The following is a 222,075-nucleotide window of genomic DNA, read 5'->3' as shown; positions in this document are numbered from 1 at the left end:
TGTGGTTTTGATTTGTATTTCCCTGATGCTGAGTGATGTGGAGTATTTTTTCATGTGTCTGTTGGCCATCTGGATGTCTTCTTTGCAGAAATGTCTGTTCATGTCCTCTGCCCATTTCTTGATTAGATTATTTTTTCTTTGGGTGTTGAGTTTGAAAAGTTCTTTATAGATTTTGGATACTAGTCCTTAATTTGATATGTCATTTGTGAATCTCTTCTCCCAGCCAGTCCATTGTCTTTTGGTTTTGTTGACTGTTTTCTTTGCTGTGCAAAAGCTTTTGATCTTGGTGAAGTCCCAATAGTTCATTTCTGTCCTTGCTTCCCTTGTCTTTGGCAATTTTGCTAGGAAAAAGTTGCTGTGGCTGAGGTTGAAGAGGTTGCTGCCTGTGTTCTCTAGGATTTTGATGGATTCCTGTCTCACATTGAGGTCTTTCATCAATTTTGAATCTACTTTTGTGTGTGGTGTGAGGAAACTGTCCAGTTTCATTCTTCTGCATGTGGCTTTCCAATTTTCCCAACATCATTTATTGAAAAGACTGTCTTTTTTTCCATTGTTTTGTTGAAATTTAGTTGACCATAGAGTTGAGGGTCCATTTCTGGGCTCTCTATTCTGTTCCATTGATCTATGGTCTGTTTTTGTGCCAGTACCAGACTGTCTTGATGATTACAGCTTTGTAATAGAGCTTGAAGTCTGGAATTTGTGATGCTGCCAACTTTGATTTTCTTTGTCAACATTCCTCTGGCTATTCAGGATCATTTCTGATTCCATATAAATTTTAGATTATTTTTTCCATTTCTTTGAAAAAATTTGATTTTTTTAAAAAGTTGATGGTATTTTGATAGGGATCACATTAAATGTGTAGATTGTTCTAGGTAGCATAGACATTTTCACAATATTTGTTCTTCTAATCCATGAGCATGAAATGTTTTTCCATTTCATTGTGTGTTCCTCAATTTCTTTCATGGATACTTTATAGTTTTCTGAGTACAAATTTTTTGCCTGTTTGGTTAGGTTTATTCCTAGGTATCTTATGGTTTGGGGTACAATTGTAAATGAAATCAACTCCTTAATTCCTCTTTCTTCTGTCTTGCTGTTGTTGTAGAGAAATGCAACTGATTTCTGTGCATTGATTTTATATCTTGCCACTTTGCTGAATTCCTGTATGAGTTCAAGCAGTTTTGAAGTGGAGTCTTTTGGCTTTTCCACATAAAGTATCTTATCATCTGCAAAGAGTGAAAGTTTGATTTCTTCTTTACTGATTTGGATGCGTTTTCTTTCTTTCTGTTGTCTGATTGCTGAGGCTAGGACTTCTAGTACTATGTTGAATAGCAGCGGTGATAGTGAACATCTGGGCCGTGTTCCTGAACTTAGGGGGAAAGTTCTCAGTTTTTCCCCAACGAGAATGGTATTTGCCGTGGGTTTTTCATAGATGGCTTTGATAATATTGAGGTATGTACCCTCTACGCCTACACTGTGAAGAGTTTTGATCAAGAAAGGATGCTGTACTTTGTCAAATGCTTTTTCAGCATTTATTGAGTGTATCATGTGGTTCTTGTTCTTTCTTTTATTAATGTATTGTATCACACTGATTCATTTGCAGATGTTAAACCAACTTTGCAGCCCAGGAATAAATCCCACTTGGTCGTGGTGAATAATCCTTTTAATGTACTGTTGGATCCTATTGGCTAGTATTTTGGTGAGAGTTTTTGCATCTGTGTTCATCAAGGATATTGGTCTGTAATTCTCCTTTTGATGGGGTCTTTGTCTGGTTTTGGGATCAAGGTAATGCTGGCCTCATAAAATGAATATGGAAGTTTTCCTTCCATTTCTATTTTTGGAACAATTTCAGGAGAATAGGTATTAATTCTTCTCTAAATGTTTTGTAGAATTCCCCTGGGAAGCCATCTGGCCCTGGGCTCATGTTTTTTGGGAGATTTTTGATGACTGCTTCAATCTCCTTACTGGTTATGGGTCTGTTGAGGTTTTCTATTTCTTCCTGCCTCAGTTTTGGTAGTTTATATGTCTCTAGGCATGCATCCATTTCTTCCAGATTGTCAAATTTGCTGTTGTATAGTTGCTCTTAATATGTTCCTATAATTGTTTGTATTTCTTTGGTGTTGGTTGTGACCGCTCTGCTTTCATTCATGATTTTATTAATTTGGGTCCTTTCTCTTTTCTTTTTGATATGTCTGGCCGGGGGGTTACCAATCTTTTTAATTCTTTCAGAGAACTAGCTCCTAGTTTCATTGATTTGTTCTACTATTATTTTGGTTTCTATTTCATTGAAATCTGCTCTGATCCTTATGATTTCTCTTCTTCTGCTGTTTAGGCTTTCTTTGCTGTTCTTTTCCCAGCTCCTTTAAGTGTGGGATTAGGTTGTGTGTTTGAGACCTTTCTTGTTTCTTGAGAAAGGCTTGTATTGCTTGTATACTTTCTTCTCAGGCCTGCCTTTGCTGTGTCCCAAAGATTTTGACTGTTGTGTTTTCTTTTTCATTTGTTTCCATGAACTGTTTAAATTCTTCTTTAATTTCCTGGTTAACCCATTTGTTCTTTAGTAGGATGCTCTTTAGCCTCCATGTATTTGAGTTCTTTCCAACTTTCCTTTTGTGATTGAGTTCTAGTTTCAAAGCATTGTGGTCTGAAAATATGCAGGGAATGACCTCAGTTTTGGTATCAGTTGAGACCTGAATTGTGACCCAGGATGTGATCTATTCTGGAGAATGTTCCATGTGCACTAGAGAAGAATGTGTGTTCTGTTGTTTGGGGATGGAATGTTCTGAGTATATCTGTGATGTCCATCTGGTCCAGTGTGTCATTTAATGCCTTTATTTCCTTGTTGATCTTTTGCTTAGATGATCTGTCCATTTTGGTGAAGGAGATGTTAAATTCCCCTACTTTTATTGTAGTATTGTCAATGTGTTTCTTTGATTTTGTTATTAATTAGTTTATATAATTGGCTGCTCCCATGTTAGGGGCATAGATATTTAAAATTGTTAGATCTTCTTGTTGGACAGACCCTTTAAGTATGATATAGTGTCCTTCCTTGTCTCTTATTATAGTCTTTGCTTAAAAATCTAATTTATCTGATATAAGGATTGCCACCCCAGCTTTCTTTTGATGTCCACTAGGACAGTAAATTGTTTTCCACCCCCCCTCATTTAAATCTGGAGGTGTCTTTGGGTCTATAATGAGTTTCTGGTAGACAGCATATCTATGGGTCTTATTTTTTTTTTTAATCCATTCTGATACCCTGTGTCTTTTGATTGGGGCATTTAGCCCATTTACATTCTGGGTAACTATTGAAAGATATGAATTTAGTGCCATTGTATTGCCTGTAAGGTGACTGTTACTGTGTATTGTCTCTGTTCCTTTCTGGTCTACTACTTTAAGTTTCTCTCTTTGCTTAGAGGATCCCTTTTAATGTTTCCTAAAAATTCTTTTAGTTTTTGTTTGTCCTGGAAGCTTTCTATCTCTCCTTCTATTTTCAATGACAGCCCAGGTGGATACAGTATTCTTGGCTGCATATTTTCCTCATTTAGTGCTCTGAATATACCATGCCACTCCTTTCTAGCCTGCCAGGTCTCTGTGGATAGGTCTGCTGCCAATCTAGGATTTCTACTGTTGTATGTTACAGACCTTTTGTCCCGAGCTGCTTTCAGGATTTTCTCTTTGTCACTGAGAATTGTAAGTTTTACTGTTAGATGATGGGGTATGAACATATTTTTATTAATTTTGAGGCAGATTCTCTGTGCCTCCTGGATTTTGATGCTTGCTCCCTTCCCCAAATTAAGGAAATTTTCTGATATAATTTGCTCCAATATACCTTCTGCCCCCCTCTCTATTTCTTCTTATTCTGAGATCCCAATTATTCTAATATTGTTTTATATTAAGGTATCACTTACATCTTGAATTCTCCCCTTGTGGTCCAGTAGTCGTTTGTTTCTCTTTTGCTCAGCTTCTTTATTCTCCATCAGTTGGTCTTCTAGATCACTAATTCTCTCTTCTGCCTCATTTATCCTAGCAGTAACAGCTCCATTTTTTATTGCACCTCATTAATAGTTTTTTTTTATTTCAACTTGATTAGATTTTAGTTCTTTTATTTCCCCAGAAAGGGATTTTATTTCTCCAGAAAGAGATTCTGTAGTATCTTCCATGCTTTTTTTGAACTCAGCTAGCACCTTGATAATCATCATTCTGATAATCACCATTCTGAACTCTAGTTCTGACATCTTACTAATGTCCATATTGATTAGGTCCCTAGCCATAATTACTGCCTCTTGTTCTCTTTTTTTTTAGTTTAAATTCCTTTTAATTTTAAAATTGTTTGTTTTACAAACAGTTGCAACGATGGTACAGAGTTCCCCTGTACCCTTCATGCAGCTTTCCTCAAATAACTAGTACATTGTCAAAGTAGGAAATTAACATTGGTGCCATATTATAAACTTGAGTATAGCATATGACTCTTTTTTATTATCATCGTACATTACCTTCTACTACAGTATTGATGCATAACTAGCTTTACAGAAATATTTTTAAATGAACATTGTTTGGATGAGAATAGGAAAAAATCATATTTTAACCAAAATTTCCTCATCTATGAGAGTGTAAGACTGTTTTACAAAATGCCTTGACTTCCAAATTTCTTGAGTTATAAAACATTGCCACTGTCCTCCATGAAAGAAATATACATTTAAATTATTTTTTGCCAAAGTTGTAATAATCCTGCTTGATTTTCCCTACTCAATTCTTCCTAATCATTGCCAGTGAGCTGATGCTGAAGTATTGGGTTCTAGAAACTTGTCCTGTAGAGGGGGGAATCAGCATTCACTAACATTCTATTTTATAAAGCATCTTGTTCTTTTTTTTCAGGTGAGTTTTTCTTTGTCATTTTATCCAGATAAGAATAGATGAATGAGAGAATAAAATACTAAAAGGGTAGCAACGACCCCCCCAAAATATATAGTAACCAAATTGGAAGAGACCTGAAGCCAGGGGGAGAAGAAAGGAGGAAAAGAAAAAAAATATATATATATATATTTATACACAAACATACATACATATTAGACTGGTGAATAGAACAGAGACACACAATTGATTTGGGGTGTATTTTGGTCTGTTAGAAGAAGCTGCCTCCCAACATTTTAAAGAAAGAAAAACTTTATACACACACACACACACACACACACACACACAGAATAAGGGTAAACATGATGAAGGGATGGAATATGATTATAAAGATGAAAATTTTAAAAGATTCTAAAAAAGGAGTTGATAAGAAGTTGGTTGAAAAAAGAAAAAAAGGAAGAAAGAGTGTGATCAGACTGGAGACTAGACAAAGCCATGTGCTAAATTTAGGGTGTATTTTGATCTGTTAAGAGAAACTGTATCCCAAAATTTTTAAGAAAAACCTATATTTATACAAAAAATAAGGTTAAATAGAATGAGGGATAGAATATGACTATAACAATAAAAATTTTAAAAAGATTTTTTAAAAAGGTATTAATAAGATAAAATAGTTTAAAAAGGTTAATATAGGAAATAGGAAAATTTTTAAAAAGTAGATTAAGAAAAAAAAATTTTAACTTTGAAAGACTAAAGAATCATGGGGAAAAAACCATGAATTCTATATGCTGCATTCCCCTAGCTCTGGAGTTCTGCAGTTCTCATTTATTGGTGAACTTGGTCTTGGCTGGATGTTCTTGGTGATCTTCTGGGGGAGGGACCTGTTGCCATGATTCTCAAATGTCTTTGCTTGAGGCAGAATTGCACGTAATTACAGTTTCAACCTATCCCACAAAGGTAACATTAACCTGTCAGCTAGGAAGTTTTCAATCTGGTCCAATGAGTCTGCCACTTGGGTCTTCTCCATCCCTCAAAGAGGTGAGGTGTAACCTTGATTTTTCCACTAGAAAAAAGCATTGCCAAGAACAGTCCTTTTTTTTTTTTTTTTTTTTTTTTTTTTGCTTACTAGCTACCTGGCCACCGCCTTATCCTATAAAACCTTTTATAGAAGCCGTCTGTGTTGAACATCTCCTTGGAACACCTGTCTACCTGCTCCATGCGGCCCTGCCTGATTCATAAAGCATTTCGTAAAGCCACTTAGATCTCCAAATTTTGTTATTTTCCAGGAGGAAGAATTTCCTCTGTCCTTTAAGGTCCTTCAGGTTGGACTAAGAATCTAATTGATCCAAGGCAGATTTACAGGAGAAAATCAAATTTAGTTTCACACATACACAAAATCCATAAATTCTAAAGACAGCAAATCCATAAATTCTAAAGACAGGCAGGCAACAGAGGGCTCACAGGACATCCAAAGGTAAGGTGAAAAATCAGAACTGGGGATATAAAGAGGAGGGAGACTGTTAGCGGGCAGGTGAGAAGAGATGTTTGGAAAGCAAAGGTTGCTGTGTTGTGCAGGTAAATTTCTAAGGAGGAATCTGTTAATGCCCTCTTCCTCCTAAGGGAGGCAGACCAGGGAGAGGTAAAGAATTTTTCCTGAATAAGCTGGGTTTTGGTTGCTTTTAACTCAAAAACAATTTTTACACTAGAGTGGTCCATCTTGGGGCAGCTTGCTCTTGGCCCCTACACAATTAAAAAGTTTACTCCAAGGGCACCTGGGTGGCTCAGTGGGTTAAGCCTCTGCCTTTGGCTCGGGTCATGATCCCAGGGTCCTGGGATCGAGCCCCATATCGGGCTCTCTGCTCCGCGGAGAGCCTGCTTCCTTCTCTCTCTCTCTGCCTGCCTCTCTGCCTACTTGTGATCTCTGTCTGTCAAATAAATAAATAAAATCTTTAAAAAAAAAAGTTTACTCCAAAACTTGATATTTAATCTACTTGTATTAACAATTATGTACAGGTTACCTATAAAAACTTTACTAAGCATTAGACAAAGTCTATTTTATCCCAAGTTATTATAGTTTTTTGATTGATGGTAGCTCTTATAAATGATAACAACTTATTTGGCTGATAAACTCAGGTAGAATAAAAGTCTTTATATTTACTGTTGATAACTCTAAAGATGCATTTATGTTAGCTAAACCATCAACCTTAAAGTAATATTTATACCAAATAATTTTCTAGATTGTGTGAACTTGAAAAGCCCTTGGGTTAATTTCTACCTTTTGCCTAACACCTACTGTCACTTGCCTTCAAACCAGCTAGATGGAGGTCTTCACAAATTGCTGTTGGCAGTGCCATCTGAAGGTGGAAGCATTGACAATATCTATAGATGTCCATGAACATACAGAAAGTTGCAGAGAGTAGAGCTTCTATTGCAAAATTACTGTCATGAAATTGGTACAATACTCAGTAGTTTTGCTGGCTCAGTCGGTAAAGCATGTGGTTCTTGATCTTGGGTTGTTGGTTTGAGCCCATTGTTGGGTACAGAGATTACTTAAAAAATAAAATCTTAAAAAAATCCAACTTTTAAGTTTGGATCTATGTTCTGGTGGATGGAATAAGCTAAGGTTATTCATATAGAAGGCAAAAAATTTTTGGTTTTAGTATTTCCGAGGAAGACACTTGATATTTGTATTTGTTGAAGCAAATCAAGTTTGTTTGTTTTTTTTTCAAATCAAGTTTTAAAAATGGCCTTGGCTTCCTTGTTTGCTTGGTAAGACTAATCTTCCTGGAATCTGCATTGTGAAGGAGTTCCTGGAGAAGATGAGTAGAACACTGAATGTTATATTTTGAAGGCACAGGAAAAAAATGAAAGCACTTTCTTGAAGGACTTTCTTATCTCTTTGGGCCAGGACTTTTACAATACTTATATGCCTTTTGAGATAAATAAGGGAGGCAGCTTGGGGAATGGTAAAAATTATTGGTGTTCTTTGAATTGTTTTTGGAACCAGACCTCTGTCCTGTAAAGACTAGATTTGTAAAACAAGTATACCTGTTTTTAGTTTCTCAAAGAACAGACTTCTTGCTTTAATAATATTGAAGGACTGATGCGCCCATCCACCTGTGAGGAAGTCTTCCTCTGAGTAAATTTTGCTTAACAGAAAATGTATAAAAATTTAAAAAAAGAAAAAAGGGAAAACTAAAAAATTCTATCAGCATCTAAATATCAGCTTTTAATCTGGCCAAATTTTTTATTCTATAGTTACTAAAATTTTAAAAACTATATTATCAGATCTTAGCCAAGAAAGACAGTAACACTTGGGAATATTAAACAACATCATGGACCTAAAAGACTTCTTTAAAGGTGTAAACAGTACTACCTTTACAAGATCTACAGCCACTTCCAAAGATAGCTCAAGCGAGAGCGGAGGCAGCTGGAAAGCCAAGCCAGGTTCTTAGGATGCAAAACCAGAGGGACAAGAGGAAATAGTAATTCCAGGAGGAAAGGACCCATAGCCAGAGGGTCTGGACTTGGAAAGGAAGAGATAATGTTAATATTTATTTCCCTCTCTCACCTGGACTTAGGAGGATTGATTTAAAAATGAAAGAAACACAGAAACAAACTCTGGGGACCCTACCCAGGTTGAAGAACTATTTTACCGCAGCCCTCAGTTCAGTCTTTGCCCAAGGATGACAGGCATCTCGGGAGGATCACCTGTCACCTCAGGTGGTTTCCTGTGGAAAGAAAAGTGTCTCCTCAGGGGGAAAGGCCCCTGAGGTGGGCAAGTAGCAGAGAGAGCACTCAGGGGAAGGAGGATGGGGGAGGCATATGAGACAAGTCAATCTTATAGGCTTTGGTCTCAAGCATCCCTCATGTTTCTAACTGTCCAGTAGCCTTTAGTCATGAACCTTTCCATGTGACTACTTTGGAATCTTGAAGGCTTTTGGAGGCTTCTACATATGAACTAAAGTAGGCATCCCATTCCATGGATTTAGATTGGGAACCCTGACTGTGGTTCTTAAATGTACAATCCTGTCTAACTGGAAGTTTCCTCCTAATGGACACTATAATTCTAGGTTCTTTTTCAATTCTTCTTTTCCATCTTCCTAGCTATCTCTGCATTCTGGAATTACAATTGTTAGACTTAAATAAGCAAGTGTACAGTAGGTATTGCCCGTGACTCTATACCCACACCGCTAAGCCTTTGGGTTTCTAGGAGCCCAACTAATATTCAAAAGGGAGGTGCCACAGGGTTGGGGACCGTGTGCTGTTTCATAGGGTACCTAGTGGCAGGAAAGTTTTCTTGATGCTGGTGGGTGACCTAGTTTCCATGTAACCTGTTCCATGGCCAACTTACCTTATTATGGGAGACTTCTGGAGGGGGAGGGCCATCTAACAGCTTTTCAATGCTGGAATCGTGCCAACCAATTCTTGTGGCTTTCTGGCCTCCAAGATCTCGCTAGCAAGAACCCTTATGTACACAAAATAAGACAAACCAACACATGCCTTCATATGTCAGCAGAACTGCGTCTCGCCACTAAGAAGGCCCCATGAGCAGCAGCTCCATGTCCTTGGGAAGCTTGCTGAGGTTTTCCAAACCGGGAATTGTGCCTGAAAGGCTTGGGTTGGCTCAGGGCAGACCCTTCTGTCAGCTCAGGGGGCTCCGGGCAGACATGCCAGCGCCACTGGTCTCCTGGCCTAACCTTCCGCAGCTCAAGCTGATGTGCTCTGTAAGGAGACCCAGTTGGATTGGAAGCTCCAGGGTAAAAAATAGAGACAAACAGAGCAGAGCTCTGACCCACAGGAGCTTATTAGAAAGGAGGTCCAGAAAAGGAGCTGTGACCCACTGTCTAGACCTGTGGAATCATGTTCCTAAGGAGATCGAAAATGATTTTCAGAGGGCAAATTCATGGTTTCCTGATGAACACTTTTTGGCTTAAAATAGCATCTTTCTTAAACGTTTTAAATTAAATCTCAAGAAAAACACATTCGATACTGAGGAACATAATAATCCACAACACAGAGAATGGGGAGGAAGAGGCAGTTTCAACATTCCGTCTTTCCTCGTTTTATGAAACCGTATTTTTCTGGAAGTAAAACATTTCTGTTGGCTTTGACAAAGACTAGAGAGGGAAGAAGAATCTGTGCCTAATGGAGACAGAAGAGGAGAGTGACGGAACACTGTGCCTTCCCCGGACACCTCTCCTTGTGTCCCCTTTCTTTCCATGGATCTGGGCAAGTGTTTGGGGACTGCCAGTCCACTCCAGATTCTCCCCAAACCCAGAGGCTTCCCATCCTGGAACAGTGCTAATAAATCTGTCTGTGGGCTCTGTTTCCTCCCCTTGCCCCCACCTTTGTCTGGAATAATCAGGGACCACGGGACCAGATTATGGTGTTCATTACGGTGTAAAAAATCCACAACTGTAGGACTGAAGGACATGCAGGCTGAGGCTGAAAACCTACTTGGGGCTCCCTGTGACTTCTATTCATGAGTCACCCGCCAGCGCATGAATTTGGGGCACTTAGTTGATCTGGGCCCCCAGAGAAGGCATAGACCGCCCCTCAGCACTGAGCCTGGTCCTCCAGCTTCCCCTCCTCTGGGTCAGCTGACTCACGCACCACTGTCCAGATGCCTTGTCACTGGCCACTAGGCCCAGAGTCGGTTGTGCACACAGGCAGACGGAGTCTATCACAGTGTAGGCCCGCGGGGGTGGGGCTGGCCCTGGGAAAACCAGGGCCTTCCGTGCAAAGCCTGAGACCCTCACCCAGCCTGGGAGACCCCCAGACCTGCACCTGTGACTGGGTCAACGTAGCTACAGTTGCCACAGGTGAGGCCAGGGCCGGTCCTGAGGTGCGGGCCATTCCCCAAACCAGAACTACGTTTTGGGTCAGAGGTTCAGGGCTCGCTGGAGGTGTTGTACTCGGACCTGGCCCCATCGTACACCCCCATGTGCTAGGCTACAGGATGGTGGTGCCACGTGCCCCTGTTCACACGGCCTGGAAGCCACAGGCGGGTCACAAGGCAGGGAGTGGGGCTGCAAGTCCCCAGCCCATCCCACACCCGCAGCCTTCCCAACAGCCCGGTGGAAACAGTTAGGAGGATAAATTCTGCTCCTATTCCACTATGGTGGCGCTAACGTCTCAGAAGAGAGAAGGACGGGGTTTTTGAGAGTTCAGTTTAATCGGAAACTCATGTGTTTTCCTTTCTTAAGTTTTGAAACATGCATCCTTCTCTCTTCCTGGCTCCCCTTTGCCTGGGAATAGCTTCAGCTGCTCCACAACTTGATCAGAGCTTAGATACGCGCTGGTCCCAGTGGAAGGCGGCACACGGGAGACTGTATGACGAGGTTGGTAACATCTGAGCTGTCCACTGAGACCCCAGGGAATGTTCTATGCTGGTGGGAGTTCACAGCGGGGAGTAGCTTCTGGAGGCCGCTGGTACCCAGGCAGGAAGCAGGGCACTGTGACTGCGCACGATGGGGACAGATGTCCTGCTGTGTAGTTGCTGGAGCGCAACTCCCAGAGCATCAGCCCAGCCCCAGTCAAGGTCTCTGCTCCCCTCTGTGAGCACATCCACTTCAAGTAGGTTATTTGGTTTTAAATAGAAATAGAGGATAGTTCATTTGTTTTTCTGCAGAATGAAGAAGGATGGAGGAGAGCAGTGTGGGAGATGAATCTGAAAATGATTGAACAGCACAACCAGGAGTACGGCCAATGGAAACACAGCTTCAAGACGGCAATGAATGCCTTTGGTGACCTGGTGAGTGTGGCTTGGGTTGCTGAATGTTTCATGCGTCCCCTCCTCAGTGCTTTGCCAAAATAATCTCAATTTTCAACATCCCACTTTCTTTTCCTTGAAGACCAATGAAGAATTCAGGCCCATAATGATTGGCCTTCAGATACAGAAATGTGAGGAGGCGAAGGTGTGCCAAGCCCCTCTCTCTGCTGAGACCCCCTCATCTGTGGACTGGAGAGTGAAAGGCTCCACAAACCCCGTGGAGGATCAGGTGAGCCAGTACTCAGCAGCTGCTGCTCGAGAGTAAAGGCAAAAGAAATCCGTGTCCTTGCTGAGTTCGGCTGAGAAACAATGGACAGCTCATGATGTTTCAAAAGAGTTTCAGATGTGGGAGTTGCTGTTGCTCTTGGTTCTGTAGCCAAGAGAGCTAATAGCTCTTGCTATTGGTTCTGTAGCCTGAGAGCTTTTTAATTTGGTTCCAGGGTCCTGGGCTTCTTGTTGGGCTTTTAGTGCAACTGGAGACCTCGAAGGACCAATGTTCCAGAAAACTGGCTATCTAGTGTCACTGAGTAAGCAGAACCTGCTCTCGGGCTGAAGGCAGTGATGGCTGCAGTGGTGGTCTTTTATCAGTTATCCCTTCCAGTATGTTCGGAACGACGGAGGCCTGGACTCACAGGAATCCTACCCATATTGTTTAGGGGTAAATGGAGCCCCTTATCTTGTTATAAACTTGAACACGTGCAGAGAAAAGAGAAACTGTATTTCATATTCACAATTTAGATTGTAGCCTTTGTACCTGCAAACTGTCTTGATCTCATGTTCACCAGGAGGTGGATCAGTAATCAAGTAATCAAGTCTCTATTTTGAAAGCTCCAATCCTGCAAATACAGTCCAGAAAAATCTGCTGCTAGTGTAACTGGGTTCTGGGTAGTCCCTAAGATGGCATACAAACTTTTGAAGGCAGTGGCCGCTGTGGGACCTGTCTCTGCGGCTTCAACGCAAGCCTGGATTCCTTCCGGTTCTGGAACCAACATAAGCATTTGTCTATGGAGACATTTAGGAAAAAAATGGAAGTCACCATCATGCACAAGATTGAGTCATGTTGAATTTCATGTAGAAGTTTGTGGGGTGTTGGTTTACACAATTGTTCATTGTGTACATGTAATATTTGTGCTGAATGTTTCCATTTGTAATGACTGGAAACACATCCTCGTGTTAATCACTTCATAAATATATTTAAAAGGCTACATAATTTGACCAATATACTTAATTTACTATAACCTTTTGAAGTTACTAGAATTTTGAAATTTTTCATAGGATTTTACTTGAAACCGTAAAGAGCAGCTTGGTTCAAGTAATTTTGTGATCTGTGGTGTTTCCTTAGGCTGACACCCTCAAGGCAGGTTCCCATAAGTGGTCTTTTCTGGTTCATGATCTGTTATTTAGAAAAGAGATGGGGCCACGTCGTGTATTTGTGGGTGTTAGATGAGGGCCCAAGTCTCTTCCCTAGCCCAAAAAGATTTAGCATTTTTTTTTTTAAGATTTTATTTATTTGTGAGTGAGAGAGAGAGAGCATGAGAGGGAGAGGTCAGAGGGAGAAGCAGACTCCCTGAGGAGCCGGGAGCCTGACGCGGGATTTGATCCCAGGACTCTGGGATCATGACCTGAGCTGAAGGCAGTCGCTCAACCAACTGAGCCACCCAGGGACCCAAAAGATCTAGCTTTTAATCATATCTGGACTTAGGTCATTTCACTGAAAATTGAAATATCTCCCTTATCGTAGTTGATAGGCTGGGTTACTATCACAAGTTACACAGAAAACCTCACTCTAGCACTGAATTTTACTCTCCAGGCATTTATTATGATCTGAAGTACAGCAGTGAACGCCTGAATCAGGGCGTTCTGGTGGCTGGTTATGTCTTTGAAGGACAGAATCAGAGAACAAAAAATATTGCATTTTCGAGAACAGGTATAAAAAGCCAAAAATACTTACCTTTGAAAAAGAAAAGGGAATCCTTTTTGGAATCAGTGCTTGGACACAAGTCCCCCAACCCTTGAGCACACTTGTGAAATCCCAGAAGTGTTAATCCCACGAGGCGGGAACACAGACATATTCATGAGATGACCACAGGAATGTACTGTTTCAAACTGGCCAGGGTCCTGTGATGGTTTTGGTACCGTTGCATTTCTAAATTGGATTTTTTATTAATTCTGTAACACATCTGGCCCCAAGAGTTCCTTTTTTCTGTTTCCATTTGCAGTCTGTGAAAGGTCTGGGGGCAGAATTCTGAGCTGGGTTAGAACTCGAGCAGGAACAGGAAGGGCCTCTCCAGATTCTTCCCGAATCTGTCCTGGCCTCTGGTGCCCTGCTCAGTGTTGGGTGTGATTGTTCATGAAGGGAAATGTGTAGTGGGTTTTCTCTCCCTCCTGCGGGCCGTTCCCCGCACGTCTGTACAGATCAATCTCTCCAAGTGCCCGCGTCGGGACTCCAGGATTCCGCCTGTGTTTGGGTCAGGCAAGGACAATGGAAGTGGTTCCCTTCTTTGAGTGAGAACAAACGTGAAAACCCTCTGGGCTCTTCCCATTTCCCTGTACCATTCTCACTTTTTTTTTTTTTTTTAAACCATTCCCAATTTTAGTAACAACAACCCTGAAGTAAGTTGGGTGTGTCCATACGGGGGTTCAGGTTCACGGACTTTCTGGACTTCAGTGTGGTTTGTCCGTTCTGTGGGTACCGCGGGGTGAAAATAAAACAGAGATAAAGGATCCTTTTTGAATGAAAGACCAACAATCGAATGCAACAAGCAATAGTTTATTTATATTAAAAAAAAGGGAAAAGAAAAAAAGGGAACAGAAGTGAGAAACCAACATCTTTTTACTACATTGTATAGATTAAGTAAAAATACCTGTATTCATATATATGTATATACATACTGCATATTTATATATATATACACATATACACACATGGAATGGAACATTAAAATTACGTGCTTCCCAGGACAGAAGAATTAGGACACGTTCCCTCATATCAACTTAAAACTCTATCACAATTTAAAATCACTGCAAGGAAACTGACTTCCGTCATCTTGTTGGACTTCAAGTACACAAGGTTACGGAACCAGAAGCTAGATGTAAAAATCGTCCGCTGTGCACCGATGACAACGGACTGCCACACGCCATGGGGCAGGGGTCTTCCGAGTTCTCCCACAGGCCTTCCTCACCTGCAGCTGTGTCACCTTCTACCTGAGATGCGTGGGAATGAGGCAGGGGGACCGTGGGCAGGTGCTGCGTGGACCCGCACGTCGACGTTTAAACAAGAGCAACAAAGACAAGTCTTTCCGTGAAAACAACGCCGGTCATGAAATGACTCCAGAAGAGGGTTCCTTCCTCCCCTTTCCTTGCCAAGTGAAACACAAAAACTACTGGGGGACAAACCAGCTCAGGGCGCAGCACCTCCAGCGGTGATCAGCAGACAGCAAGGGACAGAGAGGGGGCGTCTCCTGGCGACAGCTCCTGGCTGACCCGGCTGCTCTCAGACACACCCTCTTCTGCAAAGGCACTCACATGTTGTCTGTTTATGAGGGATACAGTGGGAGTCCGTGCATGGGAGTCCTTCCTACAAATACCAAAGAGATAAGCTGAGGATGTGGTCTAACAGGGACAAGAGGAGAAGTAATACACATTTTGGATAAATGTGTGTGGTTTTTTTTTTTTTTCTTTAAAGGACAATCCGTAGTTTAAAAAATTTCATTGAAAGTGAGGAATTCCAGTAAAATTATCAGCAAGGAGCAAGGTGCTGGAGGTGAGATGGATCCAGAACACAGAGAGGAGGGATGCTAGTTTCTCAAACGGCCAGAGGACAAGGGGATGCACGGTCTGCTCTGAAACGAGAAAGACCATCCACACACAGTGGAGTGTGTGAGCGGGAGGGACACAGTGGCAGAGAGACTGGTAAAACAGGAGGGAGAGTGGCATCCTTCCATATGTGGGCACAGGGTGATGCACCCTGAATTTCTGGATGGGAAAGAGGGGCCGCGTCCCCCTGTTTTGCAGTCCAAAGAGACCCCGCCCAAGCCCAAGGCTGCCCTCACCGGGACACGACGGAGCTAATGGAGTTGTAAGATGTGCCGCTGTTGCAGCTCGAGTCATAGGCCTCCTGGCCATTGCCCTCGAGGTTGATCTTGAACACAGAAGACGCCTTCAGTAGAAAGTCCGCTGCGTCCCGACGCCCCAGCTCCCGCAGTTTGGACATGAGGATGCCCACCGTGCTCTCGGGGTAGGAGGTCCATTCCCGGAGCAGGGCGTGGACCGGGCTGGGGAGGAACTCCTTGGGAGCCCCGTTGTTGGTGTTGTACTTCGCCACAAGATCGGGGAGACCCAAGTTCATGGCGAGAAGGCACCAGTCCTTCCCCATGGGATCGGGTGGGTCCAGGAGACGACAGAGCTTCCTCCGGGTCAGGAGGTTCAGATCCGAGGCATGGATGTCCATCCCGAGGCTGGCCTGTGAGTACACGTCATGACAGCCAAAGCACATGATGCTGCTGAAGCTCTCCTTGTAGCCCCCCATGGTGTTCGTCAGCGAGGTCTCCTTCAGGGTCTGCGCCCGGAAGAAGTCCCGCGGCTGGTAGATCATGACGGGCTCGTGGTGCTCCCGCAGCTGCTGGGGGCTCAGGTAATGCTTCACCGTCAGCAGCCCCGGGAGCGTGGTGGCCATGACGTTCTCCATGGTGCTGCACACGGAGTCCAGCAGGAGGCAGCACTTGATCTTTTCCGTCTCCAGCCCGCGCACCTGCACCTCGATGCCCTGGCCGTGGTTGACCAGAAGTACCAGCAGCTCGGCCCCGCGGTTGGCGATCTTGCAGCCGTTCACCCACAGGCGGATGTCTGCGTCTCCCTCCGCGCTCTGCTGGTGGATCCACCGGCACAGGTTCACCTGGACCTTGTGAAAGATGCCGCACGGGAAGGGGGTGAGGTACTCCACGGGGACGATGCGCACGCCGCCGTAGACCCGCCCCTCGTCCTCCTCGTCTGTCCAGGACCGGTGGAGGTTGTCCGTCTTGATCAGGGCGGGGATGTCCACCATGGTCCCGCTGCTCAGGTCGCGGGCGCAGATGTCCATGGCGTCCAGGATCTGCAGCAGCTCCTCCACGTCACTGTCGGGCACCAGGCGCTGGACGTCCTCCACGGTGTAGCGGCCCCGGTAGTGGTGCAGGGCCCGTGGGGTCTCCACGGACAGCAGCTTCCCCAGCACGTTGGTGCAGAGCCAGCGGGGGTCCAGGAGTAACACGTCCTGCACTGTTTCGCTCTGCATGATGTTGATCTGCCGGAAGGGACAACAGGAGGTCACACGTGGGGACCAAGATGGCCAGAGGCACCAGTTCAGAGCGCTAGGGGACCCAAACAATAATAAACTCTAAGCACATGTTGCAAAAACTGACCCAGGGCATTCATGGGGACAGATATCGGAAATCCAACAGCGACCCAAAACACCAGCTTGAGAAGGTTCTGAGAAGGAATGAAAAGATTACCTTGGATAGTTTAAAAACAAACAAACAAACAAACAAACAAACAAAACGGTCAATGCAATGAGCGAAAGGCAAAAAGAGAGAGAGATGGCAGACAAGTGCTGTGAGAAAATTTTGACTGGATTCTACATTCCCAAATGAACACACATATGAATGAAAACAGCTATGACAGAAATGACTGGGATGAGTGGCAAACACTCAAATGGGGACTATATATTCAATAGTAGCATTATATCCATGCTATGTTTCTGGAACACGATTAATTATATTGTGGTAATCCGGGTGACTCCATCCTTAGTCCTCTGTCTTGTTCACGGTCACTCGCTGATACCCTACATGGCCCAGGGGCTCTTGGAGATTAATATACGAACCTGAGAAACACCCACCAAGTCCAGGAGGGTAGGAAGCTTGCTTTGGCCCTTGGTAAAGGCACAGGTGGTGCCATGAGATCTAATTCGAAGAAGTCAGTGAGTGGCACACGGACCCTGTCTACAAAATCTGTAGACAACTGTCCAGACTTTGTGGAGACCAACAGCACAAGTGGGTCATTGCCCACCCCATCTCCCCTGCTCGTAAGTCACCTTGAATAAAACTATAAGGAGTTGCCTGCTTCGTTTTTTGGGTCTCATTTTGGGAGCTACTTTACGGTCCCTCCTCCACCCTGTACCAGTAGGAGGATACCCCACAGCGGAGGGGCTACAAGCTCAATTATTTAGGGGTGAAATGTCTTATTTGCAAAACAAATAAGCAAATAAATAGAAGAGAGAGAGAGACAGCGCCAATGGAGTAAACACTTGGTTAACTTAAGTGTGAAGCAGATGATGACTGAGCTCTTCTTGCACTTACTTCTCTGAAGGCTTAAAATTTTTCAAGAAAAAGATTCCAGTTGTTATATTATTTCATCATGTAAAATTTTAACACACACAGAAAAAAAGGTCTGGAAAGCGATGCCTGCAGGCAGTGGTGCTAGAGAGGAGGAGGGAAGAACGAGGCTGCACAGGACTTGGAGCGTCACCTGTCACCTGTGTTTCTTTAAAAAGCAGAAGTCTGCGAGACAGAAAACGGACAACACCCAGAGGCAGCTGCGCTCTGTGCTGCACCTCCCTCATCTCCTCCCTCTGAACCCAGAGCAGGTTCCCTTCTCACATGGAGGCGGAGGCTCCTGACTGTTGGTACCAGGACCACCTTCTAGTCTACACTGCAGTTACAGCTTTGAGAGCCCCTCTGCCCACGAGTGTGTTCCAAATGGTCCCTAGAATGACAATTCCAGGAGGGTAGAGCAGATCTATTGCTTGTTAAGGCATTTGGAGGGACCTCAGGGTCAGGGAAGACAGACACTGGCCACATGGGAGCAGACTAAGGGGACAGATGACTTCGTGCAGTGAGGGGTCCCAGAGCGGAAAGACGCATCAGGACAACCGGTGACATGTGCCTAAAAGCTTCCTTACCAGTGGGCAGTAACAGCCTGGGGGAGGGGCTGGTGGCCAAGCAGAGCCCGGGCACCTGACAGATTCCCCTTCCTTACTCCTACTATCGGAGCTTCACTTACTCACTTAAAGTCTCAAGGGCAAGGAGAATAAAGAATACAGTGGATTATACCCTTGCTCTAGAAACTGCTGGTCAGATATCAGAAGACAAGAGAAGACTGAGTCAATGGAATGAGTTTATTATTATGGTTACTCTTATCTTATAATGTAAGCTGGGATCCCGGTCCTTGGATTCAATCACTTTAAAGCACAGCGGTAGGGGCCTGTAGATTACCAGCAGTTTCAGCAGAGTTCGGAGGCTCCCACTCTCACTGTCTGATGCTCTAGTTTTCAGGGTCACCAGATTCAGTTTTAATGTCAGGCCTATCTGACTCACACACACGGGCCTTGAGTCAGGGGGACACTGAGACTGGACCGGAAGCTCCTGGTGTCTAGAATTCTCAGAACTGCTTCTGGGTCTTCCCGTTCAGAACTGCTCTTCGTGGCCCGGACTAGCCTCAACTGTCCCCTGATGTCACAGGATGGAGGAACGAAAAGGCTAGGTCCCCTCTCTGGGGACAGGCAGAGGAGGCGATGAGAACAGCAGTCCCAAGCCCCAGTGCTGAATGCCACGCACGCAGGAGCAAAGATCTCCATTTCTGGGTCATTTCTGGGGGACACTGCTTGCTGGGTCGAAGTGTCTCCGGACGTCCTCTCGTCACTGCCTTTTCTCAATAATCTGTAAGCCCCAAAGTCAGTTTGGACTTTCAGCCCATAGGGCAGAAAATCACAGCTAAGCACTGGGTGCCCCAGGACGAGAGGAGAGAGGCCCAGTTGCCCCATGCGGCAGGAACTGTGCCCCCTAACTCGCACAAGCGGGAAAATGAGCAAACCCGCACACAGCCACGGGACAGGCCTCTGGGGGGACGGGGAAGCAGAGAACCGCAGGTCCGAAAATCATCCGGGCCCCACGTCTGGATAGATTGTGGGTGGCTGGTCAGTTTCCACTCAGCTCTGCGGGCTCAAAGCCCCTTCCGAGGCGGCAGAAACACTCCCGCGGAGCCCCTCCCCCGCCCAGCCCGGGCCCCGCCCCCTACCCCTACCTCGCCTGCGCTGTGAAGCTGCTGGGCGATGCGCCGGAGGTCTCCCTCCCTGGCCAGCGGGTTCAGCTGATCCTGCACGTCATACACAAACTGCTGCAGCGACATGAGCTGGTTGGGCCCGTTGAGCTTCCTCCAGGAAGGCAGCGTGTTGATGATCTTCTCACACAGGTGCGTCATCGGCGGGCACACCTAGAACGCGCAGGACCGGACAGGTCAACCTGCGGCCCGGGGCGCTCCCTCGGAGAAGCCCGGGGAGAGGGGATGGCGCTCTTTTCGGCACTGGCACCGTTGCAAGAAATATTCGGGATGAGTTAAGGCTTTTTTGTTGGGCAAACGGGGCCAGTTCTTTCTTTACAGCGCCGCCTCTCCGTGAAACCCGGTTACAAGCGACAAGTAGTAAGACGGACGCTTTCTTTTCTACGGCGAATGGTTAAATAGGGGGGAGGCTTCATAACAAGGCATTTGGAACAGGGACTCAATCTCAGTGCTCCTTGGCCCCCAAAGCTGTGTTCCATCCTGCCCTGGAGCAACTCTTTCAGCCACAAGATGGTCACTTGATGAGCAAAGGGACAGGAAAAGAGATGAACCGTCCTTAGCAATATCCCAGTGGGTTTTTACCAGTAAATTAGGTATTCGTGGGAATGTTGTGGATAAATACAGTTTAAATGAGACTAATTCTTGGTAACGGGCTTGAAATAGATTTCTTTCTTAAATTATTTCCAAAAATTTTGAGTATAGTTGACACGCAACCTTAGGAGAGTTTGAGGGCGCGACGCAGGGAGTGGACCAGTCCACAGGCTATGCCAGGCTCACCACACAAGTGTGGTGACTTCTGTCACCGCTCACTGTTACTATACTATGGATGATATTCCCTATGCTGTGTCTTTTATTTGTTTTGTTTTTTTTTTTAAAGATTTTTATTTATTTGACAGACAAGGATCACAAGTAGGCAGAGAAGCAGGTAGAGAGAGAGGGGGAAGCAGGCTCCCTGCTGAGCAGAGAGCCCGATGCGGGGCTCAATCCCAGGACCCTGGAACCATGACCTGAGCCGAAGGCAGAGGCTTTAACCCACTGAGCCACCCAGGCGCCCCTATGCTGTGTCTTTTATTCCTGCGACTTACTCCCTCCACAGCTGGAAGGTTATAACTCCCACCCCCCTTCACCTATTTTGCCCATCTCCCCACTCCCCTTGAAATTGATTTTTAATCTTTTAATTCCATTAAATAAATCATCTGTGTGACAGACTCAGATAATCCGCACACCATCCTAATTAAAAAAGCCAGCCATATACTGCCCTGCATCATTAATCATGTAGTCCCTTCTCAAATCCTACTTTTAGGTCAGCTAAATTCCACTCCTTCTTCGTAAAGCAAAGTTCCCAGGCAAAAAGGCGGTTTGTGTGATGGGTTCCACCTGCTCGGCCTCAGGAGTTGAGGGTGGGGGTTGTGAAGCAGACAATCTCACCACCTCCCAGTTCAAACTCAGCCCAGAGCAGAGCCCCTACTGCCAACTGGTGGGGAGGGGCTGGGATCCTTCACAGACCACTGTTCCTGATTGATGCCCACTGGTTTCTGTGACCGGGTTCTTCTGAGACCCCCCCCTTCCCCAGACTACTCCCCACTCACTGTGCCTTACTGGGGATCCCATTGGAAGGCAAGGACTGGCCTTCAGGTGGGCCCAGAGTTTTCCTAAAGATTCCTACAGCACATGGGGAACTGGAGCCTGGTGTGAAGGGGCATGTCCCAGCAGGGAAGCAGTAAGCTCTAAGTGGAGCCACACACACACACACACACCCCCCCCCGCCCCACCCCGCCCCACCCCAAGGGAAGGAGAGACACAGGCTCCTTGTTCCCACCCAGGAGGCTGGGGCAGCAGCAACTTTTCAGGGAGCATTCTGCCCTTGGGATGTTTACCCTTTCGTGTCAGCTCCGGAGAACTTTCCAAGTATTATAGAGCAGCAACCTTTTATGGGTCAGAGGCACTGAGAATATTTTTTTCCAGTCTATTTCACCTTTTAACTTTGTTCATGGAATTTTTTTGACAGAAAAGAAATTTTAGCTTCCATATTGTCAAATAGATATACTTTCTTTGAAAACTCGTAGGGTTCCCTGTATGACCTAAAAGGTTTTCCAAAGCAGTACCAAGTTATTTTAAAAACATAGTCAAGATATTGTGGTTTTTTTTTTCTTCTTCTTCTTTTTGACATTTAATAGGTCCACCTAGAATTTATTTTTGGGACTCTCAGTGAGCAGAATTCAATCTCATTTCATTCTAGAATAATAGCCAGTTGTGTCAGATCACGGATGAAATCACATTTTCCCCAAAACTGAAACATCTTTGTCTTCTACTAAATTTCTGTAGATGTTGTGATTTACTTCTACACTCATTTACTCCGCTTATTGATTTTTTAAATTTTGGATTAGCTACACAGTTTTTATAATATGTTATTTATTCTTCCACTGAAATTTTAAGATAAAAAACCCAATCCAATTATCTCATTTCTGAAAGATGTATGCTGGAACTGTATTAACTCTAAGAAGTGCCCCTGGCTTTTTTTTTTCAAATTTACTTATTTATGGAGGTGCCTATGTGACTCAGTTGGTTAAGCAGTTGCCGTGGCTCAGGTCACGGGTCCTGGACCAAAGTCCTGCATCAGGCTCCCTGCTCCTCGGGGAGCCTGCTTCTGCCCCTCCCCCTTGCTCATGCAAGCATGCGCACCCCTCCTCCCTCTCTCTGTCAGTCTTGAATAAATAAGCTCTTTTAAAAATAAATTTATTTATTTTAGAGAGAGAGGAAGAGAGCACATACAGAAGGGCGGGGTTGGGGGGACAGAGGGAGAGAATCCTCCAGCAGACTCCAGGCTGAGCGTGGAACCTGGTGTGCGGCTAGATCTCACGGCCCATGAGATTGAGACCTGAGCCAAAACCAAGTTTGGACGCTTAACTGACTGAGCCCTGCAGATGCTTCTCTGCATTTTCTAAATATCGCACAGTAAGTCACTTCTGGGTGGTTTCTGTGATTTGTAAAAGGCCGTGTTACTAAAACTGTCAGAATCTCATACACCCAAAGGTGACCCCATGTCCATAACCCCTCAGCTCCAGGCCCCCTCCTTGTTCTCACCCTTCGTTCCTCCCAGAGCAACGGGACACAAACACGGCCCTGTGACTGCCCCGTCCTGGGGTCCCTGAGGACTGAACCAAACCACGAGGACAGCACGAACAGATCGGCTCTGGGGTGACCTCATGGTCTGGGCAAAGGTGGGCCTGCAGCCTCCCGGCTCACTCACCGACACAATCTGGCTCCGGATGTCTTGCAGGTGACTTCGAAGGACCTTCATGTCCTTAGAGCCTGAAGCGCCAGCATCCAGAACAAACAGCTTGTTTGAAATGTGAAGATCGTTTCCAAACCTGAGGGAAGAGCAGCAGCCTCCTCAGGGTGCTGCAGTGCCCCCGAGAGCCAGGCTTCTGCTGGCCAGAAACCAGAACATTCTTGTGACCTTGCAAAGGCCAACCCTCCCTCGCCGTCTGCTGGCGTCTGCCATGGAACGCAGGCGGGAGGGGTGGGGACCCGCATGCTCTGAGACCCAAGGATGGTGGCCGCTGAGGGACAAGGGGCAGTTCCAGTCCCACAAAGCGGCAGGCACACAGTATGGGAAGATTTCAGGTCACCTGACGCAGGACAGATGAGGCCTGTGCCCGCCCCTTGCACGCTAAGAGGATGGAGGCCATCACAGGGTGACGGCGTAAGAGCAGACGATGGGCCTGACAGTCACACCTTCGATGGAAAATATTAGTACGAGCCCTTTTTTTTCCTATCAGGAGGACCACAAGAAGTGTCTGCAGACGATCAATCGAGAATTCACATTACTGTCAAAGCTGCAGCTTCCAGATTTTTTTGACAGATGCTATGTAAAAATGCGTATTTCTACACTGTGACCCGTGCACATCCACACTGATTGATGAAACAGAAGTTCTACAAAAACACATGCCAGGAATCTCACGCTGGTATTTCCCCCTCCAGCCCCTCCTACTTTCCAGATCAGGTCAGGACCCCCAAATGACTGTCACGAGCCCCTCATGAGCGGCAACTTTGCCTTGAGCGATACTGCTCAGTGGTAAGAAGACCATCGTCAGAGGAACTGAGAGCAAAAGCAACAACCACCACTGGGGGTCTTCATCAACATGGTGACCACAGTTGGTGACACTGCATTACACGACAGACGTTTACTAAGGGTTGAGCTTAAACATTTTTGGGGGAGAAACATTCTCACCAAAAAAACAAAAAAAGAAGTAAGGAGAAGGGAAGGAGGTATAATGATGGATGTGCTAACTAGCTAGACAGGCACCGATGCCAAATCTGATAATGTCATCTGTTGGGTGGAAGTGCCTCCAGAAAGCGGTAACTCAGTGCATGAAACCCCTAATAGAAGATCCCCTGGGGCACTGGCCCCAGGGGGTGAGGAAAGCAATGCATGCTTTGTTGTTTTTTATCCCATGCTCTTTACTTCTGTTGCATCTGTTATGTTTTCAATGTTTTGATACAAATAAAAACCATGCCACAGAAGCCAACCAAGCAAAGGAGACCTCCGGTCTCCATGAGCTCTGCGGGATGGCCCGTCACAGCGACGCCCTCACCTGTTCCTGATCTCCTTGAGCAAGGACGTGTCCTTGTCATACCCGAACTCGCCTCCAGCCGGCCGAGGCACGTTCATGATGTCGGCGTGGGTGGCCACCAGGACCACGTGCAGTGGGTTCTTCAGCTTGCCACCGAAGGCTGGGGGCAGAAAGCAGGTGTTTCGCAGGTGGGTCCTCCTTCCCGGCTGCCTCGAGTTCCCTGGGGGCGGGAGGCCGTGCTGGCCTCTGGGAGGTGCGGCCTGCCCGCCCGCCGTGTCGGCTCAGCCCGAGAAGGCCCGGGCCTGGCCAGCATTGGGATGAGCCTGTTTCCTGGGCTCAGACCACAGAACACGAGGGAGCTTCTCAGCTCTCCCTCTGGGGGGCCCTGCTTGCGTGGTGTGGGGAAATCAAACTCCAAGCAGGTGCACCATTTACCAGACAAAGAAAGCCCTCCGAACGCAGCGACACCCAGAGATGGCTGACCGGGCCTCCTGCGTTGCACACAGCCTGCCAGCCTCTCCTTAGAGGAGGGTTTAGGAAGAAAACAGCCAAAAGAACGGGAAAGCAAGAGGAAGAGTGGGGGTCCCCTGAGGAGGTTAAGTCCAATTATTTGATTATTCTATGAATTTCAAAGAACAAAATGGATAGCCCAGTGCCCACCCTGGAAGGCTGCTCCTTTTTGTTTTGTACACGAAGGAACAAAAGTGTATTGGAGGCTGTCTTCTGATCTAGGAATAGAGTTAAGATAATACGTTCACACTCAATAGGGTCCCTTCCGTTCTTGATGGAACCACACAACGAAGGAGGGCCCGTTCTGCTGCTTCATCATGTAGGTAGAGGCACAGAGACCATCAAAGGACGAATTCCACTTCCACCCAACAAAAGTGACCACAGCTCTAGCGTGTAGGGAGAGAGTGACACGTGGTTCTCAAGGAATTGCTCGGACCTGGTCTCTGAGGCAGGAAAATGTGATCCTGTAATAACTCCCTGTAAACAAAGGGAGCGGCCGGGCCTCAGGAACCGTCCAGAGCGGGAATCTAGTCATGGGAAGGAGAGACCGGGTATGGGGGAGCCTCACAGTTAGCCCCGAGCTGTGGATCCTCCCGGCGGGAAGGGCGCCCCCACACCGGACCTACTGGCTTACCGATGGGCTCTTCAACTGGCACGAGAGACTTCAGGAAATTCAGCCAGAAAATCACTTGGTTCAACTGGATCTCGTAGGGTTCTTCCAGACTGAAAACAATGACGTGGATGGACGTGGGATCGTTGGCGGCAAAGTAGTCGTAACAGCAGAAGTACACAGGATTTCCAGAGAATTCCCACACGCTGAAATCACCAACGCCTACAGAGAGAAGAGAGATGACTTATCTGTACCACCACCAGCAAATGCCAACCACAGGTTTTGTTTTTGTGTTTTTTTTTTTTAACAGTTTAGGGCCTGCTGAGGGAAAGAGTGGTGTCCATACCACCCAGCTGTTTATCTATACACTCCCGCCTTCCCCACAGGATGACTCCTCACGAGGAAGGAGTCAGAGCCAACTGGTGGCTTTGGGCTCCCCATCAACAAACTCACACAGTCAGAGAACGTATGTGATAAGATTCCCTACCTTCAAATAAGTATAAATTCTTTTTGGAACACGACAGGGTATATGTGATGTTGAATGTAAAAGTCACTGAGATATGTAATTTAATTTTGGTTAAATTACCAAATATAACCAAATCATTTATTTATTTAATTATTAATACATATATCAATGTTTATTATTAATAATATTAATAATAATTTATTATATATTATATAATATGATAATATATAATAATTATATAATTATATATAATTATATTGTAATATAATTACATAATAAAATAATATACTATAGTAATATAATATAATATCAATAATAAAATTATTAAATAAATTTAAATTTGGTTATATTCACCTTCCTCAGGTGAGGAAGTGACCTGCTCAGGTAGGTCACCTGCACAGGTGAAAGATGCAATGGTTGATTAGCACGGTCTGCGTCTGACGGAGGGAGCTGTGAGGAGGTGGGGTCCATACACTCAGCCAGCGTGGGGGGCAGTGGAAGGGTCAAGAAGGGTAGAAGGCTGTGTGGCCTAATGTTTGGGGGGCGCTGGCTCTCTCATATCTGAGTGGTGGGTACAGAGGGTTCTCTTAGGAGTGTCTGTGGGTGAAGCTCTGATTGTAGATCCTAAGGTACCTGGAACCTCTCAGGGACCTTCCAGACACAGGGGCATCCCTAGCCCTACACGGCCACATCCCAGCAGGGCAGTGACCATCCACGCACTGGCCTCTGGGGTAAGCAGGCAGGACCATTTATGTTGTAGGATTTCAAGCTCCCTTTCCCCAATTCTTCCCCTCGGTGCTAATTTTGGGCCAGAAATTCTGCAATCAACCATTATTCAGGAAGATCCAAGGGCACTTTTGGAGCCTCAACTTGGAGCACAGGCAGCCCTGGGGACGGGACTCTCTAGTCTGTCTGCTGAGGCAGTAGTGTGGAGGGTTCCGGAGCACAGGCACAGGTCCTCTAGCACAGGGAGCACTGGGAGCCAGATCTGGAGAGGGGCAGGGGCTGCGAGGAGCCGGGTGAGGGAGGGGTGCTGGGGACAGGCTGCCCCTCTCCCAATGCTATGACACCAGCTCAGCTCCGGGACCACAGACAACACTCCGCTTTTAAAAAAGAAAATGCCCGTGGGCTTTAATTCTACATCACTGGACCCAGTGGTTCTCCTAGTGGGCTGCCCAGACCGACAGCAGCAGCCTCACCTGGGAACCTCGCCCTCCCACCTCCTGGATCAGCAGCTCTGGGGGGCAGGGTGGCAGTCTGAGTCTTCACAAGCCCCGCAGGAGACCCGTCTGCACCCCGGAGATGAACAGCTCGAGGTGACACACATTGACGTCTACCGTTCACGGGGTTCAGGGTAATCACGGAGCCGACGGGAAGATGCCCCCGACCGGCATTGTCCGAGCACCTTCCCTGTGCCGGACACTGGAGCGGGCGCTGGAATCAGCGCATACGGTCCTCACAGGTGGGTCTCAAAGAAACTGCTTTATCCCTGCTCTAGACTTCATCACCATGAGTCAGGGGCTGGCATTCAAGTGACAAAGTGGGCCAATGGGGGGCCCAGGAGCTCCAGGGACTGGATGGGGGGTGACACAGTGACTGCTGGAGAAAATAACCTTCCAAGGGAACATGTGAAGTGTCACCCCCTGGAAATGTTTGAGGGCAAAGAACACATGGGAAATTTTGCCCTTGGAGAGAATCGCCCGTGCCTGGGCTGCCTAGCACCAGCCACGAGTGCAGATGTGGTCAAGGATAACTCTTCTCACACCTGCATTTGTCAAACTGCCAGCGGGATAGTATTTTACAAGTTTTCTCATCCAAGTGGATGTTGGGCTCTGCCAAGAAAATGTATTGATTTATTCAACATTTATTGAGCACATACTGTGTGCTTGGGGCTCTGCTAGGTGCCCAGGAGGACAGGGGGTTTAGTTTCACTCTTTATGGGTATGAACCAGCTGTGCTTCACTGGGCTACTCCCGCCGTCACTCTGTGTGGCTCTTCCTCTGTCCTTGTGGGGCTGTGACAGACGCGGGGGACCGCTCCCTCAGGGGGAGGACTTACAGTCCAGGGAGAAGGGAGACAGAAGGTGCTCCCCAGTGAGGTGCGTGGGCCACTGTACCGTTCAGATAAGCATTCTGGATGTCAATGGCCTTAGTGGACTGGTCGTCAGCTGCGCAGTGTGGGTGCTGGGGTGGGGCCACCAACACCTCCAGGGTCCCTCGCGTGAGTCCCGGCTCGAACATCATGCTACGGCTCCTCACGCTCACGTGTTCGCAGCCCGGGTACAGGTTGCTGATGCTCACGGACACTGCAAGTGGACGGGAGGTGGTGAGAACGGGGCTGCCTGAATGTCTGCTCCCCACTGCCTGGCCCGTGCCTTGTCTCTTCCCAGGACACTCTCATTCCCACACCCTGCTGCTGTGTGGGTCAGGGGTGCTGCCCTGATTCTTCCTGTCCGCTGCACCTCCCACAGCCCTGGCCTGTGCTGCTCAGTGCCAGAGGCGGACCCTGGGGACTGACTCAGCCCCCCCCCACCCCCACGCAGCAGCTTCACCCCGGGGCTTCCAGCTTTCTCAGGAACAGAGTATCTTCCTCTGGTCTTTCCGCCCCAGGGGAGGGAATGGCTTCCTTCTGTCCCAGGCCTTGAATGCTTCACCATCTCTGAGATGCTCCCCTGACTGTGCCCATGACACTGTCCTTCCATTAACGTCCCCACCAGGACCCTGACTGAGGCCGATGAAGCCGTCCCACTCTGGGCCGTGAGATTGTGTCAGGCTGACCGCAAAGGGATTCCACCCACTAGCAGGCCAGCTTGTCCCAGGCAGAGCGGACGGGATTTGGCAGGCACTCCTGAACCTCACTGAGTTCTCGTTAGGACAGAGTTTGTGTCCGGTATCATAAAAATGATCATTTCACAGCGAGACAGAGGCATCAGAGGGAAACCATTCATCGTTGCTAACTGCTGACCCCTAGTGGTGGGAAGCGGCAGGCCCGGTGGAGCAGCCCCCTGGGCACCCTGAGCAGAGACAGGGCGCCCCCTGTGTTCCTCTCTGGGGACCGCAGGCCGCCCCCCACCCCACCCCGCAGCACTGGACACTGGTTCCCTCCTCTGCTCTGGGTATGTCCTTCCTGCTGCAGCCCCGCAAAGCCACAGCCACGACCCTCCGCTGGCCACAGAGCGAGTCTGGGTGTGGCCGCTAGACAAGCCCTGTGGGGAAGACCCCCATGGCCCCGAGCAGGTGCACACGGAGCAGCTGGGATCCACATGTGCCCCCGATCCTGCGTCCTGCCTGATGGCTCGGCCCTTCTCCCCCTGCGTCTTAGGAGCCGACAGAGCCAAGGGCCAGGCATCTAAGGCAAACCCGCGGCCTGCTGTCTGAGTGATATTCAGGTACTTATATGGATATTGATATCCGGGATGTGAGTCGGTGCACCCAGAGCTTCCAACTTTCCACAAAGAGCCCAATATCCAACTTTTTTGGTGACTGAGGTGTGAATGTCGGCAGCTAATCCTATTTTCCTCCCCTACACCCTCTTCTGCACACAACACACAGCGCCCAGGCCCCGGGTTTCAGCCTCTGCCTGAGGCAGACACATTATGTCTCTGAGCCCCCAGTTCCTTCTCTCCGAAGTGGGTTATGACACAACCTCAAAACGTCGTGAGAATCCAGTGAGACGACACGTGTGCGGAACCCCGACCCAGGTCAGCACAGACCATGTCAACCTCACACACCACTTTCCACGCTTCCCAGCTTCCAGGTTTTACTGTGGTTCCAGCCACTTTGCCCGCTGGACATCCTTTTGGTGTCCTCTGGGCCTTCTCTCCTTGTCTTTCCGGCATTAGTCACTTTCTCCAGTCTTATGAATCTCTGAGGGGATTTCCTTTTACACAAGTGACCACGGAGAGCAGAGCTCTGCCTCCTGAGAGAACAAGGCTGTCTGCTCCTGGAAGAAGGGAATACAGTTCGGCTCCTTCTGGTAGCAAAGCCAGCGTCCTCCGGGATGCTGGGAGACCAGGAAGATTCTGGAATGGACTCACATGGGACACAAGAGAGGGCGGTATTTACCTGCTAACAGTCCTGTCGGGGAAGCCGAGCCCCACCAACCTGCTATTGTGATAGAAATTTGCGGGTTCAGCCTGGAGACGCAGCTCTGAACCAAGGGTGGTCAAGAGAACAGGAGAAGCAGCCTCCCTAGGGGACCCGCTGTATCTCTGTGCTGACCGCAGGTGGAGCGGCTTCTCTGGTCCAGAGTGGACATGGTCCTGCCAGAATCTTCCGTCACCGAGTCCCACGACCCAGTCTCTCTCGGCCCTGGCTGAAGGACGCCGCCACAGTCATGACCCTGGCTGATAACATGGCCTTCCTGAGCCACAGTTTATCAAGAATCTACTTCCAGATTCTTCCAAATGTGGAAGATGAATGGAGACATTACTTCTGAGGGATGAGGGTTGAGAAGGACATAAAATCTGTCTGTGGCTGGTTCAGTTTAGCTCAGGGGCTCCTGGGGCATAATCTTCATACCCAATGAGGATGTACAGAAATTCCAGCTCAGAGCTCTAAGTAGATCTCTTCCTCTCTCTCCCTTTGCCCCTCTCTCTCACACATACACTCGGCACCACTGGCCCGGTCCACACACAGGCTGAGCCTATCATTAAGTGTGGAAGACCGCTGGCTTCAGAGAAGGTGAAACCATCCTGCGTCTCTAAACTGAGCCAAAATTACGGATGACCATGGCCAATGTGTGCCTGGAATCGCCCTTACTACAGACGGACTTGTAGCATCCCCACTAAGAACAGCAGTCCGGCCCATCACGAATTCCCAGCTGGGTGACACTGGGCAGCCCCCTGGACCCCTCTAGGCTCCAGCAAAATGCTGGGTAGACGTCCTGGAGGCTGCCGTGTGGACTCAGTGAGGTGACACGCGAGCCACATTCGTCCAGTTCCGGGCGTACTGTGTTCAGAAGATAGTCCCGCTACGTGTAAGCTGCCCTGCACTCACGCTAACTGTGAATCTACTGTGGTTTTCGGAGCTTCACCTGGTTTCAAGTCCACTGCTGTTCAGAGAAAAGAAGCTGAAGGGGGCACGTAACTGTCAGTCAACGGTCCCTCAGCCCCGCAGAAGCTCCCCAGACACCCTCACCCATGGAGAGAGGAATCACATGGAAACAAAACTTTACCGTCAGTGTTTTCAGCAGGGGGATCTGAGAGGACACCTTGTGAGGTCATGCAGAGAAGATGAATCCTTGCACAAAATGGCGACACAGGAACCTCTCTGGAGGGTTATATTCTTATCTTTGCAAAATGTAATTGCCTCACTTGGGATTTGGGAGAAACACAATCTGTGCTTAAGTGTTCTCTGCGGTGCTTCTCCCTGGGGCTGGCGGGGGCGGGGAAGGACAGGCACGCGGCCCTTCTGGACATGGAACCACCCCTAACAGCATCTAGGCAGGTGGGGGGACAACAGCAAAGCCCGCCTCCCAGTCAGTCTGCATGTGAGTGGACGGACCAACCATGACATCATTCGGGAGCCTTTCAAGACCACCAACCAGCGCTGAGATGCACAAGGATGAGTGCGAATTCTGTGGCTGTGTTCTCGAGTTACTGTGCGCACCCAGCGTTCCAAGAAGAAAGCCGAAGGGGGACAACCCATCCTGGACCAATGTACCATCCTGTGTACGATCTGGAACCGGAATCTGTCCACGTGAGTTTTATTTCCGAGGGCTGAGTCCCCTGGTCTGTGATGGTTAGCCATGTGGCAGGTATGTTTTATTCTGTCCCAAACTCATGTAAAATGCACACAACATACTGTTCACCATATTAACCCGTTCTGATTACACTGGTCTGGTTTAGAGTAGAACATGACACCATTCTGTGATTGGCACATTTGCAGTTTGGACCTCTGTGTCTGTGACCATGATTTTAAGGAGGCCCTGGCCTTGCTATTCCTGGGCGATCTGGGAGCGCAGGCCAAGAAGCAAATGGACACAGGAACCAAAGCTGGGCTAGACACCTAGAGCCAACAGGGCAGTGAGATCTGGTCACCACAGGCCAAGGAACCAACACAAAGCCACCACTCACTCTAGACCTTGACACGGGACAGCACAAAAGCTAGCACCTCGAGCAGATACAGAAGCCGGGGTGGAGACGCCTACCTGAGGGCTTGGATGCCAGCGGGGAGGGCGGGAACCTGGTGGAGCTGGCGGAGGACAGTCTGGGCCGGCGTCTCCGGAAGAAGCTTCTCAGCAGCCCACACTTGAGCGATTCCACCAGCGTGGTTTTCCCGGAGCCCGAGTGGCCAAAAAGCTTCAGTTTGATCCTGGACTGGAGGTTCTGCGTGGGTCGCAGCTGCTGGATGAAGAGTCCCCGGTGAGCGTCCTAAACACAGGTGCAGGGGGGCCAGTTAGTCACAGAACAAGAGAAAGCTCTGAGCAAATTGCCAGCGCGGATGCTCCCAGTTTGGAACCCCCTCGCCGCGTCCTTCCCGATCCGAGATTTCTTTGTGAGGAGAAGTTTTGTTTTTGCTTCTTTTTTTTTTTTTTTAAAGATTTTACTTATTTATTTGACAGAGAGAGATCACAAGTAGACAAAGAGGCAGGCGGAGAGGGAGAGAGGGAAGCAGGCTCCTTGCCAAGCAAAGAGCCCGATGCGGGACTCGATCCCAGGACCCTGAGATCATGACCTGAGCCGAAGGCAGCGGCTTAACCCACTGAGCCACCCAGGCGCCCCTGTTTTTGCTTCTTAAAAGTTTTATTTATTTATTTGACAGAGAGAACACAAGTAGCCAGAGCAGCAGGCAGAGGGAGAGGGAGAAGGCTCTCTGCTGAGCAGGGAGCCAGATGTGGGGCTCGATCCCAGGACCCTGGAATCATGACCTGAGCTGAAGGCAGATGCTTAAGCCACTGAACTACCCAGGCGCCCCTATGAGGAGAAGTTTTAAGAGTTACTGTCTTAGGAACTTTCACACGTGCCATGCAGTGTTAGTAACTGTGGTCCCGTCATGTACAGTACATCCCGGCACTCATTTTCTTTTCTTTTTTTTTTTAAAGATTTTATTTATTTATTTGTGAGAGAGAGAGAGAGAGAGAGAGAGAGAGAGCAAGCACAGGCAGACAGAATGGCAGGCAGAGGCAGAGGGAGAAGCAGGCTCCCTGATGAGCAAGGAGCCTGATGTGGGACTCGATCCCAGGACGCTGGGATCATGACCTGAGCCGAAGGCAGCTGCTTAACCAACTGAGCCACCCAGGCGTCCCCCGGCACTCATTTTCTAACTGGAAGTTCGTATCTGGTCCACGATTCTTACCCATGGTGCAGAGGTTTCGTGGTGTCCCATTGTAGCCACAAAAAAATTCATGTAAAGTGCAAGTAACATAAAATTCCCTGTTTCAGCCATTTTAAAGAGGACTGAAGCTCCAAGGTGTTACTACATGTACGATGTGTGCAACCAGCCCTGCTCTCTGGTTCTGGAACATTCCATGACGTAAGGAAGCTGAGCCCATCAGCAGTCACTCTTCCCTCCCCACCCAGTCCCTGACAACCACCCATCTGCTCTCTGTCACCAGCATGTGCCCAGGTCCGTGGCATTTTGGTGCACAAGGAATTGGTTGGAGCAACTCCTGTGAGGTCGCTGATTGCAAGGAGAAGCAGGGTTGGCCTGTCCGACTGGCCAGGGGCGCCTGCTGCTCTCTGCGTGGAGGGGTCCTGTTCCCCCGGCACCGTGACTATACCAGATGCTGAGAAGGAGGGCATCATGAGGTACAAAGACAAACAGAGTGGCAGGGCGAGGGCCTGTTAACCTTCCCCCTGTCCTCTTTTTCGTCCCTGCAGGGAGAAGCAGGAGAACTCACAGACTCACTCACTCCCTCACTTGTCAGCAGACATTTATGGAGGCCCCCGTGGGCTCCACACAGTGCAGGAACAGGAAGGTCCAGACCTGGCCCAGATCCGTGTCCTGGGGACACACAGGTATGTGAACACTGACACCAAACACGGCAAGAGTGCTTCTGCGGGGACGGTGTGGGCAGGGGCTCTGGGCACCCAGACAGCCCACCTCGAGGCTGCAGAGTGAGGCGTCGCTCCCATGCCCTTGACTCCATCCGGCCTCACAGGCAGCCTCGTTATCCACTCCCAGCTCGATCCTGGCTCCAGAACAGAGGCCCACTGGAGCTGTGGGGTACAGCCTCAGGGGGATTCCTTCCCCGACCCAGGATGGTCCCACTCTAACCAACTGACATCCATGCATCCAGGGGACCCCTCCTGCTGGGATCTCTTCCAGAACATTCCTCCCCTGGAGGCTTTGGCCCAGGTGGGGTTCTCCATTGTGACTCCACCAGACTGTAGGGTGATGTGGGACACTCTCCCCCTCTCGACTGGGAGCCAACTTGAGGGCAGAAACAGTGTCCCCAGCACCTGGCAGGGAGGTACTCAATAAAGAGGTGTTCGAGAAATGACAGGACTCGGGGACCCTGCAGGAGCCTCTCAGAGGGAACTGCCTGCTCTTGGTCTCCTGGGACCTCAGGCCTGGCAGACACTGCACCCACTTCCAAACCCGGGGAGGGGGGTTTCCTGCTGCTGTCCTCCCGCTGAGCCACTGTGACTTTCTCCACCGGCCACCCAGCAAGCTCGCCTGCCAGACACAGCCCTGCTGAGGGCTCCCTGTCCTCCCCGAGTCTCTGTGTGGGACTGGGACATTCCTTCTCCACGCCACAACACTGCCCCCTAGCGGGCATGGTGGAAATGGGCGGCCACTTTTTCAGTTGCTGATGTTGGGGGAGCTCCTGGATGCGGGTGCTTTGAGTTCAAATAGGTTATTGGAAGTCCTGCACGGTAACCATTCCCCGGGTCCACCTGACCTCTGAGTGTCTGCTGAGCATTTTTATAATTAAAAAACCTTGTTTATGATTACGTGACTTTAGGAGTTAACTGCAGGTTTTGGAGAGCATGTTGTTTTTTTTTAATTAACATATAATATATTATTAGCCCCAGAGATACAAGTCTGTTAATCGAAAGGCTTACACACTTCACAGCACTCACCACAGCACATACCCTCCCCGATATCCATAACCCAACCACCCTCTTGGAGAGCATGGTTTAATAGTTACTGAGATTTCCGAGAATGCAGCTGTTTAATAAATTGGTGAAAATATTTAATCTTTCATGAACTCCTACCCTGACTTCTGCAGGGTCAGGTCAGCAGGTGGCCACAGCGTCCGCGTGCCGTCCCAGGCTCCAGGATGCATGGGCGTCTGCAGGCATGGCCTCAGTGACTGTGGAGGGATCTCCGTATCTGCCAGTTTCACGATGTGCCCTCATGCCCTGGGCCCCAGCATTTACACATGGAAATATACTATTTCACTATAGATATTTCCTTTGATGTCTTTGTTCTGTTATAGGGAGGGCATCGCATTTGCTAAAGCAACCTGTGCAGGGACTTGTCTCCTGTGAACTTCATTCAGGAGAGGAAAGGGGGCATCGCCAAGTGTGTGTTGCCGATGCTGGGTGGGCTGGGGTTGCAAACCTTGCCTTGCGCAGTGCTCTATAGAGCATGAGGCTGTCCTTATTCTTGTTTCCCCTGTAGCCTCAAATCTCAATGGGTTCAGACACAAAGCACTGCAGGGGAGGGTGGGGGCTGAGGGGATCTTGCCAGCAATTACTCCGACTTCTGACCCAAGTCAGCATAGAGGCTGGAGATGGTGTGTTCTGACGCAGGTACTTTGGTGTGCTGCTGACCCGGCTGGAAGAAATGGGCACTCGCTGATTTTAACCCGATCCCGGATACTGTTGCAGATAAGTCCTTGACCCCCCAAAGCAAATCTGCCTCCCCTCACTCTAGGTTAACCCTCAAGTTCAGCCCTTCCTCTCCTTTCCCTTTACATCAGGCCCGGCTCCCACCTTCCCTGCACGGGAAGCGTGTGAACTACAGTTACCCTGTCCTGTGAGCATCACTGTTCACCATGAGCATCTCACTGAGTAAGTCACAACACGCACCACATACTTTGTGACAACACATGGATTCTTTGTGGGAATCAGTGTCTCCTCCTGGGACAGGGGAAAGGCAGAAAACTTGCTTTGGGCTGTAATCCAGCCACTGGGTCATGGGTGCACTGTGCAATTTTAATTGGCTTGTGTCCCTTTTCTGTCTCGTGCCCTGTTGATTTTGGCACCTGACTTTGGTCACCATGTCTGTCCTGTGTATAGGATTGAGGGTATGTTTGTCCCCTCTACCTGAGCCCCTCTGGCCCTTGCCTTCAGAGGAGACTAGAGGTATGGTAACCATGGGACACTGATGCTGTCCCAGTGTGCTTCTGGAAGCTTCTCTGGCCCATGGCTGGCTTGTTCCTGGCAGCTGAGGGGCTTCATGTCTACACCTTGCTCAGTGCTGCCTTCAACTAAGTACAGTTCACCCTTTGAATTCCATGCAGGGTAGTGGGGGCCAGAAGCCACGGACAATGTGCTTGCCTGATCCCTGGGCCAGCCCCAGAACAGAGACAGGTGGGGATGAAGATTCTTTTTGTCCTAACTCTAGCCCAGGTGTTCTGTGTCAATGCTCTGAACTTCGGCCTTGTCCTTGGCCAAGTTACTTCAGTTTTAGCAAGAACTCTGCTCCTTCCTATGTGATGAGATTCCTCGCCCCTCTCTGATATCTGATCCCCCCGGACTGCCTTCAGCAAGAATCTTATTGAGTAGCTGTATTGTGACCTTTAACACTCCTATTTTCCTGCTGCCTCAACGTCCCCACAAACAGGCTGTGAGCAGTGGCCCAGGCATAGCAGGGCGATAAAGTGAGCCATGCCTCAAGGTCACTCCCAAATTTAACCCAGTGACCCTCAAATATTCCCGATGACACTCCTTTTACATCCCACCCTGATCCCCCACAAAGGCCCCCATAAAGGGAAGCAGGGGTCCTCCCTGCTTCCCCTGCATAGATGAGCCCCCACCCTGCTGGCCTTGCCTGGCACGGACTCATCCATCCACCCTTCACCTTGTCTTTGAGAGACAAGTCTGGGAATGTTTCTCTCTGTCCAGATGGACAGATCTGCCACAAGGCAACCTGGTCCTGCAGGATGATATGCCCTCTTGCTCATGGAGAGCCTTGGAGAATCTGAACACAACAGATTTTGATTTAGAAGTACAAAATGTCCTGAAATCTCTCCCCTACTACTGGTGGGCAGTGCATTTTCTCTCATCACCACTAGGTGGCGGCACAGGGACAGGTGGTGATCAGTGTCCAGGGAAAGGTGGCTGCCAGCAACCTGACAGTGTGTGTTCTGCAAGGCTGTCTGGGGCTTTGATGCAGAGAGGGCCTGAGGAAGACAGGGAGTGGCTCCTGACTCGCTCTGCAGGCGGTAGAACACCGATCTCTTTGGAGGGAGCACACAAGTCCATCCGGGGTCTCTGTTTACCAAGCGCTCCAAGACCACCTGTGCCCCTGCTGGCCACAAAGCCCCACCTGGTCAGACCCTCCCAGCAGTAACACCTGGGGAGTGAGGAGCTAGGACCCTGGTGTTTCCTAAATTCTGGCTCCTGCCTGGAAATAGTCTGCTCTGTCTATCCAGCGCCCCACCCCCCACTCCCTCAGCCCCTCCTGGCCAGCCCCAGGCCGGCAGATGTGGCTGGCTGCAGAGGTGAGGCCTAGGGGGTGGTCCATGGCTGTGGGTCTCTTCCGGGCGGGGATGCCAGGCTTGGGAAAAGGACATGAAAGCAGCAGAGAACCTGAGGAATCAAAAGTCTAAACCAGTCCCACCACCTTCCAGGCGGTCAGACAGTGTATCTGTGTAACCCGGAGGCAGGATATGCACTCTTTCCCCATTTATTTCCTTTAACCTTATACTTTAAATATTTACCCAGAGATGAGGGCCACCACTTACATTCCTGCCCACTGCTCACAAAGTAACTAAGCCTGGATAACCCATCCAATTGCTGTCATATTTCACCTGGCCGCCAAGGTAGAAGACCTTCTACCTGGTCTCTCTGTCTGGGCATTCAAAGGGAAAGTCCCCAAACCAGAGTCAGGTCTTGCTCCCACCTGCCGAGCACACCTGGACCAAACCCAGATTCCTGACCTAGGTTTGTAAAGCCACCTAACTCTGATCCGGAACCATACTCCCCAGACCACCTTACTCAAGCCCCAGTGCAGACCCCTCCCCCATCCTTTTGGTCTGGGTCCTGGGACACACCCAGATCTACTGCCCCAGGCCCTTTGCACTCACTATGATTCCTTCTTCTATCCCTTAGCCCCTCCTCTGGTTGCCTTCCCTCTTCAATATTTCCTGTGTTGGTTTAAATGTCACCAGCAGAGAGGTGCCCCCTGACCAGTGGATGGAAAGTAACATACCTCCCTTCTCTTATTTCACCCTGTTTGGATCCCTGCACATACAGCAGGGGCCACAATCCTTTATGAAGGGCCGGGTGGTCTCTCCTGTGACTCCATGTATCAGAAACCAGCAGTAGACAGTAGTAAATCAAGGGGTGTGGCTGTGTTCCAAAAAAGCTTTATTTACAAAAACAGGTGGTGGGCCGACTATGGCTCCCAGGTCATTGTCTGCCAACCCCTGACTTACCCCATCTGGCATTTTTCTTATTTGTTTATAGCCTGACCTTAGTCTTCCCTCTTGTTCACTGTGGTCTTAGCATATCCAGACACTGTGAATCCCTTTTAAATGAATGTTATTTGGTCACAGCATCGCTCTTTGACACCCTGGTGAATCCTGGCTTCTAGTTAACTTTCTTCCTGCACCTTTGCCCCTGGCAATTTAGCTGCACTTTCTCATCAGCAAAAATGACTGACAGGGAAGGCCATATGCAATCTGGCAAAGCAAGATAAGAGCAGGGGAACCTGCTGTGGCTTCCCTGGCGGGGCAGGATGGGGTCAGACCCAGCAGGGGAGGAGCACCTACTCTTAATTATGCAAATTTGCTTACTTGTACTGAATTTTAAATTCTGGGCAAACTCTCCAATTCCTCCTATTTTCCAAAGTATTCTCAGGCACCTTTCTTCATGGTCTCATCTTAGATGTAAGAAAAGCAACTATTTTAATATCAGCTTATAGAAATCTAATTGGAAGAAAAATCAAACCCCCAGTGTGAGGGCACTGGCATTTGGAAAGAGACCAGTGATCCGTAAGACAGGACCAGATGCTCCTGCAGAGCACCACTTCCCAGGCACTTAGTGAGAAACCGGGTCAGCACAGATCCTGCCCAGCTGAGACCTGCCGTGGGTTCTTCCTGCTTCACAAGCTCTGGTCTCAGCCACCCTCACCACCTACTCTGCCCAGAGGCGGTGGCTGCAAGGTCTCCTCTCCCCAAGGTCAGCCCTTTGTGCTAAGGATGCAAAGGAGCTTCTCCCTCTACTCTGGCCGGCACTCTCCTGCCCCCTGCAGGTCAATAAGATGACTGTGATTGTATTGGAACAGCAGGTCCCATGGGTTCCCTAGAGGACCTTCTTTAGATGTATGTTCCCAGGCTCAACCGATTAAAGGTGTAAACAAGGGGGCCTTTCTGCTGCTAATCTGGCCCGTGTGCACACCTATAGAATGACAGTCATTGAGCCCCCCGACCCCCGCACTCCGTTGCTGTGCAGATACAGACTTCTCCCCAGGAATGTGTCTGGATCCACATGAGGGGGTCTGATAGAGGGTGGCTTCCCCCCACCCCCAGAGGTGTCAGGAAATATGTAAACACAGTTTTTGATTTCACAATGAGTGGGGGGGGGGTGCTATGACATGACTGCCTGGGGGGGTCCACAAGCCCTGCAAAGATAGGAAGTCCCAACCCTCCCCAAAATGCCCACCCCACCTGGGAGAGAAACAGGGGGAACATCAAGGAGGAAATGACATGGGAAGGAAATGGGGACAAGAGGCTCCTAAGTAGAAACTGTCCTCTTCCTTTACCTTCTCTGTCCTCAGTGGTTGTGATCCTTCTCCTCCACCACAGCATGTGAGTTAAAACAGCAAACACGTCCATTGTTTTGGCTTTGTAGGGATCGCCTAATCGTGGAAGGACCTACAACAAGTCCTTGCTGACAATCTCCAGGGTAGCTCCTGGGACAACTCAGTCATTTTCAAGAACCTGGTTCCAGTACCAGTATCCCCAGGCCCCAAGCAGCTACTTATTTGGAGATTTGTTCATTTATTTTAAAAAAGATTTTATTTATTTATTTGAGAGAGAGCAAGCATGAGAGGAGAGAGGTCAGCGGGAGAAGCAGACTCCCCGCGGAGCAGGCAGTCTGATGTGGGATTCGATCCTGGGACTCCAGGATCAGGACCTGAGCAGTCGCTTAACCAACTGAGCCACCCAGGCGCCCTATTTATTTATTTTAAAAAAAATTGTGGTTAGAAATACATGGCAGCCAACTTCTCCCTCTCTGGCTCATCAGGAAGCCGGGGTCTAGAGACGTTTGAGGGAATGACTGAGGCAAACAGACTTGTGGGTCTCACTGAACACAGAGTCAAGGAGACGCTCCTGAATGGAGCAGGACCCGGTAAACCCAGGAAGGAGACTGGGGCTCACCACACAACAAAGGGAAGGACCCTCCTTCCCCATGGCTGAGGAGGGATCAGCACGGAAGTCCTGAGCCCAGTGAAGGGCACAGGAAGCAGACATTTCTATTTCAGGACTGAATCTGGGCGCTTAGCTAATTCGCATCTGCTTAGCCTCAGTGAGCAGGGCTTTCTTGCAGAACAGCTCCATCTTGGGGATGCCGGGAAGGACAGCACCTGCTGTGCACTGAGGACTAAATGAAGGCTGTTGCTAATGACGGCTCTCAAGGGTGCCCTGCCACAGCTGCCTGGGGCCTTGTGCACATGCCACATCTGCTCCTGGGCACTGGACCACAGGGAAATCTTTGTTTCTCCAGGACTCAGGGAGTGGTTTGCAGGGTTCCAGAAACAGCAAACACATGGTGCTTACTGTGTACAGACACTGTTCTAAAGACATCGTTTACATCACCACCATACTGTAAGGGAGGATTATAATTATGCCAATTGAGAAAAGGGAAACTGAGGCACGGAGCTGCGAGACCGTAGCAGTGCTGGGATTTGAGCCGGAGCCGCTTGACTCCTGGGTCTGTGCACTTGGTCATCACTTTATACGCTGCCTCCAGAAGCAAAGGTGAGAGAGGAATTTTTCTGTGGGTTCAGGGCACTAACAGGAATGATGTCCTTTGCTCACAGGGATTGAAGTGACGTTTCTTTGCCTTGACCTCTCCTGTGAGAACAATCCCAGCATTGTGGTAAAATACTAGACATTGGAATATTCTCTCTCCCATCTGTCTTTTAAAAATCTAGGCACCAAAACACAAGGGTGCCCCTCAGTGAGAGAGAATAAAGGAAATCTGAAACAGGGACAGGGCAAGAGCCCATGTACCTTGATTTAAAGATTCCAGACTGGAAAACAGCTAGTCACCTTCCCTGGCCGCTGGGGATCAGCAGTAGCAGCACACAAGCTTCTCAGTGTTTATATTTCCAATTACAAAAGCCATGTAAGCATAGGGCAGGGAACCTGGGATCAGATTAAGGGAGAAAGCACCTTTCACCCCATCAATCCGATACCAGCTCGGCTGTCACGTCAGGACCTATCCTTCCTGTCATCTGTCTGGGATCTACTGTTTCAGACCCATCACTGCAATGACAAATAAATAAATTAAATAAAATAAATATAAGGCTCTAACCTCAAAAGCAGGGCACCTTGCTGTGAAATCCACCCAAAGTCAAACACCTGAGCCAATGTGGCCTGTTGCAGGGTTGCACACTGCTCCATTCTGCCATGAGCTGGTGGACATACAGCTGGCGGACATTCAATTCAAGTTAAGGGAATTTAAAGATTAGGAGACCTTATGTGAGAGTTCCTTGTTGATATGCTGACAGTGACTCTCAGGCTCCAACCCTCTTGTTCTGCTTGTAAACAAAAACACTTCTCCCTTGTTGTTCTTGTCCAAAATTCTCCTCCACAGTGAGACAGTGCGTGGTGTTGTGGAGTGGGAGAGCATGAAGTCCACAGCGAATGCACACATTCCCTGCAAGAACGTCTGAGTAAGGCGAGGGACATTTTTTCAGACTGTTCTCATCCTGGAATTGCCAGAAGGGAGGGCACACGAAATCCCTGCAGTGGCCTGGGACATCTGTCTCCCCAGCGCCTCTGCGGCCAGTTGGCAGACTCCGAATCACAAAGGTGTGATGATGCGTGATCTCCCAGCTCAACTGCAGGCGCTGGGAAAGCTAACTGCTCCCGCCCGTGTCCCCTGCCCCACCACAGCCAGACCCAGACCACTAGGAAAATTCAGATACTTAGCACCTGCGGAGGTTAAGAGGATCGTCCGCTCCCAGGGCACTTTCCAATTTATATGGCGGGACCTCTGTGCGACCTCGAGCTCGTATTGGACAATACCTTTCCACTGGGCATTGAAATCGACTGGATTGGTTTGGTTGTTTTGTTTGTTTTTGTTTCTTAGAAGTTTGTTTTTGAAAAATTATTACATGATTACAGTTAGCCCTTGAACAATGCAGGCACCATGGGTGCTGACCCCCCGTGTGGTTGAAAATCCAAATATATCTTTGACTCCCCCCAAACCTGACTACTACCAATCTACTGTTGGCCAGACGCCTTCCCAATAACATAAACAGGAGATTAACACGGATTTTGTATGTCAGTATGGACTACAGACTGTATTCTTACAATAAGGTAAGTTAGAGAAAAGGGAACATTAGTAAGAAAATCGGAAGGAAGACACAATAGATTTATAGCACTGTACTGTCCTTACTGAAAGACATCTGCATAGAGGCAGACCTGCAGAGTTCAAATCTGTTGTTTAAGGCTCACCAGCATCATACGGAACGTGGAAAAAACGCAGTCATATTTAATGCAGGAAGTCACACTTGCAAAATCCCAGAATACCGCTGTTAATAGTTCCTTTTTATGCACTTTTTAAAAACACAGAAGGGATTATAACATGCATATATGGAATCTATCTTCTGCTTTGAAGCCCTAGAAAGTCCTAAACTCTTCTTGAGTTTAGGACTTCAAAAATACTCGAGTGGTCACAAACAGTTCTATCCTACATCTGTACAGCAATTTGCTAGACATTATTGTTGGTCATCTGATGTTTCTGATTTTTATTACTGTATTATAAATAACACGGCAATGAACATCTGTGTGCATAAAACACTATTTGCTGCATTTTTTCCATTTCTTTAGGACAGAGTCCTAGACATGGAGTTCCTACCTTAAAGGGTGTGACTATTTCGAAGACTCCTGATACACATTCCTATGATGTGGGCTAGAAAGACACCCCTGCATTCACTTATTTGTGTCCTGTTTCCTTTTTTTTTTTTTTTTTTTTTTTTGAAGATTTTATTTATTTATTTGATAGAGGGAGAGAGGTCACAAGTAGGCAGAGAGGCAGGCAGAGAGAGAGAAGGGGAAACAGGCTCCCTGCTGAGCAGAGAGCCCGATGTGGGCCTCGATCCCAGGACTCTGAGATCATGACCTGAGCCGAAAGCAGAGGCTTAACCCACTGAGCCACCCAGGCGCCCTGTGTCCTGTTTCCTTAAACCTTAGAGCAACAGTGTTTCCTAAACCCGAGCATATCATGTGACATCTTGGAGCGCAAAACATTAAGAAAGAAAAGAAACTGTCAGCTTTCTCATTTCCTGTCTACTTTATGGGAACAGTTATTACAGAAGGGGTGGGAGGAGGGAAACCAGGCACAGAAACTGTAAGGAAGCCAAATGATTTCCAAGTCCCAACACAGAAGAAGAAACCGATAGGTAGCTGATGCATTTATGCTAACTGTATGCAAACCACACGACAGGGAGAGATGCCTTTCCTACAGCCTGTGTGTCCAAAGCCTCATTTTGTTCAACTCATTGTACAAAAGGAAAAAGACAGAACTTTTCACATAAAAACAATATCAGACCAAAAAACAGAATTTCTCACCTTTCGGAGTCTTGCAAGCAGACCTGCTACGTGTTCGTGCTGCTCTGATTTAGCGAGCTCTTCTGCTGTCTTCCCGTCCTGTTGGAGAAAAACCATTAGTGTCTTTCTTTCATGGGAGAGCTGTTTGTTCCATCCACAGGTTCTGCTGTCAGAGGCCGAAACAAGGGTTAACAGGCCTTAGAAACAAAAAAGGTGGACACTATGTCCTCGATTCTTTCCCTTTCTGTACAGTCCTTATTTCCTTTCCTTATTGGTTCTGCAGGGAGGGAAGGTGAGAATTAAAGAAAAAACATGTGCACAGGTGTCTGGAAGTCCATCCGTGAGATGTCTCAGACCCACCGGCTTTCCTCACACTTGGCACCTCCCGGGGGTGGGGGTGGGGGGATGACCCCAGACGCTGAACCTCCCTCCAAGAAAGCGGACGATGAAGACTTTCATAGATGCCAAAGTCCAGCTGGTGCTAGCTAGTGTCTAAAATCCCTTCCACGGACAAACCTGAGCACTCACGGAGGATGTAGTTACTGGAAATTTCTGTGCATTTCAAAGAAAAGCCTTAGTTTTACAGACGATTTTGATGTAAAGATTTTCAGTGAACACAAGAGGAGGAAATCAGAGATCACGGCACCTTTTAAGTAGAGAATTTTCACAAGGCTGCCGTTTCACAGCGAGCAAATTCACTTCCACTTCCGCGCCGCCAGGAAGCAGGAGCCGGGCTGACACGGAGGCCCCGACCACCGCGCGCCCGGTCCAGGCGGCCTGCTGTGCCCGCACGCGCGCTCGGGGGCCCTCGCGGGTGGGGACCTCCGGCTGCTCGTCCGTGGGCCACCGAGGGGGAAACAGAGGCTGAGGGGCTGTTCTGCTACAGTTTTAAAGTCGTTACTAATTCGGACTAGAAAAGGCGAGAGGCCATTTCCGTGCAAATAAAAGCAATCTCTTTTCAACGAGACCGAGAAGCATTTCGATTCCTCTCCCACTCGGGGCTGCTCAGCACCGGTTACAGCTGCATTCCCGAGGAAGCTCGGGCTGTCGGAGTCTCACCGACAGCACATCTTGCAGTTTCTCCTGCGCGGGGCTTCATGAGACCAGTGTTTCTCAGCCTCCGCACTGCTGACATTTTGGACCAGATCATTCTCTGCCGTGCGGGGCGGTCCCGGGCACTCACTGCAAGGTGTTGAGTGCCTCTGTCTCTGGTCTCTGCAAGGACCGTCCTCCCCGATTCCTGACAACTCCAAGAGTCTTCAAACATGGCCCAGGGCTGCCTGGGGGGGCGCGAAATCACCCCAGCTGAGAACCGCCGCCTTAGGCTGAAGCTGGAGGCTCACGTTAGTGCTCCGGGGAACAGTCTTTACAGTGCACGGCCCACCTCTGCTCTCCCATAGGGCCCTCAGGTGTCTCCAGGGGGCAGGGCAGAGCTTCTAGTTTGCCTTGGGGTGAATCAGGGATCTTGTCAGTCAACACACCCCAACCAGGGATTCGTGCCAAACAGCCTAGATCCTTGCTGACATGATGAGAAAAGGCCTCAGGATAGCGGTTCCCAAACCTCCCCACACACTGGAACCCTGGGGGTGTTTAAGAACTCCGGTGGGTAGGGGCGCCTGGGTGGCTCAGTGGGTTAATCCTCTGCCTTCGGCTCAGGTCATGATCCCAGGGTCCTGGGATCGAGCCCCGCGTTGGGCTCTCTGCTCAGCGGGGAGCCTGCTTCCTCCCCTCTCTCTCTGCCTGTCTCTCTGCCTACTTGTGATCTCTGTCTGTCAAAAAAATAAGTAAAATCTTTAAAAAAAAAAAAAAAAAAAAAAAGAACTCCGGTGGGCTGCACGTGCCCACCCCCTTCTGGACGCTCTGCTTCTGTCAATCTGGGTGCGACCCAGACCCTGCGGCTGTAAGCGCTCCCCATGATTCCAACGCGCAGCCAAGTGAGCCTTGACTAAAGTTGTCTGACTTCTGGCCACCACAATTCTCTTGGAGACCCAGGATGGGCACGTTACACAGGCAGAAGACCTTCAGTGACAAAGGTCCCTGTCCATCATGGAGCCTTTCAAGTGACAGGAAAACCACCACTAACCAAATGTCCTACAATTATGGAGCACTTCACAGCTTGCAAAACACTTTGCCCTAAGAGACAGTGTTCAAGCTCCCAAAAGAAAGGCCTGCCAGTGTGGTGGGAAGTTTGACCTTTGGCGTCAGAAGGACGAGGTTTACCTCCTGAATCTGCCCCCCACCAGCTGTGGGATCAGTCACTGGGCCTTCTGGAACCTGGCCTTCTTCACTGTAAGGCGGAAGCGGGGACCCTCATCACACAGGCATTTCAGCAGATCAGAGATAAACAAATGGAAAGAACCAAAAGAGTACCAGTCGTGGAAAAAGGAAGCGGCAGTAATTACTAATAAAAAGGCTGAGAATTTCCCCAAACACCCTGCCTTTCTAGGAGAGAATGGGGTAGGAGCTGGTTGTTTGCATTCTGGCCTTGCCCGACTCTGTGCTCCTGAGCCAGGTGCTAACTAACTCCCACAAGCAATTCTAACACTCACTGTCCTGGTTACAAACAGTGGTCTGGGAAGGCCTCACTGAGAAGGTGACAACCTGAGGGAGAAGAGAAAGCAAGGCATTTGGATACCTGTGAAGAAAGGCAAATGCAAAGGCCCTGAGGCAGCAGGATGATTGTCATGTCTGAAGAGTTTCAGAGAAGCTCATAGGGTTCTTGTGGTATGGGGGGGGGACTGTCAAAGGCTGGAGATGGAGCAGGAGATGGGGGTCAGGGAGGCAATGCGAGGGGTTGGTCTTTAAGCAGTCTCCATCATAAGGACTTCTAACTTGATGGAGGGTCTGAGCAGAGGAGGGATATGATCTGACTTATATTGCAATAGAGTCACACAAGCTACTGCCTGAGGAACAGTCTGGGCAAGTGAGCGTAGAAGCAAGGAAACCGGTTAGGAGACTGGGACAAATTGCACATGATCATGGCCAAGGGGTCATACCTCATGGAGGATCAGCAATCAATTCCAACAGAGCAAGAAGGGGAGCTAGAGGGGGCTGAAAAGAGGAGGCTATCTGGGGCTCCAACTGATTACTGAAAGATGAAAAGGAGCTAGTGTTCCAGAACCTTCCTGCCACCAGTGTCATCTGTGACTCTGTGCCTATGTGCTATTAGGCACTAAAAGTCTCTCACATGGACAGAAGGAGCACATCATGTCTTACAGCTGGGGTGTGTGTCTGTTCCTGGACCCTAGGAGCTGACAAGGGCTGCAGGCGTCTGCACAGGTCAGACACTGACAGAGAAGGGCAGGGCTGGAGGGTGAGAACAACCTAGAGGTGGGGCCCTGCAAAGCTGGTGCCCACCAGAGGGCGTGCGGGGGCGCTCTGGGGATGTGGGGCTGGAGCCAAGGGCGTGGGCCTGAGGCCAGCGGCAGCTACAGCCCAGGGTGGTCAGAGGGCAGGGGCGGAATGTGGGAAGCCACTGGGGCTGGAGGAGGCGCGCAAAGGCAGGAGGAGAGGCAGGAGCAAGTGCGGTTTTCCTACCCAAAGCGAGTGGGAGGGGCCGGAAGTGCAAGTCCTGGCTGCCACTGCGGTGCGAAGGAGAATGAAGACAGGGGCATGGCTACCCTAAAAGTCAGAGCGGGGTCACACTGTGCGGAAGGGGACGCAGTGACCACGTCAGGCCCCGGGGGCTTTTGGGGTGACTTTGAAAGTTCAGTAAGCTTTACTTTTGTTCATATGCTTCGTAAAAAAAAAAAAAAATCTGTTTTATCTTACTATAAAGAAGTTCTGAAGGCAAGAGCTACTAGGAGGTGACTGGAGACTTGGCAGCACAGTGTCCAGGAGGGGTTGTGGGGGGGAGGGGGGAAGAGAGGGAGAGGGAGTTCAGGAAAAAGAGGGCAGGACCTTCAGAGGCTTTTCCAAGTAACTGGGGCTGAGACCAGAATGGGACAAGCGACCGCTAGGGGGCGCCGCAGGGTCGCGAGCTGGGGTTAAGGACGCAGAAGTCCGCCTGCTCACGCCGCGGGGACAGAAGCACAGGAAAGGGGCGGGCACTGTTTCTGCCAATCAGGAGGCGGCCCCTCCCCAACCGTGGCTACTCGGTGTTGAAACAGGGCCCAGGTAAAATGCCTGGGAGCATAAAGCACGATTTCCAGGACAGTACAAACCGAAGAACAGGAAATTTCGCAATACTTTTAAAATACTGATTGCTGGTCGAAATGGTAACATTTTGCATGTTTTGTGTTAAAGAAAATCTGTTCCTGATATTAACTTCTTCGTTTCTTTTCCTTTTTTGGATGCGGCTTCTAGAACATCTAGCATGGCACATGCTGCTCGTATGAGGATGGCTCTGTTGCAGCAAGGCGTGGGTGATCATACCGCCCCTCTGCTGGGCACCTGGAAGGCTGCCCCTGCTCTAAGAGTGAGACCTCAGGGTCCACGCACCTGCCCGGGAGGCGGGCCCATCCGGCCCTGCTCTCTCCCCCTTGTCCGGCCAGGCCTCTCCATGCTGTACTCCAGCCCACTGTCCTTCCAGCTCCTAGGAGGGCTTGTGGCCTCTCAGCTTAGGGCTTCCCACAGGGCGCTCCCTATACTCTTCCTGAGGAGGTCTCCCCACTCCTGGAAACTCCCCTCACTGGTCTAATCCCCTCACTGTACCTTCACTGCTGTGGCTCTTTTGTCTGCTCCCTCCCCGCTGTTAGACTACTGGAAGTTTCCTGAGGGAGGGGAACTCACCTGCCCCTGTGTTCCTGGGTCTAAGCTGTGCCTGGTGCATGGTACGTGCCCAGTTTTGGGGAATAAAGAAACAAGGGAGGCACGTCTGAAGAGGATGAATGAGGAGACGGACCTGAGGGCGGGCTGGAATGGGAGGCCCCTGATGGGAAGTAAGGAATCAGCAGCTGGGGACAAGGGCAAAAGGAGAGGACCCAGGGCTCACAGAGGTCATGTGCTGGCACCAACCACCCAGCAGAGGCCAAGGGCCACACGTTTTACTGTCCCTAACCCGCCTGTGGGCTTGGCAGAATCAGCATCTGGTATCTTCAGAGCCATCCTTGACAGTTTATTTTTTTGTGAGGCAACATTTGTGACATATATATATATACACTTTTCCCAAGACATGGCTGGGCAGGGTTTGATAATGGCACATCTGGCCTAGAAGCCCATGCATGGCCTTGTGGGGTTTTGTGACAGGCGGGGAAGTGCCCTAAGAAAGGGACAATCCCGTCCCACTGGCATTCCCCAGGCCTGCAGAAAAGCCCAGCTCAGGGCTCAACACTTCAGAGAACGGGGCCAGTACTTCTGGGGACAGAAGGACATCAAAGGGCTATCAATGCATTCAGGGAGGCAATGTCCTCCACCAGGGGCCACCAAACATTTTCTGTAAAGGGCAAGAGAGTAGATACTTTGCGCTCTGGAAGCCACAGGGTCCCCGTCGCACCTGCTCACCTCTGCCCTTCCTTACAGCATGAAAGTGGCCATAAATACGTAATAATGAGCGTGGCTGCGTCCCAATAAAACTTTATTTACAGAAACAGGCAGCAGGCTGGATTTGGCCTGTGGCCCCTAGTTTGCCAACCCCTGCGTGCCCCTCCAAGAAATGAGGCCTCCCTTCTGGTCTCAGGGCCCTGATTTCCCCAAAACTGGCTGCCATATTTTGAAAGTCCAGTGGCTTTCCTTAGACAAACACTTTCTGTCAGCAAAGCACTAGAGAGATTCAGGAATCTCCCACGTAATGGAGTGGGAGACTCAACCCACCATTAGGCCAGAAGCAAGTCAAATGACAGTATTCCACGGAAGCAGTAAAATGACAACCTTATCTCATTAGTCCCCGGATTTTTCCTCTTTGGTATTTCATGAAATGTAACTCAAGCGGGGCAGTACCTGGCATGGAAGGTGGAGTGGGGAGGCCGGGGGAACAGAAGCATCGCCTGTAAAATCATCAGGGCCCGCCTCAGAGCCAAGGCAGCTTCTTGAACAGGAGAGCACAGTTCTCCCAAGCAGTTCCCCTCCCTGACCCCACCCCAGGCGCCTCCGAAACCCCATAAGGGAGGGGAGCATTGAGAAAAGGAAAACACATACCTAACCACACACCCCAAGGTGTTGTTGTGGAACACAGGCCACAGCAGGCCTTCGTGGCAGCGCGGGCCACGAAATGCGCGGGGAAGGTGGCCAAGCCAGCCCTCCCCCTGGCTCTGTGTGGGCAACTGTCTCCAACCTGTCGCGCGGGAGCAAGCTTCTAGCAGCTTGTCCACTGAGAGGCAGTTGCCAAGCGATATCTTGCCCCTCATGCCCTTGAGGCCTGAGACGTTTTCTACGGCTTTCTATGGCATTCTCCAGCCCCAGAGGGTGACTCACCGAGGTCAGCGCCTCCACGTTGGCGCCCGCCAGACAGAGGTAGCGCACCACGTCCAGAATCCCGTTGTTGGCTGCAAGGTGCAGAGGCGTTCGGCCGTACTGGAAAACACAAGAAAGTCCAAAGAGAGTCCTTCTCACGATGGTTGCTGAGGATGGCCCTGGATGTGAGTCCATCCCATAGGTCAGCACTGTGGGAGGGATCTGGGATCCCCCTGAAGACACAGGAGGTGTGGGATCCCTTCTCCAGAAACTCGCCCTCTCCTGAGGGACACAAGCCTGGCAGGACGGGGGAGAGTGTTCTCCAGTGAGAAGAGTAACTTGGAACTAAAACTGGAAAGGATGAAAGAGTAGGAGGCTCATCATAACTAAATCAAGTCTCCTGCTGTGCGGGCAGAAAGGCAGGGCTCTTACAAAGGGTCCCAAAGTTCCAGAAAGATCTGTACCACAGTTCAAATACGGACGCTGCAAGGGACAAAGGGATGTTACGAGAGCTACTGAGGTGGCTCTACTGAGGTGACCAAGTGCAAGGCCATGCCTACCATGCTCCCTCATGTTTATGTCTGTGGTTCCCAAACTGTGTGCCCAGGCACCTCAGGGCACTGCAGTGAGCTCACAGGATACTGAGGAATATTTTGCATTTTCAATGGAAGCAGCAGGTTCAGACACAAAGTGAACTACTAGCTTCAAGAGGCAGTTCAGGCTCTCAGCACCAGACTGCCCTGCCTTCCTTTCTGTGGTGTTAGCACAAGGGCATGGGGAGGTTACTGTGACAAGAGGCGAGTATCTTGAGGACATCAGGGTAGAGCAGGAAGTAAGGGTGGCAGTGTCCAACCTGGGTTCACGTCTGAGGGTTGTGAGGTGCCCAAAAAGCACACACGTCCCATTGGTATGCCATTGGGGTTACGGAAGCCTGAAATCAAAATATTAGTTTCCTTTCCATTTGTGTGGGGTCACTTTTCCCCCACAGCTACTGAGTCTTTAGGACATAAATTCTTACTAGGTTGTTTGGACCAAACCATTTAATAAACAGAGCGGTTAGGTATTTCTTTTGCCCTGGGGGAACCAGGAAAAAAGTTCTGAGACACCAGGACCCGGGAGGCTGAGGAATTTCAGGTACTGGTCTCAGGCTGTTTATTTGCAGTTGTAAGCTTTTGTTCTGAAGTTAACACCTGCTGATTTAGAATATGCGAAGGACCCTGAGGGATGGGGTGGAAAACAAAAGAGCTCCTTTCCTTCGGTCCCCTCCCCCAACTTCCCTCCACGGAGCAGGTCCTGCTGGTCCCTTTGTTGCCTTTCCTGCCAAGCTTTTAGCTCTCAATCCATAAAAGGAAACAAATAATTTGAAAAGCCAGGACATGATCACACCCCACTCTACACGTTCACCTGACAAAATATGGGCGACACTTCGCCATGCCCGTCACTAGATGTATTACGTTCTTTCAGACACCCGAATAATACGCCGCATGTGGATACGTGTGGATATTCACGCAGACAGCCCCCTGAGGACCGACACTTAAGGTGGCTCTGTTCCTTGCCCTTATAAAACATGCTACAACGTGCATACATGTCTGTATTTTGTTTGCTGTCATCTAGAGGCTTTAGAAAGCAAATATGAAGCCTTCAAATACACCAGCAATGCAGTGAGAAGGAAGAGAGAGGCTGTAAAGACGGGATGAGGTGTCTGGATTTATGTGGAAGGAGGAGCAGTAGGAGGCATCCCTTGATGCAAGGGAAGAAGGACAACAAAGAAAAAGGACTAGGAAGTTGACACTTTTGAAGGCTCCAGCCTTTCAGAGAACCAAACCCAAACTCCTCAGGATTGGAGTCCAGGTCTAGCACCATCTGGACCCAAGATCCCCTTCCACCTGTGTTTTCTCTCTGTGCCCCACTGCCTGCCCCCCCAAAACCTACACCCCCAGGTCAGCTGCAGGCCCATCCAGAGAATTGTCCCCAAACATACACGAACACTTCCCTCAGTCTGAAACACACTCTCCCCTCTTCTCCATCCAGCAAAGCCCTAAGTGCCTCTGAAAAGCCCTCTCAGTTTCTCTAATGTGCCCAGCGCTGCCTCGCCATGCACCTGTCTTGTGAAAGCAGAGACTGCAGGAGACAGGGCTGGAGGGAAAAGCAGCCTGAGGGCAAGAACCATTCCTGCTGTTATCTGCAAGCCCCAGACCTCACCTGGCACAATGCGCTCGAGAAAGGTATTAGGACATGCTGGCCGGGCATTCTCACTCATGCACTTGGATATGTGTGTGCGTGTGTGCATGTGTGTGTGCCCATCTGCGTGTGCTTTGTATATGCATCTGTTTGCATGTGTGTGTGTCTCTGTGTGTTTGTGTGGGTGCACGTGTCTGTGCTGGTCTGTGATTGTGTGCACCTATGTGTGCATCTCTGTGTGCGGGCACGTGCATGTGTGTATGAGCACTACATGCTTTCCGTCTTCACTGATAAGAAGAGCCATCCCAGAGGAAGAAGGCTTAAGGTCCGTAGGCTCAGTGCCACCCAGCTCTCTCTGCCCTGTGCTCCCCAGCACAGCCCACTTCCACAGCCACTCTCCTGTTTTTCCCACGGGATGAATGAAGACCGAGAAAGATTTGTTTCACTCTGATGAGCGTCAAAGGTAGTGACAAATTCCTGTCCCATACTGCGGACTGGGGTAGGACCCGAATGGCCACTGTTATCTCCGGGGGAACTGAATCCAGGTAAGGAAAAGGCCAGACATGTCACGAGAAAGGAGTGACTGTCTGCCTGTGTGACATGGGCTGTCACGTGCTAAGGTCCGTTTGGACGTCACTTACAAGGGTGAGGCCAAGTAAAGGTAGAGGTGCTTTCCGAGCAAGTAATGCCTTCCTCTTACTAATTCAAGATCCTCTAGAGCTCCATCATTTTCCTAAAACAAAAAGCTAGAAAAGGGAGAAAAAACCGAAGATGTTCTCAGTTCTCTGAAGAAGGCATGAGACGCACGGCGTGACAGTGTGCTGGGCCCCTGAGCACCAACGGTGGCCCAGGGAGCCTGTCTGCGGGTCCCAGCTCACAGAGCTGCTCATCAGACAGAGGCTGGGGCTCTGAGCAGGTTCCCCATGACCCTCTGACCTGGGCTACGGACTCCAGGAGGCTGACGCCGTGGAGCTTCAGCTGGGCTGAGGTCCGTGACCAAGTCAACTGCTGAACCGCCTCTCTGAGCCAGTTTGTTGCCCTATATGGTAGAAACACATCTATGGGGATACGTCTGGACGGCCAGCCACAGCATCAACAACGGAGAGCCTTTCCCAGTCAATAGGCCAGTGGTTTTTAAACATGAAAGTCTAGGATTATCTTGCCAAGTATTTTATTTTATTTTTTTAAAGATATACTTATTTATTCAGAGAGAGAGAGTGTGTGTGTGTGCGTGTGAGCAAGGGAAGAGGGAGAAAGAGAATCAAGCAGAATCCACATGGAGCACCGAGCCCGCTGCAGGGCTTGATCCCACGACCCCGAGATCATGACTGGAGCCGATGTCCAGAGTCAGCCGCTTCACTGACTGAGCCACCCAGGTGCCCCTCTTGCTGGGTATTTTAAGAGCATATTTAGCAGGTGCAGTGTTTGCACTCAGGCGTGGGAACACCCATTCCCTTCTTTAACTTGGTGCAAGGAACCCAGAGTCACTCACTCGGCCCGTCCACCTTCCCAAGACATAGCTCATCTTAGATGCTGTGCACACAGTGGGCCTCCGTGCACGCTGTGGCCAAATCCAAACATATCCAAGTAAGCGCCACATTGTTCCTTGAAGCCACTTTTTATTTGTTTAAAGACTCCTGGAAGGAAAGTCAAGGTCTTGATACTGCTTTGTATCTGGCTTTCCTGTTAAGCCACTTTCCTGACTGGCTTGGCAGGATTGGAATGGGATAAACAAAGAAAGCAACCAGCATAGCAGCTAATGGCTAAGACCTATGATCTTGCGTTTCCAAATTTCCAGAACGTGCAGATTGCCAATTTTAATTTTCATTAGAATTAATCATATAATAGGCGAGAGGAATAATTTTTGGTAGGAGTGTAATTTTCCCGCCGTTTCAGATATTAATTCTCTTACCTCAAACAAATCATAATAAAATTCTGCTGGGATCATCTCTGCCATTTAGAAACAAACCCTTCCCACATTCAAATATTTAATTCTACTTGGACTTTCTTTTTAACACTATCACAAAAGAAGAGTGTTTGCCTTTCATACAGTCACATGGCTAAAACAGCAGGAAGAGCCAACTCTTCTGTCTTATTTGGTAATGAAAATCTAGATACTGTTCAGGGAAAAGGGAAGGTGGTAGCTAACTTCTAGAAGCCAACATCTGGGGTTTATGGAGCACGTAATTATTTATTTCCATTTCTTTATTTGACAAATGGTAGCATTCCCTCGGTCTTACCAAATTTATTTAGCGCAAACAAGGGTTGTGAGTGCTTGACCATAAAACTCTCAATGCATGAAGCTAAGAACAGAAATCTGGGTCTTGGATTCTCAGTGAAGCGTCTTCCTGAAGACTTAGTGCTCCAGAAAGAGACTCTCATTTGACGGATGTTCTGGGATTCCTCTACAAGAGCTCACACACACACACTCCTCCTTTTCTCTCTCTTCCTCTCTCGATGTTCATAAGTGACCACCTGGCTAGGTAGGAAGTACTTATTCATGTAATAATTTTCTGTTACTTCACGAAGTTATTCAAAAGCTAAATGTAAAATATGACATTAAGGGGCGCCTGGGTAGCTCAGTGGGTTAAACCTCTGCCTTCGGCTCAGGTCATGGTCTCAGGGTCCTGGGAATGAGCCCTACAACGGGCTCTCTGCTCGGCGGGGAGCCTGCTTCCTCCTCTCTCTCTGCCTGTCTCTCTGCCTGCTTGTGATCTATCTGTCAAATAAATAAAATCTTAAAAAAAAAAATAAAATACAACATTAAGTTGAGAGCCCTGTAAGACCGAACAGGTGCCCATGAGTAACACAGACTTTGAAGAGACACAAAGAGCAGCCTGGCCACACCCAGAGGCAGCTGGCCGGGTACACGTGCCAGTCTCTGCATCCCCGCCACCATTACCTTGTTGGAGATATCCAGATTGCAGCCGGCTTCACAGAGGGCCACCACAATAGGCATGTTGCCGTCTTTGCAGGCCACATGGAGCGGGGTGTTGCCGTGCCTGTCTTGGAAGTCGACAGAACACCCCTGGCCGATGAGAGTCTGGATCACCTCCATCTGGCACCGTCTCACGGCAAGATGAAGAGCGATGTGGCCGTCCTGCAAAAAGCACCAGGGGCCATGAGCACTTTCCCTTAGGCTCGCAGGGCTGGCCAACTCGCCTCTCCAGCTGCCACTGGGCCAAGATGAATTGGGGATGGCATCGCTAGCGCAGAGCCTGATGGGAGGATTACATAACAGACTTTCCTCCCAGAGAGTGGGGGACAGGCTTCGTGCGCCCCACTAAGTAACCACAAACTGACGATTCCAGGTACGGCCAGCACAATCAGAGAGAAAGAGCCAACACTTCTTCTTGTCCCTCCCTGACTTTACAGAACTTAAGTAATGGTCCGTACTCCAATGGCCTGTTTTATCACGAACCTGAAAACCACTTTTAAGAAACATTCGCTCAGTGTCTTTACTAACTTCCTAAGTAGAATGCCCATTCTTTTCTCTGAACCTGGGAGAAACTGAGATGTGTTCAAGGGCTACCTTATCCATTAGGGGCGAATATAACATGTTGACCCCAGGCATCCCCAAAAAGACCAGCCCGAGAAGTCCCTCCACTTGTTACGGATTCCCTGGCGAACAGTCAGGTTGAGTTTCCTGAGCCAAGGACAGAATTTGGGGCCATGTCTGTGTGGGGACTCCGGGCTGTGACAACCACAAAAGGTCTTCAGCCATTACGAAATGTCTCCTGGGGGCAAGCTTGCTCCCAGTTGAGAACCACCTCTCCGTACTAAGAAAATACTCCAAAAACGGCAATTACTAACTTAACGACACTATCCCAAATCTGATATATAGAGTAACATCACAGCCTCACGTTAAGTACAAACTCACAATAAGAACAGATTATGCTGAATTTGTATCCTGAATAAAGGAACACCTGGTGTAGAATGGCAATTATCAGACAAACAAGGGTGGTTTTCGTCTTTTTACAAAACAGTCAACGATGAAAGTAAATAAACCACCTATTTCTTTGTTTAATCTATGAAGTAATAGTGACTTGCCAATTTTAGTCCGAACTGAAGATTGTCTTAGGCTCAGAGATCATCGCTGTACCTGCTCCAAAGTGGAAAAGGCTAAACGTAAGATAGACACCTGAGTCATGTGACATCAAGTGTTAAATGTCACAAAGGAATATTAATTATTAAACAGAATCTAGAAAAGGGCACAGAATTTCTGAAACAGAGAGGACAAAGGATCACTGTAATTTGCTACATTTGAGTTTGTTAGGTAAATTGATGCAGGAGGCTTGTGGTCCTACCAGCCCCCCAGATCGCATGCCAGGGAGCATGATACATTTACCCACAAAGCACCTTGTCGGAGGCATTGAGGTCGGCTCCGTGTTCAGACAGACACTCCACGATGTCGTGGTAGCCCCGGGCAGAGGCTGTCAGAAGGGGGGTCTCTCCTTCTCGGTTCTTAATGTTCACGTTGCAGCCGGCTTCGCAAAGGGCTCTGGCCACGGAGTAATAGCCGTGCCAGGCAGCACAGTGCAGGGGGGTTTCTTCTTCCTGGCCAAAGAGACACACGCATGAAAGAGACGGACACAGCAACACGCAAGTACGTGTGTGCGGAGTTCCAGCCGAGTCACGGCGGTCCAGTGATGGCCACACAGAGAAAAGAGCTCGTGGCCAGTGGAGCAAGATATTCACTGGAAATAATGGATGCAGGCCTGATGTCTCTGCATGTCTCTCCTGCATGTCAGGCCTGATGTCTCTCCTTCATTAGTTTTCCTGCGTCCACACCTGTGTGTTGCACGAATTCAGTTTTCCCTGCCAGTTACTGACTGACTTTCAAGTGCCCCCAGAACGGTTGGTTCGGCTGTTCTGAACCAGGGAGCATGGGTGTGGGTAGGTTTATAGCATCTTTCTTGGGAAAGTGTCTTCGTTCACGTTCAGACTCCTCACGGGGGGAGAGCACTTCCTCAGCAAGCATTCCTGCAACAATCTTAACCCCTCAAGATTTCTGTCCCGTATGTCACATAAAGATGAGTCGCACAATTTACTGTTGCTCTGGCAAAGAAGTGCTGAGGTTATCGGGCTTTAAGAAGTGACAGGAAGGTCTGTAGGCCTGAAAGGCCTGTATATTCACCATCAACGTCGTTAGACGCTCATGTCTGTCTGCGAGAGGTTATTACAGTGTGGTGCTGACGGCATGACTCTGGAACCATGACTGTGGAACCAGACCGCTCTGCTACTTAGCAGCTGTGTGAGCTTGGGCAAGTCACTGAACCTCTCTGTGCCTCAGTCTTCCATAAAATGAGGATAATAATAATAGCAACCCACATGCAGGATTGTCCAGAGGAGTAAATGAAAGAATGAATGAACGTTCGTGTTTCTATTCAAGTCCCTGCCCTCTGAAATCCAAGCAGAAAACCCCAAGGACCCGACTCTATCCATCAGCTCGGGGCACATCCATGCAGTGAGCAGGCAAATGGACATCGACTACCATGACCCACCTTGTCCTGGAAATTGGGATTAGAGCCAAAGCTGCACAGTAACTGGACCACATCAGCGTGGCCATAGCGAGCTGCCACGTGCAGGGCTGTCTCTCCAGACTGTAAGAGAAACAGACAAATTCAGCAGACTGTGGAAACTGAATGCATAGGACTGGAGGCCAGATCCCATGCATGCCTGGCTCCACGTCTTCCCCTTTGGGGCACCCGCCACCCTCAGGCCTGAAGCCCCCTTGGTGATGGGTCCCAGGACCCTGGGGTAGGATGTGTCCCACACAGCTAGTGCTAAACCCAGACACATAGCTCATCCTGCTTGTCACAAAACCTCCTCAGTAAGAACGCTTCCCTGTCTGTGATGGCGGTTCTCAATCCTCTCCAAATATTGATGCTCACAGCCATGGGATTTTTTTTTTTTTTTTCAAACACAAAACTCCTGTTTTAATATTACATTATTTAAAGTTTTGTTTATGAGCAAGTTTCTGATTTCACTATCTATGTTTAGGATGTTATTTCTTACATCCTCAGAGATTCTAAAACATATCACTTTTAGCCCACAGTCGCATTCTGTGAATTTGTAATACATGCAATTTCCTCAGGATGTTTTACTTATATTTGCCCAAAACTTGGAGTATAAACAGATTTAAAACAAAACAAGATACTTGTTGTTACCTGACCAAAACTGCCGTAATGTGTGTGTGTGTGTCTTTGATGTGACTATCATCCCTTAGATATAGAGCAGTGTGCAGTCCATACAACTGTATGTGGCAGTCCTGAATGAACATGACAAATCAGTCTGCGAGTATTAGGAGCAGAGCAGGGTTGCACAGTTCAATGCATAATGGATGAGAAGGTAAGAATCCTAGATATGTGTTCCAGCCCTGCCAATTAACTCACATGACTGTTGTGTGAACCAAATGAAACAACAGATATACAAAAGTAAGTTTACCTTGCTAAATCAATAATTTTTATGATATCTTTGCCCCCCCAAAGCCTTATTTTACATGTAGTCTCATGAATCCTTCTAGTGCCTGCGCTTGTAAGACCTACACTGGCAGCTACTTCAGAGAGGACGAGAAGGATAAAGGTAGGTACACACGGCAATTGAATAAAAGAATGAGGACTTGGTTGTCTCTCTAGCAGAACCTTGAGTTTCCATGTTATGGGAAGATAAGTCACTGCTTGCATATTATGCCAACGACTTGGTAGATTTCAACTAACTGCAGATTTTAATATTAGACCAAGCCAGCAGCAGAAAGAAACTTCTTAATTAAATTCTCTGCAGGAAGATTTTGATTACGAGCCCTATCGCTTTGGGTCCTGATGCATATGGCAGGTCAACACTCATAAGCAACCTCTTATCACTTCCCACGGTCCCTAAGAAAATAAGTGGCCTTACCTTGTCTTTAACATCCAAAGGGCACTTGTTCTCATTGAGAAATTTCAGGGTATCAACGTGGCCATGCCGAGAGGCCCAGTAGATGGCATTGGATCCACCCTGTATAAAAACAAATGTGGAGTGACATTTCCAGATCCCAAGGCACGCATCACTCAGACTCGCTCTAGTTCCCTTCCCGAGTGACGGCAACTTCAAGGGAGCAACTTCCAAGAGGAATACACTCCCATTTTATTTTTTAGTTTTGCCAAAAAGACCAGAGTTACGTAAGATGTTGAGATTTCTGGGAAGCTCTCTCTCCTATCTTTGCAACTTTCTTGGTAAATCTAGAATTATTTTAAAATGCCATTTTTCTTCTCTTACAACCTTCATTTCAATCTCTGGTTAGAACTTTGTATGTGCACAAGGATCAGATCCAGTCCATTTATAGTTTTGTTGAAAATCTATGGAAGCTGATGGCAGAGCCATTGTAGTGACTACTCCCTGTTCAACACTTGTTATCTATCCTTCCAGTGTGACCCCAAGGCGTATGTAGTGTCCTTACTTTGTTGTCCTAACAAACGTGCAGGCAAATGTATTTCTGATGAGATTAATTAGATCATGAAAATTTTCCCAAATGTGACATTCACTAACCCTATTGAGTAAATGTGATAAGCCAGGAGTGAATCTGAGTAGTGTACAAGGGAAGACAAGAGGAAGGGAAAGGTCTGCCTTTTTCTTTATAACACAGGTTAGACTGGACCAGGCTGTTAGGCAGTTCACCTTCCTTTACAGAAAATGGAGAAATGAAGTCACAGGCCCATGTTATTCTCTGTTCCCTCTAAGATAGGGAGACAGTAGGAAATACTTTTTTAAAAGCTAATTCAGTGGCAATAAAACAGAATTCTGACCTTATCCTGGACATCGATTCTTGAGCCTCTTTTAATTAGCAACTGTAGTATTTGAATATTCCCACAGCCAGCAGCGATCAGTAACGGAGGTGTCCCGTGCTGGAAGAGGCAAGGAAGAACATTTCTTTCCAGTTTGGTAGGAAGGGAAAAGCAGCTCTCCCTGGGGCCCCACACCACACAGCTTCCCATGTCGGAACGACACACAACCACTGCGGCACCACAGGGAAGGGGGATAAGAGGAGCACACACAGCCTTTCTCTGCTGGGTTCCCAACCCAAGGTGACATGTGCCTTTGCAGGAGGAGCACATTTACAATGTCATGGTTAGAGGTACATGAGGGGCATGAAGAAAGGCCCTCAGTGCCCTTGACCTCATTTCTAATGCAATCCACTATCAACCCAGGAGTGACTTCCCCATAGGATGGCGCCTGTAACAGCCCCAGGGAATGGAGAAGTAGAAGGGATCCTCTCCTTTGGACTTGGAGGTGTACAGTTGTGGTGACTCCCCCACCCGCTCCCCCAGCAGAACAGCCTCAGACCTTGTTGGGTTGGTTAACGTCATAGTTGGACAATGAGCCCAGGAGGTGCTGCAGGCCGGGGACGTTGTCATCATTGATGGCGTGGATGATGGCTTTCATCACAAAGGAGTCTTCCTCATCCTTGAGAGGGACCATGAAGAGGGAACAAGAGTTAGCTTGCTGGCCACAATCCTCTTATCAGCGTAAGAGAAATCAGTGCTCATTTGTCAAGAGAAGCATTCAGCGCAAAGTAAGCCACTTTCTCCCCAAATCCACCTGGTCATGAAGGGAAGGAGGTTCCTTTTTGCTCCTGCCATGTTGGAAACTAACACCACCTTCTGTTTACCCATATATATATATATATATATATACATACACATATGTGTGTGTGTGTGTGTGTGTGTATACACACACACACACACACATACACAGACACATACATATTTACATATAACTAGAGGGGGAGAAGTATGAAAATAAAGGCCCAAGAAATGGAAAGCAGATGCATTTCTTGTTACAAGAGAAAATAACTAGATAATGTTGAACAACAACTTAGTTAAATCTTTGCCACTATGTCAAAGTTTTCTTATAATAATAAGATATTTACCAAATATGGCACATTAAAACTAAGGAATAAGCCAGAAAAATCCCAAACAAAATCTCTGGACGTACAGGGATATGGCTTCTACTATTTCAAATCTGGAAAAGCAGCATATCGACAGATGTTGAATCTCTGTTTTGGGGGCAGAATGGAGAAAGCATTTCTCTCTGGGCTCAGCTTTCTCTTCTCTACCGATCTGAATCCAAACAAACTTCACGAGGGTTTTAATAATATTTGTACCAAGCCCATGTCAAGAATGTCACTGGTTTCGCTTTTCCAACACAATTCAATTTGATGACTAAGAGACATTTGCATGAAAGTGACAGTCAAGAGAAATGGGGTGAATGGGAAGAAGAGGCAGATGGTCACCAGAGGTTCCCATGATTAGCAGGACATCAGGACAATGAGGGAACTGGAGCTGTGGTAGGGGTCATCCCACCTGGAGCCCCCACACAGCCCGAAGCCCTCTCATACCCTAAACTTCACATCGCACTGCTTAGATTTTCCCCTGAGCGATTATTAAAGATGATTTTAATTTGTAACACGTAATTGTTCTCATCTTACTTAGATTAATAGTTTTTGTCTTGTCTGTGGTTCTGCTGTTACCCTCAAATAATCCCCAAACCCAGACTTTCTCCTCTCTTCCTCCTTCTCCGACCTTGCTTCTCTCCTACTCCTATTTTCTTCTTAACCTGTCCTATCTCTTTTTACCCTACAAAGCTACACCTGGAGTCTCAGTGAAGCAACTAGCATCAGAGGGAAGAGAAGAGCTGGTGTCTGCAAGTGTGTCATTCTGCCCATGGAGCCCCTGGACCCACTCAGGAAACATTCACTACGTAGTAGTCACGGGAACAGGCTGGTTCCCACAGAATCACCCTTTCCGGTTCCCACAGAACCACCCTTTCTGGTTCCCTTTACCTCCAGGGCTCCCAAAGCCCTACTGTCTGTCAGGGGAGAGTCTCAGTGAATTCAGACGTGTCCAGCCATATCTGAAGAGTTCCTCTGTGATTAGGTTTCAGTGAGGATTAAGGGGAAAAAAACTATGGAGTTGTTCTCAAGGGCGTTACACACACAATACAGGATCAACAGGGGAAGTAGGTTTAGCCTTCTGGTCTACTACGAACTCGCCCGGTGAGCCCCACAGTATTTGCCCTGAGTTTTCGGTGTGTGTGTGTGTGTGTGTGTGTGTGTGTGTGTGTGTGTTGGCAGAAGGAGTGTCTGGCCCTTTTGTATTACTATGACCCAGTATTTTCCAAGGTCAGTGGCAACAGAGGACTCTCATTTTATTCATGAAAAGTAGAATAAATGCTTTCCTCTTCTGTTGACCAGTCACTCATCAAACTGTGAGTGTGGGAGAAGTGGAGTGGGGGGTGGTGGTGTTAGAGGCAGTAGGCAGGAGTGGGTATGGTGCCAATCCAAACAAAGAGAAAAGAGAACAAAAGAGGCAACAGAGTACATCAAATCAACCACCCAATTCCCTCCCTTGAGTGGAAGAAGAAGAGACCTGACACTTCCGTGACTTCCGGTTTTCTGGGTTGTTGAACAAATCAAACAACCTAAACATCTGAAACACACAGTGCTAAGAATGAACCTCACCAAGGCAAACAGGTTTGCTTACCAGAGTATCATCGCTTCTGGCAACACTCATGTTACTCCTGGACAAGAACGACCTGGATAATCTTTGGCACAGTGATATCAAGCGAACGGATTGCTTAAAAAAAAAAAAAAAAAGGGAAAAAGAAACATAAAATTCAGGAGAAGAGGAAGAAAGAGCGTATATAAGGATATTCAAATTAGTGCAAATGGCAAAGTCTTTGAGCTGGTATTCACTGCTGATGGCATGTTCTTTGCGGGGGGAATCTTATAAGGGTCCTATAAGGAAGTTGGATCCTATTTGCTTAAGGAAATTTCTAAAGGTCTTATAAATCAAGACAACAGGATAGAGGTTTCCCTTCCACGTTTCATTATTAACTACACAATTGCCCAGTCTGCATCCCTTCTCTTAATAGGTCCTTATCTACTTTTTGAGCAGTGGAATCTTACCCTAACAAACCCTTTGCACATCCCCACTCAGAGAAGCGTGGTATGCAAGGGTCTTGTCCTGTGTCCTTGTGCCCAGGCAAGCTGGTAATGAGACTATCAAAATTCATGCAGTTGTTGGAAACAAACAGTGCGGAACTCCTTAGCCTATAGGGAAATCACCCCTGCATTTAATCTCAAAGGCAAAAGCAATAGTAAATAACGTGTGTGTGTGTGTAAAGAAAAAAAGAGAGAAACTTACGGTGGTTCTCTCTATATTTTAAGACTATTCTCAGGGCTTCCTTCAGACTAAGTGTTAAGTCTCAAGTAAGCTAGTGCTGTGGCCCTCCTCATCCCTATCATGGCACCCAGAACTTGATGGGTGTGAAAATGAGGTCCATTTCTAGCCCAGTGCTCAGAGACATGGGGCAGGTACCTGCTTCCTTTGGGCTTCACACAACCCTGGGCATAGGAAGACATCCTGTCACCTTGTTAACCTTGAATTTTCATTTGTGCAAGGTTGACTGGAATGCCTTTTAGAGCCATGCCCCACACAGCCCCCACAGAGGCCATCCACACTGAAAAAGCACAAGAGGTCACAGGCAAATGTTCATGGCCTTGCCCCACTCCCACCCCCACCCATCACAGATCAAGGTTGGACTTAGAGAACCATTCACACAAGTTCTTCTATAAATGCAATTCCATGCTGCTTACCACAAAGAACAGATTTATTTAAAATGTGGCTTGTTGCATTTAGGAAAAGACTGCACTATAATTTTGTTGTGCTGATTTAAACATTTGCCTTGGGAATGGTTTTTATTTAAAAAAAAAAGCAAAAATTACATATGAAAATTAGAGTGAAAGAGGACTAAAATATTTTCACCTATCTTTTGAAAATAGCATAACGGTGCAGAAGACTAGAGAAATTTAAACAAACAGACCAAAAAAGGATGCACTTTTGTATGGCCAGTATCAGAACAGATGAGACTGGCCAGAGGCAGTGCCACAGAGGAAAGAAATCAGTTAATTGTTCCCTGTCAAACACTCTTACTTTCCACTTTTTCCGGGCTGCGAACTTCTTGAACTTCTCCATGTTGACTGCCGACGCCTTTCTACTAAGTGCTTGCTGGGTATCTTTAGGCTAAAATCAAAGTCCAAGAAAGCAAATTTAGAGCCTTCAAATGATGGAAATGTGTGCCATGACAACTTTTGGAAACCTCTAATTATTTGGTATGTGTACACACTCACCTTACGAATATAAGACAACAAATTCAGATAATATGCAAGAGCCAGGAACCTAGTCTCTGGAGGTCAACTCTCATGGCTAAGGGTTTGATAAAATCCATAAAAAGTGGATCTTGGGAAGAGTGGAAGAACTGCGCTTGGACCAGGCTTGAATTCGAACTTCCCGCACTGAGTTTGGGAATGGCAAGATTCATGGTGAGGTCTTGTGATGTGGTACGTGAACTTAGTATCATCAGGTAGTTCAGACAAGGAGGGGACTCAAAGGTTAGCAAATCAGCCCTGTCTGACAGCATTAGAATTCCCTGTACTGAATTTTTTTTTAGGAGAGCATTGGCTCTACTGATGAGAGAAGGAGACACCATTGCCCCCTCAGGGAGCCCAGGCAACCGCTAGGAGCTCACACAGCAGAACTCTCTGGAAGCCCCAAACCTACTTCAGCAATGCAAGTTGTTACACTGCAGTCCCCTTAGCAGTTCCATGATTTTACTGTGTAACTGCCATAGCTGGAGCAAACTCTTTAACCCAAATGCCAGTGCGTGTCTCAGGGAACGCAGAGGTATACAGTAGGCTGGGGGGAGGGGGGCAGCAGGCTCTGGCACAGACAGTTGTGCAGGGTGTGGAGTGTGTTATGGAATGCGGGCTCAGTACTGTAGCCTTTAAATTTTACAGCAGACATTGGAAATCCAGATCTGGTATGATATTTATGCTGGAAATCAATTCCAAAAATTTTAAAATAGTCTCTGGGCCACCATCCCACAGGTCAAACCAAAAATGGCTGTTGAGCAAACTTGACCTTCGATTCCCCATTTAGAATCCTGCACCGTGACAGCTCACTCTCACCTCCACGACCATTAGGACATTCTCATCTGTCAGCCGCCTTTAAATACGGCACCAATATCAAAAACAATCCTCCACGCAATCTGGGGCGAGACCCCACGGTAACTCGCAGTACCCCAGGGCAGAGGCATTCCGGGATACCCTATAATACCAAACCAATCACGGCGGGCAACTTACCTTGATCCAGGGATGCTGCAAACTATCTTGAATTGTCATTCTCTTCCTTTGTAGGGGGAGGGGAAAGAAAAAAAATGCTGTGACCATAGAAGCAAACACTAAGGTTGTTTCCATGCCGGCTGGGCCTCCTAGGTAGGTGCTCTGGAAAATGCAGGTCAGGGACTGCTCCATGGAAGAAAGCCAGAAAGAATGTTGGTCTTTCTGGGACTATTTTACTCGATCTGCAGGGACCGACCAAGCAGGTCCAAAGGGCCCTGCCTGCATTTTCCGAAGCGTTCCACGTGGCATGCTTTCCTTGGCCACGCGGAACCAACCAGGCTCGCGTAAACGTGGCCGCATGCGCAGTCCAGGCTGTGAGCTGGAGCCACAGCCGGGAACCCTTCAGGAATGGCGGACACTCACTTTGGATCCTTGACGAGGAGTCTTCTTATGAAATCTTTGGCTAGGGCACTGGTATTACTGAAGTATTCTTCCTCAAATTCGTAGTTGACGGCCGACACGTTTGCTAACGTTTCTTGCTTAGTGTCTCCAAGAAAGGGGGAGGCCCCACTTAGGCTGTTAATAAAGTGGGGGTGCAGAACACGCATGATTACCTCTTGGGTTGTCACGTCATTCCTATAACAACTGATAAGGGGAGTGAGGCTTCCCATGATAATCTGGTGCTGGGGCAGTTCCTTCAGAATCCAATGACACTGTAGGGGACATTCAGTTGCCATGCACAAAACCTCCAGCTTAAGGCCTAGGAGGCACTTCAAAAGTTAATTTGGAACAGCATCTAGTAGTTGAAAAAAACACCCCATTTTCTTTTTTTCCTGTTTTCTCAGCAGTGATGGACAGCCGTGCTTGCTTTCAGCGATGATGCTGCAGTTTCTGATGACTCATTGTGAATTAGAAGAAAATGTTTAATTAGTATAAACTAAACGTGTTCTGGGGGTGTAAAATGAGTATGTTTACCTAGAAAGCATGCATGAACTGAAGAGATCAACATGACACATAGATGGTTAATGAGACAGATGGTCTCAGAGAAAGAGGAAAAGAGTACGAGACGTGGATTTTGATACTTACAGAATATAGGTTATGACCCCAATACTCCTAGACACAAACAGAAACAGAAACCAGTGTCAGAAGAACAGTAAAGTAAATCAGAAAGATGACAGAGTCAAGGGCATGCTCCTTACCACATATCTGCCTCTAGACCAAGAGGTTCGTAGTTGACTATCTCAGGAGCTAAGAGGAAATAAAACACGTTCAGTTTTGAATGAAAGTGAATCAACAGATTCCACCATCAGATATAAACCAGAAAGATGTACCAGGGAAACAGATGATGTTACAGCAGGGGACATTTTGCCAGTTTCATCCATTATATTTATGAGAAATAAAGGAGCGCAGGAGTAAAAAAAAACTTACCAACAAACTCTGGTGTCCCAAATATGTTCTTGAATTCATTTCCAAAGTCAATTTTATGGGCCAACCCAAAATCAATGATCTTGATCCGAGGTTTAGGGACATTTCTATCCAAAAGCATTATGTTTTCAGGCTTTAAAAAAAGAGAGAAGCGCTATATAATATATTACGCTGAAGACAAAGTGGCAGAATTGTTCTTCCCCTTCCCTGAAAAAAACCCACCCAAACCTAGGGATGACTGGGCAGTTGCAAGAGAATACCAGGAAAACAAATTATCTTGGTTTAGGTTCTCCCGGGAGTGGACCTGTGCCAGGGATTCAGGTGCGAGTGGCTTTTGTGGGAGGAGGCTCCAGGGAAGAGTTACACAGTGGAGGTTGGGGAGACAGGAAGCAGAAGGAAGGAAACCCACACAAGGTGTCTTGTCAAGATGGGGGTGATGGAGGGCATTCCCCTTGGGGAACTTAAGGAGGAGCAGCACTGAATTTTCCAGCTGAAGCAAGAGGGAGTCGGGGCATTTATCCATCATCCCTCCCACCCCAACCGCCTGCACTGCTAAGAGCGGCTTCTGTGGGCATCGACTCTGGTGCGTGCAGCTCCCAGGCCAGAAACCAGATGTCAGGCAGACAGCCACAAGTGTGTGCAGCAGCAGCGTTCAGGGTGTGTTAGTGAGTGCTGGAGGGATCCGGATGGGGTCTTGACAGCTCTGCTACAGTAAGTGTGGAGAAAGTCCTCCCTCTTCTGAAGTCTCATCCTAGCTCCAATGATCTGAATCATTCACTTGCCAATCGATCACATGCTGCTTTGTGATCACTTCTCAGTGCCTTGAATCTTATATCATCATGGCCTGTTGCTCCTGTATATGCCTTCCCTTCCTATAGAGACCATAACCTCCCTGATAGTTACAAGTATGACATGCCTTTTTATCTCCCACAGTGCTTTGTTTTCAGGCTGCCAAAGACCCCAATTAGCCAATCTCAGAGTTTCTCTTGATCGATTGCTGGTGACAGAGTCAGGCCTTTGCATCAAGAGGCAGAGGAGAGATCAAGACATCTTCCTCCTTACATGCCCTGCAGCTACAGGGGTTGGAAACTGGGCAGCCAGAGGCCACTCTAGGCTAAAAACACCCCATAACCAAGAATGTCCCCCTTGCTTAGAGACCAGGCTGGTAAAACCCTTTGATTCTTCCCCAGGGATTCTTGAACGTAATCATTTATCTTCAGTCTCTATCCCATAAAAGGTTAGGAATCCTTGAGTAGGTATGCACTATACACCGGCTGATTTATCTTCCTAATTCCATCTGCTACACCCATATAGGATTTCAAAAAAAAGTATGTCTTTCAGATGCCTCAATTTTTCTTAACAAACAACCAACCAATGCTATGATTTGCATACCCTTCTCTCTGACCTACACTCAGCAAAACATACCTTAAGATCAAAATGGGCAATCTGTAGGGAGTGCAGGTAGTAAACACCGTTAAGAATCTGTTTGAGAAACTCGGTTGCTTCCTCTTCAGTCAGAGATTCCTTTTCAGCCAAGAAGTCAAACAGTTCGCCACCTGCGACTCTGAAAACCAGGAAGCAGAGGTTACTGGGGGCACTTTAGTTTCTCTTGTGTAGACCACTGGTGTGCTCGAATTTCAGGCAAGAGAATGGCATAAGAACAAGTTGAAACAGCTAAGCGAGGCATCAGAGTTCTCCATGTGTCTCCCCACTGGATGGGAATTCCGTCTTCAGGTACGTTCGTGCTGGAATGGTCCTGGGGACCACCCTCCTCTTGTGCTATGCTCACAGCTGAGAGCAAGGAGCAGAGATGTGACGGGGAGAAATGTATCTTAAAGCATCTCACTTACATATATGTACAGGTGAGGTCTTAACTCACTGATTTAAAAACAAGACAAAACATGGGGCGCCTGGGTGGCTCAGTGGGTTAAAGCCTCTGCCTTCAGCTTGGGTCGTGATCCCAGGGTCCTGGGATGGAGCCCCACATCGGGCTCTCTGCTCAGCAGGAAGCCTGCCTCCTCCTCTCTCTCTCTGCCTGCCTCTCTGCCTACTTGTCTGTCAAATAAATAAATAAAATCTTTAAAAAAAATAAAAAAAATAAAAACAATACGCCAACTTTTTGCAGAATTTATAGAACATATCTTCCTTGTGCAATCAGAGAGTGCCTGGAAAGTTAGTAATCTGTGCGCTAATCAATTCTTTTAAGCCCCAAATCACAATATACGGCCTACGGAGATTTTCTTATTGTTGTTTTGTACCTGTTTATATATAAATCCTTGTATATTTACTAATAAAGCGCATTTAGTAATGCATTTTACAAATACTTTTACGAGTAAGAGTAAACCTACGCAAATCTGAAATGTATGACGTTGTTTAGGGATTTATGAATCCCTCTCCCTGGGCAGACTGTAAACCCCTGATGGACAGAGGTCAGCCCATGGCTGTCCCCTGGTCTTCACACAGGCATGAAGCTTCTCATGAAACTCACGAAGCCAGGCACACAGCAAGAGCTCAAAACTTTGTTAGCCAGTGGCTAAGTGAACAAACTCCCCATAGAAATCCACAGCAGTAATTAGTGGCAAATAACAGGGAACTTTTAATAAGAGTTTTTATAAGTTCATCTTTTCTCAAGTTTACCCATACATACACAACATAATAATTAACTGCAATTATGCACATAAACGCTGTGTTCATTATCTTTCTTTTGGCAAGACAGCTCTGTGAACATACCTACTACTTCCCCATCCAAAAAAGACAAGCGGTGCTTACGAGATTAAACTCCAATGACCAGAAAGCTGCCGTCTTCAAGAAAGGGGTCAGATCCTGCCCCTTCACTCTCTAAGTTGTTTTTCTTAGCCTGGCCCCAGGTCCACTAGCATCAGGATTGCTTGAGGTATTTTAAAAATACAGACTCTCGACGTCCGTTCCGGCCTCCTGCCTGAGAGTTTCCCAAGAGTGGGGACTGGGAAACGCAGAATAGCTAACCAGCGCCCCAGGTGATTCTTAGCACACTCAAAAGTGAGGACCGTTTGTGAAAGTTTTCATTGCATTCTCCTGATGCACGGTCTCCCTCCGATATTTAACATCTAGATGTTTATCCGGAAGGTGAGGTGACTGTTGAGACCCGAGCAGAGAGCTCCGACAGATCTGCCATGTGACCCAGAGCCTGAGCGAGCCAGGAAGGCCAGGAAACACCCCCCCCCACAAGCCCGGGCCACAGAGGCGTGCAGGTGACCCCCACACTCTCGCAGGGGGGGGGGCTCCCTTCCTGCACCCTCCCAGCCTTGCTGCCCTATCCTCTCCACGGAGCCCTTGGCCATGAACTCTGCACTGGGTGCCCACCACTCCTCAGTTTTCTGTCTTCTTATTCCTCTTAAAACCAACAAATCAGGGAGAAGGAGTCCTTCAACTCAAGAGGGTGGGGTAAAGGAGAGAAAAATGGGAAATGATGAATCAAGTAATTTTGGGAACCATGCTCTATCATCTTCGGGTGCTTCCTTACTCTCTGGCCTGCATGGCCTGGCTTAGGTGGCCCACACCACCGTGGGCTGTGTGGTGGGGTAAGGCCCAGAGTCGGTGCACCCAGGACACAGCTTCACTCTGCAGCTGGAAGCTTATGCCTTCAGGCTGGGCCTCATTTCCTCATCAAACAGGTAGCCTAGCACTTAGGCCTTAGGATATGACCTTAGTCCATAGACTTAGGATTTGACCAATGACAGATAATAAATATACCTGAAGAGACTGGCAAGTCCGGCAGGAGGCTGAGGTCAGTAGGCAGAATGGGTGCCATTCGAAGGAGGGACACTACTGTCCCTGTAGAACGCCATGCCACCTGCCCCATTACCCAACCTCGCTGAGCCTGGGATTCCTCTTCCATCAAATAAGGGACCATCACACACCACAGAGCTGTTCTGAGGTACCATGGTGTGGAGAGCCCCTTGGGGCTCAGTAAACACTGTTTCTGTTCTCATCTGGTTTCAACCTGAAAGCCACCCACAGACGCAGCAGTGTGCTGGCCCATAACTCCCAACGGGCTGTCTGGGGCTGGGGGCAGGGGCAAGGCCCAGTCCATTCCATTCCCAGGGTGTCCTATCCCTCTCATGAACATTTTAAGCCACCCATGGGATGGCACTGACCATGGGGTTGGGAAGTACCAAGAACTCTATAACCTGGGTGAGCCAGCTACCTAGGCCACTGAAGCATTAGTTATCTTCCAAGGACAGTGCTACAGCACGTCCTGCCACATGTGCTTCTGAGATGGGGTTTTGCCTCTGGAGCTCCGCCATCTTGGATCTCAGCAGATCCCGCGGCCACGTAAGACACAGCGGAGTGATTCTGTGCCAGCTTTGGTGTAGTCCTGTGTCTACCACGTGCTGAAGCCCTCATGAAGAGGTGTCATGATCCCCAAACCACCCTATGGTATGAAGAAATCCTAGAAGATGGGACACCCCTGGAAGAGAGAAAAGAGGCCAAGGAGCATTGAGCCAAGGAAGAAATCTTGGGAGTGGGTACTCTCATCCAGCTGATGCCATGGAAGTCAGACTCCATCTGAGTCCTTCCAGAATTCCTGACTCACAAAACTGTTTGCAAAATAAAATGGTCAATTTAATTTGCTAGGGTGGACACCGTGAGCACCACCCATGCTCCCCGTAGAGGAAGGACCTGCGACTGATGACTGGAGGCATTTCAGGGCTTGCCTCTGCCGCAAGCTGCCGCCCAAGGTCATGCTGCTGAGTGTAGGAACATACAGCTGGGTTGAACAAACTTCTATAAAGGGCTGGATATAAATATTTCAGGCTTTGGGGGCCATAGAGTTCTGCCACAACTACTCAACTCTGCCCCAGTGATGTGCAAGCAGCCTTAGACAATATATAAATGAAGGGTTGTGGCTGTGTTCCAATAAAACTTTATTTAAAAACAAGTGACCGGGGTGCGTGGGTGGCTCAGTGGGTTAAGCCTCTGCCTTCAGCTCAGGTCATGATCCCAGTGTCTTGGGATCGAGCCCCGCATCGGGCTCTCTGCTCAGCAGGGAGCCTGCTTCCTCCTCTCTCTCTGCCTGCCTCTCTGCCTACTTGTGATCTCTCTGTCAAATAAATAAAATCTTTAAAAAAACCCAAAAAACAAAAAACAAGTGACCACCTGGATTTGGCTGAGGGGCTGTAGTATATCTACCCTGATATAAAGACCAGCTCATCTCAGTCCAACCTGGGCCAACTCTAAGGGCCCTTCAGAACTTTCTGTTGGGCCAGCTGGGGCTGTCACTGGGCTGCAAGGTAGCACGGCCTATTCTGCCCACTACTGCACCTTCCCCTCTGTTCCATATTCTGGTTCTAAGGGCAGTTCTTAATAAACATCCTGCACACTCTTCTCCATCTCAAAGTCTGCTTCCGTGGGAACCTGTCCTGCCTCCAGCAGATCTGGGGATAGTTGGTTACACAGCAATAGATGACCACAACGCTATCTTGAACTGGGTCTATTCACTTGGTTCAGCCAATGGAAACTAGATTTGCCCTTCTCTGGGCCTGGTCACCTCCAGCCTTAGTCAGTCTTCCTGTCTTGAGCAACTCAACTTCCACAGTGCTTTCTGACCACACTAGTGAGAGCCAGGAACAACCCTGGAGCTCCCAGAGGGAAGGGGAGTGAGGGACCAGCCTGCAAAATGGTGGTGCTTGACCAAGCCTGAGAGGAGGGAGGCACGGATCACCTCTCACTCTTCTCCAGGCACTATTCACACCCATGGTGTTCACAATACGGTCCATGCTGTGGCTTATCCAGGGAACCATTTGGCTGGGCTTCAGCAGTGTTGGGAGGACCCCCATTTCACCGGGCCTGGACCCATCCCTGGTTTCTTGCTGCCTTGAAGGTCATTACGCATATATACATTCTCGTTCATGCCACTACGGGAAGGCAGGTGTTCTAGCCATCAATTTCAAATATAGCTACAAATATTTAGTCATTAATCAAGGTAATCAACACTAAATGACTTCAGCGAAGGTTTGGGGGCATGATAATTTATTAAATTATCATTGGATAATTTACCCCATTTGCTCCCCAAATCTCAGAAGTTTGAAAGTGACTGGAGGATTTTTTTTCCCATATACATGCTTAGAACCAGGATGAAAATGCTTATGATGTTGTTGGTGAACAGCAGGATAATGTTAATAAGATCAGCTCAGCCCAAACCTTGGTATTTCCATTCTTTGGTCCAAATTTTACATTTCGCTTAGGAAAAGGAAGATTGATGGGGAAAGAGAGACGTGCAATCTGTGTAGCAAATTGAGAAAGCAAGACTAACCTCCTCTATTAGGTCTTTAACTCAGAGTGTTTAAAATTATAGCATTATCATGGAAATTGTGTGACACGCATGCTAATAAGCATTGCTGTGTTCACAAAGAAAGCTGGAAAACCGGAAGGTTCCCTCTCCCCCCCAATTGCCTTCCTCTACAACCAATGCCTCCCTAAAAGGTAGCTGTCACGGAATGTAGTTAGGACTCATTAGAATGCTAAAAACAAAGGGGGCCTTCAGAGTGACATAGAGAAATTACTACAGAATTCCAGTTTCTAAATTATAACACTATTCAGGGTTTGACTTTTGCTAGGAATTGTCCAGATACAGCAGGACGTGTTCTGGACCAGATCTGGTCATAAGCTAAGCGCAGGGGACTCGTGGCTACAAGCTAACTACACCTCATGAGGTATTTTGAGGCAAATGCTATGATACATCAGTGTGGGGCTGTATTTCCTCATTTGGTGAATGGGGGGGGCACTGGAACAATTCAGGGCACACCCTCACGGTCCTGCCCTGCTATGACACCAGCCCTAGAAGATAGCATGGCAAGAGGACTAGAGGGGCCTCAGCACACAGGCCCCCAATCCTGGCTCTGGCTGTGGAGGCAAGTATGGAGCTCCCCACACTTCTCTGGGCCTAACTCTACCATCTGTAAAAGAAAAGTGTTGAATTATTGGGCCAAGAAACCCTCTAACCTTCCTGTGCATCACAACTCGGGGAATATGGCAAAAATACAATTTCCTAGAACCTACTTCCTTCTTCAGGCCTGGCCTCTGTAATATCCCAGACTATCCTCCCCTCACTCTCTCCCTTCTCTCCTTGGCCACCTGAACACCAGTGACCCAGCAGAGGACCCCGAGGGGAACCAGGGGCAGCAGAGATATTAAGAAGAAAGAATAGGGACCCTTGAATCACTGTCTGGAGGACAGCCATCCAACAGCAACATCCACACTGTACTCTGAGTGAGAGATTAGATCCTATTATGTTAAGCCACGGATATTTTGCAGTTGTGTTCCATCTACTCTAAATACAAAGCTATTTAATCAGAAGTAGGACTAAGGTGTATTTTTAAAATTAAAGCTAAAGGAAAGCAACCAAGACAAAGCACAGAATATGCTAACTCTTCTAGTCATTTGGTGCTGGGCAACACATCTTCCCAGAACTCAGTGCCTTTAAGCAGGATAATCATTGTCTTAACTCCTGTGGCTTTTATGGGTCAGGAATTCAGGAAGGCGTGGCTGGGTAGCTCTGGCTTAAGGTCTGTCACGCGGGTGGGACTCAGACAGGAACTGCAGCTAACACCCCGGGGACGCTGGACCGCCGCGGGGGACTGTCTGGGCACCTCTCGCCATGTAAACTCAGGGCTCCATGCGGCCTCTCCATCCGGAATCGTCTGGGCTTCCTCACAGCATGGCGGATTCAAGACAAGGAGCCCGTTGACGTGGGAATTCCAGGCTCCAGGACCGGTGTTCCAGCAAGCATGGTGGAAGCTGCCTCAGCACTCACGTAGCACTAAAAGCAAGTCAGAAGCTCTTCTGGATTCAGGAGGAGGGGGTTTAGAACTCAGCTCTGAACGAGGGAACTTCAAGGCTCTAGGCAACATGTAGGACATGAGAGGATGTTGCAATCATCTTTGGAAAATACCTATTCGTCCGTCATTACCCATGATGGAGGAACTGAAATTCTTGCTCTTACTTCATCTAAATATGTATTTTATTATGGGGGTGCGGTATAGTAGTTGCATCAATTTGCTAGGACCGCACCAACAAACGGGGTGGCCCAACTAACTGAAATTTCTTGTCTCAAGTTCTGTTGGCTCCGAGTCAGAAATCAAGGTGTCAGCAGCACTGTGTTCCCTCCAAACCCTCTAGAGGGATCTTCCCGGCTTCTCCTAGCTCTTAGCAGTGTGCCACAACCTCTGGCATGCTTGGCTGGAGATGCACCACTCACTCTAGGCCTCGGCCCTCACAGGGCCTTCTCTCTGTGCATGTCTGTGTCTGTGCCTCAGTTTCCCCTCTTATAAGGACACCAGCCAGACCAGATGAACGCCCACCCTAGTGGCTTCATTGTCCCTTGATGACATCCACGAAGGCTCTATTTTCAAAGAAGGTCACATTCTGGGGGGCTGGGGGTTGGGACTTCAACACATCTCTCTTTTTTTTTTTTAGGGGATGAGTACAGTCCAACCCCTAAGAGGCAGCAGCCCATAGGCTGCTAGCAAAACGTTACAGGATGCCTAGCACAAGTGAGCCTCCGCGAGGGTAATTAGAATCCGCTGATGTTTTTCATTAGCCTCGCTTTCAGGTTCTCCTAGGAAGGAAGGGTTCCTTCTCACACTGTTACATAAACTTTTAAATCCGAGTCTGAAAAACGTCGGGAGAGAAATGCTATGTCGTTCTGTCCTGAAGTCATTTCTCCAGCACTTGGAGATGCGGTGGACCTCTCCTGGAAGACGTGATGTGAAGGTCAGGGGCAAGTGCCCAGACATTTCCTGGTTCTGCCTTGGAACAAAAATTAAACCTCCGAGCTCTACGGTCTTCACCTCCGGGAGAATGTTCTTTCTTGTTAATTTAGGGGAAGCCCTGAAGGGTTTTCACTCTCTCATCTCTCACCTTCCAAATGAAATCCCCTGAGTTAACTGAGGACTTCGTGGAATGCAGAACTGAAGCTGGGAATCCGAAGGGAAAGGGCAACACGATACCCTCCTCCTCGATTTTGTGAACTAGGTGTGAATTTAAGGCCTGCTGTGGACGGGGCCTGAGAACGCCATTCTCTGCTTAGATACTGTGTTGCCCCCAAAGTACCTTATAAATAGCATCCAAGGAGCCCCTAATCTTCACATCTCCTCGGAATTAGCCCTGCCTCCTTTGAATCCAAAACATAAGCTGTATCTGAAAATACATTTTCTGTTTTCGCGTCAGATTCGAGTTCAAGGAACAACTGAAAAGGCATTCTGGGCCTTCTCACAGAACAGCGCGCCTGGCACTCAAAATTCATGGGGGAAGTGATCTTTCACTTTACCCAGAGAGGTGGTGCCGAACGCAGGGAGGAGCCTCCTGAGGGTTTCTAGAACAAAATCCCTATGGGAAGAACCTCACTCAAAGGGTAAAAAAGGTGTTGGGGGCAGGCGTTCTGGGTTTCAGTCTGGGCTCTGTGACTTCAGATGGGTTAAGTTACTCTCAGAGGCAGTTTCTCTGTCTATAAAATGGGGGTAATAATACCTACTGTTCATTATTACTACTGGGGATGAAAGAGAAAAATATGACTTAGGATATGAGCGTCTGACACTAACATTTATATTAATATTCCACGCAGTTGTCCCTGACCTTCACCCCACTTAGTCACAGGCGTCTGGGTGAGGAAAACCCGTGAGCCACTCTCTGTGTCTCTCGTCCAGATGCCAGCTTATGGGGTGGGATTCTGACGTGGCAGGAGGCTACTAACTGTGGTTAAAAAGCAGGGTTTCCCCGAAATGAGAGACATTCCTGAGGCCACAAACCTGGGGAAGAAGTGGGCCCTTATGCCTGGGTGGCTCAGTGGGTTAAAGCCTCTGCCTTTGGCTCGGGTCATGATCCCAGGGTTCTGTGATCGGGCCCCGCATCAGGACTCTCTGCTCAGCAGGGAGCCTGCTTCCCCCTCTCTCTCTGCTTGCCTCTCTGCCTACCTGTGATCTCTGTCTGTCAAATAAATAAATAAAATCTTTTAAAGAAAAAAAAAAAGGAAGTGGGCCCTTAGACACTGAAGTTGGAAGGTGGGTCTGGACACAGAGGAATCTAGAAGTGCCTGAGGGCAGCCAGGGGGACGATGGGAGAAGGTGCATGTTAAGGCGGGAGGCGGGCACAGGAGGAAGTGCTGACCATCCCACCCCAACACCGTCCGCTTACTGTGACGATCTCTCCTGTCAAATAAAGACTTCTTTAACATGGTCCTGTCTCGATAGTGCAACAAGAGATTTTGGAGAAAGTGGTTTCTCGCTTATTTAGTTAAGAGCGTGAGAGAGGTGATGAGAGACAGTCCTCAAGGGAAGTTAGTCTCATGGGCCAAAGCGACCCCCACATCCAGATGCTCCCCCACCCTGCCATGCAGCTCCCTAGAGGCCCAACCTAGCAGGTCTGTGCTTACCCAGGGAGCTGCACATTCTCTTACAGACACCTCTCCATTTGGGCAGAAGAGAACTTTAACTTGGTATTTCTCTCTTTTTTCTTTAAGATTTATTTGTGAGGGGAAGAGAGAAAGAACGGGAGAGTGTGGAGGGGAGAGGCAGAGGGAGAGAGAGAGTCTCAGGTAGACTCTATGCTGAACGCAGAGCCCGACGCAGGCCTTGGTCTCACCCTGAGACCTGGTCAGACCCTGAGATCACCAGCTGAGACAAGGCCAAGAGTAGCACACTCCATCAACTGAGCCACCCAGGCGCCCTTTAACTTGGTCTCTTAAAAATATTATGGAAGAAATACATAAATATATTCTCCTTAAGAAAAATTAGAACAGCCACATATAAAACTCAAGTCTCTTCTGACTATCCCCCTCCTCCCCAGGACAGGCCCCCTTTCTCTCCACCTCCCCCAAAACGTACACTACTATGATATGCTGAGTACTCTTTAGAACCTTCTCTGTATGTTCTGTGAACTACACAGCACTACACGTTAAGTAAGAACATAAATGATATCAGACTAGATGCATGTCATTCCGCAATCTGCTACTTCACTTTGGGGATGCTCATGGGTACTGAGTTCTTGCGTTCTCCTTTTTCGCTGCTGCCCGACAGCCATGGGGATGTCCAGACCCATGTTCACTTAGCCAGTCCCCGACTGCTGGGCTTTTGGTTGTTTCTAATTCTTCACAATCACAAACTACAAGGCAATGCCTTTTCTGGTGTACCTGCCTCCTAAAGATATGAGATTTAAGAGTTTTGCTAGACCCTCAGGTTTGGAATTTTTAGGTCATAGGGATATGCCTTTTTTTTTTTTTTAAGATTTTATTTATTTATTTATTTGAGAGAGAGTGCCGAATTAGAGATAGAGAGTGTGTGCACATGTACAAGAGCGGGCAGTGGGGCGGGGGTGGGGGTTGCACAGAGGGAGAGAGTAAAGCAGATTCCCCACTGAGCAGGGAGCTGGATGTGGGGCTCGATCCCAGGACCCCAGGATCATGACCTGAGCTGAAGGCAGACCCTTAACCGACTGAGCCAACCGGGCGCCCCAGGATATGCTTGTTTTCAGTCTCAGTTAATGCTCCTCCAGCTGTCGCTGGTGAACGTTCTGCGGCTTCACAACCTTGTATGGATGCCATTATTACTTTGGGCCAATCCAACGGCATCAGTGACTCATTGTCGTACCCTACATGTCCCTGCTGCAGGGAGACAGCTGCTCTTTCAGATGAAAAGACTGCTCATTTTTCACGTTCAGCAGCCTTTTTGTATCTGAGTGGGTGTCAACGATCCACACTCTCTCCCCATTTTCCTACTGGCTTGTCAATTGTTCCATCGGCCTCTTGACTCCAAACCTCAACCTCTTCCAGACCCTCAACGTTCTCTCCCTATCTGTCATTTGTCTTCTAACTTTGCTTGAAGTGATGCTTTCAACAAGTTCTAAATTGGGATGTGCTCAAACTTATCGCTCTTTGTCTAAATCAAGATTTTCGAAACCAAATGTGCGGACAATGAAATAGCAGGTGGAGGGATCAGCGGCTGGAGACCCGGGGCGAGTGCTCATCTTTGAGCCATCGCAGACTCTAACAGGGGCTGCCTGTGAGCCCAGAGAGGCAGGTGGCATTTCAAAGGTTTTTCCAGCACCGTCGTTCCTCTGGAAACCTATGCATGTCCCTAGCCTAGGAGCCACCTGAGGGGCAGCATGACACGTCATCCATCCCTGAGGCTGTCGCAGGGGTAAACTGGGGCTCCATGAGTAGCTTATGTGCCTCTCTTCCCCACTCTGCCTGCAGTGACACCACGTTGGAACTGGAAATTGGCCATGGTGGGATCTGTACCATAGAAATGGACAAACATTACAAATTAGAGCGTCCCTGGCCTGGAGAGCCGGAGGTGAGACTTTTTCCCAGCACACCACGGATCTACAGCATCCTAGGCTCTGCCACCCGCCTGCATAAGTATCTTCAGCTGTGAGCTGCTGTTCCCCACGGACGACTCGAGTCAGAAAAGTACTTCTTCCATCGGCCTGAAATCTAGCTCTGGCAACACGGGTCCTGATCCTGCCTTCTAGAACAGGGGTCAACGAACTTTTCCGCCAGAGGCTTTGCGGACTATTTGGTCTCTGTTGCAAATTTTCGACTCTGCTATATAGTCTTCTTGCTGTTTTCTTCAGCCCCTTAAAGTTGTAGAGCCTTTTTTTTTTTTTTTTTCCCCCCTCAGAGCTGTGCTTAAACAGGCAGCAGGCTTTGGCCCACCAGTTGTAGTTTGCCAAGCCCCACTCAGGAACAACACAGTCACAGAACACAAGTCACTCTGTGACCTACACGTCATCGTTCCCAAACCCAAAGATGGGTCCCACACACCCCGTGGGTCTTTTCTTTTCAAGCCCAGAATTCTGTAGTGATTGCTCCTGAAGTTTATTACAAATCCAAGTGTAGTGATTTAGGAATGTTTCTAGAATGTGCTTTCCTGGGTCTCTGTGGCTGTGATGAGGTTGACACATAGGCCCAGTTAAGGGCAGGAAAAAGTACAGAAATCTGGACTGAGGTCAGTCGGGAGCTCTGGCCAACTCAAGAGTGTCACGGAGTCCATAAGAAGAGGAACATGGGGACATGGGAACATGGCTGCAAATTCTTACCAGACCTACTGAGAGCTGGACTTCTCAGTTCAGACCCAAGCAGGCTCTGTGTCTGCTTGACCCAGAGAAGATGAGAGAAGCGATGCCGTGTCAGTCTCAAGACACGGAGAGTTTCCATTTCCTGTCTGGAATACTTGGCCTAGGAGCCCAGCTGCCAGGCTGTGGGTGACCCCGAGAGCACAGTGAGTGGTGCCCGTGGAGCAGAGCCAGCACCCTTGACTGAACTCCCGGCCGACAGCCAGCACCAGCCTGCCACTCGGGGGAGGGAGCAGCTGTGGAAGGGGACCACCCACCGAGCCCCACGCGGTAGCCCAGCTGACGCTCCACCTGTGGGCCGACCTGTGGGCCGACTCGTGCCCACATTGTGGATCCGCCATCAAAACAAACGACGATTGCCATTTTGAGTCGTCATGCTTTGGAGTGGTTTGTTATACAGCACAAGACACCCAGATTGGAGCCTTCAGAACCCTACCTGGGCTTTTGCGAGGATTAAATGACCTGGCATTTATAATGTACTTAGCTCAGCGCCTGGGGCATAAGATGTCTCCCACGAATGGCAACTATTCAGAAAGAATACAGCTGCCTGAGTTCCCTTCCAGGTACAGGGGAAATGATTCACCTCCTTATTTATGGGTTTTGCTTTTCTGGCCAAGCTTTCTAATGAGGCTGATGTTTCTAGTGGCTTCTTCATTAAACAAGATGAAATGAAAAGCACTTAGCAAAGAGCAGGGCGGAAACGTCAAAAATCCTTCTACTCTGGTGTCCAGAAACCTCCAAAGAAGCCCTAACTTGTCTCAAACCTCCACCCCACCCCTCCTCCAGTCCACCATGGAAAATCTGGGCGGCTCTATCTCAATCCCAAACTCTCCAGGAACTACCAATTTTATTTCAGCTCCTTTGTAGCCTGGCAGACACGGGGCCTCCGTGATTCAAGGGGGACAGACGGTTGTCACTGGCAAGAAAGCCTGAAACGGTATCGAATAATAAATGGAGAGCGGATCTATGCATGCTTTTGGAGATATGGACCAAACCATGACTTCTGCCAGCTGAGGCAGGAAAAGGAAGGTTCCAATCTTGTAGAAAGACCCACATTTGGAAATAAGTTTAGATCTCGAAGTTTCCTTGCTTCAAAAATCTGGTCCTCTGCCACCACAAGGGACTAATCCGTGAAGCTGGATCAAAGCACGGCCTCCAAGAGAAAATGCAGATTTCGAAGCAATCACTTTCATTCATTCATTGATGAAAAGCAGCATCATGACTATTTTTTTTAGTACCCGAGACAGAAGCAGAATGCCGGGTTGGTAACGAAGAAATGAATCATGGTTTATCAATACCAGAGGGCAGAGCCAGACCGCATTTCCCAGCTGTGCTCCAGTCCCAGTGCTCCCGACAGGATTACCCACCCCTCGCTTAAATGACGTCATGCTCAAATTCAAGGCTGGAATAATGGAGCCACAGGGTGCTGAAGCAGATTTTCAAACAGGAGGATGTGGTTTGCAGCTAGACAAGGTACTAAACCAAAACACACCCCCCCCCCGAAAAAAAAACCACTGTTTTTTTTTAATTGAATAAGTTTTATGAGGAATACAATGAGACATTTATAAAACAAGCCAAATAACCAAAACCAATTTTGTTGCTCTTCCTCTTTCAGGGAACAGGATCGATTTTGCCTTCTGCCCACCAAGTAGACCAAAATTATTGCAACTGGTAAAAACGTGCTATTGGTTTGGTAGGGTGGTTGGTTAGAGCCAGGTCTCTGGAGAAGAAAACACTGAGGGTTGTTTTTAGGTGATCAGGCAATGGGGTGAATGTCACACCTGTGGCATGTCTCATGTAGGTGGTCATCACTCCTATGGTGAACTCCTGTAGCTCCCTCCTCCCTACTTTTCAAGAGAGATAAGGATCCTGGAGAACATTCCAGAAATGCCACACCAACAATTAAAGTGATTGGAGGCTGACTGTAAAGGTTCTCCTCCCGTCCTTGGGACGTTTGGGGTGGCTAGGGGACGCGGGAACGCTGGGCACACTTGGCTCCAGGGAGAGAGGGATCCCTGGCTGGACCAGTTCAGGCAGGGAGCTCATGGGGCGGGCCACGCATGGCCTTCTGGGTATGGTGTCCCAGAGTTCAGTGGTCAAGCCCGCTGACCTGGGTACCACAAATGGGGTACAAGTGTCAGAGGCGCAGGGGCCCCGGCCCTTGGGGGTCTGGATGGAGCTCCAAGGTGCCTGGCTGGACCTGGAGGGTGGCCATCTCCAGCCACAAATAGCCACGGTTTACCCCGTGCTCCGAACAAATGCCCACGTGCCATGCACACTGGAGTGACCATGACAAGGGAAGAGAAGGGCTGCTGTAGGCAAGACATGGGGACGTGGGTGGGAGACAAAGGGCTGAGAGAGAACCGGTTCCACTTCCAAGGGGTCCACATGGATTTCTTGAGGTAAAGTACTCATATTAAGGGAAATAAACTCAACAACGTGCACCCAGCCTCTTTTTACTTCAATGGCTTCAATCCAAGCTTTGGAGACCCGGAGAAATAATGAGGCCAATCAAAATGGGGGCAAACGGAAAAGCCGGGGCAGCCAGACATCCCCTCAGCCTGGGTCACTGTAACAGGTGCTGGAACAAAAGGCCAGTGGGAAGTAAACCAAGCTGGCACAGCCATGGATGGGGGTTTATGCCAAAACCAATCGGTCCTGTCTAGTTGAAAACAAGGGATGGCTATTATCTAAGGGAAGTGCAGGGACCCAGCTCTCCTCCCACTCCCTGACTGGGTTTATTCTCTCTGACAACCCAGCCCAAAGGCCTCCAGTGAAAGCTGCTAATTGTTGTTAACGACGTGGAAATCCCTGGATGATAGACCACTGGCCCATTGGATGGGGGGCGGGGGTCTGTCAGTCTGAAGGACAATTCTGCCCGCTCTTGAGCCGCCTCCCGAGACGGAGAGCAGCGACTGAAAATGGGCTTAAAGCAGAGTGGTCCTTCTCTAGAGTGCGAGGCTGGATTTGAGAAGGAGGAGGCAGAGTTGGAAGAGGCAGGAAAGGTGAAAGACAGGACATTCACTTGGCAGGTAGAGAGGCTATCAGACCACCTCCTGCCTCAGTTTCCCTACAGGAGCGCTAAAGATTCTAGGCACTGGCAGAAGCCAAGCATCAGGGCAGAGGAGCTGGGGGTTCCTACTGAGCACCTTGGTGAAGGGAAGGGGAGGGGGGAGCCTGAAACCCTGCTCTGCTGGAAGAGGAGGCAGAGAGCACAAAGCCACCCCCAGTTGAGGCCTGTAAAAAAGATGGAGATGAGATCTGGATCTCTCTTTCAAAAGCACCGTCAGCCTGAAGCCATGGCAGGATTTGAGCAAGGTCGGTTCTGTAAGGAATGCTACGCTGGGCAAAGGGGACTTCGGATTGTTCTTTCCTCCCTCCCTCCCTTCCTCTTTCTCTCTCTCTCTCTTCCTTTAGCATAAATGTTGATCGAGTCCCTGCCATGTGATGGGCATTATGACACTAGAGGCCAGTGACAATCAGCTGCTTTCCTTCTAACTGCCCACTCGGACCGTCACTGACGTCCTGCTTCATAATGCCAGGCACACAGCAGGTCCTCGGCTTCCGGCCCTCAGAACCCCACCCACTACCCTTCCAGTCTACTCCTTCTCCATCCCAGGCGCTCAGCTCACACAGATGGCCCCGCCCTCTCAGGCCCAACGTGGCAATCAGGTAGGGTGACAAACTGCCCTGTTCTTAGGAGAGAGGCTATTTTTGGCAGATCACAAATGATGCGGAACTTTCAGCTTCGTTCCCTCTTGTCATCCCCACTGTTCTTACTCTAGAAAGGCCCCCTCATTGCTGTTCATCAGGATCTGCCTGCTGGCCTCCTTAACTAAATTCAGCTTCTACCACTCTTACCAGGCGCAGACTGTGTGCTAGTATCCATGCCCTCTTCTAGAGAGAGGGAGACAGAGGCAGAAAGACAAGTAAGTAAAATGCTGGCATATCCCCCTGAAAAGCTCGTAGTCCCTTGCAGGAGAAATACACATAAACATTTAAAATGTGGTATGGTAAGTGCTAGAATCAACACACTTGTAACAGATGATGAAAACACACAGTAAAGAAACAAATCTAACAAGGGTAGGTGGGTAAGCCAAAGAGAGTGAGGATGATGTGTGAGCTGGGCTTTGAGAGGGGAGTGTGAGTTCTCCAGGTGGCAAGGTTTGGCATATCAGGCAGAGGTGAAACATAAACAATGGATTGGGGGTAAGAACACGGAATAATCTAGTAAAGGCAGGAGCTTCTCTGTGGGTTGAGCATCAGGGGCAGAGGGGAAGGCATGGAGGAGAAACGGCTGGATACAAGGAGGAGGCTGGACATAGATTCATCCTACATATCCTACACCATTCTACGAACCTGGCCTCATTTTATGGGAGGTAGGGAGCCATCAGAGATGTTTTCTAAAGTTTTATTGAGATATAACTCACGTACCATATAACTGACTCTCTAAAAGTGTACAATTCAGTGGTTTTTAGTGTATTCACAGAGTTGTGTAACTACCACCACAATCTAATTTTAGAACATTTTCATCATCTCAAAAGAAACCTTGTGCCCATTAGTAGCCACTCCCATTCCCCGTCACCACTACCCTGTCTGCCCTAGGCAACCAGTACGTTATTTTGTGTCTCTACAGATGTGCCTATTCTGGACATTTGCTATAAATCCAGTCATATGATATATGGTCTTTTGAGACTGGTTTCTTTCACTTAGCAAAACATTTCCAAGTTCACCCGTGTTGTGGCGAGTACTTGGACCTTATTCGTTTTCATGGCCAAATAAGAGTCCATTGTACGAAGAGACCACATTTTGTTTCTCCAGTCATCAGCTGATAGACATTGGGTTGTTTTTACTTTTTGGCTATTGTATTCCAGGTTTTACTCCTCACCCTCTTGAAGACCTCGTCAACAGTGGGTTTCCTGAAGCCCAAGCAAGTAGATCAACAACTCCCGACCGGAAACACGTACATCAAGGGTCAACTAGCTCTTGAGACACCCGTGACCCTTGCCTTACATCATAATGTTCTTCTTGCTCTATCTGGACTCTCACACATCTATTGGACCACAGTCTTCAGTGCTGCATGTGCCAAAGGAGGCCACGTCTTGGCATCAAAGAAATGCACTGAGGGGGACAGATATGCACACAGCTCGAATACCAAAGCTGCCACACCGCCATCCTGCCTCTTGGACTTCCATCATTCCCACAGCTACTCTAGAACTTGTTCGGCCCTCTCCCAGCACCGCGGAAATGCTAAGGAATGAGGGACAAGGACAACATGGCTGCCGAAGAAGCAGAAAGGTCCTCCAAGTCCAAGTTAGCATCCAAAAGTTACGATGTCACTGCTTGGGAATTGAGAGGAGCAAATACACTCTAGAGCCACTCCAGGTTGAGAATCATTGCCCTGGGGGTAGCGGTCAAGGTGACTGGCCGAGCCCTAGATGAGGAGGAGAGTGAGTGGAGCAGGCTTGGAGAACCCTCGGTGCTCCGAGGGGGTCCTCTCTATGTCCTTCACCTCCCCCACGACCTCCAAAGGGGACAGCGTTTAAAAGATGGGCAGTGGGCCTTGGAGGCTAAGTCCTGCAGTGACTTTGCAGAATTTTAGGACTCAGATAAAAAATTTCCTCCCCCAAAAGCTCTGTTTGAGAATCAGAATCCCCCACTTCTGTATCAGACAGAATGGACCCAGCTTCCCCAATCTGCAGGGTGGTGAGGATAATCTGGGTCTGCACCCACGGATTAAACGACGTAACACCAAGCGGGGGTCCCACAGCGGCTGACCCAAAGGGTCAAGTGAAGGGCAGCTTCCCTCTCTTCTCCAAGAAAAGCGTCTCTCGTCCTTCACCTACATCCTCTTTCTCCAGACAGCTTGCAAAGATCCACAACCAAACTGGGAGGACCCTAGGAGAAGTGAACGTTCTATCCCGTTTCCGAAACAATCAATTCTGCTTGAATTTCCCCATCTGAATATCGGGCCAAAAAAGCCACAGACACCTCTGTCACCAAGGGGAAGTCTGGGTCCGGGAGCCCCTTCCTCACAACTAACTTCGTCCGCACAGCAGCCTTCGGGTCACACTGTGGCCACAAATGGGAACCGTGTTGGTTCACGGACTGGAGCGGAAACTGGCGTCTGAGGACGGCACGTGCAAATCCTGACCGCCACGCCACCGGAGCCCTGTGGTCCCTAGTCTGCAGCAGAGTGACTCTGACTGCATTAGAAATAAGTCCCACCCATGCAAAGAAAAGAAGTGTCGCTCAACACCAGAAGGTCGGGTAATATTCGACAAATTAGGAGAAAAAAAAAGCAAATACCAGGTTGTTGTAGAAGTATTCCCCTTTGGTTTTAAGCAACATTTTGCAATGACATGAGGCAGGAAGGAAGCTCTAAGAGGCTCAAGGATGATTGTGAGTGGTTGCTGCTGACCTGCCCCAGACACTGGCCTAAGAGTCCCCATGGGTTCCCGTTTCCAAGCTGAACCTGACCATCATCCCAGAATTCTGAGCGCAGCGTGCCTAGTCATGGGTGTCATATGACTGGCATGGAGGAAAGCCAGGCAGAAGGCTTGGGCTGAGCCTGGGCCACCAAAATGGCAGCCCTTGGCCTGAGAGGGACCCGGGCTCTGGATGCAGAGAGGAAGCCTGTGACCCGTGCCTGGGATGGCCCAAGCCACACAGAAGAAACCAGGCCATGAGGAAGAGGCAACAGGACAAGAGAGGAGATCAGAACGTCTGAAGGGTCAGTGAAGCCACCATTGCACGGAATTTCCCTCTGTTACAGCATCTTGAAGTACTGGTTAGGGGAGTGGGCAACCAAGGCAGAAGAATAATGATTTCAGACCATGGCTTCCAAGAGGAAGGGTGAACAGTTTCCAGGGATCTGGATTACCCCAGAGTGTCATAAAGTAGTCTGTGGTCCCTGGGGAGGGGTCCAGGAATAGCCAGCCAGTCAGCAGAGCGATAGATGTCCATACGGCTGGCTGGCAGGCAGCGGTGCCACCCACTTGCCAGACCACAGCGACCACCGGTCTTTCCTGGAGGTGAGCCAAGATTGCAGCTACCGATCAACTCACGTGCACAGCGCAGAGAACGCCAAGCCAGAGGCTCAGAGAACGAATATTTGATAAAAACAACAGATCTTTGAGCTCAGATGCCACGTGTAGTTTCTCGCATTTCCATTTTCCCAAATTTTATAAGACTGCCCAGCAACCAAATACCCCGCTTACGGGAGTGAAAATGCCCACCGGATTAAGGGCCCTGGCAAGACGTGAGAGCCTAGGGTTGGGGGGAGGGGGACATACACAGGGTTTTGTTTCTCAAGAGAGAGCGCCCGAACGGAAAAGAACCTATTTTATGTGATTTCGTTCTGTTGTGAGAGGTAAGGGAGCTGCCAAGTGCACTTTGGTTCTCTGTTCTTGCCTGACAGCAGATATCCGAGGAGCAAGGGTGCCAAAAACGCAACCCAGCACAGTTCCTGAAATTACCTCTCTGAATAAAACCAAAAGTTCAAAAAGTCAAAAGAGCTGGCGTGAGCTCAGAGAAGTGGGAACAAATGTAGCTGGGGGGAACGGGGGAAAAAAAAGGCGCTGAAGAAATCTGAGTGTGCTTTTGTGTCTCGGAAGGAGCCGGAGAGGAGTGGAGCCAAGAGCCAGGGAGGGGATACGGCTGCGGAAGGGGCGCTGGGAGCCCCCCCAGCATCACAGACACTTTACTTAACCAGCGTCACCTGTGTCCCTACACCTGCATCCTGCTTCATGCAACTTTGCCCCTTTGAAGGTAGCCTGAGAGCACCACTCCTCCAATCACTGCACTTTCTTTTCTTTTTTTTTTTTTAAAGATTTTATTTATTTATTTGACAGAGGGAGAGATCACAAGTAGGCAGAGCAGCAGGCAGAGAGGAGGAAGCAGTCTCCCCACTGAGCAGAGAGCCAGACGTGGGACTCGATCCCAGGACCCTGAGCCGAAGGCAGAGGCTTTACCCACTGAGCCACCCAGGTGCCCCAATCACTGCACTTTCCTCTTGAAAAGCTCCTGTGATTCTAGACCTGATGACGTCCGTGGGGCATGGATTCATCCGCATGTACCGTGCTGATATACGATGGAGAAATTCATCTCGGCTCGCTGACGAAAGAGAGAGGGAGCCAACTTCACCATGATCCTCCCTAAAGTGACCTAAGATCGCACAAATGTTTGAATATCACTCAGAGGTTGTTTGCAATGAGCAAACTGAATTCCAGCAATGATTAACCTGGCCAAAGTCAAAAAGTAAGCTAATAAGGGGACTTGTTATTCCAAAGGTATAGACTTTCAGTTTTGTGAGATGAAAAGGTTCCGGAGATCTCCTGTACAACAGCGTGCAAACCACTAACATCACTGTGCACCACAAAGTGGTTCAGAGGGTCAAGTTCATGTGCATGTTTTTTGTTTTTTTTTTACCACAATAAAAAAAATTTACATTCCTAGATTTAAAAAAATTAATGACAGAATGCATTATTCATTCCATACCCTGGACTTGGCTAAACCACAGTATAATAATTAAACTTTATTTCTGATCACAAAAAGAGAGAGCAAGCAAGCACGCAAACTAGCTAAGAGAAGGGATACTCTGATTTCAAGATCTACTCTAAGGGGCGCCTGGGTGGCTCAGTTGTTAAGCGTCTGCCTTCAGCTCAGGTCGTGAGCCCGGGGTCCTGGGATCGAGCCCCGCGTCGGGCTCCCTGCTCAGTGGGAAGCCTGTTTCTCCCTCTCCCACTCTCCCTGCTTGTGTTATCTTTCTCTCTCTGTCTCTCTCTGTCAAATAAATGAATGAAATCTTAAAAAAAAAAAAAAAATCTGGTCTAAGTTCCAAACAGAGCATATAAGGAGAAAAATGTAAGACTGGAAAACCCAAACCGATTTGATTTCCCCGTCCCAGCCCACAATGCCATTCCTTACATGGCAATGAGAGCATTTTTAATGTCTACATCTTTCCGTGGTGACTTTCAGATAGGTGATTCAGAGCTACAGGGATGACTATCCCAAAGCAGGTGGGGATGATGTGATGTCCACTCCTGCCTCGAGTTAAGACCCTCGCCACCTCTTCTGCCCAGGCCTTCGTAAGATTTACACATCATATCGTGGCTCAGTTGCCTGGTGGAGCCGCCACAATGAGGTGTTTTGTTCCAGTTCTGACCTGCTTTCAGAACTTTAGACTAGCATGTGAGTGGGCTCCTAGTCTAGGAAGTACAGTTCTCTATTCGACTAGCACTTGTGTCTTAGTTTGCTAGGGCTGCCTTAACTCAGGTGGTGATCTCAAGGTCGTGGGATCAAGCCCTGAGTCAGGCTCTGCACTCAGCGGGGACTCTGTTCCAGATTCTCTCTCCCGCTTCCTCCTGCTCTAATACTCTCTCTGTCAAATAAGTAAATAAAATCTTAAAAAAAAAAAAAAAAATGAAAACTCAAGATTGTACTAAAGCCTGTAAATGAAGTTTATAGCAGCTTTATTCATGGTCACCAAATACTAGAAAACAACCCAAAGGTCCTTCAGGGGGTAAGTGGACAAACACCAAACACGCATCTATCACGCAGCAGAATTCTGCGCAGCAATAACAAGGCACAAAACACGCGTGTATAAATCTCAAAAGTAATACGCTGAGTGGAAGCAGCCAGTTTCAAAAGGCTGAATAGCATATCATTCTATTTATAGGACATTTTTGCGAAGACAGAACAGCTTAGCGGTTGCGAGGAGATGGGGGGGCGGAAGGGGTGTGGGGCTAAAAAGGGAATGAGACAGGGGAAGGGGGGGGGGGACTATTCTGAATCCTGATTTAAACGTGTGTTGACGTCCTAAGACTTGCACACCCCTCCTCCCGCATCAGATTAACTATATGATCTTTTTAAAAATTGGAAAAATCCAGTGGTTAAAAAAAGTAATTGTATGTCACCCAATTGATGCACAGGACAGAGGGACCCAAGGGGAAATGTCTATGGAGTATGGGGTCAGGCATCAGCAGCTGAGACCAGAATGTGCCGGGCAAAGGGGAGCCAGAAGGGCAGGAAGGCACAGGCATCCCCATACGGCTCGGGGTACAAAGAGGATAAGCGACATTCCTGAGTCACTGGGCACAACCTAATAATTCTCTGAAAAGGCAAAACAGCTGTGATCTGTAACATTTCTTCCCCAAGATTTTTGTATTCATGGCCTCTGAAAACAGCCTTAAGAGAGGAAATGCAGGCTTACAGAGACGGTAAAGGATTGGCCTGGATTTTGATCTCGCTTCTGTCTGGTTCAGGAGTTGCCACAGAAAGCAAAGATTACACTATGAACGTCTCTTTCCGCAGCTGTACCCAGGCAAGCCCCTTAATCCCCTGTGCTCTTAAAGCCTGGCTCTTCCTTTAAAGCAGGGGTTCTCCATGGGGAGAAGGGGGGTGTTTTGCCCCCAGAGGACACGTGGCCTTGTCTAGAGACAGTTTTAGTTGTCATAGCCCGTGGGAAGGGTGCTACCAGCATCTAGTGGGTAGAAGCCAGAGATGCTGCTAAACATCGTACAAGGCCTGGGATGGCCCCTGAACAAAGACAAACCCAGCCCCCAGTGTCTCTGCGGCAGAGGTGGAGAACCTGTTGGCTTAAAAGCGAGGAAGAAAACATGTCCATGAATCCCACACTGTGCTAGGGATCGTCCAATTCTCAACTCACTTATTTCCTCAAGACCCTGTGGGGGTAGCTACTAGTAACCCCAATTTATAATGGAGCAAGCTGCTGCTCAGACCCATAAAAACCAGTACCCACATCCCAGTGACAGACAGGAAGCTGCAGGAACCCCCAGGTCCCTGTGAGGGCAAAGCCCAGGGTGCCCGCAGTGTGGGGCCCCCAGGGCTAGGCTGGGTCCTCTACAAACCCCTCCTTCACTTCCTTACATCCCATTTGGCCTCTAAAATCACCTCCTAACTGTAAGAGATCTGCAAACATGGGGGGCTGTTTGGTTGGCAGAGGTGCAGTTCTGAATTCCAGGGCCCCAGCAAACAAACTTCAGAGCCACCCAGGACTGGCGTGTCACCCTGGCTTCCTGGGCTCCTCCCATGATTCCTGCCCTCAAGGCCCGGATGCCTCCCCTCCCTCCCAACAGCCCAGAGGCATTCCCAGCCAGGTGCTCCTGGGGGACATCCTCTCCTCCCTCTCTCTTCAAGATGGGTGGGGCACTGAGGCAGGGGCCTGGGGACAGAGAGACACATCACTGAGAAAGGCACGATAGTCCGTCACCCACAACCACATCCAACAGGCAGGGCCTGACCGAGAAAATAAGCGGAAAGCTTTGAAAACAAGTCCTATAGTCACCTCTGAGGGATGCTGGTTCAGTTTTACCCCCTCCTGTAACTCGTGTTGACAGTCCCAACAGCTGGGAATGGAGGTGGGGGGTTAGCTGGAGGGGGTAGGAAGAGAAGTAGAAACCCCGAAGGAAGGCAGAGGAACAGTGCAAGTAGAAAAGGAACATGAGCTTAAAGTTGACCAGACAGTTCAGGAGTCAGATGATGTCATGACAAAGGAAGAGGAGCCCCAGGATTTGGGGACCCTCTTGCAAGTCGGGTGGGACTGCATTCATGGAACCACTCCTTAGCATCATTCTAGATAACCACAGACGGGTCTCCGTGCAGGCGGTACAGGGTTGTTCTCGAATTTGACAAAGCAGAGTACATTCCTGACAAGGCTCGGGGCGGGACCCCAAGGAGTCCCACTGCAGGGCAGCCGTGGGCGGACCTCAACCACCCTGACCCCCACCCTGGGCCTCCCAGGCCCCGCCACAGCCACGCAGACCCTACTCACAGCTCTAAGATCAGGATGACGTCTGTCTTGTTCTCGTAAACCTCATGTAGGGTGATGATGTTGGGGTGCTGGATCTCCTTCAGGATGCTGACCTCCCGCTCGATGTCCTCGCGGCTCACGCCCCGCCGGCTGGACTTCGTCCTCCTTTTCTTGATAAACTTGGCGGCATACTGTACACCGGTGCTTTTCTCCCGGCATTTCTTCACGACTGCGAACTGCCCACTGTAGACAGAGGATGAGCGGTTACAGGTCAGTCACACATTTCTTTATTTGCTCCCTACAAAGCCTGGATTTGAGTACGGATGGGGCAGGGCACGAGCAAGGAGGGGCCGTGTAATGGTGAGTAAGAAAGTCCATGGGGTGGGAAATTAACAGATTAAGCAGGGTTACTTCTCATGACATTTCCGTTTCATTAAACCTGCTTCTTTAAGAACAATGTTGCAAGTGATACAAAATCTCTTGTCTTGAAGAATATTCCATGGAATGGATAAAGATGCCTCCACTTCTGTGATTCCTTCCTCCCTCCCCTTGCAGACTCCGGGATAGCAGCAAGGAGCTTCCCAACCTCCCGACCTCCCTCTGACAAGCCTTTCTCCCATTTGTCCAGGGAAGACAAGGGATCAAGATGGGCGAACTTAAAGAAAAATACACAGAGCCCTGCTTTCGACGACATATTTCTAGCCCCGATACTTATCAATTGAAACATTCAGAATTAAAAAAAAAAAAAAGCTATATATTCTGTTCACACCTCAGAGATTAGATCAGCCACATACACCAGACATCTGTTGGTGGCAGCTTCTCCAGCATTACCTGCCTCTCTCCTTTCTAGGGATCCTACAGCCCTGAGGAAGCTGACTCCACCCCCACCTAGAGATATGCATCAGGTGACCTAGGCTAAGCCAGTCAGTATACTGTATCTTCCTGGTTCCAGGGACAGACACATGACCAAAGTAAGACCTTTTGGAGAATGCAGAGACCAAGACCTTTTCTAAGACTCTTCTTTCTTCTGGATGTGAACACTTAACTCCATGACCCCAGTGGCTGCTTCCAGTCATCCCGGGATGAGGGGGAGGTTCACTCTTGGTTTAAAGCCAACCATTCCAGAGGCGGAGCCAATAGAAGAAGAGAAACCAGATTTGGGGTAACACTGTGAAATGGCTGGATCAACCCTAGCCTGAAAGCCATCTGCCTTTGGGTTTTTCAGCAACAGAAGCCAATAAAGTCCCTTTACTGCTAAAGCCAGTTGGATATGTGCTTTCAGTTTCTTGCAGAGGAAAACATCCTATACATCCTAAGCCATGGCATATAACCAGAGCCTCCTACCTATGTATATAAAAGAATATAATAACAGAATTTAACACAAAATAATAAAATAAATACATAAGCAGGGAAAGCCTTGAAAGGCAAGTAAGCTACCCTGAAAGTAAGGGAAACAATACAAAAGGACCCTTCCTGTATCAATGCTGGCACCTCGCTTCTTCCCCAGAGGCACCCATCACAGGATCTGTATATTTCTTGGCAGGTGCTAGAGAACAGCTATACAGAGAATTATCACAGTTATTTTTAGCTAGCTTTATTCTCCCATGAAGACAAAAGGGGGAGAGAAAATCAGATGAACAGTACCTGTTCAATGTTAAAGAAGGGATACTTTAATACACTACTCATTTACTTTAGCAGCAGAGGTCAGTGAAGAAAAACCCAGAGTACAGGATTATTTCTTTAGCACTGCCAAATTTTTGCATGACAGGCTATTAAGACTCTCTTTCTCCCTGCAGCAGAATAGCAGAGAGGCTGAAGATAAATCACACCAGAACGCTAGCACCAACTGCCTGTGAACTCACGACCTTAAAGAGCCAGGGGATCTGTTAGGACTTTATTACATTTTCCATTTTTTTCTGAAGAGCAAAGAACTGGGCTTATTTCTCTCTTGGAGGGTGGAGGTGGGCGGCAGAGATGGGGCTGGTGGGGGAAGAAAACAGCCTGACTATGGAACAAAGTGACCTACTACTTGGCAGTGTCTCGTGAAGCGGTGCTTATATTCCCACTTGTCAGAAAGAGAGCATCAGGTCCCAGCTGAGAGCTCCAAAGGTGTCCAAGGACATGGGGTGGGGTAGTGCACTGATCCATGCACACTTGTCACGCAAGCACTGTGACTTTTCTCAGGGGCTATAAAGATTCAAGGCAGATTCAGTGGTTTGAATTATGTTGCTTTAAACACTAAAACCGAAAAACCAGAAAGAGATGGGAGGAATGTAAATGGAAGCCTAAGTTCAAAGACTATCCCAAGTTGTTTTTCCTGCCAAATGTTCCACATGACCTTTCCCCTTTTAGTTATGGGAGTGAAAGCATCAAGGCCCCCCTACCCTAGCGCTGGGCTGGGGAGGGGGGCACTGTATACCCTGTGCGCCAAGGCCAGGAGTGTGTGCACAGGTCCAAGCTGATGGCATTGCCCACATCTGCATCGAAACATCCGGAACCCACTACTTCACTGGTCAATTGACCTCACTCACACTTCCGGGTCCCCCTGAGGGGAAAGCAGGCAGGGAGAAGGGGCTGCAGGTGGGATGGGAGCACCCCAACCCCCCCGGGCCAAGAGAAGATGTGATTCTAATGTCCACGGCTGCAGCTAATGTCCCGACTAACCTTGGTTGCAGATGGTCGAGAAGATGTAGACTAATTTCGAGGACCATTTTTCTAGACCCATCTCAATGCTACCTCTTTAAAGACACCTTTCCGAGTTATCTCTGCCTACCCAACGTCTGCACCACCTCCTTGCTCCGACCAGTGCCGTCTCCTGCACCTGAGCCCACAGGGCCCCTCGGAGATTTTTCTGCCTGCTTCTCGCCCACTTCCACTCCTACCAAGACTGCAGCTCCACAGAGGACAGAGGCCTGGCAGGCAGATCTCTCATCCCCTGAGGCACAGGATGCAGGGCTCCTCTGGGAGCTCATGCATGATGCTCTTGACTCCTGAATCCTTAAAACCAGAGGTGTTACCTGAAGACACTTCCCTGTAGTTCAGTAGCTCTGCGTGGGGTTGCACACTCAGGCTGCCTCTCTGAGCTGGTGTCCCGCCTCTTGTTAGCTATGTAACAGAGGGTTTACATCCCCCTTGACCACTCTCTGCCTCAGTTTCCTTATCTGCCAATTGGGCAGAGTAATAGTGCTTGCCTGGGAGGGTTTGTGGGGTGGAAAGGAAGGATTAAATGAGCTAATAATATATGGAAAGTGATTAGAACGGCACCTAGCAGTATTATGTCTTCAATGACTATTCACCGTTATTAATCTCCAGCACCTGGAGCCACTGCCAGGAGCTTAGGTCTATGGTTCGAAGCTCGAAGTGCTTTCAAAGTATCAGCCTCTCAGAACTGCCAGGGGAAAAAAAAGCCCAAAGAAGAAAAAAGCCACAACAGGGTTGTCGCGTGTTTAAGGGTAAAACTCAAGCCGACCCTGGCCTTAGGCTTCGGCCTTCAAACACGACATCCCTGCCCTCATACCCTGCCAAGGGAGAGCTGCTGCCCCCAGCAGATGGGGAAACTGAGGCACAACTGAGCCCAGGGTGGGCAGAGGCCCACGTGAGGCTATGGGGCCTTGGTGTGCACCCGGTAACTCGTGCCGGGATTTTCCCAGCCGTCTCTGCGGGCAGGCAGCGAACCGAAGGCAGACTCCTCAGAGAAGAAATTCCTTTCTAAACACAGTAATTTGCTTTGTGAGGCCTAATTTGAGCTGCACTGGTGGTTAATTGCTGCTCCCATGCTTTCCTTCCTGAGCAGCTGGCCTTGGCCCCCCAGCTCCCTCACACCCACTTTGGGGGGACAGTTCCTCTTCCCTGATCCCCCTCCCCCAATAATAACAACTGAAAAAAATTTTTTGTTTAGGCTTTTTTGGGCAAGAGCTTCCAAATCATGGGATCCCAGAGAAACAAGATACAGCTGCCAGGGTAAGCTCTGGGCAAGGAGGAACGTAAATTCACACAGAGAAGCAAGGCCACCACCGCCACACATGGCGGGAAGGGGACTGCCTGGGCTCCAGCCTCCCTCCTGTGATGGAACCAGAGGCTCCCCACTGATGCACACCCCCATGGACAGCTGCAGCGGTCGTCCACGGATGGGGCAATGCAGCCGTCCCTGGAAAACAGAAACTGACTGGATACCAGCACATTTGATGTGACAAAACAGAATACAGGGGATCCTCACTTTCTGCAAGAGCTGTATGTGCCAATTCACCTACTTGCTACATTGTACTTGTGAGTTCAAAGTCATCATTGGCAGTGCTGTCACGGTCAAAGATCTGAGTCACCAGAGTGCCCAGCTGAGGTGGGTCAAGGCGACACTCTGCCTTCTAGGTCAGCTTTGGTATAGTGAACAAATGTCTGTGTTTTTTTTTTTTTTTTTAAGATTTTATTTACTTGTCAGAGAGAGAGATCACAAGTAGGCAGAGAGGTAGGCAGAGAGAGGGGGAAGGAGGCTCCCTGCTGAGCAGAGAGCCCAATGGGGGCTCGATCCCAAGACCCTGAGATCATGATCTGAGCCGAAGGCAGAAGCTTAACCCACTTAGCCACCCAGGTGCCCCAAAAGATGTCCTCTTAAGAGTCTATTTAGTGCCAGGCTTTTTCATTTTGGCTATTTGTTGGTGATTTCCCTATTTAAAATCACCCCCAAAATGGGAAGTCCAGGGCTCATAAGACGGAGGCCGTGACGGACTTGTGGAGGACACATGGCATGGGTGGGTCAGCTTTGTTCAGGCAGGGGTGTCAGTGATGCTGGCCGTGAGCCCAGTGTTAAGGAATCAACGATGTGTGTAATGGAAGGCCCTTTAAACAAACACACATGAAACAAGGTTATGCCTGCATCCGATGATGGAAATGTTACAAATGGAGGCTCACAGAAACGTGACCCTGTATTTTCTCTAGAACAAATGGTCCGGTATTCGCTAACTCAGTGTCTGCAGTGAAGTCACGGAACATAACTATAGCCCCAATAATGAGAATCGATTATATGTTGCTTTTTAAAAATGTACTCACGTTTTGTGTCACCTAATAAAAGACAGAACACTTTGTTGGACTAGGTACAGCTAGCCAAATTCATTTTGACACAGAAACTTTCCATTAAATGTAACAAACACGTATTGACCACTAGTGGCCAGATCCATACAAAGCTGATGAGACACATCCCATTTTAAAGAGTTTTGTACTACAAAAACTTGTTGATTTAAAAAGAATCATAAATTTTATCAAAAAAAAAAAAAAAAGAAAGAAAACTTTGGATAAAAGGAGCAAAACTTCATAAAGAACAACCTGCCACCTAGTGTCTTTGTCTAAGTCACTGACCTCATCAGAGCACCCTGTAGTCACTCAATGAACTGTACCCAGAATTCTACGCAAGGAGTTTAACATATTACTTTATTCATTATCACAACTCTACAACATTCACACTATGCACTCTTCCATCAATGAGAAAAACCAAACCTTAGAGAGATTTTTTTCTAGTAGCCTGAACTCTTCCCTGCAAGGAAGCCCCACACTTGATATGTGAATCCCGAATACATTTGCCTCCAATGCTCTATTCGTCGAACCCCATTGCTGTCCCGGGCTTATGTCCATTTTGTTGGAAATATAAGCGACGCCCCTGTGAAGTTACAGATGGGTCTAGGAATCATTCCAGGGAATATGCAGGGGAGGCACAGAGAGGAGGGCGGTGGTTGAATACGGTTGGGCAGGGTTGCCTTCTCCCTGCTGCAAACTCATGAAGTGTTTTAACTAATTAAAGCCGCTGTGTTACCATGCTCTGACGTTCTCTGCAGTAAAGAGTAAGTCATGTTTGTGTGTCACTTCAGAAGCACTTACTAACAATTAGAAAGAGCCACAAAAGATTCTCAAGGTCAGCGCACAAGGGTGGCAAGCACACATTTGTGAAGCGTGTGGGCTTTTACAGGTCCATTATATTTCATGACGCATTACAAGTAAAGCTGTTGGACTCTGTTTAATCCAGTTGGGTTTTATTTTCAAATTCATTTATTTGTGGGAGTTTTGCTCACTTGGGGAAAGATGGGAAAAAAGATGGGATAAACGTGCAATGTCAGAGGGGTCGCATTCAGAGGGAGGAATCGGGCTGAACGTGACAATATATTGTACCTTTGCACTGGCACCTAACCTAGGGGCTAACATTTTCGTTGCTGACCTTGACCTAGAAACCACATTGCAACAAGATCCCACAAGGGAAGGTGGGTACCAACTCAAAACAAAGGGGCTAAAACAGTACATCATTTTTTCCCCCCTGATTTTAAATATGTCTCTATCCCAGCACATTTAAGTCAAAAAATTATTTATGGGGGGGCGCCTGGGTGGCTCAGTGGGTTGAGCCTCTGCCTTCGGCTCGGGTCATGATCTCAGGGTCCTGGGATCGAGCCCCGCATCGGGCTCTCTGCTCGGCAGGGAGCCTGCTTCCTCCTCTCTCTGCCTGCCTCTCTGCCTACTTGTGATCTCTCTCTCTCTGTCAAATAAATAAATAAAATCTTTAAAAAAAATTATTTATGGTAACAATTTATTGTTATGAGTTCCCTGTATTAATGCTGGAAACAGATCTGGCTTCGATCAAAAAAATGATAAGCTCCAACTCTCCCCTCGTCTCAAGGCTTTGCAGTAAGGTTTCTAATTAAAGCAAAATAATTTCTACTTTTGAATTCATGCTATCAACCCGCAGCACAATATGAGGGCTGGTTCGTGGGCCATTTATTCTTGAAGAGCTGCGCTGAAAGAGTGTCAGTGGCCTGAATCCTACCTGGACACTGGAATTACAGGTCTTCAATAAGAAATGAGGTGACAGGGGCGCCTGGGTGGCTCAGTGGCTTAAAGCCTCTGCCTTCGGCTCAGGTCATGATACTGGAGTCCTGGGATCGAGCCCCACGTCAGGCTCTCTGCTCGGCGGGGAGCCTGCTTCCTCCTCCTCTCTCTCTCTCTCTCTGCCTGCCTCTCTGCCTACTTGTGATCTTTGTCAAATAAATAAGTAAAATCTTAAAAAAAAAAAAAAAAGAAAAAGAAAAAGAAAAGGAAATGAGGTGACAAAAGCGGTTTTCCAAGAATGAGTTCACATTGACCGCAGGGGGAAAGACCCCAAAGGGTTTGCAGGCTAATGGGAGAGACAAGCACATAACACCAGAGTATGGGAAGGGCCACACAAAGGACGTGGCCACTGTGAAGCTCCAGGGGAGAGCATGAGGTCAGGGGACCCAGGCTGTACCCTGAGGGTTAAGCCTCAGCCTGGAGGACAAAGTGTGTGGAAGAACGGTGTCCAGGAGGAGAGAGCGGATGCTGAGCTGGAGAGGCATGAAAGGGCCTGGTCCGTATTTCCAAGAGGAGAGGGAGCGGTGGTGAAGCGCGAGTGCAGCCCCACAAACAGGGCCCTGCCCACTATGAAGCGGTGCCAACCCCAACTTGGCCAACAATGCCAGAATGCAGTGACCTGTCTGAGCCTCAGTTTCCCCATCTGTGTGAGGGTGATGCCAACATGAGATGAGGCCAGGCACGTGAGCTGGGTTCTCTAAGCATATTGAGCTCATGTAGCTATCTCAGCTCGGTAGTTCTCCAAGAAGCCCAGAGGACAGTGTTTCTGTGGCTGAAAAGTGGCACCAAATTTCTCCTTGGCATTTTTCTAGGCAACAACTATGAAATCTCAGTATTAAATCTCTATGCTTTTCTTCCCTCCATTAGGACTAAATTATTTTTGACGAAACCTATCTGATGTGTTCCCCCCAAAACCTTATTGTTTCACTTAGATGCTGAAGTTTTAGTCTGAGGCTAAGTTAGAGGAAGCTGTCCTTTGCAAAGATGGCCTCAGTCACGTCTTTCAGGTCAAGGCTCTCCCGCAGTGTGACCTCGTCTCTCCCACCCTGACGTGGACTCTCATCCTGGTCTCCTGGAATCTGAGACTTGTTTGACCAATAGAATGTGGCAAAAGTGATTCTGGGACTTCTGCCTGGTTCTTAGGGCACACATTCTTGGGTGTTCCCTCTTGGAACCCCACCACCATCCTGGGAGAAGCCCAGCGTGGAGGTGTCCCCATCCACAGCTCCCTCCGAGCGGACAGCAGATTTAAGGTTGGCCAGGAAAGTGGACATTAACATCTGGCCCATCAAGTCTTCAGATGGCTCCAGCCCCAGCCAACACGTAGTGCCCCCAGACGGGGGTCTCAGCAACCACTGCGGGGGGAGGAGAGTCTGCAGGAACCCAGAAGAGCATGAGAGAGCATGGTCAACTGCTGCTTTTCCCTTCCCCGTTTTGGGCTGGTTTGTCACACAGCCATGGACAGGTGGAACAGCCACGAAAATATCTGGGACAATGGGTTTGACCCATGACCTGGGAAGCTGTGTAGGGGAAGGAGTCGGTACCGAGGATGAGAGGCCAGCAGGTGACCAGGGACAGAGCTCGGCATGATGGGAGGGAGCAAGAATGCCCAGACCATCTTGAACACAGCACCCACCCCCACCCCCGAGCCTGCATCCGCATGTGGGGCTCATGTTTCAGGTCTGGCAGCCGTTCCCTATCCTTCAAGGAAAGCTCTGCATCAGTTAGGAAGGATCTCTGTGTCAGAACCCAAAACCAACCACAAACCCCAGAGGCTCTCGCTGAAATGCCTTCACAGATCCCTGGTGCAGCGGGGCTTGCCGCTCGTCTCCAGTTCACCTTCTCCGGTTTCTGTGGGGGAGCAGGACCCCACCCGGAAACCCAACACCCACTCCCAGCAAGCTTCCGTGAACGCGCTGCCGCCTAACCCTCACTCAGACTGGTCCACGCGCCCGGGACCCAGTGGAAGCCTCCCCTTCCGTCCTCAGCCAACAGCGCACGGAATTCGGCAGACGACGGAGGCGAACCCGTCCAGGGACTGGGAACTTCAGCACCAAGTTCAATCCCCTTGGAAGGCTTCTCTGGTTCAGCCCACACTCCCAACTGCCCCTCTCTGCCCTTTGAGAAGCTTCACATGACAGGAGGGCAAAACACCTTTTACAAAAACACCAAAGCCAGTGATGATGAGGAGGATGACTGAAAACACACAACCCTACAGAAATTATTAAACTGCTACCAAGACTCAATCAAAATGGCACAGGGTCAGGGCACCTGGGTGGCTCAGCTGCTTAAGCGTCTGGCTCTTGATTTCAACTCAGGTCATGATCTCAGGGTCATGAGATCGAGCCCTGCGTCAGGTTCCACACTGGGCTTGGAGCCTACTTAAGATTCTCTCTCTCCTTCTGCCCCTTCCCCAACAAGTAGAAATAAATTAAAAAAAATGGCCCCTGATCTGAAGAAGAATTGTGTCCCCCTACCCCATAAGAAAGCAGCACAGGTTGCCAGGGTACGGACAGCGAGAGGCAGGGTTTACCAAGGGCATAAACACCAGCCTGTCACCCCAGGAACCAGAACAACACACGGGAGTCAGGACTGGGTTGCCAAAGGGGAAGTGCTGCGCCAGGGCGGCTGGGAGACGCTGGAGCAGCATGCTGAGCAGAAGGACTGGGCGGAGAGTGGACCCCTTGGGCAGAGCAGCCTCTGGGAGGGCGGGACTGCCCAGAGAAGTCCACACCCAGCAGAAGAGAGCAAAAGCCAGGACCCAAGGCAAGAGTGGGCAAGGATCTGGGTTCCGGCACAGGTGTGGTGTTGCCAGTGGGTCAAAGAATCAAATACATAAGCATCGGGCAGCTCGGGCAGCTCATTATAATTAAAGAATAAGCAAACCCCAGCAGGCAAGGACTCAGAAGAAAGGGCAATTAGAAAGGTAACAGTGCATGCCTCTGCTCACTCCACTTGTCCCTGGGATCACTCTTTGGACGGGGAAGGTCTGAGGTCCACCTGGAAGTGCATTTCCCAAATAAACAGACGCTACTTGGAGAAAGGGGGTCATGGTCAAGCAAGTTTAGGGGAAACTGCGTAAACAGAGTCACACGGGTCTCTGCACGCAGGACTCAGCGGACTCTGCTCTCCCCAAGGCGGGGGACCACATTCAGCGTTTCAGAGGGTTTGGGTTGTTAACCACAAAATGCTTTTTTTATTTTATTTTTTGCTTGTTTTTTGTCATGGAGCATTTTGAAATTTTGAAATCCAGTTTTGGTTTTGGTTTTTGTTGGTTTTTTGCTTTTGTCTTCTCTCCCAGTTAAATTCTTCTTCAGAGTTGGGACTGGACTCTATATGCCCAGTTTCCCTTTAATTTTCAAGCCAGAGCTGCATTTTGAGGTTACTTCCTCAGGCACACCCCCTCAGGGTGCGGCCGGGTGGGGCTGAGTGCAGAGCTGGCTTTGGGAGGGCTCAGACCCTTTGGGACTCTGGCCCATTAGAAGGGCGGGGACCAACTGAGTCAGGCCAGGGAGAGGAAGCCGCCCGCTGCTTTGGAGTGAGCGCTCCTCCGCCTCTTTCTGGCTGTTGGCCTGGCTGCTTCGAGGGGACGGGCCAATGCACAATGTTTGTAGTCCTGGCACAAGCCCAGTACCAATTGAGACTAAGTCTTTTTTTTTTCTTTCACATGGTTGGCGGGGCTAGGTATTGTGGACAGAAACTGAGAGCTGGCAGGGCAGGTGTGGAGAGAGAAGATCTGAAGACAGAGTGCTGTACTATTCGCTGGCCGGTTCACAGAACTCTTGAGCTCTCCTGCCTGCCTGGGACCATGAGAACCACCACCGAAATCATGTGGCAGCGATGGGAAGGAGTCCAGAACCTGCAAACCACTTAGAGCAAGTCCTCAGCAGCCTCCCAGGCACTTGACTTACACAAGACTGGAAGGAACACTGTCATCTTATTCCGGGAGGTGGGGGGGCGGGGAGAGTTCCTTTGGTTACTGTCCCTTGTGGCCATATCTACTCTTGCTTGATTCAGATATGGTCTGTGACTTCAGGAATTTACAACCCATAGGGCTTAACAGGACATTTCCATGTAACAGATCTGCGAGTGCTGTATAAGACGAACGGAGGTGTGCAGAGTGAGTGGGGGTCCCGCGCTAGCTGAGGGCTGGGGACAACTCCACCCACCCCAGTCAGCACCACCTGGGCTCCCGAACTCGGGACCGGGCACAGAACACGTGCTTGGTGTCTGTTTTTGGTTTTTAAAGCCAAAGGGGAAGGAAAAAGGAAAACAAGTATCGGAAAAGTGTCATTTGATGCATGTAAAGAGGACCTTCAACAGACAGAACAAACAACAGTACTCCAGATATTTTTTCTCCAAATAGAGCAAGTCCCACACTGGAACCAGGGCTGCCCTTTGAGTCCAGTATTATGGAGAGTACAAGGCCCTTGTAAGGAAGGGTGTCATGCCAGGATCAGCCCTCCTATTTAACCAATGGTGACCACGACAGGTGACTGCAGATCTGGGTTTCCTGCCCCAAGACTGTGCTCGAAACACAGGGCTGAGGGAGGGCAGGGTTGGGTTGCTCAGCTGAGGCTCAGAGACTGATGCTCATGCTATCCCTTGGGCCAATCCCATTATGTGATCCTCCTGACTTTGTCATATCATCCCCTTTCAGCTTCTGGGCTAAAGGTAACTGGGTCATAAGGTACGATCCGTCCTCCACTCAGCAAGCTGCCCTCAGGGGACAAGAGCTGAAAAAGAGAACAGGAGGTTCATATAACTTCATGGGGCAAAGGAAGAGAAACAGGAGCTGAGCCGAAGTGCCTTATCCCATGACCAAAAAAGAAAGTTGGATTCATTCAAGGTGCAGAGATTCAAGATGGGGAAACCTAGCCAAAGATAACAAGAAAGGTAAAGTTCAGCCGGGTCTAATGGGCACACGTTGTAATCGTGTAACTACTACACCGAGCTGCATAGGTTCAATGAAAGTTCTAGAAACTGTGGGATAATGCTCCCCGAGATGTGCTCTGCCTGGTTCTGGAGCGTGAGAGGCGCTTCCCAAAGATGCCTGGATGTTTGCACATCTCCCTTCTCAGCTTAGGTGGAAAGACTACTTGTCTGTGTGTTTTCATGGGCAGGTTTGGTATGTATGCTGTCGAGGCAAGCATGTCATGGGCAGATTTGGGACCTTCCGCCATGTTTTGTCACTGGAAGAATTAGCTCCACCTTATCCCAAGAAGCCAGGTCTATACTGAAGGTTTTGGACTTGAGTGCCCTTGGAAGAAATGCAAATATGTTTGGCGTGATGTGGCTTCCAGCACATTTTAAAGACCGATGAGCTTGGGAGACCCTGTACACAGGCTGGTTTGGCTCTGGAGACCGAATACAACCGAGGGTTGTGGCTTCTTCATAGTTCTCCTTCCCAGGGCTTGCAAGAGTCACAGGCCCAGGTCTCAACAAGGCAGCTAGTGGTTGTCTGGCCATGAACCCGGCCGGGAGGAGTCCTTTTCAGGGCGCTCTTGGCCAAGTCCTTTCCCGTGATGCCTACACATCCACTAGTTTGGCTCCAAATCAGGTGGGGACTCACCTCACAGGAAGTGTGGGGAGACGAGAAAACAGGCAGAGGACCGAGGGGGTCACCTCAGGCCAGGCAAGGAGAGGCTGGCAGGGAAAGTCACTGCTGGAGTTACCTGAAGAAAGAGCCACCCCGATAAAACTGAAAGATGATAAGTTAAAGGGAAACCAGAGCTCTCAGGAAGTCTGAGTCTTCCCTCGGTGGAAGCAGAAGTCCCTGGAAACCTGCCACGTGGGCTGACCTCACCCCCATGAGCAGACCTGTGCAAACCTGCAGACTGTCCTCAGAGGCAGGGGGGAGGGCTGTGAACTCCTCAGCCGGGAGACGGAGCACACTGATGACGGCACTTCACCCTGGAAGTGCGAATTCTGGGAAGCAGGGGGCACCAGCCAGGTCTTTGGTCAAACCCCAGAGAAAATGAAAAGCACCTGGCCTGTCTCAGGGATGAAAGCAAGACCTCCTGAAGCAGGGATTGCACATGTAAAATACCTATCCATGCGGTGTCACTTCCTAAGAAAACGTGGAATCTGAATTCAGGGGGAGTCGGGGTGATCAGCCCCAGAGCTTCAGAAGCTGTAGCTGATGGAAACACAACTTTCCGGTGCGAGAGGCAGGGGAGGGAGCCATGGCAGGAGAGAAGGGGTGCCGACCTCTACAAGGACCCTGTCAAGGTGTGTGGGAAGCCCTTCTGCTTGGGGTACCCACTTTCTCGGCTGCAGTGTGGGGGGCCCCTCCCAACGCAGCTGCCAAAATGCCTCCCTCCCTACCCTGCCCTGCAAGGGCCTCGTGGTCCTGCCACTGGGATCAAGAGCCTGTGCTTATCTGCACTCACATGGCAACACCTAGGCCGGGCAGGCCACCCCGTTTAGATCCACCACAGCTCCCAGGCAGGCAACAAGGCCCAAAGAAAACCAGGGCTTTGGGCCCTGGAGCAGCAAAGAATTGAACACACAGTCGTCATGGTGCCCCAAGCAGGCCCACCACCTCAGGCCACTTGTTCAGGCCTTCCCCTCTAGGGGCTGCCTTCCAGGGGCTTCTAGATCAACTCCCGAGTGAGGACCGGTGGTCTCCAGCACTGTTAGGTGGCTTCACAGTGACGGTGAACTCCGGGAGGGAGGTGCCAGCTCAGAAGCTGTAGGAGGCCAACACGTGGGATTTGCAGCTTGTTTTCCACGGAACAGGCAAGTGAGTGACACAGAGACAGATACCATGTTTCCAGCCACTTCATGATCTGTGAGGCATTCATAAGAGATCCACTACTAGTTACTCAGTTTAGAACTGAGTTTGGAAGGGAGAAGAAGGAGCACTACAAGAATCGGATAACCAAGTGTGAGTTCTAATCCCCTTAACACCCCACCAATAGATCAGCTTTACAAAAATTGTTCATATTACACCTGTACATAGGATTCTTTCTGAAAATTAACACACACAAACCTAATATGGCGCATTCAGTAAAATTTTTTAATTAATACACTTGACCCTTGAACAACATGGGTTAGGGCAGCGACCAACGCCCCTCCCCCACCCCCCCAGCCAAGTTGAAAATCTAAGCATTAACTTTGACTCCCCCCAAATTTAACTACTAATAGCCTACTGTTGACCAAGCCTTAGATAACCTACAGTCAATTCACACATTTTGGGGATATTCTGTGTATTATATACTGTATTCTTACAATAAAGGAAGCTAGAAAAAAGAAACTGTGGTTAGGAAGATCATCAGGAAGAGAAAATGTATTTACAGTACTGCATTGTACTTACTGGGGGGAAAACCCCACGCATAATTGGACCCCACAGTTCAAATCCATGTTGTGTAAGAGTAGGCTGTACCTGTTGACTCTATGACCTTATGGGTCACCCCTTAAAACTATATGCTGACTACCTACCTGTCTGTTTCAACACTTCCATTGACCCTCTACACTTGGAAGAATGACTGCTCCAGTAATTAGAAACATCACAAAAGATGTCCTATCATTTGCTTTAAGAATATTGTAGCTCTGAGAAGTTCATGTGCATTCACTTTTCTCCATCACTTATTTATTGGGCCTAGCCATGTGCTCAGACCCAGCAGGCCCTCTCTGGCAGGTGCCTACCTGCCTCAGAAGCTTTTCAAGGGGACAGTAGTGTTTTTGATCTTGCATACTCATTTGAAAAGCAAAGGTATATTGCAGTCCTCATATGGTTAATGACACTTAAGGGAATTCTCCTGGTCTCCGTGGAGCTAAGGTCTCCTTGGGCCTAAGTGCTTTACGTAAGGAGATGCCTTAGGCCATAGCTTTAGGTAAGTGAGCATGACCAAAATATTTTTAAAATAAGAATTGTCGATAGTCATTAAGCAATCATTGGCCCTTGAGAGGTCAATGCAATGTGCAAACTCCATGAGGTCAGATTCCTAAAGAATGGAGAACAGGAAGGCAAGATTCATGATCTTGTAGGAATACAACAGAAGAGTACAAATTATTCAGGAAGCCCAAATGAACTAAGCTTTGAGAAAGAAAGAAAAAATCAACATATAAAAGAAGATGGACAGAAAAGAGCTAAGAGTGGATGGTATCAAAGGAGGAAATAAATGAATTCTTTTGAGCACCATTTCTTTTTCCTGTGTGAGGGCCATTGGCTTTACTTGGGAGAGTTGGGAAAACATTGGTAAGGTGGAACTAACTGAGGTTTGAGTTAATAAAAGGGATAATAAAAGGTTGCCCAGGTGGGCATTTAAAGAAATTCCAGTCTTCAGGTCTGAGAATGTCAAATTTCAGGGTGGCTGAAGCAGTCTCAAATCATTGGTGGCAATCCTGGACCAATGTTAAGGAATGACGCTATACCCATGTTCAAAAAGAAGACCAAGCTGGACCTGTCTCTAAGATCAATTAGCTTGTTATTAGTCTCCAGCAAAAACTGAGAATCAATCTTTGATCAGATGAATTAAAAACAGCACGTGATCAACAAACAGCACAATCAGAAGAACGTTCTCCCTGCCTCCAACGGGGCTGTAAGATGAGCAGGAATAGGAAATGATATCGACAAAGAAAATGTTTTGATTTCAGCGAGGCCTATGACCTTGCTGGCCTTTCATGGAATTTTTGTCGATGAAATGTGGAATCACCGTGTGGCAGGCTAGAGAGCTCTGGAGTCTAGCGCTGTCCTAGTAAGACGTTTCTCAGTAGATCAGATGAAGGCATACTTACTGCATTTTTTAAAGAACTAGTCTAAAAGCAAGGGCTATGTTCACTGACAGAAACAGGATCTAAATTACCCCAAATGAATAAGAAAATCATAAGAGAGATAAACAGAAATCCCTATTTTTTTAAGGTTTTATTTATTATTTATTTGACAAAGATCGCAAGTGGGCAGAGAGAGAGGAGGAAGCAGGCTCCCCGCTGAGCAGAGAGCCCAATGCAGGGCTCGACCCCAGGACCCTGAGATCATGACCTGAGCCAAAGGCAGAGGCTTTAACCCACTGAGCCACCCAGGCGCCCCAGAAATCCCTATATTTAGATTCAAAGAAATTAACCTCACATGAAAACAGCTTATATAGAAAAACACCGGACAGTTCTAGTTCATCAAAAATAACACAAGCCACGTCACTGCCGACACCATGGTTGTGGCACCAGCACGTTTAAAGGGTGCAATGCTCCTGCACTCAGTCCCAGTCTGGGCCCCAGAATGGGCACTTGCACTTGGTGAAAAAGATGCTAGCAGGGTAAGTGGCAGTCAGGGGGTGGGGATGGGGCAACAAGGAGGTTTGGTTCTGGGCAGGAGAACTGTCACTATCTGAAAGGCTGTCAAGAGGAATTAGGCCATCAGCCAGATATTAGTAGAAGGTGGGACAATGGTCTCAGTTCCCTTCCTCTGCTTCTCTGGGCTGCAGAAATCAAGACTCTGCTGTACTATTCTCCTCACTTAACTAAAAGAAAACAAATCATTGGGTACAGTTGAAATCCCATGACAGAATTTCTTCTCTATACATTTTCTGAATCTCTATTATCTGCATGATCTCCCCAGACTGAAACTCGAAGTAAGATCCATTATTTCATTCAACTTTTCTAGGCTCATTTTTAGAAATATATTTTATGCACTTGTGCCTTAAGATTAACTTTGCGAAGTGACAAGAGAGTAGCCACAACCTGAGCAGAAATGTACTGGGGGTGGGGGGATAGAGTGTTAGGCCACCAGATAGCAGTACTGGATGCTGACCCCTGGGACATGTAGCAGTGGGAGTGCTAATCTAATCCTTCAGTACCTCTTCTGAGACTCAATGTGGTCATTTAGGAAATTAAAATGAAATTGAGATCAATAATGCTTAGCTTACAGGACTGCTCTAAGATTCAAAAGTGGTAAAAAGATGTAATTGTGTCTTATATATTTCACACTGTCAAACAAATATAACATTAATATTTGGAGTTATTTAAGTGATATCACAGCTGGGAATAAAACCACCATGTCTTATGTCCAAATTTTCCTAATGGGTTCAGGTCAGTCTCTAATAACAGGATGATGAAAGAAGGAAGGAAAGATTTTTTTTTTCTTTTCTTTAGACAGAGAGAAAGAGCACAAGCGGGTTGAGACAGAAGGAGAGAGAATCTTAAGCAGGCTCCACACCCAGCGTGGAACCCTACATGGGGCTCAATCTCACAGCCCTGAGATCATGACCTGAGCTGAAATCAAGAGTCGACGCTTAATCAACTGAGCCACCCAGGCGCTCCAGAAAAGGATTCTTTTAAACAGGATTTAAAAACAGCCAATTCAAGTGTTCCAAAACTCAAAATTAAATATCTAGACAGATTAAATTAATCTTCTGCATGACATTAAGACTCATAAACTTTAGAGGCAGAGGGCCTGGTTTTGAATCCTGACTTTTCCACTTAAGAACTGTGTGATCTTGGGCAACCTTTCAACCTCTCTGTGGCTCAGGTTTCTCATCAGGAAATTGAGCCTAATAAATGCGCCTACATTAAGTAGTTGCTACAAGGATTAAATGAACTATACCTGTCCAACTCTTTCAATACTGCCTGACTCATAATACGGACCAGATGCTTGCTACTGTTATTAGAATTGTTATTACTGCATATCATTGCTTAAAACCATCTCCATCTCTTAGGCACCTGTCAAGACTTGTATATTGTCCTATTAGGGGAAATAAGAGAAGGAAAAACCTATCAAGTTCTTCCCCCACCCTGTCTTGGAAAAGCCATCTTGAGCACAGGCTACTGAGTGTGCCTTCCATGAAGGCTGCTGCCTTCAGAACACCTTAGCAGGAGGTGCTCGGACTTGAGGAATACTGAACTATTCAGGGTAAAGAGAAGGAAAGAGATGGACCAATGGCCTATAGCTGTCTTGGGGAGAGGTCGCCTCAGAGAATTTGACGGTCCTCTCACTCCTGAGGCTGCTAGGCCAGAAAGACCTCAAAATATTAATTAAGGATCAAACTGAAGAAGGTGACTTTTAGGATGCTTATAATCAACTTTAGAAATGTTGAGTGACATGTCACCATATAGCTGGTTCAGAAGAGTTAATGTTAGTGGTTCATGGTAAAGTAAACGGAATTGAACTTCGCACTGGTTCCAAACATACGTACGTAAACAGAATAAAATTTCACATCAGGAAAACTTTGAAAACTTACAATCTGACCATATTCAGGTAGATTCAATTTGCATTAATCTATTTAAGTACTGGTATTGATTATTTGTTCAGAGGATATGTCCAATAATTTTTGGCAATAGGAAGTGAACTGTAAGTATGTAATCTTCATAATGAGGACATACATGTACACTTAAGTTTTAAGCAATGGATATTTCTAAACTTAAACAATGATTTATTTAGAATGGAGCTGTCCAAAAGAAATATAATGCAAGCCACAAATGTAAACCTCATGTGCAATTTTAAATTTCTGAGTAGTCACATTAAGAGAAAAGAAACAGGTAAAATTAACTTTTAGAATGCATTTTATTTATCCCAACATATCAAAATACTATAATTTCAACATGTAGTCAATAAATAAAAATTATGATGCAGTCTTTTACTTATTTCTCGGGGGGGGGGTGGCGCTTAACCCCAATGGGTAGGTTATACAGACAAAACATTGAAATTTGGGCTAGCCATACTTCAAGTACGCCCCAGCCACCAGTGGCTTGTGGCTGTTGTTGACAAATGGCACAGCCTCATGCTAATTTTATAGCTATAATATAGAACTGGGACATAGCTTGATTATTTTATTTATAGAAGGAAAGTGGAAAAGATACTTGTGAAGTCACTGGGAGGTGAACCGTTGCTAATTTGACACATTAATCATTGGAAGATGAAAGATACTAAGGCTGACCTTATTAGAAGACTAAAGAGACCAAATGCCCCTTGGAAACCCAGACTGTGTATTGTAGATAATTTTGTCTTAAAAATATGTGATGACACTTCCAACTCTTCATTTATGTATACTAAAATAGTTTTCTTTTTAAACATACTCTGCCGTATGGGGCATGGAAGTCACTTGCACAACCACATGCTCTAACAATCACTGATGTACTTGAAGGCATTTACCAAATCTCCCTTCAGCTTCTCTAGCAAATTCTTGTCAGTATAACCACTGCTTCATATAGAGGAGTTTATGACTCCAAGAAGCATTTCTACGCAGATTTCTAAGCAGTGTTCTAGAGGAGGCTACAATGTATCCTGCCCCATTTCTATGGCTCCAAGAAGGAAATCTAGGTAGATTTCTAAGCAGTGTTCTACAGGAGGCTACAATGTATCCTGCCCCAGAAAGAAATACACATTATGACTCAGCTGATTTAATTTAAAAGTTTGATCCCTTTTGGTAAACTGATAGTCTAGGTGATGCTACTACTTATTTCCTCCTCCTCCTCTACAGAAAGGCGAGCAATGCTAGACAATGAAACAGTGGAGGATGGACAGGAAGCTTCCCATGAGACCTAAGAGTGGTCAGGGAGGAAGGGGCGGACAAGTCAGTGGGAGCAGGTGTGAACGGCTGCTGGCAATCAAGATTTTTGGTTGTTGGGGTGATGACTGTGGAGCAGAGGAAAAGTTCCTGGTACTGAGCTGGCTCAAAACTGGGAGGCAGAGTAATGGTTACATCATATGCTGGGAAGTAAAAGTTGCTGATGGGATGGGGGGGGGTGAAAGAGAGAAGTCTGTGTGCCCAGATTCTCACTGCTCACAGACATCTGCCTTCTCTCTGCACCGTAGTTCTTAAATACACGGCTGATTCATTTCTCCCTCACTTGTGAAACATCACAGCACTGATGCCCATTATTTCTCCTTGTTGGTGAAAGTCGTAAGAATTAACAAACCTATCACACAGGACTCACAGGTGCTTATGCATAAAGCACCTAGTGTTCCAGCCAAATGGCAAGTTTAACTACGATGAGGTACCACAGGGTTCTCTGCCTGAATCTAGGTGATCGCTACCTGCATCCATTTCTTCCTTCACTCAATGACCATTTCTTGAGTGCTCTCTCTGTGTCAGACACAGTATGGTGTTTTGGGTTTTTTCCCCCTAAAATAGTTCCCTAAATGTCTTAAAATATCCAAAATATCGCCAAAAGAGAGAATCCGTAACAATGAAATGTTCTTCTTCCCTCTCCTGGCTGAGAACCACGATCTCCAGGAGTCTTTCTCCCTATTTACCATTCTTTGCTTCCTTCCTTCTCCTTATTAAATAATAAAGGTGAGTGTCATGCCATTCTAAAAGCGGCCAACTGCATCTGCCATTGACTTGGAGAAGACAGGTCCCGTGACCCTGGGGATCAGCAACTTCTTGACAGAGTGGGGACATTCTGTGCCGCTGTTGCTGTGGTTCTGAACAATAACCCTTTTGGCACAGAGACCCCATTAAAAGTGGGGGCAGTAAGCAAAGTGTGACCGTGACAGGGAGAAAACCCTCTTGGTCAAGAACACAGCAGAACCAACCGACATGGAGCGGTAGTCTCAACAAATGTACCGGCCCCTTCTGGCCACACTTTCTAGGTTTTGTCTCCTGTCCTGAAGAGCAGTGAAGATTATCACAGGATGTCAACCACGGCCAGGCCCCAAAAGGCTAGATGCTATAGCCCTGGAGACTCTCATGATGGCTGCTTCTCTACTGGGTTTTTTGGGACACATGCAACCCTTGTTATGGACTGAACTACACCCTCCACCCCCAAATTCATGTAGGGAAGGCCTGACCCCCAGTGTGACAGCATTTTGAGGTGGGGCCTCTAGGCTTCAGATGAGGTCATGAGGGCTCCTCCTCATGATGGGATTAGTGCCCCCAGTAGGAAAGACACCAGAGAGCTTGTTCTCTCTCCCTCTCTCCCCACCCCCACCATGTGAGGACACAGCAGGAAGGTGGTCTTTTGTAATCCAAGCCTTCCCTGCACCCTGATCTCAGACCCCTAGCCTCTAGAGCTGTGAGAAAAACACATTTCTGTTGTTTCAGCAGCCCCCAACCCCGTCTATGGTATTTTGTTATGGCAGCCCGAGCAGACTAATATACACCTCCAGCCACCCTTTGCTTTAAATCATTTGGTACAACCAGAAAGGCTGCCAAGATTCTAGCAATTCCTTCACTATGACTTTACGTACACTGAATTCAGATCTCACGAGATCCTCCAGCTCATTAACAAAGGAAGCGGAGAAGGATGTACCTGGTACGGGGCTGCATTCCAGCAGGGCACAAAATCCATCTTTGCGGAAAACATAAAGTTGATTATTTTAAGTGGTAGAGCTTTGAAGGCCTCCTAGATTTGTTTTCTTTTAGAGCATAGTTATTTTTTTGTAGGGTACCAAAGTCCATGTGAAGCCCTGTCCAAATTAAATTTTGGTTAAAGTGTCTTACTACATTATGCCCAAGAGTTTCAAATTAAAGGAAATGAGAGGGAATGAATGTTGTAAAATACATATGACTTCCAGGCACATGATCTACGCCTGATGAAGGGCACGAGATGAATGGCTGGCTTGTTCCCTTGCAGCAGACCCTCTCCCCACTGGTGAAGTTTCTCCAAGTTTCCAGGCTGGTTCAGGCAGGCTGGTTTTAAGGCTGGCTCTGTTTTCCAGACTAGTCATGGGAGCACACTGCTTCTGACCCACAACTGCTTATTTTCCACATGGCCAAAGGGAACTGGAACAGCTCAGGAAAAGAATCCAATTCTAATTCACATCCCAACCTAGTCACAGATACACACAGAAAACAGGGGCCTCAGAACTGAAACGGGCTCACACGCCTCCAGAAACACAGGCTCTAGAGCCAGCTTTCTTTATTATTGATAAGGATAAGTGTGCAATTTTAAATCCATTTTGAATTTAGGATATTGTTGTAAGTAAAATTAACTATGTTCTTTAAAAAGTCACAGCGTGGGGGCACCTGGGTGGCTCAGTGGGTTAAGCCTCTGCCTTCAGCTCAGGTCATGATCTCAGGGTCATGGGATTGAGCCCTGCATCGGGCTCTCTGCTTGGTGGGGAGCCTGCTTCCCCCTCTCTCTCTGCCTGCCTCTCTGCCTACTTGTGATCTCTCTCTCTCTGTGTCAAATAAATAAATAAAATCTTAAAAAAAAAAAAAAAAAGGTCACAGCATGGTTCCAGCATCACGGTTCATGCTCGGGTGAGCCTGGCTCTCTCTGCCTACAGACAGAAGAACTCTGAGGATGCTGATGAGAAGGCATGGGGGAAAATCCCAGCCAGACCGCTTTTCACGACTGTTTCCGGCTCCTCCCCCTGGATGGAAAAAGGCACAATAAAACTACACTATTTTAAGACTAGGGTTTGTGTCCAAGCACTAATAAACATGCCCATGCATCTCCAAAAGCCGTGTGTTCCTGCAGGCTGGTCTGAACAGCAGTGACAAACAGCCAACACCACAGTGCTACGTGATGAATGTGAAAGAAGGGGAGAGAAACCCCTTGGATAAGTTACCTGATTTTTATCTAACTGGGGCGCGCACTCACTCTGCACCACTCTGGACCTAGGGGAGTAGGTGTAGTGGTCCCACAGAGCTCTGTGTCATCTACATCGTACAGCAGAGTCCACATCCAAGTTGTATAAAGGCCACACATCGAAATCACGATCAAGTGTTCACGTTACAGGTCCTCATGCACCGTTTGAACCATACTCTGAGCCCTGCTTCTCCTTAAAACTTCAGAAAACTTCTTTAGAAGCTTAACCTCTCGGTCCTACCGGGAGATCCAGCTGATCACTACTGAGATGCCATGGACAGTCAAAACAAAGGAAGTCTGAGGTCAAGAGCAGATATCAATCCTTGCAGTCACGCTTATACTAGTCCTGTAGACAGCCTTGTACATAGTAAGTGCTCGATAATATTTGATGAACTAAACTCTGGAGTAAGAAATTCCTCCAAAGGTAAATGGAAAAAGGACAGAATTCATGACTGTGTATGTACTATGGAGATTTCCTTTTCCAAACCCAAACTAAGGCATGTAGTCTACAAACCAAATTATACTTACGATGACAAAATATTTGGGCTTGCTTCTGCACTGGATCCCCCACCTCACGTTCGTTTCCTCTTGCCATCTCTGCAAAGTCCCTTTTGCTGCATAAGGTCACCGTTTACAGGTTCCAGGCACTATTAGAAGGAGGATATCACTGAGGGCCATTATCTAAGCCTACCACAGCCCTCCAATGAGCTAATCTTAATCACGGACCTTCTGATTTATTTACTTTTAAAACTGAGAACTAAAAGGAGTTATCTAGAAGGAGGAGCAGACCAGACCTTTATAACCATGAGGTTCTGGCTCCCAGGTAAAGGTCTTCCCTGCCTTCTCAATAGATAATATCTGCTACAACCACTCTCTTTCAACAGATAAGGGCTTAGTATTGGCTAATTCTGTATTTGTCATCTCATCCATTTCAAATGAAAAAACAAAACAAAACAACAACAAACACAAACACCCCTACATATACCAGTGAGTCCACACCAGGTCACCACTGGCTTCTGGATACTTAGCACACATTCACAAACACACGTATTATCGTTATCTTCAGAAAACCATGGGCCCAAATGGCTGTTTTCCAGTTGTAGGTGTTCAATAAAACTTTATTGGAAAGATGGAGGGACGGACACACTCGGGAGCCACAGGGATAAAAGTAAGCCCATCACGCCATTCCCGCAGCTCTAGTTTGTTGATTTCCCCAAACTGAAGAAATGGAATCACTTTTGCAAAGAAATAGAAGAGAGTATGTAAAGCTGTGGCCTTGACCCTGGAGTAGAAGGGTTCAATCCTTCTTGTTGCCCCTGTCCCTCCCCAATTCCCCTACCTCTTTAATAATGCCAATTTCTTGGAAGTCACCAACAGCAGGGTCTGCTGGTATTCTCCTCCACCCCAGATGCTCTAAGCTAAGGTATGAAGCCAGGCAAGTAGACATCTACACTTTCAAAAGTAGAGCACACAAGATAGGAAGAGGCCAGAAGAAGCCACATGGATTAGAACAATGACTATTTCTCCACTGGCCTTTCTCCACTGGCCTTCCTGCAAGAAGCTTTTCCTAGGAGCATCCTAAACATAAACACATTATCTTGGCTTGATCTGTATGGCATAACCATTGTGATAAGTGGGGAATGGCTGCAAGATATTAAATGTGGACAATGAAAATGTTCTCGACCACTTCCTCTACCAAATTAAGGCACATTTAGTTTGAAAGGAAAGTACAATTACAAGTCAAGTCATTGGGTGCTTCAATCAAATATCATCTGGCAAGGAAGGCCAAGGAAACAGATTCTCTGACTATTTTAGTTGGGGGTCCAAAAAGACTTCCTTGCTTGCTACACTGAAGAAGTGCACTTGAGCACGCGCGTGTGTGTGTACACACGTGTGTTGGGTGGGGTGCAGTATCACTTTGATAATAGATCACATACACCTTGGGATCTAGGAAAATTTAGCTTTGATTGTCATGCTATGTGTGCCTTTGCTACAATATCTCAGAGCATTTATTAAGGGTCTCTTGAGGGTGTTGTCCGAAGTGTCTTCCTGGTAAGCGCTGACGTGCACTGCATATGAACAGGTTACAGGGTACAAAGGCATTAAAGATGAAACCCGGATGCAATGAAGATGGAGTTACAAAAGAGCAGAGCTGAAATCCCAAGATAAGATGAAAATCCCCAAATGAGAGCGGTTTCAGATATGAAAACATAAACATGATTCCAAAAGGATGAGTGAAAGAAAGATGAAGACACATAGGGTTAGAAATGCCACCTCAGGGCACCTTGGTGGCGTAGTCGGTTACATGTCCAACCCTTGGTTTCAGTTCAGGTTGCGATCTCACAGTCCTGAGACCAAGCCCTGCATCGGGCTCCACACTCAGTGGGGAGTCTGCTTGAGACTCTCTCCTCTGCTCTTCCCTTCGCACCCACCTCCACAAAAATAAATAAACTTTAGAAAGAGGAAGGAAGGGAAGGAGGGAGGGAGGGGGAAAGAAAGGAAGGAAGGAAGGAGAGAAGGAAGGAAGGAAGGAAGGAAGGAAGAAAAAGACATCCCCCTCCTAGAGAGCAAGAAGAGAACAAGGATACCACCACTTAGCTCAGCAAAATGATATACTGTATTTGTTTGTTTGTTAAGATAATAACCAATGTCAACAACAGTACAAGGGAACCGGCAGCTCTGAGAGTAGGAGTGAAAATGGCAGGGCTTTTCTGGAAACAAACGGAGCATGATGGAACAAGAACCTCTGAAACATTTATAACTTCTGGCTCTGTGATCCTACTTCTAGGAATCTATCCTAAGGAACTAATCAGCAAAACAAGGATTTATTTACAAAGATATCTGAGCTTTGGGGAAAGAAGACTAGAATTAACTAGAGAGAAAAGACTGAGCCAATTATGACAAATCCACATGGTGCAATCTGATGCGGGATTTGAAAACGGAATTCAAAGAACTTCATGCGAAATTATCATAGTACAATGTTAGATAAAAAAGCAAGATATGCAACTATCATTGTGATCCTAATTTTATATTAACAATGACATGTAAGTAAAAGAGATGAGGCTAACACAGCAAAATGTTACCGTTTCATGGATCTTTGGATGGAGAGGATTATGGGAGATTTCTATTTTCTCCTTCAAAGTTACAGAGGTTTTTTCCAAACTTTTTACATAAGCATGTGTTACATTTAAAATTAGAAGATCGCCAGCAAAGTGTACCAGAGTGCTATAGGAATGAGGCAAAGGCAGTGGAACTTTTCTATGACCTGTGGACAGCGTCTCATCTCATCCCCAGAAGCCCCTCTGAGCTCAAGTCACAAGAGAATCCTTCCCCTATTTCCAACACCCCATCCCAAAGACTAGATGAAGAAAGAGAGAAGAGGAGAAGGAAGGCAAAGAAGGCAGGAGAAAGACAAAACAAGACAGAAACACTTAAAAGCAGAATTTTTCAATCCTGGGTGGACTGGGAATAACCCATGGAAATTTAAAAAAATCTCCAAGCCTGGGCTCTATCCACAACTCGCTGAACTGTCTCTGGGAGCAGGGCCCAGATGTTAGTCTTTTAAAAGACTCTCTGGGGAAATCTAAGGTCTAAGAAACCCAGATGTAGATCTAGTGGTTTTCAAACGTCAGTATGCATCAAATCATCCAGAAGTCTAGTTAAAACACAAATCTTGGGCTCTGCACCCAGTTTCCAATTGCTAAGTCTGGGGAGGGGACTGAGAATTTGCATCTGTAACAAGTTCCCAGGTGATGATGCTACAGCTGGTCCAAGGGCCATGCTTTGAGAACTTGGATTTGCCCTGGTGACCGTGAGTTCCACAACAGGTTCTCAGATAAATTTTAGTGACAAACCAGATTATTATTTCTGCCCCTAAACACTGGCTTCTTTACCAAAGATGGCAAAGGGAAAATCAAGACAGAGAAAGGAAATGCCCCTTCTTCGAGCAGCTACAGCAAACCAGGAGTTTAAGGAAATCCTTCATGTCTTCTAGAGCTCATTCCCTCCTTTTGCAAGGAGGGCACAGCCATTGCTATCATAGGAAAATGACAAGTGAGATCCAGAGTAAATGGTAATTTACCAGGGACCGACAGCTCGTGAGGGGTGAAGGCTAGGATGCGACCAAGGCTTGTCAGACATCTAAGTCCTGGCTTTTGTCTTGCTGAGAACAGAAGCTCATGTGACTAAGAAAAAACCTTTCCTATAAGCAAACATCTCACTGCTTGAAAAGACAGCACTGAAACAATATGGGAAAAAAATCGGAGCAGATACGCTCTTTCTTATTCTTAAAATCTTAGTACAGAGAAAGAAGCAGTGCATTCAGTAGAGGAGAACATGTGCTCACTCTGGCTTTATCACGAATTCAAACATCTTTTCATTGCCTCTGGCCAGTGCGCATCTATGTGTGTGAAGAAGGAACCCTTCAAAATCCAGTCAAGTTTAAAATACACCGAATGCTAACACAGAAGAGGATTATGCTACAACAGACATCCTGCGCGAGTTCCAAAAAGCCAAGCATCCAACCGTGGAAAAGCTTCTGTATACATGAGATTTGGCGACTTCGATTTCAGGACCTAACTAGACCCACAGCCTCCCTCCCAAAGCGTGGCCGAGTCTGCCTCCACACCCCCAGAGTACACGTCCTACCTTCTGTTCTGCCCTGGATTTCACTTGCCAGGGGAGTTCCTAATGCCTGTGAATGTGAGGGCTGTTTTGTACAAGCACAGGATGATTAGAGGGAAGAACATTCTTCTTCCCCCTCTCTTGGCACATTCTCTTCTAAAAGGAGAACTCGGGGCGCCTGGGTGGCTCAGTGGGTTAAAGCCTCTGCCTTCGGCTCAGGTCATGATCCCAGGGTCCTGGGATGGAGCCCAGCATCGGACTCTCTGCTTGGCAGGGAGCCTGCTTCCTCCTCTCTCTCTCTCTGCCTGCCTCTCTGCCTACTTGTGATCTCTGTCTGTCAAATAAATAAATAAAATCTTTAAAAAAAAAAAAAAAAAATATAAAAGGAGAACACTGTGTTTGCTGTTAGGCAAAAAAAAAAAAAAAAAAAAAAAAGGAGGGGGGTTGGAGGGGGAAGTGATAACCTTCAGTCCACTTATGAGTCTTTACCTGTACAGAAGTTATTCTAGGTATGTTCTAGGAACAAGATGGAACATTCTAGAAAAAACACAGAATAGCCCTGTCAGCACTACACTAGCTCTGGAAATCTATTTCACTATCATTGTTCAAATATGGATGCCAGTCCTTGAACCGCTCCTTTGTAACCCCATGAAGACTGACATGCCCGATACCTCCAGCTCCGGACATTCTCTTTACAAATGAAGGATCTCAGCACCTGAACTCTCCTGAAGATTCCTAGGCTTCACCATGTCCCAGAAAGCCCTCAGTGTTGACTCAGAACCAACCATCCTTTAGTGCTGAGAGACTTGGTCCATTTTTCTATTCTTGCCGTGGTTATGGCCGCTCATCTCTTTGTCTGGCTCAAAACACATGTACAAACTTTCCCAACAAGCTGAAGATGGCACCAGGGGAACAGTCATGAATCAATGAATCTTTCCTTCTGCCTTTAAGCTTTGACTATAGGCAGCAATTTTCTCCTACTTTCAGCAATCTACATCAGCCCTAATTAATTAAATTATTAAACCATAATTAGTTGAGTGTAGTCTGTAAGGGGATAGCTCTGGCTCCTCTTGGAAGAATGCTTAAGAGATCCACCACAACCCAGACCTCGTGTGTCATGTAAAGTAGCTTGGAAGCAACAATCGAAAACATCTGGACTTGATCCAAATGTTACCTGGGTTTGAAAATGACTTGAAGACCCAGGTGAGGCAGGAACAGTTGTATATTCCAATTTGATCTTTCTTTGGTCCTGAGATTTAGAATTACTCATTTTTAGCTGCCAATCTGGCCACCTGATATAAGACTACATTTTCTATGCTTTCTTAGGGCCATGTAACAACCTCACTCTGGCCGTGTAACTATGTTTCTGGCAATAGGATGTAAGCAAAAGTATTGTGCACAACATTCAAGGAATGTCCTTATAAGAAATGGCCTGCCCTTCTTCCTCTTTTCTTCCTGAGTAGAATGAAGATGTGATGGCTGGAGCACAAGCAGTCACATGAAACCATGAAGTGAAAGTCATATTCTCAGGATGGCAGAGTGACATCATAAACAGAGGCAAAGTCCTTAATACCACAGACCTACCACGCCAGCTCAGGACCCCTCCCATGTGATGTAGAAATAAACTCCTACTTTCTTTAAGCCATTATTCTCTTGGGCTTTCCGTCACGAGCAGCCAAAACAAATCCTAAGAAACATCCAGTCATGAAAATACTTCTAAAGAAACCTTCAAAACCTCGAATGACCAGAGGACAACCTCAGCTGGAATCACAGAGATTAGGGACATGAAGCGAATCTTGTAGGACCATTCCCTACAGCTGGACACTTGTTGAGATCCTGGACACTTAGAAGGATTAGAGCTACACGGAAGTGACTATAGAAGGTCTGAGTCCTGCAGCCACACTGAGCTGAAGGGCTGGCTAGCGTTGGGAACACTTCTGGAAGCCTGAGCCTTCCTGGTCAGGGATGGGCAGCAGCAATGCAACTGGGTCAGGAAAAGCCCCCAGCTGGGCTGCCCCAACCTCTGCAAACACAGCAGGTCTCCTTCTGAGCCACATATTCCTACCCCAGACTCACTCCACCCTTGCCCTCTCCGCTCCCTCCTCCCCACAGCTGTGTGCTGGGGAGAAATGTGCAGTAGGTGATGGGCCTGCAGGGAAGAAGACCAGCTTATTCAACAGGAGGGGAGTCTCATTCCTCCCAGGGAGCTAGAGTGGTTCGTAAGCTGTCGCAGGCTCGGGGAGGAGGAAAGACGTGAACTTGTGGGCACCTCCCAAGCATGTGATATCAGTCACAGGTAGTGTGAGGAAAAGAGCGCATTCCCAGCACTGTGGGGCATGGGGGGGGGGGGGGGCCTCTGGGTTCTCACTCTGTGATCTTGTAGACAACCAGATGCTCCCACATGTTCTAAGGGCCCCACTTTGCTGCTTTATAAGAGCGAGGCTGGTGTCTTAAGAATCAGCATCTTGAAGGTGGGAGGGAAACTGTGCGTTTCAGAATCCTTCTCGGTGATTTTAATGATCAGCCGGGTCTGGCCATCTCTGACTTAGAAACTTGCCATGCAGTATATTCTGTGGACCTGCAGCCTCACACTGACCAGAGATGCAGACTTTCAGTCGCTGCTCGGACTGACTGAATCACACGCTGCATGTGAACAAGATCCCAGGTGATTCTCCTGCACACTGAAGCTGGCTTACATCGGTAATGTCATGACTTCAAGAATAGATTTAGTCATTGTCCTGGGACCCCATGTAAGTACTTGCCTTCCATTTTTGTTCATTTAAAAAAAAAAAAAAAAAGCCGCTGTGGAGAAGTGATAAGTCATAGAGTTTATAAACGGCATGGCGTGAAGAGCATGAATGGCCAATGAATTCTAGCTTTGCTTTTGCGATCACTGTTATTATTAGCTGCCATAGTCATTGGCCTCGATTTACCCAAACTGAAGAGAACCACTGGGGGAACAGGAATTTCAGATTCTGAAGCAACTCTTTCTACTTGACACATTTTCTTTCCAACTCCATAGCAAGCCTGCATTCTTCCCCATGACCAAAAAAACACTTGAAATCTTATTTTGATGGCTACTCCAAAGGCAAAAGTAAACACAATGAAATGGCCTGGGACTCGAGGTCATCAACCACTGCACTGGATCGAGCCAATGGCAAAGCCAACCCTTTAGCCACTTTCAAGAGAAAAGAGGCTTCTGACCCCGAAATCACTCTTCAAGGAGACAGAGACAGAGTGACATCACATTCACTTGATAGAAAAATCAAGGGACTGCCCTTAGCTCCCTGAAGCGCTTTGTGCTCCCCGAATCCTCAGGCTGGCATGCACCCATGGCCTGCAGATATGGACCAGTGGTAAGCGCTTTCTTAAAGGGATTTAACCAAAGCTGAGCTGCGGGAAAGCTGAGGGGCAGCCACAGGACACAGCCATCAGTCTATGTCACTGGGCCTTCTGCGGAGAGGCCGACTGGGTTGGGACAACCCAACTCCTTCTTCTCCCTTCCAGTCTCCTCCTTCTGCTTCATATCTGGTCTTTATCGAGGGTGCTGAGGGCCTGGACTTTCGGGCTCTTCTGAATAATCTGAGACCCACTGTGCCACGTTCCTCTCATCTGCGTCAGGAGAAATGAGTCCATGGATTACAATTTCAAATACCAGCAACAGCTTGGATATTTGCTCTGAGGTTCCCAGCAATGCTGCCTTTATAAGAGGGTGAGCAAAGCCTGGGGTCTCCCATCCTGCTCCCCAGGTAATAGCTTTTGTTCCCAGGGTACAATTAAGTCACTGTTGACTTGTCTCTGTGTGTGTGTGTGTGTGAGTGTGTGTGTGTACCCAATACACAATACCTTCCATTCTTCGGGACTAAAGAAAACAGGCGTTGGCACGAGGTGTCCACATTTTCCTTAATGAAATGAACAGCCCAACCTGAAATTCAAGTGCTAAACTTTTCAACAGCAAACAAAAGGCTCGTGTTCCAACCCAGTCCCCTGAAACCAAGTGACTTTTCTATCAGCCTCCAACCCTGAGAGTGTTTACTTACTTATTCTTCTGTTATCAGCACGTTCAGGGGTCAGTTGCACATGTAAGCAAGGAAAACAAATTGAGCATATGACCCTCTGGATGGAAAAAAAAAAAAAAAAATCACTGGGACTCAGACCCGAGCCCCTGTGTGTTCCAGAATGGTTTCCCTCGCTGGCCTGTCTCCAGGATCCGGAGAATCAGGCATTTCGGACACTGGAACAGGAGATTTAGTCTTTGGAACCGAATCTCCTAAGTAGCTGCTACGAACGGTGACTGTTTTCCATCGAGAAACATGGGGGAGGCGGGTGTGTTACGCGAGCTTTTCAGTCCCTCAGTGTGTAGGTATGTGAACCACGGACAGACCCGCGCCGGAAAACCTGTATTATTTATGCTCTGTGCAACTGGCTGTTTACTTGCATCACAAAATAATGAGGATGGAAAAGAGCAAGGCCCCACTAAAGGACAGGGTTACTGGCATTCAAGCCAAGTGCTTGACAATGTATAAAAAGACACACGTGGTAGATTTACCTCAAAGCCACTTTGAGATATAATAAAATCAGTTCCCCAAACAAGTTTTCTCTCCTTTCCTAACCACCAACTTGTAGTATTTCCTAGTGTTAATAATTAGACAAGGCTAGGGTCAGAAGGGAGGTTTCTAATACACAGAGAGGCCCACAGAGTCAGAATAAAGTCTGCCTCCTGTGAACACAGGAGAGAAATGAGGTCAGGAGTCCATACGGGCTGGCGTGCTATTTGATCCGTAGTGTTTACACCTGCTCCTTCCTGGGCTGTAACTCACAAAAATCCTTCTCTTATCACAAAATAACAACAGCAACAAATATTAGGAAGTGACTGGGTTTGGTAAGGACCAACACGAAAAGTACGCTGCAGACTTTCAGGATAAGGGGCAAAAGAAGCAGACGCAGGAGAAACAAACTGCTTTCACTCCCTCAGTTTTCCTAACTCCTTCAGACCCAGACACACAAACATTCTGTCGTCAGGAACTGAGAGCCTAACTTTCAGAGGTGTCCAAGCAGTATTTTATGGTGATTTCTTCAATCCGAAAAGAAGAATTACAACGCGACTTACCATATTGGCCTTAGTTGTCTGGGCTCTTAAAAAGAACAAAGCAAAGGACTAAACAGCTCTCGGTCTTGTGTTTACAGCTGTTCAGCCCGTGTCTATGCAGCACCATTCCAGACAGGAAGCAAGGACACAGGGTCAGCGGGCTGGAAAGCTTCTCATGGGCAAGGCCTCCGTTTAACCAGAAAGCCGTCGCCACACATTGCCTGTCGGGCCCCACTCCCCCAGTGGGAAAGAACCAGAGTGCCTACAGCCTTTGTACCTCACTGACATCTGTTTCAGGAACGCTGGTTTCCCTCAAGTAGTTGCCCAAAGACGGAGAGTAAACAATTACAATCTATCAGCTGTTGCACAGATGGGCATACCCATTCCGGCGAGTACAAAAGGCCACTCACGACCTAAGTCCATGATCATATGGGGCAGCAAGAGAGGAGGTAGGGCCTTTGAAAATACAGATTCCAGGGCCTCCCTGAGGGGCTGATTCCATGCACGAGACAGGGCCAGCACTGGGCATTCTCCACAAGCTCCCCAGGTGCTCTGACCTGGAGTAGAGAATGCAGGAGCCCAGGCAAGCCTGGGACCAATTAAATCCTCATCTCTGAGCCTGGACCCAGGGAGCAATGGCTTTTAAAGCTCCCAGTAGATTCCCCCAGTATCCCTGGCAGAGGACGCCTGAGGCTAACCCAAACTTACGCTGTGTATGCAAAACAAGGATGGCCTAAATGTGGTCTCTCCATCAAGACGAGCCCCCTCTCCCCCAAATGTCTAATCAGTTCTGCTAGATGGACCCCTCCCTTCAGGAGCTGACGTGTGTTCCTATAAAAACTCCTTTCTCGGTATGAGTCCTGCTCATCGTCAGCCCAGAGCCGCAACCTCAATGTAAAAGTGCACATGTTCTGTGACAACCCCAAAGAATAAACTATGGCTCAGAGAGCTCTTCCTCCCCCTTCCCAAGGAATTTTAGAAAAGGTTTTTTTTTTTTTTTTTTTTTTAATTTTTAAAATTTTTTTAGGAAATGTTTTTAAACGAGTTCTGTGCATCACCCGAAGTACATTGAGAGAGCCTCCCCTCCTGTAGCCTGGCAGGCTGCCACCTTCGGGGTTCAGACCCAGGAGCAGACAGGATGAGGGAAGCACAGTTTGGCCTCAAGGCACCAGGCACCACCGTGCACGCTGCCCCTCACTTTCCCACTTTCTTCAGCCAAGATTCACTGAAGCTGGGAGACCAGAGAGAGCAGGCACAAGTGCCACACATGAAAAAAACTTCTCCCCCATGGACTGGATTAATTAGAAACTAAATTGCTTCAAAAACAAAACAAAACAAAACAAAACAAAACAAAACTCTTTGCAAATGCAAGCAACCCTCAAAAGAAGCTAAGCTTCATTTACCAGGGAGTGTTACTTTAACCCACTGATCAAAACTGGAGGGATATGTAGATGATTTTTGTTTTGAGCCACCGTGTTTTGAAAAGAACTGAATCTACTCTCAATGTTTTAAAATCTAATTCTCAGGCGCCTGGGTGGCTTAGTTGGTTAATCGACTGCCTTCAGCTCAGGTCATGATCCTGGAGTCCTGGGATCAAGTCCCGCATCAGGCTCCCTGCTCAAGTGGGGGATCTGCTTCTCCCTCTGACCCTCTCCCCTCTCATGCTCTCTCTCTCTCCCTCTCTCAAATAAACAAATAAGATCTTAAAAAAAAAAAAAATCTAATTCTCTGCATTGCCTAGACTTGGAAGAGCTGGCGGAATAATCACATGATGCAAAATGGCTGCCCCCTTTGGATGACCCTGTGCTCTCCAGCTAGATGTGGGCCTCACCGTGCCATACTGCCTTGTGTCTAGTCTATTTGATGACAGGCATCTGGGTTTGCAAACTCTTCTTTAATCAATGACCCTAAAAGGGCAGAACTGGTGATGGGATTTGTAATCACATTTTTGGTCTTCTATTCATTAGCTATAAGGCTAATTTTGGATGGCCACTGTCTCCTCTTGGGGATGGAGCCTCCGTTTCTTTAGCATTACTATTCCAATTGAACAGTAATGGCCTCTCGGGGTTTTACAAGTATTAAAAGGCACTAAATGTGAATATGAAAGTGTCTGGAAACTATAAAGCAGTATGCACACATAAATGACAGTTGTTCAATCCATTCAAGCTGCCATTTTGAAAATGTAAGTCATGCCTGGGCAGGAACACCAGGGGAGTGGGTCAGGGATTAATGGGAAGGCAACCTGGGGACTCTAGGTGGTAGTCCCATGAGAGCAGAGACTGTAACCCCGTGCCTAGAAGAAGGCAAATCTTCGGAGCACAGCAAGCCCACCAGTGGAAATCAAGAGGATGCCTGCTCTTGAGCTCAAACCAAGAAACTAGTTTGGGAGGCTGCAAAATGCATTCTCACCACTAAGCCTAATTCCCAGATTACTTCCCGAGTGACCCAGCATCTCTGATCAACACAAGGTCTCCTGAACCACCCCTGGTCTTTTCCCAACAGGATGAAACACAGGAGGAAGAAAGACATGGAAGAGCTGAGACGCTAGCCCCTTATTGCTTCCCCTCCCCCCCAACAGACCTTATCTTTCTGTATATTATCAGTTTAGTAGGTTATTTGCATTTTGGCAGGATTTCCCCTTTTCAGGGCCTATCAACCAAGTCTGGAGGAGACAGCAGATGGCCCGCTACACAGCTAATTTGAGTACATATTCAAGACAATAATCAGTTACATACTGACTTGGCATCAGCAAGCACTGGAGGAGAGACCAGACACTTCTCAATCCGCCACATCCCTTCCACTTTGCCTTCACTTGCTTTGCCAATACAAAGAGTATATCTTAATCTCGTAATTATTTGTTTTGGAAGGAACTCTGTAGTCCATCTGCACCTTCAGATAAACTACCAGCATGAATTCTGGGCACTTCTTTTTGTATTGGTAAACCATCATTAACCAGCTTTCTTGCTATTTTGCTTTTTAACTAGTCACCCAAGTGTACAAGTACTGGCTCGCATGCTTTCCTTACAAGACCACAAGGATCTGTCCCAGGAAGGACACTAACACCCTACGGAAACCCTCTGTGTGCCAGGAAATCATTTCTCTGTTCAGCTGTCCACTGCTGTTTGCAAATAAGAGAATCAGGCTGGGGGCACCTGGCTGGCTCAGTCAGTAGAGTGCAACTCTTGATCTCGGGTTTGGAAGTTCGAGCCCCATGTTGGGTGTAAAGATTTCTTAAAGAAAAATAAAAATCTTCAGAAAGAAAAGTAAATCAGGTTGGCTTGATATGACCGTTCCCTCACGTTCCCTGCTTTCCTTTCATCCTTCTAAGGCCCAGCCAGTGTATCTATCATCTGTCCCTTCTAGTTCTTCTTGTTCAGAACATACATCTACAAACTGTTTTGTTTGCTTTTGTATTTATATTTCTCACCATCACCCAGGCATCATTTAGGCTAATTCTGCAGTGAACATCACTTATATAATTGATGCCCCTCCACTTTATTTTTGATAGACCCTTGTTCAGAGCATTCCTTCCCCCAAAATATTTATCTCCTTCTATAATTTCTCTGCATTTGGAGCACCCTTAAAATGATCAGGCTCCCTTCAGTCATCATATTCTGTACTGTGTGGCCATGGGCACTGCTGTCAAGGCTCATCCCTACTATTTTTCTCCGAGAACCCTGAGGACCTAGGTTAGCACTAAACGTCTTTCTCAGGCATGTGAGTTACCTTCTGTGGCATGTCCAAGAAGATGCCAAGAATCAGGACATACTGGGGAATGGTAAGAACACCTGTGTGGCCATTATGGTCAATCCCTGGGCACAAAACCACTCAGCTCAGTGGCCCAAATAAAAACCAGAACTGGCTCCCAATCCTATGGGCTGCGGCACAGGCTGAGCTCTGCTGGGCAAGTCATCTGCACCTTGTGGTGCTGGCTGGTCTCCATGGGTCTGCAGGCCAGTGGGACTGGCTGGGGCTGGTGGTGCGTGCTGGCTGTCAGCTGGGCCTCTCACTCCACAGGTGTCTCCTCCCTTAGAGAGGCTACTCAGATCATCTTTACGTGGTGGTGAAGTTTTCTAAGAGAGCAAGGCCTAGTCTTAGGAGTCACACAACATCCCTTCTGCAGGACTTGGCTGGTCAGAGCAAGTCACAGGCCTGCCCCAATTCAAGGGGTGGGGAAGAACAGTGGAACAGAACTGCCAAGAGGAGGGGGGGCACCAGGAGGCATGGTTCCTTGGGGACCATGAATATAACAATCTACCCGAGTGGAAAGATACATGATTAGTGCCTGGGTTCACACTTTATCTATGAGCCCCTCAAATTCAGAAGCATTCAAGGAGCTTAAAGTCCTGTTTGCCTTTGTACCCCCAATGGTGATTCCCATAGTTTTTTCTAGTGGATGCTTAATAAACTCATGTGAATTAATTACATTCTCACAAACGCACATACCCCTAAACTTAAGAACTGGAGTTTACCAAGAGCAAATGCACAAAGGTACCGTTGATGAAGAATAAAAAGTCTCTTTTGCTTACAAAAAAATGTCAAGAAGACTTAGAAGGAGAACACGACCATTTCACAGAGAGCATCTGGCCTGAAATTCACCAGGAACGAGTCTCCAGGCGGGACTGCTGCTCTTCTTCCAGCCTTCACTCCACATCCCGTCATTCGTCATGAAGGACATAAAAAAAAGTTTAAGAGGTCAGCGTCTGCTTTAGGTTCCATAAAAAAAGCAGAGCGAGTCATCATGTCCGGGCAGAATCCTCTTTAAATCACTCTTTAAGCTTAATATAGAGCAATTTGTCTTTGCTATGCAATAAGAGCGGGCCGCTGTTTCAATCTGTCCTCCTAATTTGGGCAGCTGACAAGCTATCATTTTATGAGTTAGACTTGGCAAGATTTATCTCCTTCTGGACACTGTGTCTGAGATTAAGTGAAATAATACGGTAAGAGGTTATCTGGGCAATCTCAACTTTCTCCAGGTGTAAATAACGTAGGTTCTTGGGTTAGCCGTGACCCAGCTCCTGACCCTTTTTCTGTATAAATATAACTCTTTACAAAAATAACTACCATGGCAATGCTATCCATCACGATTCAGAGTCCCTTCTACCAGGACATGGTAGGAGGGCTCCTCCATGTTCTTCAAGTGAGGTGAGGCCACGTGACTTCTTTCAGTCAATGATATCGGAGCTTAAGCACCTGTGTTGGTTCCCAATTAAAGTTTCAAGAGCTGGTGCTCAGTGTGCCACACACTGTCCCTTCACCAACACGACTGAGATTTTCCAGAGGATAGAGGTTCCATTAGCTGTGGTCCTAGAGTCGGAACATGGATACAGAGCCTCTAACTAATTCACATTAGCCATAGGTGTTGTTCGTTACACAGTGGGATGACTGGGCCCACCCTAACTTACTATAACTACAAAGTGATGGCTCATTTTAAGCAAGATGGCTCCTGATTTTAGAGTGGCTTAGATGCTAGTAACTACTCCACTCCTCATTGCCCTCTGGCTAGTCACTCCTACTTCTGTCTTCCTGCTTGCCTTGAATTTAGAAAACTGCTTTCTTTCCCTTCCTTGCAAGAAAGCCACAGAAATTATTGGGTTAAGGGAGAGAGCTTGGGGCATCTCAAGTTCCTTCGCTACAACAGGACCTTTGCTTTGACTCCTTTGATAGCCATTCCCAAGTCTGGATGATGGGACCAGAGGATACTGATGTTGCCCATTGAGGCGATCTCATCCATAATCTTGACTCTGACAGGCAAAGGGTACGCCACTTGCCTAGAGGAAGTAGCAAACCCAGGTCTCAAAGCCAGGCTGTTTTTCCTGGGCCAGATCCTAGAGACTATCCCGGCCCCCATCCCCCAAACTAGTGCAAGCACTATGTGGAGCCCAGTTCCTGCCTGCCTTCTTCCTCCCCTGGGATCTGAACTCGGTATTTTTTGCCTCTGTACAGCTGGTTTGTGGGCTCCTGGGCCCGAGTCTCCCCAGGAGGTTCTTTTTACTCGTCCTACAGCTACATCTCCCAAAAGGCGAGCTCCTGGATGACCACAGTCCCAGCTTACAGCCACTCGGAAACGAAGGTGTGACTGGACTCTCCAGTCTCCCACTGAGCACTTAGAGGCTTGACCCAACCACCAGTTCCCACTTCACTCCCATCAGGAGCCAGGACTTCCTAGTCCCAACAAGCCCTGCGCCCCTTCCTTCACAGACCCACACCGAAGCACCCCAAAGGATTGAGTTACACATCTGCTCGAACCCTGGGTATCTGTGTAATCGCTACAAACCAGCTCCAGTAACTCTCCCCCATCCTTTCCCACGAAGGTCCAACCACTATGAATGAGTGTCTTTATTATGCTGCAGTTTGATGAACTATCACCTGAAAGAGACTTCTTTAAGGGACCAACCCTTTTCTCCCCTTTCGCATTTTAAAACCCATTTAAATGGGAGAATTTTAAATCCGACCCAAGCAGAGGAGTCCTCGCAGGCTGCGACTTTATCCCACACTTCTCCATGACCAGACACACAAAGAAACAGAGACCGGACAGAGATACAACACACCCCCTTCCTCTATTTTTGGAAGAAGTTAGAGCCTGCACTCACAAAGGGAAGCTGGCGTGCTCTAGCAGCAAAAGCAAAACAGTCAGACACTTCTAAGTACCAAAGGCAAGCCATCTCCTGGTGGATGGTGAAGACCACCAGGAGAAACTGGAGCTCCTGGCAGCCTGGGCTCCCCTCCTCCTGACTTCCTATCAGAACCAAACTGCATTAGGGGCAGCATGGTGCTTCTTCCACACTCTGGGGTTGGGGTCAGGGTGTGTGGTGACACAGTCTGGCTGATGAAAAATGAACAGAGCCCCAGTGGCACTTCCAGGAAAGCCCCTTAAGAGGGCCAATGACACAAGCTTGCACCCCTCCTTGCCCTTCCCACTTCTCTTCCTCTTGCCTAAACCATGGGCACAGTGGATGGAGCTCCAGTGGCCACAGGGAACCTCAAAGATGCCTGTGACCCCTAAGAACGGCGGGTCAGAAACCCAGGAGGAACTTGAGTCTCCAATGGCACCGAGCGACTGCCATGTCACATCGCCTCCCCACTCTTGTGGAGACAAAACTTTAACCTGACTAAACTACTACTACCTAACATACTCAAACGTCACCCAAATGCAATGCCCATCCAGCCTACTATCCAAACAGGGGCATCCCCTAGGCAGGCCTGAACAATTTCTTTTTTCTATGGAAAGTCAATGACCCAGGGAACTTCAAAGCCAATGGGTAGTTTCCTTAAACTAAAAACCCACTCTAGGTAAACATATTTGGTACATTTCAGGGTGATGATGGAAGAAAGCGTATAGGCTTAACTCTTGTGGCTCTTAAAACATGAAATAAGCACAAGCTACTTGTCATCAAATAAGATAATTGTCTAGATAGTTTAATAACATATTATATTTGGGGAGGAAAAGGAGGAACAGGTAGAAGGGTACCCAAATATCCGCCAATGCGTGAATGGAGAAAGGAAATGTGGTATATCCACATCCAATGGAATATTAGTCAGCCTTATAAAAGAACATACAGGCCACCCCAGTGGACTGCACAGAACATTTCCATGATTGCAAAAAGCTTTACTACACGGGACTCGGATGGGCTCTACACTACTTACTGTATTATGATGAAAAGAAGCTCTTCCAGGGCCACGGGAACCTGGGGAGTACTAGTAAGGACATACGAGTACTAGTAAGGACCTATAACCTCTCTCAGCCTCCGTTTCCCCTTCTGTAAAATAAGCATAGCATAAGCACCTAAGTAAGCGGGCTAAATGAGATCATACTTGCAAGGCACACATGTCTGCCCACAGTAAGGGTCACAGCATGGTGGCTATTACTTTGGGGAGAGGGAAGGGGGTGCAACCGGTGCTTGCACGCAAACAGACTCACATGCACTTGTGACTACTTACAGAGAGAGAACACGAAACACTTACCTGCACGATCATCCACCTTCCCCACCCCCAGGCCTGTGCTGAGAAAAGACAGCACCTCCAGGGGGCCTACCAGGCACTAGGACCCGGCTCGGGCTGGTCTAGCCTCCCTCCTCCCACCGGCCTGTCAGGAACAGAAACCACGTGTGGAAAACCACACGGGTGGGTGAAGGCCAGAATGAGCCCCCTCATGGCCCCAGCGAGCCCATCGATGAGTCAAGTGGGGGATTCACAGAAGCAAAGTACTCCCCTTGTCAACAGAAAGCCCTGGGATTCCAGCCTTTCCCCACAAGGACTCTGCAGGAAGAGAGAGCAGAAACCCAGAGACCAGCTCATCTCTGTCTGCAGGGTGTTTATGTGCAAAGACGGTGGTGTACCTTGCATATCTAAGATCCCGTTACACATGTGCCCATGTGTGTGCAGACATATATATATGTGTGTGTGGACGCTCACATTTGTGGACGCTCGTGTGTGTGTGTGTGTGTGTGTGTGTGTGTGTGTGTGTGTGAGCATACTGGCCAGGGTCTTTGTGTGTGGACATATACACGTGCGTTTGGGTGTGCAGAGCATACTCAAGAGACTCCAAGATCCTTGATTCATTTAAGATTTTTCTGTGATTTATTAAAATATATCTCTTCATTTCTTTTTTTAGGCTAACTTTGTTTCTCTCATGGGTCTGTGGGTTTATCCTCGAGTTTTGCTACCTAATGGGTTGCCTGGACAAAGGGGCATGATCCACTTTGTTTCAGGCCTTCCTGGGATGCTTCAGGGAAGGCACTGACGGGCTGAGACCCAATGTGCAAACAGGACACCAGCCATCAGATTCTGTGACCGTGACGTGAAAGCAGACAGATCACCTATCTCCTGCACTGGCCTTCAAGGGGCAGGCTATGCGATCAGCAGACGCAGGACGGCCTAACTACCAGTTACCATGCTGGGCTCTTCCTCATAATTCTGTTAAAATTTGAATGAAAAATTGATCATAGCCAGGTAAGTGAAGGAAAGAAAACACTCAAAGGATTGCTAGCTCACTTTTCCAAGACGCACACTTGGATAAAAGAGTAGGTATTTTTAAAAACCCAATATATTTTTCCTTTAATAAATTATGTCACAAGGAGTAATGATGCAAAAGTAGTAAGTATGGGATTCTGTAGGAAATAGAAAAAAAAAATCTAAAGACTTTGTCCCCCAAATCACTGTCGATAAGAACTGTGGACACTCCATGTTATCTCAAATTTATAATTTCTTAATCTGCATGGTTTCAGAGATCACAAAAGAGGATTCTCTGAGCCACAGAAAGAAAACTAAGTTTCTTCATGAGAGGAAGACCCTGCATTCAGAAGGACGAGGAAGTGGTCTGTGGAGAGAGTAGTGAGCCGGACAGGCAGGGAAGGGCAACGACTGTCCCCTGGCTCAGGAGTGGTAGAAAAGGCAGATCCCAGGTTTCCGGTCTCTTCTCAGAGGAGTTCTGTTTTCCTCAGAGGTCTGCCTGGTGGATGTGAGGCTGCCAGGTAACGATCTCTGGGAATAAAGGGCTCTGGGACCAGAGAGGGTTGGAAAACCACTGGTCTCACAGAGCCAGACACTGAGCTGGAGAAGCCACAGGGCTGACGAAGGCACTGAGGAAAGCAGCCGGTGGGTGGGGAGAGCGTGAGGAGAGTGTGGGTAGAGACTAGGCCTTGCTCTTCCTCTTTTCTACCCCTTGGGGGATGTGAGCAGCTGGAGGCCAGAGGTCATCCGTCCACCTCCTCCATTAGGCTCAAGGGGGGCTCTTCTCGCCTCCCCTCTACCTACCGGGCTGGTCCCTGATGACACCAACTCGGAAATGGCCCGGGACGAAGCTCACAGGCCCTACCAGTGTGACTCAGCCCACCAGCACACAACCAGAGGGGCAAGTCAGTCACTTCCATTCCTCGTGCCTCGTTGAGAGCAATGACAAGAAAAGCAATTCTGCCATCTCTTCAAGTAAAAACTTGAGGAGGCAATCCCTCCTTCTGAGGGGATGGGCTGTGTTTTATACAGACGCCTGGGGTAAAATCTTCCCCATCCCACCGTGTTCTAGATTTCTGGGCCTTGGGCAAACAATGTCACTTCTCGGAGCCCAAGGCTCTCCCCTGAGAAAAGGTAGTTGAGGTGACTTCGCCGGGTTTCAGCAGGCCTTTCCTGCCCCACCCCTGCCAGCTACTCTGCCGCACCAGACATGAACACCGTGGGGTCACACTGTCTCGTCCACGGCTGGAGCCCCAGGGCTGGGACTCTGACTGGCACATGGCCCTGTTCCTCTGGCATCCAGTGAACATGTCCACGAGCCGGAGAGCAATCGGAAGCCCGTCATGGTAGCACCAGAAGCTACCTGCATGGTGGGGAATTCGCCCACTGAGTCCTGCCACCGTTCCTGAGGGAAGCCTGAGCACACTTCACCTCTCTGTGCCTCAGTTTCTCAACCATGAAATGAACACTATACTTCCCCTCGAGGGCTGTTTTAAGGATTAAATGGGGTAACGCGTGGAAAAGCACGTAGCACGCTGCCTGATCCACACGGGCGCTCAGCCACAGAGGTCAGTGTCGGTGAAACGAGTGTCGACCCCAAATTGTCTTCTCCTGTTTGAGGGACCCGCATCCAGAAATGATGAGTCCACGTGACTAAGATTTGAACGCAAATACACAGCCTCTGATCTGCCCTCTGCAGTCATTATGATGAGCACATTTGCTCTTAAAACGGTATCTCCCACAGGGGAGCACGATGACTACATCCCCTCCTTTAAGTCATCATTTCCCCATGAGCTGCTGAATTACACTGATGTGGAACTCACCTTTTAGTAGACGGCAATTTTTTCATAGTGTACTTTTGCATGATTGCATATTTGTGCTTAACAGGAAATTTTAAGGTACTGCTAGTGCCTGTTTATTTTTAAGTGTGGGGTTTAAAATTTTTTTAATCATCTTTATTGGTTTTTGTTTTTCGTGTGACTAATATTTCCTGAGGAAACATATCAGATGACCCGCGGGTGTCATTCCCATGTTCTCCCTGTGTCTGGGGGAGAGAAGACAGAGGACAAAAGGAAGGACAGATTCATTGCTTTCGGTTAAGACCAAGCTTAGCTCTGACCTAACTGCTTCCTGACTGAACATTCCCTCAAGAATGCATGCTGTATTACAGAAATGCTCTAACGGGACAGCTGAGATCAGGAACTATGTCTTCTCGGACTGTGAGGCTCAGAAAGAAGGAACTTGCTTTGCTGAGAAAAGGGGATGTTATGTAAACCCCTCAAGTCCTTAAAAGTCTTAATAGCGAGGCTGCCTGAGCTCACAGCTCACCCCACCCACCCACTGTGGGGGGAGCTGAACCGTCTGCGGAGACATCATTACAACCTCACTGCAGGTTGTGGCAGAGAACTTGTCACCGAGACATCATTACAACCTCACTGCAGGTTGTGGCAGAGAACTTGTCACCGGCCGAGCTTCCCTTTAAAGACCTTCTGGAGAACAAGCTGGAGTGGAGAGCAGAAGCCTCCTGCTCTAGGTGTCTGGGGAGGTGGCCCAGGAAGCCAGGGCAGGACCCACGACCTCCATTCCTCCCAGGGTAGTTAGCAGGCCTGTATGGCTCATTGGCTTTGCTTGCTTGGGTTCAGGTTGCCATGGAGATCAGCAGTGTTCTTGGATGCCCCCACTAAGGACCACCTGGTACTTTCCTGACGAGGGAGCTAAGTGGGTGTCCCTAAGTCATGTGGCAGTGGGGGGCTGAGTGCATGGAGTTGGTAGGTTGGGCCCCACATCGTCCTGCTGGGCCAGAGGGAGCCTTCTGCTTTAGTCAGTTATGTCTAGAGGGGAAGGGTTTTTTCCTTTAAATTAAATTTTCTACATGAAGTGAGAATGTCTTTTTTTTTTTTTTTGGTATTACGTTTTCTTTTTTACAGTTTCTTCCAGCATTTCACAATCGTTTGAATTAATGATCGCTATTGAGCTAAAAAAAATGCCTTGAGGCATTGCAAAAAATGGGAATAATAATTTAAAAAACGGTAGTCAGCAGCAAGAACCCTTCAAAGGATCAGTGCAGCTGCATTCAAGAATAACTTCTTTGCCTTCCGTACACTTACTGAAGAGATTACTGATGGTGAAACCAAGTGCGAAATCTCAATGAATCTGTAGCTCTTTAAGAACTGAGCTACTTAGATGAAAATAAGCATTTTGCCTATCTTTTGCACCTTGGCGCACCATTTCTGACCTGGGGAGGTCTGTGAGTCGGCTGAGACTGTGGGCTCTGCGTTTGAGTATCTGAGGCCAGTTTTCTGAGAAAGGCATATAGAGCCCTAAGGTATTCTTAAAGGCATTCCCCAAAAGTTAAGTTTAGAGTTCAATTAACATATAGCTAAGTTTCCCAATCCAAACCTTTTATTCCATTGACCATGACACAACTGGGTGGAAGGCAAAACTGGGGGGGGGGGGTTTCCTGTCCCCTCCCTTCCACCCATGGGCCACACAGCTCATCCTTTGCCTTCCTCATCCTCTCCTCCTTCCCCTCATCTATAGAGCTTTAGAAAAAATTAATAAATGCTGAGCACCGTATGTGCCAGACATGGTGCTCACTGTTGGGGATGTGAGGACAAATCAGACAGGGTCTCTGTTCCTAAGGAGCTCAAAGTCAAAGGGAAGCAACAGCCACAGAAGTGGATAATCTGCCATGTGTTATAATTACTGAGATGCCTATGGACAGGATGCTGGGGGAGGTCAGACACTGCTGTGTAGACACCAAATAGTCCCAGTCCCCCAACCCCACCCTATGTCACAGATAAAAAGTTACAAAAGAAGGTACTTGAAGAGTCTGATGAAAGCAGTTTTGCTTGGCTTAGTTGACTGGCTAGAAATTCAGTATCAATGTCAAGAGCAAGACAGCTCTTCTCAAGAGCAGTCTTAAATTCAGAGGCAGAAAGTGGAATGGTGGTTACCAGGGGCTGGGAGGAAGGACGGGCATGAAGAGTTAGTGTTTCGTGGGTACAGTTTCAGATGGGAAAGAGGAAAGGCTCTGGAGGTGGCTAATGGTGGTTGCACGACACTGTGAATGAACTTCATGGTGCTGAACTGTATACACACAAACGGACAAAATGATCAATTGTAGGGAATATACATCTAATTACAAATTTTTAAAAAGTTGTCTTGATTTTTCTGAATGTTTCTGGCAAAAAGAGATGTTATCAGAGCCCATATCTGCCAGGGTCCTAGGGCAAATGTCTGCTGGGTAAGGAGTGTCACAAACCATGATGGTACACAAGGTTCTTCCCTATTGACCAGATAGGGGCATCCCCATCACTGCCCTCCCCTCTCCTCTGGGATGGCCGCAGGGCTGGGAGGAAAGCCCTGGGGTCCCTGATGGGAGATGTGGTGTTTCTGAAAGCTTCATCGAACCGACTCCCCACAGCTCAGGGGTGGCCACCAAATTCAGTATCTCCGGCCTGCTCTCCGGGCACCTGCCGGTCCTGGAGAGTATGGGCCCCAGACGGTGTCACATTTCCATGACTAGCAGCCTGAAAAGTGAGCCACCGGGTGGTGGAGGGGGGCTTGGAGAGAAGAGTTACACGGCCTCCCGGGCAGCCCAGAACTTGATCAGGGTTGTCACAGAGACTCCACGCCCGGTAGGCCCCAGGCTTAATGGCAGCTGAGATTACCCGCCGCTCACCTAGATTCACCTGCAGATCGCAGTCCCACAGAGGCATCGGAAACCCCCCATCTGCTTCAGGCTCAGGCTCGCATGTCTACCTACAGCGCCTCCCCCCACCCCAACCCAAGGAGATGACAACACATTCTGATGCTATCTTCAGGATCCTCCTACGGGGTCCTGCAGCGAGGCCTCTGGTTTTGTTACAACTTCTCTGTGCCCGTGCATCAGGGCCTGAGCTGCCCTGAAGGGGTTCCTGGCACTGATCACTCTCCCTTGGCAGGTGCCAAGGAATTCCTCATGCCCTAAGAATGCCACACACACCCCCTTTTCCCCACAGTTCTGGGGGATTGTGGCTGCTTCCCTGCCTTTGTCAGCTGTCACCTCTGCCTCGGGGACCAGGCCAATCTCCCCACATCCCTTCATCTTTGCTGTCCCAGGTAACAGGCTCTCTGCCACTGGATTTTAAGGATTTCACTGCTAACCTTACAGGGGGACCAAGAGGTCCTGGCTAAGAAATAAAGTCATGGAGACTCTGCAGAGTTTTAAGAAGTAGGATCTCTGGTTTGTAACTGCCTCCTCTTGACTGGCCCATTTTGTCTCTCCTCTTTCTGGCTCAAAGGGCTCTCCTGTTCCTGAATTTCCATTTCAGAGATAAGAAATAGCTTCAGTTCACAGCTCAGTGCCCCTGCTGTCCTGGCATTCACACCAGCCTCTCCTCAGGGTCTGGGACACATGCGCCATCCCATCCCCCACCCTACCCACACCCCTGCTTAGTCCTAAAGCAAGCACTGCTTCATTCAAAAGAAACTCAAATGCATTTAAGTTTCTTTATGGAAAGGACAAAGAAGGTCATCTTGGCACATTTCTCCCCAACTCCAAATCCCCCATGCTTTATCTACCTAGTGCTTTATTTATCCTGCAAAATCAACCCTCACTAAATACCACACATATCACCCACCAGCCCATGAAATCTGTTGACTCCCCTCACTATTAGTCAAGTAGAAAAGGACCTTCTCACTATTTTATTAAATACCTTCCATGTTGTAAAGAAATATTTGTGGCCAAACATCAATCATTCTATAGGAGCCATTTTTCAGCAAATGAGAAATTCACCTGTTCTTCCATCTTCCCTTTGTCTTCGCAGCAAATATTTAAGGATTACTGTGGGGATGACCAATTGATAGGACCTGACATGCTTGGAATTCTCCATTTCTTGGTTATAGTTACAGAAAAATGTATAAGTTTTGAGCTATTTTCTTAGCGATTATTTAATCTAATAAACTTCATGCCACACATGTAGAAATAGAAGCATGGAGATTTACCACCAAATCTCAGGAGGTGACAGCTGGAAGGGGGTGAGCCAGCCGTTCCACACCTCGGTATGGATCTAAGAGAAACAAAACCATGTGTCCACAAAAAGAGTTGGTCCGGAATGCTCCTCGCAGCTTTATTCACAATAGCCAAAACGAGTGCCCGTCAACAAGATAACAACTTAACAAACTGTAGGTTATGGATATGTGAAAAGAATGAAAGAATGAAACTGGACCACCTTTTAACACCAGACAGAAAAATACACTCAAAGTGGACTAAAGACCTAAATATGAGACCTGAAACCATAAAAATTCTAGAAGAGAACACAGGCAGTAATTTCTCAGACATTGGCTACAGTGATATTTTTCTACATGGCTCCTAAGACAAGGGAAACAAAAGTAAAAATGAACTATCGGGATTACATTGAAATAAAAAGTTTTTGCACTGCAAAGGAAATCATCAACAAAACAGAAAAGCAAACCTACTAAATAGGAGAAGATATTTACGAACAATATATTCAATAGGGATTAATATGTGAAATGCAACTGAACACCAAAAGAAAAAAAAAATTAAAAATGGGAAGAGGATCTGAATAGATATTTTTTGCCAAGAAGACAGATGGCCAAGAGATACATGAAAAGATGCTCGATATCACTAATCAGCAGGGAAATGCAAATCAAAACCACAATGAGATAACACCTGTTAGAATGGCTAAAATAAAAAAGACAAGAAATAACAAGTGTTGGCAAGGATGTGGAGAGAAAGAACTCTCCTACACTGTTGGTAGGAATGCAAACTGGTGCAGCCACTCTGGAAAACAGTATGGAGGCTCCTTGAAAAGTTAAAGTTAGAAACACCATATGATTCAATAATTCCACTATTGGGTATTTATTTACCCAAAGAAAGCAAAAACACTAATTCAAAAAGATACATGCAGAAAAAGACCACACACAAAAAGGTTCACACATTCCTATGTTTACTGCAGCATTATACAGCAGCCAAGACAAGAAAGCAGTCCAAGTGTCCATCAATGAATGGATGGATAAGGAAGATGTGGAATATAATACAGCCACAAAAAAGGATGAGACCATGTACAGCATGGCTGGACCTAGAGGGTATTACACTAAGTGAAATAAGGCAGACTGAGAAAGACAAATACTATACGATTTCACTCATAAGTGAATTCTTTAAAAAAAAAATTAAATAAAAAGCGAAATCAGACCTATATATACAGAGAACTGATGGTTGTCAGAAGGGAGGGGAGAGGGGTGGTTGAGCAAAACAGGTGAAGAAGAGAGGGAGGTACAGGCTCCCAGTTATGGAGTGAAGAAGTCATGGCCATATAAGGCACAGCGTAAGGTTCACAGTCAAGGATAAGGGAACAGCAATGGATGGGGACAGATGGTAGGACACTGTGTCAGGGGACACAGTGTAATATGTAAACTTGTCAAATCACTGTTGTACACCTGAAACTACTGTCACACTGTATGTCAACTACACTCAAAAAAAATTCAGATTTTAAAAAGCATAAAAATTAAAATAAAAAATGAACTGCTTACTTATACAATGAGAAACTACTCAGCAACAAGGAACAAATTACGGACACAGGCAACCACCTAGACAAATCTCAAAATCATTTGTTGGTGTTCTGGGTTGAATTTTGTTCTCCCAAATTCCTATGTTTAAGTCCTAATCCCCAGCACCTCAGAATGTGACCTCATTTGGAAATGAGGTCATTGCAGATGTAATTAACTAAGATGAACTCACACTGTAGGAAGGTGCGCCCTAGTCCAGTATGATTGATGTCCTTATAAAGAGAGGTGATTTGGACACAGAGACACATGCACAGAGAGAAGGCCAGTTGGAGACTGAAGGTGTGTACAAGCCAAGGAACCGCCAGAAGGTAGAGGAGAGGTCTAAAATACACCTTTCCCTAGAGCCTTCAGGCGAGCATGGCCCTGCCTGTACCTTGACCTTGGACTTCTACCCTCTAGCACTGGGGGACAACAAATTTCTCTTCCCTAAGCCTCTCACTCGGGTACTTTGTTACAGCAGCCCCGGCAAACTCACCCAGTTGGCAACAGAAGTCTCCCACAAGAGGACAGCCTGTATGATTTCACCTACATCGAGCTGAGAACAGGTTAAACAAAATTACAGTGAAAAACACCAGAACAGGGGTTTCCCTTGGGTGGAAATGCCTAAGGAGCAGGAGGAAAACTGCTGGGGCAACGTGACTGTTCTGTGATTACCTGGTTTGGGTCACAAAGGGGATGCATTTATCAAGTTCACCAAAAGGTGCACGAAGGATTCGTGTATTTCATTGTGTGTAACATGTACCACACAAAAAAAGAACCATGAACCAACACCGAACTCCATGGGATGACAGGCACACCCAAGTGTTTAAGGCATGACGAGGTGGACAGACACTCACAATTTACTCTGGAATGTATTAAAAACAAAGACAGTGTGCTAACAGAGCTGGGTGCACGAACGGATAAGTATGTAATAAAGCAAATACGGCAAAATGTTCATTCTGGAACCTCAGTCATGTACACTGTGTGACCTTGGGCAACATACATGGGTGCTCGTGATACATGTTTTTTTCTTCTTTTTTCTATTTTTGTCTATAGTTGAAAATCTTCTAAAATGTGGAAAATTTACCAGGCCCACAGCCCGATTGCTTCCGGGGCTCCACTGACCATATGATCACATGATGATGCTACCAAGGATCTAAAAGCTAAGTTAATAAAAGGTGTTCTAAAAGGAAACTTAACTCTAGGAGAAAGGGAAGAGTATTTGATGCTGAAATGTTCACTGTTCAGGATGAGAAACATTTTCCCACTCTAACCTACTGACAAAACTAATTAAAGCTCTGTGAATGCCTCTTTAAAACCAGAAGACAGGGGCGCCTGGGTGGCTCAGTGGGTTAAGCCGCTGCCTTCGGCTCAGGTCGTGATCTCAGAGTCCTGGGATCGAGCCCCGCATCGGGCTCTCTGCTCTCTAGGGGAGTCTGCTTCCTCCTCTCTCTGTGCCTGCTTCCTCCTCTCTCTCTGCCTGCTTGTGATCTCTCTGTCAAATAAATAAATAAATAAAATCTTTTAAATAAATAAATAAATAAATAAATAAATAAATAAATAAAACCAGAAGACAGGGGCACCTGGGTGGCTCAGTCGTTAAGCGTCTGCCTTTGGCTCAGGTCATGATCCCAGGGTCCTGGGATCAAGTCCCCCATCGGGCTCTCCACTCAGCAGGAAGCCTGCTTCTCCCTCTCCCACTCACCCTGTTTGTGTTCCCTCTCTCGCTGCCTCTCTCTCTCTCTCTCTTTCTTTGTCAAATAAATAAATAAAATCTTTTTAAAAATAAATAAATAAATAAAACCAAAAGATGGTAAGGGAAGTATGGAGAATTCTTTCTTCATTTCAGAGGTGTTTATTCTTAAATTCCTGCAGACAGCCCAAACCAACCACCTACATAAAGATTTAATTCACACTGGGAGGCAAGCTCCTAAGTGCATTCTTTACAACCTTGCATGGACAACAGCCTCCCAAAGCAGAAGCAGACTCTGAAACACATGGAGGAAGGCATGGGTGGCTGAGAAGCCCAGAGCACACCCATTAAGAGGAAAATCAGCACCGAGCTCGGGAAGGCCGACTGCCAAATACAGGCAACGCGGGCTCAGAAATGGTTTCCCACAAGAAAACACGTACACAAATAAGAACAGTACCATGCCTTCCTGTCTGCGTAAGCAAGGGAATTCTGAATATGCAACTTCGGTTGCTGCAAAATCAAAGAAGCAATTCTACCATTTTAGTATTCACTTCAAAAAAAAAAAAAAGGATGTAAATCGATTCAACTTGTCAATAACCAAGTGTCTTTTATTGGTGACGTCCTCGAGCTTAGATTTTTCAGAATGGACACAGGAATAGGAAAAGATGTCCACAATATTGTGAGAGAGAAAACAAAAAGCCAGGACCCTCTCACCCATTTCCTCTGGAAAAAAAATCCATGGGGAGAAAATGATCATTCCTTTATTAGAGATGACGATACAGAGGTTCAGAGAGGTTCACAGGCCTTCTCACTTCAGCCCCTGTGAGATAAAAGGGTTGGTGGTTAGGAAAGCAGTTTGCCCCCTCAAAGCCAAGGGAGGCTCGAAAGAGGTGATGGTAAAGCACGTCTGTTGCCAAGCTGTCTGGGTGCAAAGCCTGATTTGCCAGTAGTGAGACCTTGGGCAGGTGACTTACTCGGTGCTCCATTACTGTCTTCTACAGAACGTATACTGACAGCTCTTATCTGATGGAGCCCCAGTAAAGTGCTTAGAACAATGTCGGGCACTCTACAGGCAGACGGTTTCTACATGTACACTGCCCACACCATGTCCACTAACCACGGGTGCCTCCTTAAATTTAACCTTAACCTTAAACAAAATTGACATTTTGTTTCCTCAGTCTCATTAGTTACATTTTAAATCCTTAACAGCCACCTGGGGCTCCTGGCTACCAGATTGCGAGGTGTGGCCTGGGAGCATTCCCGTCAGCACAGAACGTTCCACTGGACAGTGCTCATCTAGAGAAGGAAATAAACCTCTTCCCGAGGAAGTAGCCAGGGGTTCGTAGGTAAAAGGTGTGTTAGGATGCCAGTGTGCGTCTTATCCTCCTCCTCATCATATTAGGCTTTTAATACCTCCTGAGAATTTTTTACTTATGAAAGGAAAGTGGAACGCTCATTGCTACAGTCAGCGCTGAGTCCTCTGTTACAAGGAAGGGCAGGAAAACAAACAGATGAGGTGGGAGGGAGAACTGGTAGGAAAAAGGAAAAGGGAGGTACAGAGATAGAGGGTGTGGGAAGAGAGAGGGGACATGCATTTTGTCATCCAAAGTCAACATGTTGTCTGCATTACTCATGCCTTTCTTTAAAAAAAAAAGATTTACTTATTTGAGAGAGAAAGAGAGAGCACAAGAAGAGGGAGAAGCAGACTCCCCACCAAGTAAGGAGCCCGATTCGGGGCTTGATCCAGGACCCTGGGATGATGACCTGAGCCTAAGGCAGTCGCTTAACTGACTGAGCCACCCGGGTGTCCCTTATTCATGCCTTTTTAATTTTATATTCTGATGCTTTGGTCTCTGGGGTCTTGCTGACCCTGGACTCTTAGGGATAAACACACAATACCCCAACCCAGAGATCAGCCCCCTCCCCTCCTCTACCAGGCTTTCACACCTGCGGCCACTACTTTTCTGTCTCAATCACCCCAGGGCTAGGGATCAGACAGTTCAGAGCCTTCCCTTTGCCCCTGAGCCTTCAGAAACTGTTCAAACCAATCAACCCTAAGTCTGCTCACCCTGCTTGCTCACTCCTTCCTTCCCGCAGTACCCACAAGAGGCTCTTGCGCACTTTTTCCCCTCACCCCCTCTGCCTCCTGAGCAACCCTAGGAGGACCCAGATACTTTCAGGCGTGGCCCCCAGGGTGGGGTGCGCCCCTCCTCTCCAGAACAGTGAGTGACAAACCCTTCTCAAGGGCAGCCATCTCCCCACCCATTGGCCTCACTATACCTGATGAATAATAAAATCTACATTTTATAAATGTTTCCTTGATCACGCCCAGTCTCACCATGGGAAATCGAAGTTGATTTAACTGAAAATCAATTTCCCAGCCAAGAGGCCAGATGCTGTTATCTGACAGTGTTGTGAGAGGTACTGAGGATACGTAAGTACCACAAAACAAAAACAAAAAACAAAAAGTCTTTTCGTTTACACATTTGGGGAAAGCACCAGAATGGTGCCTCTTAGGGACCAAGTAGAACCAAACTCAGCTATCAGGTGATCAGATAAACAGCCTCACTTCAGCTGAAATGCTCAGCCCAGGTCACCTTCATAGGCAGGGGCAAAGCTAGGATTTGAACTTAAACCATTCTGACTGATGTCTCTCCGGCATATTTGCTTTGGCCCCTTCCACATTCATCTAACATTCAAAGAAACTAATAAAGGACTAAGATTCTTGCTTGTGGTCTGCTGACCCTCCGCTGTCATGTGTATTCTAATTAAATCAGCCATTAAGATCTCTTCATCCCAAGGAACGGCTGGAGTTGACGTTATTAATAAACCGATCAGCTGTTGCTTCAGGAACCATTTCTAAAGTTAAGCACTTCCCAAGGGAGAGGAGGATCGGGGAGAGGCAGGGAGAGAGGCAGGGAGGCCAGGCTACTGGAGGCCCGAGCTCCTGAAGGAGAGGTGTTTGGCATGTTAGCAGTTGGTCTGACCACCCCTGCTCTTCAGGAGTTCTGTCCTTGTGTGCAGAGTATGGAGGCAGCTGATACCATCCTTCAGAGAGGAAGGCAGATTAGAAAAGCAAGCAGTGGGATGCTGAAAATAACTTACAGTGTGTGGGGACACCGCCTACAGTGTGGGAGGCTCAGGAATGGGCTGCAAAGGTACATGAAGTCATTTCCCTGGAGAAGGCAGATCTGCCTTGCCAGTTTCACTTCCGGGGCGGGGGGAGGGGTGCAGAGGGAGGCGCAAATTAAAATCTTCATTTTTTTATTTCATTCTTTGGAAAAAATGCTTTTCTTCCTGTGTTTTGAATACTGGTGGGGAAATTCGCTTTGATTCACTCTTAAAAATTCATTTAAAAGTTACATTATCCTGAGTTGGTAGAACATGCAACTCTTAATCTCAGAATTGAGTTCAAGCTCCACGTTGGGTGGAGATTAAAAATAAAAATCTTTAAAAGATTAAAAAGATAAAAGTCACCATTATCCAGTCCTCCTGCCTTCCCTGTTTGAGGCAATATATACATAATCCATCCCGCCTGGGAGAGCTGGGAGGACAGTGCTATCTGCAGGGACCACTCAAGTCCTGCCACTAGAAATAAAGGATACGGTCACTAAATAAATTGCAAAAATACTTGCAAAAGTTGCAGACTGTGTTTTGGAAGGAACAATGGACAAATTCTTTGAAATGTGTATATGTGTGTATCCTCGCATGTGGATACACACACATACACATACACACGCATGTATCTCAAGTCCATATATTCTTGAATATGATAGTACTTAAAAAATTTCTTCCTGCTCAAGCATGCAATATTTAACAATGAAAATGTGGTGAGCTCACTGATTTATCTTAACCCAAAATTGTCACAGAAATTTACTGAAATAATGAGGCTATGAGTGAGTTCTCTTTTTCTGAAATTTAGATAATGAATTATGTTACTTCTATACTTTTTCTGAAGCTAAGTATACACATATATATTTTTAAAGGATTTTTATTTATTTATTTGACAGAGAGAGAGACAGCAAGAGCAGGAACACAAGCAGGGGAGTGGGAGAGGGAGAAGCAGGCTTCCTGCTGAGCAGGGAGCCCAATGTGGGGCTTGATCCCAGGACCCTGGGATCAGGACCTGAGCCAAAGGCAGACACTTAACCATGAGCCACCCAGGTGCCCCCTGAAGTTAATATATTTATATACTTAATCATGTATATTCCTCTTCTGAAACATTACCTTTAATAATTTTATGGACAGCATCCCTGCCTTCTGGGAGATTATGTATTTACGACTTCTACTTTTATTATCTCAACACGAGCTTATTTCTAAATATGGCAAATTGCTAATTAAAATCACATGAAATCTTCCAAGTCCTTGGTCCTTAAACCTACAGCACAATGTTATAATAAATAAAACCCAAACACACAAGACTATCAAGCATGTAATCTGGGTATTTTTAAAAATAAGGCTTTTACATTTTTCCCAAGTTTGCAATCAGCTTACAATCTCTTCTACCAAGCAATGCAATACTTAATAAAGCAACTTCAGAAAAACCCCAGATAAGGACAAATGATGAAACTGCAGAAAGTTCCATGAAATGAACAGATAATCCTTGGCTGATTGTGTTGTTTTTATAAACTACGTCAGAATCCACTTAATCTACTGCCAGAAAACATTTATTAATAGCAGCACATTTTTAAAAAGCTGGGTTCTAAGTAATGAACAGTTATACTTAATTGGTAAGCAATGGAAATTATGAAAACTGATTTGTAAGTTAGGAGCACTGAGAAAGACTCAACCATATGCCCACTAAGGAGGCCACTAAAATTTTAATTTATTTTTTCATAAAAACTTTCTCTCCCTGCCCCCACTTCAGAGATGACATGTTCCTTATCAGATCGGTTGTTCTAGATAAACAGACTTAGACAGCCAAGCAGTACATATTTTGTACATAAATGTGAAATGTTAAATAGTACTTTTTAAACCTCTTTTATGGGGGTGCCTGGGTGGCTTAGCCGATTAAGCATCTGCCTTTGGCTCAGGTCACAATCCCAGAGTCCTGGGATCAAGTCCACATCTGGCTTCTTGCTCGGAGAGGAGCCTGCTTCTCTTTCTGCCTGCCACTCCCCCTGCTTGTGCTCTTTCTCTCTGACTAACAAATAAATAAAACCTTAAAAAAAAAAAAAAAACTTTTTTATGCTAACATTCCCTAACTTGTTCTCCACAACCCATGCCATATTTTAAATATTTAATTATTAAAAGAATTATTTAAAAATGCCCACATTATGTCTACTGTAGAAGAAATAAACATTTATTTTCTAACTTGTCACCCCTACTGTCACATTAAGATATTTAATTATAAAAAGACGTGCTAACAATGAACCAAGTCACTGGCATGTCTACTCATGACCATGACGATATTCCGCGTGTTTCAGTGAGTTCTGGGTTGGAGAGAGCAAGGGGGTGCGCACCCCGCATGGAAAGGCTCTCCCGGGACTCTGCAGCTAGGCAGCCCTAGGCAAGGACAAGGACAGACTTGGGTTTCACTTCTCACTGGCCATGTCACTTTGGTCAACTTGGCCTCAGTGACATGGTCTTCCTCCTTAAAACGGGGCAGATCCCTCTTACCTCACAGGGTTTGCCGAGGCTTCAACAAGTCAGTGACTATAAGCCAACCAACACAGCAGCTGCTTGATAAATACTGATTTCTCTTAAGAAAGAGAGAGGGGACATGGATAGGAAAACCCTGCGTGAATCCCTACAGCACAGCCTGAGCTGATGACACGCACAGTTTCCTGCGGGAGCGCTGGCACAGTTAGCAATGGTGGGTGGAGCACAATGCCAGGGACCAGGATGTCAGGCACTCCCTGCTCACGCCCAGCTTTGTCCCTTGTTCCCCATGTGACCATCGACAAATCCCTTCCCTCACCAAGCCTCGTTAGCTCATCTGTAAAATGGGCAGAACAGCCTAGATCCTTTAGGTTTGTTGTCAGGACAACATGGGATAACCCACAGAAAGCACTGCTAAAACAGAAACACTGTCTGACTTGTCTTACGTGTTCACGAAGTGTTACCGATTATTACTAATACGTAATTTCCAAACCTTAGAGAACACAGTAGTGATTTTTCATCGTTAATCCATGATTATGGGCACCTGGATGGCTCAGTTGGGGAAGCGTCTGACTTCGGCTCTGGTCATGATTGCAGCGTCTTGGGATCAAGCCCCGCATTGGGCTCCCTGCTCAGTGGACACCCTGGTTCTCCCTCTTCCCGCCGCTCCCCCTGCTCATGCTCTCATTCTTTCTCTCTCTTTCTTGCTCTATCTCAAGTAAATAAATAAAAATTTTTTAAAAATCCATGATTAAAGTAAGCTAAATCATTATGAAGTCCTATAGAGGCAGATTAGTATGAAACTTTGCTGACCAACCCCGTAAGTCATTTTTCTGTGAGTCCCCCCCGACTCTCCTGCATCAGAGCTGAGGGCTTGTAATCAATGCTGTGCTCCTTACGTTTGGAGCCCTAAAGCAATCTGATTTCTGTTTCTTCAAAAACTCACTTAATAATTAAATGTTACTATGAATTAATTTAAACTTAATTTAAATATCAACTTATATGTATATTTAAATAAAATTTAATATTAAAACTCTGTAGAGGTATCAGTACTATTTTTTAAAAAGAACAAAGACACTCAGACCTGCCTGAGACACAAACAGCAGCAGAAAACTACAAAATCTAATTGTAACATACAGGAAAAACATTAAAAAAAAAATATATATATATATATGTATACCGTGCAGATATCTGATAGTTACAAAATGAGCCAATCCTGTTAGTACCACGTGTTGATACATAATACATACTAATGGTTCAACATAATACATAATAATGGTTCACGAAATAACAAATCACAAAGAACACCTTTTGAGACGTAACCCATAGACAGTAGTCCAGCAAAGTGTGTCCTGGAGAGGTTCTAACTCTTCTCACTTCTACTTTCAATATGAAAATAAATCTCACATTTCCTCTTCTGCACTTCTTCAATGGTTAACCTCAGTGTTTTGAGGAACTTTTCTGCAAGTCCTGTGTTTCTTCTAGTGGGAAGCAGTCTCTTCTGACACCTCACAATGGCTTTCTCCATCATTCTCTGAGTCTGGAAGAACCCCTCTGACTTGAGCTAGTTACATCGACACAGGACTAGAGATGCACTCACCAGAAGCGGCGGATCAAGGAATCACCGGAGTAACCAGCACTCAGCGGAGAGGAAAGGGATGTTTTTTGTTTGTTTTTTTCCTTTTAAGATTTTTCTTTTCTTTTTTTTTTTTTAATTGACAGAGAGAGAGAGAGAGAGAGAGAGATCACAAGTAGGCAGAGAGGCAGGCAGAGACAGAGAGGGAAGCAGGCTCCCCGATGAGCAGAGAGCCCAATGTGGAACTCGATCCCAGGACCCTGAGATCATGACCTGAGCGGAAGGCAGAAGCTTAACCCACTGAGCCACCCAGGTGCCCTGGAAGGGGATGTTCTATTTGAATGTCCTGATTTTGTCTTTTCTAAAAATAGTTTTTCGTAATTTATACAAAATAAATATTATTACTTTTAGAAAATTTGGAGTATTTTAATTAAAATGTGATAAAGCCTGAGAAGGCTTCTGGGAAGTATTTTAAATTACTCTCATTTCTGAATGAGGTTTAGGTGGGTATGGAAAATGGAAACAGATTTTTGCGATATCTCCGTCAGAGTCCAAAAGACTACAGCTCAAGAGAAAAGAGCTCAATGAGAGGGTCTTTCATTAACTCAACAATTATTTATATCTCAAGTAAGTATCAGCCCTGCAGATTGAAATTGATTAAGACAGAGGTTCCCCTTACATGTTCAAAGTCCATGAAAGACAGGTGAGTACTGGCATTGGGGGGTGATGTGTGTAATAACAGAATTATTTACAGAGGTCTCACTGAATCTATTATCAGCTCCCATTACTTGTGTGGTTACACTGATTTAATGGCAGTCAGAGAAAGGTTATCCTTAGCTTTCCCCAGCACACATAATCTACACATTTTAAACTATGCATCTGAAAACTGTGTAAAATCTACGTATCTTTTTTTTTTTAAGATTTTATTCATTTATTTGACAGACAGAGATCACAAGTAGGCAGAGAGGCAGGCAAAGAGAGAGAGAAGGAAGCAGGCTCCCTACTGAGCAGAGAGCCCGATGCGGGACTCGATCCCAGGACCCTGAGATCATGACCTGAGCCGAAGACAGAGGCTTTAACCCACTGAGCCACCCAGGCGCCCCAAAATCTATGTATCTTAAATGTCAGTAACCATCCTAAGAGAAATCTTATCACTTTTAGGAGACTTAACGTTAGCGAACACACAAAGGGTCTCCAAAAAAATGCCTCCAAATATATATACAGTCTAACTTGGGTTGAGCCCCTTCTCAGAGTCCAAATGCATTATGTAGCACGTACAAAGATCTGTTACAGCTAAAGATTCAAAAACACCTAACTTTAAAAAAAGGAGTTAAAATTAATTTTTTAAAAAAGCGCCAACAGTTTATAAATTGTTGTTTTGTAATTTAAGTTTTTAATACTACAGATACCATTAAATTTTTAATTAACCAGATGGAGGTTTTTGTTTTTTAATCTCTTGCAATTTCTTTTTAGCTACGTGGGCAACTGCTGTAGAACCAGCCAGCAAGAAAACAGCTGGGCAGAGAGTCACTCTTGCTTAAATGCTGAGTTTCTCTCTATTTCAGTGTTTTAAAAGAATTCTGCTCAAATTCTTGTTCTAACAGCAGGTCTCCAACACATGAGACATACTGAGGCTTCCAGTGGACTTCAGATAAAGACCTTTTGAAGTGAGGAAATAATACAACCTTAAGATGAATGGAAACAAATTAGTCTTTATACACACAACATGAAAGCCAGATCTGCAAATTAAACCAACATGCCCACCCACACCCACACACCTACACAGCTCAAACCTCTACATATGTGATTGGGAAACTGACTGATATTTACACTGATTCTTTTGAGAAGTGGGATTTTCTTCCTGCCTCCTGTTCCCCCTCCCTCCCTCCCTTCCTCCAAATCTGTCTCTTCTCTTCTCTTTTTTCTTTTCTTTCTTTCTTTTTCAATGGGCATGTATTACTTTTATAATGAGGGGGGAAAAACCTCTTCCTTTAAAAAATATGTACTCCAAGAAAGCAGATCCCTAAGTCATTCTTTGGTGTCATTATTTGGCTCAATTATTAGCACGCCATACTTCCGTGGGCAATTACCATCTTAAATTGCCTCTAAAAAAAGTCCACAACTCTAGTCTTGGTGAATTCATTTAAACAATGACACTGAGATTGTAGCTTTAGTTTTAATTAGAATCCCTTTAACCTTAAAGTAAAAATGGGAAAATACTGACTTCTTCAAGCCACCTGCTGAATTACAAAGCGTCCCAGAGCAATAAAACAACTGTAATTCCTGTGGGATTGTGGATGAAAGCTAGCAGCCACTACTTTTGAGAATGAGTGCTCCTTTCAGCTCCTCTGAACCCCCTGGGTGGCCCTTGGGCTCTGCTATCTGATTTTATAGTTTTCAAGGGTTGATTTTATGAGGATACTCCTTCCTTGGCCTCAGATCCAATCTGGTCCTCACCAAGATTTTCTTCTAACTTTACAGCTGCATGTTTCGTACCATCTGCTGCTTCCAGAAAACCTCCATTAAGAGCAAAGAGTGAGAAATGCCTCTTTTGTGGCATCTCCCACTGCTCCTTCCAAAAACATGTGAACATATACCACCATATGTATATCATATACTACACACACAGACACACACACGCACGTGCTCCCTCATTCTACACACACACACACACACACACACACACACACACCACATCCCCCATGAGCACAAGCACACACCCTATATAGCACATACTTTGCACATACACACAACACACACACCCGACACGGCACATTGTACATACACCGCATTCCACACAGACGGGCACTCTTCTTGTACATCACACGTTAAACACACACTGCACCACACGCACATCCCATCTGTATCACAGATGCCATACACATGAAACACACACACCACAGTATACCAGGCAACATCCCCCAGACTAGACCAAACCTATTAAGAGGAGTGAGCTAAGATCGGGTGCGGCTTCCAAAACATATGAAAACTTCCATTTCTCCAATATCAAGTTTCTCAAAGTAAAAATTACTTTAAAGCAACCATACAGTCCAGATAATAAAGCTAAAACACTGTTACTCCCTTACAAAAATATAAAACGATCAGGTTAATTAAATTCTTTCCTAACCTTGAATTTTGAATAAATTTATTGTTATTGTGCCTATTCAGTACCATTTGGAATTTAAATAAGAATAAAACATTCACAAAGGATATCATTTGCCCCAAAGCCAAATGGCTCGAAAGAATAACTATAAATGCATTAATTTGCAAAATCAACTGAATATAGCGAAATACTCATTTCACTGACAAGGACAGGGAAGGTAGAGTGATAGGAAAAATCAGGTATTGATTTTTTTTTTACAACTCCCACATTACTTGCAGTTTTGTTTTCTTTCTTTCTTTTTTTAAGCTAATTAAGCTATCAGAATCTTAAGCTCTTGGTTTTCAAAGTCAGTACAGACATATAAAAGCTTTAATTATTTAGCATTTCTCCAGAGAAAAGAATCTGTATTATTAAACAACCTTCCGGTCACACTCATTCACAGAGTGATTATCTTAAAAACAACTTTACTCACAGGCATGCGATGTGATTTACATCTCCTGGGGTTCATCTTGGTGACACCTTTGCCAGAGAACCAGAGCCTGAGCTCTCCGCACCCTGTGGTTCCCAGAATGAACCAAAAGGGGTTCATTGACTTAAAACCCAGTGACTCTTGCAGCCTTCTCCACACTGGTGTCTGCCACTGGGAGTCACTTTGGTGACCCCCAAACTGCTGAGAATCCTGACCTCCCAGGGCACCTGGGGATAGCTCTGAGCAGTACCCTAACCTAGAGACAATGAGGAATGTAAGTTAAAACCCATGTGGTGATTACAGTGGATAATACTGTATGTATTAATTCACTTTTGCTAAGAGTAGAACTTACACGGTCTCGCCAAAGCAAAAAAAAAATTTTTTTTAAGAGTGTGTGTGTGTGTGTGTGTAGTAATGAATGGAATTAACTAGACGGAAGAGATCCTTTCACAGTGTGTATGTATGGCAAATCATCACAAGGTACACTTTAAGTATTTTACAATGTTGTCAATTACACTCCTATTAAGCTTAAAAATACACACCCAAGCCCTGACTCACTTGGGAGGGGACAGAGGCTGAGAGCTGGGATAAATGACTTTATTTAAAAGAACAAACAAGTATCATTTTGCTTCTTATTACCAAGATAAAACATCCACTGTGGAAATTTTAGAAAACTGATGAGTAAAAGGGAAACAAAGATTACCAAGCTGTAATTTTCTGCCAAAAGATAACCACCACGGGCCTCTGGGTAATATTTGTCTCATCCCATTTTTTTCCCTTTACTTACAAACATATTAAGTTGCCTTAACTGTATGCCTTAGGCTAAGGGCATTTACTATACCGTCATCTATTTTACTAAAAATGAATAATAGGGGTGCCTAAGTGGCTCAGTCAGTGAAGCATCTGCCTTCTGCTTGGGTCCTGATCCTAGGGTCCTGGAATCCAGCCCCGCATCGGGCTCCTTGCTCAGTGGGCAGCCTGCTTCTCCTTCTGCTATGCCTCTCTCCCCTGCTTGTGCGCGCTCTCTCTCTCTCTCAAATAAATAAATAAAATCTTCTAAATAAATAAATAATAAATAAATAATTTTGTAAAGAATTAGTGAGGAAAGTTTATGGATCCGGAAATATTTTAAGATACCTAGAATTATGTCCTACGATATAAAGAGAAATAAAACTTTACAGGACTATATATTTAAATGAACTAGAAGAGAATCTACCACCTTTCCCAGAGGAAAAAAAATCATATTTGTAGACAGCATTATATTAAAAGAACATTTTATATTTCACACCAAAGGGTACCTTCACACTTGAGAACTCCAAATCAGGAGCAACGAAGTCCTGTGAGTGATGCTGAGTGCCTGCAATTTATAATACAAAATGCTCACCCCATGCAAGTTTCAAACATACAGGGTTTGTTTGTTTTTTTTAACCACACTCAAAATTTAGTATGGCTTATAATTTTTATGTAACTCAATATAAAAAACAGATTACTTTCATATAAAATACTAGAATTGAAAACTGACATCAGTCCTAACAGTGGTGAGGCAGCCTTTCATAAGCATCTCTGTGCTGATTTTCTGCTTGGAGCTGCTGAGGGAACAATAACACAGGGTCAAGAGAGCCCAGGAAAGGGGGGCTAATGGAAACACAGTTCATAAGCGCTGGTGACCACAGAACAGGGGCTATTATAAGAAGCCCAGCCCACAGCAGGATTTGCCTGGGGCTAGAAATACACAGAGAACACACAGGCAAAAAATGGCACGGTTTCTGTGTCATCTGCTTATCCATTGACATCACATGGTCTCCACACACGAAGAACTGATGAATAGATTTTATTTATTTTTCTTGGGTGTATGTGAGAACATTTGGGTTCTACTCTTAGCAAATGTCAATTATATAATACAAGGTTATCAACTATAGTCACCATGTGATAATTAGATTCTCAGACCTTATTTATCTTACAACATAAAGCATGTACCCTTTTATCAACCTCTCCCTACTCCACCCCCCACCCCCAGGCCCTGGCAGCCACTTTTCTACTCTTAATTTAACTTCTTTTATCTTTTTTTCTTATTTTTTTGATTCCACATGTAAGTGATACCATGCAGTTTTTGTCTTTCTGTGTCTGGTTTATTTCACTCAGCATAATTTCCTCAAGGTTCATCCATGTTGTTGCAAACGTCAAGATTTCCTTCTTTCTCATGGCTGAGTAATTCATTCATAGACATATAATATTCACTCATGTATATAAACTATACAGGTTTGCACTGTGTGGGTCCACTTATATGAGGATCTTTTTCAATAAAAAACAGTTCAGTACTGTAAATGTATTTTCTCTTCCATATGATTTTAAAATTTTCTTTTCTGTAGCTTACTTTATTATAAGAATATATGATACATATAGCATACAAAATATATGTTAATCAACTGTTCATGTTATCAGTAAGACTTCTGGTCAACAGTAGGCTACTAATAGTTAAGTACTGGAGGAGTCAAAGTTATATGGAAATTTCTTCTTTTTTTAAAGATTTATTTATACAAATATAAATTTATTTTTATATTATATATATAATAAATATATAAAATATATAATAAATTTATTATCATTATTATTTATTATAAAATATATATAAAATAAATTTATATATATAAATAAAGGAAATTATATATATTTTCCTTTAATTCTTTTTTTAAAGATTTATTTATATATATTTTTAAAGACTTACTTATTTTAGAGAGAGTGTGCACGGACAGGAGGGGCAGAGGGAGGGGAGAAGAGTATTTCAAGCAGACTCATCACTGAGTGTAGAGCCTGACACAAGGATCTCATGACCGTGAGATCATGACCTGAACTGAAACCAAGAGTCGGACACTTAACCAACTGCACCACCCAAGTGCCACTTATATGGAATTTTCTGACTACATGAAAGGTCACTGCCCCTCACCACTGCATTGTTCAAAGGTCAACCATATATACCACTTCTTTATTCATTCATCTAACAACTTAGGCTGTTTCCATACCTCGGCTACTGTGAAGAATGCTGTAATGAACACAGGGGTGCATATATCTCTTCGATATCCTATCTTCATTTCCTTTGGATACATACCCGGAAGGGGGACTGCTATATCATACGGTAATCCTGTTTTCAATTTTTTTGAGGAATCTCCATATTGTTTTCTAGTGGCTACACCAATTTACATTTCCACCAAGAGTGCACCAGGGTTCCCTTTTTGCCACATCCTTGCCAATGCCCGTTATCTCTCATCTTTCTGATAACAGCCATTCTAACAGGTGTGAGGTGATATTTTATTGGGGATTTGCATTTGCCTGATGATGAGTGAAGCTGGGCACCTTTCATGTATCTGTTGGTCATCTGTATGTCTTCTCTAAAAATATGTCTATTCAGTTCCTCTGTCCATGTTTTAATCAGATTGGTTTTTGCAATTGAATTTGAGGAGTTATTTGTATATTTTGGGTATCAACTATATGGTCTGTAAATATTCCCTCTCATTCCTTAGATTGCCCTCTCTTTTCAGTGTGACGTAGTCCTACTTATTTATTTTTGCTTTTGGTGTCAATTGAAAAGAATCACAGCCAAGATCAATGTCAAGGTGCTTACCACCTATGTCTTCCTCTGGGTGTTTTAGGTCTCAGGTCTTATTTTCAAGTCTTTAATTCCTTTTGAGTTGATTTTTGTGCTTGGTGTAAGAGGGTCTGGTTCCTTTCTCTTGCACGTGGTGGTCCAGTTTTCCCAGCACCATTTATGGTAGACACTGTTCTTTCCCCATCGCCTCATTTGTTGAAAACAGACCATAAATGGGAAGGTTTGTTTCTGGGTTCCCTATATTGTTCCACAGACCTGTGTATGTGTTGTTCTGCCATCACCACGTTGTTGTGATTATGACAGCTTTGTGGTATAGTTCGAAATCAGGAAGTATTTTTACTCACTCTTTCATCTTCCAAATAACCTGCCTTCTATAAAAGCTTCCTTTCATGTTAATACATTTCTGCAGATTGAATCCGTGATAGAAGATAAATCAAGAAAGAACACAACAGGGGCACCTGGGTGGCTCAGCAGTTAAGGCTCTCAGAGAAGCCTGCTTCTCCCTCTCCCACTCCCCCTGCTTGTGTTCCCTCTCTCACTATCTCTCTCTTGCAAATAAATAAATAAATAAATAAATAAAACCTTAAAAAAAAAAAAGGTAGGAAAGAACACAACACACTTTTAAAATGGGGTATCCAACAGGAAAGTATTTCACTTGTCCACAACAGTACCTACTGACAAGACCTGAGAGTATACCTGAAGTTGTTTTTGCAGATCTTTGGGTCAGAAATGGAATCAAAGCTAAGGCATCATACCCATAACTCAAAATAAACCCAATGGAAAGTAAACGTTTACCAAGTATCTGCATGGGGATCAGCACTGGTTGAGAGTCTTGGAAGATCCAATGAAATGTGGGCTCCAAAGGAGACAGCATGCCCAAAATTGGAGTTTCTCATGCCAAGCTCCACCAAGACTTAAATCCCAACTTAACTGCATATTCAACTGCTCAGGAATGTAATCTTTAACCAGTCAACAAGGAATTAGCTGGTCAGCACCAGTGACATACTTCACCCCAGAGACCCCTACTATTCCCCTCAGGAGGGCAACCTTGTCAGAAACAATGCATTCTTTGCGAATAATTTCTTGCTTCCACACCCTTTCCTCTTCAAAAACCTTTCCATTTCTGCAGCTCAGAAGAGCTCCTTTCTGTTTCTAGATGGGATGCTGCCCAATTCACAAACTGTTGAATAAAGCAACATGGTACCTTTGCTTTCAGGAGCAAGAATGGGGGGAGGCAGTGGAGTGGGGAGGGGGGCGTAGAGGGTGGAAGTGCAGCAAAAACTGTCAATTTAAAAACTTCCAAAAACAGGGGCGCCTGGGGGGGGCTCAGTCGTTAAGCATCTGCCTTCGGCTCAGGACATGATCCCGGGGTCCTGGGATCGAGCCCCACATCGGGCTCCCTGCTCAGCGGAAACCTGCTTCTCCCTCTCCCACTCCCCCTGCTTGTGTTCCATTTCTCTCTCAGTCAAATAAATAAATAAAATCTTTAAAAAATATAAAATAAAAAAAAAATTAAAACTTCCAAAAACAAAAAACTTCCAAGCCATACTAGTGCAGCAGCACTGCGGCCTTGAAACACGGAAACAAGAACAGGCTGCCTGCCTTTCCGCCGCGAATGGCAAATAGCCGCGTGCACGTCTACATCTGTAGGCCCAGTGCCTACGACCTATTTGGTTCCCCAAATTCAAAGCAGTTTGCAAAATTTAAGAAAGAAAATTCTCTTAAGAAATTGGGATAATAGGGGCGCCTGGGTGGCTCAGTGGGTTAAAGCCTCTGCCTTCGGCTCAGGTCATGATCCCAGGGTGCTGGGATAGAGCCCCACATCGGGCTCTCTGCTCAGCAGGGAGCCTGCTTCCTCCTCTCGCTCTCTCTGCCTGCCTCTCTGCCTACTTGTGATCTCTATCTATCAAATAAATAAATAAAAAATCTAAAAAAAAAAAAAAAGAAATTGGGATAATAACATCCATGGGATCTCCATGAGGGCCAGCACCACCCACGAAAAAAAAATCCTTCAAAAAATTGTAACACACCCCACAAATGTGCTTTTAAATAGGCCTCGGGGGACAGGGACTCTTGGAACAGCTGGAAAAAAATGACAAACACCAAGGGTCAATTAAGGATAAACTGTTCCTGCCATAAAAGGACTCTCTGATAAGCAAAGGTTCCTCACTGACCCTTTCCGTAACAGGCTGCCTAATGGATTTCGAACATCTTTTCCGGGGACCAGGCTCACACAGAGGCCGCTCTCCCTGTCCCTTCTCCCTCCCTCCTCGGACACTCTCCTGGAGGGGAGCCAAATAGGTTCAGAGAGCCACAACACTAGTGCCCTGAGCTCCAGCTTCTCTCGAGGATTTACCAGCAAAAAGCAAAGAGACTCAAGGCCGCCCTGGTGAATCCACACAGCCTGGCCAGAAGTCAGGTTGGATATGGTTGGATATGGACAGGACCATGGCCGCATCATTTCCCAACACTGCCCTGGTGCGGTTCTCCCCCAGCAGCTGCCCCTGAATCTGCTCCCCAAAGACTCCACTACTTTATGGACAATTTTCTTCCTTTATTTAATATAAAGACATACACGTACCCATATAATCTGTACATATAATCTGTACATGTGTATCCGCATGGATACACACATAGATACAAAATTTTACAACATGTGTGTGCATACATATGGACACACATATATACATTTTTAAACCCAGGCTTTAATTACATTATATTTTTCTTTTGCTCCTAGCTGCTGTTAATGCTTCCCTCTTACTCCATTCAGGAAGTACAGATGTTCCACACCCTTCGGGCTACACCTAATAAAAGTGGAAATAAAAGTAACCATAGTTCAAATGTAGTAGCACCTACCACTGATTTTAAAATGCATCAAAAATGAGCTGGAAAGATGGACACACATGGGATAGATAAAATAAAGCAAAGCATTAGCAATGGGAGAAGGTGAGAGGTGGGCATAATCAGTGTTCACTAAAAAGTTCTTTTCCACTATCAACTTCTTCATTTGAAAATTTTCAGAACGTTAGAAGAAAAGAAGAGGGTAGTAAAGGAAAGATGACATTTTTTTCTCAGAAAGCATTAGAAATTACCAGATCAGAAAAAAAACAGAATCAGAAAAAAACCAGATGCCTGGTTCGGTGTGTTCAAGAGTTTAGACATTCTTTCATTGACTAGCATTTTTGGATTCTTATAGAGGGTGTGACAAGGGCTATCAAAATAAAAACTGTTACATTATAATATGAACGGAATTAATTTAACATTAACAAAATCAGACTAGGATAAGGGCACAGCAAGCCTCGCCCAGTGATGTGAACCATGGACTGGCAAACGTTTTCTGTAAATGGTAGAAACGAAATATTTTCACCTTTCAGGACCCCAAGTCTCTGTCACAACTGCTCAAGCTTGGCTCCTATAATGTGAGCGCAGCCAGAGACCAACCATAAACAAATGAGTGTGGCTGTGTTCCAATAAAACTTTATGTAAAGAAACTGAAATTTGAATCTCATAGTTTTTACGTCACAAAATATTATTGCTCTTTCTGATATTTTTTTCCCCAATCGTTGCAAAACGTGAAAACCATTCTGAGCAGGTGGGCTCAGGCCCTGGGTCAGACTTGGCCTGAGCGGTGTACTTTGTGACCCCTGATGTCAACATAGGGACCCTGACCCTGTGGGGCACTAGTGAGCCCCAGAGTGTGGGCTCCCAATAGGAGAGGATCTAAGGTGTCATGAATCACAATTTGGCCAGAAAGGGAGCAAGCCGAGCTGGGCACTAAAGCCTGTTTAGGAATGTGCTGCTCCCTCACCAAAGGAAAACCCGAGAGCCAGCCCTGAAAACTCTTAGCATTACCTATAAGTGCTCATGGGCACAAATGCCCTCCCCAGGGGGCACAAAGAGGGAATACTACAGTCTGGGGATGTCTCTGAGTTCTTGGCCATCTCTCAGACCCCCAGCCCTTCCGACATCCCACAGTTTCTGATATTCTCATATGCCAGAGGGAACAAGATAGAGCCGAACTTCCAAGCAACTAGGCTTTGAAATTATATGCAATGTACAGTCCCTGTAGGGAATCCTGAAGGGTTTCCTGACCTCTGCTGGGGAGGGGGGGGGGGTCTTTTCTTTCTGAGCATTCAGCTAAAGGGACAGCGTTCTCTATCTGTCTCTGGTCCTGGGTCACTGGGAGGAGGAGGTGGGCACCAGTCCGGGACAGAGGTGAACGGCGCTCACCCTAGCCTTCCCGCTCACCACTGACAAAGCCTTCAGACTGGCTCACCTTGTGACTCTTTCTCGTACGATTTCCCCACCTACAAAGTAAACCGAGTTCAATGAAGAAAACGCAGGAGAGACCGCAGGAAAAAAATTAGGCCTGTTTTCAGGCCTTTGTGAATGACCGGCCAGAGGCTGGTGGCACCTGGTGGCACCAGTAATGAACTCCAGCCCAGCTACTGGCAGTGGCTTTGAGGGGCCCAGCCTTCCACTCGGACGGGACCACGCACAAGAACGGTCCTCCTAAGCAAGCCCAGATCCACCACAGGGCAGAAACACAAAGCACACTGAACCTAATCCATTGTATGCGATGTGAAAAGATCAGACCATTTTTTGCCCTAAATAACATTTTTTACAAAGTCCCTCTCTCTTTCTTTCCCTCTCCTCCCTATCCCCACTTTTCCCATAAATACACCTCCCCATCCCCACCCCGCCCCCCCGCCCCCATCTGTCTTCCTCTGTTTCTGGCTCATCGACCTCCCTCACTCTCTTTTGTCTTTGAAAGAGAGGGATGGAAGGACAGATAGATGGATGGATAGACAGATACTTTAAAACATATCCATGGCTCTACTCACTTTCCAAAGGCTAAACTAAGCATTTCTTAAATTCATTACTCTCTATTTTTAAAAGGCCTGATGCTAATCCTTGGCTCACAGCTGCTCCAAGCCTCCTGGGGAAGGAAATTACTTAAAAACCTCCTTTGAAGGGGAGACCTGCATGTATATGAAGAGGTCACTGGTCTGGCCCCAATGACTACTTTGTTCCAGGGATGTTGACCTTTAAGAGGGCCCCTGGGGGATTTCCTAGGATGTCCGTTCCCACCTGCCACAAGAAAGCTCCCCTCTGCACATCCTTTTATCTTGGCACCACCCAAATCCAGCTGACATAAAGGGAAATTGGCTCCTTCGGCCTGTGCCCAAACGTCAGAATTGACATGAAGGTTGCTTGAAAAGTTAAATAGCATGTTTATCTTTTTAGAGAGCCAAATTACTGTTCCTCAGACAGAAAAGAATTATTCTAGAATTTTCCAAGAAGCGCCATGGATGAAAGAACTTTTCATCCATTAATTATTAAAACTAAAATGGAGTGCACACAGCTGAGCTGAATACAGACTTTCTCTTCCAATTTCAAAATGCGCCCAGAAAAGCAGACATCATTTGCCCCTCAGAGGGACTGAGGCTGGTAACATGCTTCATATAAATTGTGCAGACTTGAAATCAAGGCACACGTTTGAAATCAAGACACCTTGGGAAGGACCTGAATGCATAAACTGATGACATAACTCCAGGTTGACAACATAGAGTCTCTGGGGCTAACATCCAAGGTTACAGGGCTCTCCACGACTGGCTTCCGGTGGCTTTCTGACCTTGCAAGTGACAACCTCCATGGCGCTCGGCTTACTTCCCCCATTCTGGAAAATGCTGTGTTGCTTTGGTATAAGTTGTGCTACATGTAATAATCACAACAGAACATGAGAAAAACCATACAAGTCCTTGCTGGGGACAAAGCTGGGGTTGGGGGCCAAGATTAGGCTGTGCTTTTTAATTCTAAGTACCAGACAATAGTGGAGAGAGGGTGGGAGGGGGGAGCTTCCAGATTAAGAACAGCTCAGCCCTAAGAAGTGAGGAGATTCTCTGATGTAACATCCACAGATGTCACAGTTCCCTCGATCTCTAGTTTGCAGAAGAGGAAGTGGGGGTTCTGAGAAGTTAGGGGGCCATCAGATACTCCCCGACACCAACATTTCTCATGAAACCTTAAATTTAAAGGGCCAGAGGTGATTTACAGCAGAAGACCAGACCCCAGCAGGAGAGAGTGGGCCTGATGTACGTGCGAGGGCCAGGTAACCAGGAGCTCTCCCCTAGGCTCTCCCGGGCCAGCCTGAGGCGGATGGGGCAGGAGGCTTCTTTGCTTCAGGCAGCCTCAAGGCAATTAGTTGTGCCTACTGGAAAAAGGGAAGGAGGCTGCAGCCCACATGCTGTGAGAACTTTTGTCCCCTCCCATGCAACCTGCGCCTTCCCTCCAGCTTTGCAGGAAAGAAATGAAAGCATACTAGTAACCCAAGATCTCTGCTACGCATCCCCTCAGGCACCCTGCATTCCCTCCCTAACTTTCTACAGAGCACCTACTGTGTGTCCGGCCCCATGGCCCCATCCGGATACCTGAGATAAAACAAAGATCTCTCATGAAAAGGTTGTACAATAAATAATGCCCTTAACTGTTGAAAAGACAAGATAGGTAGGTTTTGTTAGTAGCATGTTAGGAAGTGCTAAGTGCTGGGGAAAAGTAGGGCAGAAAACGGGGTATGATGTGGGGTGAGAGCTGATTTTTAGACGGTAGTAAAGTTCGCCTTCACTGAGAAAGTGACATTGGAGCAAAGGCTGAAAGAGGTGAGTGCTGGTGTGTGGCTCTGGGCAGGAAGAGCACAGCCGGAAGAAGGAACAGATCACGTATGCTGACAAGAGGCTTCTAACTGGACAATGTGTTGGTCTCTTAGGCATACTGAAGTTCTCGAAAATCTAACTGTGGTGAGGGTTTAAGTCAGGCTGTGACACTGTGTCAGGATCCGAGCTACCAGCACGTTCTGTACAAACACGGCTTGATGAACCAGGTGCGGAATTCAAGCTGTCTCTGATGAGATTACGTGGGGTTGCCTTGGTGCCACGGGAAACTTCTAAGATCTAACTTCCCATTTCCAACTCACTAGGAATGTCGCAGCAAAGGAAGATTAATGATTTCTGCACTCTGGTTGGCAAATGGTCACTTGCGAGATAAGATCCTGGCCAAAAGATCCCATTCCGTTCTCGGATTTTCTCCTGGCCTCACATGCGTGCTTCAAAGGAGAAGTGTTTTAGATGTCACTTGCAAGACAAGCACGACATGAAATAACCACGTGAAGGAAGTCCCATGAACGCAGCCAGTAACGGCTCCAAAGGAAGCTCCGTGTTTGGTCACACACACATTAGGTTTGCGTTTTGATATATTTGCTAGCGGAAGGCATTACTGCATGTACGTAATGGGCTTCTAAAGTCTTTAGCGGATCTTTTGCCAGATCGCCTTCTTTACAGGCCTGGATTTGGAGAACTGTTCCCTGAATCTCACCTTGGCAGGAGAATGCTCCCTGGTACTCCGCCAGAGTGCGTGGCCAGCTAAGGCTTGTCCCCCAACAGAGCACAACCCCCCTCGGATGCTGGGTGAGTGATGAGGGTAGCTAAGCATCCCCAGGGTGCCAAGCAGTTGTTTCTGGACTCACGGAGCCAGCAGATTCAAAGAGCAGCCCTAGGCTGGGATCTGAGAGGGTGAGATGAGCGTCAGAGACCCAAGAGGCCCATCCTCTCCATGGCCCTCGTCCTAACAAAGAGAAACTGAAGTACACACAGTGTTGAAGACGACGTCAAGGTCAAAATCCAAATTTCCTCAATGCCACTCTTGGGATGTTTCCAGCTGCTGGGAGACAGAGGGTCGCTCAAAATGGCACAACCTGTTGGATACCAAATTTGCTACAGAATTCTGTTCCTATCAGCTAAATAATTATAGACAACCAACGCCGTCTTTGGCCCTTCACCCTTCAGGTGTCCACTTCCCCAGGCTGCCCAAGACAGATGTCCTCAGGGCATTCTTTCCAGCCCCTCCTTCTTGGCCCCACAGCGAAGAGCCTCCCCCACCCTGCTTTGAAGAAAAGAAACTGTGTCAAACTATCTTCCAACTGTCTTTGAAGTGGAAAACAGCATATGGAGATGGTTTAGTTTGGGTTCTGAGTTTTCAGAGAAATGCTTTTAGAACATTTCTAATTGGCCTCCACATGAAAGGAGGTATGTCCCTCAGGAGAGGGAGCAGGAGAGAATAATGGAAGATGGCGGAGGTGGTGAGGTGTCAACCAGATGGGGCCATGGCGACACCACTACTAAGGCCATCATCTTAAAGGACCATCCAGTGCACCATCATAGAGGGTGTCTTGCAGGACGCTGCCCAAAAAACTCTGCCATGAAGAAAGGGACCAAATATACTTGGTTAGTACCATAGCGATACACTAGAAAGCTTCCCACCCACTAACAGATGGAAACAGTCAAAATACTAATAATACACTGGAAAACCCTGAATGTCCTTCAGTTGGTGAATAGAAAAACTGTGGCATATTCATCCCAGAGAATACTGCTCAATGATAAAGAAGGGATAACAGATGTATCAACAATGAAGATGAATCTCAAATGCCCTATGCTAGTGAGACTCGCAAGGGACAGATGCTATGCAGGACTCCATTCCTATGTCATTCTCAAAAAGGAGACTACGGGAACAGAAAACTGATGAATGCTTGCCGGATGCTGGGGGAGGCAGGGTGCTGGCTACAAAGGGCACAAGCAAATTTGGGGAGATTAGGGAACCGCTGTATATTCTGACTGTGCTACAGGTCACATGACAGCATGAATTTGTTAAAACTCCTGGAATGAATGGCACAATAACTAGTGTAACGGCACTGCATGCATATTATACCTGGAAAAAAAATGCAAAAACAAAAAAAAAAACAAAAACTAGTAATCGGGAAAAAAAAACAAAACTCAACAAATAATTTAAATATTTAATGTGTCCAGGTAAATCTCATTTACTATTTCAAAACAAACGTATATCTCTGTACAGCTATGGCTCAACTTACTGGTCATGTCCTTCAGAACAACTGACTTCTCACCCTGTGGTGAGAGCAAAAGGGACAGGGAATTAAGCTCCTCAAACTTTCAAGCTTGCAGGGGCGTCAGGGACCGTGGGCAGGAAGCTGGACAATGAGCAGAGAAGCCACAGTACCAGACCTGAGAGCTCTTGGGTGGGAAGAGATGAAAACATACTGAGAAGGAGGTAGACCAGAAGTCCCCAACCTAGACACAGCTGCCTGGACAAAAGAACTATTTCTGCTTTATTTTGGAACTTGGCATTTTGTCATTCATTAATTCCACTCATTTCTGAGCTAAGCACAGTGAAAAATAGAAATGCAGAAAGTCCTAGAACTCCCTGCCCACACAATTGCCCACAATCGCTTCCTTCGGGCCACCTACAGGTTACCAGGGGATAAAAAGGGACCCAGGGAAACCACAGGATATACCAGTCACACCGTTGGGGATGTGAATTGACTGTGACTGGTGCCCCCTGGAATTCTTTGATGAGGTGCTTCTACCAGGGAACCCACCCCTCCTTCATCTCAGGCTTCTAAGAAGGATGCAAGTTCAAGGCTTCCCAACCTTTTCTACCCCACCTCATGGAACACACAGAAATGATGTCTCTGCTGCCTGCCACCTGAGATAACCAGCTTGAGGGAACTGATGCCCCAGCCCTGACAGCTACGCCGAGGGTGGGGGGCTCAGCAGTCCAGCACACCTGGAATGCAAGGTTGACCCTTGATGCTCCTCTCAAAGAGCCTGAGAGAACAGATCCAGAAGGGTCTTTGCTAGTGGGTCTAGAGACTCAGGAAACTGGGTCAAGGCATCTCTGCACTATTCGGAGCCTTTGGGTGAATGACAAACAGGTGCCGCCTCTTCCAGGCAGAGGTCCCTGATCATCAGCTGGATTTCAGCCCTGATGCCCGCCCGTTCCTAGCCTCCTCCAGAGCCTCTGGGAGGACACGAAGTGCGGTCCTTGCCTGAGAGACGGGAAGTTATGTCCTGTGTGCTGCACAGATCCTATCCAACTGTGTCAGCAGGGATACAAATAGACCATCTTTCAGCAAGTTCAGACAAAGTACTGACAAGCGTGTCTGGGATTCTATTTGAGGTTAGCAAACATAAATACACAGGAGCTCGAATTTTCCTAGAATGAGATTTCCTCAATCTAGGTCAGGCTTATTTCTGAAGCCCCCCACAATTCACATGGACTACTCCAAAAGGCTTCTTTGTTGCTTCCCTATAGCGACTGAGGTGCCAGATACCACCTCCCCCCCCAACCCCCAACTGAATCCAGTTTGTTTCTCAAACCACGTTTGATGACCAAATGGCAAAGGGCTCACTATCTGGAAAAAATGTATTTGGAAAAATACCTCATCCTTTACACCCGAATGAGTTCCAGATGGATCATATATTTAAATTTAAGTAACACACCACAAAAGTACTACAAGAAACCATGGAGCTCATTTAATAAATTCCAAGTGGGAAAGGCCTAACTGTGACACAAAACCCACAAATGATGAAAATAAACAATTTGATAAATTTGACATGTTAAAAAAAATCTGTTTGAGATGATAAAAAAGTTCTGGAGCTGGTTAGTGTGATGGCTACACAACCAATGTGACTATACTTCATCATCTGCACACTTAAAAACTGTTAAAATGGAAAATGTGATTTTATGTAATTTTACCATAATACAAAAATGTATCCGTGGGAGGAAAAACACTAGAAACAAAGTCATAAGACAAATGACAGCCTAGAAAAAAAGATGTTCAAATCATGTCATAAACATAAAGCTTTTTTTTTTTTTTTTTTTGAGGGAGGGAGAGGGGCAGAGGGAGGGAGAGAGAGAATCTCAAGCAGGCCCCACGCCCAGCACAGAGCCCATCTCGGGGCTTGATCTCATGACTCTGGGATCCCCACCTGAGCCAAAATCAAGAGTTGGACGGTTAACCAACTGAGCCACACGGGCACCAATGAAAGCTCTTTTTCATATATAAAGAGCCCCTACAAATGAATCAAGTCTACAGAGCTACCAAAAAATGAGCAACTAGTATGAACTGAAAGTTCACAGCAAACACAAACAATTCTTAAACACATGGAAAGAAGCTTCCACTCCTTCGTATTTAGAAATTAATGAAACCATGCTCAACAAATGGCAAGAACCCAACAGTTGTGGGAGGAAGTAGGGAGATCGGTTCTCGATTGTGGGTAGCAGCATAGTTAAAAACAACAACAACAACAACATCAACCTGGCAATAGCTACCAGAATGACAAGGGCTTATAATCTCTGACCCAGCATTTCCACTTTCGGGAACTTATCCTATGGGTAACTACAACATTTTACACAAGGGTATTCGTTGCAGCATTATTTGTAATACAAAAATTAGGGGGAAAAGTTCATAGATTGGGAGAGAGACAAATACAGTACGTCCATAGAACAGAAAGAGGCATTCCTTTTTGTACACTAACAGAATGATTTCTGAGCTATGTTGAGGTTAAAGAAAAAACAAAAAACAAAAAACAAAGTGCAGAACAAAGTGAACAGCATGATACCATTTCAGTAAAAAACATGAAAATATTTAAACGTTCATTGACTTAAATGTGCAGAGACTATACCTGGATGGATCCCTAGAAGCTGAGTTGCTGGTGCCTGGAAGACAGACAGACAGATGCCACTTCTCCCACACACACACACACCCCCTTTGATTCCATGCTATGGGAATGCACCAACGACTCCAGAAGACATAAACGGATCTAACTCTGTGTTCCCGAGAACTGGTCATCCCCATTGGTTTACTGATGACTAATGGAAGTCACCACCCTGCTGGACAAGAAGGCCTTCCCTTTCCTAGAAGATGGGGAAGAAAAATGTCAGTCTCCATGATCTGGAAGAAAGGGACACAGAAGAAGACGTTGTCCTCTTCCTTCCTATTTGCACTACACTGCATCCCACGGGAGGGCAGGACTCTGTCGGCCCATTCGGACGACAGACACACTCTCAGTTTCTGGAGCCCCTTCTTTCCTGAGTTTCCTCATTGACCACCAGGGACAACGGGGTACAAACTAGTGTCTCAGGAACTGGCTCCCAGTCCCAGCTTCGAAACCTCACTCACTGAAGCTACCCCATACTTCCTGAGTCTCGAACCAGACACTCAGCACTGGGGACTGAGTGAGACAGGCAAGCACCTCCTTCTCAGATCTGAACAATGGAATAGGGGAAGTGTTCCAGCCAGCCTTTGCCAGCTCACGAGAGGGCCCTGTTCATTTCGCAGGAATCTGGAGAGCTGCTTGTTAAACACAGCCACTGTTATAATAATATAGAATCAAACAAAGTCACAATCCCTGCAATGACACCAAAAGCTAAAAAGATAGTTAGCACGACTGCAATTGGTAGTGAAGTTGAAAAACGGCTGAGTGTAATGAATATAATTTGTATCAGGAGGAGAGAAGGTCCAACAGGAGATCACATGTCAGATTTAACGGTGATAAATTTATTGGGAAAAGAATTAGCAGACAGGGATGCAACTCCATTTTGTCAAAACATTGTGGACTGGAGGTCAGCCAACACAAAAATCAAGGAAAGTGTTCATGAGACTCGACTGGCTATATGGAATTTACAACACACTGTGCATATTTCATTGTTTGTAAATTGCATGTTATGCATCCTTTATATCAAATTTATAATACATGTGTGGACGTGTATCTGCATACATGTGTACCCATATTACACACATTTATGTGTGTACGCGTAAACACACACGCCCACATTTTAATCACCATCGAATTGAACTCTGCTGCCTTGAGCTGTTTCCCAATCAGTAAAAGCAGCATAAAAAAAACACTTCCCACCTACCTTCAAGGGTCGATAAAAAACAATAAAGTTAGAATTCCAGTTGTTACCAATATCCTGACTCTTCCCACCCTGCAGGGGCTGATTTTAAAATACCTGCTCTCAACCGCTTCCCCCTTGTTGTGGGGCTTTCGAGCACCTGTCGTCCTGCCTGTAATCTCTCACCACAGAGGAAGTACAACCCCAGGAACCAGAGCTGTACTCCACTAAAAATGGGTCTCAGGCTGGGCCCTGTCCCTATCTGCTCAGGGGTCCCCCCGGGAGTCGTCCGCAGGTGCTTTCATAGCCCCTGCCCCGGCTGTCCCCCCACTTGCCCCAAGCAGGGGAGACGTGTGCGGCCAATGCCTGTTTTCCCATCAACCCTTTACACAATCCTACCGGAGCAGCCGTTTTGTCTCTCAGGGTGGGATTCCAAGCACTTGCCGTAGAATTAATTTGAAACCGGAATTAAACCCTATCATTTCAGAACACACGACACACCTTTCTACCGGTACTAGAATCAATTCACATCAGCTGAGGAAGAAGTCAATTCTAGGTTAAGACTTCCCTTTTTCCTTTGTGAAGCCCCAGTTTTCAAGCATTATAAAAGCATTATAAAAAGAGAGCAATTTTGACAGACGGATAGACGGGCAACTGCAGACTGCAAGAAGGTTTGACTCCAAGTCCCTTAGGTTTTCCCTCGGAAACTGCAAATATTCTGGGGCACACAGCTGGGCTGAGGAGGCTCCATTCCCAGGCTCCACACAACCGGGTACTGCTTTCTCCGAGAACCACACTAGCTGTGACCGGGAACAGGTCGGTACCTGGTACACACGGCCTCCACTTCCTAGCTCTCCTTCTGTCACTGAAACGGGGTCAACCCCATTTTACTCCCACTAGACTCTCACATTTTTAAATACATATGACACTGAGAATATGCTGCACGGTCAAAGCACCAACAGAGTCTGGGGACATCATCACTGCGCTACGGTAGAAAAGATATAGCTCTTCAGTCCACATCCTTCCCTGCAGAGAGCGGTGTGATATGGGGACCTTTACGGGACTGTCCTCTGTCGGTGTTATCCCAAGGATGAAAACACACGATGCATCTTCAGGAACTTTTTCGTGATTATTTGTCTGCCTTGGAAACTCAGGAACTATGGCTGCAGTCCTTCCCTGCAGAATTTTGTGATTATGACCAGTTAAAGGAACCGATCATCAAACAAGAGATATTTCTGGAATACCTTCTTGCAAGATGCTGCGAACAAAAGAACTGTGACATCTTGAAGGGCTTCCAATCCAGGGCGTGCGCACGCACGCACACACACACGGAGAGCCAACAGTGCAATGGTGGGGAGTGTAAACGTTGTGTGAATGTGCCGGAGAGGAACTGCCTCCAAGGTTCGCAAAAGGAGGGCATCGCTTTGAAGTGGGATGCTCTGCTCAGGATGACCCCCTAGGGGAAAGAGTATATACACCCAGAATCAGGAGGAGCGCTGAGGGTCCCCCACAGTGACGGGGGGATTCTGACCACCTGCACCACAGAGGACATACAAGCTCAGCATCAGTCCACCGTTGCCACCGATGGATGTCCTTTTCCTGATTATCTATCCTCCATTGCCTCCATCTGTCCACCTCCACCCGCACCCCCAGTGCATTCTTCACTCTTCTCTGCCCAGGCAGGTGGCTGCTCCCCCCCTCCCACATACTGCATCACTGGGTCTCCCCGCAGGCGGTTAACGGGAGGTGCTGGCAAGAGGTTGGAGGGGAAGAGAGGGAAGTCAGGGTGTTTCTTCCCTAAAATGATGTGTGCTGGTAGCTCTCCTCGGGGGTCCAGCTCAACCTCGGCAGGTATGAGACCCCCAGACTGTTGTATACGTGGCCATTCCATAACCTTCGCCTGAACCCTTGGGAGTGGACTCATTTCCTGCCAGCACCCTGACGGACACATTTCCTTTTTCCACAACACTCCCAAGCCACAGCCCTTTCACACCCTCCCCCACTGGCAAGCTTCCCCCAGGTGACTTCTCCACTAGTGCCCCTGTCCCCAGGGAGCTGGGAGCCCTGGCAGGGCACTCGCCACACCTCCTGTCAGGGAGGCCGCCAGACCGGATCTTCTACCTTTAAAAGCCCCTGCTAGAAGGAAGGGATCTAGGAGCCAGTACTCAGCCATAGGGGCCCCCCATGGTCACACATGGTATCATCCACTCCGCTAGAGAGGCAGAAACTGGGGGCTAAAAGAAATGAAAAGAAAAGTAGGAGTTCTCTAGCTTTGACTTAAAATTAGTGACCAGTATATTAAAAAAAAAAAAAGCCAATACCTATTAAGCAGGTTAAAAACAGAGTCCTCAACACAGGAGCAGAAAGCCACCCCTGGGAGAGAGCCGGGTAGACAGGGGTCAGGCAGCAGGGGGAGCCTGGCTGTGACTCCCAGCAGCCTGGTCAGCATGGAGGGGCACAGCGCAAACCAGGGCATTAGCCACAGGTGGCTCCCACGGCCAAGGGAGGGAATAACATCTGGAAGTCTGACCAGCAGCCTCTCTAGGTCTTCCTCACTGTCAGCCCCAAGCCAGGCTTCTAGGACACGGCAGACCCATTCGCTCGAGGGACAGCATGTCAGAGAGCACCTACCCCAGACCTCCTGCTCACACCACCTGGCCGCCTGCCATACTCATTCCCCAGCTCTGGATACCAATTTTAGTAGCTTCCTTCAAGGGCATTTTCATTGCTCCCTGGGTGCAGGATCCTGCTTACCTATGACCAGCTCCAACCCTTGGGCCCGTGAGTCAACGCTTCCCTGTCTCAATCCCGGAGCCCAGTCATTCTCAACAGGAAGTGGGGAGGGGGTGCCCCTCAACAGACACAGAGCAATGTTTACAGACATTTTGCGTTGTCACAGCTTGGGGGGTGGAGGGCACTACAGGCATCCAGTGTGCCGCTAAGCATCCCCCAGTGTACCAGACAGAACCACCACGAAGAAGGATAGCAACCAAATGGTCACTAGCGCCACGGAGAAATGCCTGGTGTCGAAGGAATACAGCGAACCCACACTGAACGTATCAGAGGAGCTGACATTCTGCTGGATGTTTCATGGATGTTTTAAGGTTTTTTTAAAACTTTTTTTAGGGGCGCCTGGGTGGCTCAGTGGGTTAAGCCGCTGCCTTCGGCTCAGGTCATGATCCCAGGTCCTGGGTTCAAGCACCACATCGGGCTTTCTGCTCAGCAGGGAGCCTGCTTCCTCCTCTCTCTCTGCCTGCCTCTCTGCCTACTTGTGATTTCTCTCTGTCAAATAAATAAATAAAATCTTTAAAAAAAAAAAAAACTTTTTTTAAAACTTAAAATAAAACTCGAGGAGCCTCGATGGCTCAGTGGGTTAAGCCTCTGCCTTAGGCTGGGGTCATGATCTCAGGGTCCTGGGATCGAGCCCCGCATCCGGCTCTCTGCTCAGCAGGGAGCCTGCTTCCCCCTCTCTCTCTGCCTGCCTCTCTGCCTACTTGTGATCTCTCTCTCTGTCAAATAAATAAATAAAATCTTAAAAATAAATAAAGTTCTTTAAACCTCCCTCCCAAGACAGTGACCAAGACAAAGAACACAAAGTGAGCTGCACCGCCCACCACCCAATTTCCAGACACTGCTTAGCGGTTTGGGCATCCAGTGGTCGCTTCTGCCATTTTATACGCATTATCTTAGGGCGAGATCTTCCTGAACCTCAGTTTTCTGATCTGTAAAATGTGAGTAACAATACCTACCTCCAGCTCCCGGTCTAGATGGGTTCCCCGTAAATCTGTTTCCTGGTCTCCCACTTCACGCCTGATTTCCACTTGCTTCCCGGGAATATAGGGACAGAGACACAGGGACACACACAGCTGCTCAGGCTCCCACCCACTTACATTATTACATCCCCACAAGAATCTGAATAAATGAATGAAAAAAAATAATCAATGACCCCTCTAGGTCCGAATGACCGTTCCCTGCCCGAACTCCAAAAACGGGTTTCTGTACTTGGTTTCTCTCACGTCTTACTTGGGCTTTCTATTATCATTGGTTGTGCAAAGTCTGTCCACTCTGCGTGGTTGGAAACTTGTTGAGATTAAGTCAAACGAGTGCTGGGCCATTCGCATGTCCAGCCAAGCCCGGGGGGAAGGAAGAGACGATGAACAGATAATACGGCTCACGTGACAGTTTTGTTTCACGGTCCACTTATGTGGCCTGTTTATAGTCACTACGCCATTCCCTGACATTTCATCTGAACTCGCCTTCTAGACTCAGCTTCCAAGTATTTTCCTTTACAAATTTGTGAGCATCTAATGTCACTTTCATAAACTAAAACTATCCACTCAATGGGCCTGAAGAATAAAGCATCGCCCTTTAAAAAGTGGCCTCTTGGGCAGCAGCCATGTTCCCTACACAAACGAGACCCCAGCCCAGGGGAACAAGGATGGGCACTCCAGTGTGTAAGTGGGCATTCACTCCCAGCAGCTGGCGGAGCCTCCTGGCCATTAAGTGAGTCCTAACAATTCAGTCTTTCAGCCACCAACCTAATAGGCTTTTCTTGGCACGGGCAATTTGGGCTTCGCCAAACACTCATTTTCACATCTTAAATCAGTACGTGTCAGAGCTAAATGGAGGCTCGGCTCTGCCACAGGTCTTGTGTTCTGAGGCAAGCTCGTCTTGCTCAGGAACTCGGGGGCCCGCACACTCACTGCAGACCTCTTTTTCCATAAAGATCTGTGACAAAAAGCAGTGGTTTGTGCCTCTGATCAAATGCCTGGGGTCTTCTCTGGCTGCTTAGGACTACTTTTTAACTTAAAAAGCAGCTAGAAAAATGAAATAGGCTTTTCAGAAACTCAAGGACAGCACAGGAAAGCTGAATCTGCATGCTGACGCGTCCCGGGTTCCCAGTAAATGCCAGGAGGGCTAACCCTCGGAGCACTTCTGAGCAGCCGACACCTGGCTTCCCTGGACACATCTCTTTCACAGAACCTCCTTGACAGAAGCTTCTCCCTCCCTCTTCCCATGGCATCTGGATGGATTTTCTTTCCTTTCTTTTCTTTTCTTTCTTTCTTTCTTTTTTTTTTTTTTTAAGGATTTTATTTATTTGAGAGAGACAGAGAGAACACCAGCAGGCGGGGGCGGGGGGCAGAGGGAGAAGCAGGTTCCCTGCTGAGCAGGGAGCCCTATGGGGGCCTTGATCTCAGGACACTGAGATCACGACCAGAGCCAAAGGCAGATGCTTAACCCACTGAGCCACCCAGGCATCCTTTCAAGATGGTATCTTATCCCCAACAGCCCACTTTTTTTCTTTTTTTTAAAGATTTTATTTCTTTATTTGACAGAGAAAGAAACAGCAAGAGAAGGAACACAAGCAGGGGGAGTGCAAAGGGAGAAGCAGGCTTCCCGCTGAGCAAGGTGACTGATGCGGGGCTCGACCCCAGGACCCTGGGATCATGACCTGAGCCGAAGGCAGCCACTGAACGACTGAGCCACGAACGCGCCCCAGCAGCCCACTTTTGAATGCCCAGCTAAATTCCTTATTTGTTTCTCAGGAACTCCGAAGAGCCATTTACCACAACATGAGGCCAACTTGCAGAGGGAGCCCAGCACATAAACCGAGTCCTGTGTCGGTGCCCACCAGCAAGGGGCAGGCACGCCTACAAGGGTGGATCAGATGAACAATCAGATGAACAAAGGCGAGCTTGGCAGAGTGAGCCCACCCTGCAGGCTGAGTCAAAGGTGGAAGAGAATAGAGAAGAGAAGGCGGAAGAAGGGAACTAAGGAGTGAGCCCTCACCCCCCACCCTACCGCTAGGTGTCCAGGCCAGAACCTGAGCAGGGAAAGGAGAATGAATGGAGACAAGGTACAGTCCTGTCACAGAGATTCAGAAGCGTGTCATATAGTGCCCTCTCCCTCGTTCCTTCTCACTCTCTCCATCTTGTTAGCCAGCCACCATTTCTTAAGCATTTACTGTATGCCTGGTACCAGACCAAGCACTTTACACACATTACCTATAATCTCACAACGAACTTAGGAGACTGGTATGATTACTGTTCCCATTTAATGGATGAAAAAACAGAGTCCAGTGAGTTTCCCGAGGTAACAGCTGATGCATTGTGGAATCAGGGATTTGGGTCCAAAGCTCTGAACCATATTCTAATTCCTGCATATGTACCTTCATTAAGCAAATAAGTAAGACCTACTGTGTGCTTACCTTAATCCCACCCAAGAGTAGTGACATAAGAAGCCACGTTCTCTACTCAGAAGATGCACAATCCATAGGGAGAGCGGAGAATCACAGGCAGAACTCAGTTGCATAAGCCCACCAAGTGGCCGCTTCTTCATTCCGAATTGTTAAGGAATACAGAAACCAAGGAAGACAGGCTTCCTGGTGGACCAGCCGAGGACATGCTCTGGAGAAGGCGGGGCTGCCACTCCAGGTCATTTCTCCAGGAGATCGCTCTTCTCTCATGTAGATGACTTTTTTAACTTATCTTCATCAGAGAGAGGACAATGCTTCTGAAGAGGAGATGAGACCTACACAGGGTGGTCCCTACAAGTCAACGATATTCAGAAAACAGGACATACTCGTTCAACCCCGGGATCACATTCAGCCAAACCCAGGGACTTCACACTTCCACACACACCACCCCGAGGCCTGCCTCGCCTGCCCACGCTGTATTTGCCACGCACTGCCAACTCTGTGTCAAGGGAGAGGCGGGGAGAGTACGGACCGATAAAACTTTATCCTGGAAAATATTCCGCTTGTACTCACCCACCTCCTCTCCCAGACAACTGAGCCAGCCGCCTGCAGCTCTACATGAGGAAAAATATGGGGTGGTACCCAGCGCCAGCCCTCACCAGTTCTCAAAGGGAAAACTGTAAATATCCTCCAGCTATCCCAAAGCTTGTTCCGATTACAGTGCAAAGAAATGCCAAGAACAGGATACCAAGTTGTCACCTGATAGGCTCACGGCCAGAAGGGATGACAGGTTCCAGCGGCACAATGTTGGACAGATGACATCTGGGAGAAAAAGGAGCGGGAGGGCCTGAAGTCAGCCTGGCCTCGCTCAGAGCAGCCCAGTGCCACAGCACTCACGCCGGGAGAGGGGCTACTCATGTCTTGCGGAGGGGAAGGAAGCTAACCCGTGCTCAGCAGGAGCCAGACGAGCTCCTGAGGACTAACTTGGTAGAAGTTTCTGGCTTCAAGGACAACAGCTCACATGCTGATTCTAGATACTCTGAGTGGCAAAGACAATATTTAGAGAGACAGCTTTGTATAATCGCGCCCCAGGTGTACAGGAGAAACCCCGGGCAGGCTCTGCTTTCAAATTATACTGATTTATATCCCAATAAAATGGCATTTGTAAGGTAGCAAGTGACCTGTTAGCGGTTTGGGTTTGGGTTTTGCTTACCAAATTTCTACAGACAGCTCCTCTGTGTATCATGTACGAGTGAGCATCTCAGACATCAGCAGCTGGCTGGTCCAAGTCTCTTCTCGACTGTGTCTGAGACACACGCACATACCTACGCTGCTCACCTAGAAACCACAGACGGCACCACCAACAAGAAAAAAATTGGAGCTCCGCACAGATGAGGCAAAGCAACTTCTCGGAGGAGGGTGGGAAGCAAAGGACTCAGTCAGCTCCAACGACTGATCTCTTCTGCCCCAAGCCACTCCCTCTTTGTCCCAAGAGATCCCTCCGTCTTGGTCCTTGCCTCACCCAAGACCTACCTACCCTCTGCACATGCAGCCTGGTCACAGGCTGAGGAAGAGCTAATCCTTTTCATGACAGATTGAAAAAGGGGCACTGCTTATTTTCCCTACATTTCTTTTTCGTTTCTTTTTTTTTTTTTAAGATTTTATTTATTTATTTGACAGAGAGAGAGAGAGAGAGAGAAAGAGCGATCACAAGTAGGCAGAGAGGCAGGCAGAGAGAGAGGGGGGGGGAAGCAGGCTCCCTGCTGAGCAGAGAGCAGGATTCCGGGCTCGATCCCAAGATCCTGAGATCATGACCTGAGCCAAAGGCAGAGGCTTAACCCACTGAGCCACCCACGGGCCCCTTACATTTATTTTTCAACTGGAAAATTCTACCCTCAAGGGCCTGCACCATGAGCACGGAAGATGGAAGTAAGGTCTCAAAACTTCTGATTTTTTAAGTTACAAAGAAAACTGTGCGTGGTTTCAAAGGCAGGAAACGCCGAGCTTCAGAAAGAGCTCTTGAACTATGGGAAAGAATGGAAATTAGCTCATTCCTTGCAGGTGAACACTTACAATATCCATACTACTTGAGAGAAACCAGCCTCATTCGTCACATTAGATCATAATAACAATAATTAGGTAGTTTTGACAGAAAAATATGTCCCCAAAGAGAGGCCACACTCAGAGCCAAATTTCCCAGCTGAAAACCATCAATAAAAACTTTTCAAACACCAGAGATCAGCAGTTTCCAGCATTCATTTGCTCAAACATTATGTTCCTCATCCAAAGTTGAATGTGTTTATAAAGGGAAAAAAATCTACAACATTCACCCCACCTCCTGTCCTGACATCTCTGAACATATACACTTGAATAAAATTCCTTAAGCTCACACTTGAAAGATCATAGAACAGGGGGGTGAGCCCCACAGTCATTTCTCAGGGGGAGATAACATGACACTTAAGTGACCACAGTGTGACCTGTAAGCCATATGAGCTTCTAATGTCACCTAAAAATTTTGAGAGAGGCAATAAACGAGGTGGGTTACCTAAGAAAGATTTATTACACGGACCCAGTTGTTTTAATCCCATTTAGATATTGTAGACAAACTGGATGGCAATTTTTTTCCCCTCCTCTCTCTCCTAACTGCCCATTTAAAGGAATTCATTTAGAATGTTAATAAAGTGATAAATTGGGTTTACTATAAATAATTATAATGTCATATCATTTCTTTCAAGGCTGAAAGATGAGGCTTTCTGTTGTGATAATCTACCTCAATAAACCAAAGCAAAACAATTAAGTATTGCCTGCCACATAAAGGCTCAGGTAACTGCACAGCAGCCCTACCCCAGACAGACCAGCACCACTTCGTGAAACACGAAATAGTTTGTCACTTAGGGGATGGCCCACCGGGCAGAGCCGTGACTCTCACACATGATGTTACTCAAAGGTTCAGTAATACGAAGAGTGTTCTGTGAACTTTCTAAAAAGCTGAATTATTAACTTAGGGAGCTGGGTCAAACCATGCCACACACGAACATCACTCATAACCGTGGGGCACAAGGGAAAATGAAAGAAGTTTCTGTGTGCAACAAAGTGGCCAGGAGAGTTCTGAGCTCAGAGTTAGCCTCTGGCTGGGGGGAAGAATCCAGCCTTCAGGGAAGTTGGCTACTAGCTGCTCCTAACCACCCTCTCCAAGGCAGATATTAAAAATGGATTGGCAGTAGCTGGCCAAATAAATATCTTGCCAAATCCTAACTAGCGTAAAGAACATTCGAAGCAGGCCTGGCCAGGGTTCGGGCCCACCTCTTGCTACCTACTAACCAGCTGCTTGAGACACCGACCCTGTCTAAGCACCGACCAGATGAAATGGGAAGGGAGGACCCACAGATGACTCCCATCTTCTTCCAGGTCCGGGTGCAGAGGGGTCTTCGATAAGGCACGCCTATCCTTTCCACCAGGATGTGGCTTCTTTGTCTCATGATCAGTAATAGGTTTCTGCTAAAATCATGTTTTATTGCATTCATACAAAATACCTGGCTAGCGTAGGTACACACAGCACCTGCCTAGAATTCAGGGTGACAGCTGGTCACACATCGCCCTGTAGGAAGACAGGGAGCCTTCAAAGGGGTCAGACGATGTAACCGACCTTGTAGCTCACAGGGCTTAGGTTTTGCCCTCCCACCATACCATCTCCAAGGGTATCTGGCAACACGTCTTTGCCTCTCCACCCAGATGCCCTCCTCAGCCCCACTCCACCTGGGAGGAAATGGTCTTTGCCTTTAAGGGATCACAACTTTGCTAGAAGGTTGGAGAACGTATTCACCCTGTCACCTCCCCTTTTAAAACCTCCATATGTAATTACTGGAAGTAATCTCAGCACCCATCTCTGTGAGCCTGCTGCGTGTTTTCCAAGGCTTTGGAGAGGCAGCCAGTGTTATGGGGCCTTAGGTTTCCAAGTGGCTTGGTAAGATACAGGCTTGGGGTAACAGGGAATGGGGGGACTGAAGAGTCAGCTTCTTGCTTCTCGCCTCCCTAGCAATAAAACCTCAACCCTCTATGTTTCTGGCCCCATTGGACCTAAATGATGCCCGCCTGGGTGGTCCAGGGATGCCTTTCCAGTGCTGGCAAGCAAGCATCCAGCCAAACTGCCCCCAACCGCCATCACTGTGCCCTCCCTTCACAGCCTGGAAGACCATGATTAGAACGTCCTAAAATGCACAGAATTCAAAGTCACTGAGTGCAGAATGTAGTCAATGATGCCATAATGGTGCTGTACAGTGGGTGACAGAGGACGGCCACCCCCGTGAGCACACCATAACACACAGAGCTGTCAATCACTATGTTGTACACCTGAAATGAATGTAACATCGTGTGTCGACTACAGTTCAACTAAAAAAAAAAATCACTGAACATCACCTCTAATGCATCTATTTGAACCTTATCTCTCTTAAACCTTTGCAGCCTCTCCTATCAGAGGAAACATCTGAGGGCACACGAAAGCAGAAAGGCAAATAAAAAAAATCACATTCAGCGCAGTCCTACTGGATGGTCTCCCTCATCAACCAGGTGGGCCTGAGATCCCCCCCTTCCAAAGGGAAAACAGGCCAAGAAGTCTTTCCTCCTTCCAGCCACGCAGGACTGCCATAATTCTACGAACCCACCCAGTGATCCGCAGCAAACCAAATGAAAGACGTATGCTGACTCCTGGAGTTTAGGACAAAGCCTTACTTCAATTAAACTGCCTATGAATCGTATGCCAGAATGAGAAAGTTTTAAATTTGAATTATTAAGCTTCCAGCCACCATCCGAACTGATGTAAATTATCTAAAGCTCCACTTTGTTTTGGTTAAAACGGACCTTGGGCTTGGACATTTTGGCTGCGGTGCATATTACTGTCCAGGCACAGAGCAGTTTCCACTCTTAGGAGTCGCAGCCCTTGACCTCCTAAGCTCATCCCCGCGGGGTCATCCCTTACTAAGGGCCATACGTACGTACATGCATGGGTGCACGTGTGTGTGTGTGTTCACAGTGCTTCACATGCAACAATCTATTCATCCCATCAACAAGCGTTTACTGAGCGCCTACTGATGAGTATCTAAGTTGGCCTTAGAGATACACCCGATGAGCAAGTCCAAGGTCACAGTCCTGGGACAACCTGTGAGGAAAGCAGGTAATCATCTAAACAGTGACTCTACAATGTGGGAAACACTGGGATGGGGACAACAGGTTATTAAAAACAATATCTCAGGCAGGGACAGCGTGTCAGGTGTTGACGGCCACAGTCTCTCATTCCCACAACACCTTACAAAGGTAGGCGTCTCCCCACTTTCCAAATGAGTGTCCCGAGGCTGTCTCACACCGCACACTGCCTCTCTATCAGCATGAGTGCCCACATCATCATTTAGGTCTTAAATCCCCATCATGGTCCCAACGCCGCACCTGGCCACCCACATGGCTTGTCCAGGCACTGATCCAGATGTCGCCCGGTGTTACACAGCACACTGCATGCCCTGGGAAGAAAAGACCACGGAGCTCACCACAAGGAGCGCTCCAGCGGGCCACGAGAAGAAGGGGATTATGACAGCACAAAGCAAGGACCCAGCATGGCACGACAGTCTGGTCGAGTACCAGCAGAGCGGAGTGCTTCAAGGCAGCAAGTCTGAAGGAGAACTCACTGGGAAGTTCTTCAGGAGGCAGGACCCCGGTCTTAAGATCATGTGAGGTCAGACGGTGGGAGAGGAAAGCGGTGCTCAGCGAGATGTCCAGAAGGCTCCCACGTTAGGCTGAACCACCATGTAAGGGGAGCCCGAGGGCAGGACAAGCCAGCCTGCTCCAGCTGCTAAGAGAGGCAAGGGTACCCCGGGGGGGGTTAAAAGTGACGCAGCTATTATGGCTCCGTTCACAAGAACCCCTCCCAGAAATCACTCCATGGGATGGAAGCAGTGCTTTATGGATGGAGAGTGAGACCCCAAAGGGCCTCCTGGAGTCAACACAAAGTTGAAGACTCACCAAACCGTCTTCTAAGCGGGGGGGAGGGTGCTCACGACAGGAGTTTGGACTCAGAGTGGGAAGGACAAGGGCAACATCAATGTGCCTCCCCCGCATGACCCTTTTCCCAGAAGGCCTCCGTTCCCAAAATTGGCAAACAGAAGCCTGAACAAAAATTGACTTGCAGGCAAGTTATTAGCCTGCCTGGAACACCTACATGTGTCAGTCAGTCCTGCAGATCATATCTGCCTTGGTTTAATGCTTTACTGCGGATTAAAATAGTTCTACATGTGTTAGACTATGTGATTTTCAAAACAGCCACAACATAAGCACTGAGCCTCTCACTTTATTTTTTTCTAAGTTTTTATGTATTCATTTAAGTAATGTGTACACCCAACACGGGGCTCAAACTCACAACCCAGAGAACAAGAGTCACATGCTCTTCTGACTGAGCTAGCCAGGCACCCGTAGGCCACTTGTTTTAAAAATGAAGATCCTGAGGGGAGCCTGGGTGGCTCAGTGGGTTAAGCCTCTGCCTTCGGCTCAGGTCATGATCTCAGGGTTCTGGGATCGAGCCCCGCATCTGGCTTCTTACTCAGTGAGAAGCCTGCTTCCCGCCCCTCCCCCCGCCTGTTGCTCTGCCTACTTGTGATCTCTCTCTGTGCCAAATAAATAAATAAAATCTTTAACAATAACAACAACAACAACATGAAGATCCTGAGGGTCAGAGAGGGTAAGGGACTTACTCAAGGTAATTAGCAAGTTGCAGAGCCAGATTTTGAAACAGGATCTCTGTCCCGGGGTCTGTCTGCTGGATCATTACTGCGACAATCAGAGTACTTTATAAAGTTCTTAACAGGGACAGAGAGCTTTTATGGCAGTCCTGGGCAGTCCACACAGACACACAGACAGACACTCGTACATAAGGTACTCTGTTGGTTTTCCTACAAGTAAAGCAATAATAGTAATATCAAGTGCACCCATCTCACCTCCTCTGGCTATGGACTTGGTCTCAGCATATGCATAAGCGAAAAGAGTACCTATTATTTCAATGACTCCTAAAGACATGCCGGTCAAGTGTAGAATGTATATTCTAGGTATATTCTGGGTATAACTCACTGCTCACAGGAGCCCTGCATCTGTGCTCCTTATCTGCCCATTTCCATTTCTGTGCTCTTTCCTTCATCTCTGTCTTAGCTCAGGATTTGTTTTCAGGAAGTGGTTATTTTCAAGGCAAATGTAAAAACCGCAGGGCTTGGGAAAAAAAAAAAAAAACTTCCTCCTCAAATCAACCATTTTCCTCATTTTCAGGCAAAGCAAAAGCAGCTATATCGGATGGATGGAATATATATTTTATTTTAAAATCCCCCAACTCCCAGTTTCTCAGAGACCTTCTCTCAAATCCACAGGTCACACAAATTAAATCAGCCCATCAACGAGGTGTCAATTAGTCTTACATGGTGGGGAGAAAGTTCTACACAGAAACGGAGACCAAGACAAAAGTCAAAGCTAAATGTAGTGAGAACGGAGCACGCCACCTCCCAGCTCAGAGGCAGAGGGCCTGTCATCTAGCCCACTAAGTGAAGATCACAAACCCTCCCCCCCCACCAGCCTTAGGGAGACTTCGGGTTTTTTTTCTTTCTTTCTCATAACACATAATTCTACCAAAAGATCTTACTGAAAATAAGGTCATATACAATCCATAAAGCAATCGGCTCACCTAATTTTAATCACCCCTCTTTTTAAGAGAATTTATATAATGAGGCCACACTACACAAATGGAATTAAAATATATTTTTTCACCATTTTTTTTCCCAGTGGGGAAACACAAAGGAAAACTCCATATACCACTCGCTTTGCTGAAAACCACAGGAATAAAGTGATTTAATTCTAGTTTAAACAAGTACTTCAACCACACACCCTTAAACCTTAATCTTAAACATATCCGTGAAATATGATTTTTCAGAACTTTCCTTCTTCCTTATTCCCTCAGAAAATCTCCAGTATATCATAAGCTCCGCCTAAATTCAGGCTCTCAGTGACATCCTGAGTTGATATTAAACACATACAGAAATACTTTGTTACAGTAACCTTTTAAAAATGGCTTTTAGGGGCGCCTGGGTGGCTCAGTAGGTTGGGCCTCTGCCTTTGGCTCAGGTCTTGATCTCAGGGATCCGGGATCAAGTCGGGCTCTCTACTCAGTGGGGAGCCTGCCCCCCCCACCCACTTGTGATCTCTCTGTCAAATAAATAAATAAAATCTTTTTTTTTTAAATGGCTTTTAGGGGAGCCTGGGTGGCTCAGTCAGTTAAGTGTCTGCCTTCTCAGGTCATGATTCCAGGGTCCTGGCATTGAGCCCTGAATCGGGCTCCCTGTTGGGGGCAGGGGGGGGACCTGCTTCTCCCTCTCCCCGTCCCCCTGTTTGTGTTCCCTCTCTCGCTATGCCTCTTTCTGTCAAATAACTAACTAAAATCTTTTTTAAAATGGCTTTTATTCCCCATTCTTATCTGAACTTGTAAAAAATTTTTGTTAAGCTCCACACTGGAAATTCCCATTAGGTAACCTAGGGTGTGGGTGCTTTTGAATTTCCTTCTTTAAAAAAAAAAAGAAGAGCTTAGGATCGGGACATCAGGTAAATATGGAAAAATACATATTTTGATACAAGTATAAGTAAATACACACTTTCTGTTTGTTTCAAGATCATTCACTCAAAACATATCCACTAAAATCAAATCCTTATGTTGAACCTAAATTAGGTGTGAAAACTGGGTTTTCTGCTACTTAGACCAGAGCATCCTGTCAAATAACTGGTCAAGGGGAAACTGAGCCAGCCCTGAGACGCCTCAAAATAATCATTCTTTGTTCACCAGAAACTGAACGACTTTGCCCTCAGAGTCACAGCTCCCGCAACCAATGGAAGTGTGCTCTGAATCCAGATAGCCATATTAGACTCTCAATCTTTTATCTGTTACAAATTTAACATTGTAAAGGAAACCAAAGCAACTAGGAACACCAACGGGGTAATTAAATCCCTGGCTGGAGGAAGTTTCAAAATCCAAACCCAACACCAACATCGGGCAAGTCGCCATGTATGACCTACCCATACTTGTTCGCGTTACTCTGAAAATTCAAAGAGAGAAAGCATGAATATTTTAAATCCTACTAATTCGTCGGTACGCTGCTCAAGTCACATACAAGACCTAACACCAGATGCAAATATATCTTACTAAGCTTTTGCCTCATCTCGGAACTGCAAAAACTGACAAGAATTACTGCAGACAATTAAATCTGTTCCTGTCCGGGGGTCTTGATCAATACCGTATGCAGCATAATCTAGCACTGAAATTGCCTCTTCCATCATAGCCCATTGGATTAGCGGCTTTATTTCTGGACCCCAGGACGCGCTGGGCTAGCAACTCTTCTCTATAATTTGCACATCTCTTGGAAGGGAGAGGGAGCCGCCTGATTCAAACTGCGTTTGTCTACCGCCCACTGCCCCCAATATTATGCATTAGCACAACCCAGTAGCATGCGCTTCCGGCACCCCCTCCCCCCCGTACCTGCCAAGTTCCTCGCCGGTGTCGTAGTAATCATCCACGTTTTCCTGCCTGAACACAGTCATGATAAACTGTCACTCCTCACCAAAGCCCAGCGCACTTCAGCTCCGCTTCCCACACCATCACCACCGCTCCTGCGCCTCCGTGGGCCCCTCATGCATCAGTCTCCAGTCCTTTAAAATAATAGCAATAATAATAATACAATGACAACCCGAAAACGAAGGAGTCCTCCCCAGCTAAGAGCCCCTCCCGAGGACCACCTCTGCCCGGCTGCCCCGCCCCGCCGGGTGGAGAGGCGCACCCTTTGTTAAACCCGCGCCAGAGACGTCCCCCAGCCCCGCACTGCCCGCCCGCGCGTGGAGCCGGGCACAACCGCACCCCGAGGTCCGCGTCGGCGAAAGCACAGCGCTCGGCGCGGATCGGAACCGGCTCCGGAAGTGACTGGCCTCCCCGCCTCCCCTCTCTCCACACACGCACGCCCACCCAGCTCCCCACCTCCGGGAGCGCCGCGGGAGAATGAAGCCCTCGCCCGGGCGGAACGCGCCTCGCTGGAAGCATCCCCCTCCGGCCTGCGGCGGCTCAGCGGCCCCCGCGCCACCTCTCGGCTCCCGCACTCTCCGGCCGCCGCGGCCACCCCCGCTCCTCCCTCGAGCCAGGCAGTCCCCAGAGGCACATTCCTGGCGACTCCCGCCCCGTTACCCGGCCGACCCGGCGTACGGCCGCCCGGGGGAGCAGGGGAGGAAAGGGAGCTGCCGAGGGAGGCGCGGTCGCCCGCTCCCGGTCTCCGCGCCCCGACACAAAGCGCCCGGCCTGGCCCGCGCCACCTGTTCCCACCCGGCCCTCGGGGCAGAGGGAGCCTCCTGGCTGCGACCCCATTTCTCCCCGCAGTCCAGCCGCCCCCTCCTGGGCCTTCCCGGTTGCCCTGGGCGCTGCCCGGGCAAACCCCGCCGCGCCGCCGCCGCGAAAGCAAAAGCAGGCGGCGGGGCCCGGGAGGGACCGGGGAGCGCGCGCGCGGCCACTCACCGCGGGCGCCCGGGAGCTGCCCGGGTCCCTCCGTAGCTGTCGGAGGCCGACCGAGGGCGCCAGCGCCGCAGTCGAGCGGGGCGGCGGCGGGAGCGCGGGGAGGAAGCGAGTGGGGGGCGCGGATCTCACGCGTTCGCCCCGGCGTCGGCTCGGTGGGGCGCTCCCCCTCCGGCTCGCGAGCAGCCCCTCAGCTCCTCGCCGCCTTCCTGGCGGAGGGCGGCCGGCAGGCGGCCAATGGGGACCCCGCGGGCGGGCTGGCGACACGGCCCACCCACCTCCGAGCTACCGGCCCGGCGGGCGCTGCGTTTTCTGCGCAGCGCCGACTGCTCCTCCCCGCTCCGCGCTGGGGGCTCGCTGGCGCGCTCTACCGCGCACACCCCCGCACACACCCACTCACCCACACCCACTCACCCACACCCACCCTGGAGCCGAGGGAGCGCCGCGCGCGTCGTGAGCGCCCCACCTGTGCACGCAGCTCGGCTGCCCCCTTCCGCCGCGTTCCAGAGAAATGCGACTCCTTCGTCCTGCGAATGTGTCCTGAGCGCCCGGCATGTGCCAGGCACGGTGCTTGGCCCCGGGAACTCAAGAGACCAAAATAAAATTTTAAAAATCCCTGCCCTCGTGAAACTTACATTCTGGTGGAGAGGATAGAAAAGAAATATGTAAGCAAATGAATAAGACCATTTCAGAAGAGATCAGTTCTAGGGATACAGTAACACAGGAGAATGGGATAGCGGAGGGCAGGGAAGGAGTGGGTCGAATTTACTTGCCTTTCCTCTCCGGAATAGGTGTTTTGAGCTGAGATCTGAATGATAAGAAGGTATGCAAACAGAAAAGATTGAGGTCTCAGAGGACCAATGAGCAATAGAAAAAGGAAGGGTTTATGTGTGCTCTTCAATATGGTATAGGCTATTGATAGACTTGAAAAGTGGCTAGTCCCAAATGAAGTGTTCAAGAAGTGTGAAATGCATATCGGATTCCAAGACTGGGTATAGAAATAAGAATGAAAAGTATCTCGTGGATTTTTTTTTAAAATAACTACATGTTCAGATGATAGTATTTTGGATATACTGAGTTAACTAAAATCTATTATTAAAATTAATTTCACCTTTTACTTTTTAACTAGAAAATATAGCACTACCCTTGCGGCTTGCACTATGTCTCTGAAGTGTGTGCTGGTCTACACAGAGACCCCCACAGAGGGATCTCCTAGAGACTCCTCCACTCTCCTTTTCTTACCCCATGTTCCCATCAAGACTTTGGGTCTGGGAAAGAGAAAGGATGGTTTCCCATAGAGACTCCTAGAGATCCCCAAACAGGAAAGCTCCTACATGGAAATATACCTTACTGCTTAGAATTGTAGGCACTATGTGAGCCCTCTGAGATTTCAGAGTTATATCACTGTTCAAGTAACCCAGATTTTCTAAAATGAGTTTTAAACTCTCTCTGGGTCAACAGAAGTTTCAATTCTAGAAATGTTGGCCTATTGCCAAAACAAAACCAAAAACAAACACAAGACTGTCCTCTTTTTTTAAAAAAATTTCATTTATTTTACTTATTTTTAGACAGAAAGAGAGAGGGGGCACGCTAATAAGAGCAGGGTAGGGTCAGAGGGTGAGGAGGAGGCATTGAAAATCTCCTGCAGACTCACTGCTGAGCAGAAGCCCAAGGTGTGGTTCAGCCTCACCACCCTGATATTATGACCTAAGCCAAAACCAAGAGTGGGATGCTTAACGTACTCAACCACCCATGTATCCTCAGGTCATCCGCTTAAAGAACATTTCATTTAGTGGCCCATAGGAAGGGCAAATGTTCATGATAATAGAAGAAAGGGAAGGTCCCAAATCAGGAGACGGTACCAACCTAAGTGGTGGGTTTGAGAATTAATACCAAAGGATCTTGAGAGGTGAGAAATACAGTCAAAAAATAACAACAACAAAAAAAGTGATTCATCTGGGGAAAATGCAAATGAATACATCTGTTGGGGGGAAAATTTTAAACACAGATGTTTGGGAGAAACTTGGAAAGTGCTCATGGATGACTGCTTTCTGGGTAATATTTTTCCTCCAAAATAAATGTGTGTTTTCCAAGGCAATGAGCATTGGGTCTGTTTGGGGGCTACCATGTCTTGCCTATCAGGTTCTGCATGCTAATCACGTGAGATTTTCTGGGATTCTGGGAAGTGCATGGAGGTAGGAGTCACAAAATTGGATCTAATATTGGTGGAACCATTTAAAGGCTGAATAACCTTGGATGTGACCCTTACATTCTGAGTTGTGTGTTTGCATTCATTCAGGCAAGCATTTTAGAGAAGGAAAATGTGGTAGTTAAAAAAACATGGCCAAAAATTCAATCAAGAAGTGGAGTCTAATTTTTCTCCCCATGACCATGCGCTAGCCCTTATGCTTTGCTTCTCAGAAAATGTGACGGAAATGAGACAGCATAATGTCCTTCCAAGGCTAGGTCATAAGGCATTACAAGCTTCTGCTTCACCCTCTCTCCTTCTCTGTAACTCACTCTGGCTCTCTCTTTCTCGCTCTACTCTCTCACTCCCCCTGCTCTCACTGGAAGCCTTCAGCTGCCATGGTTACCCTGGGGCTGCCATGTGGAGAGACCATGTGGAGAGACCACAGAAAGAAAGAAACCCAAGGAAGCCAGCTGTTCCAACCTCACCCCACCCCCAGCTACTCGGGTTTTCACAGCCCTGGCTCTGGGAGCAGCATCAATGATTGTTACTCTTTTAAGTCATTATTTTGGGGTGGTTTGTTACACAGCAATAAATAACTTATCAGAGAGTTAGGAAGAAAAGAAGAAAAGTCTTAACATGTACCAGATGCCAGGTAGACTAAATTATTCTCTTGCTTAATCTTCACAGAAATCTGTACATTAGCTGTCACCACTTTTCTTTCCATCCTTTTTTTTTATTTTTTTTAGTTTATACTTAATCTTAGTGTCAGTTTCATCACCTGCAAAATGGGGACAATAACAGACCCTTGAATTATTCCTCTGATTTACTGGGAGAATATAGAGAGACATTGCATGAAATAGGACTTCGTACATTATAAAATACATCACGATGTTGTATATTTTCTATCATGTTCCAAGCAAGAAGGGCTCTGAGAGGCATCTCTCAGAGGGAAGGCAGCAATACAGTAATTCTAAAATCATGAGATTCAAGCTGGAAAGGACTTCTGTGAAAATAACTGATTATGAATATGGACAATGGATTATGATAATCATGGTGACAGCATTTAAAACAGACTCAGAGGGGCACCTGGGTGGCTCAGTGGGTTAAGCCTCTGCCTTCCGCTCAGGTCATGATCTCAGGGTCCTGGGATCGAGCCCGCATCGGGCTCTCTGCTCACCAGCAAGCCTGCTTCCCCCTCTCTCTCTGCCTGCCTCTCTGCCTACTTGTGATCTCTCTCTGCCGAATAAATAAATAAAATCTTTTAAAAAAAGAAAAAACAGACTCAGACATAGAAGTTAGAACATTTTTTTCGTATCTGTAAAATAACCAACCGCTGGTATAAAGCCCAACAAAACTTAAAGAGTTCTAACAAATGAAAAGTATATTTCTTGCTCTCAGCACAGAGGTTTGCAGGAGGTAGAGAGGTAGACAGAGGGCTCTGTTCCCCCATAATCATTCAGGGAGCCAAGTTTCTGCCCTCTGATGGATCCACGGTCCTTCAGTGCATGCGAGTTCCTTCGTTGATCCTTCTCCTCTGTTGGCTGGTAAGAGAAGAGAGACCCAGCAAGGATGCAGTTGAGGCTTATTTAGGGGGTGAGGTTTGAAGTCCGAGGCCAAACCACATAGAGGCAAGATATTCTAAGATCTATCAGAGTGGACCACATTAGCTCAGTTCACCTTCTGATAACTTTTAGTAACAAGTCTTTGGCTTTTATCAAGGGCTTCTTCTTCTCCTTCTTTTTTTCTTTTAATTTTAATTTCAGCATAGTTAACATATAGCGTTGTATAAGTTTTAGATGTACAGGGGCTTATATTTTATTTTTTTAATTTTTAAAAAAGAATTTATTTATTTGCCAGGGAGAGAGAGAATGAGAGCAAGAGGGAGAGAGTATAAGCAGGGGGAGCGGCAGGCAGAGGGAGGGGGAGAAGCAGGATCCCTGCTGAGCAATGAGCCAGATGCATCCTGGGACTCAATCCCCAGACTCTGGGATCATGACCTGAGCTGAAAGCAGATGCTTAACCGACTGAGCCACCCAGGCACCCCTTAATTTTTTTTAAAGACTTATTTATTTGGGAGAGAGAGCCCATGTGCGCATGAGTATGAGCAGAGAAAGGGGCAAAGGGAGAAGGAGAGAATCTCAAGTAGACTCCAATGCCCAGCATGGAGCTATATTCAGGGCACAATCCCAAGACCCTGGGATCATGACCAAAGCTGAAACTGAGTCAGACGCTCGACCAACTGAGCCACCCAGACTCATAGTTTTTAAACAGCCCTATGAAAACTGTTTCTGCACCTGTGGCTTCCCTTGGAGGAATTGCCCATTATGCAGCCGAGTATCTCTTATGTAGCAAGTCACAGGACTGTATCCAATCCCTCCCAGTACTGAGCACTAAGGTAACTCATCTCTCTGGAACAAATGATGTTTCTTCTTCGTGAGACAATGAAAATGGTAAAACTCATTCTGTTTTCCATTTTCCCTGGATTCCAAAAAGCATGTGGGACATGCTCAGTAAGTACAGCCCTCTAAGTAATGTCCAATTCCCCGTATTCCATAAGCACGTGTTATCTAGTATATATTAGATACCGAGGATGCAGAGATGAAAGAAACATTCTCTATCCTCAAGCAACTCAGGCTAATGAAGGAGCCCGATGAACAAAGAAGACAGTTTTATTACCATGTGATTATGCTAGATATAATCCATTCACTTCTCTAAAGCCCATCTCTACCCTTCTCCAAACTTACAGGTCACCAGGCTGGGCTATGAGATTATTTAACTCATTTCCTTGTCCTCTGCCTGCTGGTTGGTTTGGCCAGTGGCAAACCCCGGTATGAAGTCCAGTAGAAAAGAGGAGAATGAAGCCAGGAGAGTTACTCTTCTGTTTTCTTTTCTTTTCTTTTTCTTTTCTTTTCTTTTCTTTTGTTTCCTTTCCTTTCCTTTTTTCTTTCTTTCTTTCTTTCTTTTTTTTTTTTAACATTTTATTATTTATTTAACAGACAGAGATCACAAGTAGGCAGAGAGGCAGGCAGAGACAGAGAGAGGAGGAAGCAGGCTCCCCATTCAGCAGAGAGCCCAATGTGGAGCTCCATCCCAGGACCCTGGGATCATGACCTGAGCCGAAGGCAGAGGCTTTAACCCACTGAGCTACCCAGGTGCCCCACTCTTCTGTTTTCTTCACAAAAAGGTTGCCTTTGGTCACTGTCAAACAAAGGTCACTGGTCTTCATCAGATAACCTCTCCCACATGATTTTCTCTGTCTAGGCTGTCAGTAACCACTCTCTCACCTTGTCTGTTTGGACCTAGAGTGGGTGCCAGATCAACCGTTACTAACCTGGGTTCCTACCCTATCCCTTATGGTTCCCTGCACCTCTCCCACACCTCTCTGAATCATCCTAATTAGCAAGTGCCATCTCCTTCCTCTGGGAACCTGATTGCTAGTGTAATGAGAGCAGAATCTCAGACTGCTGTGAAAACATGAAGGGAGTGCATGTAATTCAATAAAGGCCAAAGGTGGAGGGTGATGATAGGGTGGGCCTAGGGTTTTAGGGAAATTTCCTAGAAAAGCTGACATCCTAATAAAACATAAAAAAAAGATTAAGAGTTGGCAGAATAAAATGGTGTGTGATGGGGTGGTGGATTGGGGGGCACCAAGGGTGGGAAAGAAGGGCATCTAGACAGAGAAAAAAATAGTGAGGGTAAAATCACAGATTTGGGATAGATAATGGATCATTCAGCTCTAAGCAATAGAGCTCAGGCTGTGAAAAGGCTAAAAGGAAGAGTAGAGCAAGAGAAAGGGTCTTTCCCACCATGTCCAGGACTTAGGTAAGAGCAGAGAGGTAAAAGTAGATTTTGACAGCCTTGTCTATTAGACTTGCCCATTATGTCATTAATTTGGCAGATGCTCAGAGATGATGGGTGGAGAAAAATAAAAAGATACTTTAAGGAGGTAGAAATAAAAAGACTTTGTACTTGAGGAAAAGGATAGGGTCAGGGTGATATCCAAGCTTTTGGTGAAGTGATTGGGTAGATATTGCTGCCATGGGGGCTGAAATACAGAAGGACAAGCTGTTTGGGGAAGGGAAGATGAGGTCAGTCTCGGTGATATGAAGTTAGAGGTGCCCTGGGGTTAGAGGGATGGGGACCCCTGGGATAGATAGGGTGATTCTGGTGTCCACCAGGGAAGCCAGAGCAGGAAGTAGATGGGAATAGGTTGCAGGACTAGAAAGAGCACTTGGGGCCAAAACTCTTGGGAACAGAAACTATCAACCCAAGCAAATACACAGGGGCAAGTATGCTTGGTCAGTAGCTATAGGTTGTCAACTAACCTGATAAGCAGGTTTTACTTGTGTTTACTTGTTTACTTGTGTTTCTTGGGACCAGAACGGGCACCACCAGTGGGTAGTGAATTAAGACCTCGTGAATCCTGAGTGCCTTACATGCCTCTCTATATAAAGCTCAATGAATATTTGCTTCTTCTTGGTCTTATGGGGTTACTAACTTCCTTATCCATGCTAATAGATGTGAATTTCATCCATCTCATTTATTTTCTTGTTTTCTATAATAGAGTTGAATATGCACACACACAAAAATACCAAGTGCAGGTTACACACATGCTTCTGAACTGTGAATTATCTGAAGCACTTTCTTATCCCTTTTCCCACCATTGCTCCAGACTCATCTTTTTTTGTAGTACAAGGGTATAAAGATTAAGGCTTCCCATCACCTCCCAGGACCTCTGAGATGGAGTACATGACTTCAGATTTAAGAACCCATGGAATGGATTTTGCCTACTTCTCTGCCCCTGCTTCCCCTCTGACTCAGCTTCTTTCCAATTTTCATTTATTGTACCTGAAGTGTTGAATGCATCTCTGACCCCCATCAAATTCTTTGTGAAGACAAGTAGGGTATACATAAACACACGCAAATCAATGACCAGGATCTGAAGGGCCACAGGACATTATAAACGTCTGGGGCTACAAAGTTTACTCTTGCCCTTAGCCTGATTTCTTTTGTGCATGGCCCAGTTTCTTCTAGGTTCTGACACTACCCGAGGCAAAGATTGGTAACACGGACAACACTTATAAAGCTCATTGCCCAGAATGTCAGTCAGGTCCCTAACTAAAGGCACACAGGGCTCCCTCTACACAGCTGTACACTTAGCTCTCTTGGTTATCATATGTAATTGTGGGATTTGTGGGACAAGTACCCTTTTGTCCCCATGGGAGTTACCTGCTGGTGGGTTTTTAGTGCAGTTAGCTACTGGGTTCTCCATTTCCCTATGAGAATGTATGGCTATAATTGGAAAGAAGAGTAGATCATTCAAAGGAGTTTCTCCTTTGTCCAACAAATTCAAAGCAATACAGAAAAAAAAAAAGTCATGCAGAAAGAAACACTCAAGATTATTCATCCATTAGAACTGGATGTACCACTCACGATTGCAGATAAAATCTGAACTTACAGCCACATCAATTTAGTGAATGTGGTTATACTTCTTTTCTACTGCTTCTAATTTTTTTTTCCTCTGCTGGTGACTAATAAACCTCTTTAAAACCATCGGACCTAATACCATTGATTTCTATTTGTTTTTCCTTTCAGCAAAAATTATGGTAAAAAATATTTTCAGTCATTATCAAAATTCATCTTTTCAGGGGCAGATAGGTATTAAATATTACAGAAGATTCAATATCAATGAAAGCCTCTGGGTTTCTTGGACTGGTTTCTTGAAATACAAGTCCCATTACTCAAGTCAGTGAAGTGATTTACAGCCTTATTCATAGCAGTTTGGTAGGATTTATAGAAACATCGCTTTTTAAAAAGACAAACTTGTCATAAATCTTTCCAGAAGGTTCTGTCAGTTTGAAGATTTGCAAATAGAGCAATAGTCTTTGACCCATTCAATGCTGTATTCTCCCACCAAGAACTTAAAACTTATACACCTATAAAATTGGTGTTTTCTGCTTGTATAGACTTAGTGAGTCTAAATTTACTCTTTTTTTAAAGACTATATAAGAATAATGGGTGTAATTCAATTTGCTGCTAAGTATTTCTGCAATTTTCTCTCAATTTTAAGAAATTTTGAGAAGATGAAAATTTCTGAGAAAATACTCTTCAAGAACACTACACTGGGTTTATAACATCTTAGAAATCCAGGATTACTTCTCATGATCTAATGCTCATCATTAACTTAATTATTTATTGCATGTTAAGAATAATGGTTAAGACAGACCCAGGAATGGATGATTTAGAAGGAGCTACAATTCGCATTTCTTTAGAATTTTCTTAAGGAAGGGATCTATTTGGGTTTTCTGTTGTTTCCTGCTGGTTTACTAGAAGAAATCCGAATGGAAATTTCCAACCACAATCAATAAAAATAGTCCCTAACCAAGGTTACCCAAAAAAGGCACAATAATTGAATTGTGCATTTCCCACCTCTCCTGCACAATCCCACCCCACTCCTTCCAGTCTACCTCACTCTCTTAAGGTTTAAAAAACATAGATTTTCCCCCCATCCTATTCTAACTTTTTGCATAGGTGATTAATTTTCCAAATATTAACTAAATAGATTCTTCCACATATTAAAAAATTACATTTAAATCGATTTAAATATGTCTTAAGTGACTTCAGCATGTCTTTTAAATGGCTTTTGATTGGGTACTTGATTATAAGCTGCATTTACATAACCTTTTAAAATATTTGTAGGCTCTGGGACGCCTCGGTGGCTCAGTCAGTTAAGCATCTGACTCACGGTTTCTGCACAGGCCATGATCTCACGGGGTGTGAGATCGAGCGCCACATTCTGAGTTTGGGATTCCCTCTCTTCCCCTCGCCCTTCCCCCAATTGCACAAGAGTGCGCGCTCTCTCTCTCTCAAATAAATAAATCTTTAAATAATAAAATAAAATACTCGTTGGTCCCTTGAGTGTTAGAAGTCCATGTTTTATGTCTTTTAGAATATCTCAAAAAGCTAGTACTAAAAAAGTGTGGTACTAGGCACATGGTAGCACAGTAAGTATTTTCTCCTGGATTGATTGCCTCGTAGTGTAATTAAATAGCTACAATAATATTTTGATATGCAGACAGTGTTTGCTTTTATCCAAAATGCATTCCAGAGAACTGGAGCAACATGTGGTCCAGGGTAAAACAGTGCTCTTCCATGTGAAAAGTGGGATAATTGGAGGTTGTCTTCCTGACCAAAGATTTGGCATGAAATAAATTGTGGCAGTAAACAAAACTATATCATAAAAGCCAAGATTCAGCAACCGGAACTCTGAAAATACAAAACAGTAAAATTCTGCTCCAAGCCTAATAAAATGGGCATAGATGCACTGCACACACCCCCCACAGCCCCCCATCATTATCGGTAGGTGCACGTGTGCATGTGTGTATGTGCGTACATACAATATCACATAAACGGCTGTGTTAGAGTAAGCCTGGGTGGCTCAGTCAGTTAGATGGCTGACTCCTAATTTCAGCTCAGGTCATTATCCCAGGGTCTTGGGATCGAGCCCTGCATCGGGCTCTACGCTCAGCAGGGAATCTCCCTGAGGTATTCTCTCTCCCTCTGTCCCTCCCCCCAGCCCCCCACTAGCTCCCCCCCAAAATAAATAAATAAATCTTTTTTTTAGAAAAAGTTCCTTAAACCAACAAGAATCCTTGTAATTCATCCGCACTGCTTCAGAGGCTGGTGTGAGGTACTCAACACACGTTATTTGCTGACACTGAGGGTTGCTGCACAGAGAAGTGTTTTTTTAAGGATCTCAAATTTAACCAAAAATCTCTCCCTTCACTGTTTGCTGCTTCCTCTGTTAACGTGATTTTTATTATGACATATAAGAGAAGTTCCTGGAAAAGAATACATAACAGCTTTTCCCAGTTCCTTAGAAAACTTTGAATTTACAGTAATTTTATGTGTTCTCACAGAATTGCCAAGCAAGGGTTACACCAAAATTCAACCAACCTGGACTTCACCCTCAGTCCCTGACAGAAGTCACGCAGTGAAGGCCAAAGGGTGTTTGAACCTGGCAGCATATGGAATAAGGGACCCCAAAACCCTCTAGCGGTGATCTTCGGGAAACACTAATAACTTATAACCAACCTCATTCAAATGCACATCTGTGCCCAAAAGAAAGGAGGTAAGACACAACCAAAGAAAAAAGTTACAAAGATATAAGTGCTCTTACCAGCTCCAGGGATGGGTGTCAGCTTCGGGAATATAAGGCATTGGATTTTTAACACAAGTGAGACAGGAGATGAGACTTTTGGCAATTCTAGATAAAACACTCTACAAGAGATTGAATCTTCAGTAAGAGGTGGACCGGATAAAAATCCACCATTTACATGGGGCAATGACAAAAAAGCTGACCGGCTGTAAAGTCCATGCAAATTTGTAACCTCAGGCCTCCTTCTCAAATGGAATTGAGTTTAAAATGGATACTTTGGGGGCACCTGGGTGGCTCAGTGGGTTGAGGCCTCTGCTTTCAGCTCAGGTCATGATCTTGGGGTCCTGGGATCGAGCCCCGCATTGGGTCGGGCTCTCTGCTCAGCGAGGAGCCTGCTTCCCTTCCTTTCTCTCTGTCTCCCTCTCTGCCTACTTGTGATCTATGTCTGTCAAATGAATAAATAAAATCTTAAAAATAAATAAATAAATAAATAAATAAATAAAATGGATACTTTGTGTTGGGGCAGGAGAGCGGCCCTGCACTGGTAAACTCCTCTGGAGGCACTTGCCCTTGTCCCATGCCATGGAGAATACCAAACCCCACTATTGTGAAGATGATCCCCAACTCTAAACTGTAAAACCCTCGAGAAACTACAGCAGCAAAACTCCAAATCATCCAATTTAATAAATAACGGGGATAGCTTTCTTCCCCAGAACTTCACATAACAGGACATTTGAATAAAGGATGTGAAACAAGAATATTTAAAATGATTAACGACATTAACGAAGGAATCAGACTTAAATATGTTCAAAGACAGAGGCACCCAGCTGACTCAGTTGGTAGAGTATGCGACTCTTGATCTCAGGGTTGTGAGTTCAAGCCCACCTTGGGCACAAAGCTTACTTAAAACAAAAAAAATTGATCAGATGATCAGAGACACACATTGAAAAGGGTTGGTAGGTGACAGGCAGTAGGAAATGCAAGGACTTCAACACAAGAAGAGATGAAACATGGGAGCTGTGTGTCTTACGTATGTTTGACCAAGTTGGATCTTTCTCCAGTCACGGAATCCAGCCACATTTCTTTAATGTCTCTTATTTCAAGGTGAGAATTAGGGGGAAGTGTCATAATCCTTAATGAGAAACCACAGATTTACATGGTTAAAAAGTAGACTAGAAATCATTATAGAATTGGTTAGTGATTGTAAATTCCTTTTGGAACCATCTCTATGCCTTTGAACAATTTTGACATTTTTGCAACGATAAGGCATTTTCATCATTTAAAAAACTTATATTTGGCCACACTTGAGTAGGTTGAACTTTGGGCTTCTATTTTTTTCCTCTCAAGATCAGTTGTGACATTGTTCCAATCTGTTCATCAGTCTTTCTGAGGGTTTCAGGATGTAGATAAGGATGCTTCCGTTAAGATAGAACTTTGTAGAATGAGCATAAGACTACCGTTGAGCAGATCTGGGTTTCACCACTCACTGGGCCATTAAAACAGCCATAGAACAACTCTCAATACCCATTTTTCCTTTTTTGTTTTGTTTTGTTTGTTTTAAATGAAGCTTTGTACTAGACAGGTAAAGTAGCCAAAAAACCAAACAAATAAACAAACAAACAAAAAAAACAAAAACAACACACAACCATAAAATAAAACAAAACAAAAAATGTGTGTGTGTGGAGCAGATTTCATGGGAATGCAATACCTTCCTCACTGAATTACATTATTTTTATTTTTTAATTTTTTTTAAAGATTTTATTTATTTATTTGACAGAGATCACAAGTAGGCAGAGAGGCAGAGAGAGAGGGAGGAAGGAGGCTCCCTGCTGAGCAGAGAACCCGATGTGGGGCTCGATCCCAAGTCCCCGAGATGATGACCTGAGCTGAAGGCAGAAGCTTAAACCACTGAGCCACCCAGGCGTCCCGGATTACATTTTTTTAAAATAGACTTTATTTTTTTAGAACATTTCAAGGTTCACAGCAACATTGCGGCAAAAATACAGAGATTTCTCCCAAGACCCCCTGTCCTCAGCACGTGCACAACTTCCCTATTATCACCATCCCTCAACAGAGTGAAGTACATTTGTTACAGTCAATGAATCTGCATTGACCCATCATTGTCACCCAAAGTCCATAGTTGACATCAAGATTCTTTCTTGGTGTTGTACGTTCTATGGGTCTGGTCTGGACAAATTTATGACATGTGTCCACCATTACAATGTCACCCAAAGAGTTTCATTGCCCTAAACGTCCTCTGTGCTTCTCCTATTCACCTTCCTGCCCTCACAGCCTCTGACAGCCACTGATCATTTTACCGTCTCCACAGATTTGCCTTTTCTAGAATGTCACATATATAGCTGCAGTCCCACAGTATGCAGCCTTTTCAGATTAGCGTCTTTTGCTTGGTAATATGCATTTCAGTTTCCTTCATATCTCTCCATAGCTTCTTAATGCATTCTATTTTAGAGTTGAATAGTATTCTATTGTCTGGATATACAACAGTTTATTTATCCATTCACTACTGAGGCTCATTTGGCTTCTTCCTAGTTCTGGCAACTCTGAATAAAGCTGCTATAAACATCTACGTGCAGGTATCTGTGTGGAGATAAGTTTTCCACAACTTGGGTCAATCCCACGGAGTACAGTTGCTCAATCTCATTTAGTTTTATAAGAAACTGTCTTCTGAAGTGGCCACACCCTTTCGCATTCCCCCCACCAATGAAGAACAAGAATTCCTGTAGCTCCACGACATCGGCAGTATTTGGTGTTGTCGGTGTTTTGGGTCTGGGCCATTCTGATAGGTGTGTAGTGCCAACTGGTTTAATTTGCATTTCGGGCTCCCTGCTCAGTGGGGGGCCTGCTTCTCCCTCTCCAGCTCCCCTGTGCTTGTGTTTCATCTCTTGTTATCTTCTCTGTCATAAATAAATAAAATCTTCAAAAAAAAATAATTTGCATTTCCCCAATGCCATGCAATGTGGAGCATCTTTTCATATGTTCACTTGCCATCCGTATGTCTTCTGTGGTGAGGTGTCTGTGAAGGTTTTTGGCCCATTTCAAAAATTATATGGTTTGTTTGGTAGTGGACTAGTATTTCCCAGTCTGTGTCCCATGGAGTTCAGTTCCTTGACATGTCTATGCTGTGAAAAAAAACATTCCATGGTCAGGTGAGCTTGGGGAATTCTAAAGTAAACAGAGCTGAATAGTTTCTTTTCAGCACAACTTCTACCCTAACGTGTGGGGTGTGCTCCAAGTCAGGAAGTTGGTAAGCCAGGTCTCTCTGAGAGATTAGACCCCCATTTTTGCTCAGGAACTTGAGAACATCGAGGAACACCAGATGTTGGCAAACTGCTTTTATATCGTTCAGTTCCATTGTTTTGATGGTAGCTATATGGAGACATTTTTATTTATGTGCTATTTCTACATCAATTTAGGGGGTTATAAATAAAGGTAGGCCACCCAGTCAAAACTATGACTGTACAAACCAGAGTCTTCCCAAAATTGGAAGCTTTCTGTTAAGAATATTAACCACCCCTTAGGTCCAGCTCATGTCTGGACCTCCATGAAACATTTCCTGATGTTGATGGTCTATATTGATCTCTCTCTGAACTGCTCTGACCCTTTAGTTTCATCTACACAATTTACCTCCACATATGCTTCCCCTTCATAGTCTTCCTTATCCCGTATTTGATGATCTCATCTCTCAGTAGTGTTCACTTCTTCTGGAATGTGCCTTATATTACTGCGGACTGTCGTACACAAGGCCCACAGACGGATTTTAATTAAAACTCAAATAATTGTTTCTTTCCTAGCCCCTTCCTTCCTTCCATCTATCCCTCCCCTTCTGATTAAATACGTGTTAATTGAAAGCATCACAGTTCCTTCTATTTTCCAAGTGGATCACAGTAGTGTAAAATTAGATCAGCTAGCTTCTCATTGACATTACAAACTGTTTAAGCACACCAATGCTCAGGTATTCCTAAGGTTCAAACTTCACAATACCTTCACATTATGCCTCACGGCCTTCTTTGCAAATGACCGATAGGCTGTACACCAGCCAAAATAGCAGAGAAAAATTGATTTAATGATGACTAAATGCATTGTATTTGGACAGTGAAATAAACCATTTTAAAATATGATTGCACGAGACAAACATACGCAGCATAGCAAATGTTTCCTATATCATGGTCTGCTCCTGGAGTGTTCTGTGATTTTAAAAGGCATGAGCCAGGCGGATTTCTTGGTATTCCCATTACAATACAGATATAACACATTAGATATTTGTCAGAAATCTGTCATCAGGGAAACTCAGGCCTTTCTCTCTCCTAGCTAGCAGGAACTGTGAGTTCTGTATGAATGAGTAACCTAGATGCAGGAACTACCAAAATACCTGAATTGGAAATGATTCACATGATTGGAAAAGGCTCAGTAATTGCTTTTATTTATCAGGGATAGTCACTGTTAAAAGGAATCATAAAATGTACTAAACACCAATCAATTATGCCCTAAAAACAAGTGAATTCTGAATACACTGTTAAAAAAAAAAAAAAAAAGAATTGCACGATTTTATCCACAACGTTATTGAGAGTACTGCTCTGATGGGACAGACCATACCGTCTTGCACCGAATTTTGAGGCCAAGCATCTTTCAACATCTATTAGGTAAGGACTGAATTACTCATCAGAGAACGGACAGAATTAACCTCGTCGTCAATTGTTACTACGACGGTTTTGTTTAAAGTAATTGTTCACGATTTTATGTTGAAGGACAATTTCAAGTATAATGGCATGCAAAATACATTTTTAAAGAAAGCTTTCATCATCTTATTGAACACACGATGTGTTTATCCTGGAGGAAGGCCATTAATTAAGTAACTAAAAATAGACAGCGAGATGCTGCTGGGCAAGGACATTCCTTGATAGTTATAAGCATGAAATACCTGAATAAAGCATTTGTTAATTGGCAGTGAAGGGTTGTGTTTCTCCTATTAAGATAATAAGGATGTAAATCTCAAAGACCCACTTGTGAGCAGCTGGCAGTAGACGTTTCCCATGAGTCCCTCAAGTGGTCCGTGGATGACTCTCCATCAACCTGCCTTCCCTGCAGGTGTTCAAACCAGTTGATAGTGATGCGGATGTGGCCCACCCCCTTGTTTTTAATAGGCAACCTTATGTATTGCCTTTTACCTTACACCTTGACCCCACAACAAGAGGACAGGAGTAGGCCTTCAGTTTCTGTTCCAACAACACCTCTTGCAGAATCAACATTTGATCAGCAGTCATGATGGTTGAGGTCTTCTCTTTCCCTATTTTGTTTTCTCCTGCAAAATGCTTCTTTCAGGCCTGTGGGCCAGACATGAAGGGAGACATCAGAGGGTTGTCGTGAGTCCCTGACGGCCCTGTGGCCAGTGTGGTGAAACATGAAAGCGGAGTCATCGTTAAAATGGTGACATGACCTTGTCACCCTCACAGTTTGCGTGAGTCTCCAAAGCGTGGTGATGCCATTTAACATTGTGAATAAAAGAAGGATCAAGAGAAAAAGTCTACTAGAAGCATCTTCCTGGACAAGAAGGGTCACTTGGCCAAGGAGATGGATGGAGGCTTAGCCACCACAAGAACCACACGCTCCGGGGTGTTGCTCCTACCTCCAGAGGCCTAAGAGAGGGAGTGAAGGTGGGGGTGCATTCTGATTGGCTTTGACACCAGCATTTGTCACATTCATTCATGGTGGCTCTTTGTATAAACATTCTAGGGGCAGAACTAACTAGCAAAATGGGATTTCTCTGGCACATAGAACTGCGTAAGCTATCTTGCATGTGTAAATTATTATCGATCACTTATTTTTCCATTCCCACTAGATTTCTCCTGTCTTCCTGTCTCTCTCTCTTTCTTTTTAAAGATTTTATTTATTTATTTGACAGACAGAGATCACTTAGGCAGAGAGGCAGGCAGAGATGGGGGGGGAAGCAGGGTCCCCGCCGAGCAGAGAGACCGATACGGGGCTCGATCCCAGGACCCTGAGATCATGACCTGAGCTGAAGGCAGAGGCTTAACCCACTGAGCCACCCAGGTGCCCCCCTTCCTATCTCCTTAAAGCTGGTGAGACTGAGGTAGCCCTCTCACATCCCCACTCACAATCCCACCCCCACCAGGCTCACCCCACTCCACACCCAATGTGTCAGAAATCACCTTGCATCCCTGGATTTAGCTGTACCCCCCAAACTGGAAGTCTGTGGCCCAGACTGTCCTGCCAGGCTCCTAGGGACTTCTGTGTGTTTCCTTATTACCAAGCCTGGCCTAAGAGAGAGGACAGCAGGGCCAGGGACCCATGCCACACATGCCATGCCTCAAGCACCCATGTAGCCCCCAGCTGGAGCCCTTCTGTCTGGGTGGGCCTGAGTCTAGTGTGTGCTCTGTTGTGAAGCCTGGGTCCATTTCCAGGCCCAGGCACTGTGCACCCCTTCCCCCATCCCTTCTCTTGAGATGGAACTTGTACCCCGACCTCTGTCTTGGGACAGCAACCCTGGTGCCCTTGCCTCATCTTGTAAAGCCCTACTCCCAGGCAAGGAGCATGTTCATGACCCCGGGATGGCCCTGCCACGCACTCCCCAGCAGCTCCCTTCCAGGACCAAAGGATGGCCCTTCCCAACTGCTTGCCTGGCAGAGCTCCCGGCAGAAAACTTTGAGCTGTTGGCCCACTGGGGGACTTTCCTGAGCTACAGAGAGCCTCCTGGCCCTAGCTGGTGTGGACTGTATTCAGGGACCATTGCAGGTGGGCTATGAAGGCACATTCCCTTTGCAGGAACTTGGGACAACCCCAAACGTGTCACCCCAGCTTCAGACCTCCTGGTGGGGTTGTCCAAGGCTTCTGCTCATCTTCTCCCTCTTCTAGTCCTATCTCCTGCCCTTCCCTTCCTGAGATGTTGACCTCAAGAGCACCACTCACACTGACTGCCTGCAGGCCAAGGTCCCTCAGCTCAGGGCTGAGAGGAATGCACCTGTCCCACCCCTGCACCCAGGTCTCTGGGACTTCTACAATGACAACCTCTGCTTCCCTTGCCCCACATCTCCCAAGCTATCTGGATTCTCCTGCAAGACTCTGGCCAACTTCTTTCCAAGTATTTCCCGACATGGGACTCCCTTCTGCAGCTTTACTTTTATGGAGGAAGGTAAGTTTACTGAGGTTTCCTATAAAAGCTCAGGGAAGCTTCCCTACCCCCCCACCCATGCACAAAAGCACAAATGATAATATTTCCTCTGCCGGAGAGATCTTGATGCTGTATCACAGCTATTTTCTCCATTGTTTTGCCCCAGTTTTCTTCCAGTTATACTTAGCACCCTCTGACTTTTCTGGAGCAACAAGACGACCTGGCTGTGTCGACTTTAAATCGCTTCTGCTCAGCCCGCCTGCTCCGGTTAATAAGTATATTCTGGAGTTTCGGAGATGCAAAATAAAATGCCATATGGAGAGACAGAATAAAATAGATTGCATAACAGCCAAACAGCACTGACCACAATTTTATCTTCCCCGTAATGATCCAAAATGCACGGTGAGATCTTAGAGAATTTATGAGCATCTTTTATAGAAGTTCTTGCTGGCAGAGATTTGCAGGTGCTGAGTTATCCCTGCTGTAAAGCCACGTAGAAAGTGGACATCCCGGACATTGCTGTTCTTGCCTCTGTGTTATACTTGAGCCGCGAGGTGCAGAGACATTGGTTACCGGGATAAATAGTTCTAGTTTTGCCAAAAAACATTGTGAATCTGGGTAAGCTGCTCCCCCACTTTAGCCTTCAGTTGCTGCTTTGGTAAAAAGAGGGAATGAGGTGGGGTGTTGCTATGGACTCAGATTCATGTCCCTCCTCCAGATCATTCGTTGAACCCTAATGCCTAGTGTGGTGGTATTGGGAAGTATTTGGCTCCTGAGTGGGATTAGTGCCCTTACGTAAGGTCAGAAAGAGCTCCTCTGTTGTGTCACGTGAGGACACAGCAGGAAGTCGACACTCTGAAACCGGGAAGAGGGCTCTCACCAGATCCCGCCATACCGGCACCCTGACCTTGGACTTCCAGGCTCCAGAACCAGGAGAAATAAATTCCTGTTGTTTCTAAGCCCCCCAGTCTTGGTATTTTGCTAGAACAGCCTGAACAGACTAGGGCAGGGGTCAAGCTCTGTTTCTATGATTTCTCATAAAGTTTGGTACATTAGGGAAGTGGTGTCTGGGTGTGTAAGGTCCGGAGGTTTGCGCAAAGGGCCCCCCACGTCTGCACCTGCCACGTTACATCATATTCTTAGGGGTGGATTCACTGCTCACCTCTTGGCTGGGATCTCCCGTGAATGATGGATAGGCCACCTAGTCAATCACAGTATCTCCATTTGGAATATTTGTGTTTATTTTGTATATATTGTGTATATAGAATGTTGTTTGAACTCCCAGGAAGGAAGAGTAAAACCAAAAAAATAAAACCTTATCATTTGTAGTGGGAATTGTTCACATCGTTATGACCACAGACGGTCTCTGCAGTTTTGAATCTCAGCCCCATCCTTGTGTAAACATGGGCAGGACACAGGAGTCCTCTGTACCTCAGATTTCTCCTTTGACAAATGGGGACAATTATTAGCATCTAACTAAGGGGGTAGATGGGAGTCTTAAAGGTCTGGATGGCCCCCAGTCAGGCTTAATAAATGTGGCTTTTATTATTATTATTTGATCTGCGATGTCGCGCTCACCACATAAAATTATGTGGGGTTGGATGATTACTATTATAGAGATATAATTAAAGTAAAAATAATATTTACAATTACAGGGCATCATTTAGTCTTAGACAATAGCTAAATTTATGTCCTCTCTCCCATGTTATTGTTACAATCACAGGAAGAGGAAAGGCTGGGCATTGACTCTGATATAAAGGTCTAGAGTAGGAATAACAATTGAATAGCTAACAATTTCTGAGCCGAAAACTCATTCCTCAGCAAAAATAGAACAGTACAGATTTCTCACATACTCTACGTTCTGACGAGGGAAAAAAAATAACTCGCAGAGGGAAAAGGATAAAATAGTGTGGGAGTGTTTCAAAGTGGGCTAGGAAAGAAAAGTCTTCTGGCTGCTCCTTTGAAGTTCGATTGAAATGAGTCTATTCCCAACCCAAGAAATGAAGGCACGATTTGCAGTGTATGTTTAATTTTTGCTAAAAATATGTAGCTAAGAGGAAGCCAAGGAAATATTTTCATTTAAGGGAAGCCAACTTTGCTGTTGTTTTCTGTGTGGGTGCAAAGTGCTGTGTTTTTATTCTTGCCAATCAATAACCAAAATCAGTCTCTATACACATTCCCATGAAATGAAATCTCTCTGGTCTCTAGGGAGGTTAATGTTGAGAACAGCAGGATCTCCGAGGAGAAACGTATCTTTCTCCAGTTGAGGTATGTATTTTTCTGATGGACAACCAAGAAGTTGCTTCCAATGTTCTCCCAACACCTTTTCTGCCTTGAATTTAAGCTCCTTCTGTAGGTCGCATTTGAACATAAACTAGATCCCTTGTCACGTTCTCCTTTGTACAGTGGGAGCTGAGGAGGGAGGTACGCAGTGTGCTCGGTGATCAGAGAACAAGGTCACAATCAGATACACTGATTTCCAAAACACTGCCAGGTCCTGCTCTGGGCTCCATAAAATGGGGCTTGATGCTCTGTATGTGTTTGTGAAACAAGGAAGGAAGGAAGGAAGGAAGGAAGGAAGGAAGGAAGGAAGGGAGGAAGGAAAAGAAAGAAAGAAAAAAGGAGTGACTGGGGAACTCATTTCTTTTTGTCACATTTTTATTAGAATATCTAGGTTTGTTTTTAAACTTGTGGTGGTCCAACTATATGCAGGACTCCAAGATCGTCTGTCATCCCTCCCCCTCTCTCTCCATCATCTACCTAAATCAAATAACCTAATATTTATAGCCTGAATACTTAATTAAATAAGCTAAACGATTATATCACCTGAGTTCCAGAGAGAAAGGGAATGCCGGAATCTCAGACTGGGGCAAGGGCCTTGAACGTAGAACTCCAGGAGTTTGGTCCTGAGGGTGGCTTGGCCCGACCTGAATAAATCAAGGTCATGACTGAAATGGACGGTTCCTGGGGAAACACAGATACATTTCTGTGCTATCAAGTGGAGGTAAAACGACTGTACCAACTCGGGACTACTTTGAGTTCAGTGCCCCCTCCCCCACCCTGCCTGCGCCGCCCCCAAACAGAACAGCAACAACCGTTTCTGGGTTTCATTCTGTTTATGACTTTTTCTGGCTTATTTGCCTTGCTTCGCTGTGCTTAATGAAATTATTCTGGAGCCTCTCCCAATTCATTTCAAATTAGAACCAGACTGAATGAACCTCCCCAGACAGAATCACTGTGGTCTGGTTTCCGTGAAATGACTTAATATGAAGTGAAGTTCTATTTTCTGAAACTAGAAATTTGAGATGCTTTATTCAGACCTTCAGCTGCCACCATGTCAAGTGTGTGTGTGTGTGTGTGTGTTCTGAGCAAGTCAAAGACAAGGGCCAGCCTGATCCCCGGGTGCCTTTGCATCATAATGGAAGAACCAGAAGAAAGAAAATTGCCTACTGGCCTCTGCATAGGGTTAACTAATGGGAGATGAAGGGTAGAACCGTGACCTTGATGACAGAGATGCTGAAGCCACTTTTAATCAGTGTGGGCAACTCTTAAGCCACACTGGGTGGCTTGCTGGAAGCCTCTTCCTCATATCTGCTAGGTGCTTAGGGTGGGAGAGCAGGAAGTGGGGTCAGTAAGGAAGGAGCTGGCAAATAACCCCAAGGGATTTTCCTCACCACCTAGAGGGATGTGTAGAGGGGTGGTGACAATGTGAATTATTAGATGCGGGAATGAATAGGCGTGCTTAGAAAGGAGTTATCATTGGCTGTTGCTGGCTATGCCCCTGTCCCCTAGGCCATGGCACATGCCCCTTACCCAGCACTGACATCTCTTTACTGGCAGGCTTTGTCCATCTGCCCCACACAGTGGCACGGAGGTGTCTGGGATTCACACATCCAGCCCTCCCAGCAGACTGTGACTAAAGACTGATGGAAAATGTTGCACAAATGCCCTGGTTCTCTCACTCTGGTGAGGGAAATCACCCTGAAGCACGAATTCTGTATTGTTCCCTGCAATTCTCCCGCAGGACCCAGATGCAGTTGCCCACAGTGGTAACTGGCTGAAGAACACACCCTATTTTGCACCCCTTCCCACTTCTTCCCTCCTCTCTCGGCGTTTTGGAGATCCCTTCCCAAATACATCCCTCGCATTGAATCCTTGTCTCAGGGACTGCTTCTGGGGAAACTCAAACCAAAATAACATCTATTCTCCAAGAGTTTCTCCTTTGCCCATGGAATCACACTGTGAATGCTTGGTCTGCCATACGTCTGGGTTCATTCACTCATTCACTGAATCATGCTCTCGTTCAGAAAAATGTTGATGGAGTGCCTGTTTGATGCAAAATCCCTGAGCTCTGTCCTGGAAAGATAGCAGAGAACAGACATAGGTCCTGTCCCCTAGAGTAGCCTATCTCCCAGAAATCTCAAGTGAGCCACATGTGTAATTTCAATTTCTTAGTAGCCACATTGAAAATAGAAATAAAAATAAAGGAACCCAAGGTGGCCAAAATACTATGATTTCAGTGTCTACTAAAGCTTCGTGATCCAGTGACTCTCAGTGGGAGCCAGCCAGTTCGAGTGTTCCATAGCCACACATGGGCAGAGGCTCCCGCCATAGAGAAGAGCCACTCCTGAAGCCTATGGTCTGGTGAGCAGGAGGGAGGAGCAGGTCACCTAAATGTCATCACACAATAGGAGATGGGTCGCCCAAACTGGTGGTTCTCCAAGTTGGTGTATACCTGCAGTGCCCAGGGAGCTAGTGAAGAACCCAAGTCCAAGGCTCCTGGAGGTAGGGCCGGCCAGGGACTGGGCATGCTCACCAGGTTTCCCAGCTGGTGCGGATACGTGGCCAAGTCCAACAATGACTGCCTTACCTCGTGCCATACCTGCTCTTTCTATCCCAGTTTTTCATGTGAGTGTAATGGAGGAGAAATAATTCTCTCCCCACCCTTCTAGGTTCTTGGCCGACTACCCCCTGTTATAAATAGACAGGTTAATGACAGAAAAACTAATGGAAGTTTATTAACGTGTATAACTCACATATATATGGGGAGACCCAGGAAAGTTGAGTAACTCTCCCCCAAATGGCCCAAACCACCACCTTCAATACCACCTGTAGTTAAAGACCAAAGAAAGATGTTGGGGGTGGATAGGAAGGGAGCTTGGTTATGGGAAGTTACCAGGAAAAACCCAGTTAGGAAGCCCAAGGTTGTTTTGCAAATGCCAGGGTTGCCTTGTCTTTCAATGAAAGTTTCTTGGGACTGAGGGTTAGCCAACTCTTCCTGGTACAGAGAGGAGTCACTCCTACAAATGGAGATTTAAAAAAAAATAAATATAAATGTCCCTTAGTGAAAGGTAACTTCTAACCTGTTTTCAAAGCTTCTCCTGTGTTTGCACTTTCTCAAAATAATTCTTAAGCCAACGAAGCATGTGCATATTTTGGGGTTGTCAATGGTGCTAGCCTTCGCAAGACTGTTATTCTCAAAATTTTCTGTACCTTGGATACACTTAGGGTGCCTTAAAAATACTGATGCCTGGGTCTCGTTCCAGAAATTATAATAATTTAGTGTTAAAGAATGAGGCCTATCAAGGTATGAAAAGTCTTCCCAGGTGATTATAATCAGTCAGTGCAAGAACCACTGACCCAAAATGTGGTAACAAAACACATACTTCAGATGGCCCAGTTTTGTAAAAAATGTGATCTATATGTATGTATGCCCACCAGGAAGAATCTTGAAGGGCACGTACAAATATGCCATCCCAGGAGCTATAAGTAGTAAATACAAAGATGTTCTTTTTGCTTGTGTCTGTTTTCCGAATTTTGGGTAGTAAGTGTGCACGGCATTTGAAAAGCAAGCTAATAAAACAAAACCCAATTAAAGAAAGAATTTAAGTGAGGGATCTAGACTTGTTTGGAGGGTTTTTTTTTTCCTGCTTTTGTTTCAACCAATTACATCTACTGGGCTCTTTAGAAATGTTTTCCTCATTATTTAACTTGGCCTTGAATTCAGGGGTGGGTTGAGTGTTTTCTGTCTTTGCCCCCAGAAGGCTGGCCCTGGGGGCCCCATCGAACCCCACTGGATGGGGGAGGTGGGAAGCAGAGAAAACCAGAAACTGCTTCCAGTGAGCAGACTTTCCATGACAGGGGTCAGATATGAGGGTGTGCCTTCCTACCCTGCTCCCGGACCCCTGTGGACAGATGGGCCCTGTGCTTGAGGCCCTGAGGTCTTAGCATCTAGGAATTTGCATGATGATTTTTTGCTGGGTTGGCCTATCAGTGATAAAAAAACAAAAACAAAAACAAAAACCCAAAACCCCAAACCAAAAAACAAAACCCAAAGCAACAAAACCCTGAAATGTCAGGCCTTGGCTTCAGGCATAAACCAGCTTGCATTTAAATTAAATATTGAATGAATTTAAGGCTATAAACATTGATCTTCTCTGAGAACAGTTGCATTTATGTCTGAGTGGTCAGATTCAGCGGTGCTAAATTTTGTGTGTTTGCGTAGATAATCCCGGTGCCTGAGATGGATCTGAGCGCATTTGCGGGGCCCCAACCATCCATCATGGGAACGGAGCCTGGCCTTCTTTTTCTGCTGCTGCAGGGTGTGCTGAGAGCACAGTCCATTTGTGGAAACCCCGGGAGGCATTTTTTTAAGTTCACTTTGAAAATTGAAATAAAATAAAGCTTAAACTGTTGCTAACTTTGTAAGAGTTGTCTAAACAGTGATTTGATCTGCTCTGACAACTGTGGCAAATTTAAACCAAAAGACAAAATTAAGCAAAAAGGCAGGGGTGACATTTTCATTGTCTGGTTCTTGTGTCTTTCTTGGTTTGCACATTAACGTATTTACATGTTTTGCTTTGCATTTCTTTCCCAATGAACTTGACCCGAATCAATAGACCCTTCTAGAGTAGTCCGATGCTAAATTTCTTTTAGCATCATGGAAACTGGTTTTATTTTCCCCAAACAGTGTTTTGCTTTGCAATGTAAAATGACAAGGGATATGCAGGTAGCCAAGATGCATACTTGAGACTGTTATGAGATTCAGGCTTATCCAGACTATCTGAAGAGTAGGAGGTGGGGCTTTAAGAGGTTTTCTGCAGGAGCTGAGATGCTTTGGGTCTGATTTCTGTTTCAGAGAGGTAGGGTAGATTCTGGTGTGACTAGGGGAGAGACAGGGCATCAGGAGTTTGTCTGGCACTTTCCAGGCCTCTGCCTTGCTGGGCCTATAGAGTCCTTGGTAAGAGAATCGGCTCTGTTCCGCATCTGGTGATAAAATGTGGCCCAGAGTCTGAGATGCTTTCTCCCCAGTCTTCAGAGAATATGTCACCAGACTCTCAGTGACGTTTGATATACTAGGCAGCCTCCAGAGATGGCCTGAGAATAGACCCTGATCTTCCTCTGGTTGAGGCTAAGAGTAGGGGGCAAGGGTCTCTGAGGACAAAAAGTGTCAGAGAAGAGACCGGGCAGAGGGCAAGAACGGGAAGGTGGTTTTCCTTGGGGGGTGCTGAGGGTCAGGTTTCGGGAGCCCAGAAGAGACACCATCAGCCAGGGACCTTCCAACATAGACTTTGACTCTCTTCAGTGTTCGAAGAACAGGTCAGGTCAAGATTTGGAGAAACGCGGACTTTCCCCATTAATATGACTCCATTTATACTCATCTCTTGTGTTCAAGACAACCAGACTGGAATCACTCGGGTTAGGAAACGGTGATTGACACCAGGCATGGAAATGCTTCCTTAGGCAGGTAGGTCCCTCAGTGGAGCAGCTCCGTGGTGAGAGACTACGCATCCTGGTAAGTCTTTGGTTCCTAGAAACATTCCTAGAAGTCTTGCACTGGAGCATAACAGTAAACAAGCAATGTTTGGATTTGCATGGAGGAAATGCCCTTGGCCAGCAGTCGTCTGCAGGAAATCTTCAGAAATGCATGTGATGCCCGAAGAGGTGTTGTTTTGGGAATACCTTGTAATTAATTCCAAACTCTTACCAAACAACAGCACAGCCTATAATTTCTATGTAAACTCAGCTCACTGAGTCATGCTATGTCTTTCTTTGTTCAAGGTTTATCATCCAATGAAAAAAAAATCTTCTTTTGCTTTGTAAAATAAGCAGTCACCTGAACTTGCTGGAGGGCGCAGGCAGTTTGTGTAATGGTGTTGGGTGGGGGGTGGGGGTGGGGAGTGGAACTGAGAGACCCAGAAAGGAGAAATCTGAGCTCCTTCCTCTCTCTTTGTGCAACAGTGACCAGGAGCAAACAGCTTTGCCTTTCTGAGTCTGGGCTTCCTGTCTTATAAAATGAGGGGCTCAGTCCAGGTTCTTATTCAGTAAGTACTGGTTGTTGAGTAACAGATATGTGCCAGCATTTCCACAAACCTTCCCCAACCCAATTGTCATTTTTTCATTTTAGAGCCATCTGATTTCCAAGATCCGTTCCAGTCCTGACTGCCTCCTATGCCTGGGAACTTAGGTTTCAAAAATTCTGGAAGAAACTTACATGGTGCGTGATAAAAATATATACATGTATTGTTTTCTCCTGATTTCAGCTTGCCAATTACAAATCTTCATACAACATAGAAATTTAGAGAATAAAAATTGCTTGAAAACATCTGTGTCAGCCATAACCCCATCCATATTTTGGTGTAGCAGCATCTACAGCATCTAGACCTGTTTCTGCGGAGACTCACACTCCTTTATTCTTCCTAGGGTATTTTCAGAAGTTTTCACTGTATGTTTTTCATATGTTTAATATATTTATATTTTTATATATTTATAAATTTATATACATAAATTTATATATTTTCATATATATTTTTCACCATATGTTATGTAGCTATCTTTTTGTGTCAATATGAAAACTTTTCATGTCAAGAAATATAGATCTCTGTCTTCATTTTCAAAGGTTTCAGAGCTCTTCAGGACGTGGTTAAATCATGATCGATATAATTATTCCCTATTGATAGGCATTGAGGTTGATCTCATTTATTGGATGAAAACAAAGCTGAGTATCAATGCATATGCATCTTAGTGAATACATAGCCCTCTTTCTCCATTTTTTTTCCCTTTTTAGGTAAATTCCTGGAAGTGGAAATCCTAATTCAAAAGATTTTCAGAAAGGCTGTACCAATTTATATTCTTACCGCAGTGTACAAGAATGCCCAATTCTCCAATAAACTCCGGCTAAGTTGGCAACTATTGTCTTTTAAAATTTTTGTCAGTTGCCAGACAAAAGATGGCACATTGTTTAATTTTTACTTCTTTGACTACTAGCCAGGTGAAACATCCTTTTATGTGTTTATTGAGCATTTTACTATTTTCTTTTGTATGTTGCCAATCTATATGTTTCGCCTATTTTTCTATTGGAAAACATTTTCTTATTGCTTTGTTAAGACTCTTTCTGTATTAAATATAACCTATAAATCCATATGCCTTTATTCTCAAATTACTGTCATTTTAAGTTAAGGCTCCCTTCATCCATTGGTATATCATTTATAAAATGAAAACTTCAGAAGATGGGAAGAATACATTGCTGTGAATTTCACTTTTTTCTTGTCATTGCACTCTCACTCTCCATACATAACCCTTTACTATCCACCCCCCCAAACTCCCACTTGAGCTCCCCAAAAGTGAGACTCTTAAGGTACTCAGAGATTAGAGGATTTGAAAGAGAAGTGGGTGTTGACAGCATGTTATTGAAACTTGAAAGAAAGCCAGTGTGATATAATTTCGCATTGGAGCTCATCACTATGGCAACAAAGAACAAATTTTGAAAAATAAGGTTCTATATAATAGAATTAAGGGAGAATTGATTAGGATTAGAAATTGATTAGGATCAAAAGACTTTGTCTTTTGTTTTAGTCTCTCTTGTTCATTGGGTGCATCAAAACTGTGCTTGAAGACCCAAGAAACATATTTTCTGCTTTCGAAAGCGAACATATTTTAATTATGTTTACATGGTATAAAGCCACCAAAAGGAAATGCTTTGGGTAATATTGCTTTTGTTTGTGATAATAGTGACAGCATCTCTTTGGAGTCTTTTATTTGAGAAGAAATAATATAATTTGCAATAAACGCATAGTTTTGAATTCTTTCTTTTTTCACTTAATATTTTCATCCATCTATTCATTCATCCAACAAATATACATTGTGCCACTGTGCTAGGAATTAGGAATTCAATATTGAGCAAACTCAGACTTTGCTTCCATTCTCACGGTGTTTACTTTTTAAAAAAATTTTTTAAGATTTCATTTACTTATTTGACAGAGAGAGAAAGTACACAAGCAGGGGGAGAAGCAGAGGGAGAAGCAAAATCCCCATTGAGCAGGGAGCCCAATGTGGGGTTTGATCCCAGGACCCTGAGATCATGACCTGAGCCAGAGGCAAAGGCTTAACTGACTGAGCCACCCAGGCATCCCTGGAGCTTAACTTCTATAGGAGATATGGTTCCATGTCCTTAAATATTCTTCAAAAGATGACATCCACAGTACCTAATATTCCGGTGTATGTCCATGTGATTATATAATTGTTACACTATAACCTGGCAATTAGACTAATTTTAAATTTTTTAAAGATTTTATTTATTTATTTGTCAGAGAGAGAGAGCACAAGCAGGCAGAGTGGCAGGGAGAGGCAGAGAGAGAAGCAGGCTCCCTGCTGAGCAAGGAGCCTGATGCAGGACTCGATCCCAGGACCCTGGGATCATGACCTGAGCCAAAGGCAGCAGCTTAACCTGCTGAACCACGCAGGCACCCCTAATTTTAATTTTTTATTAAGATAGATGATTAAGTGATGAGCCTATCTGTGTTTCTGGTTGTTTCCTTAGGATTGTCAGAAAGAGAATTTCTAACATGAAATACTTATAGTTCTTTCTTTAAAAAAAAAAGAACTTGAAAAATGATAAAAATCACACAGCCTTTCCAGTGAAAAGATCATCTTACTAATAACTAATAACTAATAACAGTATTTCTAGAATTCCATCATGGGTGGGATAGGGCAACAAATTCTTTTATTGTATTAGTGTCTCTTAAAGGAGGTATTAAGTGTTGAATTTTGCTTTAGAAACCAAACCAAGATTTAATAAAATGTCAAAAATCAATACCACTTGATGAACAAAAGCTTTGTAGAGAAGGTCAGCTTTTGATCAGAAAGCAAAAAGATTCTGTATCTACAAATGAAGGTTATGTTTTAGGGGAAAATAAGGTCCAGTTTTGAAGGTAATTTGCTTCTTCAGGAGATCAGTCCCAAAGGTCAGCAGACAAATTAGGAATGTCAGTGTTGACAGACTAAGAACCCAGTTAGGAGTTAACTGCCTTTTTGGTGTATCATCACTTATGACCATAATGATTCTCTGTGACCACTGAGGGCTTCTTGCCATTCCATTTTTATTTCATGAAGACCTCTTTTTATGCCATATCCAAGAGTATGGAGTATTCATATGGAATATATTTTATTTGCTTAAAAGACATGTCAATTACATTTTACAAATCATCAGATCCACCAACTTAGCATTCTACAAAACCAACATTATTAAATACTGCTTCCTTTTATTTGGTTTCAAAGATATCTGCTCCTGTGAATATTTCTCAATTAAGCCCACTTTTCCCTGAGGATAAAATGAGAAGAAAAATGCACCAAGGTTGAGTCTGGGAGGCTAGTCTTGATTCTGAATATGTGAGACTTCAGGCAAGTCACTGTGTCTCTCTGTTTCTCAGTTTCTGTAACTATAAAATAACGAGGTGGGAGTCCCTGATCTCTAGTATGTCTGGCGGTCCTTCTTTTCCTTCTCATCTTCCTGGCATGCCCCTCCACTCCCACATATGAGTATCACAATTTGCTTTTCACCATTTGTTACTTTGTAAAAGATGTTGAGAATCAAATCTGCATATATGCTATTTACAAATGTTGCCCATTCAGATCTGAAGGTTAAGCTCCCTGCAGAAAGAGTGCTGCCCCTCCTCCGTTCTCCTCTTCTCCCCCCCACCCCTATCCTTCCTAGCACCACCCCCCCAACCCTGGTCTTCTTTCTCTTCTTCCTTCTTCTGCTCCTTGCCCTTGAACTCTTTCTTCTCCTCTGCTTCTCTTTGTAGGGCTGTCTGTTCCCCACCATGGTTTTACTGTGATTTTGTTCAGAATCACGTGCCTACAGGAGAACAGAGCTCAACAACCTAGGGTAGGTCATTTCATTTCTTTGGGATTTGATTTTTCGTCTTTTCTCCCTTTTCAACCTAAATTCCCACAACATCCCCTTACACACACACACACACACACATACACAGAAGGAGTACCAACAATAACCAATCTCCTTGTCCTCTCTGACATAAGCTTTATGTGTATCTTCCTCCAAACTGGAGCTCATGCCCCTTCCCAGGGTTGGGCTCCAATCTTTCTTCCTCTCTTGCAATCATGGTCTCAGGCCCAGTTCAGTGGGCATCCCTAGGATGCCATTTTTGGTACTCCTGCAGGTTAAGGTGGCATTTTGGTTTCTGGACACCCACAATCCCCTGGCTTTCTGTCTCCTTCTATCTCTAGCTTCAAATGCACATCAGTGATACATGAAAATAACAAACTATTAAATATAAAAATAAATAATAAAGACATGCCTCTCCCTCCAGACAAGACAAAGACCTCTCTAGATCTGAACACAGGACAGATATATAAAGCAGTGAGCAGGGCTGAAACTACGGCCCAGCTGGACTGTGGGTGTGAGAGAACAGTTTAACGTCAGTGGAGTAATTGCAACCAAAATACCCCTTGAAAAGTGAATCAGGCACAGTGCCTACAACTGGGGAATTCTGTCAAATCCATGCCCTACAAACAGAGGCTGAAGGATTTGCTGGTACTGTCTGGAAGGGCAGTGTTTATAAAGTTCTGCACCTTAGTGGCAGGAGGAAGCAGATTCAGCCTCATTTGAGGAAGGGGTTCAACTGCTTGTGGGAGGCTCAGTCAATTCCTCTACTATAGCCTCACTACCATCTTAATGCAGATGCCCAGAGATTCTCTGACAAGAGCTGGCTCTCCCTGGAAGCAAAGAGGTGGCCTGTGGAAGAAACCATAAAACTACTAGTAAGGGAGCCTAACCCAGAAAAAAAGAAAAGACAAATACACACACACATACACACAAATCCTACTCCTAAGTTGCTCACAGACTCTAAGTTGAAGGCACATGAAGAAAGTGAACATTAAAAAAGGCAGGGAATAAACTGAGCAATTGGATGAGGAATTTGCTCCCAAAGAAATGAAAATAATGGAGCAATCTGAAAATGACCTTAGAGTAAGTATGTCTATAATTAAGAGACAAAGGAAAGAAAGGCACTTAGTTAAACCTTACAATAACTAGGAAAGGAAGTGTCATTTTGTTCTTTTATGAATTAAGGATCTGAGACTTAGATTAAAAAATTAGCTCAGTGTGCCACAGCCAGTAAGTAGGAGAGGCAGAGCCAGGTTTTACACTCAGAGCTGTCTCCAAAAACAAGTACTCAAGCACTGTGTTATTATTATCCCTGCCCTTGTCTATAGGGCAAAATATCTTTGCATGTTTCAGACTATCTGGAAATATAACAGAACACTTCTTTAAAAATAAAATGTGTGTGCATAGATTTAGCTTCTCTTGTATGTGGGACTAGAAAACAGTAATTCCATTGAATTCCAATCAATAAATATTTATTGGACATCTACCTAGCTTCCAGGTAGGTGTTATGAGTGTGGGTGGTGAAGTGGGGCAGGCTGGGGGGAGGGAAGAACACTAGAATTTGCAGTCTAACTGGGGAGAGGACTTGGATTTGTGTACCAGGTTTCTGGAAACATTCAAAGAAGATGTGCTCATATAGGAAAATGAAGGGTGCGACCGGTAAGACAGTTGGGATGCCAGAGAAGGCAGTGGCTGTTGGAGGTGTTCCAGTAGGGTAGGGAAGTACATGCATGATTTGGGTAGGGTGTTCTCAAGAAAGAGAACTCCAAGGAACAGGACTAACCTGCCCAAGAGAAAGAGGCAGGGGAAGAAGAATCATTTTGGAGGTGCCCAGGAAAGGTACAAGGTTAGAGATTAGAGAGAAGAGATTTCACTGAGGAGGTGCAAGAATGCATCGACATTTTGACATTGACTAAATTCAGACCAGATTCCATTCCACCTATCCCTCCTTTAGTGAGTGTCATTCATTCCTGCAAACCCTGCTGTTAAGTGAAAAACCATGAAGTGAAAAAAAAAATCCATTAGTTTTAATAGGAAAAATTAGAGTGTGTTCCAGACCAGTGTCAAGGTGCCCAATGGGTATGAATAGAAAAGCATTTCAATTGAACCATGCTACTTCTTTATAGGGTTTATAGAATAATTAAAAGTTATTAATACAATTTGTACATGGAGCACTAAAGGTTTATGGTCCCTCAAAAGGAAGAAAAGGTGATGGCTCAGGGTGGTTGATGGAGGAGAGGCACCAGGAAGTTTTCCCTGGAATGCTGGAATGCACATTCTTCTTTCTGCCTTATTTTCAACACCAACTTTTCAACCTATTTAGGGCCCATGACTATCCTGCAAAAAACAATCAACAAAACAAAAAGGCAACATACTGGATAGGAGAAGATATTTGCAAATGACATATTTGATAAGGGGTTAATATCCAAAAGATATAAAGAACTGGTACAACACCCCCCCCGAAAAACCCACCAACCCCCCCCTCCAATAACCCAATTTAGAAATGGGTGGAGGATCTGAATAGACACTCTTCCAAAGAAGACACACAGATGGCCAACAGACACATGAAAAGATGTTCAACCTCACTCATCAGGGAAATGCAAATCAAAATCACAACGAGATATCATTTTATACCTGTCAGAGTGGCTAAAATAAAAAAACACAAAAAATAAAAAGTGTTGGGGAGGATGTGGAGAAGAAGAAACACTTGTGCACACTAGTGGGAATGCAGACTGGTGCGGTCATGGTGAAAAAAATATGGAGTTTTTTCAAAAGGTTAAAAATGAAATTACCATATGATCTAGTAATTCCACTGCTGGGTATTTACCCAAAGAAAATGAAAACATTAATTCAAAAAGATGTACGCATCCATATGTTTATTGCAGCATTATTTCCAATAGCCAAGATACGGAAACAACCTAAGTGTCCACCCACAGATGGATGTATAAAGTAAAATATTACTCAGCCATAAAAAAGAATGAAATCTTGCCATTCGCAGCAACATAGGTGGGACCTAGAAGGTATAAGGCCAAATGAAATAAGTCCAAGAAAGACAAATACCCTAAGATTTCACTCATATGTGGAATTTAAGAAACAAAACAAAAAAACAAAGAGAAAAAAGAGACAACACCCAACCGCCCCCTCCCCCCCACAAAAACCAGGCTGTTAACTTCAGAGAACAAACTGGTGTTTGCCAGACGGGATGTAGGCAGGGGTTGGGTGATAAAGGGGATTAAGGGTATACTTATCTCTGGGAGCACTGAGCACGTACAGAATTGTTGAATCATTAAATTGTGCACCTGAAACCAACATGACACTATGTTAATTACACATCAATTAAAAGAAAACTGCACAGGAAAATACAATGATAATGGAGACAAACATCTTTAAGGCAAAAGGAAGACTAGTTGAGAGTACTATGAAGAGATGGGCAAGAGATATTACTTCTTTGTCCTTGTCGTCTGACATCTACGCAAAGCAAAACAGAGGAATTGCTTGTTTGAAAAGTGAACCTTTTCAAGAGTCTTTAGTGTGATGAAAGGTCGTTAGGTAACACTCCTTAACCTGGTGAAGTCGGTCTGTAGTCGGGAGGGAGAAAGAGAGGTGAAGGTTTCCCCAGAGGTGATTCAGCGCCCCATCTGGGAGGCAGACTCCAGTAGCTAGAAATACTCTGCTTCCACCTGTGTGCAAACAATCTTCAGTGGTACCTGAAGGTAAACGGGCAGCAGCCTCAGTCCTTAGGTATACTGTGCTGGTCTTTTTCTGTCAACACATAAAGAACAGGATGTTTGGGTTGCAGACTCTTATTCACCACATATTTTTAATACTTGTGGTCTTATGAAAAGGGTGTTACCTGTCTGTTTATTACTTCTTTGACAAATACCTTCTGGGGCCCTACCCATCCCTATCAAAATAGCCTAACAAAATTACCAAGACCAATTCACTTGTTATAACAAGAGTTGTTTGTTTTATTTTCCAGTTTGATATGTAAACTAAGACAAATATTGACTTCGCCATTCAGCTTGATACCTCCAGCTTATATTACTAACCTCCTAATGATAGAGAATCTCCTTTGAGTGGCCATTATGAATTATATCTGGGTAACTGAAGGGACAGCTCCATTAATAATAATTAACGTTTTCCTCCTTGCTTTGATTTAAACAGCATTCTGCTCACCAGAGACGTTTTTAAAATGAGGAAAGAGAAATCTACAAATACAAGGTTGCTTGTTGGAAGCATTCCAAATCAATGTGGCTTTATTTTGTTTAAAAAAAGGGGGGGGTTTAAAAAAGGAAAGGAAGCAAACAAAAAAATCAGCACATTCTGTTCTCATTCGCTATTCAGAGGTGATCCCACTCAACCATCTATTTTAAGGTGAACGTTCTGACTGACAGTCTTTTTCCAAAGGTGCTCATAAGCCCCACATACGTCCTTGAGAAGGAGGAATCCAAGAAAATACAAACATGGGAGGGAAATTCCAAGTTACTACCATGACTAAAGGAAATAGATAAGCTAGCTGCTCATCTTTAGGAATCAATGTTTTCTTTTGGATCATTTTCTGTGTCTCTTTGCTCTGCAGTTTGTCAAATGCAGAAACAACCAGGTCGGACTTTACAAAGAATATCGCTTTACAAAGAATATCGCTTTACAAAGAATATCGCTTTACAAAGAATATTGCTCAGAAGGAAAGGGCAGTAAGTCTGCAGGTCTTATCTCTAATTTTAGTTGAATTTTTTCCCTTTCATTGCCATCAAAATGTGAGGTTGAACTTTGTGTTCGCTGCTGAATCCAGTAATATTTACTGACACCTGACTACTCCATTAAGTAATTTGTGATTTTACGGTTGATAATAGGGACAATGATAATAATTAGTTATGCAGGAGTGATGCGTGAAACTTAAGGCATCACAGGTCATCCTTCCTGCTGAGATACTAAAGAGCTTTCAGGATTTATCTAAATTAAAGTTAATTTAGTCTGAAATAACTATGGACAGCGGAACAATTACATCAAAGGTATTTGTGTCCTCCCACAAATTATAGCTCTCAGACCTAGGATCCCTTGAGATTTACATATTTTTCAACCTTAATACAGAACACATATTTGACCCAATTTATATCCAGGCAGAGTCTGATTGAAGAATTTTAATAATGAATGCATGAAAGCTGAGACCACACATGTAGATTAATGGATAGACAATTATGTTAATGGCTAAATAACATTCTATTACACATTTTAATTATGCATTTTATTGGCAGGTCGCTTTTAATAGAAGCGGCTTTCTCCAAACAGGCCTGAACTTGTTATCCCCATTTAGTGGGACAAGAAGCTGGAGGCTTGTGGAGCAGGTGACTTGCTCAAGATCACAGAAGCAAAGCGAGAGGTGGCATATCCGCAGTTCCTGAACTTGCGCTGTTTGCTTGGTCTTGTGTTGCCGTGGTCCGTTGCCTAGGAACAGCGGTGCTGGTCCTCTCTACCCAACAGCACAGCCTCTGCAGAGCGCTCTACTACCAGCGCAGGGTTGGTAACTGGAACTCAAATTCTTGTTAAATCCCTTCTTTGAATTCTGTCAAGAAATGAAAAAAAAGAATGTTTCTCCCAAGGACTAGTTTAGCGTTCCTTTTCTCTTGGAGCTCCCCCCTTCCGTGGTGCTTTTAATGGATGTGCCTGTTTTTTAAGAGGTGCTCTCCATCCCTTGGAGCAGAAAGGGATCGACCGCTCCCAGGAGGAAACAGTAGGGAAAGAATTTGGGGAGCAGCAGGAATGATAGCTGATAGTAACTGGTTGTTTAACTAAATGCTGATGTTGTTTTCAAAACTTTACTTGTAAATGGTGATATCAGAGTTTGAACCCAGGACCCTGGCCCCAACGCTCTACCATCAGGCTTATGACAGTACTGTGGACTAGCAGAAGGGTGGTAAGCATGAGCCTCGGGGTCAGCCTCCATGTGTGACCCCGGCTATAGTCTTTATTACTTTGGGCATCTTGTGCTAACATTTGGGTCTTCTTTTGGGGCAGAACGGGGAGAAAGATCTCGTTCACCTTTAGTATGTCAATCAGGCTTGTCAGGCCTGATTGCTTGTCAGGCACCTAGCACCACGCCTGGCACATAGCAGGCGCTCTCGAAGTGTCAGCTGCCACCACTTCTTTCTATGTTCTTCATCAGGAAGGATACTGACATGGGAGAACCTACCTACAAAGAATGGCAGCCTTTCAGAATTGGAAGGGATCTTTGAGTTCTCTGTTCAACCCCATCATTTCCTGATGAAGAAACTGAGATGGGCAGGACTGAGCAATTCATCCAAGGTTCCCCAGTTAAGCGATGCCAAAGTCGATACCAGTCAATGCAGTCAGACCTTCAGGAGTGGGAGGGGATGTATGAGCAGAGGTCAAGCCATGAGGTAGGGCACAGAAATACAAGGGTAGATCCAGACAGGCTTGGAGAGCCAGAGCAGGGACGTGTTTTGGGCGGTGGCAGGGATGCATTTTTCTGGGTAGCTGACAAGGGGCCATGGCTGCCAAGGTGTAAAGAAAGACCATGG

General features: G+C 46.5%; 2 protein-coding genes across 4 annotated transcripts; one reads left to right on the top strand and one right to left on the bottom strand.

Annotated features, from left to right (window-relative positions):
- The first annotated feature begins 11,060 nt into the window (after positions 1–11,060).
- On the top strand, positions 11,061–13,866 carry LOC111153605 (cathepsin L). Its single transcript, XM_022512730.1, is given in 8 exon segments — positions 11,061–11,186; positions 11,477–11,599; positions 11,700–11,846; positions 12,039–12,154; positions 12,156–12,201; positions 12,204–12,275; positions 12,446–12,502; positions 13,837–13,866. Coding segments are annotated over 8 exon segments (717 nt in total).
- A 523-nt stretch (positions 13,867–14,389) lies between these two features.
- LOC111153491 (death associated protein kinase 1) lies at positions 14,390–186,068 on the bottom strand. Of its 3 annotated transcripts, XM_022512540.1 has the most exons (27): positions 185,860–186,068; positions 184,840–185,009; positions 91,775–91,996; positions 68,296–68,434; positions 66,874–67,003; positions 66,645–66,693; positions 66,532–66,558; positions 65,869–66,021; positions 65,467–65,512; positions 64,259–64,348; positions 62,807–62,899; positions 60,609–60,728; positions 60,071–60,169; positions 59,184–59,282; positions 57,791–57,889; positions 56,646–56,843; positions 55,189–55,386; positions 50,127–50,225; positions 43,797–43,874; positions 32,022–32,244; positions 27,988–28,176; positions 25,430–25,627; positions 24,307–24,445; positions 22,959–23,079; positions 19,673–19,861; positions 15,670–16,898; positions 14,390–15,194 (listed from the first exon to the last, which is right to left on the bottom strand). In XM_022512540.1, the coding sequence occupies exons 2-27, from the start codon at positions 184,899–184,901 to the stop codon at positions 15,044–15,046; spliced, it is 4,440 nt and encodes a 1,479-aa protein (XP_022368248.1). In that variant the 5' UTR covers positions 184,902–185,009; positions 185,860–186,068; the 3' UTR covers positions 14,390–15,043. The 3 variants fall into 3 exon arrangements, with proteins under 3 accessions (XP_022368248.1, XP_022368249.1, XP_022368251.1); XM_022512541.1 differs by lacking the exon at positions 185,860–186,068 and having other exon boundaries at positions 184,840–185,040; XM_022512543.1 differs by lacking the exons at positions 14,390–15,194; positions 185,860–186,068 and having other exon boundaries at positions 15,291–16,898; positions 184,840–185,040.
- Between the last annotated feature and the right edge of the window lie 36,007 nt (positions 186,069–222,075).

This window comes from Enhydra lutris, unplaced genomic scaffold (genome assembly GCF_002288905.1).
Source record: "Enhydra lutris kenyoni isolate GAN:26980312 unplaced genomic scaffold, ASM228890v2 scaffoldscaffold33, whole genome shotgun sequence".
Classification (NCBI taxonomy): domain Eukaryota; kingdom Metazoa; phylum Chordata; class Mammalia; order Carnivora; family Mustelidae; genus Enhydra; species Enhydra lutris.
The sequence above is the reverse complement of the archived record's forward strand: the minus strand, read 5'-3'. Positions and strand labels throughout refer to the sequence as shown.

Bases quoted from the DNA above. Each gene is read 5' to 3' on its own strand.
- LOC111153491 (XM_022512540.1), bottom strand. From the start codon at position 184,901: ATGACTGTGTTCAGGCAGGAAAACGTGGATGATTACTACGACACCGGC. The intron at 60,729-62,806 runs GTAAGCAAACCT...GTCCCTCTCAAG, and splicing joins CCAGAAGCGATGATACTCTG to GATGAGGAAGACTCCTTTGT. The intron at 59,283-60,070 runs GTCAGAATTCTG...GTTTTTATACAG, and splicing joins GAATCGATGTCCAGGATAAG to GGTGGATCCAATGCCATCTA.